Genomic DNA, 288,358 nt, shown 5'->3' with positions numbered 1-288,358 from the left:
TAGAGATTAAACGAATGCGTGCTGGCTGTACTCAAGACAGCTGAAAGCAAAGCACCTTGAGCAATGCTCAGAAGAGCTATATATGGTGACAAATGCATTTTAGTGCAAGAATGCAGTAATGTGCACTAAAATGTGTCACAATAACCTCTGACGCGTAGGCTGGGCTGAACTTGGGCATATAAGGAGGGAAACTTGAATGCCAGAAAATGGATGCCAAAGTTGAAGACAGCACAAAACACCAATTTCACACGAGACAAAGTAGGAGGTACAAATGAATTAACTTGGTGGGGCCAGTGCCTACCAACTAAGTTAAATTGAAGACGCTGCACCCCAAAGAAAAAGGTAACTGCAAAAACTCAAACAGTAGTTAAAACCACAGAGAGGAGACAGTCAGAAGATCCACTGCTGGTCAGAAATACCTCCAAGGGCTTCTCCAGGGCCTAAGAAAGGATTGGACAAAGGATTTCAAACAAGAGCTATTGGGAATCCACCAGGTCCTCATGGACGCCTTATCTTTGCAGAGAGCAGACATTGACTAGCTGAGCAACAGAGTACGAAAAGTATGAAAACAGCTAGGTATGAAAACAGCTACTGTGGAATAACTAGAGGCTGCCATGACAAATGAAATGCAGGCAGCTGACTATAACATCTGTGAACTGAATAACAAGTTGAGGACCTCTAAAACTGCATTAGAAGTGAATACATAACAGGATACAGAAGAGGAAGCTGTGTGTGATAATATGAGAATATGTTAAACTCTTGTTAGCACAGATCCCCAAGGGCAGAAGGTGGCCATCAAGCACATGAGTGGGTTCTAAGATGTCAGGCAGACATACCCAACCCTGGGATAGTCCTGCAAAGATGACTTCCATCCCCAAAGAGAGCAGTTGTTAAAAGAGGTCCGATGTAAAGTAACCATAACGTTCAACAGAGGCAAAACCCCACCGCTCCAGGACCTATTGCATACTGGAAGTTCAAAGAGCCCTAGCAATGCTTGGCATGGGAACGCAAGAAGACTCACTCTCCCTTCTGAAAAGAAACAACACCACTTGCAACATCAAGACCGCCCCCTGGTTCACCACTGAACTCCAAGCCTCCAAGCGTGAATGCCACAAAACCGAGAAAGCTTGTCGCCAAGAACCCTCCATGATCAACTTTTCCTCCCTCAAAACCACTATATGCAAACATCACCAACTCATCCGAACCACCAAAAGGGCTTACTACAAAGAACGCATTGATAGTAACTCACATAACAGCAAGGAACTCTTTACCATCATCAAAGAGCTCACCAAACCCAAATCCTGCAACACCGACCCCACTTACACACACAACCTTTGCAACTCCCTCTCCAACCACTTTCACCTCAAAATTCTAGACATACACAACAGCTTCACACCACCTGCACCCACCATCACCACCAGTGACACGACCAACAACACCACAAACCCCCACTCCAACCAACTGCACACCTGGGCCCCTAGCAACAATGAAGAAACCGAAATAAACATGAACTCCATCTACTCAGGCTCCCCCACAGAGCCCTGCCCCCACCACATCTTCAACAAGGCCAGCCCAATCATTCAACTGCAGGCTAATTTTACACAAGTTACTTCAGAAACAGAGGTGGACAGGTGGGAGGATTCACACCTCCTAACACGGGAAACCAGCTAAAAACTTTTATTAGCTGCAGTTAAATCCGGCTCTCCTAATGATCCCTGCCCTCTGCGTATTTGTAAGCTGGTTTACAATCTCATTTCCACTGCCTTGGAACCAGTTTATGCCGACATTCTACAGTAAGGATGTTTTCCAGAGACATGGAAAGAATCTATTGTTATTCCTCTAACTAAGAAACCAGGCAAGGATGTTTCAGATTTGTCTAACTTACGCCCGATATCCCTTTTACCTACCTTAGCCAAGATTTTAGAAAAACACCTTAATTTGGAACTGGCGGATTTGCTACGAGCTAATGGCAGGCTGGATCTCAACATGGATTCTGCCGTGATTATAGCACAGAAACGGCGCTAATATCTTCAGCGGATATAATCCGTAGTAGAGTAGACAAGCTGGAAGGCACCATCCTGGTTCTGTTAGACTTGTCCGCTGCCTTTGATACTATATCTCCCCATCTTCTTATTCAGCGCCTGTAATAGGCAGGAGTAAGAGACAAGGCACTTGATATTCTCAGGTCTTTTTTGACCAATAGATCCATTACTGTGTCCTGTGGAGACCACAGAGCAACTAATTTCCAACTGCCCTGTGGAGTTCCTCAGGGTTCGTCTCGTAGCCCGACTCTTTTTAATCTATATGTTGCACCACTGGCTAGCCTGGTACGCTCTTTTGGATTCCATATTGTGTCATACGCTGACGACACACAGCTGATTATCCCAGTCTCCCGTAATTGGGAGGAAATGAGGGATAGATTCCAACAATGCATGAATGCTATCAACAGCTGGATGTCCAGTAATTGGCTTAAATTAAACGGCAACAAGACTAAGATCATCTTTTTTGGTCTTGATAGCAAACTTTGGAATGCCAGATGGTGGCCAGAATCATGCAGAGGGTGCCCAGTTCCGTGTACCTCAGCCAGAAATCTGGGGATGGTATTTGACAGTTCCCTATCCTTCGAGCAACAAGTCAACAAGATGATTAAAGTCTGTTATTGGGCCCTGAAAACTCTCAGGAATTTTTTTGTCTTTCTGAAGATAATTTGAAGGTACCTGTAATTCTGGCATTAGTTATAACCAGACTGGACTACTGCAACGCCTTATTGTTAAATATTAGTAAAGCCGCCCTCCATAAACTTCAACTCATTCAAAATGCGGCGGCTTGCTTGATCCTGAATTTACCCCGCTCTTCTTCAGCTAGTAGCAGCCTTAGACAGCTTCACTGGTTACCTGTTGATAAAAGGATCAAGTTCAAATCCCTTTGTTTAACATATAAGGTTCTCCATGCTGGGGGATGTGAATATTGAGTTCTGCCCTACAGCACTATCAACCACCAAGGACCCTCAGAACTACATCTAGATTTTTGATGCGGTACCCCGTTGCCATAAGGCCAGGTGGGGGACAGAGTTTTCACGGTGGAGGTAGTGAGACTTTGGAACTCCTTGCCTTTAATGATTAGCCAGGCGGAGACATACATGGCCTTTAGAAAGACATTAAAAACGTGGCTCTTTTCACATTAGGTCAGGATTCCTTAGCTCTTCTATTTAGGGATAGTCCTGGTCGCTCTGTATCTCACTTGGTTCAGCGCTTCAATGCTTTTTTGCCGGAATGCGCTTTACAAATGCTCCTACAATACAATACAATCATCACTCCCCAGCTCCACGCTGTAATCAACAGCTCCTTCTACGCCGCCACCTGGAAGCACGCCGAAGTAACTGCACTCCTCAAAAAACCCAAAGCAGACCCATATGACCTCACCAACTACTGCCCCATTTCTCTTCTCCCCTTCCCTGCCAAGGTCACTCAGAAGCTAGTGAATGCCCGCCAGTCACACTTCCTAGAGGAAAACTATGCACTCAACGCATCCCAGTCTCGATTCCACAAGAACCACAGCACTGAGATTGCCCTCATCGCCTGCACTGATGACATCAGAACCAGGGTGGACAAGGACGCGACCGTCGCACTCATCCTCCTGGACCTCTCCGCAGCCTTTGACACTGTTTGCCACCAAACCCTCCGAACAGGCCTTTTCGACGCACGAATCCGACACAAGGCCCTGGACTGGCTCGCCTCCTTCCTCGCCGAAAGAACCCAGAAACTTTGCCTCTCTCCCTTGCAGTCCCCAGCAACCAAGATCATCTGCGGGGTCCCCCAAGGGTCCTCCCTCAGCCCTACCATCTTCAACATTTACATGGCCCCGCCCGTCAACATCCTCTGCCCTCATGGAATCACCATCATATCTTACGCAGACGACACCCAGCTCGTCATTTCCCTCACCAGAAACCCCACCACCGCCAAGACAAACCTCCACGCCGGACTCCTCGACACCAGCAAATGGAAATCATCATCTTTGGCCCCAGCAAGACAGTATGGGACGACTCCTGGTGGCCCACCGCCCTAGGACCACCACCAACACCCTTCACCCATGCACGCAATCTCGGCATCATCTTAGACTCATCTCTCTCCATGGCCCAGCAAATCAACTCTATAACTTCCTCCTGCTTCAAAACCCTCTGCATGCTGCGAAAGACCTTCAAATGGATCCCCATAGAAACCAGGAAGACCGTCACCCATGCACTCATCAGCAGCAGGCTAGACTACGGAAACGCCCTCTACGCTGGTACCACAGTCAAGCTTCAGCAGAAACTCCAGCGGATCCAGAACGCAGCAGCACATCTCATCCTGAACCTCCCACACCACGAACACATCTCCGCCCACCTCAGATCCCTTCACTGGCTACCCATCAGCAAAAGGATCACTTTCAAAATCCTCATCCACGCCAACAAATCCCTCCACAACACGGGACCAGCCTACCTCAACGAAAGAGTGAACTTCCACACACCCACTCGTCTCCTCCGCTCTGCCGACCTCGCCCTCGCCACAGTCCCCTGCATCCTACGCACCACCTCCGGAGGCAGATCCTTCTCCTACCTTGCCTCCAAGACCTGGAACTGCCTCCCCACCAACCTACGCAAGACCCAGGACCTCCTTACCTTCAGAAAACACCTCAAGACATGGCTTTTTGAACAGTAAAACGGAATCCCCCCCCCACAGCGCCTTGAGACCCTACCGGGTGAGTATCGCGCTTAATAAATGTTTTGACTGATTGATTGATTGAGAAGAAGCTACAGAGGCTTGGGTCCCCAGGCAGAGATTAGAAAATGCACATGTTGGGCTAACAAAAACAAAGGCAAAGCTCAAACAAGAGATGGAAAACAAAACTAACTCCAAAAGAAAGCGCAGAGTAACAAAGAAAGATAATGAAAAATACACCTAGCAAAATGGCCATACCTGATTCCCCAGGGACAACCCAGGAATTCAGAACAGCTACAAATTGGACAAGAAATTGAACTGCTTCCTACTGTTGGTTACAGGTTTAGCTTATTGGAAAGATACCTTGCCCCCAAGAAGTAAGTTGGCCACAGGGGTCTGTTAAATTGATCTTAAGTTTGAGCTCCGGTTCAAGATGTTTTACGTTTAGGTTACTGATGGAGTGGATGTGGCAACTTCTAACTCTGATATCAGATATGTGGGAAAGAGGAGGGCTTTTGACACCAGTTCAGGAAATATTTTTTAACTCCAATTGCAAGGGGGAAATTTCAAACACAGTACATTCAAGCTGTTATCATTTAGTATAAAGGGACTAAGGGCAAGATGTACAAAACATTTTAATGTTTCGAAACTGCTTTCAACTGGAAAAATGCTTTTTCAAATTTACAAAATGCGATTCGGTAACTTGTTACCAAATTGAAATTTGTATTTGCGAATCGGTATTTGGTAGGGGGGTGTTTTGGGCAAGCCTTCCAAATACTAAATTGGTATGGTATGTATTACAGTTTTGAGACTGAATTCTGGTCACAAAAAAGTAATATATGACCACAAGTTTAAAACTGGTGGTTACTCATTTGCAAAGGGGAAATGGTCCCCATGGAACCCCTTCTCTTTAAGAATGATGAAAAAGTATTGTTAAGAGCAGGGAGTGGTCCAACAGACTACTGCCTTCTCTTAAAAAATTAAACTTCAAAGTTTAATTTTTTCCTTTAAGGAAAACGGGTTGCATTTTAAAAATTGCTTTATTAAAAAGCAATCACAGACATGATTGTCTGCTGACCCCAGCAGGCCGCCATCCGTGTGATGGCTGTGATTCCTAATGGGTTGCAAATTGTGACCTACCTCATTACTATTAATGAGGTAGGTCAATTTACAACCCACGAGGAATCGCTATTTCAGAGTTGTAATCTTTCTTACATCAAGAATTGAGATGAGATTGAGATTTCCTAATTGATATTTAGTGGGAATCGCAATTATTAAATCACAATTCTACCTCTTTTAACATCTGCCCCTATGTCCTATTGGAATCCCAGAAGGTTGAGAATGTAGTATTATGGAAGACAAACATGAAAAATGGAGAATGGAGACACATGGTGGAAATGACAATCATGAAAACCTTGCCCGACAGACTGGGATGATACTTTTTCACTAAAGTCAGGGTGTGTACAGAAATACTGACTACTATTTATTTATTTAGTAATTTTATATAGGGTGAACTTGGCCTATGAGCATGTGAGTGCTCTACAAGAGAACTGAATGTTACACATTTATTCTTTTTAGGCAAAGTAAGTTAAGTGGTTTATCTAGAATCATAGAATGTTGAGCAGCGCCCAGGGACACTGCCAATAGGTTTCCTTGAATGAGTGTGAGTTGTTGGTTGGTATTTAGTGAATCTTGAGTGCACATGGGGGATCTGTATCAACCGGAGTGAGAATTGCTGGTCATGTTTCACTCATTGTGTATTTGTGAAAGCTACAGTAGGAGAAGTGTAAGCCCTTACAACTTTGGAGTGTTTGAATTCCTACCCGTAGAATGCAGACAGGTTGTTGGTTTTTGCTCACAATATTTTTGCATTAGGTATCAGTGAGCGATTGTGTGAGAGCCAGTTACAAAATTATATAAGCTGTTGAATTAAGTGAGTGTGATGTTATATTGTGTTGCGCTGGTATAGGTCGGTTAGTGTGAAGCTGCGCTGGTATTGGTGGACAGTGCCACGTCGCTATTGGTTGAGAACCGTGAGAGCAAAGGATTGTGGGACTGAAATTACTTCCTGATTTGATAGCAAGTTTGGAATTCTTTGAATCTGACCAAATTTGATTTTTTTCGAAGCATTACAAAGTGAGTTAACCTCTTAGCTGCTGGGCCGTTCCCCCCCCCCCCCCCCCCCCCCCCCCCCCCCCCAGTGCTGAGCCCTTTTTTGGCTATTTGGGGTAGTTCGTGCTTAGGTCTTCATAACTTTTTGTCCACATAAGCTATCCACGCCAAATTTGCGTCCTTTTTTTCCAACATCCTAGGGATTCTAATGGTACCCAGAGTTTGTGGTTTCCCCTGGAGGAGACCAAGAAATTTGCCAAAATACAGTGAAAAATTCATTTTTTTCAAAAAAATAGGAAAAAAGGGCTGCCGAAGAAGGCTTGTGTTTTTTTTCCTGAAAGTGGCATCAATAAAGGGTTTCTGGTGCTAAAATCACCATCTTCCCACCTTTCAGGAACGGGCAGACTTGAATCAGAAAACCACATTTTTCAACACAAATTTGGCATTTTACTGGGACATACCCCATTTTTACTATTTTTGGTGCTTTCAGCCTCCTTCCAGTTAGTGACAGGAATGGGTGTGAAACCAATGCTGGATCCCGGAAAGCTAAACATTTCTAAAAAGTAGACATAATTCTGAATTCAGCAAGGGGTCATTTGTGTAGATCCTACAAGGTTTTCCTACAGAAAATAACAGCTGAAATAAAAAAATATTGAAATTGAGCTGAAAACAACAGCAATTTTTCTTTATGTTTTACTCTGTATCTTTTTCCTGCGATGTCAGATTTTTGAAAGCAATATACCGTTACGTCTGCTGGACTCTTCTGGTTGCGGGGATATATAGGGCTTGTAGGTTCATCAAGAACCCTAGGTACCCAGAGCCAATAAATGAGCTGCACCCTGCAGTTGGTTTTCATTCTATACTGGGTATACAGCAATTAATTTGCTGAAATATGAAGAGTGAAAAATAGGTATCAAGAAAACCTTTGCATTTCCGAAATGGTCTCAAGATAAGGTTTTGAGGAGCAGTGGTATTTGCACATCTCTGAATTTCGGGGTGCCCATACTAGCATGTGAATTGCAGGGCATTTCTCAAATAGACTTCTTTTTTACACACTCTCTTATATTTGGAAGGAAAAAATGTAGAGAAAGATAAGGGGCAATAACACTTGTTTTACTATTCTATGTTCCCCCAAGTCTCCCGATAAAAATTATACCTCACTTGTGTGGGTAGGCCTAGCGCCCGCGACAGGAAATGCCCCAAAACACAACGTGGACACATCCCATTTTTTAACAGAAAACAGAGCTGTTTTCTGCAAAGTGCCTACCTGTAGATTATGGCCTCTAGCTCAGCCGGCACCTAGGGAAACCTACCAAACCTGTGCATTTTCGAAAACTAGAGACCTAGGGGAATCCAAGATGGGGTGACTTGTGTGGCTCTGACTAGGTTCTGTTACCCAGAATCCTTTGCAAACCTCAAAATGTGGCTAAAAAAACATGTTTTCCTCACATTTCGGTGACAGAAAGTTCTGGAATCTGGGAGGAGCCACAAATTTCCTTCCACCCAGCGTTCCCCCAAGTCTCCCGATAAAAATGGTACCTCACTTGTGTGGGTAGGCCTAGCGCCCGCGACAGGAAATGCCCCAGAACACAACGTGGACACATCCCATTTTTTGACAGAAAACAGAGCTGTTTTTTGCAAAGTGCCTACCTGTAGATTTTGGCCTCTATCTCAGCCGGCACCTAGGGAAACCTACCAACCCTGTGCATTTTTGAAAACTAGAGACCAAGGGGAATCCAAGATGGGGTGACTTGTGGGGCTCTGACCAGGTTCTGTTACCCAGAACCCTTTGCAAACCTCAAAATGTGGCTAAAAAAAACACGTTTTCCTCACATTTCGGTGACAGAAAGTTCTGGAATCTGAGAGGAGCCACAAATTTCCTTCCACCCAGCGTTCCACTAAGTCTCCCGATAAAAATGATACCTCACCTGTGTGGGTAGGCCTAGCGCCCGCGACAGGAAATGCCCCAAAACACAACGTGGACACATCCCATTTTTTGACAGAAAACAGAGCTGTTTTTTGCAAAGTGCCTACCAGTAGATTTTGGCTTCTAGCTCAGCCGGCACCTAGGGAAACCTACCAAACCTGTGCATTTTTTAAAACTAGAGACCTAGGGGAATCCAAGATGGGCTGACTTGTGGGGCTCTGACCAGGTTCTGTTACCCAGATTCCTTTGCAAACCTCAAAATGTGGCTAAAAAAACACGTTTTCCTCACATTTCGGTGACAGAAAGTTCTGGAATCTGGGAGGAGCCACAGATTTCCTTCCACCCAGTATTCCCTCAAGTCTCCCGATAAAAATGGTACCTCACTTGTGTGGGTAGGCCCCACCCGCCCGCGACAGGAAATGCCCCAAAACACAATGTGGACACATCACATTTTTTGACTGAAAACAGAGCTGTTTTTTTGCAAAGTGCCTACCTGTAGATTTTGGCCTCTAGCTCAGCCGGCACCTTGGGAAACCTACCAAATCTGTGCATTTTTGAAAACTAGAGACCAAGGGGAATCCAAGATGGGGTGACTTGTGGGGCTCTGACCAGGTTCTGTTACCCAGAATCCTTTGCAAACCTCAAAATGTGGCTAAAAAAACACGTTTTCCTCACATTTCGGTGACAGAAAGTTCTGGAATCTAAGAGGAGCCACAGATTTCCTTCCACCCAGCATTCCCCCGAGTCTCCCGATAAAAATGGTACCTCACTTGTGTGGGTAGGCCTGGTGCCCGCAACAGGAATAGATCACTCAACGGTCAATGTTGGTCCTTACATGAGGCAGCTGTTGACCCTGGGGTGATCCATTCCTGACGCAGGTACTAGGTGTAGGCACTCAAGTGGGGGAGTGTTTTTATCAGGACAGGTGAGGAATCACTGGGTGGTAGGAATTTTGCATATTCCTGTAGTTTGTGTGACAGAAATGCGAGAAAAATAGAGTTTTTATTCAACATTTCAGCTTTGCAGGGTATTCTGGGTAAGAAAACTTTGGGGAATCCACACAAGTCACACCTCAATGTCTAGTTTCCCGAAATGTTTGGGTTTAGTGTGTTTCTCTATATGACCGCCGAACCCAGGCCCAATAACACAGGTGCCTGCCTTACAAAACCAGTTTGTTTTGCGATAGATAATTTTGATGTCTCCACAATACGATTTGGGCGGTGGAATTTGGGGCTGAACTAAATTGGGGAGCTCCCAAGAGAGCACTCTCTCTCTCTGCTTGCTGCCGCATTCACCTGCTCTCTGGGTTGGGCTAACCCACTATTACCCAGTTGCACAGACTGCTTGCGAAGGGACAGCAGGACTGTCCTCATCACCTCCCTCATAATTTACTGGAAGAGGAGTTATCAAATGGAACTCCTCCGACTGAAAAATCACTCCCAGAGTCTGCGCCATTGTCCTATCCCTCAGATGCTGTCTCAGTATCTGATGTCTCAGTCTCTGATCCTATGTCAGAGCTGTCCTCTATAACCCGAGTGACGGCAGCAGTCATTCATCAAGATGCCATCTCTGCTATTGGTAAACTGTTGCTCTAAAACACTAGCCTACGTAGACAGTCACAAAATCGATGGTGTGTGTGAGATACGTGCAATAGTAGAGGCCACCTTACCTGCGCTTCTTCCCTCAATCAGCACGTTCTTTCAAGACACTCAAAAAACACCTTGTCACATAACATTCGTCACAGTCTTTAGCACCTCCTGCGCCCAGTCCTACAATCATTATTGGTGCTCCCACTCCCTCCTCCTCGGATTCCCTCATTACCACCCAGCAAAAGTGCACTTCATCTCTCCATAGCCGCCCTCCACCCCACACATACATTTCATTTGTATTATAGCGCAGGTAATGGCTGACTTTACTAATGTACTCAGCTATTTACATAAAATACAGATTTGCTCTTTGCAGTAGGCATATAAACCTTCTGCGCTTCTTTATGGCACTAAAACTGCCACTAGACAAGTCTGACCCTTTTGTAGCAGAAACATAATCACAATACTTACTTGACTTTTTTATTGCTGCCTAAAAGCTACAGTTGAAAAGCGTCAGTTGAAGTATGTGCATTGCTTTGAAGACGCAAGCTGCAACTGCAAGACAACTGGTGGCAAATATATATATATATATGTATATATATATATATATCACTTTTATATGTGGGTCTGGTTTTCCTGGGGGCCGATCGCAGCCCCCAGGGAAACCACACACGTATTGACAAAAGTGATATATATATATATATAAATAAATAGATCTATCTCTCTCTATATATATATATCTACATAGATATATCTATAGATAGATATATATATCTATATATATCTATAGATCTATCTATAGATATATCCATGTAGATAGATAAATCTACTTATCTAGATCTAGGGATGAATTCATGCAATATTTTAACATTCTTAATGACAATGAAGTGGGTCTTAAATTTACTTGTGACACAAGTCAAACATCGATTAATTTCTTGGACATCACAGTTTAGATTGATAATGGCAAAATTGAAACAACAGTATTTCGAAAAGAAACTGCATGTAACAGCATATTACATGGTAAGAGCTTTCACCCCAAATCTTTAATAAATAGCATTCCTTTGGGTGAATTTATAAGAATGAAAAGGAATTGTTCCAATGAAAAAGATTCCTTATCGAAATGCTATGAAACTTATGAAAGATTCAAAACTCGGGGATATAATGAGAACATTCTTAAGAAAAACTTAAATGTGATTCAGTCCAAAAATCGAGAGGACCTTTTGTTTCATAACAAACAAAAGAACTCAAAAGAAACAGTTCGAATGGTAATGCAATATACCAAGGAGAGTTCTTCCATAAGAAATATCTTATTTAAACATTGGAAGATCATTAGTAGGGATCCAGACTTAGGACTCCTAGTTGGCTCTAAGCCACTCATTTCATACAAGAAAGCACCGAGCATAAAGGATATGATAGTAAAAAGTTATTTTGTTCTTGAAAAGGACCACAATTGGTTAGAGGAGAGACAAAAGGGATTCTTTAAATGTAATCAATGTAAGTCCTGCAAAATAGGGCAATCCTTGAAAAAGGTCATCTTCTCCAATGGACAGGAATTGATTATTAAGCATAAGATCACTTGTGAGACGAAATTTGTAGTATATGTTATTGAATGCCATTGTGGTCTCAAATACATTGGCAGCACAATTTGTGCACTAAAGAAAAGAATTTTAGAACATATTAGAGCAATAACTCACAAAGACTATACATACGCAACAGCTAGACATTTACACACACATACGCAAAATGATTGGAGAACTTTGAGATATTATGGCATTGATCATATCCCGGAACATGAAAGAGGAGGTGACAGAGTTAAAAAATTAAGACGACTTGAGTCCAGACGCATAATACAAATGAAAACTAGGGCCCCTTTTGGGATTAATAATGATGAGGAACTTCATGTTCATTTGTAGGTTGAGGACCTAGAGTTATACACAATATTTTCTATATTTTCACTTTTCCTTCGATAATACAATTTGGAGTCAATCATTAAGAATTTATAGATTTGATTTTATCATGTTATATATATTTTACAGAGTGAATTTGACACACCTACAATTGATGTATCATAATTTATCATGTTTTGTTTCTCCTGGAGATATAGCTATATAAGATCATCAATGCTTAAGGGTAGATTGAATTTTTTTGAGTTTGAAGTGGTAACACTATAAGTAGAAGTGCAAACATATATTAGAGAAATTAAGATATGAAATGAATATGAGAAAATCGCTACCTGTATTAATGATTTTGTTTGATTGATTTAGATGATTGATGTATCTAATCATTAACACTTTTTGCTTTGACATAGAAAAACTACGATAACCAGAATGCAATGTAATTAATAATGAGAGTGGTACTATAAATAGGATCCGCCATAGTAACAACATGTGAACTCGAAGAAGACCATACGGTCGAAACGCGTTGTTCTTTTTGTTTTCAGTCCTTAAAAGAGAAATAAAAATGAGAAATGTTCTTTTCCCCTCGATGAAGTGCACTGCTAATTCTTGATATACAATATATATATATATACATATATATTTTCAACCTCAATGCAGTCTTCGAAGCGAAGCACTCTGGCTGCTGGTGCTGGTGTAAGGGTCAAGACCACGACCCTTAATATAGAATCACACATGAGAAAAACACCGCACTCCCGGGGAATTCTTTAGCAAGTTGATTTAATGACAGGCAGAATTTCTTAAGCAGCATAAATCAAGCTCCATGACGTGTTTCGACATCTCGTCTTTATCAAATGGTTTACAGTCTTTTTCCATGCTGGTTTAAAACGCCTGTCTTTCTAGTGCATAGAGGCATTGTGGGATTTATACCTTCATATCCCACACCTGTGAACTTCATTATTCTGTGAGCAGTTGAAAAGATAAGGCAGGTAGCACGAATAATGTTGGTGCAGTGACAAGTAAGTAGTTTTAAGTGATGAGGCATTCATGGAAACATTTCACAGTGATATTTCTGATGATGAGGTTGCATGTTAGGGCATCCCTAGAGGTAGATCAATGTGATTCCTATGTAAACGCAATTGGTATGGGCCATGATGTGTCATTCGTGATTGACACTGGAGCTACATGTTCCACTGTCAGAACTGCTGAAGAACCAAATTTGCCCCTTTCAGAAAAAAGAGTCCAGGAGTATGTTCCTGTTAAAATAGGTTAATTTTAAGATAAGCACCAATTTGTGGTCTGTGATTCAAGTCCCGTAAGTTTGCTGGAACATGATTTATTGTGTAAGCTGAATTGTTCCATTCATTGCACACCTAAAGGAAAAGCTATTCAGACAAATGAGGAGTATGTGCCCTGTGAGATCGTAAAGCAGTACCCGAGTGTCACATTGTACCCTGTGATGACAAGTAACAATTTGCTTGAAAGATTTGAAGGATACTGTGACACCAGAAGTTTGGGATTTTTCAGGAAAAGAAATATGACTCATTAAAGGTGTTGATTCCAATAAAATAATAGTGAAACCAAATGCAGTGTATCCAAAAATTATCCCGTATAATAAGTTCCCAGAGACAATTGCTGGAATTACCCCTTTGATTGATTGTTTGAGCTGAGTATTTTAAAAAAAATCATGGGAAGTCCCTATAACTCTCCTATTTTAGGACTGCAGGAGCCCAATGGGAAATACTCCATAGTTCAAGATTTGAGGACGGTGAATGAGACTGTCGTTCCATGTTGGCCTGTGGTACCAAATCCTGCAGGGATTTTATTCCAAATTCCCAGTGAAGCTGAGTGGTTTACAGTCATTGCTCTTTGCCAAGCATTTTTCTCTGTACCGTTGCATGAGGAAGGCCAGTATTTATTTGAATTTAAATTCAGCAGTCGTGTTTTGGCATGGTGCTGAACTTCTCAGGGGTATACGGAGTCACTGTCCATGTTCAATCAGATCCTGAAAAATAATTTGGAGGCCCTTAAAATGCTCTATCATTCGGTCCTAGTGCAATAAATTGATGATCTGTTGGTTGCGTCAAATACCAGTGAAGCATGCAGAAGAGATACCATTGCCCTTTTGAATCATGTAGGAAAGAATGGCTATAAAGTTTCCCCTGCAAAATTACAGTGTTGCAAGAAAGAAGTCCTGTATTTAAGTCACCACATTGAGAAGGGTATGAGGAAAGTGTCACAAGAAAATATCTCAGCAATCATGAAAATGAATCCTCCAGTAACACAGAAAGAAGCCTGGATGTTTTTGGAAATGGTTGGCTACTGTTGTCAGTGGATTCCAAACTTTTCCTTTTTGGCCAAGTCTTTACAGAGGCTAACACACAAGGATGTGACTGATCCAGTGCCATTGGATGCAAATTGCATCTGTGCCTTCACAGAGCTGAGAAAATGCCTATGCCTAACCCCAGCTATGGGAATGCCTGATTATAACAAATTATTGTCTTTGTTGTGTTGTGAGAGAGATGGATGTGCACTCTCAGTTTTGACAGAGTTGCATGGAAATGAAAACAAGCCTGTGACTTATTTTCCCACCATAGTTGATCCTGTAGCTGCCGCGTTGCCTGGTTGTTTAAAGGCTGTGGCAGCACATAGCATCGGCACAGAGCAGTGCAAAAGCATTGTGATGAGACATTCACTGAAAGTTTTTATTCCCCACTCACTGGATATTTTGTTACCCCAAACAAAAGACTCAATATCTCACAAGAGCTAGTTTAAACCATTATGAGCAAGTGATATTTGCCTCTTCGACTGTGTATATCAAAAGATGTACAGTTTTAAACCCCGCAACTTTGATGCCTATTCCTGTTGAAAATGCAGGTGACTGTGAAGATGAGGTTGATCATGACTGTCTCGATGTGACTGAATTGTGCACCAAAATAAGACCTGATATTCAAGATGTTCCTTGAGACGAAAATGACTATACCATGTTCGTTGATGGCCTCTGTTTGAGGGATAAAGATGGTACCTGAGAGCAGGTTATGCAGTTTGCACAGTCTCAGGTGTGATAGAAGCCTCCTGGCTTCGAAGAGCCTCTTCAGCCTAAGTAGCTGAATTGTTTCCCCTTACCAGCGTATGCTGTGTTTCTGAACAGTGATAATTTTCACTGGTCCCCATTATGGGTTTGGTGTTGTTTACGATTTCGGAAAGCTATGGTCCCAGAGAGGCTTTATGACATCTTCTGGATTCCCAAGCCAAAACGGTGACTACATTTATTATTTGTTGAATGAATTACAGGTACCAGCAAAACCGTTGTGAAATGCCTAGCTCATGGAAATAAACTGATAATGTTACCCTGGGTAATACCTATGCAGATGAAGTTGCCAGGTACTGTGCTCTTAGTTGTTCCTCCTTCAGTGCAGAGTAGAATGGCGAAACAAAGGATGAGACAAGCCAACATTTGTTGACACATGGGAGGAAGTGAAAAGACTGCAGGAAGAAGCGATAGAGGAAGAACAGCAAAGCTAGATTAGAGCAGGATGTGTCAAAAGGAATGAAGGTGACATTTGGGTTTCAAAAGATGAGAGAGTAGTGTTGCCAAATAGCTTACTGTCCCTGATGGCAAGACATTACCATGGACAGATGACTCCACTGACCTTTTGGTCTGTGTCTGTTTGCTCCCTAGTGCTCTGCTCTACCTGCTGCTGCTGCTGCGTCAGATGTCTCCAGCAGCCTGCCCGTTTTGAGATCGAGGCCCACCTCCACCCACAGGCACCCACCTACGCCTCATCCCTGGTGGCCTAGTGGCCATCTGCTTCTGCCTGTCTCTGCCTTTCCTGCTTTTTTCTCCCTTTTCACACATTTTTTTGTCAGTCAGTCAGAGAACTTTATTCGGCAGTTGCCATAAAAGTACATACAAAGACACATATCACATTTTCTGTCCGTTTCTTGCACTATTCAGTGCTTTCACTGTGTGCCGTTCCCCACGCTCCCTCCCTGCTGCTGCTTTCCTTGCAGCCCTGCCCCTCTCCCTGCAAAGTGCTTTCCCGCCCTCCCAGCTGACCAGGCACTCCCACCTTCCTCCCCTTCTTAATGGTGGCCGCATCATAGTGAGAGGCCACTCCTCTGACCTGGTTGCGTCTGTTCGTTCCCTCCTGCTCAGCTCCACCTGCTGCTGCGTCCAGTCTCTCCATGAGCCTGCCAGCTTTGAGATTGAGGCCCGCCTCCACCTGCAGGCACCCACCTGCGCCTCATCCCTGGTAGCCTAGTGGCCATCTGCTTCTATCTGTCTCTGTCTTTCCTGCATCTTCCTCTCTTTTCACTCTTTTTTTCTGTTTGTCTGTTTTTTTGCACTCCAGCTCTTTCACTGTGTGCCGTTCCCCGTGCTCCCTCCCTGCCGCTGCTTCCTCTGTGGCCCTGCCCCTCTCCCTGCAAAGCGCTTTCCTGCTCTCCCAGCTGACCAGCCCTTCTACATACCTCCCCTTTTAACGGTGGCAGCAGCACAGCCGTGTGCCACAGGCGCACCAAAGGCAAGCCCGTCTGCACCCTTCTGCGCAATGGAGCGTGTTCAGTGCCACGGACCCTGGTTCCCGCACCACCCGTCGGTACAACGCCATCGCACTGTGTGCCCTCACCCATGGAAGATCCTCAGCCTGCCAACTGACCGACCCGAAGAACACTCATGGACCATTCTCCTGCTGCTTCTGCTCCCTCACCTTCCTCCTCCCACCACAAAACTCCACACCAAGCCCAGAAGAACACCTCAAGTGCATATTCCTCAACACCTACTCCCTCGTTAAACATGCAGTAAATGTTTGGGACCTCGACTCGATCACCCCTGATGTCACCTTCCTCCCAGAGACCTGAATTACCCCCACCTCAGCCCTGGACATCGCCTTCACCATTCCTGATGGCTAAAAAATTGTCCGCAAAGACAGAGTCAGTTGGCCAGGAGGAGGCATCGTCATAGCATACAGGAACACCCTGTGCCTATCGACCACCATCAAGACACAGAACCAGCCAACCACCCTTGAACACCTACACTTCCAGATTCAAACTGACCCAAACACCTCCCTCCAGGGCACGCTCATCTACAGACCCGCAAGGCCCTGACTCGAGTTCAGAGAAGCCATCACTGACCTCGTCAAACTCCACATACTCTCCTCCACCCACTACATCCTACTCAGCAATCTCAACTTCCACCTTGATAACCACAATGATCCAAACACCACAACCTTCTTTGACAACCTCGCAACTCTTGGTCTGAATCAAATAGTCAACCTCCCCACCCACTCACCAGGTCACACCCTCAACCCCGTCTTCTCTGCAGGGAACAACATCACCATCTCTCACACCTTTGAACACTACTGGAAAAACCACTGGTGTATCCACTTCACTTTCACAAAACCCACTGCACGCTACCACACCCCCGGCCCCCTAGCAGAAGCTGGGGAAAAGTCACTGAAGCGCAACTCACCGATGCACTCAGCCACTCCACCCCACTGGACGCCGCAAAACACGAACAACTCAGCACATAACCTGCACTGCTGGACCACAGAATGTGCCAACAGCATAGTCCCCTTAAGAAAACCCGCCAGAAACTAGCACTGTAAGAAACCAAGTTGGTCATGACAGAACTCCAAGAATCAGAACGCACCTTCAGACGACTGGAACGTAAATGGAGAAACAACAACACAACTGAAGACCACACAGCCTACAAAAATGCATTCCCCACACACCACTAACTCATCAGAGCCTCCAAGAAAGCTGCTATTCAAGAACACATCAGCACCAACACACACAACAGCTATTCACCATAGTGAAGGACTCCACAAACCCCAGAACAGACACTTCAGCCATCCCCCCGAGACCTCTGCGACAACCTCGTCACCTTTTTTCACTGGAAAATCCAGGACATATATTAAGGATTCAAGAACCAAAGCCTGCCCCCACCAGTACCACCACGGATCCCACACTGCACCAGACCCTGAACCATTGGGCCCCTAACTCCATAGAAGACACACAGAAATTCATGAACTCCATCCACTCCGGGGTACCCTCAGTCCCGAGCCCACATCAAATTTTCAACCTGGCCACTGCCACCATCGCTCCAGAAATCTGCTGGGTTATCAACATCTCTATCATGACTCCTGGTGGCCAACCGCCCTAGGAAACGCCCCCACCAACCATGCACACAACCTGGGCATCATCTTGGACTCCACGCTCTCCATAACTCGTCAAGTCACCGGCGTCTCATTGTCATGCTTCCACACTTTGCGCCTCCTTTGGAAGATATTCAAATGGAACCCCACTGACACAAGAAGAACAGTCACCCATGCTCATGTGAGCAGAAAACTGGACTAAGGCAACACACTCTATGTTGACATCACAAAGAAGCTTCAAACAAGACTACAGAGAATCCAGAATGCAGTAGCCAGACTCATTCTAGACATCCCCTGACACAGCCACATCTCCTCCCACCTCAGAGACCTGCACTGGCTCCCAATCAACAAACGCATCACCTACAAGCTATTGACACACACCTACAAGGCACTGCACAACATCGGACCATCCTACCGCAACCATCGCCTGTCCTTCTACACCCCCACCAGGTAGCTCTGATCCTCCCAACTCACCCTCGCCACAATCCGCAGAATCAGGAAGAGCACAGCAGGAGGGATATCCTTCTCCTACCACTCAGCCCGGACATGGAACACGCTCCCACTCAACCTCAGACAGGCCGCCTCGCTGAAACAGTTCAGGAAGGACCTCAAGACCTGGCTCTTCTAATAAACAGCATGCCCGCAACAGCACCTTGAGACCTCATGGGCCTCTAGGTGCTGTTGATTGATTGATTGATTGATTGACAGGCATTCATAGGTAGAGACGTAATGCTTAAAACATTCAGGTAAATATGGTTAAATCTTAGGTTTAGGGCTACTGCTGAAGCCACATGTCATCAATGTGTCACCTGTCTACAAATGAATGTAGGCAAGGATACAGTTGTTAAACTGAGTCACATGGGTATGTCAGGAGGCCTGTTAAACAGAATGCAGTTGGATTTTATTGAGTTACCAGTGTGCAATGGACTGAGATATGTTTGAGTTATTGTCTATATTTTCTTGAACTGGGTTGAGGCTTCCCTCACAAGGAGAAAGGATAGTCTCGTAGTAGCCATACTGTTACTTAGAGTGCTGATGCCTATGTTTGTATTGCCCACTTCTCTAGAACTAGACAGAGGAACTCATTGCACAAGTGAAGTACTTAAAACCCTGTGTGCGGTGTTAAAAGTTGAGCAAAGATTGCACTGCTGTTATCCCCCAGAAGCTTCTGATCTGGTAGAATAAATAAATGGAACACTGAAGTCTCAATTAGCGAAAGTATGTGCATCTACAACACTGAAATGCTCAGATGCATTCCCTCTTGTTTTGATGAGTATGCACAGCACAGCACACCTGACAGGAAAACAGGATTGTCACCACATGAAATTATCATGGGGCACTATGAGATTACCAACAGTGCCTGCAAATGTACTTGTGAACATTACAAATGACTTAGTGCTCGAGTATTGCAAAGGACTAGCTGGTGTGGTGCATTCTTTGTCTCATCAGGTTGAAGAGGCAACTGTGCAGCTGCAGCAGGAACTGTGTCATGACCTATGTCATAGTGACTGAGTTATGCTAAAAAAGCATGTAAGGAAGACATGCTTGGAGCTGCGTTAGAAAGGTCCTTACCAAGTGGTTCTTGTAACGACAACAGCAGTGAAGTGCACTGGTCTCCCAAATTAGGTACATGCAAGCCACACTCACAAAGTTCCAGGTTCCCTTGATGAAACTGCATCTGTTCCTGAAGAGTTGGTTACAGTGAGTGCAAGGGATCAGATTAGCCAAGCTGTTTGGGCTAGACAAGTGGTTGCAGCACAGATTGTGTCTGATAGGATTCTAAGTGAGTCAACAAAGTGACAACAGTGAATGGTACAGAAGGGTCGAGGCTGAGAATTAGGTAAACTGAAGAAAAGAAAGAGTGCCAAGCAGAAAAAACGCAGCACTTGAAAGGACATATTGGCCCGTATTTATACTTTTTTTGCGCCGCATTTGCGTCGTTTTTTGACGCAAAAACAGCGCAAACTTGCAAAATGCCATTGTATTTTGTAGGTTTGCGCCGTTTTGCGCCAAAAAGCGGCACAAATGCGGCGCTAAAAAAAGTATAAATACAGGCCATTATTCTGCAGATGACTGGGAACAGGAGTTTCTTACCTTTTGTGCTAACAATTTGAATCTAGCTTAATATTCTTGAGATTGAAATTGCTTTTGAAATAAACTTCCAAATCACATTGCCATTCAATGAATAGAGACATTTGGAAGTGTTTATCAGTGATTGAGAACTGTCCCTTTGTTAGAGACATTTAAACTTTTAGTAGAATTTTTTTAACATTTGCAAGTACAGAAAATCTTGATGAACATTCTAGAAGATCAAGAAATGTTGTGAATCATTGCACTTTTGAAAGAGACTACTGTTTTATTTGCTTTGCTCACAAATAAAAAGCACTGAAAAAGACAGTCATAATCAAAAGGCTGCTTTGTTTTTGTACCTTTTGATTTTGAATTCAACCTTTTTTGGCCTGGAATTTGAGAACTCATGGAATCAAATCAGAATAGACGTAGCAAATGTAAACCCACATGTAAAGGTCTAGCAGTAATGACAGTTCTCATGATTATCTTATTGCTTATAGGTTTGAGTTTGCCCACGGAAAAGGATTCAGATCAGATTGCAACCACACTTGTTTCAAATTTAGTAAATTCTCTTGCAGATCAAAATTAATTTCACACAGATGTGAAGTATTTACACACTGATAGTTCAAAAGGAGATATATCAGCAAATATGTAGTATAGGTTATTGAATGAGTATGTTCAGACAATGGAAGTTTGATACTGTTACAAGTGTACACAGCTGCCTTCATTGGTTAATGAAGGATTGACATGTCACAGTTTACCCCTAACACATGGAATTTTCTATAGTTTGTTATTAACACTGTTTTATCAGCAGGAGTATTATCAATATTTCTATTCAAATTATGATTTAGTGTTTTGAATTGTCCCTGTCATGAAACATTTAAGCAGCTTTGCAAAGGTGAAGTACATTGATTATGTGGGAGGTCTCTTTGAACCTACATTGACTTTTAGAACAGTATATGCACACAAGAATAATTTAACTTGCTTTGGTTTGTCAGCTATCAGAATGTGGTTTGGAAACCTAGGAAATTAAATTGTGGGAACCATTTTGAGGCCCCTAGTTGCAGTTGTTTTTTACAAAGTATTCAAGAAGCTGAATGAGTGAAGTGTCAAGAATAGGCAAAGGAAGGAGGAGAGACTTAGGGAATCATATATTATGGCACCATCAAGCAGTTAGAGGACTTCAGAAGACCTTACCTGAATAAGCCTCTGAAATGTTGAACTGTTTCATTGAAAATGAGAGTTGGAGTATATTGTGATGGCTTCATTCTCCATCAAAGGGGGGGACTGAAGTAGCAGAAACTTTACTGCTGTCCCTCGTGTCACACAAGTCATCTATATGTGACAGTTTATGCATTATAAATTGATATTATGATGAAATATAGACTCTAGACTAATAGTATGTATTGAAACGATATTGAATTTCTAATGATTTATGATTTAAATATGTGTGCAAAGATGGAGAAATGCATTTCCACGTTATACTTACTGAAATGTATTACCAGAGTTATTTCATTTAAAGTTATTGAAATCTAAATGCTAATCAAGAATTATTAAAGAAAAATGTACAGTTTGTGTATTAACATGTGTCTTATTTGATGTATTATTGTTCTGTAATAATTCACTTAGATTAACTGAGGCCGACTAGGCATTGTATTCCGTGACTGTATAGAAAATGCTGTCATTTCATAACATAAACCTTATTCAGACTTCGCTCCCATGAGAAGACTAGCTTTGGTAATAGCCCCCTATTGGTATTGAAAATCTTTATTTCGGCTAAAAGCCATGAAAGCATCTGAAAAAAATAAATACATGCAAACATTAATCTTAAAAGGCTTGGGTGGAAATGAAATGCCACACAGTTAATGACCCAACCAAACCCTAAAACAATAAATGTGGTATAAACGTATACATTGAGACTAAAACCAATTAAGAACAATCAATGATGTCACACAATTGAAAGCCTATCTACCTAGAGCCTATTAATTAATCAACGATCGACCAGGTGTCTTTGCAGACTAATAAGTCAATCAAGTGGGGATTCTCTAGATCTTACAGCCCATGCACATTGGAGATACCTCACAACTTCGAATACTACCTTATCACTTGTATCACTTGTCAATATGCGGAGAGATGCCCTGTAATTTCTTATCCTGAGCAATCTACTTAGGGGAATAATCCACTTCCTTCTAGGAATCGTGTATCTGGGGCAAAAAAATAAATAAAAATGTGCCAGGGTCTCAGGTTGCGTTGGGCAGAAGTAGCAAAGACCCGAGGTGCAATCAGCCTTATTCCACATTGAGGTAAACGATTTTAACGGCAAGGTCCCTAGTCTAAATTTGATGAAAAGACTTTTAATATAAGGCGGTTTTACGTTATCCATATAAATTTCAAACTTTGAGGAGCATTTATGATCTAGAAACTGTGCTATCCTACTACCTTGCCCCTGATTGGACCATATCTGCATCAAAACCATCTCCAAATAACATTGCTTTATGCGTGGCGTCACTTCCTTGGTTAAATAGCTAGGAACTCTCCACACCTCCTCCATTTTGATATGATAACACATATCTCTAACGTATTTGAACCAAGGAATTGACAATACACCATCGAGAGCTAGTAACTCTGCTACAACTGCTTGGTAGGGAGCCAAATGATCAGAAGACTAAAGGCGCACCCAATATATAAGTGTTCTCAAAGCAATTTAATTGTGAATCTTATTGAGCGCTAGGTCAAATCTGAGGGGGATAAGAGGTGTACTCATCGGCAGGTGCAACAAGAAATGTATAAACCGATTTTCGACCAATGTCAAGTTCCTGGAGTTACAATGGCCCCAGAGCTCGGCACCATAAGTTGCAGCCGTCACTGCCGCAGCCTTATATACAGTGATAGCTGGCGAAATTTGCCCTCCCAGAGAGTTTTTGATTTTCCTTCCTATCACTGCTGACCTCTGCCGGACGACAGAGGCACTCTTTTCAATTTGTGCCGACCATTGTTGATCATCCGAAAGTCTGATCCCCAGATAATCAAATTGGCTGACTCGTTCTATAAATTGGCCACCAATAGTCATTTTCCCCCTTAAGGTATTATGCGGGTTAAAAGCCATGAACTTGGTCTTGTCTGCATTGATTTCGAGGCCCCTCTTCTCGCAGAACCTAGCAAAAGTATCTAATTCATTTAGGAGGCCCAATGGAGTTCTTGACATCAGTAGGGTGTCGTCTGCAAACATAACGATAGGAACCGGGGCTCCTGCTAGCTTAGGCGCATCATGGTTACATTGCATCAGCTGGTCTACTGCGCCATTGATGTAGAGGCTAAACTGGGTAGGGGCCAATACACACCACTGTCTGACCCCTTTTGCAATGGGGATAGCGGCTGTCAAGTCACCACCCTGTGACCACCGAACCTGAGCATAGGTTCCCTCATTAAGGTGTTTTATCAGTGTCAGCACTTCACTATTGAGATTATAAAATGGCAAGACATTCCATAACAAATCCCGAGGGACCAAATCAAATGCAGTCTTTAGATCAATAAAAGCAACATACAAGTAGTCCTTATTTAAGTTTAGGTATTTCCAGCAAAGGAGTTTAAATCTGAGTACCTGATCTATTGTGCTAACCCCTTTCCTGAATCCTGCCTGAAAGTCTGAAAGGACCTGAAAATCCTCAATCCAAGTATGCAGTCTAGCCAGAACCCGCTTACAAAATACCTTCTGGCTCACATCAATTAGGCTTATTAGTCTATAGTTGGCTGGTAGTTCCCTAGCCCCCTTTTTATAAATGGGGACTATTATTGCTCCTCTCCATGTGGGGGGGGGAGCTTGCCACCCCTCAAGGTAGCATTGCTAAGGGTATTTAAGTACAGGGACCAAGTTCCAGGTCGAGATAGATACAAATCGCCTGGAACACCATCGAGGCCTGGAGCCTTCACTTTACGCAGTGATTGGAGGGCCAAGGTAGTTTCTTCCAAAGAGAAATAGCCCAAAACCAAAACTTGGCAAATTTGCATTTCTAGAAAATGAAATTTGGGAAGTACAAAGCCATACAGATGTTGATTGGAATACGCTGGTGCGTCTGTTTGAATCTACGCTATAAAGATTCTCAAAATGTGACACCCAACTTGCTGGCTGGATTACTGAATCATTCTCGTCTTTCTGAGGATCTTTCTTTTCTACCACCAGTTTCCAAAACAATTTTGTGTCCCCCTCTTGAAGAGCGCCAACCAGGGCATTCCATTTCTTAATTTCCCAGTCATTTTTTGCAATTTTTAACGCTTTTTTTGTATGAAGTCCTTGCTACTATTAGCCCCCTATTGTTTTACACATAGAGAGTTGTAGAAAGATGACCTTGGATGAGGAACATCCTTGACTGTATACTAGCAATTTAAACATTTGTTTCCAATTGTGTGGAGCTACATGGATGGATGATGTTCCCATGACAGACCTGCGAAGACACACTAATGTTGTTGCTTGGAGTCATGTGATTTATTTCTATTGAATGATGACCCTTCAACTTAAAGTGAACTGTCGCCCTCAGCGAATCAGATTGCTGTATGAACTTTGATATGTCGTTGATCAGTTGGACTTTGGTCAGATTCCCCTGTGTTGGAGATCCCACCGATTCCCTAAAAGATGAGTCTCTTTTCGTGTGTTCTGAATGCTGAGCCCCCTTGAAGAGGTAGCTTCCTCTCTGCCATTGCCCTTCGAAATGATTTTTGAGACGTAGAGATTTTCTTCCTAACCCCTGCAGAAGACTTTTGATCGATCTTCTGACATGCTGATGATTTCCCTTTTAACTATCTTTTGCCCACCGTAGTAGCTTGTTGCCCGAGATTAAAGTTTTCCAAATTCTCTTTGCCCTTTTTTGTTCTTTTTGTTTTTTGCGCACCTTTGTTCACCCCCAACATGCATTTCCATGATTGGACAATTATAGGCTTTCCCTGTGCCCAGCTAAATTGAACTCTGCTTATTTGAAATTGACTTGATACTTATCAAAGCTGAGCAGCACTTGTTTTCTGTGTCTCAGATAATCTTGTTGATGTTTTGCATTATTCTTCTTGAATGTTTAGTTTTATTAATGTTAATTTGCCTGAACTTATCTCGTCACCTTGGGTAATCAATGGTGATTCTGTATCTTTATAATTTTGTTTTGTGAGTTGCCTACATGACTTTGAGTTTAAGTTTGTAATAAACCCCTTAACATTATTCTTGACTGGAGTTTTCCTTGTGTGGCCAAATTGGTCATACTGTGTAACTTAATTGGCATGTATTATAATTGTATTGTATGGTTCTAGTATATGCTATGCAGGGTCCAAAGATATGTCAACCTTGATGAGCGTTGATTTCTGCGAAGGATGAAAATGCTCCAGCACTCCCTATGAGTGGTCCCTGGGTCTTGAAGTGGAGAACACTGCAAATCTCCCCTCTGGTACCTTGCGGGACCTTGGCTAGTTTAGCCGCCTACTTGACGCAGTCATTGTAAAGGGCAAAGAAGGCTTGTACTGTGGAAATCCCACACTAAATGAATTTGCTAAATTCTTCGCCCTGGTGTGCCGGTTGTCCCTTTGAGTCAGACAAGCCCGCTGGCAGGTGCCACCTTGACCATCCTCCCAACCATACTCACTCCTCCCTGGAGACCAAGATTTGCAAAATCAGCAGCTATCTCTGCCTTGTTTGCCAGAACCTCTCCAACATCGCAATGAGAGTCACTGAGATAGAGGGGAGGGTTTTGGAAGCACAAAATACTATGAAAACACTCCAAAAACAAGTTTCATTCCTCCTCAAAACTACTGGAGAGCTGGAGAATTGAGTGGAAGATGCTGAGGGACTCTCTGGCATAACAATCAATATTTGCATTGTGGGGGTACTGGAGGTTATGAAGGTTATTGATGACCACATGCCTCATGGTCTGGGTACTGAAAGAAAGCTTATTCCAGTGCTTTGTTGTGCAGAGGGCACACCACTGTCTGGCCTGTCTAGGGCTACACCGGGGGCTCCACCCTAAACCTTTATTCTGCGACTCAGAAATTATAGGGACCAGGACTCCATTCTACAGATGTCTAGCGAGAAAGGTGCCCCCCTCCTTTGGAGCTGGTCCCATCATGGTCTTCCTGGATTACACTCTCACAGTTCAACAGCAACACCCCCTTCTGCAGGAAAGGCCTTTTTATACTGTGGTCTGAGAGGGGATCTTGCTGTTGCGACATTATTTGGAGATTTCTAATTTCCATGCTGGGGCTTCTACTCCTGCCACCCCCAACACTGGATACCCTTGTACACATGGGGGCATATTCTCATACTAAACTGTCAGGACTAGACATTTAGGGTGACAGCCTCACCTCTACAATCCCACCCCTTGGCTATACCGACCCAACTCCATCATGTCACTGGAAACAGACAGACAATAATAATGTTTTTCTTTTCTCTAAAAACTGTTAACTTCCTTCCACTACAGTTTTTGATGTTCAGGTGGCACATACTTCTGGGTAGAAGTGTGGGGTTGGTGGCATTGTGGAGAGGGAGGGTGGTGGTGGTGTTTGTTGAAGTTGTTTGTTTCAGTGATGCATGGCAAATGCGATTCATCACTACCATTTAACTAATACAACCCAATGGGTAGGGATGGCACAGCACTATCTCTTACTATATACAAAGCTATGCATTGGAATGTGAACAGACCAATAAGATAAAAAGAGGAAGGGTACTCCAGTTTGCCAGACACCACACCCCCCCACCTTCTTCTCCTTCAGGAGACTCACCTACAGGGTACCAACTGTAAACTCTTGGGTCGATATGGCTTTGAGAGTGTCTACCACACAGGCTCCATATCCGACTCTAGGGGAGTAGGGATCCTGCTGCATAGGTTACTTCCAGTGGTGGTTGACAGCACCTCTGAGTATCCTTGGGCAGATATGTCATGGTAATGGGACAATTACATGTCCAGTGATGGGCTTTTGTGAGTGCTTACGCCACTCCAGCCCTCTTGGAGGCCACATTACAGCTCCTGATGGACGTTCTTCTAAACCTGACCCCCGGAAACTACTGATCAGTGGTAACTTTAATTCAATTATAGATAGGTTTCTGGATTTGTGGCATCCCTACACTTCTACAGTGCGGAAATCCCCTAGCCTACGAGACTAGGTAGAATCGCTGAGCCTCTGTGATGTCTGGTAGGTCAGATACAGCTACAAACAGTAGTGAATTGTCCACTACCAGCAATTCACCTCTTTTACCAAATAAGACTATATAATCCTGTTATAGCCCATTTCTTGTGGAATATGCTGCGTGTTGGGAGACTGTTGGTTCATGTCATACCTCGTTGTAGATAGAATAGTCACCATGTCATTAACTGTGACCTAATACCATAAGGGTCATGTGATTGCTCCTTTGTGCTATGTCAATGCAATGTTTGAACACACTGATAATTGTTCTTGATTCCTGTATATAAGCCAATAATAAAGACTAAAAAAAGACCATATAATCATATTCTCCCTCCATAGATATCAATGCCATCGCGAGAATGGCTGCCCTTTCTGGTGGTGACCGCTCTTCTATCTTGCAGACTTTTATTGGCTTGGGCGAGGAAACTGGAGACGGCTTACCAACAGTGATTTTGTGACCTCTCTCTGATTTTGAGGCTACTCCTGGATCAGCCAGGGCTCTGTTTCCCCCTCAGTTACAATCTGGGAGGCTTTCAAAGCAGTACCAAGGGATAAAGTCAGAGCCCTTTTTAAGAAACATAGACACAAGTGGATGCTTTACATCACAGCACTTGAGATTAAGATTCGTACTCTTGAGCACCTTGTGGTTGGCCCCATCCCCAGTTTATGCTCATCAACTTTAACCCTCCACAACTCAACTCAGGAATTTGTCAATGGACAAAGCATGACACATATAGTTGGCCACCCAGAGCAAAATAAACAAATCAGGGGATAAACTTGGAAAGCTACTATACTGGTTGACCATGCAAGAGCAGCAACCTAGGATAATCTCTTACACAAAAGGCGATAATAGGGTGAGGCACACTGATCCTAAAGGGATAGCAGACAACTTTGAGGCCCATTACTGGGATGCCCTCCAACCTCCCTCTGCCTTGTGTGAGGACAGACACAGTTCAGAGATCTCAAACTCTATATCTCTATCTGCTCCTCATTAGAAATTACACTTAAAAGATGTTTAAGGGCAATCCCCATGTTAACCTATGGGAGAGATTGGCCTTGCAATAGTGAAAAACGAACCTGGCAGTATTTCACTATGAGGACATAAAAAACACAACAGTATATGTCCTACCTTTTAAAAACACTGCGCCCTGCCCATGAGGCTACTTAGGGCCTACTGTAGGGGTGACTTACATGTAGTAAAAAGGAAGGTTTGAGCAAGTCAAGTAGGTACACTTGTCAGGTTGGACTGGCAGTGCAAAACTGCACACACAGACACTGCAGTGGCAGGTCCGAGGCATGTCTACAGGGCTACCCATGTGGGTGGGCACAATCAGTGCTGCAGGTCTACTAGCAGCATTTGATTTCTAGGCCCAGGGCACCTCCGATGCACTTTACAATAGACTAACTGGTAAATCAAATATGCCATTCACGGATAAACCAATCACCAATGCAATTTAGACAGAGAGCATATGCACTTTAGCACTGGTTAGCAGTGGTAAAGTGCCCAGAGTCCTAAAGCTAACACAAACTGGTCAGAAAAAAATAGGAGGAAGGAGGTAAAGAAATTCGGGATGACCCTGCAAAAAGGGCCAGGCCCAACTCAACCCCCCATCAGCCTAAAGCCAGGGGAGACCAAGCAAAACCTTGACCGACTTCCCTGATTGGGGCAATAAAACATGGACCCTGGCCCGCAACAGAAGGGTCATGTTCCAGTTCTACGCCTTCCTGAACCAAGTGGAATCCCTCTTTCCATACTCTCAGTCCATACTCTCAGGACCCACAAAGCTAACCCATGGAGGACCCCTCTCCTCACCTGCGGATACCTTCTGTGCAGCACCTAACCTTATTTTGCTCACAGATGTTTCCTAGTGGGCAGACAGAACCGCCATGGCCAAAACAGTGATGTGGCCCACTCCACTCCCGGAGTGTGACTCCTGTCCACCCCGGGGCAACTCTGTTCACCAGGACAGCAAGCCACAATGGCTTCTGACAGTTGTCAGGGAAGAAAGACGGGCCCTTGGCCTTTAAGGGCTCTCTAACCACAGTGACTTTAGAGAGCGGGGGGCAGTAACCCTAGGAGCCTAGCACCCTTTGTCCACTCTCCCTTTCACCAGGTCAAGGATGGCAGCCTGAAACTGGTCCTTCCCTCTGGGGCTCTATACCCGCACCTCAGAGTCCAGGCTTAGGGCACTTGTGGAAGCAGTCCTGCACAATCCCCCCTCCAGTGCAGGAATATTAACTTGCAACTGGTCTTCCAACCTAGGGTCTGTACCCTCAGGTTGGACCGGGGTCACGGGCAAGGCTTTCATAACCTTACCCCTCCCTCAGGCGTTCTGCACCCCTCCACCAAGAGTGCCCCCTCAGGATCCAGAATTGTCAGGGTGCTTGAGGAAGCAGTCCTGCACAACTCTCCCACCAGTGCAGGAATTGCACCCTGATACTGGTCCCCTAGCTCAGGGTCTGTACCCTGAGGCTGGACCGGGGTCAGAGGTGAGTCTATCCATCCCCTGCGCCACTTCCAGAGTTCTGCACCACCCACCATGGAGAGTACCCCTAGAAGTCACACCGGGAGGTTGATAGGGCAAACCTCCCCCTCCGTCAGCCCAGAGCTTACCCTCAAACCTGACCAACTACCCTAGGGTCTGTACCCATAGACTGGACCACTGCCTGGTAACCCAGGACTTCCTGGAGAGCATTCCTACCCCCCCAAGGGAAACACTTCTTCGAGTGTGGCACAAGAGTCTGTCTGGTGCTGGTCTCCTGACCCCTGTCCATCTGGCAGGGCATTAGCCCCCAAAGACCAGAAGTGGTTTCACCAGGGTCTTTCCTGGGGAGCTCTGACCTCAGAGCTGACCCCTGACCCTTCAGGTTCTCCACTGCCTCCCCCTCTCACTCCTCTGTCTGGTCTCTTGTACCCCCCACTCTGGAGTGGTACTGCCAGACACCAGGACTGGTGGGATGCTGGTGACAGCCACCCCCCCCAAATCCTCCCGACACTAAGGGGTCCTCTTTAGCAGATGGCCTCCCAGTCCAAGCTAGGCTTTTTCCTGGTGTTCACTAATGGAAAACCCCAGGCTCTGGGACTGGGTCTCAGGCAACCTGGGCCTCTGCTCATCCCCACTCCCTCTCTCTTGAGACAGGACATGGAGCCCCTCGCCCTCCTCACTACACAGGGACCTACCCCCACCTCCAATGGTTGGGAGAAAACCTGAGTCACTCCCCTCAGGAACACCCCCAAATGCCTCTTCAGATGTCCTGGTACTCACCCAGAGGTCTTCCTCTAGTGCAGGTTCCCTGGGGTCAGAGAATTCACACTCCACCTGGTGTTGGCATAGCTCTGGAAAACAAGGACTAAACATATGTTATCCAGCCATCACATCACACAGCTCCTCACATGTGTTAACCAAACTACCCTTCAGCACACCATCCAGTGCCTTGAAAAAGTACCCCACATCACCCTCCTGAGACTGGTGAAACAGTATCTGACTGGCCCTGACACTCAACCCACACTTTTCTGGGGTGTCTTCATACTTTACTACCAGGACTTCTACCAGGGAGGAACCCGTCTCCCTGTCACTCTCACCTACAGTCAGTAGAGCGTCACTCCCACCACTAGGTATTTGACTTCCCAGGCCAGTTCCCCAATCCACATCAGGAACCCTGTGCACCACTGGAGCTACCTCATAAACCTGAACTTCCTGGTATATGTCACCCCCCTCCTTTGAGGTGTACTCCAAGTCCCTGTGCATGTGCACTTCTCTCACAGTACTGGATGTAACACTTTTGCTGCCACCATCTGTGCTGGACCCAGCCCTTCTGGCTCTCAGGTCAGGCTTCATCAGACCAAGCTCCTGTGCTAAAAGAGCTTTCTTCTCTGCATGGACCCGTCTCATTTCTTCCAAAGCTTTTTCTCTCTCCTGCTTTAACCTGAGCTTTAGCTGCTCCAACTTGAGCTTCCTAGCTCTTTGCCTATTCTCCAACACCTCTGGAGACAGACCTGGAGAGGAAATACTGCTGCCAACTCTGGAGGGAGCTCCTCTTCCATTCAGGCTAGCCCCCGCCCCACAGGCAATGCTGGTTCCTCCATACATCCCAGGTGCAGACGTTGTTCCTCCTCCTCCACAACATCATTCCCCTCCTATGTGCCCACTAGCTTTTCTGGCCGTGAACCACGCCCTCAGCGCATTTTGCAGTTCCTCCTTCCTAGAGAGGCCTTTAAAAGAACACTTGAGTTCTCAGCAGAACTTTTTAAGCTGAGGCACCGTATAGGTTTCCAACCTCTCCTGCTCAAACACCAAATCTATAGCTACTGCTGATGGCTCACCAGACTGAGATATGATTGTGGTCCAAACTCAAGTGTTGCAAGAAACAACAAAAAGAGAAAAACAGTATACTGGTACATAATGGTCTGCACTGAGACAGTAGTGTAGACCAATGATTGTATGTCAAGTACAAATACAAGTCCTATCCTCACAGCTGATCACCAAATGTTAGAAATTGGGTCTCTGGTTGGCAGTCAGTTTACACTCTGCCCAAGTAGAGACCCTCACTCTAGTCAGGGTAAAGGGGATGCACACCTAGGATACCCCCAGCTCACTCCCTTGGTGGCTTGGCACAAGCAGTCAGGCTTATCGCAGAGGCAATGTGTAAAGTATTGGTACAAACACACACAGTAACACAGTGAAAACACCATGAAATAACTCCACACCAGTTTAGAAAAATACTCACTATTTATCTAAATCAAACAAGACCAAAACAATAAAAATCCAACATATACAAGCAAAGGATATGACTTTTTAAAGTAAAAAGAGTTCTAATCCATAGAAATCAATGGATCCTTTGCTTTAGCACAAAGTACCTGGTATGAGTCAAAAATAAAGCACACGGTTGAGGGTGCACCGGAAAAGCACGTGGTGCGACAGTACTTTACTCGCAAGTGAGGCCATGTGTCGATTCTTTCTCCGCTAGGCAAGCGATGTGTTGATTCTTTCCTCGCAGGGAGAGATGTGTTGATTTCTGGACAAGCAGCCTCAGGTCGGTGTGGTGATGCTGCAGGTTTTGACACCCAGGTTTGATGTGTGAAAAATCCGGATGCACAGCAGCGATGAATCCGTGCTGACCTGGTGATGCATCAGTTTTACCTGCAATGCCTAGATCTTTCAGCTGCGGTGCAGGCGCTGCATCAATTTTTCTGCCACTCAGCTCCGGTGTGTGAATTTTCACCTTGGGTTCACCAGCTTCTCCTTTCAAGGCCCCAGGGACGGGAAGCGGCACCACTCGGCAGGGTAAGGGCCTCAGCAATAGAGCCCAGCTGCTGGCAGATGAAGTCTTTTATGCCCTTGAGACTTCAGAACATGGGGCAAGCTCAGCCCAAGCCCTTGGAGAAACTTTCTAAGCTGGTTTTCAGAAAGCAAAGTCCTGTTTGTTGCCTCTTCAGGCAGACACAGCAGCAGCTGGCCAGCACAGCAAAGCAACAGGGAGAGTGGAAGGTTTTCCTCAAGCATCCAGCTCTCATCATTGGCAGAGGTTCCTCTTGATTCAGAAGTAATCTAAAGGTCTGTGGTTATGGGTCCACTAATTATACTCATTTCTGCCTTTGAAGTAGGCAAACTTCAAAGAACAGTCTCTGTTGTTCACAAGATCCTGCCGTGCCCAGGCCTGATTCCAGACACACAAAGGAGGGGGGGAGGATTTGAGACTGCGATGTGTGAGGACAGGCACAGCCCTTTCAGGTGTCTCAGCTCCTCCCTCCCCACTCTAGCCCTGGAGACTCATCAGGATATGCAGGACACTCCTCAGCTCCCTATGTGTCACTGTCTAGAGGGGAATTCGCAAACAGTCCTACTGTCAGTCTGGCTCAGACGTGGATTCAGCAGCCAAGCAGAGGCACAGAATGGTTAAGCAAGAAAATTCTCAATTTCTAAAAGTGGCATTTTCAAACAATCTAAAAACCAACATTAACAAAAAATACATTTTTCAATTGTGAGTGCAGAGACCCCAAACTCCACATCTCCACCTGCTCCCAATGGGAAACTACACTTAAAAGATATTTAAAGGCAATCCCCATGTTAACCTATGAAAGAGATAGGCCTTGCTATAGTGAAAACTGAATCTGGCAGTATTTCACTATCAGGACATGTAAAACACACCAGTACATGTCCTACCTTTTAAATACACTGCACCCTGCCCGTGGGGCTACCTAGGGCCTACCTTAGGGGTGACTTACATGAGGTAAAAGGGGTACACTTGCCAAGTCGAACTGGCAGTGCACAACTGCACACACAGACACTGCAGTAGCAGGTCTGAGGCATGTTTACAGGGCTACTCATGTGGTTGGCAAAGTCAGTGCTGCAGGCCCACTAGTAATATTTGATTTACAGGCCCAGGGCACCTCACATGCGCTTTTCTAGGGGCTAACTGGTAAATCAAATATGCCAATGAAGGATAAACCAATCACCAATACAATTTAGACAGAGAGCATATGAAGTTGCTCTCTGTCTAAATTGTATTGGCTAGCTGTGGTAAACTGCCCAGAATCCTAAAGCCAACAAAAACTAGTCAGAACAAATAGGAGAAAGGAGACAAAAAGATTGGAGATGACCATGCAAAAAGGGCCAGGTCCAACACCAGAGATAGATGATTGTTCCAAATTATTATTTTTCTTCTTTTTCTTTTTGCTTTTGCCCGCATAGGTTAACACGTTCCCACACACACTTGTCCTAATTTGTGATAAAAGTAGAGAGAACTTTGTCCATAAAAATTGATGCATTGACCTGTGAATTTGAAATTGACTGATGTCACCATTTAGTAATTTGAAATATGTTTCTGTTGAACAAATTATATAATTGCTTGTGTGTATAATTATTTTGGAATGTTTAATGGTATTGCTATTGATTAGATAAAACTTGTTTCGCATATTTAGCCAGGCTATGGTTTAAATTTATTAATATAATCTAGTCTTACACTCTATTCACGTGACTTTGGCTTTGTGGTTATAATAAAGCCTTGAAACTTTTAATTGATTGGAGTTTTGTTTTCGTGGCCAAGTTGGTTATGGTGTTTAAATTTGTTGTTGTATCAGTTGAGATTGGAATGATTGTATTTGGTTAACCACACTTTTCACTGGGTCCAAAGATCCCATCAACCTCGGTGGAAGCCTTTTGGAATCCTGACCCGGAGGAGAAAATGTGCTTGCATTCCACAGAAATAAAGTTCAACAGGGCAGCAAATAAAGAGAGCAAAGTTTGAAATGGAAGATAGTGTAGATATTACAATGATATGAAGCGTTTGGAAGAATCTAGGTGAAAGTTGTTCAAAACAACTAGGTTTTAGAGAGTCTCATTCCAGCATGAAAGGGGGATTTGTGATGACTCTAAAAGACATCAGAGGGAGGGTCGAAAGAGCATATCTTGGCTGTGCCTCTACGTCTCTGGAACAAGAACGTGAAGGGTGGTCATTTTCTGGTGGTCACAATTTGGTGGTCATATTTTGTATAACATTTAATATGATTTTATATAATTTCTGCATTACAAAGCACATGAGTGGAGTGCATTGTTGGATATACCATTTAATCAATGTTTTATGAATATCTATTTCAGACTAATGTTTTAAAAGTATTATTTTGCATAATCCTTTAGTATGTTCTTACATGTAATGTTTAGAATTCATTTAATCTGGAAGTATATTCGTGTTTTATGAACTTGGTTGGAGTGAAGGCCTACACATATAATTTTCTTTTTATATTTAACTTTCATTCTGGAGTTGTTTTTTGTAAATGTTTCATTTGAGATGCAGGTGTTAGGAGCAGAGACGGAGTTGACAAGAAGCTTATTGTGCATGAAAGATAAGAAAGTTTGAGACAAGCTATGCAAGGGTGAAGAGAGGATTGTTCTGGAAGATTGGCAGTCACCACTCTTTTTAGATTGCTGAGACCGAAGAGTATCAAGACTGGATGTACTAGGGGTTTGAAAAATGTATTTTCCATTTAAATATAATTGGGGTTTCAATCGAGAAGCTTTGACTGTGATGTCATCGTCTTGGGAAACTGATTTGATTTAAGGAAGGTTTAGTTAGTGAGAGATACAGATTATTTTCCTACCCTCTGAGCTGAACGGACCCTTCTTAGGTACAGACCTCATATTTTCTATGTGGCGTCTTGCCACCGCACCTCTCTTAACATAACCGAATATTCTACTTGTTTGCCCTGACAGCCTTACGGTGGTCATCCCCCAACTTTTTGCTTGTCTTTCTCCACTTTTCTGACACTGTTTTTGCTGGTCTTAGGACTCTGCACACTTTAGCACTGCTAACCAGTGCTAAAGTGCATATGCTCTCTCCCTTAAACATGGTAACATTGGTTCATCCGCAATTGGCATATTTGATTTACTTATAAGTCCCTAGTAAAGTGCACTACATGTGCCCAGGGCCTGTAAATCAAATGCTACTAGTGCGCCTGCAGCACTGATTGTGCCAATCACATAAGTAGCTCCATGTCTCAGGCCTGCCATTGCAAGACCTGCATGTGCAGTTTCACTCCCACTTCGACTTGGCATTTAAAAGTACTTGCCAACCCTTAAACTCCCATTTTTCTATATATAAGTCACCCCTAAGATAGGCCCTAGGTAAACCACAGGACAGGGTGCTATGTGGGTAAACGGCAGGACATTTACATATGTGTTTTATATGTCCTTGTAGTGAAAAACACCTAAATTCGTTTTCCATTACTGTGTGGCCTGCTCCTTTCATAGACTAGCACTAGGACTGCCCTCATACACTTTGTGAGTGGTAGATTCTGATCTGAAAGGGGTAAACAGGTTATATTTAGTATGGCCAGAATGGTAATAGAAAATCCTGCTTATTGATGAGGTTGGATTTAAAATTACTATTTTAGAAATGCCACTTTTAGAAAGTGAGCATTTCTCTGCACTTAAAACCATCTGTGCCTTACAGCCTGTATCCAATCAACGTCTAGTCTGTGTTGGTTGACTACTCCCTGGTGCATTTCACCCAGACAACTACAAACACAAGGCACTCAGTCACATCTGCATTCATCTGCATATTGAAGGGGTCTTCCTGGGCTAGAAGGGTGGAGGGCCTCACACTTACATTTCAAAGGCCAGTGGCCAGCCCTCACACGATGGACTGATAAACCCCCCACTGTGACCCTGGCAGACAGGTCTGGGCTGAAAGGGGAACTTGTGCACTTCAAAACCACTCTTTGAAGTCTCCCCCACTTTAAAGGCATTTTGGGGTATATAAACCACCAACTCAGACAATTCTGGACCTACATCCGCACCCTGTCAGAGGAGCTTCCTGGCTGCCCAAAGGACTCATCTGGACTGCTTTTCTGAGAAGGACTGCTGCCCTGCTGGTACTCTGCTGCCCTGCTGGCCTCTGACTTTGCTGGAAGGACTGTGCCTTCCCCAAAAGTGCTCTCCAATCACTTTGACTGAGCTTGCATTCTGTTTCTGAAGTCTCTGTGCCAACAGACTTCATCTCTACATGAAACTCCTTGTGCGTCGAAAATCGATGCACCACCTGCAGAAGTCGACGCAAAGCCTGCATTGCGACTAAAAAGTCAACGAACAGCCTACCGGAATAATGCAGCCCCAACTTTCCGACTGGAAATTCGACGCAGCGCATACCTTGCGATAGAAAATTTGACGCGTCGCCTACCGGATTGACACAGCGACTGTGCCTTCTTCCAGTGCGTCAAGGATTTTCAACGCATCGTCCCTGGGTGTTAAAATATCCCTGCATCGCAGTTAGGAACCAAGACTGCATGCTGAAAAATGAAGCAAACCCCTTGCAGCATGGAAAGAAATGACACATCGTATACTGCGCGTCGGCAAATTCAACGCAACACCTTATTTTTCTGCACATCTCCCTCCTCTGCGGTCTCCGTGCTTCGTTATTTTTTACACATACCAGGTACTGTGTGTAACAAAGAGACAACTGTTTATGTCTAAGGATTAAAACTCTTTTAAACCTTTTAAAAGTGATATTTCAAATTGTGATTATTGGATCTTTGTCTTTTTTACCTTATTTTATTCAGATTAATATTATCTATTTTTCTAAACATGTGTGGTGTATTTTTGTGGTGTTTTCACTGTGTTACTCTATGATTTATTGCACAAATACTCTACACATTGCCTTCTAAGTTAAGCCTGACTGCTCAGTGCCAAGCTACCAGAGGATAGGTACAGGATAATTTGGATTGGATTGTGACTTACCCTGACTAGGATTGTGGTCCCTACTTGGACAAGGGTATATACCTCTGCCAACTAGAGTCCCCATTTCTAACACTACTGAATTTCTGTTTTCAGACCTTTCTCAAATACTCTTTAGAATTAGAATAGTTAGGTTTTAGTTTGAATTATTAGGCAGGAGAACTTGGTTATGGTGTTTAAGAACCACATGCTTTTTCTGATTTTCTGCATTGTGGCAATCAAGGTTTTAGTCTTGTATATGCTAACTAGATTTAACATTGTATGATGCTATAAATCTCCTTTGGTGATTTTATATATTTGCGCTATGGTTTTGATACTCATTTATGTAACATTTACTTTGAGTCTGTAATAAAGCTCTTTTAACCCTATGAATTGACTCTGAATGTTATTATGTGACATTTGGGTTGATCAAATAATGTGATAACTGTTACTCTACACCCCTTGGAACTGAGAAGCAAAGATTCATTGGATCCCAGAATTAGAGAAAGGGCCTCAGGCTCTTTCAGGTCCAAGGTTTACTACAAGATAGAAACATCAGAAAATAAAAACAGAGAGGCTGTTCAACCCATGACTACTACAGAGAGCCACCTTGTTCACAAACGCATTCAACCCCATCACCATTTTTACTTGAGTATTTCCACCTTAAATTATTTATTGATGGATTCAAACATAAAAAAAACAAAACAAAAATACTGAGGGCCTGATATAAGAAACGTGGTGCTGCATTCAATGCAGCGTCACTTTTTTGTGCTCCTTAGAGCACCCCTACCACTACCATGAGTGTGCAGTATTTAATATACGGTGCACCATGGCACAGAGTAGGAGCAATAGCGTTTCAATTTTTGACTCTATTGATGTGCTGGGTAGGATTAGCACCAAAATGTTGACACTATTCCTGCATAGTAAATAGGTGCCCACTGAAAGCAATGGTGTGCCCCCTTTTATTGCCTGCTCTATGCAGGGATTAAAAGTAGCCGCAAAAAATGACGCAGTGGAATCTCATAGATTTCACTGTGCCATTTTTGCGGTGCCCCTAACAGGGGACCGTCTCCCTTGCATACATTATATCTGGCACAAGCATAATGTGGCGCAAGGGGTTACAAAGTAGCGCAAAGCATGCATTGCGCAACTTTGTAAATGTTGCGTGGCGATTTTGGCCTCGTTGGGCCACATTAGCGTAAAACAATTACTCTAATGAGGCGTAAGGAGCCGCTAGGCCCTCTTAAATCTGGGCCTTAATTTTCTTCCTTTAACACATTTGTACTTAATCAATCTTCTGCAAATTCAAGCATACTGACTTTGTCAAAACACCTTGTAGTATCTTTTTATGAAATACTGTATGCCTTCTGAGACTGCTCTGTGGTGCTGGAAAATGTGTTGCAGCACTGCAAACATAAAATAAAACTATTTCTAGCACTCAGGCCTACAAAGCTGTTTGATGTTCATTCCGACGACTCTCTGAGCCTTTCTGAGCAGTACTATTTATTATCTTTCACAGCTGGATATTCTGTGCTCGTCTGTTTCTCTACATGGGCTTCCTCCTGCTCCCCAAGGAACTTACTGACATTTAAAATCATTACTAAGGGGATCTTGATCAAATTAATTCAGTCTCACTGTCCTCATATCGTCCCATTCCTGCTTTGGGTCTTAAATCAGAAAGTGGAAATTTCCTGGATTTGTTGCAAGCCTGTGTGCCGAAAGTAAGCCCATATCGGTATTGTACTGTGTTGTGGTGCATTGTATTGTATGATATTATATTGTAGCATTTTCATAGCTTCTTCTTACTTCTTGTAGGTGCCTCAGTGTGCTTTCCATTGAAACACAGTAATTATTACCTCTGTAGGGAGTGGATGGGAGAACAGTGTTGGCAGTCAAATCCATTAACTTTGAGTTTTGGTGTCGTGTGATGCCTGTAAAGTGGGTTCCAAACTTGGTGCAGAAGATGTTCACGTGGCTTATGCTTGTGTTTATATGAGTAGAGTGCGGTCCGGCCTCTTCCTTACAACATTGTAATTCTCACTCCAAGGACGTGGCACGGCCAGAGGAGGTAAATAAAGGGGCTGGTGGTCACTCTGGCCATTTTGCCGAAAATATACATGTGAGAGTACTGTGTGGTCTGTTATATAGATATAGCAAGGCCTTGTGTCCAAGTCTACATCGGCAATGAAGCCGGTGTGAGCCGATGTATGCCGACTGATTCCTGAATGCCACAATGTACGGTGACGCATTTGCCCCACATGCTCACCTCAGTGGCTGCCTTGACAATCTCTGCCCGTTGTGCATGTTGCTCTCACGCGCAGGGTGCATCACGTTGCAAGCCTACCTGCTGGTGAGTCCTACCATTCTGCCTGCGCACCACCTGTCTACGGCAACACGCCTGCTGCCCCGAAGGTTCAGGTTCTGTGAGTTGCAGCCGCTCCATGCGCTGAGGTCTGCTCCCGCAGCGCCACCTGCTGGTTTGCCGACAACAGTACAAGGCCCCAAAGTGCATTGCAGCAGCAGCCCATGCCTCACGCGCTTGAGAGACCGGTGTACACATCAAGTGTTTTCAGCAACACAAAAGGATGATGGACTGAGTGCTGGAACTTTTCAAACACTCACCTCCAGTCACAGATCTGGGTTAAATCCATAGTTCTTTTGCTCACCTTTTGTATTGCTAAAGCTGCCCTAAATGGCCAGGGTATGCTCAGACATGGGTCCCTTGCTGCTGCGCCACTGGATTCAAGCTAGCCTGGCGGATGTGGGATGATACCCCCAAATCGGTCCCATTAAGCTTGGTCCCGGTCCTGACCTGGCAGTTCGGGCTTAACTGTTTCTGTAGGGAGCAGGCTTAAGACTGATTTGCATATGGCTGTGTCCAAACTAGTGTGACTTGGCAAGCAAAATGACAATGGATCAAACCCAGATCTGTCACTGGGGGTGAGTGTTTGAAAAATTTCAACACTCTGTCCAACATTTTATTTTGAGATGTTGCTATGTGCGCCATAAGTGGCTAGGGTATGCCCAAACATGGGTCCCTTGCAAGCTTGAACCACATTCAAGCTAGCCTGATTGATGAGGGGTGAAGCCCTAAAATCGGTCACATGATGCTTGTTTAGGTTCCAGAGAGGGTCTGGCTTGGAGGTTCAGGCTGGACTGTTCCCATGGGAAGCAAGGTCAAGACTGATTTGCATATGGCTGGGTCCAAACTGGGGTGACGTGCCGAGCAAAATAACGATGGATGAAACCCAGATCTGTGACTGGGGATGAGTGTTTGAAAAGTTTCAACACTCCATCCATAATTTTTTAGGTTGAGCATAGCAGTCCGCAAGCGCTGCTTTTCCGACATGTTGGTATCTATGTGGGCTTTTAAATACACCCACCGCACGCCCATCACTATCACCCGTTCATTGGTAAATGCTTTACGTTTGTCCCGCCTTGGGGATGTTTTGTTACCACCTTGCAGACTAACCCTGTTACGTGGATTATTGCACATTTACTGATACGTTTGACTGCAAGTGAACTTCTTTTTCCTTTTGTGTCTTTCCTTCGTGCTCATACTCATTGCGGCTGAAGTGCTTTGAATCGGCTCGCTTATGTCAACTGTTTTACTTTTCATTTTCAATTTATGTGGCAAGAAAGGTCTAGTTAGGAATTTACAACACTAATAGCTCTAATTCGAGCAAATGCAAGACCCATTGCATTGCAAATCCTTGTTTTGGTATGTTGCTATGTGTGCCCTATGTGGTTAGGGAATGCCCAGATGTGGGTTCCTTGCTCGCTGCACCATTGGGTTCAAACTAGCCTGGCTGATGAGTGGTGATACCTTGAAACCGGTCTCAGGATGCTTGTTTCCGGTCCAGGGAGGACCTGGCTTGGCAGTTCGGGCTGGACTTGTCCCATGGGTAGAAGGGTCAAGACGGATTTACATGTGGCTGGGTCCATACTGGGGTGACGTGGTGAGCAAAATAATAATGGATTAAACCCAGATCTGTAACCGAGGGTGAGTGTTTGAAAAGTTTCAACACTCAGTCCATCATTTTGTTTTGTGATGTTGCACACATCAGGTGCCCTGCAAAAATTGTATATTACTGTGCCATTGCATTAGGTGGAATGACTGCCCTGGTTTATCCCAGGAGGTAGAGAGTGAATGAGAATTTGAGCTAAAGAAAGCAAAAAAATAAGAAAAGCAACATTTGAGGAATGAGAAGGAAAATTTATTTGTGGAAGCGAGATATTAAAAAAACAACAAAAAAACAGAGAATACAATAGGACATTAATAAAAGAGTATTGAAAAAAACATAGTCATACTGAACATCCACAACAGAGGGATACAAATATCAAAGACAGCATAAATGACCCCAGCAAGGACCAGCCCAACTTGCACCAGCGGTGCAAGCCTCAGTCACACCATTACCACCCTTCAGCGCACTTTCAGACCTGCCCACAGCCCCACTAAGATGGCGTTCCTGGATAGGGCACCTGTCATATTATTTTCACGTCACTCTGGAAACTGATGACACAATCAAAAGATCACTGATGATGCACGTTGGGTGATGCAGAACTCTATGACTTATTTGAAACACTGTCGAACACAGGGGGTAATGACAATTTTAACATCAGAGAGTCCCTTTCCACCTTCGGCCAAAGGAAGAACAAGAGCTAAGGAACCTGGAGGAGGTGGGAGTGATTGAGAAGGTGACAGTGCCCACCCCATGGGTATCGTCATTGGTCATAGCACAGCAACCAAAACAGCCAGAAGCAATCTGGCTGTGTGAGGACTTGAGACTCCGGAACCAGGCCATAAAGAGGGAACAACACATCACTTCGACCATGGACGATAGTGTGGGGATCTTAACGGTGCCAAATGGCTCTCCAAGTTAGATCTAAATGCCAGGTATCATCAACTAGAACTTGACCCAGCCAGGCGTTACATCACAACATTCTCCACACAAGTGGGCCTGAGGCTAAATTTGGGCATCTCGTCTGCAGCAGCGGTGTTTCAAAACACCATAAGAGAAACTCTTCTGGACCACTAGGGTTACTAAACATAAGTGATGATATCCTGATTTTTTCTGAAAGCCTTGAGGAACATCGCATGAGGCTGAGAGCCGTTTTTCATTGATTAGCAGACTGCGCCTAACTCTACACAAGAAGAAGTTCTCATTCTACCAGGACTTCGTTGAGTTTCTTGGATACATAGTTTTCCGTGATGGCCTGCAAGTAGACCCCAAGAAGGCCGACACCATCAGGATCATGCCACAGAACCCGACTGAGATCTGGAGATTCCTGGGGATGGCAATATATTGTGGGAGGTTTATCGCTAATTTGGCCACCATATCACGGCTGCTCAGAGCATTAACAAAGACCAGTATGCCATGAAAATGGGGATGTGAAGCTGAAACAGCCTTTCGAAACATCAAGGAAGCCCTTCTGGGAGATGCCACCATGGTGTGTTTCAGTCCACAGCAGAAAACAGAAGTAGTGGTTGACACCAGCCTTGTGGGATTTAAAACTGCATTTCTAAAAGGGAGAACAGACAAAGTCTGGCCATGTTCTCTCCACCACCGAGACCCAGTACACTCAGATTGAGAGGGAGGTGTCTGCTTTTAGGTGGGCATTCCACCACTTCTATCTGTATCTGCGTGGACAGCTGTTTTGGGTGGTCACTGACCACAAGCCATGGTGTACGCTGGATGGATATGGTTGGCACCCCCAAGAATTGAAAGATGGGCTATGCAGCTGCAACCATACACCTTTGAAGTCGTTTATCCGTTGGGAGTTGATAATCCGGCTGATTATCTTTCTAGACACCCCCCTATCAAGATGTTCATCCGGTTGCTGAAGAAGATGACGGAGCAGAAGACTTTGTACAGTTGACTGTGCATTAGTCATGCCCAAAGGCATTGACTGTACCTGAGAGAATGGAGGCTTCAGAAGAAGAGGAGAGCATCACCCAGGCCAAACAAGTTCTAGGCCTGAGGCAGTGGCAAAGATTCCTCGACCAGTCCAAGATGCTCACGCACAATGAAAGTATAGTGAGACAACAATTGTGAAGGGTGCATAGTGAGCTAAGTGAAAGCAGAGACGGCCTGCTGCTGAGAGGACACCTCATTGGAACACACCAAGCTCTGTGGAAATCACGGACACCAAGGTGTAACGAAAACAAAAGCCAGGCTGAGTGGTAAAGGATGGTTTTTGGGTATGGCTACCAAGGTGGAAGAGAGCATACAGAGTTGACACACGTGTGCTATCACTTGGTGCGACCTCCATCCGGCTCCTGTGCTCACTGAAGAACCCAACTGAAAGCCCTGTCAAAGCTGAGTATGGACTTTGGCAGTTTTCCTGATGGCAGGATTACTGTTGTCTTCATGGACTCTCACACTAAGTTCCGGTTCAAGGAGGTGGTGCAGTCGACAGCCTTCTCAAGAGTAAAACTGGGTATGCCAAAGACATTGGCTCTGATGGGTTTACCAGAGGAAATAAAATCCCAAAATGGCCCACCATTCCAGGGCCAAGAATTTTAAGAGTACCTGAAGTCATCAGCCATCTGACACCGGAAGATAACCCCCTAATAGCCCCAAGCCAGGGGGGAAGTTGAGAGGTTTATGAAGACTCTTAATCGGGTGCTGCGGTTTGGCGTTGACGAAGGAGAAGATGCAAAATGTTGTCTGCACAGGTTTTTGAGAGCATACTGATAGACTTTGCACTGCGCCACCGGCTGTGCCCTAGCAAACCTGATGTTCCAGGGAGCTACCCAGGATAGTATTCTGGCGGGACGTGCAAGTCACTCACAAGAAACGAAGAAACACAAACAACAAGGCTAGCCAAGCACAAGGAACTAAAGACCCCTCCATCTGAGTGGGGAACAACGTCATCATGAGCGAAAGGCACCCTGGATGGAAGTACTGGACCCCATATGAGCCAGAAATCTGGAAAGTGGTGAAAGTCCAAGCTTATAAAAGAGCCACGAATATACGCGACATGGTGGTTCGCACGAGACCCAGTCTAAAACCACCAGGGAAACAGAAAACACTATGGCACCCACCACCCCCCTCACGTCACTATCCTTGTGGTAATTGTAGTATATTCCGGTTTACGCAGAAAGCCACCACAGTTAATCTAGATCTGAAAACCCCGTGGGTTCTTAAGTCCCTCACTAACTGCAATAGCCAAAATGTGGTCTACTTGATCAAGTGCCCTTGCCAGCTAAAATACATCGGAATGACGACGAGGAGAGTCGGCACTAGAATCTGCGAGCACAGGAGCACTATTCATTGCAAACACGACGCAACTAAGCTCACAAGTCATTTCATTCAGAGCAACCATTCGCCAGATGATATATTCTGGAAAATTCTTGAACAATTACTACCGACAACCACCAATATGACACAGAAACTATTTTTTTATGAACAATGTTGGGTGTGGAGATTACACTCGGACACAAATGGGTTAAATGATGAGATCCCCTAGTTCTCACTCAACAAATTACCCGGTTCACTATGAACTTGGTATATAGCATTACCTTGGCTTGAAACTATGCTGGAAAATAGTAGTGCCATGCCTGGACACCATCCAGTGTTGCACTACTTTCACCCACACTTCTTCTTTTCTCTGTCTCTCTTCTATTATTTTTTGCCCTTTACTTAGTGCCTTGCTGCTCTTCCCTGTCCCCCTTCTTTTATTCCCCCTCCTTTCCCCCTCCCCCTCTTCTCTTCTTCCTTTGTCCCCTGTCCAACAACCCCCCGCTGTTCCCCACTTTCCCTCCCCTTTCCATTCTTTTTTCTTTCCCTCCCTTCCCGCCCCCATTCCTTTCACCTATCTTTCCCTTTGTTTCCCCTCTCCCCACTTCACCCCTCTCGACTCTTCCCCCCCTCTCTCCCTGTCACCCCTTTCGACTCTTCTCCCTCTCTCCCCTTCATTTCTCCCTATTTCTCGCAACCGGCGAGATGGCTCCTTGCGGCCGCTGGCACTGCTGGGAACTACAGTTCCCAGCAGCATGCTAGAGGCACGACGCCACATGACCCTGCATCATGTGACATCTTTCACATGATGCAGAGCACCCGCGAGGAACCGCCGACGAGGTTCACAGCCCGGACGAGCGGCGGTAATTGCACGCGTCCGCGCGCCGGTCCTAAACCTCATGACAATCACCTGGGCCAACGGCGGTGCTTGTAATCTTCGGCGCATCAGGCTCTACGTCACTCGACCAGTCTCACCTGGGTAACCATAAGTGACTGCGCGTTTTTACGCACCGGGCCAATTAACTAAATTTCCTTTAAGTACTGCCCCCTTCCTGGACTCTCTCACACAAGCGGTCCAGCGAGGGGACAGAATAGGCACACAGCGAGCGCCCCCTTTGGAGTTGTGAGTCGTCGTCTCTGATACAGAGAAGATCTTGCCCTTTTTTAATTTGTTATACCTTTCTTTCTGGGCTCTTCAGGCTGGCTAATATCCTCCTTGGCAGCCTGTATAGGGTTTAAAAATCTACCTCTTGAGGGGACGCAGGTCCCGGGTTCCTCGATAAAACCAATATCTATGTCTTGGCCGGCAAGGTTACCACCGAATCGGGTTCATTTTTCCATTATTTAATTCTTCTTGTGTACTTTAATTCTGCCCCCCCCCTAATGTTTTATCTTCCATTCTGAGTGTTTTTTTTTTCTCCATCCGTCTAGTGTGTGACAATAAGGGGTCACTCCCCCTCCTGGAGTCCTGGGGATAGTTGCCTTCAGGTGTAGGGTAAGATTATTGAGTCCTCAATATCCTATAAATGTGTGCAGTGCATGTTTTCTGCCTTTTATGTCACGTGTGATTTTGCCGTGCTGTGTAGTGGTGTGTTTCACAACTTCATGTACGCTTTATTTTCTTTAGGCCTCCGCTAGGTAATTCCTTGTTCAAGGTAGGCCCTTTTTCCTTCTCTTCACCTTTCCTCACATATTCTCCCAGTGCACTTATAGTCCCTCATCTTCTATGAGGCACAGGGATCCGAGGACCAGATGAATGCCCTGAGACCTTCCTTGGCTCAACTGAATGGGCAGAAACATGTTGGCCATTGACTTTTAAATAGGTGACCCTGTGAGTCCTTGCTCTCACAGAGGTGTCCCATTTTTGCTTTTAACCACACCAACAGTCACCACTATTAAAAGTGTACCTCTACACAGGTAACTGCTTAGGTGTTTTTAAATATTCCCTAGATTAGCTGGATCCCTCACCTTCCCAGAACAGTGATAATTTACGCACTCCCTCCTGTTCTTTCAACAGTGAGGTTGAGTCCGCCCAGGTGGCATTGTCCTACCTGGGTGGGGCTAGGTGGTCAGATGATGAAGCATGACACTATATAGTGTGTAAGACCACCTAGTCCGTAAAGGAAACTTTCCCCATCTCGACTCTACACAGTTCTCACTAGCACCAACTTACCTAATGAGGTCCAAGAGCCACTAGGAATTCCCTTTTGTTAGAGCTCTGCAATGATCTTGTGAACCCCGTACTTTTTTGTGTGATTTTGGATCTGTGATTAGGGAGATTGGTACGGTGTTATTCCTCCCGGGTATTATAGTATTATACCCTCTACTCTCCCTCACTCTCCGGTTGTGTTTTGAAAGTCCAAGGCACCATGTCACTGTGAGGAGGGGCAGCCACCTGGTGGTGCAAAATGTATTGTGGTTCAAATAGAGCTACGCTTCAAATGGGGTGTCCAGATAACTACCCCTTGCCCATGTCACCGAAAGAAGGGACTCTTTCTGAGAATATATAATGGAAATGAGTACACTGTTCCAGGGTGAATTGTCACAGGGGACGGAAAAACAGACTGAAATAAAGAATTAGTAGGAGTGCCCTCAAGCATCACATTAGGATGCTAGGCATCATCATCAGGCTCACTCCTCGTCAGACTGGCACTGCAATATCTGACGGGCCAACATCCATAAGATGGAGGCACTTCAACCAAAAGGATGTTTAATAGGTCAAGTTGAGTCTGCAGAACATGCTGGCAGAGGAAAGAAAGGAGAGTGAGAGGTATAAAATTGGCTCTGAACACCTCATACCTAGTTTTAATACTTTCAATAAGGGTAAGGTCAAGATTAAAAACACAAATGGGAGTATTCAGGGAAATAATGCTACCAATACTCCATCAAATTAGAGAGGAGAAAAAATTGTTTTACTCCTAACACTTGGTCAAAAGGCCACAACTTGTTCAGAATGTGGCTGTGAGGCTTTTGCTGACTATCCTATCTTGTGCGTCTATCAGACCTCACGTACCAATCAATCAATCAAACAAATTTCTTAAGCACACATCTCACCCGGTAGGGTCTCAGGGCGCGGGGGAGTGTTACTGCTTGAAAAGCCATTTTTAGGTGCTTTCTGAAGGTTAGGAGGTCCTGGGTCTTGCGTAGGTTGGTGGGGAGGGATTTCCAGGTCTTGGCGGTGAGGTGTGAGAAGGATCTGCTACCGGAGGTGGTGCTTTGGATGTGGGGGACTGTAGCGAGGGCGAGGTCAGTGGAGCGGAGCTGTCGAGTTGGTTTGTGGAAGTTGATTCGTTCGTTGAGGTAGGCTGGTCCGGTATCGTGGAGGGCTTTGTGAGCGTGGACAAGGATTTTGAAGATGATCCTTTTGTTGATAGGCAGCCAGTGTAGGGATCTGAGGTGGGTGGAGATGTGTTCCTGGCAGGGGAGGTTGAGGATGAGACGTGCAGCTGCGTTCTGGATTCGCAGGAGTTTTCTCTGAAGCTTGGCTGTGGTCCCTGCGTAAAGGGCGTTGCCGTAGTCCAGTCTGCTGCTTATGAGGGAGTGAGTGACAGTTCTTCTTGCTACTAAAGGAATCCATTTGAAAGTCTTGCGTAGCATGCGAAGGGTGTTGAAGCAGGAGGATGATATGGCATTGATTTGCTGAGTCATGGAGAGCGATGAGTCCAGAATGATGCCAAGATTGCGTGCGTGGGTGTTGGGTGTTGGGGGGTGAATGTACATTCACTACAGGGGGTTCAAGTTTAGAAACCAGATATCTTTAAGGAACTTTGTATTTCTCATTGAGTGCTCTAAAACGAGGGTCCTCTGCATATTCAAAGACATTAATTTCCTTGTTATCTTCCCACTCGTTTTCTATGATCTACATATTGCTGCTGTCCCTAAAAATTACTTGAGCAGACAGTGAGACTGGCCTTTCTCCTATCTCACAGTCTGGAAGCATGAGAGTCTGTGCACCTTGAGCCTAGAACCTTCTTCCTTTCACAATCCAGAAAATTCAGGATCTCTGCTTGTTCAGGAAAAAATAAAGACTTTGCTGTTCCAAGGATGAACCTTTTCAGATCCTGTTAACAGTGCCAGGGCACCTTTAAGGATTGAGCACTTTAGAAATCATAATTTGTTCATTTATACTGGTTTGTAGTTTAAAATGTTTCCTTCAAACGTGTTTTAGTGAACTGCATGACTATTGCACAATGATGCTTTCACATGTGCACACTTTCTGGCCATGTTAAAAATTGGGTTACTGATTGACTGGGGTGTAAACCTTAGTTACACAGCAACCACAATCCTAGTCAGGGTATGTGTCAGGCAACCCTAAATTAACCTGTGCTCACACTCTGGTAGCTTGGCACAGAGCAGTTAGGCTTAACTTAAAGGCAATGTGTAAAGTATTTGCTAAACACTTAAACAGTAAAACTGTGAAAACATCACACAAACTGACCCACAGTAATTAGAAAACGAAATCAGGACTTAATAAATAAAATAAACCAAAAATGACAAAAATCTGATAAGTAGAACTAGAGTTATGAATTTTTAAAGATTAAACTGTAAAATAGCACTTAGAAGCAATGAGTGCCAATCAAGGATATTTGGTCGCACTGGGCCAGGACAAAGTCAAAAGTTCTGGCTGTCCACCATGGACCACGGGCCAGCTACAGGGACCTAGTTAGTCCTGTTGAACAAAAGTACCTTCATCCTGGTTGTGGAGCGATGAGTCGGTTCTGAACCAAGCAGAAAAGGTGATGAGTCGAAATTGTCTATGCAACAGTGGCAACGCATTGGTTCCAAATGCGGCGGAGTCAAGGTGCAAGTTCCTGCTGCATTGACATTGAGGATCCAGGTGCCAGGGCTTATGATGCAAAGACTACGGTCGAGGAAGATTTGTGCAGCTGAGGCGATGCGTCAGTTTCTGGATGCAGAGTTTCAGCATTGGTGTCGAGTTTGCCATTGACAGGAATGTGAGGACTTTGCTCCGGGATAAGTGCAGCATTGGCAGTTCCAAAACAATTCACTGGTTCTCTTCCATGCAACAATGCCAATGAGTGAATTCTGCTCCTGCAGCAGATGATGCATGTTGTTTGAATGCAGATTTACCTCAAATAAATGAAAGACAGGTGGCATCTCGCAAAGCAGAAACAGTCTGATTAATTCAACACAATGGCCGGAAAAACGCAGTATAGAGCTTTGAGCACCTTTTTATACATTTTCTATAGGTGCAAGGTAGGTAGGTAATATGTCCAGATGTCAAGCAAGGGGGCTGCATGATCACTGCCTGTTGTGTTTGTGGTGTTTTCTGATACAGCAGGAAACCCCCATTTGTAGGAAACAACATAAGAACAGCACAGAAATGTTAATTGCAGCAATGACATGCACACTCTGACCACCGACCGCAGGAGCCAGGAAAACCAATCAAACAACCAGTCTTGCTCAGGGGCCCCTCCCTCCTTCTTCATGTCGGCTTGCAGACGATGCAGTGCTAGGTTGGCAAAAGTCAGTGCTCCATTGTCCGGGTATTTACCAGGTATAAGTGTGCAACAGGATGCACCAATTTTGGTGCATATCCGACCCTCCAAAGTGGTCATCAAGTCCAACACATACTGATGTTGCATCACCATGAAGAGGATGGCTCTTAGTTCTTCCTTGATAGTGTTTAAGTCAAGCTCAGTACTGTTGATCATATTCAGCATTTCCCATCTGGTTATCTGCAACCAGTGAGCGTTTGCTTTTGTCTGTAGTGTGAAGAAATGCATGGACCCTCCTGCATTAACTTGAGTGTCAGTCAATAGTCTGAATTCTTCTGGAATGTCCTTGTACTGAGCCCAACCAAAATAATCAGCAGTTCTTTTGTTTCGAGCCTGATGCAACAAAGTTGTTTTCTTCTGTAGTGGATGTTGAAACAACTCAGCCAGGTCTTCTCCAGCGATGACCAGGGTCGGCATGTGCACAGTCATGAGGGAGCAGAGGCTCTGCCATCAAGGGATGAGCTGACCGTAAGCAAATTCCCCTGCACTGCCAGTAGTAACCATCAGCACAGAGGTGCCCCAGTGCATGCTTTGTACGTGCAGTATTGCTCCAGAATTTTCATTTGTGCCGATAAGGATCGTCCTTTGCCTCTTAAACACAATTAATACAGTGTACGTTTCCGTACAATTAGGAGTTGCCCCTTCCCTTCCAACCACGTGTACCTATATATGTCAGTATCCCAGATTTCATGGCATGGGGTATCTATGCTAGCATTTAACCCTCCCCGAGGAGATCAATTTCAACTTGTATCATTGAGGTAGATGGCCCTCCACAGGAACTTCATGCTGGGGTCCAATTGTTATTAAAGAATGCTCCCCCAGACATACTAAGGGGCACCCTAGGACCACAAATGGAGGCGTGAGTGGACGTGTTTGTGCACTGGTGCTGTAGTTTTTCTACTTCCAAGAACCTCTTTCCTGGAAAGTCTCGGGCCAAACAGTGTCCTCTCCTACAGTGCTCCGCCTGCACATCCTGTTTAGCTCAGTTTGAATGTCGCTGTGCTCGATGTAAAGACACAGTGAGCATGATTGGTCTCACATTGAATGATGTTTACTACTACACTGTGGGGTTTTACCCTACTGGGTTGTATCTTGGTCCTGATTCTACAAAGGTACATGTGGATGAGACATTTTGCTTTCTCGGTGGCTACCTCCTGGGATAGATAAAGCCTATCTGCACCTACGGCATGTGGTATCAGTGAACAGACATAGGCCCTCATTCTGACCCTGGCGGTCTTTGACCGCCAGGGCGGAGGACGGCGGGAGCACCGCCGACAAGCCGGCGGTGCTTCAATGGGGATTCCGACCGCGGCGGTAAAGCCGCGGTCGGACCGGCACCACTGGCGGGGTCCCGCCAGTGTACCGCGGCCCCATTGAATCCTCCGCAGCGGCGCAGCTTGCTGCACCGCCGCGGGGATTCTGACCCCCCCTACCGCCATCCAGATCCCGGCGGTCGGACCGCCGAGATCCGGATGGCGGTAGGGGGGGTCGCGGGGCCCCTGGGGGCCCCTGCAGTGCCCATGCCACTGGCATGGGCATTGCAGGGGCCCCCATAAGAGGGCCCCTACATGTATTTCACTGTCTGCTGCGCAGACAGTGAAATACGCGACGGGTGCAACTGCACCCGTCGCACAGCTTCCACTCCGCCGGCTCGATTCCGAGCCGGCTTCATCGTGGAAGCCTCTTTCCCGCTGGGCTGGCTGGCGGTCTGAAGGAGACCGCCCGCCAGCCCAGCGGGAAAGTCAGAATTACCGCCGCGGTCTTTCGACCGCGGAACGGTAACCTGACGGCGGGACTTTGGCGGGCGGCCTCCGCCGCCCGCCAAGGTCAGAATGAGGGCCATAGTCCAGTCTGCCCAATGTCTGGGCATCCACAGTACATGCTGATACAATGTGTTGTGTAAGAGTGCATGTGGAATACTGACATTGGGTTCAGTGTATTTGTAAGTGATGTGGGAAAGGTCCCTATGCAACTGTTGTAACAATGTTGAGGTAAGCTCTGTTACTAGGCAGATTTCTGGCTATGAATGGATGCAGCCATGCACACAACAAACAAAGGGTATACATGGGTATAATAATATATAACTTTTGGAATTTTGCAAGTCTTGGGATAGCTATGTAATGTTGGGGATAAACCAGTCACTCTGGAACTCAGCTATCATGTTATCTTTGGCTGTGTGTGCCGGCAAGTGTAATTGTGGTAAGGCCACGTTGACTAAGCTCTGTGGCATGACGGGTTTCCCTGAGGGCCTGGATCGGTATATAAGGTCGAGTGCAGTTTGTGTACAACCCCTGGCTAGCCAACTCCCCCTTTTCTGCAAAAAGTGCAGTTTCTTGCAATTCCCTCAAGTATAATTTTGTGTGATGGTCTTGTTTCTGTAGATTAAAGTGAGGGGGGTATGTGTGTGTGTTTGACCATTCCATAAGCTGCCTTTTTTGCAAGCTCATCGGCTAATGCATTCCCTTGGGATATGAAGTCCTTGCCCCGTGTGAGCGGCACATTTTACCATGGCCACGCATTCAGGTTGAGTTAGCACATCTATTAGTAATTCTAAGAGATCCCTGTGTGTGACCTAGGTGCCATCTGATTTTAGAAACCCTTGCCTTCTTCATTGGCCTATGCTCGAGTGTACCGTGGTGGTGACATAAGCAGAGTCGGAGTAGATGGTTACTGATTTCCCTACGCTTTGGGTGAGGGCTTCAAATACACCTGTGCTGACAAGTGGGGGAGGAGATTCAGCTGTGCGATGACGTGCAACACCTCTAAGGCTGTATGGCTAAAGGTCTTCGCTACTGCTGCTCCCACGTGCCTTACACCCATCTCTTGGTCTATTGTGGAAGATCTATCAGTAAATAATGCCTCACTATATAAGATAGGATCCTTCTCTGCTTGACTGATCCCTTCGGGGGTGTAGATGGCCTCCTTTCTATCCTTGACCTCGTGTGCTAGAAAGGCGGCTAGGTTCACCAGATGGCACTGCACTATTTTTAAAGATGGCCTAGAAAGCATCAGTTTATATCCTGACACTTGCTATGTAGTGAGCATGCTCTTGCTCTTCTGTATGAATGCAAACACTGAATGCTATGTGTACAGTGTTAGTGGTGCCCCATCACAATGGCTGTGATTCTGTCAATGGCAAGGTTGCTTGTGCATCTCAGGCACCCATGGTAGTTCCTCATGGCTTGTCTTCACTTCCTTCAAGGTCCTGAGTAAGGGGGTGATGAGCGTGCTTTAGTCAAAGACCCACTATCAGTCATCATTGCATAATCCCAAAAACGTTTGCATGCACTTTTTAGGTTGAGCATAGCAGCGCACAAGCTCTGCTTTTCTGACGTGTTGGCATCTATGTGTGCTTTTAACCACACCCACCTCATGCCCATCACTTTTACTCGTTTGTGGGCTTGCCTTTCAAACATCCTTTGATGACATTGATAAATGCTTTACGCTTGTCCCTACTTGTGGCGGTTTGGTTACCGCCTAAGGGGTGACCCTGTTACATGGATAACTACGTTTGCCGATATTTTTGACTGCAAGTGAACTTCTTTTTCCTTTCGTGTCTCTCCTTCGCGCTCATGGTGGCCGTGGCCCTTTGAATTGACTTGCTTATGTCAACTGTTTTACTTTTGATTTTCAATTTATGTGGGAAGAAAAGTCCAGTTAGGAATTTACAACACCAATAGCTCTAACTAGAGCAAACGTGAGACCCATTGCATTGCAAATACTTGTTTTTCTTATCTATCCAATCTGTTTCCTCCCCCTCTTTTTACTATCTTTCAGTGCACATTTCACTCTTCCATATCCTCAGTGCACTTTATTTGCATGTCCTCTAAACCCCCTTCACTCACATATTTCACCTACGCCTTCGCTTCTGTCTGCCCCACACTGCTTTTCCACTACTCCTTTTCTTTCACCCTAGACTGGGCTCTGTCATTCAGTCCTTTCTTAGCTTGTTTCCCCTCCTCCTCTCTTATTCTCTGCTCTCCCACCCCCTCCTTTTTTTGCCACCGCTCACTACTCTCTCTCCACTGTACTGCTAGTAATGCCCGATGCAGGCTGTCCCCGCCCACGTACCCTTACCTCTCACCTCAATGGCTGCGATTCATGCTCCCAGTCACCACCTCCCCCGTTGCTGCAGGTGATGCCCCTACCCCCTTACCCTCGCCCATTGCTGTAGGTAGTGTCCCAGAGTGGCCAGTTGTGCCCCCTCCTCTGGTGCTACAGGTAATATCCCCCACCTCTTTCCTCCACTTGTCCCTCCCCAATGCTGTCTGTGCTCTAATGCTAATCTCCGAGCAAGCACATTGTGTTCTTCTCTCCTCACACGTCCTGGGGGCAGAGCCCAGTGTTCAGGAGCAGCATGTCCTCCATGCATCCCCTACACCCTCCCCCGCCCCATTACTGCTTCCCGTCTTGCCGCACAAGACATTGTGTGGACATGACATCCATTGCCACATTAAATATATAGGATGCATGAAATGTTAGTCTCCCCTGCGATCAATATCTTAGTGCCCAGGATATGTAAATCTGTGCCATCGAAGGCTCGCTGTTTCTTACCCAGTACGAGGCACAGCCTTTCTTTGAGTTTACTCCGTCAAACGTGGTCCACTGGGAGTGCGAATGCTGCGCCTCACCTTGGTTTTCTCTTTTGCTTACTATTCTTCTTCTTTCCAACCTTGACTCCAGCCCTGGACTCCTTTTCTCCATTCCTGTTGTTTGTCCTTCGCTCACACTCTGCAAACCCCCACGTCCGTCCTTTACACCCACTCTGCCTTCTTACCTCACAATGTGCTGTCAGGCTGCCTCACCTATCACTGACCTCACAACCTGCTGCCAGTGCCATTCACGTCCTAGCCTGCCAATCACCTCAAAACCTGCCACCAGACCTCCTCAACTGCTACTTACCTCATAACCTGCTGTCAGACCTCCTCACCTGCCAGTCACCTCACAACCTGCCACTAGACTTCCTCACCTGCCACTCACCTCACAACCTGCCATCAGACCCTCTCAACTGCCACTCACCTCACAACCTGTTGCTAGACCTCCTCACCTGCCACTCACCTCACAACCTGCTGTCAGACCTCCTCACCTGCTACTCGCCACACAACTTGCTGCCAGACCTCACCTGCCACTCACTTCACAACCTGCTGCCAGACCTCACCTGCCACTCACCTCACAACCTGCTGCCAGTACCACTCACCTTACAGCCTGCTGCCAGACCTCCTCACCTGCCACTCACCTCACAACCTGCCGCCAGACCTCCTCACCTGCCACTCACCTCACAACCTGCCGCCAGACCTCCTTAACTGCTACTTACCTCACAACCTGCCGTCAGACCTCTTCAACTGCCACTCACCTCACAACCTGCCGCGAGACCTCCTCACCTGCCACTCACCTCACAATTTGCCACCAGGCCTCCTCACCTGCCACGCATCTCACAACCTGCTGCCAGACCTCACCTGCCACTCACCTCACAACCTGCTGCCAGTGTCACTCACCTCACAACCTGCTGCCAGACCTCCTCACCTGCCACTCACCTGACAACCTCCCACCAGACCTCCTCACCTGCCACTCACTTTTTTCAACCCTACTACTCAGATTCCTCTGCCTCCTTTATGTTGCCCAATGAAATGTTATCTCCTACACGGCCTTGGCCCTTCCTCCCCCCTACATTCTATGCCACCCTTGCCTACATCAATTGGTGCCCCTACTGAATTTTCTTATCCTTGTCTCTCATTATGTGCCTTCCATTCCTCCTCTTCTTTAATTTCCTATATCTCTACTCTCCGCTCCTTTTTGGGTAGGCACCGCTGATGGATGCTGCATGATCTCCAATTTTACCAACCATGACAGCGTGACTTTGACATATAGTAGAATATGTTGATCATGGAGGTTGTCATTCTGCTGGTCCAGACTCTGTGTTGTTTTACCCCATTGCACAAAAGGTGCAAGGCTTTCTCCTTTGTGGGGATAGTGACCTTCGTAGGGTGCAGAAGACCTAGGATTTAAACCTCTACCCTGCAATGCCATTTCTGATCTATTTTCAGTGCCTTTGTTTTCCCTCCTCCATTATCCCTACATTGCTGCCCTGTTTGATCTTGGTTCAAAGCCCCATACAGCTGATGCCCTAAATGATCATAGTTGCCTTGTACTCACATGTCAAGGTATGTGACTTCAACACACTTTAAGCTTTAGTCAAAATTGTGTTATGTTCTGCAACATGTTGCTTCACTCTTCCTAATAGCATGGTCTTCAAATTCCCTGGGTTCAAATAAATTTTAGATTGAAAAACCTGACTGAATAAAGTTATGAATTACTGCATGAGCCGTTTGATGATATCTATGTCCAAACTTGAATCCGAAGTTCTTATCACCCCCGTGACAGTGTTATGTAGGTAGAGATGGGTGAAAAAAGATTAAGAAACAATTTTACCTGTTTTGCAATTTCCTGGAGGGTGGAACAGACTATAAAAATGGCCCACTTTAGCTCTGTAATCATGGGTTAATGACTGAATCGTCTCTGCCTTACAACCAGCATAATAGATATTAAAAAGTGCCCAGTCACCCAAGGAGACCCAATGTACTTTGGGTCTCACCCTGCAACAGAACTATTGAACCATTTTCAACCTGGACTTTAGGTTGTTAAAAAGTTGCTTCCAAGATGCACCTCACATTTTCTAGTCAGCATATGTTAGCTAGTCCTTATTGCATGCACCCAGTCCTCCTATGATACTTATATCTGGCTTTTGTCTGATATCCAGCAGCACTCTTCCACTCAACAAGATAATTACACCCTATGTGTTGAGATACATGCCCAAGAGGTCATCTTCAGGTGGCACATGCTGGACAGAACCCTTCCATCTTGTGTGCAACATGGTACCAAAGCCAGAAAGTGATGAAAGGGCTGTCTAACACCACTGGTGGACACCACACCAACATGCACCCTAGAAGTACTCAAGTAAAACAGCATAAATGTACCTGAAGGCCATTCGCACAACACTGCAGCACAATTACCTACATTTATTGTGATATCTATGTAGAAAGCACTGCAACCATGTAACAAACAGACCACCCAATCAAAGAAAAAAGTGAAGTCCTTGGACCTTCACATAAAGCACTATAAAGATCTCACAAGACAGAGCTGCTTTCACTTTTCATACTAATGTACACAAACCACTTTTACATTAAAGACTGAACAAGTCCTCTGCTAACCTCTCCAAACTGTAAACCAATAACCAGATATTGTCAATCCAAGAGGAACTTACAATGTTAACAGCTCTAACTCCAACAAACACGAGACCCACTGCATTGCATATGCTTGTTTATTCTTGGGGGTGTCATAGCCCTGATAGAGTCAATGCATTCCAGCGTGATTGACCGGCCGGTCAATGAGACTAGTTTGCCCAGAAAGCTAACTTCTGGTCACACATACTGTACCTTCCCTTTTTCCACTTTGTACCATCTTGTGCAAATCCTCGGAGGGGCAGCACACCAGGATGTCGTCAGCATACTGTATAAGGGTACTACTGGATTGGAAGTTAGCAAGGTCTTTTCTCATTATTTGGTTAAAAATACTGGGGGACTAACAGTACCTCTGGGGCAATCTCCGATATAGCTCGGAAGGTGAACGCGTTCAGATACTGGCTGTCGGGCTACAGTAAAATGCTAAAGAAACACATTTTGTTTGTCTATCATGGAGAAATAGCAGAAGTGCGGGTATGCTAGTTAGTATGACAGATGGGTCTGGTACTACGGGGAAGTCTAGGACCACGATGATGTTGAGTTAGCGCAGATCCTGTACCAGGCACCAGGTTCCTCCCTTACTCTTTCTGACCGGGAAGATTGGCGTATTGCAAGGAGAGACCCCCACGTGGAGAACCACTTGATCAATTAGCGCTTGGATCGTGGGTACTATACCTTCATCCGCCTCCTTAGAGAGCGGGCACTGGTGTACCCTGGGTAGGATAGCCCCCTTCATAGTATTATCCTTAGGGGTTCAGCGGTGTTGATGAGCCCTACATCGTAGGGTCCCTTGGCCCACAGCTGTGGCGGTACTGTGGCCAAATCGTGTTCTTCCCATGTTGTTAATACCGCCATGGGTGACGGGCCTCATTCCATGATTCCACCCTAATCTAGATGAGGTTGGTGAAAATGATTTCTGTGGCTCTCGGGCACTAACCGAACAACTGATCATCAGTTATCTCCTGTATGCTGAGACCGGGTGAGTCGAAGATGACACAAGCCCACATTCCATCTTCTTGGTCAGTTGTTTGCAGGATACTATATCTGGGTCATATTTCGACAGCCTCCAGGAACAGCAGTGCTTCCTCTTGGAATCCTGCATCATGGTGATCTTCCCAGTGGAACACAGATTTATGGGGCAATTGCAGCTCCTGGTCTGCCAGTTCTGGTACATTAGAGATGAGATTGACAGGCTATGCAATGTGGGTGAATCAAGGACATGAGCCTTGCATGGGCGACCCCAGGGATCAAGCATGACATTGTCCTATCTTCTGGAAAATTAATGGTCATATTTAGTGTGTCCATTAAATCTCTATCAAGAAGATTAGTCGGGATGAGGGGTGATATAGTAATATCCTCTTAACGTGACTGCCTCCGACGTCCAGTTCTAGGGACTTCATGAAGGGAGCCTTCATGACCGCGCCTGAGAACCCTTGTGACAGGGGCAAAATCCCTTTTTTAGGCAGGACTGTGTTGCTAGTGAATCAATCAGGAAGCTGTATGGTATGACATTTGTCAAATATCATTCCGGTGGGCTCCTCATTGGATCGTCTGGTCACTGATAGTACAGTTAATGTGAGGTTGGGTGTGTCAGTCTCACCCGTCAGCTGCAGGGCTGTCTCGTATCGGCCCAGCTGTCTATCTGGTTGTTAGAAATGGGGTTTTTGGTTGGCAGTCAGGTTACCCTCTGTCCAAGCAAGAACCCTCACTCTAGTCAGGGTAAGTCGCACACAATCCAAGATTATCCTGTGCCCACCCTTTGGTAGCTTGGCACGAGCAGTCAGGCTTAACTTAGAAGGCAATGTGTAAAGTATGTGTGCAATAAATCATACAATAACACACTATAGCACCACAAAGATACACCACACAGTGTTTAGAAAAATATATAATATTTATCAGGATAATTGTAGGTCAAAACGAATAAAGATGCAATGTGAAATTTTAGGGATATCACTGGAAAGTGATATCAAGTGTCTTAAGTCTTTAAAAATCAATCAAAGTCTCTTTCAAGCACAAGGTACCTGGTTTGGAGTGAAAAATCTCCGCAAAGGGGCCGCAGAAGAAGAGATACGTGGAAAAATGATGTGTGCGTCGATTTCTCCCCAGCACACATGGACTTGCGTCGTTATTTTTCACGCTGGGAAGTCGTGCGTCGTTTTCCGGCGCGCGGACAGTCTCTTTCTAGGGGTCGCAGGGATTACCAGATGCCCCGGGTCTGTGCGTGGATTCTCCTGCTTGTTTTCCGTCTGCGTGTCGTTCCGCAGGGCTGTGCGTCGAAGTTTTGCTCTCACTGCAGGCGTTGCGTCGATTCTCCCTCTGGAAGGTCGGGCGGCGTTGTCCTTGCAAGGCCGTGTGTCGAAGTTCCGGCCGCCCTGAAGGTGTCACGTCGGTCAGTGTCGGTGTGCGGCGTTTTTCTCGCCGCGGAACAAGCTGTGCGTCTAAATTTTCGCCGCACGAAGAGTCCAAATGAAAAAGAGAAGTCTTTTTGGTCCTGAGACTTCAGGGAACAGGAGGCAAGCTCTATCCAAGCCCCTGGAGAGCACTTTCACATCCAGACAAGAGTTCAGCAAGGCAGCAGGGCAACAGCAAGGCAGCAGTCCTTTGTAGAAAGCAGTCAGGTGAGTCCTTTAGGCAGCCAAGGCAGTTCTTCTTGGCAGGATGCAGGTTCTGGTCTGGGTTTCTTCTCCAGCAAGTGTCTAAAAAGTGGAGGGAGGCAGGCAAAAAGTTAGGGGTGACCACCCTAAGGCTGTCAGGTCTAACATGTGTCCCCCCCAGCTGAAAGAGGGGAGAGCTACCCGACCTCCTGGGAGCTCTCATCGCTAAAGCGGAAGTATCTGGAGAGACCATCAGCATTGGCGTGGTCAACCCATGGGCGATGCTCCACCGTAAAGTCCATCCCCTGTAGGGAAATGGACCACCTCAAGAGTTTAGGATTTTTACCCCTCATCTGCATGAGCCATCTGAGGGGCCTGTGGTCTGTCTGAACCCGGAAGTGAGTCCCAAACAGGTTTGGCCTCAGCTTCTTCAGTGCCTAGACCACAGCAAAAGCTTCTCTCTCAATAGCACTCCACCTCTGTTCCCGTGGTAATAGCCTTCTGCTAATAAAGACTACTGGTTGGTCTAGGCCCTCCTCATTTAGCTGTGCTAGGACCACCCCTATGCCATGCTCTGAAGTGTCTGTCTGCACAATAAATTCCTGGGAGTAGTCAGGGGCCTTGAGCAAGGGGGCCGTGCACATGGCTTCCTTTAGAGAGTCAAAGGCTTTCTGACAAGCCTCTGTCCAATTCACCAATCTAGGTTGTATCTTGGAAGTGAGTTCTGTAAAGGGTGACACAATGGTACCATAGCCCTTGACAAATCTGCGGTAGTATCCGGTGAGGCCTAAAAAGGCTCTCACCTCAGTCTGTGTTCTAGGTGGTTGCCAGACCTTGATAGTTTCAATCTTGGCCTGGAGTGGCTGCACCTTGCCATCACCCACTAGGTGTCCCAAGTACACCACGGAACCCTGCCCAATCTGGCACTTACTAGCCTTGATGGTCAGGCCTGCCTGTTGCAGGGCCTGAAGCACCTCCTTGAGGTGGAGCAGGTGTTCCTCCCAGCTGGAACTGTAGACAGCTATGTCATCCAGGTAGGCTGCACAGAAGGCATCCTTGCCAGCTAGGACCCCGTTAACCAACCGTTAGAAGGTAGCAGGGGCATTTTTCAATCCAAATGGCATCACTCTGAACTGGTAATGGCCATCAGGGGTTGAAAATGCAGATCTCTCTTTGGCACCCTCAGTCAGGGCGATCTGCCAGTACCCTGAAGTAAGATCAAACGTACTCAGGAACTTGGCAGCGCCCAGTCTGTCAACGAGCTCATCAGCTCGGGGGATGGGGTGAGCATCAGTCCGTGTGACTGAGTTGAGACCCCAGTAGTCCACACAGAACCGGAGTTCTGGCTTCGCACCTGGGGCAGTAGCTTTAGGGACCAACACCACTGGGCTGGCCCAGGGACTACTGGATTTCTCGATAACCTTTAAAGCTAACGTCTTGGAGACCTCCTCCTTGATGCTGGCCTTCACCTTATCCGATAACCTGTAAATCGTGTTCTTCACAGGGAGGCTGTCACCTGTGTCAATGTCATGAACACAGAGGTGGGTCAGTCCAGTAGTAAGGGAGAACAGGGGGGAGAACTGCTCCAACAGCTCATAGCAGTCTCCCTTCTGGTTTAGAGTCAGGGAGTCAGAGAGAATGACCCCTTTCACTGACCCATCACCTTCTTGGGCAGAGAGGAGGTCGGGGAGAGGTTCACTCTCCTCTTCCATTCCTTCATCTGTGACCAGAAGCATGTTGACCTCAGACCTCTCAAAATGATCCTTTAGTCGGTTGACATGGAGCACCCTTAGGGGGTTCCAAGGGGTTTGGAGGTTCACTAGGTAAGTGGCCTCCCCTTTCAGCTCCTTTACTTCAAATGGGCCAGACAAGCGGTCCTGTAGAGCTCTAGGCTCTACTGGCTCCATTACCCACACTTTGGCCCTCATTCTGACCTTGGCGGGCGGCGGAGGCCGCCCGCCAAAGTCCCGCCGTCAGGTTACCGTTCCGCGGTCGAAAGACCGCGGCGGTAATTCTGACTTTCCCGCTGGGCTGGCGGGCGGTCTCCTTCAGACCGCCAGCCAGCCCAGCGGGAAAGAGGCTTCCACGATGAAGCCGGCTCGGAATCGAGCCGGCGGAGTGGAAGCTGTGCGACGGGTGCAGTTGCACCCGTCGCGTATTTCACTGTCTGCGCAGCAGACAGTGAAATACATTTAGGGGCCCTCTTACGGGGGCCCCTGCAATGCCCATGCCAGTGGCATGGGCACTGCAGGGGCCCCCAGGGGCCCCGCGACCCCCCCTACCGCCATCCGGATCTCGGCGGTCCGACCGCCGGGATCTGGATGGCGGTAGGGGGGGTCAGAATCCCCGCGGCGGTGCAGCAAGCTGCGCCGCCGCGGAGGATTCAATGGGGCTGCGGTACACTGGCGGGACCCCGCCAGTGGTGCCGGTCCGACCGCGGCTTTACCGCCGCGGTCGGAATCCCCATTGAAGCACCGCCGGCTTGTCGGCGGTGCTCCCGCGGTCCTCCGCCCTGGCGGTCAAAGACCGCCAGGGTCAGAATGAGGGCCTTTGTCTCCAGGTTGAAACTCTACCAGGGTGGCCTTCTGGTCATACCAGCATTTCATTACCTCTTTACTGGCCTCAAGGTTACTTTGGGCCTCTTTCCAGAAGCGGGTCATCTGGTTGCGGAGGGTCAACATGTAGCTGACCACATCCTGAGGGGGTGCCTTTGGAGCTCTCTCCAACCCCTCCTTGACAATGCTTAAGGGTCACCTGACAGGGTACCCATAGAGAAGCTCAAAGGGACTGAACCCCACCCCCCTCTGGGGGACCTCTCTGTAAGCAAAGAGAAGGCATGGTAAGAGGACGTCCCACTTACGCCTCATGGCCTCAGGGAGGCCACCAATCATGCCTTTCAAGGTCTTGTTGAATCTCTCCACAAGACCATTAGATTGGGGGTGATAGGGTGTGGTGAACTTGTAGGTTACACCACACGCATCCCACAGAGACTTCATGTATGCAGACATGAAGTTAGTGCCTCTGTCAGACACTATCTCCTTTGGGAATCCCACACGGATAAATATCCCCATCAGAGTTCTGGTCACCACCGGTGCAGTTACGGTCCTCAGAGGGATTGCCTCTGGGTAACGGGTGGCATGGTCCACCAAAACCAGGATGAACCTGTTGCCTAGGGCAGTTTTGGGGTCCAATGGACCAACAATGTCGATGCCCACCCTTTCAAAGGGGGTGCCAACGACAGGAAGTGGAATCAGGGGGGTTTTAACCCTTTTCCCTGCTTTACCACTGGCCTGGCAGGTAGGACAAGATCTACAGAACTTATCTGAGTTTGTCCTCATTCTGGGCCAATAAAAGTGGGTGACAAGCCTGTCAAAGGTCTTGCCTTGCCCCAAATGTCCTGCCAGGGGAATGTCGTGAGCCAGACCCAGTAGGAAGGTTCAGTAACACTGGGGGACCACCAGCGCACGCGCTGACCCAATGGCCGGAACCTTAGGCTCACTGTAGAGGAGATCATTCTCCCAATATAGGTGGTGATCGCCAGAGGCTTCACCTGCTGCCTGGTCTGAGGCTTGCTTCCTCAGACCCTCTAGAGTGGGACATTCTTTCTGCGTCTTGCAGAATTCCTCCCTGGTGGGTCCACCCTCAACTTGCCAGCCAGCAAGATCAGGTTGGTCACCTAGGGTGGCAATGTCTTCCCCAGTTGGCTCAGGAGCCTCCTCCTCAGGAGCCCTGTCAACCACTGCGGGAACTTCTGGGACCGGTTTCCCGCGACCCATGCCCCTCCTCTTGGCAGTTCTCTGGGCCATTGTTCCAGGCTCCAGACGCCCTTGACTTCCCTCTCGGTCAGCCATGGACCGTGTGGTCATGCAGACCCACTCAGGTAACCCTAACATCTCCAGGTGAGATCTGAGCTCTACTTCTTTCCAAGCAGTATGCTCAAGATCATTGCCTAACAGACAATCTACAGGCATGGCAGGACTCACAGCTACTTTCAGAGTACCAGAGACCCCCCCACTCAAAGGGAACCAGAGCCACCGGTAGGTGACTCTCACGATTGTCAGCGAATATGACCTGGTGGAATGTATTAGGGACTATCTGCTCTGTTGACACCAGCTGACTCTTGATAGTAGTCATACTGGCTCCTGTGTCATGCAGAGCCTCCACCTTCTGCCCATCAATGGTGACCCACTGCCTGTACTTGGAAGTATTTTGGGGCATGTGGGCTTTGGGCACCATTTCTCCTCCCAGGGACACTAGGGAAAACTCTACCTGTTCCCCAAAGCTATCTGGGTCCATCTCCCCCCGAGCGCTACACTTGTCAATCCAGGTGTCTGTCCAGTAGTGGATGGTGCCCTCTTGGAGCGCTGGGGGTCGCCTTTATAGTGTCCATATTGGTAGCACTTTAAACATTTGGGGTTAGATCTCCCTGATTTGTCATAAGTCCCTGGCTTCTTCCCAAATCTGGAAAAGGAATGGTTGCCACCCCCTCCCTGGGAATTCTTTTGGGGGCCTTTAGAGAGTTACTTATCTGTAAGTTTATCTCCCCCCTCTTTCTTCTGTTGGGAACCCTGACCACCTTTGTGGGTGTCCCCCCCAGGTACCTTCTTGGACACTCTGGTGCTAACCCAGAGGTCCGCCTCCTCAGCAAGCTGCCTGGGATCAGTTAGCTTACTATCCACTAAGTGCTGGCGCAACTCTGTAAAAGTACTATTGAGCATATGCTCTCTCAGAATCAAGTCATATAACCCTTTATAATTATCTACTTTGTTGCCCCGCACCCATCCATTCAGTGCCTTACTGGAAAAGTCAAAGAAATATACCCATGTTTGTGTGGTTTGTTTGTTGCTGTCCCTGAACCTCTGACGGTATCCCTCAGGGGTCAGCCCAAACTTGGCAAGTAAAGTGGCTTTCTGAAGTGGGTATGTGTTTTGATCAGGTTGATCCAATGTGAGAAGTGTGTCCCTCCCCAATGGCGGCACATAACCCCACATAGCTACCCCCCATTGCCCTTCAGGAACCTCATGAGCCCTTAGTGCAACTTCATAAGCAGCTAACCATTTATCTATGTCATCTCCCACCACAAAACTGGGCACCACATTTTTGGGTATACGAACCTTCTTTTCTCCAGCAGGTCCTGTCAGTATGCTGCCACCATTATTGCTAGATTCAGACTGTCTTGCCTTGATCTCCAGCTCCTTGAGACTCAGTTCATGAGCCAACAATAGTTTCTTTTCAGCCAAGGCTCTTTCCACTTCCACCTGTTTGGCCGCTCTTTCAGCTTCAGCTTGTTTGGCTGCTCATTCAGCTTCAGCTTGTTTGGCTTCTCTCTCAGCCTCAGCTTGTTTGGCTTCTCTCTCTGCCCTCCTGTTTTCCTGTTGAGCCTCAATTTTCAGTTTTGCCATTTGCAATTGGAACTCCCTTTCCTCTCTCCTTTCCTCTGCGGTCAGGCTTTGCACAGAGACACTGCTCCCTGGTCTGGAAGGGGGCACAATTGCAGTGGTAACATCATCCACAGATAGCAACAAATCCTCTAAGGGGCCATTTTCTGGCTCCTCTTCCTCATCATCCTCTTCTAAATGGGCTTCTGCCCAGGCCCTCAGCGCCACTTGAAAGTCCTCCTTTTTGGAGGCCCCTTGGGTGGGTACCCTCATTGCCCTGCAGAACCCTCTTAGCTGTTTGACCGTATATGCATCCAACAGGACTAGGTCAAAGTCTCCTATTTGAGACCCAGTTGGAGACATGTTGAGTGAGGGTTTAGTTTTTGAAAATTGTCAGGAAAAACGAATCTGCAAAAAGAGATAAAAAATCAAGTTGACCTTCAACTGTGAGTAGGTAGTGAAATACTTAGCTACTGTATGTCACTGCACAAATACAAGTCCTATCCTCACCGCTGATCACCAATGTTAGAAATGGGGTTTTTGGTTGGCAGTCAGGTTACCCTCTGTCCAAGCAAGAACCCTCACTCTAGTCAGGGTAAGTCGCACACAATCCAAGATTATCCTGTGCCCACCGTCTGGTAGCTTGGCACGAGCAGTCAGGCTTAACTTAGAAAGCAATGTCTAAAGTATTTGTGCAATAAATCATACAATAACACACTATAGCACCACAAAGATACACCACACAGTGTTTAGAAAAATATATCATATTTATCAGGATAATTGTAGGTCAAAATGAATAAAGATGCAATGTGAAATTGTAGGGATATCACTGGAAGTCATTTGTTGTTTTGCGGCGCGCGGACAGTCTCTTTCTATGGGTCGCAGGGATTACCAGATGTACCGGGTCTGTGCGTGGATTCTCCTGCTTGTTTTCCGGCTGCGCGTCGTTCCGCGGGGCTGTGCGTCGAAGTTTCGCTCTCATGGCAGGCGTCGCATCGATTCTCCCTCTGGAAGTCGGGCGGCGTTGTCCTTGCGAGGACGTGAGTCGAAGTTCCGGCCGCCCCAAAGACATTGCGTCGGTCAGCGTCGCTGTTTTTCTCGCCGCGGAACAAGCTGTGCGTCGAAATTTTCGGCGCACGAAGAGTCCAAATGAAAAAGAGAAGTCTTTTTGGTCCTGAGACTTCAGGGAACAGGAGGCAAGCTCTATCCAAGCGCCTGGAGAGCACTTTCACATCCAGACAAGAGTTCAGCAAGGCAGCAGGGCAACAGCAAGGCAGCAGTCCTTTGTAGAAAGCAGTCAGGTGAGTCCTTTAGGCAGCCAGGCAGTTCTTCTTGGCAGGATGCAGGTTCTGGTCCGGGTTTCTTCTCCAGCAAGTGTTTAAAAAGTGGAGGGAGGCAGGCAAAAAGTTAGAGGTGACCACCCTAAGGCTGTCAGGTCTAACACCGGTCATGTGAGTGGAGAGGGGAATATGACTCGGTCCCGGCCCTGAAGGTAGTCTATAGGACTTTCTCAACTCTGTCTCTATATGGTAAATCCTCCCCGAACCTCTGCGGCGACACCCGCATTGGTGGTGCCGCCTTCTGTGCCCTCGTGGCTACGGCTGTTCTGACCAGGGTCATCGGCCCCCTAGCTAGGAATTCTGCACCAGCATCCCAGTCCTGTCCTGGTTTCTTCCTACTTATTATCACTTCCCTTCTTCCCTCGACTTGTCTTCTCTCCCACCTGACGAGGCATTGCAGCATGTGGGGGAAATCTCTATTGGGATTTGATCTCTCATTTCTCATACAATTCTCTGCCATCGTTACGTCTTCTGACCCAAAGGATCCACCCCCGGGTCAGGACCATCTGAACCAGTTCCCCTCTGTAATTCAGTCTGCTAGTAGGTTGCAGAATGGGTGGGCAACGTGTTAGACCTGACAGCCTTAGGGTGGTCACCCCTAACTTTTTGCCTGCCCCCCTCCACTTTTTGGACACTGTTTTTGCTGGTTTTTAGACTCTGCGCACTTTACCACTGGTAACCAGTGCTAAAGTGCATATGCTCTCTCCCTTTAAACATGGTAACCTTGGATCATACCCAATTGGATTATTTAATTTACTTATAAGTCCCTAGTAGAGGGCACTATATGTGCCCAGGGCTTGTAGATTAAATGCTACTAGTGGGCCTGCAGCACTGATTGTGCCACCCACTTAAGTAGCCCCTTAACCTTGTCTCAGGCCTGCCACTGCAAGGCCTGTGTGTGCAGTTTCACTGCCTATTCGACTTGGCATTTAAAAGTACTTGCCAAGCCTAAAACTCCCCTTTTTCTACATATAAATCACCCCTAAGGTGTGCCCTAGGTAACCCCTAGGGCAGGGTGCTGTGTGGGTAAAAGGCAGGACATGTACCTGTGTAGTTTACATGTCCTGGTAGTGTAAAACTCCTAAATTGGTTTGTACACTACTGTGAGGCCTGCTCCCTTCATAGGCTAACATTGGGGCTGCCCTCACACATTGTTGGAGTGGTAGCTGCTGATCTGAAAGGAGTAGGAAGGTCATATTTAGTATGGCCAGAATGGTGATACAAAATGCTGCTGACTGGTGAAGTTGGATTTAATATTACTATTTTAGAAATGCCACTTTTAGAAAGTGAGCATTTATTTGCACTTAAATCTTTCTGTGCCTTACAATCCACGTCTGGCTGGGTTTAGTTGACAGCTCCTTGTGCATTCACTCAGACACACCCCAGACACAGGATACTCAGCCTCACTTGCATTCATCTGCATTTTGAATGGGTCTTCTTGGGCTGGGAGGGTGGAGGGCATGCTCTCACACAAAGGACTGCCACACCCCCTACTGGGACCCTGGCAGACAGGATTGAACTGAAAGGGGACCTGGTGCACTTCTAAGCCACTCTTTGAAGTCTCCCCCATTTCAAAGGCACATTTGGGTATAAAAAGCAGGGCCTCTGCCCTACCACCTCAGACACTTCCTGGAGAAGAAACTTGTAACCAGAACCTGCATCCTGCCAAGAAGAACTGCCTGGCTGCCCAAAGGACTCACCTGACTGCTTTCTGGGAAGGACTGCTGCCTTGCTGTTGCCCTGCTGCCTTGCTGCTCTCTGGCTGTGGTGAAGAAGTGCTCTCCAAGGGCTTGGATAGAGCTTGCCTCCTGTTCCCTGAAGTCTCAGGACCAAAAAGACTGCTCTCTTGCAACTGGACTCTTTGTGCGGTGAAAATTCGACGCACAGCGTGCTAAAAACAATGCACAGCCTGTCCCACGGTGCGAAATTCACCGCACGCCGAACCGGAACAACGCAGCTCGACTTCGCAAGGAAAAGATTGACGCAGCGCCTGCGGTGCTACCGGAACTTCGACGCACGGCCCACCAGATCGACGCACAGCCAACCTGGGACGACGCAGCCTGACTTCCAGAGGGGAAATTGATGCGGCGCCTGCCGTGCGGGAGAAATTTTCCCGCACCCCCACTGGAACGACGCAGAGCTTGTCACAAGCCCAGGATTCCACGCACAGACCCCGGGGCCTCTGAAAACCCCGCAACCCGAAGAGGATCCACGACTGAGTGCCGGAGATCGACCCACAGCCGTCCCTGCGTGAAAACTAAACGACGTATCGACCGTGTGTGGCCCGAGAAATCGACGCACACCCCTTTGTTTACCCGCTTCTCCTCCTCTGCGGCCCCTTTGCGGAGATTTTTCACGCGAACCAGGTACATTGTGCTTGAAAGAGACTTTGTTTGCTTTTAAAAGACTTAAGACACTTTGGTGGTCATTCCGACCCTGGCGGTTTCAAACCGCCAGGGCCGGGGACCACGGAAGCACCACCAACAGGCTGGCGGTGCTTCCAGGGCCATTCTGACCACCACGGTCAGAAAAGGGGAACCGGCGGTTTCCCGCCGGTTTTCCCCTGGCCCAGGGAATCCTCCATGGCGGCGCTGCTTGCAGCGCCGCCATGGGGATTCCGACCCCCTTCCCACCAGCCTGTTCCTGCCGGTTTTTACCGCCAGGAACAGGATGGCGGGAACGGGTGTCGTGGGGCCTCTGGGGGCCCCACAAAGATTTTCACTGTCTGCATAGCAGACAGTGAAAATCGCGACGGGTGCCACTGCACCCGTTGCACCCCTGCAACTCCACCGGCTCCATTCGGAGCCGGCTTCATTGTTGCAGGGGCTTTCCCGCTGGACCGGCGGGCGCTCTTTTGGAGGGCGCCCGCCGGCCCAGCGGGAAAGTTGGAATGGCCGCCGCGGTCTTTTGACCGCGGGGCGGTCATTCGGCGGCCAGATATTGGCGGGCGCCGACCGCCACCCGCCAATATCAGAATGAGGGCCTTTATATCACTTTTCAGTGCCAAGCTACCAGAGGGTGGGCACAGGATAATTTGGATTGTGTGTTACTTACCCTGACTAGAGTGAGGGTCCTTGCTTGGACAGGGGGTAACCTGACTGCCAACCAAAGACCCCATTTCTAACACAATGCTTTTCCCATCATCTCCAGCTTTCCTCTCCCTCAGGGTCAGCCGATAATTACCAGGTGCTTGAGTCTGGCCGAGACTGACCTTGCCATTAGATCTCAAATGGCTTGGAGTGTATTCCCCCTGCACTGCTGGTGTTTGAACTGTAGAGTGTAGCAGATAGGGGGTAGAATTGGTCTTGGGGGAACCCCAGCCCTGAATTGCTGTCCGTCCAGTCCTGAATCGCTGCCCGGTGGAGGCCACCTGGGCCCCATAACCAGTGGATTGGCATAACCTAGGTAAGGAACGGCTGAGATGGCAGGCATCAGAGAGAGCACCTCAGTACCTACGTATGGGAGGGAGGTGCGGAAACCTTGCTTGTGGGTTCTGGGTGGTTGAAGGTAGGGCCACCTCAAAGATGGCTCATAGCTCTAACACTGCTTCTGTTTTAGCCTTTACCTGCCCTACAAATGTTATCCTCATGTGTGCCCTTATGTTTTCTAATGTTTTGGTATCGAAGGTTGCCTCCTCTGGCCAGGGAAATGCATGTGCCTTAGTATGTGTGTGCCATTCACTGCACTATTTATCTAGCTTTTTAGCCTGCATGGGGAATCTAGTTTGCATGTGGCCTAACGGTGACTCCATGATGAGTTGGAAACCTTTTTAGGGGACAGGTACGGTTCTAACGTCTTTGAGTTTTAGATGGTCCTAAATCCCATTCTAATTGTGGAAATATGTACATGGGATTATGCTAGCAATAACTATTAGCTATGAGCCCAACTTTATACAGAGATGCACCAAATAGACTTTCACAATACATAAAACAATGCATATTAAGAATCCCAACCTGTATGAAAGTGCAATGTATTAACTATTCCAAACCGTGTTAGCAGCCGATTAGCAGGCATGGAATAAATTTGTGAGTGAAAGATAGTGACTTCCTTGTATGCACATAAAAACACTTAATGAGACATAGCATTTTACATGAAATATAGTTGCAACAGTTTATCAGCACCAAAAAATCCATCAATTGAAAACCATAATAGAAGTGAAGAGAGGAAACTACAATGTAAATGAAGAAAAAAGAGAAGACAAAATTACAGATTAAAAAAAGATGACTTTGTCCAAAAGAAAAAAAAACCTTAGCCCAGTCCTAGCACATGCTGCCCGATGCTGAGAGGAGTCTCTCCGCGGTACCCGGGAACGAGTGAGCCCGACAGACTGTCAATATCGGCTCAGGAACAGAGATAGCAACAATTTACGAGGAGAAGAAGGAACAACTCGACTACTACAGGCCCTCCTTGGCAAAGCACAAGCTACACCCAATCTCAAAGGTCCAAATTTTCCCTAATGTCCGAATTGCACCCTGTTTGACACCCAGCGGCTTAGTGTACCATCTGTGTCACGCCCAGCGGTCCAAGCAAATAACACCTCTCACTTCTGTCAGTCACCACCATTGTTTAAGAAACCAGTAGTGCTGGGAAAACCATTTAGACTAAAAAATAAGATTGAGGTGTTGGCTATATATCACACCCAGAGACTATGGGGGTAATTCTGACTTTGGCGGGCGGCGGAGGCCGCCCGCCAAAGTACCGCCGTCAGAATACCGCTGGGCGGTCAAAAGACCGCTGCAGTAATTCTGATTTTCCCGCTGGGCTGGCGGGCGACCGCCAGAAGGCCGCCCGCCAGCCCAGCTGGAAACCTCCTTCCATGAGGATGCCGGCTCCGAATGGAGCCGGCGGAGTGGAAGGGGTGCGACGGGTGCAGTTGCACCCGTCGCGATTTTCAGTGTCTGCTTGGCCAGTGGCATGGGCACTGCAGGGGCCCCCAGGGGCCCGCGACACCTGTTACCGCCATCCAAGTTCTGGCGGTCAGAACCGCCAGAGCCAGGCTGGCGGTACGGGGGTCGGAATCCACATGGCGGCGCTGCCTGCAGCGCCGCCATGGGGGATTCCCCAGGGCAGCGGGAAACCGGCGGGACACCGCCGGTTTTCCGTTTCTGACCGCGGCGGTACCGCCGCGGTCAGAATGTCCATGGATGCACCGCCAGCCTGTTGGCGGTGCATCCGCGGTCGTTGGCCTGGCGGTAGTCTACCGCCAGGGTCAGAATGACCCCCTATGTGTACCATCTGTGTCATGTCCAGCCGTTCAGGCTTTGACACCTCGCCCCTATGTCATACTCAGGGATCAAGCATACCATCTGCATCTTGCCCAGCAGTCCAAGCAGAACCCTATATCGCACCCAGGGTCATCCGTACCATCTGTGTCTCATCCAGCGGTCCAAGAGGAGCCCTAGTTTGGCATACGCCAAATGCTGGGACTAAGGATCAGATGTAGTCTCTTACCCACTGACGCCCACTTCAGGATGGACGTCCACCCCGCAGATTCATCAGAACTTTCAATCAATTGCAGCGTCTGCTCACCTCTCTTTGTTGCCCAGATGTTAATCTGTACGTGTGGGGTCCCCTTCCTTCGGCTGCAGTCTAGGCTCCGAGAACCAATCTCTCCTATCTGGCTTGCCAAAATGTTGTTCAAAAGTGGATTTACCTTAAATAACTGAAAGACGGGAGGCGTCTGGCAAAGCAGGAACAGTCTGATGAATTAAACGCATCAGCCTGGAGAGTGCAGTACAGAGCCGGGGTCTGATGACTGTCTCTCAAAGTTACAGAGTTTTGAGCATCTTTTGCACATTGTCTTGAGGCGCAATAAAATGATTGAATACATTCTTTGAAAAAGGAATCTGTTCCTAGTCACAAGGCCATAAATTCGACCATCTGATAAAGTGTGCAGGTGAGTCTCACCCTTGTGTGAACATAGTGTGGACCAGTATGTAATATGTCCAGATATCCGGCATGGGGAGTGTGTGATCACTGCCTGTGGTGTTTGTGCTGTGTTCTGATTGGCTGTGTGTTCCTAACCTCATGTGGTATTTAACTTTGTGATGTTTTGGGAACATGTACCCCTCCGGTCAAATGTCTTTTATTGGGGACCAATTTTCTAGGAGCTTTGTGGAGTTGCTGCCTATCTGGGGAATCGATCTGGGTCTTTCCTGCTTTGCATATTTGTCTATGGGCTATGTGTCACCCCACCTGTGAACTGTCAATCAGTTGCTTCAGGCCAGGATCGCAGGACCTGCTTGACCACGTACTTCTGGATCAAGGTTGACAGGGAGGTCATGTCGGATGGAATCAACAACAGCAAAGCAAGTTTGTTGTTATGCTGGCACATATCAAGGAGTACATTTACATTGTTTTTATGTATATCAACATGCGTTAGTTCTGCTGGAGCAAACACCTAAGGCACACTTTCAAGGATCCAGGAATGGGGTGGCACCACTTGGCAGAGCAGATTCGCAGATGGCAGTACAGGTGCAGCAGCAGGATGGTAGGAAGTCTTTTATGTCCTTGAGACTTTGGATCAGGAGGCCAACCAGCTAGCCCTTGGACTCACTCTGGGTTCAAATGATGAAGGTCCAGTCCTTCTTACCCAGGCAGGGGAACAGCAGGCAGCAGAGCAGCTCAGCTAGACTGGTGTCCAGCAAAGCAGCAGTCCAGCAGAGTGGCAGTTCTTCAGCAGCACAACAGTCCATCTTCTTGGCATATTATCACAGGTCAAGAAGTTCACTGAGCTGCTGGTGCCAGAGGTCCAGTGCTTATACCTAGTTAGGGGATCTCTCAGACTTGTGAGAGAGGGGTGGCATCAAGCTCCCAGGAAAACCCCTTAGGATGTAAGTCAGCTACATGCTGCACTCCGCAACCAGAAGTAGCACTTCTGGTAAAAGGTGAAAGATAACCTTGAGCCCAGTCAATAGGTAATGAAATACTGTTACGGCCAGAGTTCCACTGTGGTAGAATTCAGCCTGACCAGAAGTTGTAGGTCATGAAGCCTGTAGAGCCCAGAATTCTCAAGGATCGCTGAACACACCCATTTGAGGGGCAGGAGCGGAAGGAGGATACCACCTACCTGGTGGAACTCAAGACCTCTAGTAACCCCTTAAGAGTGTTCCACATAAACTGCCTCAAACCACACTTTGAGAGGCAGGAGGTCACCATGCTGTTGGTGACAGAACACAGAGTGGAAGAGGAGAGTGAACCTCCCCCTGACCTCCTATTTTCCAAAGAGCATGATGGGTCAGTAGAGGGTGTTAACCCCTTTCCTACTTGGACCCCAAAAGAGCAGAGTGACTATCAGTTGTTAAGGCAGTTTTCTTCTCCATTCTTTCTCACTCCTGGGCTTACAAATTTGAGTACCCACGACATAGATAATAGAGATAGTGTGCCTTGAAGGACAACATTTACAGGGGCTGCGGCTGAAGCACTCAAGATGGTGGTTGCAAGCTAATTTGGCTCCGTTCCCTCTGCCCTGAGCCCTTCTTCATCCTACCTGTATAGGCTGCTGTTGAGCCCCCTCCTGGGCCCACAAGGTTTGGGTTGATTGAGGTGGCGAGGCAGCGAGGCATTGCTGGGAAAGATACTGGCGATTGGCGAGGGGCAGCCTGCAGATTGTAGGCGGGAAAGGTAGTGCATTAGATCCAGAGCAAGCGCTCCCACAGCCTTCACAGAAGCGCTCTGCCGGTGCAACGGACTGCCCAGCTATGGCATTGACTGGCTACTGGATCCTAACCGATACTGCAGTTGAGGAGTGAAAAGGAGGCAAGGACTGCCTCCAGAGCTTTGTAGGACAGCAAGGTGGAGGAGCAGCCAAGTGTGCAGCAGAAAGGGCCCAAATGGGATCTCAGAAGAGGTCGATGGGACTGCTGATGCCTTATCCACCCGGGGTATAAGAAACTGGCGACTCTTGCCTCATCACCTGGCCCCTTGCTGAGAGTGGCCTTGCCCCTGAAGGAGAGTCCTGCCTGTCGGGGGGACTCCCTCCCAGTACTTTCCGCTGACATCCTTCCACTGTGCCTGCACTTGTCTTTCCCACCTCCCCATCTTGATGGTGACACCAGCCTGCAGGACCTGGGGAGGGGGACTGGTCAGACTGCATGTGCTGCCTCGAGGGGAACACATCCGACCATGCCATTGTGAATCATGGCTAAAGACAAGCCACTGGCCTTCAAACAAGGCAGCCTGGAGAAATGTACTCAGGCTGCTAAGGATTCTACTGGGGACCCTCAAAAAGGTAGAGGGCTGGATCTTGCTGGCCTGGCAGGACCACAAGCCTCACGGGCATTGTGCAATCATGCAACATCTTGGAGGCCAAAAGTGGGGCCCTACTTAGCCAGGATCAGCCCAAGGCTGTAGACACGATAGCGGCAACCGAAGTCCATGTTTCTGATTTGGAAGACACTGTCACGGACATGCATAAGATGATCACAAGACTGATTTCCACAACTAAACAATCAGCCGCCTGAGTGGAAGACACTGAGTGGAAAGCGAGGTGGCACAATCTCCATTTTGTGTGATTCCTTGAGGGGCACTCCCCAAAGAGTTTCTAGATCAATGGCTGTGTTCTCTTCTCGTGGTGGACTCTCTGTTACCTTTCTTTATAATTGAGAGGGTGCACCGAGCTCCGAGCCAATGGCTTCCGCCAGCCCCCTCACCCTATGATATCCCAAATACTGAACTATGTGGACCGGGACAAAATCCTGCACCACACCTGCAGGAGTGGCATTTTTATTTTCAATCTCAGAAAATCCTAATCTTCCCTGACTATACCAAGCTTACCCAGGACCACCTATGGCTATTCTTGGTGGCCAAGAAATGACTGAGGGATTTGGGAATACAATATATACTGGTCTATCCTGTCAAGCTCAAGGTGATATATCAAGAAAAAGCCTTCTTTTTCGACACTCCAGAGGAGGTGTTACAGTGTTCAGATGAAAAGGTTACTCACCGCCTACACACCCCACCGCAGAGGGGCATGACCTCCTTGTGCCAAGGGGTGAGATGGTCCCCTCCAGGGCAACTCACAGCTTACAGCCAGGGTCAGCACCACTCTCAATCCTCCTGAAGGGACAGACAGACACAGCCCACAGGCCTCTCAAGGGACGACGCTCTGCAGGGCCCGGCAGGAGCATATGGAGATAACAAAGGGGCCTCCGTCCTGGCCCCATGATGAGCTGTCTGATAGTCCTCTGAAGTTCACTGAAGTGATGACTGACACAAGTGGCTCCTCACCCGGAGCTGCTCCTGAACCGGGGGACCTGACATCTATCCTCCACCACAACAGGGCATTGTGACTCTTTGACTGATCGGCAAATAGGCACGTGAACAGTGACTGAGTGGTGCGCCTCTTCTTACTTCTGGTGACCCACAGCTCTATATGCTGGGGGGATTACATTGGGGCATGCTGCCTCCAGTGCCCTGTTGGCACAGCTGGCTATATTGTTCCTTAACAGATACTTGAGAGTTTTGTAGGCTATGGAGGGTTGGGGTTTAACTGCTGGTTTCTGTCCTTGTTGTTTTTATGGAAATGTACTGGGTGCTTGGCGCGGCTGCAGTCTCCTCCTCTACACGACCATCCCCCTTGGATAGCCTGAGTACTGATACAGCCTCAGTCTCCTAGGCCTGCCTGATATCCTAGTATATTACTAGTCTGCAAGATAAGGTCAAAAGAACTGCTGTCCTTTCGGGGGCAGTGGTTCCATGATAACTTCCTCTTCCTTCAAAAGACCCACCTCTCGGGAATCAAAACTCTGTGCCTGGCCCAATGTGGTTACACAGGTATCTCACTTAGGGTTCATGGGGGGCTGTAGAGGGCTGTTGATACTGCTAAAGGGGCACCTTCGATACACCATTACCAAAACATGGTCCGATCCATGAGGCAGATATGTGGTGCTCACAAGACACCTCCACAGTAAGCTGCTGTTGCTTGTCTATGCCCCACTCCCTCTGTCCTAATCCTTCCTAGAGGTGGTCACAAGACTACTAGGCAAACCCCAGCTTTGGTCCACTGTTGCTGGGGGGGGTGACTGGATCAGGGTGGTGGACATGGTGATTGACCGGCTCTGGGGACCTAAGGGTAGGGCCGCCACCCACTTAGTGCTACAACCATTTCTTGAGGCCTTGGGCCTCGCTGACCCCTGGAGGCTGTTTCATCCAGGCAAAAAAGGATACACCTTCCACTCTGAGATGCACAAAACCTCTTCCCATCTGGACTATTTCTTTGTCTCCAAGACACCCACACACAACATCATTGCCACACAAATCTTACCTAGGTACCTTTTCAACCACTCCCCTGTCTCACTTACACTGCGTGTTGATCTGCCGCATAGGCTCTCATTATCCTAATGAGACTACTGGATTTTGAACGGCAAGATCGTTCACAGTGTGGGGACTAAGTCTGACCCACGGTGGATGACACTTGTCACTCTAAATCCGGGTTTTGCTCCGGCTAACTAGCAGTGCCTCATCTCTCCCGAATGGTAGAGACAATTGGGCAGCCGAGCGCATGACATCTTAGTACTTCTCAGGGAAGTCGTGGTCACTCAGGTCACAACCGGTTCTCTCATACACAGTACGGTCTCATATATAAATGACAAAGGCAGTTTAAGTTTTAAAGATTGGTTTAATAAAACAACTGCATTTTAGATAGCAAAGCATGAGCTGCAGTAACCAGAACTATACATCACCGTAAAATGAAAATAGTAACGATGAGAGTGAAGCACAAGAATAAGGCTATCATAGTGCTGCTAGATTATTTTCTCTCTAAGTTATATTACAAGCACAGCATGTGAAGCTCTAAGTCTGCCTTTGAGGTTCCCCCGGGAGGACATCAACCCTCATACCTGAGCAAATCTGCATCAGCATCTGCAACGGGGCATTCAGCATCTAGTTGTCCGTCCCTGGCTGGAATCTCCCTCTTGACCTATACTAGGACTAGGAAGTGTTTTTATAACTAACACGCAGATGTTCTAAGAAATGTCCCTACGTAAGGATGTGTATTTTCTACGAATACTGGAGACTAAACTTCTACCACGTTTACCGGCAATGTACCAGACTGTAGCCTTGACTGAAGCACAGGGCGATCAAGAATGCATTATTTGAGAACACAGTGCTGAACTAAGCTAAACAGTGTGATAGAAGAAATTAAAACAAGACCGTAAAACTGGTTATGGTAAAATAACAGTGCGAAGCTGAATAAAATATATCTAGGGCAAAGTGCACAGCGGCCTAGTATGTTAAACTAACGTGCATGAAGCTATATTAAAAATGGCTACACTACACCCTCCCCTTGTCGGTAGAAAGTGGTTTAAGCCTAAGCTAAAATGCCCTAAGCTAAGATATATTTAAAACCCTACTTAATTTTAACAAGTCAAGCATTTGCATTGCATTGCATTTGCATTTGGCAATTTTAAAAATGAGCATGCGGCCAAAAGCCGAATTCAATTGAAAATGTCAATTTAGAACAGTTCCAAATCAAGCATCAGTCATGGAAAGCAGGAGATTCTGCACCTCGGCAGATGACAAAACCAGTAAATCCACGCAATAAACTACCAAGGAGCAGGTGTGTTCCATAGCCCCAGTGTCAACCAAGGCGGCATCCCGTGCAGTGTCTATGAACGAGTGAATGGTAACTTCCTCCAGGAAGGGTAGCTCGTAATCAGCTTCTCTGAGCAAACGCAGCGCGCATGTCTGGTAATGAACCCTCAACGAGAACATTAACAGATCAGTATCAATCACTGAGGGGCGTTGCTGTGAGAGACAAACTTCCAGTGCATGTTCAAAAGAGCACCAATGGCACCGAAACACGGGCTGCACACAATCCAAAACCAGTCTGAATGACAGAGACCGGTCACACCCCAAATGTTCCAGGAGTGTTGCTCCAAAGTGCTGCATCATACGTTCACGACACAGCTGTGCTGATGGGAGCGCCTTCATTTGTCCTTGTTGCGGCGGGACAGCCATTGCGGAAAAACAACAGCAACAGCAAAATGCCGGCTAATAAAGCCAAAGTTATTGGAAATCCCCCCAAAATGCTTCCGAAAATTGAATGAATAGCCGAAGGTATTAAACCGAATTTAGAGGAAAAGGTGTGAACAAAACCAATAACAACAGCTTTGAAAAAATGTGCTAATCCAGCCGTGCTGGACGCATTAAATATACGTCCCATGAGTTCACCAAAGTGTCTCGGAAAGTTCATATTTAACAGGGACTGTATTTCTGCCGATGACCTTGCAACCTGAAGTATGTAGGTCTCGCGTGCAGATGTAAGGGCCACATGCTTCAGAAACAATAAAGCCTTCAGTCTACTTAACTTGTCAAAATTCACCTTGGAAGTAGAAATGTGAGGCCAAATATCTGCTACCTCCCTAAATTTAGTGGGGGGAAACAACACGTTCCCGCAGCATGTAACGACCTTAGAGACCAAAACAACGTAAACTATTCCGGCCCACATGCCACAACAGTCTTCACTATTGAGGAGGACGTAGCTGCTGTTTGAAAGCACCTGGAACGTGCGTTTAATCAAGGGGACTGGAACTCCCTTCAGATAGCAAGCCAAGTTCGCAACAGAGGCATTACACGCACCTTGCAAGGACAGCTGCTTACAAATCATCGAATGGCTGACTGAAGTCTCGCATTCACTGCCGCTAAGTAAGACCTCTTTCATGCCATTGGGAGAAGGGAAGCTCCCACACCTCATGATTGTAACTATCTCCCAACTTTTCATATCTACCTACCGGAACATGTTTCAAACAAAAAGTGAATTGTAATGTTGAAATAGGCAGCTTAATAACCCCATGTATCAACCACTCTGCTGAAGGAATCTCGGCCACGGTAAAAGGCAATCTTTCTATCTTTTCAATGTTAAGCATGACATAAGTCGCCTCCTTTTTAGCCATTAGTTGTTGTTGTCGCGTCAAATTAAAGGAAAAAAAATATTTCCGTGGCACTGATGTCTGGAGTGTCCAACCTAACTGCATAATGGACCTGGTCTGACTCTGTCCATGATATAAAGAAGACATATCAGATTCTATTGGGGGTCATTCAGACCTTGGCGGACGGCGGAGGCCGTCCGCCAAGGTACCGCCGACAAATGACCGCACCGCGGTCAAAAGACCGCGGCGGCCATTCAAACATTTCCGCTGGGCCGGCGGGCGCTCTCCAAAAGAGCGCCCGCCGGCCCAGCGGAAATGCCCCTGCAACGAGGACGCCGGCTCAGAATTGAGCCGGCGTAGTTGCAGGGGTGCGACGGGTGCAGTTGCACCCGTCGCGTATTTCAGTGTCTGCAAAGCAGACACTGAAATACTTTGTGGGGCCCTCTTATGGGGGCCCCTGCAGTGCCCATGCCATTGGCCCCGCGGCACCCCCTACCGCCATCCTGTTCATGGCGGGTTTCCCGCCATGAACAGGATGGCGGTAGGGGGTGTCTGAATCCCCATGGCAGCGGAGCGCGCTCCGCCGCCATGGAGGATTCAATGGGGCAGCGGTAAACCGGCGGGAGACCGCCGGTTTACCCTTTCTGACCGCGGCTGAACCGCCGCGGTCAGAATGCCCTTGGGAGCACCGCCAGCCTGTTGGCGGTGCTCCCGTGGTCGGTGACCCTGGCGGTCACCGGCCGCCAGGGCCAGAATGACCCCCATAATGTCTATAGCAGAAGAAACAATGTTGTTAATTGTATATATCCGGTTGGACAAGTTGTGAATCCCATTATCCACAACAGCTAATGCCTTTTTCAGATTTTCCTGATCTATCTGCCTTAACCGGGCTGCAGCCTCTTGTTGGGAAAGTTTACATATTTCATTGTATACCTCATACAAGAAACGCTTCCTACGTGGTATCTTTGGGCTTGACAAAAAATCTTGTAAGTCAGTGTTGTTAGACATGAGACTGAGATGTGTCTTAACCGCATCTAGTGAGGATGATTTAAGCCACTGTTGGCACAATTTTCCTACACTATGGGGGTCTTTACAACATCGGCGGTAAAAGCCGCTTACCGCCGTGCAGAAGACTGCCAATACACCGCCGCGGCCGCGGAATTCCGCCACAGCTATTATGACACACATCACGGAATACGACGAAATTGAGACACCCACACAAGTCCGCCACACCAAAGGTCAGTGATAAACTGGCGAAAACAAATCCTCCACCGTCACGCCAACAGAACACGCCCATGCTATTACGACCCACGAATCCACGCGGCGGTCTTTCAACCGCGGTATTCCATTGGCGGTACACACCGCCGCGCTCAAAATACACACACATCTCCAAAACACCGCCACATTGGACAATTCAAAATACACACACCTGATACACATACAAACACCACTCCTACACACCCAACACAATATAAAACACACACCCACATCACCCACAAACCCCTACGACCAGAAAATAGAGACGAAGGTGACAGAGAGAGCACAGCAATAGACAACCCCACCACACAGAGGCACACAACACCATCACCCACACAATATCCACGCACAAAACACCCCACACCACTACACATCACCACACTCATCACCACATACACCACCCCACACATCACCTACACCACCCAATGGTACGCCAAAGACACCCCAGGTTTTCGGAAGAGGAGCTCAGGGTCATGGTGGAGGAAATCGTACGAGTTGAGCCACAGCTATTTGGATCACAGGTGCAGCACACCTCTATAGCTAGGAAGATGGAGCTATGGCGAAGAATCGTGGACAGGGTCAACGCAGTGGGACAGCACCCAAGAAATCGGGAGGACATCAGGAAGAGGTGGAACGACATACGGAGGAAGGTGCGTTCCGTGGTCTCCAGGCACAACATCGCGGTTCAGAGGACTGGCGGCGGACCCCCACTTCCTCCCCCACAACTAACAACATGGGAGGAGCAGGTCTTGACCATCATGCATCCTGAGGGCCTCGGAGGAGTCGGTGGAGGGAATGGACACTGGTAAGTCAAATCCTAACTATCATATCCCCCACCCTACCTGCATGCTATCACACCCCCCCACCCTCACCCCCTCCCCTATCACTCCAACTCCTCACTAATGTACTAATAACACAAACCACACATCTCAACACCAAGCCCTGCATGACACAACAAAGCATGGACACCCATCACTTAAGCACGCCCACTGCACATACCCATAACAACCCCTAACCATCATCACACAAGCCCCCACACAGGAATGCTAGCACTGGGGTACACGCTCACCCACCCATTGCACACCATGACACACACACATGCAATAATCATGCTTTTATACCCCTGCAGGACCACTACCTAACGTCACCAGACAGGAGGGTCCAGACATCTCTACCCCACCCACAGAAGAGGCCCACAGTGATGATAGCAGCTCTGGCCAACTGGATTCAGATGACCAGCCGGACCATCGTGGGCCTCGGGACAGTCGGTTCCCCTCGCACAGGCACAGCCCAACACTGACCTTCCACCCTCTGGAAACACCAGTACAGCACCCACCCAGCGGGCCCATACCTACGTCCCCAGGACACGTCAATCAGCTGTGTGTCCACCACTCCAGGGAACCCAGGATAACCCACCACCCCAACAACAACAGGGACCTGGGGGCAGTGGCAGTGGGCACACGGTCCAGGGGACGGAGACACAGGAACACAGGGGAACTGGGAGGGCTGCTGTGCGACAGGGGGACAGACCAAGGGAACCCACTCTCCGCGAGGCCCTCTCCTCCATCATGGGAGCATACCACCACTCCCAGGAGACGATGGCTACGGTCCTGGCCAAGTTTCAGGAGACCCAGCGCATGCAGGAGGAACAGTATTTGGGGTTCAGGGAGGAACTCAGAACCATCAGTTCCGCCATGGGCACCATCGTAGGGTTGCTGAAGGACATACAGAACACCATGAGGCACACCGTGGCACTACAAGGGGCCCCTGACACTAGCATGGACGATGAACTGCAGACCACCTCCGCCAGCGCTAGTGGACAGGACGCCCCGCCACAGGACCACCACACCAGCACCCCACCCCCTGCAGACGGAGAACCACCTGGCAAGCGGTCCCTGAGATCCAGGAACAGGACAGAGCACGATGGCAAGACCCCCGCCAAAAAATGAGACCACCCTGATTGTCATCCCACTGTCCCACTTTGTAACCCTGTCCATATTGGAACTGCCCCAGCTCCACATCCTATGTCCATATAGGCAGTGCACCTGTGAGACTAATAGACTGGACTCTGCCATGGACATTCCTCCACCATCACCCATCTGCCATGGACATTCCTCCACCATCACCCATCACCATTTTACCACCACCTCCAATAATTAGCACTTCAATAAACAACCTTGAAGCACAAAACAATCTGGAGTAAGTCTGTGATTTTGAAAAAGTGTATTAGCTATGACAATGACAAAATCCGTTCTCAATAGTAATGTCAACATACCTATGTCACACATCACAAGTCCATGAAGGATGCAAGCAGATGACACACGTTGGTAACCACACCTGTGAAACCGTAATGGAAATATACAACTCAGTTACCAAATACTGCTTGAAATTGACAGACAGGATAGAGGTAGAGGTCTGAAAGTAAATGTATTAGTAAAGAAAGTGTTCTCACCTGTGTGTCACTGGAAATATTGCTGTATGACTGAGTCCCTGTTGTCAATGTCTTCTTCCTCTGCTTCCTCCTCATCACTGTCCACAGGCTCCACAGCTGCCACAACTCCGTCATCTGGACCATCCTCTTGCAGAAAAGGCACCTGGCGTCGCAAAGCAAGATTGTGAAGCATAGAGCAGGCGATGATGATCTGGCACACCTTCCTTGGTGAGTAGAATAGGGAACCACCTGTCATATGGAGGCACCTGAGCCTGGCCTTCAGGAGGCCAAAGGTGCGTTCGATCACCCTCCTAGTCCGCCCATGGGCACCATTGTAGCGTTCCTCTGCCCTGGTCCTGGGATTCCTCACTGGGGTCAATAGCCATGACAGGTTGGGGTAACCAGAGTCCCCTAATAGCCACACCTGATGCCTCTGGAGTTGACCCATCACATAAGGGATGCTGCTATTCCGCAGGATGTAGGCGTCATGCACTGAGCCAGGGAACATAGCATTTACCTGCGAGATGTACTGGTCTGCCAAACATACCATCTGTACATTCATCGAATGATAACTCTTCCGGTTCCTGTACACCTGTTCACTCCTGTGGGGGGGAACCAGAGCTACATGGGTCCCATCAATGGCACCTATGATGTTAGGGATATGTCCCAGGGCATAGAAGTCACCTTTAACTGTAGCCAAATCCTCCACCTGAGGGAAAACGATGTAGCTCCTCATGTGTTTCAGCAGGGCAGACAACACTCTAGACAACACGTTGGAAAACATAGGCTGGGACATCCCTGATGCCATGGCCACTGTTGTTTGAAATGACCCACTTGCTAGGAAATGGAGCACTGATAGCACCTGCACTTGGGGGATTCCTGTGGGATGGCGGATTGGTGACATAAGGTCTGGCTCCAACTGGGCACACAGTTCCTGGATTGTGGCACGTTCAATCCTGTAGGTGATGATTAAATGTCTCCTCCATTGTCAACAGGTCCACCAGCGGTCGGTACACCGGAGGATTCCGCCATCTCCTCACATGTCCCAGCTGACGGTGCCTAGGAAGGACAACAGCGACCACAGAGTCAGGCAATTCAGAGGTATGTACCCACATCTACACAGAACACGAAACAAACTCCAAAAAGTTGTCTGTATGTGTGTTGAGTCCAGGCCTAGGTATTGTGTGACGCAGTTGAAAATGAAGCCATGTGGGCTCCTGAAATGGCGGTTGCCTGACCTCTAAAGTGGGACAATGGGATGTGAGGTAACTGCGCTGGCGTTGTACAGCGTCGCGGTAGGCGGTCGTGGACCGCTGCGCAATGCTGCATTGGTTAACATTGGACCCTATGGGTCCCAGGAGCCAATGACGCAGTGCGCCGGCGGTGATGATACGCACCGCCGCGTACGTCACCGCCGCGGACGTCACCGCCATTTTCTATCTGTTCAATCACTCGATACCTGATCTACGACAGGAGAGGACCTACACTGCAAGTGCTGCTGTGACCTCGGTCTGGAAGAGACAATGGCTCGTGCGTCTGGGGAAAGGGCCCCTGCCTTCACTGCACAGGAGTTGGAGAAGCTCGTGGACGGGTCCTCCCCCAGTACACGCTACTCTACGGTCCTCCAGACCAACAGGTGAGTACATAGGGGGCAAGTTGTATGGGCTATGCCTGCGTGGAGAGGGCTGGATGTAAGAAGGAAGGGGGCTGAGTTCTGCGAGCATGAAGGAGTATGAATGCATGTGCCACATGGCAAGGGCAGGGATGTGGGCCACTCACTTCGACGGTGCAGTTGTTAATGACTTCTCTTCTTCCCCTGTACATGTCATGTAGGTCAGCGCCCACCAGAAGAAGGATATTTGGCGTGCCATCGCCAAGGACGTCCGGACCCTGGGGGTCCACCAGAGACGGAGCACCCAATGCCGTAAAAGATGGGAGGACATTCGCCGCTGACGCAAGAAGACGGCGGAGGCTCAGCTGGGGGTGGCCTCCCAACGTGGGAGGGGTGCCCGTCGCACCATGACCCCCCTGATGTTCCGGATCCTGGCGGTGGCCTACCCTGAGTTTGATGGGCACATGAGGGCATCACAGCAGACACAAGGGGGTGAGTACACTCTCATTCTGCTGACTTTGCGCGCAATGGAGGGGTGTGGGTGGGGGAGGAGGGCTGTGGGTTTCCCTAGGTCAGGGCGAGTTCCGTAGGCTAGGCCCCTCCGTAATGCAGGCCATGTGCCTCTCCACCCCACCTCTGTAGAGTGCCAAGTACAGGTATACATGCCCCTATGTCATCTATGTGTGCAGATGTCCACCATAGCCATGTAGGCCATATCCCAGGAACTGCATCTGTAGAGCCCAAGAGCGCAGCCTAGTGCAGGAGGCTGCTGTGTCTGTATTGTCCGCCAACGGTAGCGGTAAGCCATGCACTCAACCTGTCTTTCTTCTGTTTCCCAACCCCTTTTTGTGCTCTCCCCGTTCTTTTGTGCATCAGCATCATCAGGTGGAGGTACAGTGGCACCGGAGCACCAGGGGGCTGCATCCCACATGACCATGGAGGGCCACACCACGAACTCCGAATACACCAGTGGGACGGAGGGCGAGGGGAGCTTCACGGCGGTCACCGGATCAGCAACCAGAGACACGGACTCGTCCTCCGATGGGAGCTCCCTTGTGGTGGCGGCACCATTTGTGCCCCCCACTTCTACAGGTACAGCCGCCACCCCCCTCTACCAGCACCGCCCTCCCAGCAGCCCCTCAGCCTTTGCCCCGTGCCCGCTCACCCAGGAGGGTGGGCATCACCTTCGCCCCAGGCACCTCAGCCCCTGCCCCTGTCACCCCTGCTGCCCTCAGTGAGGAGGCCATTGACCTCCTCAGGTCACTCACTGTTGGGCAGTCTACCATTGTGAAAGCCATCCAGGGTGTAGAAAGGGAGTTGCAACACACTAATGCATTCCTGGAGGGCATTCATTCTGGTCAGGCTGCCCATCATCGAACCCTGCAATCTCTGGCCTCAGCACTGATGGCAGCCATTGTCCCTGTGTCTAGCCTCCCCCCTCCAACTTCCTCCACCCAGACCCAATCCCCTGTACCTCAGCCTATCCCAAGCACACCTACAGACCAGCCTGCACACACCTCAACACACAAGGGCAGCTCAGGCAAACATAGGCACCACACATCCCACAGGCACTCACACAAGCATCACCCACATACAGACACAGCAACATCCACTGCCTCCACTGTGTCCCCCTCCTCGTCGTCTCCCTCCTCCCTCCCAGTGTCGTGTACACTCTCACCTGCATGCACTACCACTACAGCCACTAGGACTTGCACCAGAACACCCAGCACCACACCACGCTCACCTGCACTCACCACCCCCACTACCATTTACACGTCCCCTGTGTCCTCTCCCAGTGTGTCTGTGACGCCCCCTCCCAAAGTACACAAACGCGGGCACGCACACACCCAACATCCATCCACCTCACGACAGCCTCCAGAACATGCACCTGCACCCAAATCATCAAAACTTACACCTCCTACAACCACCTCTTCTTCCTCCACTCCCAGCCCCCCTCCAGCTACCCGTCCCATTGTTCGTCTGAAACTTTTCCTGAGCAACGTTGACCTCTTTCCCACCACCCCCCACCCTCCAATTCATTGGTCCCGTAGTAGCACCTCAGCCAAAAAATGTCCGGTACCAGTGGTGCCTGTTAGAGGTATGTGGAATGCACCGGGCAGCAGGGCAGCCAGTGTGACACGGAGCCAAAGCACAGCCAGTCCCCCCCCTTGTGAAGCACCAGAAGTTGGACAGTGCCCGACGGGAGAGGGTGAAGACTCCTGCAGGCAAAGCCGCTCACAAGGGTCCCGGGGGGAGTGTTGAGTCAGCTGTGACTCCTCCCAAGGTGGGGAAGGGGCAGAAGAAAGCGCCAAAGTATGGGAAGAGCAGCACGGCGGAGAAGGCCGCCATCATCCCCGCTGCCCAGGATGCCACCGCCAGCCCCATCGTCACTGGTCAGGAGACCACCGCCAGAGTCAGTGCCCAGGAGGGCAGCACAATCGTCACTGGTCAGGAGACCACCGCCAGAGTCAGTGCCCAGGAGGGCAGCACAATAGTCTCTGGTCAGGAGACCACCGCCAGAGTCAGTGCCCAGGAGGGCCCCGGCAGCCACAGCCCCGCTGAGCAATGAGGGACCGCCATGGCACACACCGCTGCCCAGGTCTGAGACAGCAAAGTCAAGCACTGCTGAACAGGGCAAAGATCGCCATGGCAAGCACCGCTGAACAGGTCAGAGACAGCAAAGTCAAGCACCGCTGAACAGGGCAAAGACCGCCATGGCAAGCACCGCTGAACAGGTCAGAGACCGCAAAGTCAAGCACCGCTGAACAGGGCAAGCACCGCTGAACAGGGCAAGCACCGCCAACACAAGCATTGCTAGCCCATGTGCGGCAGGGGCAGTGACGGAACTGGGACTGTTACGGGGAGAGAGATGCACTCTGGGCACCAGTCCCCCTCCAGAACCAGTGGAGAACAGCATCCACTACCTGAGTCCTTAACAGGATGAAGCACTCTGGGCACCAGTCCCCCTCCAGAACCAGTGGAGACCTGCATCCACTCCGTCTGTCCTGCACAGGATGAAGCACTCTGGGCACCAGTCCCCCTCCAGAACCAGTGGAGACCTGCATCCACTCCGTCTGTCCTGCACAGGATGAAGCACTCTGGGCACCAGTCCCCCTCCAGAACCAGTGGAGACTGTTAGCCACTTGAGAGACTGTGGCTTTGCACTCCCCAGGATGGTACAGTGGGCAACCCACCCACTGTAGACACTTGAGAGACTGTGGCTTTGCACTCCCCAGGATGGTACAGTGGGCAAACCACCCACTGTAGAGACTTGAGAGACTGTGGCTTTGCACTCCCCAGGATACATCAATGGGCATGGAGCCCCGTCGTGGATCTGGCGTGGTGCTGTCATCCGGCTATGGTGCCCCCCCTTCCCTTCCCCCTGAGGTGCCTGTTGTATTTCTATCTGATGCCCCTGCAGTGTTCTCTCCGTTTCTGGACAGGTATCTTGTGTGGGCCTCGCCCATGCATTTTGAGCCCAGTGGTCCACGGACATTGAATGGTGCATACCTGCACTACTAATCGTTATGTATATTTTTGGAATGTGTATATATTTCTGTATATATTAGCTTACTGTATTTTGATACATTACAATGGTTGCACTCATTTCCTTTTGTCTTTGCATTCTTCCGGGGGGGTTGGGGGTTGTTACTGTGATGTTTGGAAATGCATTGGTGTGTGTGTTGTAGTGTGCGAGGGTCGGGGTGGGGTGGGGGTGTTGCGTGTGTGTGTCCCTGACTTTTGCCTCCCCCCCCCATGTCGTAGGTGCAGTACTCACCGTTGTCTTCGGCGCCGGCGCTGCTGATGTTCGTAGAGGAGCAGGAACACTATTGCAGGGAGTATTTGGAGTACCAGCTCCATGGTACCCTCCTTACTCGTGGAGTGTGTTAAGGTGAGTGTTTTCCCATTGAAATGGCTGTTTCCGCCGTGTTTTTATCCACGGTGAATCCGCCCCGGAAAAGGTGGCGGATTGGCCAGTTGTAATACTGTGGGCGGTACTTTGTCTTCCGCCTGTCTGTTGGCGGTGACCGCCGCGTTGTTTGTCTGTACCGCCGTGGCGGTCGGAGTGGTAAAGTGGCTGTCTATGTTGGCGGTTTCCGCCACGGTCATAATTCCCTTTTTTTTCCGCCGGCCTGTTTGCGGTATTACTGCCGCTTTAACACCGTCTGCCAGGGTTGTAATGACCCCCTATATGTTGTAATTATTTCAGCATGTTCTGGTGATATATGGCGAGGGTCTGACCTACTCGTTCGGAAACCTCCCGAGGAGGTGACAAAACGTTGATGACACCCGTTGGTATCTATTGGCCGCAATAACCACCCGCCTGGATGTGTCAGTGAAGCATTAACCCCTTTAATGTGGGCGTCGGCCACTGGCCGACGCCCACACTACCTCCCTGGTGCGGGTCACGACCAGTGGCCGACACCAGGGAGGGGGTTAATAAATCCTCGGGTGCGTAGCACCCGATGATAAATTTATTTATTTTTAATACCGGGGAGACACGGAAGCTTTTCCGTGTCTCCCCCCACCCGCCCTTTTTGTGACGTCAGCGCACCACGAGGCGCGCTGACGTCACCTTGTTGATTAACGGCTGCTTCCTGCTCCGATGGGGAAAACTGCCCCAAACGGCCTTCCCCACGTTCGGGAAGGCCTCGTAAGAAAGGGGAGACTCTCCCCTTTCTTACGAGGCCTTCCTGAAAGTGTTTCCTGTCCCCGGACAGCAGCACAGCTGCGATCGGGGGCCAGGAAACACCACTAGACACCAGGGATTTCACTTGGGGGGGTCGGCCCCCTCAGAAAACGGAACACCCCCCCCCCCGGGGGCATATTTAAAAAAAAAAAGGTAGGTGTTCCCTGGGGGGGGGCGCGATCGCTCTCGATCACGCCCCCCCCGGGGCTAAATTGTATATATAAAAAAAAAAATAATGAAATGGACATGGGGTCGCCCGTGGGGGCAATATTTTTTTTTTTTTTTGTAGGGTTTCCCTGGGGGCCATTTAAAAAAAAATATAGATCTATATCTATATATAGATCTATATATATAGATATATCTATCTTCATAGATATATCTGCGATCGGCCCCCAGGAAAACCAGACCCACATATAAAAGTGATCTATAATTTTATATATATATATATATATATATATATATATATATATATATATATATATATTTGCCACCAGTTGTCTTGCAGTTGCAGCTTGCGCCTTCAATGCAATGCACATACTTCAACTGACGCATTTCAACTGTAGCTTTTAGGCAGCAATAAAAAAGTCAAGTAAGTATTGTGATTATGTTTCTGCTACAAAAGGATCAGACTTTTGTCTAGTGGCAGTTTTAGTGCCATAAAGAAGCGCAGAAGGTTTATATGCCTACTGCAAAGAGCAAATCTGTATTTTATGTAAATAGCTGAGTACATTAGTGAAGTCAGCCATTACCTGTGCTGTAATACAAATGAAATGTATGTGCGGGGTGCGGGGCAGCTATGGAGAGATGAAGGGCACTTTTGCTGGGTGGTAATGAGGGAATCCGAGGAGGAGGGAGTGGGAGCACCAATAATGATTGTTGGACTGGGCGCAGGAGGTGCTAAAGACTGTGACGAATGGTATGTGACAAGGTGTTTTTTGAGTGTCTTGAAAGAACGTGCTGATTGAGGGAAGAAGCGCAGGTAAGGTGGCCTCTACTGTTGCACGTATCTCACACACACCGTCGATTTTGTGACTGTCTACGTAGGCTAGTGTTTTAGAGCAACACTTTAGCCAATAGCAGAGATGGCATCTTGATGGATGACTGCTGCCGTCACTCTGGTTATAGAGGACAGCTCTGACATAGGATCAGAGACTGAGACATCAAATACTGAGACAGCATCTCGGGGTAATAGTGGGTTAGCCCAACCCAGAGAGCAGGTGAATGCGGCGGCAAGCAGAGAGAGAGAGTGCTCTCTTGGGAGCTCCCCAATTTAGTTCAGCCCCAAATTCCACCGCCCAAATCGTATTATGGAGACATCAAAATTATCTATCACAAAACAAACTGGTTTTGTAAGGCAGACACCTGTGTTTTTGGTCCTGGGTTCGGCGGCCATATAGAGAAACATACTAAACCCAAACATTTCTGGAAACTAGACATTTGGGGGAGTCCACAGAGGTGTGACTTGTGTGGATTCCCCAAAGTTTGCTTACCCAGAATACCCTGCAAAGCTGAAATGTTGAATAAAAACTCAATTTTTCTCGCATTTCTGTCACACAAACTACAGGAATATGCTGGGATCCACAAAATTCCTACCACCCAGTGATTCCTCACCTGTCCTGATAAAAACACTACCCCACTTGAGTGCCTATACCTAGTGCCTGCATCAGGAATGGATCACCCCAGGGTCAACAGCTGCCTCATGTAAGGACCAACATTGACTGTTGTGTGATCTATTCCTGTCGCGGGCACCAGGCCTACCCACACAAGTGAGGTACCATTTTTATCGGGAGTCTTGGGGGAACGCTGCGTGGAAGGAAATTTGTGGCTCCTCTCAGATTCCAGAACTTTCTGTCACCGAAATGTGAGGAAAAAGTGTTATTTTTAGCCAAATTTTGAGGTTTGCAAAGGATTCTGGGTAACAGAACCTGGTCAGAGCCCCACAAGTCACCCCATCTTGGATTCCCCTAGGGGTCTAGTTTTCAAAAATGCCAAGGTTTGCTATGTTTCTCTAGGTGCCGGCTGAGCTAGAGGCCAAAATCCACAGCTAGGCACTTTGCAAAAAACAGGTCTGTTTTCTTTGGGAAAATGTGATGTGTCCACGTTGTGTTTTGGGGCATAACCTGTCGCGGGCGCTAGGCCTACCCACACAAGTGAGGTACCATTGTTATCGGGAGACTTGGGGGAACGCTGGGTGGAAGGAAATTTGTGGCTCCTCTCAGATTCCACAACTTTCTGTCACCGAAATGTGAGGAAAAAGTGTTTTTTTTGCCACATTTTGAGGTTTGCAAAGGATTCTGGGTAACAGAACCTGGTCAGAGCCCCACAAGTCACCCCATCTCGGATTCCCCTAGGTGTCTAGTTTTCAGAAATGCCAAGGTTTGCTAGGTTTCCCTAGGTGCCGGCTGAGCTAGAGGCCAAAATCCACAGCTAGGCACTTTGCAAAAAACAGGTCTGTTTTCTTTGTGAAAATGTGATGTGTCCACGTTGTGTTTTGGGGCATAACCTGTCGCGGGCGCTAGGCCTACCCACACAAGTGAGGTACGCTGGGTGGAAGGAAATTTGTGGCTCTTTTCAGATTCCAGAACTTTCTGTCACCGAAATGTGAGGAAAAAGTGTTTTTTGGCCAGATTTTGAGGTTTGCAAAGGATTCTGGGTAACAGAACCTGGTGAGAGCCCCACAAGTCATCCCATCCTGGATTTCCCTTGGTGTCTAGTTTTCAAAAATACACAGGTTTGGTAGGCTTCCCTAGGTGCCGGCTGAGCTAGAGGCCAAAATCTACAGCTAGGCACTTTGCAAAAAACAAGTCAGATTTCAATGTAGAAATGTGATGTGTCCATGTTGCGTTTCCTGTCGCGAGCATTAGGCCTACCCACGCAATTGAGGTACCATTTTTATCGGGATACTTGGCGGAACACAGAATAGCAAAACAAGTGTTATTGCACCTTGTCTTTCTCTACATTTTTTCCTTAGAAATGCAAGACAGTGTGTAAAAAAGATGTCTATTTGAAAAATGGCCTGTAATTCACATGCTAGTATGGGCACCCCGGAATTCAGAGATGTGCAAATAACCACTGCTTCTCAACACCTTATCTTATGCCCATTTTGGAAATACAAAGGTTTTCTTGATACCTATTTTTCACTCTTTATATTTCAGCAAATGAATTGCTGTATACCCGGTATAGAATGAAAACCCATTGCAAGGTGCACCTCATTTATTGGCTCTGGGTACCTAGGGATCTTGATGAACCTACAAGCCCTATATATCCTCGCAACCAGAGGAGTCCAGCAGATGTAACAGTATATTGCTTTAAAAAATCTGACATTGCAGGAAAAAGTTACAGAGTAAAACGTGGAGAAAAATGGCTATTTTTTTCAGCTCACTTTCAATATTTTTTTATTTCAGCTGTTATTTTCTGTAGGAAAACCTTGTAGGATGTACACAAATGCCCCCTTGCTGAATTTACAATTTTGTCTACTTTTCAGAAATGTTTAGCTTTCCGGGATCCAGCACTGGTTTCACACCCATTCCTGTCACTAACTGGAAGGAGGCTGAAAGCACCAAAAATAGTAAAAATGGGGTATGTCCCAGTAAAATGCCAAAATTGTGTTGAAAAATGTGGTTTTCTGATTCAAGTCTGCCCGTTCCTTAAAGGTGGGAAGATGGTGATTTTAGCACCAGAAATCCTTTGTTGATGCCATTTTCAGGGAAAAAACCACAAGCCTTCTTCGGCAGACCTTTTTTCAAATTTTTTGGAAAAAAACGAAATTGTCACTGTATTTTTGCTAATTTCTTGGTCTCCTCCAGGAGAAACCACAAACTCTGGGTACCATTAGAATCCCTAGGATGTTGGAAAAAAAGGACGCAATTTGGCGTGGATAGCTTATGTGGACAAAAAGTTATGAAGGCCTAAGCGCAAACTACCCCAAATAGCCAAAAAAGGGCTCAGCACTGGGGGGGGGGGGGGGGGGAGAAAGGCCCAGCAGCTAAGAGGTTAAACGTACCATTCTGGACCCACTCATGACGCTCACTAAATGTTGCATTCGTGTACTTTTGCCAGTTATTAAATTTTGCAGGGGCAGGTATACTGGGCATGTTTAATTCTCTAATTGTTGCTAAGCCCAAACAACTTGTCTGTTGTACTGTTTCATTTAAAAAGATCATTTGAACGGGGATGAGACATGCTCTAAACAATGTTTCTCTACCCTTGGTCTGCCAATTTTTTGTTCCCCAAACACTTTTCAAATCCACATTCTTTGGCCAATATTCATAACCTTCAATTGATAACCGGGAAACAAAGGAGTCCAAATATATAAATTTCGTGTTGGTCAATAGGATATGTTTATCCCTAGTCGGAGTCACCATAAAATAATATGACTCAGCATTTTTTTGATGATGCCCAGCAAAATACGCAAACTTCTCAAAATAAGTTTTTGAACTCCCTTGCGGGGGAGTTGGGCAATGTTCCCATTGTGTATAATCAAATATCGTTTTTGGACTGCTCGCTTTATGTATGAAGTGGTGCCCATAATAATTATAGCAAAACATGTCACCATAATTTTCTTTAAACTGGTAAACATCTTCATTTTCATAGACAGTATAATATTGCAATTCTGTCATCATAGAATCCAATGTTTTCACATCCCAATCATCAGATACAATGCCTGGTATAACTATATCGTTCATTGATAACTGTAACACATACGGTTTTTGAATGATTTCAGTGGGATCATATATATCAAACATTGCTTTGTCCCACACAATTCCATCAGGAATTGGCACTGCAGAAATGTTCACAAAAGACAAGTCTCTTCGAATCTTATGTGAAGAAAAGTGTGGTTTCAAAACCTCCTCCACCTGTTCAACCGCTGATCTCTCGGGAAGAAAATGACCATGTATTAACAAAAAAAAAGTAACGACAAAACCAATCCAAAGCAGGAAGGCTAGGACAGTCAGGGAAAGCCATACATAGTTCCATGGAAAAATTAAGTATGTTTCTTTAAGCCAATGTATCAGCTTACGTGTACCTGACAGGTCAGTAGTCGAAGAGGCAAACGAGTCCGATAGACCGTTGTTGTAGTCGGCAAAGTAACCAGAGGCAGTTCATGCAAAAGGCGTTGCCGTAGTCAATGGAGGAGTTGGTGTTCCCTGTGGTGGTACACAGTAGACAGCACCATCCGTCTGGCTTGTAGTCATAGTGACTTGATCAAATGTTTCTAAGTTGTTTGTTGTTAGTGGAACTAATGCAAGATCGTCATCATCCACCCTCCCCAAGCTCGGAGAGGCATCAATGTTGCTATAAACAACTTGAAGCGGAACTTCTTCTCCAGTAGTGAGAGGGATTCGGGAACTACTGGACGTTCTTCTTGGTCGGCTCTCTAGAATCGGCCACATGTTGTAGCTTGACATTGTCAATAGAAACAAAGTGATTTTCTTTCACACCTGACAACGGTGGTAGAATAACAGTTCTGGTACCGTGTATCCCCAACACAGGGACTGGTGCTTGAAAAGAAGGGCCAAATTATTTTTTCACTGAAACCTTTTCACGCACAAGATCCCCAACTCTGGGAATCCAGCCGTAGGTGTTACTGGCACATCCTTAATTCCTGTGGAGCCAGCACATTTAGAAGAGTTATCTTCATGGAACTGCTGTAATTCCTGTAAAACAGTGACATGATCATTTATGTCAAAAGGTGTTTCCGCTGCCTCCACACCAGGACCATCAAGATCTTGAACAAACATTTGTGTTCCGAACAGGCACTCATATGAAGTACGACCCCCCCAGGGACCTTCTAGGCAGGTTATTTAGTGCTCTATGAACTCCATACAAGTGGGTTAGCCAAATACGACCCGTACCTAAGACTCTGGCTGTTAAGGATTGCTTTAAATCGCAGTTTAATTGCTCCACGACAGAATTTCCCTCGGGATGAAATGGAGACGAGTACTGGAGCTGGACCCCCAACGAAGCCATGGTGTCCCTGAATGCCCTTGAGGCAAAAGCAGGGCCCTGGTCCGAATGGAATGCCGCAACTGCATATGTACCGACAAAGACTCGCAAATCTTTAATAACAGTCCGAGCGTCAGCCGAGCATTGTGGCCACACCCACACAAATCTGGAGCAAGAATCAACAGAGACTAATATATATTTGTATGCACTATCAGGTGTTAATGGACCGCAATGATCCAAGTACACACATTGTAATGGTCTATTTGATATTAAGAGGGGTGTCTGCGGCGGGCGCTTAGCCGTGGAAACTTTAATTTGTTGACAGATGTCACAACAAAGGACATACTGCTTAGTTTCTATATAGAGACCATGCCACTAATAACGGGCCTGCAATAGTGAAATTGTAGCCGCCAAGCCAGCATGTGCAGATGCCACCCCTTCATGCGCTGCTTTAATCAATTGTGGTCTTACATCTTTATTGGGGATGTCGCGTACGCCTACGCCTGGAATTTTAACTTCAGCGTTCAGCATACTTCCCATCAAGTATTGATATTTATTAGGAAATCCTTTAGGATAAGGCGTACCATCAACCATAGCTTTTATGGCAGCCATAATGTCTGTGTCTGGTTTGGAACTCGAACAAGTCACTGCAGCTACAGTGGCAACTGGCACTGCCGACTTTGCGGCTTCATCAGCCAAAGTATTTCCAGCAACGTGTATTCCAACTCGCTGATGTCCAAGTGTATGCACAACATGGACTTTGGGTAGCGTCTCTTTCAAGTCTGCTACCTTCCCCCACAGTAGTCTGTGTTTATGGTGTTGCCTTTTGAAACTCTGAACCCATGCAAGCGCCAGTAATGTAGGTATTCAATTAAAAGACTGGACGCAATAATATGAATCACAAACAATCAGTGTGAACTGTGTCGGATCTGTATGTTCTATGGCCATTAGTAGAGCTTTAAGCTCAGCCAATTGTGCTGTACAATCCCCTAAGGTCTGTGTATAGGTATGTTGGGGACAGAATTTCTCCCCCTCCATATAGCCGCTCACGACCGCACATGCAGCAGAATATTGATGTTTAGTTCCAATTGCTGGTTGCGTAGAGCCATTGGTGTACATGACTACATGATATTGATCAATAGGCAAGGTGTCAGCGGGAACTGGATATTCTAATTCATATTGTAGAAATTCTTGCGTTTGTAACTTTGGGTCGAAAATGTAATCTACGTCAGTGGCTGTTAAAGACGTAGCCCATTGTATCCATTGTGGATGAAGTGCTTTTGCGTTCAGGAAGCTAGCTTTTGTAACAGCCTCTAGGGCCGGAAAAGGGGAAACAACAATAATGCGTTTTCCTTGGGCAAGTGGTCTTTCTTTAATAACAGCCATCTGCACAGCAGTGAGAATTTTCTCTGTGGGTGCAAAGCGTTGTTCTGCAGCGGAATACTGGTGTGATTTGTATGCAATCAGGACTATCTCACCTTCATTAAATGTGACATAAGTAAAACCGATGGCCCCAGCTATTACCCTGATGACCAAATGTGTCTTATTGTCCCGTGTGTGTAAATGTTTTGCTGCTAGCATATCTGCCTGTAACTCGCGAAGAGTATGTGTATGTTCAATTGTCCAGAATTCACTTGAAAAATCAGCACGTATTAATTCATATAGAGGTTTTATGCGTGTAGCATAATCAGGAATGTATGTTCTGCCAAAATTTAGAAAGCCCAACAATGATTGTAATTTTTTAATCGTATTTGGTGGTTGCAATTGTGCACATTTTTCTAAAAATTGTGGCGCTAGGCTCTTCCCTTCATTCAACAGCTCATATCCCAGGAACAGGACGATGGGAAGGCAATTTTTGACTTTTTGAAGTTAAATTTGTAGCCGAGTTCGGCAAACCCTACAACAATGCGGCTACCCATCTTAAATTTTGTAGTAACTCGTCAACTGTGAGATATATATCGTCCACATATGACAAAGCTTCAGAGTCTATCTCGTGTAAAATAGCAGTCACACGAGCTGCAAACAGTCCTGGGCTGTTCTTATACCTCTGAGGCAAACAACAGATTTTTTTCTGGGAGCCTAGTGTGCTAAAGCTTGTTAAGTCTCTGCTTTCAGGCGCTATATTCTGGCAGAAAAACCCATTTGAGATATCCAAAGTCGTTTTATATTTTTTCCGCACAATTTTGCTCATTAGTGCAGTGCTATGTGAGTTTTGTATAGCATATGTACGTGTATGTACGTTTAAATGTCTGTAGTCTAAGACTATTCTGTATGAATGGTCCGGCTTAGCTACAGGGAATAAGGGGTTATTCATCGGTGAGACACAGGGTTCAATCACCCCCTGGTATTCTAATTGCATAAGTATCTCTCTCACCGGTGCCCTTGCTTCATGTTTTATTGGATACTGCGGTTGTGGCTGAGGTTCACTTTTAATGGGAATGACATGGTATGGAGAATCCCTATCCCACCCTACGTGATTTCTATATAATGCACGCGCTTGTGCTAGAGCCCATTCTATAGAATAGGACTCAGCGAGTTCCTCAGAAACAAGGGGCGAGCAGGAAGGTTTAATAACCTCTTCTCCATATGGGCAGGTGCGGACAAAATCAGGCGGCCAATCTTGTTCGGCCAACAGAATGTCATATATCTTTACTACAAGGTCCCAAAAGATTGCGTGTATGGTGCGTTCAATGTCTCCCTCCAACTGCAGAGTTACTCTATACACCCTATCGGGTTCGGAGACACGCACGTCCGCTGTTTCTACTTGTATAAAGTAATCAGTTGCTTTCACCGCCAGATGCTCTAGAAGAATCCGGCAAACTATTGTGACCTCTGCCGCGCTGTCTAGCAGTGCTAGAGCCCAGTTCTTGTTCTTCAAGAGAACCCTCTTCCTGAGTGGCATGTCTGACTGAGACAGCTGACACTTTTTTCTTTTTAAATTGTTGTTTTTGTTGTACTGGTTTCTCTTCCTTCTTAACAGAAACCTCCGAAGAGCGTTGTGATTCCTGTCTCGGTTTCACGTACTCTGTTCTCTGCTCTGATCGCCCACCTCTCTCATTTCTCTTTTCCAATGAGTCCTGAAAGGAACGAGATTGGCGTTTATCAGTATATTGATATCTATCAGGCGTTTTTATATTCTCTCTATTCCTGAGATTATATCTATTCTGTGGGGTCTCCACTCGTGGAGATTCTCCCCTTTCTTTTTTAGGTGTTTGTTGTTTTTTCTCCCAGCGTTTCTTATTACCCTCAGGTTGTTGTTTAATATTGTCTTTATTAATTTTACCCTGAAATTGGGGTTTTTGTGGTCTAGCCCCAAGGCTATCTCGACCGATTATTTTAGGCTCTCGCTCCTGATCTTGTTGTGGAATGTCACGGAGCCGCATGCGCACTGCCAGTGTAACTACTTCCCCTTTAAGGTTACTTAGGATAATTGAAGAAACTGTGGCAAAGTTGCCCATCAGTTGCATTCCCAAATCTAGGGCCGGGGCAGCCCCGTATTCATCTTGAATTTGTTTAAGCACTTTAAGTAGGTTGGCTAACGGAGTCTCCTCTCGTTTGGCTGGGACTTTACCCATAATAGAGTGTACAGTCAACGGATTTATACCTGGTGTTACTACATGTTGTTGCGCTGGAGCAGCACGTGCTGGGTTTGTATTTAGTGTCTGCATCACAAATTGTACTAATCGTCTGTATATTGCTGTTAACTCAATATATAAGCGTCGAACCTCAGCTACCACCATATTCACAACCGCAGGATGAGGTGTATATGTGCCCAATAAAGGCCAGGTAGGACCATCATTACTTAGTGGACCTAACCTTACTGGTAATATTGTATGGGGTAGGGCGCATCAAGCCAATTATTATGTTCTTGATAAGATAGAGGTATTTCTAAGTATGCGTACGCCCTGTATTGTCCAGGCGAGTTCGCTACTGTATATGTATGAAATGTATTTGTGTTCCCATCCACTGCCGGAAATGTGACCCAAGAGTAAAAAAATTCTGTTCTATAGGCTGCATGGGTGTCCACCACAAACGTGACTGGACCACCCTGGGCCGTAAGGCCATGTGCTAGCAAATGTGCTGTGAGCGGTTGTCTCATGTTAAGAGCTATTTGTACAACCTGGGGATTCACCATTATAAAAGCACTAAGAGTTCAGAAAAGGCACAACAAGATGTTTTTTTTTCCTTTTAAGGTTCAAGCTTGAACAACCACCAGCTGAAAAATAGGATTACCTATACGGCGGTGGTGGAAATCCTCAGTACCACGGACGTTCCGTATATGGAACTGAGTGGTCATTATATAAAAATGAGACCGAGATATGCCGGTGGACCCGAAAATTATAGCCTGACCAAACGTTGGCGGCGCCTTGTCACGTAGACTCTCATTATCCTAATGAGACTACTGGATTTTGAGCAGCAAGATAGTTCACAGTGTGGGGGACTAAGTCTGACCAACGGTGGATGACATTTGTCACTCTAAATCCGGGTTTTGCTCAGGCTAACTAGCAGTGCCTCATCTCTCCCGAATGGTAGAGACAATTGGGCAGCCGAGCGCATGACATCTTTGTACTTCTCAGGGAAGTCGTGGTCACTCAGGTCACAACCGGTTCTCTCATACACAGTACGGTCTCATATATAAATGACTAAGGCAGTTTAAGTTTTAAAGATTGGTTTAATAAAACGACTGCATTTTAGATAGCAAAGCCTGAGCTGCAATAACCAGAACTATACAACACAGTAAAATGAAAATAGTAACGATGACAGTGAAGCACAAGAATAAGGCTATCATAGTGCAGCTAGATTATTTTCTCCCTAACTTACATTTCGAGCACAGCATGTGAAGCTCTAAGCCTGCCTTTCAGGTTCCCCCGGGAGGACATCAACCCTCATACCTGAGCAAAGGCCTGTAATCTGCATCAGCATCTGCAACGGGGCATTTAGCATCTAGTTGTCGGTCCCTGGCTGGAATCTCCCTCTTGACCTATACTAGGACTAGGAAGTGTTTTTATAACTAACACACAGATGTTCTAAGAAATGTCCCTACGTAAGGATGTGTATTTTCTACGAATACTGGAGACTAAACTTCTACCACGTTTATCGGCAATGTACCAGACTGTAGCCTTGACTGAAGCACAGGGCGATCAAGAATGCATTATTTGAGAACACAGTGCTGAGCTAAGCTAAACAGTGTTATAGAAGAAATTAAAACAAGACCGTAAAACTGGTTACTGTAAAATAACAGTGCGAAGCTGAATAAAATAAATCTAGGGCAAAGTGCACAGCGGCCTAGTATGTTAAACTAACATGCATGAAGCTATATTAAAAATGGCTACACTACAGATCAACACAGGGGGCCCAAGCTGGCGATCGTCAGCATGGTCTCTTTGGGATGTCAAGCTTACCTCGCACATCAGAGACACCTTAGACCACTATGTCCTGGAGAATCGAGATATACTGTGCTCCTCCGGCATCCTACAGGTAGCAATGTGGGTGACCCTTAGTGGGGAGATAACCAGACAGGCAAGGAACGAAGGATGCAACAAGAAACGGGAGAGCTAGAGAAGCAGATATGCCTGCTCGAGGGGCAGTTTGCCAGAGACCCTCACCAAACCCAGCGTGGAGACATTGACCTGACACAGGAGGGGTCCTGATGGACGAGGCCAAGACGGTATAGCTTGCTGCACAGTCGCGCCTGCATCACTGGGGTAACAAGGCTTGCACGCTCCGCTATCATGTTTGCTCTGCTGTCACGTACCATGGCACAGTCCTATACATTCACAATGCGTCTGAGCACTAAGTCATTGGAGACATGGCAACCACTCAGCAGTTTGAGCACCACTATGAGGGACTGTATGCCTGCAGTGACATTCTACCAGAGTCTTTGATCTCCCAATTCATTGCCAACTTGCCTCTCCGGACACTCTCTACAGCTGAGAGACATTCCCTGGAGGAGGAGCTGACTGTTAGGAAACTTGTGGCAGCATTGGCTTGCCCTCAATCGGGTAAGATGCCGGGTCCAATGGGATCCCCCAGTGAATTCTTCAAATCCTTCATGTATAACTTACACGCAGCTGTTGGAAATGGCCCTTTCTGCAGGGTTATCCCCAAACTGTTTGCCTTTCTCCTCCTATTTTTCTGACTCTCTTTTTGTTGGCTTGTGTGCTCTCGCCAAAAAGTTGGTATGACTGGCTTACACCTGTTTGGCTTATTTAATTTACCTGTAAGTCTCTTGTAAAGTGGTATACCATATACGCAAGGCCCGTAAATTAAATGCTACTAGTCCCAGGCTTGCCATTGCAGCCTGAAGGCCGATTTCCAATGCCTTGTTGACTTTGAATTTAAAACCCCTTCCAAAGCCTTAAACTACCCTTTTATTATATACATCACCCCTAAGGTAGGACCTAGGTAGCCCACAGGGCAGGGTGCTGTGTAGTTAAATGGCAGGACATGCACTTTTACGTTTTACATGTCCTAGTAGTGAAAAAAAAAAAGAAAATGTTTTTCACTACTGTGAGGCCTACCCCTTCCCCTAGGATAACATTGGGGATTCCTTATTATATTGAATAGTCTGTAATTCCTAAACCAGAGGTGGTAGATATTTCATGTTTGGTGTCTATAAACTTGTAATGATAAAACCTCTTTAATAATAAAGTTGGATTTATCATTATAATTTTGAAAATGCCACTTTTAGAAATTGGCATTTTCCTGCCCTTAGCCCTCTGTGCCTGTAGTCTGCCTTAGGCCAAAGGACTGGGTATAACTGACAGTTAGGACTTTGTGACTTCCTCTCAGACAGTCTCACAACAGTAGGTTTAGCAGAGCCTGAATGGGCCCTTAACTGACTTGATGGGGGGTGGAGGTAAGTACAGCCCCACTTGCACCTGAATAGGCTGGGTTGTACACCCCACAATAGGCTTAACGACCCTGTATTGTCAGTGCAGCCAGCTAGAAGCCAGGGAATGGGAGGCAGGAAACCCCTGGAACCTCAAATAATTTTTCTGGAAATTTCTTCCAACTTCTAGGAGCAGGACACCAGGGTATAAAAATATGTCTCTCAGACCCACTCTTCAGTTCACTCCTGGACCTGCAGAAGGACTCTCAGAGGACTGCCTGCTGCTGTAACCTGCTGTACATTCTGCCAGACTGCTGCTGTACCTAGAAGGACTGACTGCTGCCTGAAACCTGCCTTGAACCTTCAGAGGCCAGTCCTGCTGTGGAGCCCGGCATCTTCATCTGCACACAGAACTTCAGAAGTGACTCCAAGGGCCAGTTTAGCTGTCCTCCTGTTCAGCGCCACAGAGACATTGTGTTGTGTTCCCTGTGTTGCTGTTTGTGTACTGCATAAATACCTAACCCATTGCCTCTAGGTTTAACCTGACTGCTTTTTGTGCCAAGCTACCCAGGATTAAGCACAGGTCAATTTAGTGATTTTATTTGGTTTACCGTGCAAGGGATTGTGGCTGCTGCTTGTCCCGGTCTCACAGCCTAGTAAACCAACAACTCAATTTCTCACAGGGTTTGACCGGAACCCGGGCCTGTCGGACAGTGTTGCCCTTTATGCGAACAATGCAGCTATCTTTCAGCAGATCCTGCAGCTATTCGGGAAGGCATCCGGCCTAGTGCTCAACCTGACCAAATCCACTATTTACCTGGTCACAGCTCAACCACCAGATCTGCATTGGGTAGCAGATACACCAGTGGCTGCTCAGGATTTATGTACTCAGGGGTATTTGTTACGCCTGATGCGACACTGGCCTGTACGATGAACATTCAGCCGTTGTTGGAAAAGCTGCAAGCAAACATTAAGACCTGGCTACTCTCCCGTTGTTCCTCCTGGGGCGGCCAACCATTTTTGTAGACTGGAGGTGGAAGTCCTGCACCACAGGAGGACCTGGATGAGCTGAAGGAGATGGTTGCAGTGGTGATACCGGAGGAGCTGGTCACTGCAAATGCAGGGCAGGAAATCACAGACTATCAAGAGCTATCAAAAATGCAGGGTAAGTTGCAGGGGGGGACTATCTGGAATCTCACAAATGGCAGAACGCAGAGGCATACAGGACACACTCAAAGCATCCTAAAGGGTTGCATCGGGAAACATAGGCCCTGAATCAAAACGCCCCCCAAGCCACACTTGTACTGACGCTCCGGTTGCGCAATGCACTCTGACATATACACAACGTGGACATAAGCCACTCACTATGGCAATATTCCACCATGTAAATATGCAGCACATTGTCTGCAAGTGACGTCCAATTAGTGTGGCTGTGGCTCTGCCACAACAACACTCATTACATATTGTCATAGCTCCTAATCCAACACAATTTGTACATCAGAGACGGGGACTGAAGTCAATACCAACCCAGGGGTGGTGTCAGGATGGTGTAACAGGGCAAAATGCTTCCCTTCCTCCTTGTGTCATTGCCATTGTCATGTGTGCTGCACCCTGCAGCACACATTGAAATGCCACCTTGCAAAAATAACTGGTACATGTGCAGGAAGGGACACCTCTCTGCATATAAACAATCTATACCCTCAACGCAGGCACCCCTTCATCATGCTGCAACAATGCCTGCGTTGGTGCAGGGAGAACAAATTTGCACAGGTGCAGGGAGAATTGCAGAGGTATACCATATTCCAGTAAACATGGCACATCTCTGTGTTTCTAAACTGGTGCAGCGTTGTGCAACATATATTGCTGCTGCACTGAGCTGTGCCACTTGAGCAAAAATCAGTCCTAAAGTGTGCAACCTGAGGAACGCAAACTGCCCAGGGTGAACAAACAACAACTCTCACACAACTCCATGCGCCATTTGGTAATGGCCACAAAATTCAACACATCCAAGACATGGGGTACGTCTGTGTACATCATGTGTGCAGCTTTACAAGTAACTGCAATCTCGCCATCTGACAAGATAGAGGGGGTCATTCTGACCCTGGCGGTCACCGACCACGGGAGCACCGCCAACAGGCTGGCGGTGCTCCCTCGAGCATTCTGACCGCGGTGGTTCAGCCGCGGTCAGAAACGGAAAGTCGGCGGTCTCCCGCCGACTTTCCGCTGCTCGGGTGAATCCTCCATGGCTGCGGAGCGCGCTCCGCAGCCATGGGGATTCTGACACCCCCTACCGCCATCCTGTTCCTGGCGGTAGGGGGTGCCGCGGGGCCCCCGTAAGAGGGCCCCACTGTGTATTTCAGTGTCTGCAAAGCAGACACTGAAATACGCGACGGGTGCAACTGCACCCGTCGCACCTTCCCACTACGCCGGCTCCATTCAGAGCCGGCGTCCTCGTGGGAAGGTACATTTGCCCTGGGCTGGCGGGCGGCCTTTTGGCGGCCGCCCGCCAGCCCAGGGCAAATCTCAAAATACCCTCAGCGGTCTTGTGACCGCGGAGCGGTATTTTGACGGGGGAACATTGGCGGGCGGCCTCCGCCGCCCGCCAATGTTAGAATGACCCCCAGAGTGTGTTGTGTGAATGGTTGGTTGAGTGCTTAGTGGTACAATCAACATGCTGAAGAACTGCCACTAGTGGCATCAATGTTGCACTACCGGCACAATGTAACTAGCCTGTAATGCAACTGTATCATCATTCAAATAGTAGCCCATTTGGAACCAAGCTGCACATTCCCCTTGTGCCACATCAAGAAAGTCACAAAATGCATTTATTGATCCACAGTCAACATCCCTACACCAACACATGGCTGTTGCCGATATACTGTGTGCAAGGAGATGTACCAAATTTAGAGAGGGCCAATATAATGGGGCACACAATCCATAATGGTTGCACTGTCCCTTCCAATTAGCACTTGTGGGGCCTGCTACAGGCAGATGAGAATGTAACAAAAGCATTGTATGCAATGGACCCACCTGTGCTATGATGCACTAGTCTCATCATTCATGGTGCCAATGCATCATAGCACCAAAAGAGTGACAGCACACATTACACTACTGTGGCAATGTCCACCATGGTGAACAGGAAAGCTAATTACATGCCACCATGGTGTCAGTGGCAGGGACAAGGACCCTGCAAGGAAGTAGGTGATGTGGGATCAAAGCACAAAGGGCCAGATGTAATAGTAAATGATGGTGTGCCACACTTCCACAAATTTTTCAGTGTTGTGCACCGTCATTTTCAAAACTCAGTGATGCCCAGTATTTACTAGAATACTGGGAACTCCTGTGTTACTTCCTGCGCCAGCGCTAAATTAGCTGATGTAGGCCAACGCAGCAAACCTTGCACCGTAGAATGTCTGATTGAGGGGGAGATTGTTTATGTGCAGGAAGAAACACTTTTCTGCACAAAAACACTCTTAAAAAACCATTATCTCTGTCTATGTGTGTTGAAAAATGCAGCACACATAGAAAAGTTAAACTTGAATAGAAAAGATGGCATTTAACTTTGTTGCACCATGCCAACGCCAACCCTTGGGTGGCGTTATATTTTGGCAATTACTGTGGTTTACGATAACTCGTAAATCTGAGGCACTGTCAAAATGCAATGGGTATTGCTGTGGCACACACAAAGCAAGACCCATTGCATGCCCCTACCACGCAATGTGCTGCTTGTGAAGGTGGTGTTAAGGCACATTAAGTGGCTTAGCACCACTTTGTAAATTGTGCAGAGGGCATTACACCATCAGAGTGTCATGAAAAGTGACGCTCTGGTGGTACTAGGGGCTCCTAAATATGCCTCAAAATACCTTGTGAGCTTGCCCCATGTGTGATGCAGAATGCTACACATAATATACAACTACAACCTTGGGTCTGTAACATGTCACTGAGCATCCAGTAGCAAGTAAATGATGTGCCATGTCAACAGCCACCATAATCCGAGATTGACATTTCACTATCTCATTGCAGAGGATGATGTCTTACCTCCTGCCGAACTGCCTGTCCTGGATTTCACAGATGACCAGTATGTAACAATGGTAATTTACCCAGATGGGAGCAACAGTACAACTAATATGTGTGGTATAGAAGGGAGGGAGCGTAGGAAGGCGCCCAACATGGCGGACGCATGACTTGACGGCTCTGGACCCGGGTTGAACCATCTACCCATGATCTGTCCCCTACGACGTTACTAACCCGCACAGTTCATGGTGCGGGACTGGAGAGGGGCTGGGGGGCTGCGCGGTTGTGGAGCAAGGTGGCAGCACTTGTACAGAGGTGGAGAATGACAGAGGCAGCCGGTGGTGAGGCCTACCTCCCGCCCGACATCTCCTGTTCCCACCCACCGAAAGGCCCGATGCTGCTGAGCCTAAAGTGAAGATGTGCTCGTTGTGGGCCGGGCGAGAGCTGAAATGCGCTGGGGCCGCACTGTGCCTGGGCTTCTTCTGGCTGTGAGAAGACGGAGGCGGCCTGTGCGGGGCCTCCTCCCCCCAACATCCCCTGCTCCTGGCCTGGTGGGGCCGCCCTGCCGCATAGAAGGTGAGCTCACCGGGTGCGGGCCGGTGCGGCTGGGCCGGTGAAGACGGGACAGTGCCAGGGGCGGCACCCGATGGCTGCGTTGACCGGGGTGCACCTAGCTGTGTGCCAGCGCGAGCGGGATGGCACAGGAGACGCGACCCCTCCTTCCCTATGCCTGGAAATCTGTGGCCTATTGGTACTCTTGGAGAGCAGTGGCGCCTTCCCCTGTGCCAGCAGGCAACTGAGGAGGCTGGGTACCAGCTGAAGCCTGGCAGGACTGGTGGATGCTGGATGGGGTCCGCCTGGGCCTAATGGGTGGAGTGGCCCGCTGGCAGCGGGGCAGACCCCGTGAGGCCTGCATCTGATGCAATGGCAGCGGAAGGACCCGGGTGAAACACTAAATGAGCGTGCTGGGAGCAAGGCGCTGAAGCTTCTGAGAAGGCCCTTGACAGACTAATCATACATCAAGGTGCCTGTTAAAAATGGGGTCTTTGGTTGGCAGTCAGGTTCCCCCTGTCCAAGCAAGGACCCTCACTCTAGTCAGGGTAAGTCACACACAATTCAAATTATCCTGTGCCCACCCTCTAGTAGCTTGGCACTGAGCAGTCAGGCTTAACTTAGAAGGCAATGTGTAAAGTATTTGTGCAATAAATCATGCAATAACACAGCATAGCATCACAAAACTACATCACACAGTGTTTAGGAATATATATAATATTTATCTGATAAGATGCAGGTCAAAACGATTAAAATGCCATAAGTATATGTTGAGATATCACTGTACAAGTGATCTCCCCAAAGAACCGCAGAGGATGAGATGCGTGGAAAACAAGGGGGTGTGCGCCGATTTCTCGGGCTGCACACAGCGATGCGTTGTTTAGTTTTCACGCAGGGATGGCTTTGCGTCGATTTCCGGCGCTCGGTCGTGGATCCTCTTCAGGTTGTGGGGTTTTCAGACAACCCAGGGACGATGCGTGGATTTCTGGCGCTGACAGGACAAAGTCACAGAGGCTGCGTCGATCCTGTGGGCGTTGTATGGAAATTTCTACTGCACGGCAGGCTCTGCTTCGATTCCTCTCTGTAAGTCGGGCTTCGTCATTCCGGCTCAGCTGTGCGTCGATCCAGCGGGCCGTGCGTTGAATTTCCAGTAGCTACGCTGGGGCTGTGTTGATCTTCTCGTTGCAAAGTCAGGCTGCGTCGTTCCGGTTTGGTATGCAGTAAATTTCTCACCGCGATGCAGGCTCTGCGGCGTTTCTGGAAGGCTGTACGTAGATTTTCACCACATAAGGAGTCCTTCTTGTAAAGATGAAGTCTTTTTGGTCCTGAGACTTCAGGGAACAGAAGGCAAGCTCTATCCAAGCCCATGGAGAGTACTTCTCTCCACAGCCAGAGAGCAGCAAGGCAGCAGTCCTTCACAGAAAGCAGTCAGGTGAGTCCTTTGGGCAGCCAGGCAGGTCTTCTTGGCAGGATGCAGGTTCTCTTCTCCAAGAAGTGACTGAGTTGCTAGGGGCAGTGGCCCTGTTTAAATACCCAAATGTGCCTTTAAAGGGGAGGAGACTTCAAAGAGTGGCTTAAAAGTGCACAAGGTCCCCTTTCAGTTCAATCCTGTCTGCCAGGGTCCCAGTAGGGTATGTGGCAGTCCTTTGTGTGAGGGCAGCCTACTTTCCTTTGACATGCAAGTGTCAGGCCCTCCATCCTCCCAGCCCAGGAAGACCCATTCAAAATGCAGATGTACGCAAGTGAAGCTGAGTAGCCTGTGTTTGGGGTGTGTCTGAGTGAATACACAAGGGAGCTGTCAACTGAACCCAGCCAGACATGGATTGTAAGGCACAGAAGGATTTAAGTGCAGAGAACTGCTCACTTTCTAAAAGTGGTATTTCTAAAATAGTAACATTAAATCCAACTTCACCAGTCAGCAGGATTTTGCATCACCATTCTGGCCATCCTAAATATGACCTTCCTACTCCTTTCAGATCAGCAGCTACCACTCAAACAGTATATGAGGGTAGCCCCAATGTTAGCCTATGAAGGGAGCAGGCCTCACAGCAGTGTAAAAATGAATTTAGGAGTTTTACACTACCAGGACATGTAAACTACCCAGGTACATGCCCTGCCTTTTGCCTACAAGGCACCCTGCCCTATGGGTTACCTAGGGCATACCTTAGGGGTGACTTATATGTAGAAAAAGGGGGGTTTTAGGCTTGGCAAGTACTTTTAAATGCCAAGACGAATTGGCAGTGAAACTGCACACACAGCCCCTTGCAATGGCAGGCCTGAGGCAAGTTTAAGGAGCTACTTAAGTGGGTGGCACAATCAGTGCTGGAGGCCAACTAGTACCATTTAATCTACAGGCACTTTACTAGGGACTTATAAGTAAATTAAATAATACAATTGGGAACGATCCAATGCCATCATGTTTAAAGGGAAAGAGCATATGCATTTTAGCACTGATTAGCAACCAGCAAAAACAGTATCTAAAAAGTGGAGTGAGGCAGGCAAAAGGTTATGGGTGACCAGCCTAAGGCTGTCAAGTCTACCAGTGCCTAAGCTGCTACATGAAGAGACCTGGTGGCTAAGAGCAGAGACGGTGACTGGAGCGTACATGATGTACTGCCCTGGAGGCTGGCACAGGTTTCGTCCCACGGAGCGGAGGAACGACTGGCGGCTGGCGTTGGTAGCCAGCAGCTGCGAGACTAACCCGATTCAGAGAGCCAGGCCCTATGTGATCAGTCCATCTGAGAACTGAGGGAATTGTGGGGCCGCTAAGGCCCATTTTATGTTACTGTAGACGAAGCTGGGGTGACGGATTCCACGCATGCCTGCTGGGAGTGATCACTTAGAACAGCGGTTGTGACCATCAGACCTTAGGTTGACAATCCCTCGATAACATGGGGCGAAATAAAACTAAGGTCCCTAGGATGGAGGAATATGTGCAGCACCACTCCCCGCCCTCAGAGGACTCGCCTTCCACCACACAGCAGGACTGTGTTCCCCCTACGAGAGCAGAGACATCAGCGGACAAGCTAGATCTTATTTTACATGACTCCGGAGAAATCATGGAACAGAAGCTTGGCACTACCACTACAGACCTTAACCTGCTGAGAGACAACCAGCAAAAACTGTCCGACAGGGTCAAATCAAAGGAACACACATTGGCCACCTTGGCTCTGGGGCAGGTGGAACATGGCTCTATGTTACAACAACTGCACAAACAAGTGTAACAACTCCAGGACAGAGCTGTGGATGCCAAAGGTAGAGCGCGCAAGAATAATATCCAAATAGTGGGTATGCCGGAAGGTGTCGAAGTAGATCAGCCTGCGCAATACATTGAGAGCTGGCTGCAATCGACAGTGTCTACTGAGGGCCTGTCCGCTCTCTTCATGGTTGAAAGGGCACACTGTGTGCCTTCCAAGAGACTCATCCTTGGGGCCCCGCTGAGGCCCCTAGTAGCTAAAATTCTGAATTACAGAGACATGTTGCTTCGAGCCGCACGGGAACGTGTTCCGCTTACGGTTGAGGACACCAGAGAATCTCTCAACATGGACTATAAGTTGTTGGTACAGTGGTGCCGGGCCTCCTTCCAGGAGGTCAAGAAACACTTTAGAGCACATGGCCTTGTATACGCATTAATCTTTCCTGCAAAACTGAAAGTGATACATAACAAACGCCCCCACTTCTTTGACTCTCCTGCGTCAGCCAGGGAATGGCTGGATCAGAATTTTCAAGGGCCACAGAGTGGGCAGCAGCTGGAGTTTGCATCAAAGAGCTCTGGTCGAAGGAACCGGCGTGCCCGCCATAAACAAGACACTGTACATGACGGAGGGAGGGGGTCCATCCCCGAGACAGGCATGTAAGAGCCAACTGGAAGCCGTCCAACTCACAACTAATTGCGAGATCCCAACAGATCTAGCAAGGAATCGTCCGTAGCTGGAGACTCCGACACCGAGACTGAAGGCAGTGTGATATTGTTCCCATCTATCACACCGCAGACCGCATACAATATGTGATGAAAGAAAACTGTCTGCGCAGTTCCTCGACCACACTACACAGATACTGTTGAAACCGCCGGAGAGCCCCTCCAGATCACTGAGCAGCAAATTGGGCTGCTGCTTTGATACCTCTATGATGACACCATGATTATCTCCTATTCTTAAATCGTCATATCCGCATATGTATGTAATAACCTTATATTGTGTGTTAGCTTTCAGGATGGATGAATAAGTGACCAGTTACTGATATGTCCTGGGTCCGGACCAGGTTGAGATGGTATGCCTGAAGTACAAAAGTATGGTTTGGCGCTGGAGCCATCGCACCCCACTAGCCTAAGCCTTACTATTTCTATGTTTTTACAGTTGGTTATGTTAGCTAAATTGGTCGAGCATATTCCGCTGGACCGCGCACTGGGCAGGGTGGTTACTTGTTCTTCATATGCTTCCATCATCATTGATACACATGGGGAACGCAGTAGGTCCATGGGGCTGGCAGTTATACCTTCTACATACAGAACAATGACTTTGGTTGCTAAACCATACAATATAATCACTTGGAATATTAGAGGCCTGGGGACACTTCATAAACGTCACAGGGTGTTAGCACAATTGCACAGACATCACGCTCATCTTGCCTTCCTGCAAGAAACCCACCTCACTACACCAGAAGCCCTAAAATTACAGCGCAAGTGGCAGGGTCAATTGTTCCACACCTCCTTTTCAGAGTATACTAGAGGAGCAGCCATTTGGATAAGGGCGGGAATTCAGTTTTCTACCCAAAATACTAAAGTTGACTCACGAGGTAGATATGTTCACTCAAGGGACTTCTGGATGGGGAACAGATAGTACTGGGCTGTTTTTATGTTCCACAGCAGGAACAAGACGCTGTTTATACACGCTTGTGTAACATGCTAGCAGAATGGGCTCATCTCAATGCTGTACTAGATGTGCACCTCGACCACTCGCACCCGCACCTTCCTAGTGCCACACCAGTTCGACAGGTCAGAATACTGCGACAATGGGTTGAGGGGTGGCACTTAGTAGCTGTCCGGTGGCACCGTAATGCGAATGCGAGGGAATACTCCTTTTACTCCTACCCACTGTAGGAGGCTGGACTGGCTTGTAGTGAGTACCAAGGGGTACTTGCACCTTGCACCAGGCCCAGTTATCTCTTATTAGTGTATAGGGTGTCTAGCAGCTTAGGCTGATAGATAATGGTAGCTTAGCAGAGCAGCTTAGGCTGAACTAGGAGACGTGTGAAGCTACTACAGTACCACTTAGTGTCATATGCACAATATCATAAGAAAACACAATACACAGTTATACTAAAAATAAAGGTACTTTATTTTTATGACAATATGCAAAAGTATCTTAGAGTGTACCCTCAGTGAGAGGACAGGAAATATACACAAGATATATATACACAATAGCAAAAATATGCAGTATAGTCTTAGAAAACAGTGCAAACAATGTATAGTTACAATAGGATGCAATGGGGAAACATAGGGATAGGGGCAACACAAACCATATACTCCAAAAGTGGAATGCGAACCACGAATGGACCCCAAACCTATGTGACCTTGTAGAGGGTCGCTGGGACTATTAGAAAATAGTGAGAGTTAGAAAAATAACCCTCCCCAAGACCCTGAAAAGTGAGTGCAAAGTGCACTAAAGTTCCCCTAAGGACAAAGAAGTCGTGTTAGAGGAATAATGCAGGAAAGACACAAACCAGCAATGCAACAACTGTGGATTTCCAATCTAGGGTACCTGTGGAACAAGGGGACCAAGTCCAAAAGTCACAAGCAAGTCGGAGATGGGCAGATGCCCAGGAAATGCCAGCTGCGGGTGCAAAGAAGCTTCTACTGGACAGAAGAAGCTGAGGTTTCTGCAGGAACGTAAAGGGCTAGAGACTTCCCCTTTGGTGGACGGATCCCACTCGCCTTGGAGAGTTGTGCAGAAGTATTTTCCCGCCGAAAGGACGCCAACAAGCCTTGCTAGTTGCAAATCGTGCATTTGGCGTTTTTGGACGCTGCTGGAGCCCAGGAGAGACCAGGAGGTTGCAAATTGGACCTGAAGAGAGAGGGGACGTCGAGCAAGACAAAGAGCCCTCACTGAAGCAGGTAGCACCCGGAGAAGTGCCAGAAACAGGCACTACAAGGATGCGTGAAATGGTGCTCGCCGAAGTTGCACAAAGGAGTCCCACGTCGCCGGAGACCAACTTAGAAAGTCGTGCAATGCAGGTTAGAGTGCCGTGGACCCAGGCTTGGCTGTGCACAAAGGATTTCCGCCGGAAGTGCACAGGGGCCGGAGTAGCTGCAAAGTCGCGGTTCCCAGCAATGCAGCCCAGCGAGGTGAGGCAAGGACTTACCTCCACCAAACTTGGACTGAAGAGTCACTGGACTGTGGGGGTCACTTGGACAGAGTCGCTGGATTCGAGGGACCTCGCTCGTCGTGCTGAGAGGAGACCCAAGGGACCGGTAATGCAGCTTTTTGGTGCCTGCGGTTGCAGGGGGAAGATTCCGTCGACCAAGGGGAGATTTCTTCTGAGCTTCTGGTGCAGAGAGGAGGCAGACTACCCCCACAGCATGCACAAGCAGGAAAACAGTCGAGAAGGCGGCAGGATCAGCGTTACAGAGTTGCAGTAGTCGTCTTTGCTACTATGTTGCAGGTTTGCAGGCTTCCAGCGCGGTCAGCAGTCGATTCCTTATCAGAAGGTGAAGAGAGAGATGCAGAGGAACTCGGATGAGCTCTTGCATTCGTTATCTAAAGTTTCCCCAGAGACAGAGACCCTAAATAGCCAGAAAAGAGGATTTGGCTACCTAGGAGAGAGGATAGGCTACTAACACCTGAAGGAGCCTATCAGCAGGAGTCTCTGATGTCACCTGGTGGCACTGGCCACTCAGAGCAGTCCAGTGTTCCAGCAGCACCTCTGTTTCCAAGATGGCAGAGGTCTGGAGCACACTGGAGGAGCTCTGGACACCTCCCAGGGGAGGTGCAGGTCAGGGGAGTGGTCACTCCCCTTTCCTTTGTCCAGTTTCGCGCCAGAGCAGGGGCTAAGGGGTCCCTGAACCGGTGTAGACTGGCTTATGCAGAATTGGGCACCTCTGTGCCCAACAAAGCATTTCCAGAGGCTGGGGGAGGCTACTCCTCCCCTGCCTTCACACCATTTTCCAAAGGGAGAGGGTGTCACACCCTCTCTCAGAGGAAGTTCTTTGTTCTGCCATCCTGGGCCAGGCCTGGCTGGACCCCAGGAGGGCAGCTGCCTGTCTGAGGGGTTGGCAGCAGCAGCTGCAGTGAAACCCCAGGAAGGGAAGTTTGGCAGTACCAGGGTCTGTGTTACAGACCACTGGGATCATGGGATTGTGCCAACTATGCCAGGATGGCATAGAGGGGGCAATTCCATGATCATAGACATGTTACATGGCCATATTCGGAGTTACCATTGTGAAGCTACATATAGGTAGTGACCTATATGTAGTGCACGCGTGTAATGGTGTCCCCGCACTCACAAAGTTCAGGGAATTGGCTCTGAACAATGTGGGGGCACCTTGGCTAGTGCCAGGGTGCCCTCACACTAAGTAACTTTGCACCTAACCTTTACCAGGTAAAGGTTAGACATATAGGTGACTTATAAGTTACTTAAGTGCAGTGTAAAATGGCTGTGAAATAACGTGGACGTTATTTCACTCAGGCTGCAGTGGCAGGCCTGTGTAAGAATTGTCAGAGTTCCCTATGGGTGGCAAAAGAAATGCTGCAGCCCATAGGGATCTCCTGGAACCCCAATACCCTGGGTACCTCAGTACCATATACTAGGGAATTATAAGGGTGTTCCAGTAAGCCAATGTAAATTGGTAAAAATGGTCACTAGCCTGTCAGTGACAATTTGGAAAGAAATGAGAGAGCATAACCACTGAGGTTCTGATTAGCAGAGCCTCAGTGAGACAGTTAGTCACTACACAGGTAACACATTCAGGCACACTTATGAGCACTGGGGCCCTGGGTTACCAGGGTCCCAGTGACACATACAACTAAAACAACATATATACAGTGAAAAATGGGGGTAACATGCCAGGCAAGATGGTACTTTCCTACACAACCCCCCCCCAAACGAAGGACAATAAGACTAGCCATGACCTGATGAGTCTTCATTGTCTAAGTGGAAATATCTGGAGAGTCCATCTGCATTGGAGTGGCTACTCCCAGGTCTATGTTCCACTGTATAGTCCATTCCCTGTAGGGATATGGACCACCTCAACAATTTAGGATTTTCACCTTTCATTTGTTTTAGCCAAAGTAGAGGTTTGTGGTCTGTCTGAACAATGAAGTGAGTGCCAAACAGGTATGGCCTCAACTTCTTCAGAGCCCAGACCACAGCAAAGGCCTCCCTCTCAATGGCAGACCAACGCTTTTCTCTAGGGGTCAACCTCCTACTAATAAAAGCAACAGGTTGATCCTGGCCCTCAGAATTAAGTTGTGATAGGACTGCCCCTACTCCTAATTCAGATGCATCAGTTTGGACATATAATTTTTTAGAGTAACAAGGGCTTTTCAGGACAGGTGCAGAGCACATGGCCTGCTTCAGCTCCTCAAAAGCTTTCTGACAGTTTGCTGTCCATAATACCTTTTTAGGCATTTTCTTGGATGTGAGGTCATTAAGAGGGGCTGCAATGGAGCCATAGTTCTTAATGAACCTCCTGTAATACCCAGTGAGGCCTAGGAAGGCTCTCACCTGAGTCTGAGTGGTAGGGGGAACCCAATCAATAATAGTTTGGATTTTCCCCTGAAGTGGTGCAATCTGTTCCCCACCAACAAGGTGTCCCAGATAAACCACCTTACCCTGCCCTATCTGGCACTTTGAAGCCTTGATAGTGAGGCCTGCGTTTTGCAGGGCCTCCAAAACTTTCCATAGGTGGACCAGGTGATCATCCCAGCTGGAGCTAAAGACAGCTATATCGTCCAAATATGCTGCACTGAAAGCTTCCAGCCCTTGCAGGACTGTGTTCACCAACCTCTGAAAAGTGGCAGGTGCATTTTTCAAACCAAAAGGCATTACAGTAAACTGGTAATGTCCTCCAATGGTAGAAAATGCAGTCTTAGGTTTAGCATCTTCTGACAATTTGATCTGCCAATACCCTGCAGTCAAATCAAAAGTGCTTAGATACTTGGCAGATGCCAGTGTATCTATAAGCTCATCTGCCCTGGGTATAGGGTGAGCATCAGTTTTGGTTACCAAGTTGAGACCTCTATAGTCTACACAAAACCGCATTTCCTTCTTTCCATCTTTAGAATTGGGTTTTGGTACCAGTACCACAGGAGAAGCCCATGGACTGTCAGAGTGCTCAACCACTCCTAGTTCCAACATTTTCTGAACTTCTTGCTTTATGCAGTCCCTGACATGGTCAGGCTGCCTATAGATCTTACTTTTGACAGGTAAACTATCTCCAGTATCTATAGTGTGCTCACACCAAGAAGTGGTGCCTGGCACAGTAGAGAAGTGTTCTGAAAATTGTCCTAGGAGATTTAGGCAATTGTCTTTCTGCTCAGCAGTAAGACAATCAGCCAAAACTACACCTTCCACAAGAGCATCTTGATCTGTGGAAGAGAAGAGATCAGGTAGAGGATCACTGTCTTCTTCCTGTCCCTCATCTGTTGCCATGAGCAGGGTGAGATCAGCCCTGTCATAGTAGGGTTTCAGGCGGTTGACATGGAGCACCCTAAGGGGACTCCTGGCAGTGCCTAAGTCAACTAAATAGGTGACTTCTCCCTTCTTTTCAACAATTGTGTGGGGACCACTCCATTTATCTTGGAGTGCTCTTGGGGCCACAGGCTCCAAGACCCACACTTTCTGCCCTGGTTGGTACTGAACCAAAACAGCCTTCTGATCATGCCATTGCTTCTGGAGCTCTTGGCTGGCCTGAAGGTTTTTACTGGCCTTTTTCATGTACTCAGCCATCCTTGATCTGTCTGAGGCCAAGTACATAATCCACAATATCCTGCTTAGGAGCTTTTAAAGGTTGTTCCCAACCCTCCTTTACAAGTGTGAGTGGACCCCTAACAGGGTGTCCAAAAAGAAGTTCAAAGGGGCTGAAGCCCACTCCTTTCTGGGGTACCTCCCTGTAGGCAAAAAGGAGGCATGGTAGAAGGATATCCCATCTCCTGCGGAGTTTTTCAGGGAGACCCATAATCATGCCTTTGAGAGTTTTATTAAATCTCTCCACCAGTCCATTTGTTTGTGGATGATAGGGTGTTGTGAACTTGTACGTTACACCACACTCCTTCCACATGGCCTTTAAGTATGCAGACATGAAATTGCTTCCTCTGTCTGATACTACTTCCTTTGGGAAGCCCACCCTGGAAAATATTCCCAGGAGGGCCTTTGCCACTGCAGGAGCTGTAGTGGTCCTTAAAGGAATAGCTTCAGGATATCTTGTGGCATGGTCCACTACCACCAAGATAAACCTATTGCCTGAAGCAGTAGGAGGGTCAAGGGGGCCAACTATGTCAACCCCTACCCTTTCAAAGGGAACCCCAACCACAGGCAGTGGGATAAGGGGTGCCTTTGGGGTGCCACCTGTTTTGCCACTGGCTTGACAGGTTTCACAGGACTTACAAAATTCCTTTGTGTCCTCAGACATCCTAGGCCAATGAAACAGGGGAACAAGCCTGTCCCAAGTTTTCATTTGTCCTAGGTGCCCAGCTAAGGGAATGTCATGTGCCAGTGTTAGGAGGAACTTTCTGTACTCCTGAGGAATCACTAATCTCCTGGCAGCTCCAGGTTTAGGATCCCTATGCTCAGTGTACAAGAGGTTGTCCTCCCAGTAAACTCTGTGAGAGTCACTGACATCCCCATTAGCCTGTTTGACAGCTTGCTGTCTGAGACCCTCTAATGTGGGACAGGTTTGCTGTGCCACACTCAGCTCCTCTCTGGCAGGCCCCCCTTCACCCAAAAGCTCAGCAGTGTCTGCTTCCAGCTCCTCTGGTGTAGGTTCTGCACAGGGAGGGAATTCTTCTTCCTCAGAAGTAGAATCCACTGTAGAGGGAGGGATAGTAGGAAGTGGTTTGCTTCTACTACCCCTAGCTTTAGGGAGCACTTGGTCCATTGTTCCAGGATCCAAGCTTCCCTGTCCTTTTTGCTTTTTGGCCTGAGCCCTTGTCAAAGCAAAAATATGCCCTGGGATGCCCAGCATTGCTGCATGGGCCTCCAACTCCACATCTGACCAAGCTGATGTCTCCAAATCATTCCCTAATAGACAGTCTACAGGTAAATCTGAAGCTACCACAACTTTCTTTGGACCAGTTACCCCCCCCCAGTTGAGATTTACAACAGCCATGGGGTGGCTTTGTGTTATGTTGTGAGCATCGGTTACTTGGTACTGGTGTCCAAGTATGTGTTGTTCTGGGTGCACCAGTTTCTCAATCACCATTGTGACACTGGCACCTGTGTCCCTGTAGGCCTGGACCTCAACACCATTTATTAGGGTTAATTGCTTGTACTTCTCCAAGTTATGGGGGCAAGCAACCAAAGTGGCTAAATCAATAGCCCCTTCAGAGACTAAAGTAACCTCTGTGGTCTCCCTAATCAGACCAACCCCAACTAAGTTACCAAAAGTGAGCCCAGCTACTCCCTTGGATTGGCTATTAGTAGGTTTGCTCCCACCACCACTGCTATTAGTAGGGACACTAGGTGTAGCAGTAGGGGTTGTAGTGGTAGGAGCAGTGGTGCCTTTCTTTGGACAACTGGGATCTGTTGTCCAATGGCCTTTTATTTTACATAAATAGCACCATGGTTTCTTTTCCTTGTTCTGATTAAAGGAGGATTTGGACCCACCACCCCCACCAGAGTGTTTTTGTGGGCCTGATGAAGACTCATTTTTAGATTTGTCCCCACCCTTGTCTGAAGACTTACCATCCTTCTTTTTGTTGCCATCTTTGTCACCCCCTGTATGAACTTTTCTGTTCACTCTTGTTCTGACCCATTTGTCTGCCTTCTTTCCCAATTCTTGGGGAGAGGTCAGATCAGAGTCCACCAAGTACTGGTGCAACAAATCAGACACACAATTATTAAGAATATGCTCTCTCAGGATTAAGTTATACAGGCTGTCATAATCAGTAACTTTATTGCCATGTAACCACCCCTCCAAGGCCTTCACTGAATGGTCAATGAAATCAACCCAGTCTTGTGAAGACTCCTTTTTGGTCTCTCTGAACTTTATCCTGTACTGTTCAGTGGTTAAGCCATAACCATCCAGGAGTGCATTCTTAAGAACTTGGAAATTATTAGCATCATTTTCTTTCACAGTAAGGAGCCTATCCCTACCTTTTCCACTAAATGATAGCCATAGGATAGCAGCCCACTGCCTTTGAGGGACATCCTGTACAACACAGGCCCTCTCAAGTGCAGCAAACCACTTGTTAATGTCATCCCCCTCCTTATAAGGGGGAACTATCTTGTGCAGATTCCTGGAATCATGCTCTTTTGCAGGATGACTATGGGGAATACTGCTGCTGCCACCATGGGTATCTAAACCCAACTTCTGTCTTTCCTTCTCTAATTCAAAAGACTGTCTATCCAAATCCAGCTGTTGCTTTTTAAGCTTCAGTCTGGTTTGTTCCACCCTCAACTTATTGAGTTCCCTCTCTAACATTCTGTCATCAGGGTTGGTGGGAGGGACATTTCTAGAAACAGAGCTATGATGGGAATGAACAGAAGGAGACCTGTCCCTTACAGAAGCCACCCTAACAGCTTGGTTTACAGAAACATTACTACCAGTATGGTGAGAATAAATGCTTTTGCTATGATGTGAGACAACACTATTTATATGGTGTGGCTCATCATCATTACCATCTATGCTAGATTGTCTAGTAATGGGCAGGCTAGGAAGTTTATTTCCTGAATCTTTTCCTGGGGGAGTCCCTGAATCAGATTGGGAACTATTAGGTACTTTTTCAACAGATGAGGCACCTATGGCTTTTCCTGTTCTCTAAGCATGTTAAGTAACAGTTCCAAGGAAGGATTCTTCCCTACACTCAAAACCTCTCTCTATACAGAGACTCCTTGCTCTTTTCCAGCTAAGGTTGTCATATGCAAGTTTGGACAGATCAACATTTTGGCCTGTGCCAGACATTTTTTAGAGAGAGTTAAAGTGATAGAAAAAGAGAAAAAAGTTTTCAGAACTTTTTGGAAAGACAGAAAAAAACTTTTTAAACTTTTAAGAACTTTTTGAAAGTTTTAGAAGTACTTTTCAGCACTTAGAAAAGAGTGAAAAAAGGAAATGCAAAACTTTTTGGCTATGTGTATATACACTGACCTTGTTTTGTATATTTTTCTCTTATGAAAAGTACAATGACAAGAGTGGTAAGTAGTCTCAAGCACTTATCCCACCACTGCACAACCAATGTAGGAGGCTGGACTGGCTTGTAGTGAGTACCAAGGGGTACTTGCACCTTGCACCAGGCCCAGTTATCCCTTATTAGTGTATAGGGTGTCTAGCAGCTTAGGCTGATAGATAATGGTAGCTTAGCAGAGCAGCTTAGGCTGAACTAGGAGACGTGTGAAGCTACTACAGTACCACTTAGTGTCATATGCACAATATCATAAGAAAACACAATACACAGTTATACTAAAAATAAAGGTACTTTATTTTTATGACAATATGCCAAAGTATCTTAGAGTGTACCCTCAGTGAGAGGACAGGAAATATACACAAGATATATATACACAATAGCAAAAATATGCAGTATAGTCTTAGAAAACAGTGCAAACAATGTATAGTTACAATAGGATGCAATGGGGAAACATAGGGATAGGGGCAACACAAACCATATACTCCAAAAGTGGAATGCGAACCACGAATGGACCCCAAACCTATGTGACCTTGTAGAGGGTCGCTGGGACTATTAGAAAATAGTGAGAGTTAGAAAAATAACCCTCCCCAAGACCCTGAAAAGTGAGTGCAAAGTGCACTAAAGTTCCCCTAAGGACAAATAAGTCGTGTTAGAGGAATAATGCAGGAAAGACACAAACCAGCAATGCAACAACTGTGGATTTCCAATCTAGGGTACCTGTGGAACAAGGGGACCAAGTCCAAAAGTCACAAGCAAGTCGGAGATGGGCAGATGCCCAGGAAATGCCAGCTGCGGGTGCAAAGAAGCTTCTACTGGACAGAAGAAGCTGAGGTTTCTGCAGAAACGTAAAGGGCTAGAGACTTCCCCTTTGGTGGACGGATCCCACTCGCCTTGAAGAGTCGTGCAGAAGTGTTTTCCCGCCGAAAGGACGCCAACAAGCCTTGCTAGTTGCAAATCGTGCGTTTGGCATTTTTGGATGCTGCTGGGGCCCAGGAGGGACCAGGAGGTCGCAAATTGGACCTGAAGAGAGAGGGGACGTCGAGCAAGACAAAGAGCCCTCATTGAAGCAGGTAGCACCCAGAGAAGTGCCAGAAACAGGCACTACGAGGATGCGTGAAACGGTGCTCGCCGAAGTTGCACAAAGGAGTCCCACGTCGCCGGAGACCAACTTAGAAAGTCGTGCAATGCAGGTTAGAGTGCCGTGGAACCAGGCTTGGCTGTGCACAAAGGATTTCCGCCGGAAGTGCACAGGGGCCGGAGTAGCTGCAAAGTTGCGGTTCCCAGCAATGCAGCCCAGCGAGGTGAGGCAAGGACTTACCTCCACCAAACTTGGACTGAAGAGTCACTGGACTGTGGGGGTCACTTGGACAGAGTCGCTGGATTCGAGGGACCTCGCTCGTTGTGCTGAGAGGAGACCCAAGGGACCGGTAATGCAGCTTTTTGGTGCCTGCGGTTGCAGGGGGAAGATTCCGTCGACCCACGGGAGATTTCTTCTGAGCTTCTGGTGCAGAGAGGAGGCAGACTACCCCCACAGCATGCACAAGCAGGAAAACAGTCGAGAAGGCGGCAGGATCAGCGTTACAGAGTTGCAGTAGTCGTCTTTGCTACTATGTTGCAGGTTTGCAGGCTTCCAGCGCGGTCAGCAGTTGATTCCTTATCAGAAGGTGAAGAGAGAGATGCAGAGGAACTCGGATGAGCTCTTGCATTCGTTATCTAAAGTTTCCCCAGAGACAGAGACCCTAAATAGCCAGAAAAGAGGGTTTGGCTACCTAGGAGAGAGGATAGGCTACTAACACCTGAAGGAGCCTATCAGAAGGAGTCTCTGACGTCACCTGGTGGCACTGGCCACTCAGAGCAGTCCAGTGTGCCAGCAGCACCTCTGTTTCCAAGATGGCAGAGGTCTGGAGCACACTGGAGGAGCTCTGGACACCTCCCAGGGGAGGTGCAGGTCAGGGGAGTGGTCACTCCCCTTTCCTTTGTCCAGTTTCGCGCCAGAGCAGGGGCTAAGGGGTCCCTGAACCGGTGTAGACTGGCTTATGCAGAATTGGGCACCTCTGTGCCCAACAAAGCATTTCCAGAGGCTGGGGGAGGCTACTCCTCCCCTGCCTTCACACCATTTTCCAAAGGGAGAGGGTGTCACACCCTCTCTCAGAGGAAGTTCTTTGTTCTGCCATCCTGGGCCAGGCCTGGCTGGACCCCAGGAGGGCAGCTGCCTGTCTGAGGGGTTGGCAGCAGCAGCTGCAGTGAAACCCCAGGAAGGGCAGTTTGGCAGTACCAGGGTCTGTGTTACAGACCACTGGGATCATGGGATTGTGCCAACTATGCCAGGATGGCATAGAGGGGGCAATTCCATGATCATAGACATGTTACATGGCCATATTCGGAGTTACCATTGTGAAGCTACATATAGGTAGTGACCTATATGTAGTGCACGCGTGTAATGGTGTCCCCGCACTCACAAAGTTCAGGGAATTGACTCTGAACAATGTGGGGGCACCTTGGCTAGTGCCAGGGTGCCCTCACACTAAGTAACTTTGCACCTAACCTTTACCAGGTAAAGGTTAGACATATAGGTGACTTATAAGTTACTTAAGTGCAGTGTAAAATTGCTGTGAAATAACGTGGACGTTATTTCACTCAGGCTGCAGTGGCAGGCCTGTGTAAGAATTGTCAGAGCTCCCTATGGGTGGCAAAAGAAATGCTGCAGCCCATAGGGATCTCCTGGAACCCCAATACCCTGGGTACCTCAGTACCATATACTAGGGAATTATAAGGGTGTTCCAGTAAGCCAATGTAAATTGGTAAAAATGGTCACTAGCCTGTCAGTGACAATTTGGAAAGAAATGAGAGAGCATAACCACTGAGGTTCTGATTAGCAGAGCCTCAGTGAGACAGTTAGTCACTACACAGGTAACACATTCAGGCACACTTATGAGCACTGGGGCCCTGGGTTACCAGGGTCCCAGTGACACATACAACTAAAACAACATATATACAGTGAAAAATGGGGGTAACATGCCAGGCAAGATGGTACTTTCCTACACCCACGTGCTCCATTCCCGTTTAGACCGATTCTTATGTAGTACTAGCTTGCAACCCCACATAACCCATGCTACATACTTAGGCAAGACACTGTCTGATCACTGATTAAAACGGAGGTCCTTCGCGGAGCAGTAGTGACCTCGCTTCTCAAACCGGATAGACCTCCCACACAGATGTCATCCTATAGGCCTCTGTCTATATTAAATACTGAATATAAACTCCTCAGTAAAGTTTTGGCCCATAGACTGCTCCCATTACTCCCGCGGCTGCTCCACACACACCAGTGTGTCTTTGTCCCACGCCGGGGTACATCCATGAATATCCACCGGCTATTTCAGTTAATGGATGAGTTGAAGCACAAGTACCCATATGCCGGTTGCATCTCCTTACATATGCGGCAGGCATTTGATACTCTCAGCTGGCAGTATCTGTGGGAATCTCTGGAAGCCTTTGGAATTCCTCCTGAATTTATATGGTGGGTGAGGCTCCTGCACACGGCCCGACTGCCAGGGCCAAGACAGGAGTGCATATATCCGCTTCTTACCCCATATACCCCAGAACTAGACAGGGCTGTCCTCTGTCCCCACTCTTGCTTAAACTGGCATTGGAGCCCCTGGCACAGCACCTTTGCCGCAATGCAGTGGATGGGGGAATTGCGCTCAACTCCACTACACATGCTTGCTCCTTATTCGCGAATGATATGACACTCTATTACAGAGATCTGCAGCAGGGCACGGAGAAGGCAGCGCAGATTTTTTCTCGATTTGCGCTCCTCTCTGGGCTCCGAATTAATCCTGACAAGTCATATGCATATTCATTCCAGGACACCTGGTCAGAACCTACGATTCCATTTGGGCCCATGACCATTGTAACAGCCTCAGTCTCCTTCCGCTATCTTGGTATTCATTTGTACCGGAATCAAGCGAATCTGTTAGATGGGACTCTAAACCGGGCAATTACATCCCTCTGATCCCAGGTCAACTTTTGAATTACACTACCCCTTTCAGTGGCCGGAAGGGTGACCCTGGTGAAGGTGGTAATGCTACCATGGATCTTATACCATTTTGTGAACCTGCCGCCTATATTACCACCTTGAGTATTTCAGACATCAAATTATTTGTTGATAGACCTCATATGGGGGAATGGTCGCCGCCAAGTCGGACTGACAAAACTACAGTTACCCCCAGACTTGGGCACTCCAGTTTTTAAGGCCTACTGTATTGCGGGCCAATTGCAATGGCTTGCCTACTGGCTAGCTGGCCATAATTTAGACGAGATAAATTGTACGGAAGGGATCTGGAGTAGGGGTTTTATTCACCAGCTGCTTTGTCCTGGGTCGCCTAAATTGCCCCTTGGAGCTACTTTGCAACTACGCACAGCATTGGCCTATTGAAAACTAACTACACTGCACACAACTTCAGTGACCCCCTATGCACCTAACATACCACAATGCTGGCTCCCTATACCATCTGAAACTATCAAAGTGGCTATGCTCAGGGTTTGGAAACAGCGGGGTCCACTCACTTAAGGGGACTTGTTCGAAGATGGCATGCTACTCCCACATTAAGATTTTGTACAACTGCATAGTTTATCGGAGACTCTCTTTTTGACACATGCTAAAATAATATTATATGTTCATACTTATTGGGCACCACAGGGTACTGAACCGGTAACACATGAAACCCTCCAGGCTCTTCACACAATGGGACACGGTAGGCATCTTGTAAGAGGGATATATTGCAGGATCCGGGAACAGCTCCACATACCATAGGACATGTTGAAGGTTGCTTGGGTAACTGATATAGGCAGAGACATTACTGTCAAAGAATGGTCTTTCCTATTACAATATGCAAAGAAAGTGTTTTGCAACACTCGGTTTAAGCTGATTCAGTTTTACCTCTTTCACCGGGCACACCTCACTCCACATAGACTCAATAGGATCTACCACACTACAACGGCACACAGCTGATGTCGACCTTCTCTATATGCTTTGGACATGTCCGTCCCTCACACAGTACTGGACTGCAATAGGAGCCACTCTGACAGAGATCACGGATGAACCAGTAGAATTCTCACCTGCTTATTTCCTCCTGTGACTGTACCCTAGGAAATGTGCCTCTAAGGTACTTATGCACTTCTTGGACTTGGCTCTGCTTTTGGCAAAGCGTCAGCTGATGAAGCCTTGGAAGTCCCCCCATGTCCCATCTCTCCCATCGTGGAAGGAGGAGGTGTTATGCTGGAGCCAGGCTGAAGGTGCGGCCCTCAGAAGAGAAGAGAAGAGTATAGAGGACGGAGAAGGAAACCAATATCTCTGGAGTGGGACTCCCTGGTGGAAGCGCTTAGGGCACAGACTGAGCCAGAGTGATGACTGTGATATGGCAAACAGCGTACCTTGTGAGAAGCTGGAGGTGAGTCTGAGTTACACACCTGTGGCTTCCACACATTTTGACCTACAGGGTTCATATATGTCTCTTCCTCACTGATGTATGGCTGGATTGACATGTTTTTAAGGTGAATATATAGGTTGGCATCCCATGCAGGGAATGTTACTCCAGAGGAGCTCAATATCAGATGCAACCCATGTGTCTTAACTCACGTGACTAATAGACGGAAGCTTGGTAGAGAGCGGGCTGGATGGGATGAGGGATTGTTGTTCAACATCATTGTTACATACTACAAGATTGCTAGCTCACACCTGTAGACCTATTATATGGAATAAATATACAACTGCAATATGTATGCGTCGCTGGAGGGTGTCGGACCCACAGAGGCCCTCTGGACCCCAGATTCTTTTTCCCAATGTGGCTTGCTTTGTTTGTGGCTGCTGCAAAGGTCCCCCATTTTGGAATGCACACCATGCCCCTGTGGCCTTTTCCTTCTGAAACCTCCTCTCCATCCTTTGGTACCCGGCATTCACCACCAATATGTGCCTGTACTTGTCTGCCCGCTTGTGGAAAGCATGTTGTTCTTCTGGGGTCATATTAGCAGCTGAAAAATGGGGAGAATAAAGCATTCAATACAGCATTGGGTGGAGGTAGAACAGACATGCAATTTACACAGCAACCGCAGATGACACATGCAGTCCTCCACACATTCCACAACAATGACTGACTCCAAATTTATAACTATTTCCTACCAGCCACCTACGGTATCATGAACTTGTCACTGGGATAACGGCTATCCATTGTTGACCATCAGGGCCCAGAGTGGACTACTGTGTCCTTGCTCAACTTTTGTGTGAACAAACTAGTAAGGATCAAGTGGCTCAACAAGTCTAGATTCCCGGTGCCATTGTCAATATGCAGCACTTTGTATGTAATCCACCACTTTGACACTCCTGGTGCTACATCAAGCCTTGCCCAGGTATCATGGATGCAAGGTGGGGGTCATCTGAGAGGGGGTCTGGAAACATCCAACTGGCTATTCTAAGGTTTGGTAAAGCTTCATTCATGTGTCCTGGTTTAAGACCTGGTCTGAGCATACATTACAAGGGGACACACCATTGCTCATGATGTGATGTGCCCACATTTATAAATAAGGCAAAGTTCCCATATAGTTTGGGAAAGCCTGAACAGCACATCAAATGTGTCAACAGATTTCATAACTATTGCCCTCCCCCTGTGCTATGTTTTGCAAAATGTCTAATGCGTCACAAACATGATGACTGTATGATGCCCTTAGGGCCACAGTAAGAGTGGTACTGCACTGGGTGCTGCTACAGTATTCATATCTATTGAACAATATGTGCACATGCATGCCAGACATCACCTAAGTCCCAGGTACACACTCAGCATTCACATTATATGCACATGTGATGTGACCAAGATCACTCACAAATATCAGGATGGCTAGACCATGTTGGTAAATCTGCTCAAATCTAGCTTGCTACAATCCATAGACATTTCACACAACCATCTGAAGCTGTGTTGTTTACTAATTGTGTACTCTACTGACGGTTGCCCAGCACAATTCGGCTCCTTGCACGACTGCGGCCTCAATTTAAATCTGAAGAGTTTTGAGGAACCAGTGGTGCAAGTGTCTCCTACATAAGTCCCATAAAGACCGCTATACATTTCCTTCATCTGTACCATTTCATAAGTAACTGTAAGCTAAGTGTTGCACACAGTGCTGTCAAAAGTGCTGTGACAAAGTTGTTGGCAACAGGCATGCTAATCACATAAACACCAGCTCTGACACCTATCATGATTGACATCAATGCATATGTGGGCATGCCTTCCATTTCCTAACACCCACAATTCCATAGCAGCACATGTTGTCACTTTTGCAACCATCAAGCCATTCTCAATGATCAACATTGCATCAGACATGTGAACATCCTAACTCAGATGATTTCATAGCAGTGGCCATGCAAAACGTTTAATCATTGCATTGCGTACATCAGACTTTCTCACACAAAACCCTGGATTGCCACATGTGATGTAAAAGGTGACACTTACACGCAGATCTCGGGTCTTCAAATCTGGATACCTCTCTACTGGTGCTGTGTGGAGGCCCACCTGCAATATATGAAAGAAAATCATAGCTATGTGATATTTGGACATTTCTGTGCATGGACGACAGTTTAAAAATCAACTTGTTAAGCTGGGTGAACAAGTCAACCTAGTGGTAGATCAGAACAACTGTCAAACATCTATAATCTGTCAGTCAGACATAGGGTCAGATAATGGAGGCCCTGGCACCTACAAAGCATCACTCTCCTGGACACTCCTGTGGTGCATTTAACTGCACCATACGTACATGGAATTGTCATGCGGGTGTTTTGTTGCTTTATGCCTCCTTGACCTTATGGGGCTGCATGACACTGTATTCTGCATCTGGGGGGCATGCGATGGTTTTTGCAATGGCCATCCCATTGTGACACCCATAGCTTTTGACCCTGTCCCTGATGTTGAAGACATCTAAGTCATTGTCACCGGAAAAGACGGACAACTGTCCAGGGGTTATGTGAGTATTCCAAAGTGTTGTGGAATGCATTGATTCAGCCTTGTTTCATGTTACTATGCCATGGCAGTTTACTTATGTTCATTTAGTTGTTCTTACCTGCACGTTAACTGAATGAAATTGCGGATGTCTTGATAATACTGTGTGGCCAGCCATTGTTGCCATGGTATTCCATTTATTCTTCAGGAAGGGATACCAACATGTGCATAGACAATCGCCTCAACACAGACACACTTGCCCATAGCCCAAGGATGCCTGTGTTGGTGCAGATTTCTGAGTAATGTGCTAGTGCTGGTGTAGATGCAGGCCTGCCCCATACTGTCTGTATGACACAGCAGGCCTGTGGTACAAATTCTGCACATGTGCGTGGGGTAATAGACACATTTTGGGGTGTATGTGATACACAATGTACAGGAAGAGGAAAGTGCTGGTAGTCTGGACCCAGTGCATAGATAAGCTCCCTTAAATGGTGTTGGCCAATGACACAAAGGAGAAGATTTAAGGAAAGTGGTGCTGCACCAAGTGCATCACTCTGTCCTTGTGGCCCTTAGTGCACCCCTTTCCCCCGCTATGTGCGTGCTTCATGAAACAAACAGCACACCATGGTGCAGGTGGGTAGCAATTGCCTCAATTTATATGGATGCAAATGATGTACTCAGCAGGAGTAGCAACAAAAAGATTAGCACAACTTTTGCTGAGTACATGGGGGCCCATCATGTACAATGATATGCCACCTTTTAACACCTGCTCTCAGCAGCCGTTCAAAGTGCAGGAAATATGGCAATAGGAAATGTATCATATTTCCCAGAGCCATGTAATTTAGACCCCCATACAGGGGTCTGCGCCCCCTCCCACACATGATGTCTGGCGCAGGTCTCATGTTGTACTGATCTAAACTGAATGGCGCTTTGCATGCATCGCACCACTTTGTTATTATGGTGCAGGGAAGATGGCACTTATGTCCTGGCTCTGCTTCATAAGTGTAAATCACAATGGCAGCCCTAAGGTGGCGCTGGGGCTCTTAATACAGCCCCAATACAACCTGTCCAGATCCTTTGAGAAAACATACTGCACTCAACCCTATCTCCACCTGTCACGCACATGCAAATAATGGTGTTGCTATGCAAATGGGATACTTACCAACGGCTCCACCAATCTGAATCCCAGGTGATCCAGTAGGTCTTGCTCCCTTGAGATCAGGTCAGCCCAACAGTGTTTAAGCTGCTGGTCATTGCGTCTGGATTCAAAAGTTCTTGTTAGATGGTGGAGCACCTTGGCCCACCGCAGCTTCCTGGCCTCTGTGAGGTTGCCCTGGATAATGCGGCCACCCAAAACCAGCATCATTGGTAGGTAATGCTGCACAAGCCATATAAAGCCCCCAGTTCATCAGCCGTCATCTGCAACATCCTTCCTTTCCCAGACATAATGCAGTTTTTGTATACTGCAAATGTAATAGCACAAGAGAAAATGTAATATAAAACTACCCCGCCTACCACAAATACCCAACAAGCTATACTACCCCTAGACAAACACCCCACAATACAGTGACAGATACAGTACAAAAACACTACAAAAGACTGATGAAAAGACAAATACAACACAACAGCAACAGGACACAGCACAAATCCAAACACTCCAATCCACCAACAACACCAGCTCCACACACCCTCACACAGTCACAGACAATAAGACTGTGAAAGTGAAAGGAAACTCACTGTACCATGTATACAGGCAGGATGTCCTGTTTCATCACTTTCTGAGCCTGTGCGTCACGTTTTCAGATGTGCATTTTTTTTACGCATGACGCTCATGCGTCAATATTCCCCATTGTGCCTGACAAGGCCTGTGGACTTGTGATTGATGATCAGGGGCCAGGCGTAATTTTTCTGCATGGGAAAGTATGAAGTTTTGGTGTTTGCGTCTAAATTTCTGACAGTCATGCGTGGTATTCTTTCCCATACAGCCTGACAAGCCCTGTGGCCCTGCGATTGACACGCAAGGGCCAGGCGTAATTTTTCTGGGCTTGCGGAATATGGAATTTAGCAGTTTGTGTCAAAATATTTTGATGCATGAGGGGAATATGTGGAAATTATTTAGAAAGGCTTACGGTGCATCCAGATTCACATACAATGTCACAGGGCTATGAAATTATGTTGTTAGTATGGTATGGCTACATATGTGTGCATGTCCGTTCATACCTTGATGGTGGCAATGGTATGCTTTACCTATATGTTTGAATTTGTGTGTGATGCATGCGATGACTGATGCTGTCTGCATATGTGCCTGTATAGCTAGACTGTGTCCACATACATGTTAGCACATGTACTATGAGTGAACATATGTGTTCTAACACATATTTCTGGGTGTACCACATTGTAATGTATGATATATAAACGTACTTATACCAACAACACAATAGATATGATGGGTTATGTCCACTACATGATAAAGCATGTGACAGCCATGACAAATTGTACTCAGAGGATGCAGTGGACCATGCCTAGGTTGGAATCACTTCATGTTTGTTATGACTGTCACATACAATGGCATACCACTTTGTAGCAGTGTTTCAGTCTGGCAAAGATGGCAGCCTACTCATCATCACTACTGTGGGAGTTGTTATGCCCACACAGACCCATGGTTGCATGTTTAGGTGCAGGTTTACGGAGCTCCACACTACTCAGTCCACTGTGCATATGCATCAAGCCCGACAATGTCAATAGTCTAGGTAGCCTGAGCAGTGGTGTTAGGGTGTTTTGGGCAGGGATCTGGCCTCTTCACGATTGCTCTACAGCAGAGCAATGTACTGTCCCCTGCAGACAGACACATGCACAATTGTGATAAAAAGGACTGGGATATAATTTTATCCTCTGGGGTACTTGATGTCAGCCTTCCCCTATCATGTACTGAGGACTGAATACTTGCACATGTAGGACATGTCTCATCATTTGGCATGGACTGACAGACATGATTTTATGTCCTTTGTAATTTCCATGGGCAGCTTGGTTAGGGGTTGTATTTCTATTGTGACTTCTAATTTGGGAACGTGGCAGGGGACAGATGGTGTTGGCTTGGTCTGACCAGGCGTTACATTTTGACACAAATCGACCTTTGCATCATTTTTTGGGTCCACTTCTTTTCTGTGTGGCATTTTTGCATCGGGGTAAATATGGCGCTGGAAGGCTAGCGTCTTTTTTTGGAAAGGAACGCCTACCTTGCATATCATTGTTGCAATATTGCGCAAGGTAGGTTGGCGCTCCCAAAAAATGATGCTAACACAGTTATTTTGGCGTTAGACAGGTCTAGCGTCAAAATATTAATAAATATGGCAGTAGATTTATGCTGCTTTTTGACGCAAAGGCGGCGCAAACTTTTCATAAATCTGGGCTAAAGTTACTTACTCAAGGGACAAACTGCCAGAAGTGCCCCTCAGTCCCTCCCAAAGGGAGAAAAATGGGAGTATGCCTATTAATTTAAAGGGCCATAAATTTCCGAAAGTCACTTTATTCAATGTCTGACATCAGCTTGCGCTGAACACAGCATGCAAAAATTGTGTCGACGTATATTAGTTACATATCAACAGAAGGTTTGTCTCGTGAACCTGAATTGTGAATGTGCCTACATTTAGGAAGCTGACTTATTTGTTAGAATTAGTTAGTAATAGTATGGTATAATGACACAGGAGAGACAGCAATCAACTCCAAAGCTGACAGATTTACTGGAATAAGTAATTTTTTCCCTTTAGTTGCTATCCCAATAAGAATGGGAATTAGGGATATACAACCCATAAAACTGAAAGGATGAAATCATATTTTCTTTTAGTGACCATCATTAAACTAGAAGTTTACTAAGCAAAGCCATTAAATGAATATTGACTTTAAACAACCACTCAGGGAAGTATAGCAGTAGCATGGATGTGTTTTTCAAGTGAAGTACGAACTTGAAATTATGTTGAAATGAAACCTTATACCAATATATAAAAATGATATGTGTTAAAACTAAAGATAAGAACTATGCACAATAATGATTGATACATGATGATGGTAGAAATATGTATAATGCTATGAAAATATTAAAGATGATTATCTACACAGAAATCATGGTCGACATCATGCCCATTGTTTCACTTTCTTTTCGCTTTAATTTCTTTCTTACTTTTTTCTTCTCTTTTTTGTCTAGCCTCATATCTCTTCTTTCTTGTTATCTCTTTTTCTGCTGTCTTTTTTCTTTTTCCTTTCTTGTGTTCTCCATAACTCAACTTCTGCATTCCTTTTCTTTTTCTTATCCACTCCCTCTCTTTTTTCGGGCATCCTTTTCTTTGACAACTTTATATATAACTTTGTCTTCTCTTCTTTTTTTCTTTCAATAAAAAATAATTAAAAATGAGAATCTTAATGACTTAAGGGGTGATGTAGAAGTTGGCAGATAGGTTACTCAGTCACAAACGTGATGATATCCTGTCCGCCGTATTACGATTTCCATAGGGAATAATGGAATAGTAATACGTCAACAGGATATCCATCACGTTTGTGACGGAGTAACCTTCTCCGCCAAACTCTAAATCAGGCCCTTAGTTAAAATACATGAAACTGAACATTATGAGATGGGCAAAATTCATTGACAAATATTGATTATTTATTATAGAATACTGAACTACAGAAGGGATTGATGTATGATAACATCAATAGTGTTTTAATATTCTTAGCTTTTCTATACTACTCTGTAGTTTTTATATCTGTATATATATAACACATATTTTGTTCTTACATTAGTCACATCTTTGAAAAAGAGGATCTCCTCAAAACACATGTTGGCTAGGGTTGGTAAATTAATCAGAATTCCTAATAAAGAAGTCTGTATGAAAAACATTGGGCCATAGTAGATTTGCGAATATGTTCTTAATCAGTAGACAGGTTGATCACATAAAAAATATCTCTTTGATGATAACAACAAGTTAAAGTACCTCCCATTGGACAAAAATGTGGATTATTAGCATACCTGCGAGGACTGGCATAGAAGAACAGGCACCAGGCTGTGTATCTTTATAACCTAATCTTGTTGGTATAGTTTCTGTGGAGCCTGTAATGTCTTGGCTCTGCCACTCCTGGTCATAACTTTTTAAAAAGATGTTGAGCAAAATGGTCCATGCATAAGAATAGGGTCCTTGTTTTCGAAGGGTCCCTTATGTCAGCTCCCCGCTGCCTTGCTCGCTTTCTTCCTGGTGTTGCAGCCGTACTAGCCCCATATCACTGCTTCTGTTGTCCATCACTCTCTCTGCCTTCTGTCATACATCAGTGTCTCTGCCTTCTGTTGTCCATCACTGTCTCTGTATTTTGTTGTCCATAATCTGATGTAGCCTTCAGTTTACCTCTTTGTGTTCTGCTGTGATTTCTATTTGTATTCCTCTGTGCTGCTGTTGTCCATTATCTATTGTACCCTTCAATTCAACTTTTTTTCACTGCTGTTTTCTGCCCCCGCTGCCCGCTCATTTATTTCCAGCCATTCCTGCTGTTTTTTCCTCCCACTTCTTGCCACCCATGCCTAGCACCCTTCTCCCCAGGACCTACTCAAGGGAGGCAACCCTAGACCTGCCGTGACCCACAGATACACGGCAGCAGACCTTAGAGCCCTGAAACCTGGACACATCACTGCCGGATATCTCCACGCATCACCAGAAGATCATTCTCCTGTCACCAGTGCCATTTCACCTGCAATACAGAAGCTACCAACAATGCAAGAGACACCACAAACACAACTGCATCCACCATGCTGACAGATACTGCCAGGACACAACTCCTGTGCATTCTACTCAAAGCACGATCGCTCGGTAAACATGCGACAGAGATCTGGGACATGATCTCATCCCTCACCAACATCATCCTACTCACAGAGACCTGGCTGAACCCCACCTCCATGCCGGAAATCACCACTGCCACACCTGAAGGCTACAAGATAACACACCAGGACCAAATCAACAAACACAGAGGTAGAATCACCATTATCCACAAAGACCCCATAGTCTGCACAACCTCCTCAGACGACTCAACCCTGATAATGGAGTATCTCAATTTCCAACTTCACAGAGATGGAAAAAGCACCATCAGAAGCACCCTTGCATACAGACCACTGGGACCATGCCGCAGTTTCTGCAATGCCATCCCTGACCTCATTGTTGCGATCACCATTGACTCCGAGCACTACATTTTCCTTAGGGAGATTAACTTCCACCTCAACAAACAAGGCGACACCAAAACAACTGACCTCCTTGAAAGCATGCGCAACATTGGCCTCAAACAACTTGTCACTGGCCCCACCCACACCGCAGGACCCCCGGTCTATCCCATTTTTACATCCACCAATAAAGTCAAGTACAATCACATCTCGCAGCTAACCTGGACTGACCACTACAGCATCCATTTCACCGTAGCAGGGTCCACCAGTACTGGCAGCACGCCCCCCAGTTTGATGCACAGAAACTGGAACAACATATCAGAAAACCAGTGGAACAAAGATCTAAACTCCCACCTTCCAGACACAACATCAGACCCACAACAGGCTGTGAAGAACGTCTCCTAGTGGATCACAGAATGCACTGACACATTTGCCCCCATCAAGCCAGCCAAACCCAAAGTACCTGACAGAAGAGCCAACTGGTTTACTGCAGAGCTGAAATCCCCCAAACGCAAGAGCTGACAACTAGAAAGGAAGTGCTGTACTAGCAAAAAATCTGAATACCACACAACCTTCAAGACAGCATTCAACCGATACCACAGCCTCCTGAAAGAAACAAAGAAGAACACTCTAGTAGACAGCATAGAAGGCAGCACAACCCACAGCAAGGAGCTCTTCACCGCCATGAAAGAATTCTCCAAACCCACAACCACCGCGGACGTCATCACCCCCTCCAAAGAACTGTGTGACACCCTGGCCGACTTCTTCCACAACAAGATCTGAGCCATCTATGAGAACTTAAAACCCTAACTCCCACCACCAACAGCATCAGTCTACTCACACCGACAAACACAAATGCCGAACACCTGATCACCCATTACGATCCTCTCACCACTCAAGCCACAATCTCCATATGAACTCTCGGGAGCACCCACGGACCCATGTTCCCACCACATCTTCAACCTCGGGAGCAAGACAATGGGCAACAAGCTCAAGGAAGTGCTGAACACCTCCATCACCCAGGGCTCCCTCCCTGAGGACTGGAAAACCACTGAAGTGAAGGCCCTCCTCAAGACACCATCTGCTGACTCAACAGAACCAAAGAACTACTGGCCCATCTCCTTGCTTCTCTTTTGGGTGAAGGTCCCTGCAAAGGCAACCAGCAATCCTCCAACCACCTGGAACACTAGAACCTCCTGGGCCCCTCTCAATCTGCATACCCCAGCACCGAGACAGTATTGATCGCAGACACCAGTGACATCAGGGCCCTCCTTGACCGCAGAGAAACAGCAGCCCTCATCGCACTGGACCTCTCAGCCGCCTTCAACATCATCTCCAACCACATCTTGATCAACAAACCAAATTAGAATCCAGGGAGAATCCCTCAAATGGATCACCTCATACCTCACTGGAAAAACCCAGTGAATTTGTCTCACACCATTCACCTCAGAACCCAAGAAGATCATCTGCGGCCTCCCACAAGGATTGCCCTCAGCCCCATCTTCTTCAACACGTACATGACCCCCCTGGTCAACACCGTCAGATCGCACGGACTCAACATCATCTCCTTTGCCAACAACACCCAGCTCATCCTCTCACTGTCAGAAGACCCCTCTACCACCAGAGCCAACTTTCACAGATGTATGATGCACATCACCAACTGGATGAGGGACAACTGTCTCAAGCTCATCACGGACAAGCTAGAAGTCCTCATCTAGGGAACAACAACTTGCAGCTTGGTGGCCTGCTTAACTCAGCCGTTCTCCAGCCTTGACAGACCATACCCACAACCTCGGCATCATCTTGGAAAGCAAGTTATCTATATAGAAACAAGTAAATGCAGTCTGATCTGCCTGCTTCCACACCCTACGCATGCTCCATAAAATCTTAAGGTGGCCATAACTGCCAGCATCTGCACCTTCTAGTTGGGGTGGCACTTCGTCCCCCAGCTTGCATCGGTCCCATGGGTGTGGCTAAGAACTGGACGTACAGCTTTTAAGGGCATTGGGCTTCCCGCAGTGTGGGACGCGCTCGGGCCAAAGCCGGGCCAAGACTGGGCCCATCATCGCCTGGAAGCAGCTGGGCTGGGCCAACATTTCTTGTCCTGTTTGCCATTTTACGGTTGCCTGTGACTATCTCTTGGCCGTTTAAGGGCCCGTTCTTTTTTGTTTGTTTAGGAATTTGCCCTCGTTGTGATGGGGAAAAGGAAAATCAGCCCAATGACCCCATGGTTTCTGTGGGGCCCCAGTCACATTCGTGAGTCACAATGGACAATTTGTTGGTATAGGCAGTGAGCGTCATAGATAAAGAGATTCAGCTAGTTGAAAGGCACCTTTCCCTTACTTCTGGGGATACCGTCATTTCTCCTTTATTTGTATCTCCACATGACCCCTTGCCTGATGTCCACTTGGATGCAATCCTTGTGCCCGAGATCACCCATGTTGCAGCCAATGGGGATGGTATTTCTGAAAGCCGTGGTCAACCATAGGTGGCATTACACTTGACTTTGCCTGACACTGGCCCCTCGGCAAAGCAGAAAGAAAAACAGGTAAAGACAAACAGGGCCCCTCTAGGTCTTTGCAGAGTAGTAATAAATCTTGCCCTAATTGTAGCTCTCCCCCTGTGGATCATACTGAATGGTATACTTTAAGTGCCTGTCTTAATAGCCTGTTGGATAGTAAACTGTGGCCAGTGCTCAATCGTCTCTCTGCCATTAAGGCTTCCCTGTGTAGTTTAACAAAAATAAAATGTTCCCAGATGAGGGGTGTCTTTAACTATGTCTACCGGGAAATGTATGAGGCAGGTTTTGCCCCTTTAGAAAGCCAGTCTTGCCAACCTTCTGTTAGGAACTTTAGCACCCAGCGTAATGTTGCTGAGCTGAGGCCAGTCTCACCTTCTAGACCAGCAACCAAACTTACTAGTGGAGGGGCTAATTGTTTTGCTCACTCTTCATACCCCATAATGACTGTTGGTGGAAGATGTATGCCCCCTGATGTTTATCTATACTTAATCTTCCAACTGTCGTTAGTTCCTCCTCAACTGTTGCACAACCTCATGCCTACTCTTTACCCGTAATTAATCTTATGCACGCCTCCAGCCCATTGGTTGTTATTTTAGCAAATGTTCTAAGGTTGCCTGATGGTATTGAAGAGTCAGCTTTGGGGTTAAAACTTAAGGTCACTCATTGGCTCAATACCGATTTAAATTGCCCCTTCAATGTCTATGATAAAGTTTTGCTTGTTCACAGAGTGGGGGGAGTTGGTCCACTACCTAGCCAGTACTCCGGTGTCTATGTAGTTGTAAACGTTAGGAAGGCCAGCGTTGTTGGGGCTATCTTAGCTCAAACTAAGGAAGGGTCTGTTAGGACAGGTTCTCTAAAGGTTTTACTACTGGGGGTTTTCTATAGATATCAGGCCCCTTCTATGCCATTCTCATGCAGGGGTCGATCCTCTCTCCCCTGTCCCATCCCTGGGTGCCTCACAGCCTTAATAGATTCACGACACTTGCAGGGCTGGAGGCCATAGATTAACTTAGAGAACAGGAAGGAGCTTGCCCTATTGGTGTGGTAAATGACAGTCTAACATCTGTAGCTACTCCCTCTGTTAATCCATCACTCCCAGTTTCGCTGTTGGATGCACAGAGGAGTTCTGGGTTGCTGTGTTTCCTAATTCATACTCCCCCTGGGCCCCTGTATTCAACTGCTACCTTAGATTCATTAAATGAGTGTATTCATGGGGCTGTGTTGGTTAAGCATACTGGTAGTATGACCATTCCCACCCCAGTGGGGTGGGCTGAGCTTAACGAATGCTAAACTGGAATAATGCAGGCTTAGCTTCTAAAATCCAGATTGAGGACTGGTGTACTTTGGTTGCTAAATACAACATCATCTTCCTACAAGAAACATGGGCCTGGATTAACATGTTTTTGATGGGTATGTTTACTATAGACTTTCTGCAATCCCCTCTCCTGCTGGCTGTGCTAATGGAGGTCTGACCACATGGTTTTACATAGATATTGTGTGCAAAATTGTCCCAATTCCATTAGAGGGTGGAATCATGCAGGCTTTTGAGTTAAATTAGGGAGAGCCAAACTTAAGATCATTATGATTAATTATTATAATAACGAGTTCACAGGGAAAGGTAATCAGAACTTCCTGGAGTTGTCCTCGCTGATTGGTAAAATGGTTGGTAAAACTATTTAATCTTGTGGTTCACCCAATTTATTTTTAGCAGGAGATTTCAATTCTCAGATTGAGAATCTGCCCCCTATCTCCCCTGACCTTTTGTATACTCATCCATGATGGATTGTCAGGAGTCTAGGGTGGATCAGAGGGGACAGATATTAATTTCCCTCTTGTCAACATATGGTCTTGAGAGTGCTATCTTCTTGCCAACCATTTCACCTATACCCACCTTCATGGGAAGGGGGCAGTTCCATAACTGATTATGTATTCATTTCCTGAAGCTTGCTCCCTATCACAAGGGAAGGGAGAGTCTTACCCATGGTATATAGTGATCACAACCCACTTACTCTTTTTGATACAATTCCTGTTAAAAGTTGTGGATTTATAAAAGAGGTTTTATCAAGGATGCAGGGCGCAGCCTGGTCTGGCACTCAGCTAATGTGAAGGCAGGTAGTGAAGAAGCTTATGCCTCTGGTTAGTTGCTGTCTCACAGAAAGCCCCGACCATGATGTTGTGCTTAGTAGTTTTCTAGAATTGAGTGTGTATTTTAAGGATGTACTTTCAAGACCAATTGAGAGTAATGTTACACTTCAGAATTCCTGTTTTGATAAAACCTGTAGAATTGCCAATGCTGACCTATGTAAAGCACTAAAGCAACTACAGCGCGAGAAAGAGGCCATTAGAGCTTCCAGGAAATTTTAGACCATGGCTGTAAAGCAGTGGAAGAAGGAGTTGCATGATGAGAAGTGTCAGGCACTGGTAATGGATTGCCATTCTAAAGATCCAATGGTCATCTGGAAGTCTGTGCATAGTGATTTTGAACATGGGGCGCCTCTAGATAAAGTTACCTAGTGACATTAGCCCTGATAGCTGGATTGACCATTTCAGCCTAATTTACAAGTCACGCAGTCCTTCTACTGAGTATGGTCTTGATGACTGTCCATTGTTACTGGACATTTGTTTTTCAGTGGAGGAGGTTTCCAAAGCAATAGATGTCAGCCATTCCCATAAGGCTCCTGGTCCCAACTGGATCCCAGTAGACCTTTTTAAGGAGATCCCTGAGTTATGGGCCCCCACATTGACTGATCTTATTAACTTTGCATGTAAGGCCAGGGTTCCTCTCTCTTAGCGCAAAATCCATAATCATTCCAGTCTTTAAGAATGGCAGCTTACAAGATTCTAAGTGTTATTGGACCATCTCGCTCCTTAAGTCTACTACTAAGGTTGTTGGGAGACTTATTCTGGATTGACTGCTATCATATGTGTCAGAGAAGAATATACTCTATCCACTCCAATATGGCTTCCGGAAAGGTGTTGGTACAATTGATCAATGTCTCAATCTCCATCTTCTTGTGTCAAACTATAAGTTTGACAAGGGTGTCTTGTTACAAGTGGAATTCAGGGACTGATTGAGTGTCTTTGACTGTGTAGTCAGATCTAAATTGTGGGATATTTTAATCTCCTTGGGTCTCGATGCAAACCTAATTGCTCTCTTGAGACACCTTTATTGGGACTTGATAGCAACTGTGAGATTTCGGGATAATGGAGAGTGCCCCTCATCTTACCCAGTAAAATGATGCGTGCTGCAGGGATGTATTTTAGCCCTAATTTTATTTCCGCTGTACATATATGAACTTGATTCTGTTCTAACAAATGCTGGGGCTGAAGTACACTCTGTGAATGGAAAATCCCTGTCTATTCTCCAGCAAGAGAGAATTCCGAACGCAGGCGGTTGCAGCAGGTCACGCCCACCTGCATTGAGAAAGCTGCTGCTTGTGTCGAGGAAGCTGCTGCTTCTGCTGCCATTTGCGGTACTTACGAGCAACATCTTGGCAAAAGTTTTAAAGTCAACATTAACCAAAAATATAGGTCTATGGTTACTACACAATCATGAGTCTTGGTGTTCTTTAGGGATGAAGCAAATTATTGCCTCTTGAAAAGTGCCAGTTACGTCATGGAAAGTAGCAAAGTATTTAAAAACCTTAAGGGGCCAAGGAAACAAAAGATTAGAGAAATGAGGTTAGAATTCAGAGGTAAACCTATCAGGACCCGGTGACTTACCCAATTTCAATTTAGAGAATTCATTTGCAATCTCTTTTAGAGTTATATCCTTTTCTAAAACAGAAACATCAACATTGTCTGTGTTAGGATGTGGAGTGGACATTAAATATTCAGTAATTTGAGAAGCGGAAGGAACTTGTTCAGGGGTATAAAGGGTTTTATGTAAAGTAACACATTAATTTAAGATATTGCTATCTTTAGAAACTACTTAATTGGTCAAAGTTAAAAAAGAGTCAATTCTCTTATGTTCCCTCTCAATTCTTAGATAGTTTGCTAAGAGTTTACCTGAATTATTCTGTCCGCCATAATAGCAAGCTTTTTGGTGAAGTAAGGAAAACGAGGCGCAATCAGTAGACAGTTTATTAAACTTAAAGTATGCTTTCTGAGATTATCAAGCGAGGTCTGGGGATGGGAGTAGTAGTATTTTTCAAATGCTTGAATCTCTTAAAGTAAGGAGGCAACTGGGATATTTATTTTTAGCCTTGACATATTCTAGAATAAATAGCAGCCCATAGGATCGGGAGAGCTATATCCGGGTGGTATTAAAAGTAAAACAATTCATAATTAGATGTTTTCATTTCTCTGTGAATCTAGAATTTAATAGAAAGGAATTATTAAATCTCCTGCACCATGGATGAGGCTGAAATGGAATAAGGTCGAAGTCTATGATGACCTGTGCATTGAAATGTGCAGCCAACGATTTACTTGCACAGATATAATCAATCATCGATTGAGTAAAATGCGTTGGAGAGCAAAATGTATATTTTCGTGATGTGGGGTTAGTAGAGTGCCACATGTCAATAAGGGGTTTCTGGGAGATAGGAGAGCAAAAAGATGTATGCATTCTATTAAGGACAAATCATACTTAAGAATTGTTATCCAAAACAGGATCATGCACCTGGCTGGCATCCCCACCCAAAATAAAGAATTATCCAGTAAAATTAAAACATTTAATGTTTCTTGCAATAGTACAATATCAGAATGGAGATTAACAAGATGTTGGCAAACTCTTTGTCTTTTAATTGGTTTACCTAAACCTTTCACATTCCACAAGATTACTCTGAATTATAAAAAATCTTTTTGGAAACATACGTAACAATTCCTTACAATAATGAATAAGATGTGATAGCTTAGGAAATAAACATTGCAGGGAGAAGAAAAACAAAAATAAAAAAGTAGTAATGTAAATCAGGGGAGGGATATAAAAAGTAACAGAAAAAAGAGGGGTGAGGCAGATAGGAGAAAAGGAAAGAGAAACAAAAAACATGAAAAATAGACAGTACAAGTCAAACGCATGACAACTGTAAGACATACTTAAATATAGCTATCCTCGATGTCACAGGGCTTAGGGTACGGATAGACAAAGACAAACAGCAGGGGAACCACAAACAGTGGAGACATCAGACACATATGTTGAAGCTCATTGGAAAGCTGCAAATTTAAATGCGAGGTCTGTTAGTTTAGAAAGCAGCCACCGAGTATAATACTCAGTAACATTAGAATGTAATGTGCATGAAAGACAACATTTATGATGCAGTTAATGCCATTGTTTCCACTCCATATGGGTGAAGAAAGTGATTACTTTTTGCAGGATCGTCATATGTGACAGTTTTATTTGTATATGTCACTTTGAAGCCGCAGGGTGGAAAGAGACCAAGACCTGCATTGATAACCCTCAGGTGAGGATTCAGATGTACACATTGCTTGTCTTTCTGCCCTCACTGTTGACACATCTTGAGAGAAGAATAGTTTATGAGTAGACTATAAAATGTGTTTCTTTATTTTGACAGCATTGAGGACTTTGAGTAAATCAGTGTGTTCCAAAACAGAAGAATGACACCTCTAGGCGCAGATACAGTTCTTGGACCCAATCTATGTGCACATTGATTATTCAAACTTGGACTTGTAGGGAGGTCCAGGACATTTGGAAGAAATTACTGTAAGAATTTAAGACAGTCAGCTGCTATCACATTTTTCGGGTAGACCATAAATAATAAGATTATTTCTATGATATTTATTTTCCAAATATTGCGTGTGCTATTTTAACTCACTTATTTCCAGTTGTATTTTATCTATTGTGGTGTTTTTAACCTGCATATCTCTGACTCTTTCTTCTAATTTGGACACTCGTTTGTCCATAAACGACCATTTAGCTTCAAGATTATGCAGAGATTTAGTAGTGTCTTCTATAATGGTTTTGACATCCTAATTTCTTCCAGAATTAGTTCCATTGAAATAGGAGCAGATGATTTAACTGGAGAAGGTGGATCTTTTTCGGTCTTTTATGAGAAAACAATGGATGATGTTTCACCGATATTTCAGATTTGGGAATGACTACATTATGCGTGGCATCTTTGAGAACTGCAGCGTCTGCCATTTAGGGTGATAGATAGCATGTGAAGAAGAGAGTTGTGAAGAGATACAATATATTTTGTATGCGCAGGTTTCTACCAGCGTCATTTCCCCATACGCTAGTGTGTGATATGGCTAGAAATTGTTTAAGAAGCTTGTTTTGAAGAGTATAAAATAAATGGCACAACAGAGTGGTTGCAGAGACAATAAAGTGTTATGATATTAGTAGTTATACACACAGTTTCCCAGATATATGCCTTTGTTAAAAAAAAAAAAGAGAAGTAGTAGTGAAATATAAGTACCTCAATGCCATGATGAAATGTTACTTCTGCTAAAGGAGAGACAAAGTGGTCGCCATATGAGCTTCAGATGATTAGATGGTGCTCAATCAATTAAGCTCCTCCAAAAAGGGGTTGAGCAGCAGTAAGGTATGAAGAAAAACATGTTTAATGAAGAAACATGCGTGTTATCTGTGCTGCAAAAGCAGATTTCTCAAAAATCAGCGCACTTATTTCCAAGATGGCGGCTGAGAGTACTAACTGGATATGCAAGGTTTGAAAATCAGTTGACAATGGAGAAATATGAGAAGTATATGTTTCGACAGTCCTTCATGACAAATAATTCCAGCCTCCTAGCTGCGTTATGCCTGACATATGGACCGCTGTACGTACTTTTGCACTCAAGCCATGCCCCAACTTTCTCTACTTTTGAAATGGCTTCTGCACAGAAAGAACAGGAGAGGGGACATTCGGAAGAGGAGGAAGGAGAAGTAGAAGAAAAAGTTGAGTTTGTTGATTGTTAGGGTTCCAAACTGCTATTGGAATCTATTGTTTTGAAGTTTCCCACTATCCCGAGTGAATAAAAAATAATATCCGCTGTTTCCTTACATGTCACATTCTGTATGTCAAGATTGACATAAATTTGTTACTGCAGTGTATCTCACAGAACATGGAAACTAAACATCCCATTTAAAGAATTATCGTACTGTCTTTTTTTAACATGTTTATTTATGATTTTTAAGTTACAACAGATGAACAACTGAAATAGGCACATTAAGCAGATAAAAGATTACTGACATCATGGGCACAACGTCCAGTGCAGGAGGATGCACAAAACGGGGCCTCCCCTTACCTTCCCCTTTCCACTCGTCTCAGCTTTACCGTGTGCTTGCGAGCCATGGCTACCTGTGTGACCTGTATGTCCCAGTTCCCCCTAGTCTGTGTTATCCCCTCTAGCATCTCAGCCTACACCTGCCATTCTTCCTCCACTTTGTCACATGTCCTCATTTATCCCATGTGTTGTTTCTCTAAAAGTGCCTATTCTTCCATATCCCTCAGCCATTGACTCATTATGAGGCCAACCAGAAATAACAATTTTATAGTCACCCTACACTTCGCAACTACCAATGTCAGATGCGTCACTTTATATTGCATACGTCTTTTTTGGGACATGCAAAAACGTTCAATAGACAGTGTCTCATGTTCTGCTCAAGTGTCATACGAGTGGCTTTCCAGAGTTTATACACCACCACTACCTAATATGCATATAAGTGTAAGGGCAAAGATATAACATATGTATAAAGTCTGCCTCACGTGTGCCACATCAAGGGCATCTGTCTGACCTGTCCGGGTATATTCTCTTCAGTCTCGCTGGCAAGAGGTACGCTCTGTGTGTGATATAGAAATATGCCAGCTTGAAGCGAGCATTGCTAGAGATTCCCCTGACCACTGCACACACTCCCTCCCATTCCTTGTGAGAACTGTGGTACTATTGACAAAAATTACACGTTAAGTGGTCAAATCATGCTGGCTTTTTTCTTGTGATCATGATCAATTGAAACATTTTTATAAGCATCTTTAATGGCCATCGGATGTTTCTCCTTATGGCGGTGGTATTAAATGCAGATTCAGACATTTATTACTATTAATATAGTGCAACTGTCGAATCCCAGGTTTTTGCCTCTATATTCTGGACCTAAATCTTCATCATTTCGCCCCCCACAATCACTGGTTTGCACCAAATTTGGCACTCACTAAGCAAAGTCAACTAAATGCCAGCATGCCAAATTTTATGCAGCTGTGTGCAGGAGATAAAAAGATAAGAGGATGTCAAAAAAAGATGTGTTTTCCCATTTTAGTTCCCATAGAAAAAGTGCTCGCACCAAATGCCAACATCACTGATCGAACCATCCAGAACACGGCTGCAAGACTCATACTTGACCTCCAACACCGCACCTTCATCACACCGCACCTCGAAAGCTTCACTGGTTCCCCATTCACAAGCGCAGCAAATTCAGACTTCTCACACATACTGTATACATACAAAGCCCTACACAAAACAGGACCAAAATACCTGAACAGTTGCATACACTTCACCAATCCACCAGACGCCTATGCTCTGCCTCACGGTTACTCGCACACATTCCCATCATCTGCAAAAGCTAAACTAGAGGTCGCTCATTCTCCTACATCGACCACCCCACTCAACACATCAGAGCCTCCTCACTTCTTGAATTCCGCAAGAAGAAGGAAGATCTATCTCTTCGTATAAGCACCTGCAGGACCACAAACCTAAACACCTGCCCAAGCCCCTGGATACCCTCATGGGTAATTAGTGCGCTATACACTTCAATATAACATAACATAACAGATTGTACATGGCAAGAAATATTAAATATATTTAGACAGAGTGCTTTATTTGTTTTGATCTAAATACAGTCAGTAGTTTTTGGGAGATTAGCATTTGAAAAAGTTGCCAGGTGGGCTTTGAACAGTTGACACTTGTATTTGTCAGTTAAAACGCCTTTTGTTGATTTAATTATATGCTTTGCACTGTGTACTGAATGTGCATGAAACTGGCAGGCACTCAATATTTTGAAACTCCTCTTGGTATTATTACATTTGTGCAGATCCTTCAGAAGGGGAAGCAGTTAAAAAGGGGGGGCAAACAAGGGCTAATATTCTAAAACGTTTGGCACTGTATGACGAACCCACGTACAAGTTGGCAGAAGTTTTAAGGGATTGGCTTTCTGTTGGTATGTCAAGTGTTTGTGCCAATCCATCAAGTAGGGGTAAAGTTATATGAGAGGGTCAATAATGTTTTCATTTGCTTATAACTTTGCCACTATTTATTGATCTGCATCACATGTGTCAAGCAGTTAGCTTGTTACACCTAGAGCAGGTATTTCAGGTTTTGTAAAGATCCAATGGGGGAGGCCAAAGTTAAAGGGAGGTCACAAATATTTCTGATTTACAAATAATTTTGGCACTATTTGATGGATCTACACGTAATTTGGCAAAGAGGTGCCCAATTAAGACGTCTTTTGGTATTGCTACTTTCATGGCGATTCATCAATGGGAGTGAAGTTTATTAAAAGCCGGAGGGGCAAAAGGTGTTCATTTGATTATAACATTGACACTGTATAACATATCTGCACAGATCATGGTAGATACTTGGAATGACTGGTTTGCTATTGGAATGTCAGGGTTTGTTTCAATCTAACAGGAGGCAAAATTTAAAGGAGAGAGCAATAAAATGTGTCATTTTCTTATAACTTTAGTTCTATTTGATAGATCTGCATTAAACGTGAAAGGCTGTAAGCAAATTATAGCTAGCTCATGTAGGTCAGGGTTTGTACCAATCCAATAAAGTGCGGAATAAAGGGAGAAGGGTCAGAATATTTGAGATTTCCTTACAAATTTGGTACATTTGACGTATATGTATGAAAGTTAGCAGAGACAACATTTTTAGCGTACTCTTGATTTTTTTCAGTTTCATGCAGGTCCATCAGGGTGTTGTAGATTTCAAAGTGGGGGAAGTCAAAGAAACGTTCTTTTCCTAATAAATGTTGGCATCATATGATGAATCTGCACTAAATTTAGCAGCTGTAAAGCAGGTTTAGCTTTCTGTTGCTGATGTCAAGTTTCGAGCAGCAACCAGGCTGCGTAAATATAAATGGAAGCAATAAAAGTTAATTAATTAATAATTCAAGTACTGTCTGATTAATCTGCATCAAATTTGGTAGCTAACAAATTAAGCCCAGTAGAAGGCAAGGCAGGCCCTGCGACCAACCCCAGCTGCAAATGGTCAAAGCTGACTTGAGTGCAGAGCCTGGCCAAAGGCAATGTATTGCACAGAATAGTTACATGGCAGCAGAAAGGGTACATGGCAGGTGAATGCAGTACGTCATAAACAATCTATGAAATTCAGTGAAAAAAAACACAAAGGTCAGTTATGGTCTGGCTAACACCAAATTGAAAAAGCCCTGAAATTCACCAATTATAGTGTGCACAACAGAATGCACACCATAACAAACGCCCTCTGCCATGCCATGCTCAATACACTTCTTAGCCTGTGCATTGAAAAAAAGACTTGCTGCAAAAAACAAAACATGAGATAGATAGATAGATAGGTAGATAGATAGATAGATAGATAGATAGATAGATAGATAGATAGATAGATAGATAGATAGATAGATAGATAGATAGATAGATAGATCCCAAATAGTACCAGGCTCCTCTTCCTGGGGCAAAACATACATCTCCTTCCCCTCACAAAGGTTCCATACAGAGTGAAGCTTTGTGAGGTGAAGGATCTGTGTGTGTGGTGTCCCAGCTAGGAGGTAGACGCTGTTTCGATTTTTCCTCAGGGCAAGAAAAATTCCAAAAAGTGTCTAGCTCCTTGCTAGAGCAAAGAATTGTTTTCTGTGACCCAGAAACTGTTTGACAGACATTGTTTGTATATTTTCTTAGGTTAAGAAAAAATCCAAGTACCAACTTAGCCAAAAGAATCAATCCTTACAGATACGGTCATAACTGAGGTCGGCAGGCATAATCGTGTGCCTATTATCAGAAAACATAGACCTTTCAGGGACAAAGCTCCAACCAGGCAAGAGAAAGTACTTGCTCACCGACCGCCCTTCCCCAAAAGAAGATCCCTACTTAACATCACAGAAACACTATGAGTCAGCCCCCCAGCACACGCAGACAGTTGCCAGTACCCAAAGTATAAAAAGTGATGCATTTCTGAATAACGTCCACTAGGTCAAGGAACCCAAAGACGATAGACAATTTACAGCATAAAAGCAGGGAAACGTAATCAATAGCAAGCATATGGTCCTCATCTCAGAATACCAATTTAGGGGCAGGAATGACATTTTATTTTTTGATAAACAATTTTATTGATTTTATTAAAGGTACAAGTCGCATTGAATTCGATCAACAAGCCACATTCACAGTTCATAATTGGGCCCACAAGTGACCATGCAGTATGCTCATCAACAGATCTTACAGTAACACTCTGATTTCTCCACGTCAAGCTACTCATAGCATGTCTATCCCCATGGTTCCATTCTATTTACCCCATATTTTGCTATGCTTGGATGTGCAACCCCTAGCCTCGTTTACCGTCTTTTCCTGCTGGGTGCATCAATCTACGCCAGGCCTCTATTAGGCCAACTAGGGAGGCTTTGAGAGTGTCCATTGGGCCGAAAAGGCTCGATCAGCCCGGGTACCCCACCCCCCACTCCGTCAAGGACAACCAGCAGTATTATCAATGGAATAATTTCTATGTCAAATCCCAGAATGGTGGAGGCTTCGGGGAATAACGTGGTGTACCAGAACAGGACCATGTCATATGAAAACAAATGGCACGGGTCTGTGAACAGGGAGGACAGAGTGAGTCAGCCCAAAGTCCTGCTTTAAACATCCTATCTGGGGTGAGGTAGCGCAGTGTAAGTAGTAGATCTGAACGAGTCTGAGTCGTGATAATATGGTCAGAACTCTAGAGGCCATCAGGGTATCTCGCCAGTCCTCATCATTCAACGGTCCCAACCAGCCCTCCCAATGAGATATAAGGCCCGTCAGAGGTTCCGGAGTGCTAAATGCTCAGGGTGCTGTAGATGTGGGACACCCTACCATTGCCCAGTGTACTCATTGTGACCTTGGCCTCCACAAGGCTGAATTCGGGGAGCACCGTTTCTGGCGGAATATGACTCACAAGGCATGTCACACTTGTAGGTATTTATGGAATTGACTATTGGAAAGGCAATATGTCTGTTGGAGCTCTTGAAATGACATATGCAAGCCAATCCAGGCAGCTCCCAGAAGTGTTATACAAATGGCATCCCATCTGCCAAACCTCCATGTCAGCGGGCCATCCAGGCGCCGTAATGGTGCAACACCCTGCTGGGCCCTGCCTAGGAAGATCACAAGGGTGGGCAGGCCTACTAGCCCCAAGCCAGTCCAGAGCCTGCACCACAGACCAAGGGGGGCTGTGTAGACCAGCCCGAGCCGCTTCCATAGATGGGGCCAGGGCGCTCACTCAGAGCCAGCGGCGCTGTGAGCCTCCAAAGAACAGTTTGCTTCTCTGTGGCGCACAGGCCAGTCGCATCCGCAGGGCCAGCAGAGCACTACCACCACAAGGGGTGGGAGGTAAACAGCATGGCCAGCATCCAGGCCTTGCCCCCACCCCTTCACCTCAAACCACACGGCGCCGGGGCAGCAACCCATGCAGTGGTCCCTCCAGGCCAGGCTCCCAGACAGGGTCATGCACTCACCCCAAGTCTGGCGGGGACTCCTCAGATCTCCACCCCTCAAACTGGCTCCGCAATCATCCACTCAAGTCAACGCCTAAGCGAGGGTATGCTCTGTCATGTTGGATCACCACGAGTGGGGGAAGATGCTTCAATCAGTGTGCCAGAGGGCGCTGAATCTCACAAACTAGTCACAGGGCTACCCCTAGGCACCGAGGCATTCTCCCTCGATAGTATTGCGAGACACTGCAGGCAATGGTGGGGGATTACGCAGAGGTCCGAATCCCTCTCCGAGTGGACAGCCATCTTGACTCCCCAAACCATGCTCTCAGCATCACATTTTAAATTGTGGTAACATCAAAAACTATTTCATGCCATACCAACTCTATGGACTGTGACCTCCAAAGACATCAAGTCGGTTGAATTTAAAGACCCTATGGGAAGTAACATGCAAGAAGCCACCCGCGTTACATGTGCCTCATGTGCAACAGCAAGGAAAATTTCTCCAGGAAAGTGATTGCTTCTGCAACTGGAGAATCAAGATGAGCTCACATGTACCAGCAGCATACCCACTACTAATTCAATACCAAGAAAAGCACACACCTCCACGCATCCTGGAAGGTAAGAAACAGGTTTACTTTATTATTAGGAGGCCTACCGGTAAATCAATCATGGCTTTACCTTCTCTCAGAAACAATCCTCAACTTTCAACAGATTCACGCAAAGGAACACAATTAGAACTAGGCTTGCTTACAGCTACTTTGCATGGCAGTAGGCAATCTCGACCTGTGTACACCCGAAGCAGTAGGACAGACCCATCACCGGGCAAAATTGTGCCGGGAATATAAATGGGTTCCACTGCAAAGGCTACAACAGGGAGTAGTTTCATTATCTAAGGACCCACCAAATCATATTGCTGCAAGAAATTTAGCTGCCTCAGCCCTTCCATCTAGAAGAATTTGTAGGCTGCTATAGCCTAGCTTATACAACCAAGAAGTTCAGCCTCTGAAAAGGGGGCTTAGTAATCTTCAGGCTTCTTCTTTCAGGCTACAGGGCCAACTGGTTGAATCAGGTGACAAAAACATCTTATGGTCAAGTTGGGGACGTGGCATTCAAAATATAATAGATCTCTTTTATTAATCAACCTCTACATTCACCCAGAGTTTCAAGGACAACCTTGTCACAAAACATATCAAATATGTTGGCAAATACTTTACATGATCAATCATGTCTGGACATCCTGATGACAAGGGATTTTAATATGATCAACCCACGGCCCATCCCTCATCAAACTGAAGGTACTGAACATAAAAGGAAAATAGATACAAAGGCAGTCTCCATTGTAAAAGACATAGAATCTCGCTGTTTGAGAGTACTAAATGGTAGATATGAAGCGGACACTCCACTTGCCTAGGCCTACTTCTCAGCTGAGGCTCGTTCCATAATTGACTTCACAGTAACCACGCTCCCCTTACTTCACGTAATAACATTATTCTGTATAAAAAAGAATGGGAGGTGATCATGCTCTACAAATAATAGGGCTCAATGTTAAACATCTCCTTCATCAGCAGGCACGTACCCCGTCGGGGGTTAGGGAAACAGTAAATTACAAGAAGATCAGGTGGTCAGAAGCTTCTATGGGGTTCATTGGGCAAGACGCATCAGATCTGATTGAACTTTGTTTTAATAACAAACATTTAACTCCGATTTCCAAATAGAGAGGTTTACCAAAAATATAATAAATAAGAATACCCATAAAAAATGCATAACGAAGTACCAAAATACAAAGGATGGCCAAGGCCAAAAAAGTGTCAAATGTCAGCCTTCTGTCAAAAGGTAAAGATGGAGCTTAATAGAATCCAAAGAATAGCACAGAAGTAGCCCCAGTGACCAAGCAATCCAAGCCAAAGTGAGGTGCATAATAAAATATTATAATAAATGGTATGAGAGGAAAACCTTGCAGAAAGACTGTCTTTTGGGCTAAATACCTGTACCTCAGCAGGAAGAAGAACTCAAGAGATTTCTGGAGGTTGGTGAACAGCCTTAACTGGCCATAAAACTTTGTAAATATTTCAAACTTAACACAAAATAGGTGGGTAGAGTTAATTTATAATCACTTCAATCAGTTATGGGATGGACTACTACTAATCGAAAATTCAGCAATAACTGCAAGCACAAAAATAACGTTACCAATGGACGAGCATGGCCTTGGGCTTTTGGAAGACCAGGTCTGCAGACCAATCCAGAAGTGTAGATATGATGGAGCCCCTGGCCCGAACTGGATACCTCATGCTCTGTATACAACCAACCCAACTTTCTGGGCAAAAAGACTTTCCCTTGTCTTCAACAGTGCACTACAGTTAGAAAGGATCACTGAATCTTGGAAAGGCTCAAATGTTAACCCAATATTTAAGGGAAGGGGGTCGAGCACAGCCAGAAAACTATAGTCTCATCACCCTCTTGGATACCGAAACAAAACACTTCACAGGCCTTTTACTAACAGACTGAACCTGCTGGGCAGAAGGGAAGAACATAATCTTTCCAAATCAAACCTCGTTCACACAATGCAGGGGTATGTCAATTAACATTTTGGGACTTTCAGTTATAATTGAAACTAATTAAACAACCATGCCACCTCTGCTTTGAGGGCTTCAAGGCCACATTTGACTGTGTCCAGCAGATTCTGCTCTGACAGAAATTGCCAAGCTGGTGCATTCCGCTGCACCTCCTAAAAGCAATTCAGATGCTATATAAAGGCACTAGGACAAGAGTAAGAATTGGGGATGGATCCTTTCTATCTAGGAAAATGTACACCGCTCAGGGTCTAAAACAAGGCTGTGTATTAGCACCATGTTACTTTAACCTGTTCCTGGCAGACTTGGCCATATCCCTTAATGGGGTAAATGCCCATGTGCCCATGCTAGGGGATTTCTATGTCTCCAATCTTCAATATGCAGACGATGTGAACCTTCTTAGCCAAACAAAAGTTGGTCTATGCTAACGCGTTTTTTCTCATCCTTCGCAGGATTCAAAAAACGATTTCCAGAGGTCGATGAGATCTTTGGACGCAGTGTGGAGTGTGGTTAACCATAACAATCAATTCAAACTCAACAATAAATTGAAACACCATGACCCATGTGACCAGGGAAGAAAACTCCAAAAGTTTAAAAATGTTATTTTATAACAACAAAACCAAAGTCATGTAGATAGTGTGCAAAATCAAATTAAAAGGTTTATAAAAGCTGTAAATTGACCAAATCTACAAAGCAAGTTTAATCTACTCAACATCAACAGCATTAGACATTCAAAAAGAATAATGTATATTAATAAAGACACAATTTGCGACACAGAAACATTCTTTAAATCAGACTGTGAACACATTAGTCGGATCGAATTACAAAAATTCGGAAATCAGGATTTGGACATGTTATTCTTATTTCTAGCCAAAATAGGACAAGCATGTGTGGGAACCGGCTAACACATGTGGGCAAAAGTCAAACAGGAAAACAAAAATAATTTGGAAAATAATCTATCTCAAGCTAAATTAAACTAACTAGAAAAATAAAAGAAACAGGAAGGTGTCAGTATGCTAACTTCTACTAAAGAAACGCAGGCCAGGGGAACATAACATCTGCATTGGAATATACCTATCCTAGGGTCAGCATCCAATTCAGTTTCATCAGCAAAGCATGTAGATCATCAGCAAAGTCAGTTAGAAGCACCATCAGGGGAAGGTGCAGAACACAGGCTGCACAGGGAAATTAGGAAACATCAAAGAGGCAAGTAAAAAGAGCAAGATTCTAAAGGGGACAGACTAAAACTTACTCCAAACAGTTTCATTGGTCAGTTTGATGAGTCCACGCAAAAGGGGCAATGTCCAATTAAACGTTTAGCTCAAATCGAGTTAGCAGCACAACAGAAAATTCTCAGGTTTGGTACGAAGTCAGCTCTTCTTTCCGTGTGAATCCAAAAGACTATAACAATTTTGTACATCACTTGTTGAAATTGCTTTTTCTCACTGAGTAAGACGATTTAAACAGTTCTCATGAGAAAGAACCAGTTCAACGGTATCCACTGCTTTAGCTTTTATTCTCAAGCTCTGAATGCTCTAGAATCAAGAGAAAAGGACCTTTAAACAGGGGTCCCTAATCTAAAATGGAGAGTGATCAAGGGCACTACAATAAGAGTAAAACACACAACACTCTCACATCCGACTCTCAAATATGAATGAATCCAATATCAATACATATTCTAAACAGAAAAATAATTTTATTAATATACACTAAGAATTCTAGAAAAAATAACAACTACACATATACCCCCCACATACCAAAACCTGAAACTCAATCATCTGAATTAGAATAGAGAACAATAACAAATTCAACTGCAACACAGAGAGACAGACATACAGTATAAGACAGAGGGCCAAAAACGGAAATAAAAATTAGAAAGACCGGACAAACAAATTAATGATAGCAATATAAGCAAACAACTACAGACAATAATCTTTATATGCCATGCTCATAATAATAGATATGTAGATATAATATGGCTCCTAATCTGAATACAATCCAATTTAAATAAACAACAGTTTTTCATATAATGAGTTTCCAATACATAGAAAAGTTAATGGTCAAAAAATATATTTACACAGAATAAAGAGTAATCAGAAAGAATATACAAAAATAACGAAAAATAAATATTGTCCAGTATCAACTGTGTATAATTGTCATAATCTCAAAATTCATGAACATAATCCTCAATTTTCATCCAAGCCACACGTTCAAAATTCATCAAGATAATCCTTAATATCAAGGCCTAAAGCTCATTACGGCCAGAATCTTGGAATTCATCAAGGTCATCCTTTATTATCCTCAAAGCCGACGCGCGTTTCGGTGGACAAACAAAATCTGAAGTTTGGAAATTCAAGCGCCACCTTCATCAGGGCATAGTGGAAGGATGATGTAAACTGATACGCCGTGTCGCAGTAATATATCTATACATATAGGAACAAATACCTCAATTAATAATATTGCAATTATAAAGGGGATTGTCATGTCCGTTCCTGTGACAAACAAACACCACTCCACAAAGTGACAAAGAAAATAAACAACACAACCATCAAACCACGTGAATGTTACGAAAAAAATCAAAGAAAAAAACAAAATTAATGTGCGAAACCCAAGTGCGCACCCAAGCAAGTCTAAAACACGATGCAAAAAATATATATCAATAATAGATAATAGCCTATATATTACTCATGCAGATCCTACCTCACAATGCCAACCACTGGCAACAAACTCATAAAACCAATTACAGGGGTAGGAGGGACTATTTGACTCTACAACGACCAAACAACAGGAATAAAAATACTGTATGAACCTCAAACACTATTTCAACACCAACGAAGTTTCCCTGTCCTCAACAGTGGCAAAACCTACTTTCTCCATAAGACCAGTGATTAACTAAACTTACCTTCAGAAGTAATCACTGCATAGATTGCCAGCTAGTCCTGTGACTTGGTAGAACAAGTTTGTCAAGCCTTCGGCGACCCCAATGGACGCCGCTTTTATAATCTAAACTGGATGTCTCACAGCAGCATGTGTTCAGAAAAACATAGAAAAGGGACTAAGCGTGCCGATAAATCTACATGAAATCCAGAAAAAGACAGCGGCCATCTTTAAATGTAGATGTATTGCTCATATGTCAAAACAAGAAATGCTGTCAAATGCGCTCATTGGCGTAAAAAAATGTAGATGTTAGTGAGAGCAGCAGAAAATAATAATCTGCAAATAGATATAATCTTAACCCACTCTAATCTTTATTCAGAAACAGGGGGTAGACATGCTAGCTCTAATACACAGAGCTAACTAATGGCGGCCATGTTGGAGTGGAAACGAACACAGATATATAAACAACTTCACTCCAAAGGGTACCAGTGAAAATAACTGTAAACAGATATACGCAAGGCATATATATAGATCTTAAATAAAGTTACTGGCACAAACTAAATGGCATTTCGCCAAGGGATCTCGTCGTTAAGTCCTTTTTCAAAAGTCCATAAGAAAAAAATCCAATATACTTCTCACTTTTTCCTAATGGATTCAACATAGGAATCCCCTCTTAACAGGATTTTCTCAAGTATCGTCCATCTTATCTCGTCCTCACTGTGGTTGCATAAAATCCAATGGGCAACTAACGGGGCATTCAATGTGCGCGTTCTTATTGCAGATTTGTGTTCAGATCATCTGGTCCTGAACTCTCTCGAAGTCTCCCCCATGTAACCTAAATTACACGGGCATAAAATCAAATATACCACATTTTTGGATCTGCAGTTTGTCATGGTCGTCAACACAACCGTTCTCTCATTATGTATGAACTTATTAGTAATCATAGCCCCATCACATGCATGGCAGCTACCACATTTAAAGTTCCCTTTAACCAGGTCCAATCCTATGGCGGATCTTTGTATCAGATTCTGAGTAAACCCAACAGATGCCTGGACCAACATATTACGTAAATTCTTATTCCTTTTAAAAGCAAAGAGTGTTTTTTTCTAATAACATGGCATCATCACCCGTGTTCAAGATGTGCCCCTCAGAATTGATGATTTGTCTCAACCTATTGTTCAAATTGGAATGGTGGACTACAAAAACCAACTTCTCGCTTTTAACTTTACTTTTACCTTGCAATAATGCCTCACAATTGTAATATTTTGCTCTTTTTAATGAATCCTTAATCACTCTATGGGAATATCCTCTTTCTTTCAATTTCTCCGCTAGAACATCTGCATGCTTCAAAAAATCGTTAATCTCTGTACAGTTTCTTCTCAAGCCTAAGAACTGTGAGAAAGGAATCGCTTGTCTTTGACTTCTGGGATGAAAACTATCATAATGTAAAAGTGTATTCCTCACTGTAGGCTTAGTGAATAGAGATACTATCAACTGTCTGTTCATATGTTTAATGTATACATCTAAAAATTCAACCTGATCCCACCTGTGCTGCATGGTGAATTTAAGATTGTAATCACACAGATTAAGCCACATGAAAAACTTGTGTAGTTTTTCTTTTTCACCTTTCCAAATAAAGAAAATATCATCAATGTATCTACACCAATTGCACACATTTTCAAAGAAAGGAGCAAGCTCGTTATATATATGCTTTTCCTCAAACTTGCCTACATATAAATAACACTCAGAGCACAATCGGCCCCCATGCTAACTCCCTTAATCGGCTGGTATACAGTCCCATTAAAGTCAAAGAAGTTGTTGTATAACACAATATTTAAACAATCTATAATAAATTCATGTAAAGGTTCCGTACCCAAGGTAGCAAGATACGACTTGACACAATCAAGGGCTTGCTGTTGGGGTATATTCATATACAAAGCTTCCAAATCCATTGTGACTAATATGTCTTGTTCCAGATTGAAATCCAAACCTTCTAGTTTTGAAATCAAATGACCTGTATCACGTACATAGGACGGAAATTCTGTAACTAACGGTTTCAAAAAGCTGTCTACATACTGAGATAGAGCTTCAAGTGCAGACCCGATAGTAGAAACAATAGGACGAAAGGGTGGGTCAATTGGATTTTTATGTACTTTTGGAAGTCCATAAATAATGGGCAACCTCGTATATTCAGGTGTAAGAAAATCAAATTCCTACTGACAAATCAAACCACGTAGCAAGGCAGTACTGTTATTGCCTTTAATTAATCTTTTAAATGTGCATTTCAGGATTTCCTGGTATTAGTTTGTAAAACCCCGTGCACTTAAGAATGTTAGTCATCTTAGCTATGTATTCATTGGTATCAAGAACAGCAATCCCCCCACCTTTATCACACGGTTTTATAGTGATCTTATTATTGCATTTAAGGTGGCGTAAGGCAGAATTTTCTTCCTTGTTTAGATTGAATTCAGGCTTAGGAATGTGTTTAAGCAGGTTTTCAAACTTACGCAAAACAACTTTTTTTAAAGATGGCTACCTCTGGGCCTAGGGAATCTAAACTCGGAATGAAGGTAGACGGGGGTCTCAAACCAGACCTATTGGGCTCTGGTGTAGAAAGAGAATTAGCAAAGTATTTTTTATTCGAATTCGTCTAAAAGAATCAAGGTCATTGAGAAATAAGGTTGTGGTAGTGAGTAGCAAGTTTCAGAAACAAAATCAATGGTATCTACAAAACCACCAGCTGGATCTGGCCAAAAATCTACAGATATCTTGGCATCCTGTATGACGATAAAGGTAGCTTCACCCAGCACATGGTAGAGTTACTAAGGAAGGCCAGTACATTAACCCATGCATTTCAAACATTAAAAGAGATCCCTGGATGGCCCAAGTTTTACACCACTTCTGAAGGTAATGCTGCAAAACTGGTCCCACGTCTATGCCTTGACTTTGAACTCAATCATTACAAAAACCTATAAACTCCTCTTTCATCATGTCCCTAATTCATCCTCGGCACAGACTGGATTAGAGTTTGGCCTACTAAACCAACAGCTCTCCAGAAAGGTGGCGTATATTAAAACCTGGAAGAGAATGAAAACCATGCTGGATAATCCTTTGAACAAAACCTTCTGGCACAAAATCAAAAATCAAAAAAGTTTAACAGGTCTCTATCTAAACACGAACATTAATGACTTGGGGATTCGAACGCTATGGGACTCAACACTCTCACACGGGCCTTTGAAAAAACAAATAAATGTGATTTAACGGATATACAACCCTCAAATCTTTGAAGCCAAATGGTCCATGTGATTAAAGGAGGTCATTCATTAGGTACCATTTTGGCCTTCTGCCAGGTCATGTTCATGCTGTACCCTTGCCTCGGAACAAAGAACCATGCATATGTAGACTGTGTCTTGCAGCAGAGACTATTGACCATCTACTTTGTACCTGTCAAGGCCGCAAGAGGCAAAGGAAGTGCTTGCTGAGAGCACTATTTAACCAATGAGGCATCCATTCCCACACGCAGGCTGTCATAGCATGTTTCAAGCTGATGGACACAATCCTGAATTGACGCTTTTCAAAATTTTTAAGTCAAGTTGCACAAATACTAAAGGATGGTGAACCTAGATAAGTGACTCATAAAATCCCACGTGCATACATATCCCTCCTGGTTTAATGGTTTTATGTAACCCATTGAAGCAGCAATATATGTAATATTATTTTAATGTATCCTACTTACCTAAGGTCATTTTGCACAAAAGTGCCCGGTCGCTCACAGCCCCTTCACCATCCTTTTAATGAAGGAATCTGGAAGATCAAATTACGTATGGCCAAGAATGTTGTCCAGAGCTCTGCCATTTTAATAAACCGTAATTTTGATAGATTTGCACAATTGCTTCCTAAACGAGCACCTGTAGCACTTTATTCGTATCTCAAGACTTCCTTTAATGGGAACAAATGTGAAACCATAAAGCTATGACAAAGTGTTTTATTTTATATTTTAAATAATTGTTGATTTTGCTGTCAGTGTGACGATTTAATTAACTATGGAGGTCATTACAACATTGGCGGTAAAAGCCGCTTACCGCCGTGCAGAGGACCGCCAACACACCGTCGCGGCCGCAGAATACCACCTCTGCCATTATGACTCACAGCTCAGAATCCGCCAAAATGTAGACACCCACACAAGTCTGCCACACCAAAGGTCAGTGATAAACTGGAGATAACAAAACCGACACTGTCACACCAACAGGAATACGCCCACACTATCACGACCCACGAATCCACGCTGCGGTCTTTCAACCGCGTTATTCCATGGGCGGTACACACCGCCCCGCTCAAAATACACATTCACTTACAAAACACAACCACATTGGACAATTCGAAATACACACACCTGATACACATACACACACCACTCCCACTCACTCAATACAATATAAAACACACACCCACATCACCCACAAACCTTTACGACAACAATTGCAACAGAAGGCCATAGAGAGACACCACCAGAAAGAACAATAGCATCCACAGGCACTCAACACCATCACTCACACAACATCCACGCACCTCACATAACACAACTCTAAATATCACCCCACACATCACAACACACACCACCCCACACTTCATACACATCGCCCCATGGCACCGCAAAGACCCCCAAGGTTTTCTGAGGAGGAGCTCAGGGTCATGGTGGAGGAAATCATCCGGGTAGAGCCACAGCTATTCGGATCACAGGTGCAGCACACCACCATAGCTAGGAAGATGGAGCTATGGCGAAGAATCATGGACAGGGTCAACGCAGTGGGACAGCACCCAAGAACTAGGGATGACATCAGGAAGAGGTGGAACGACCTACGGGGGAAGGTGTGTTCCGTGGTCTCAAGACACAAGATTGCGGTTCAGAGGACTGGCGGCGGATCCCCACCTCCTCCCCCAGAACTCACTACATGGGAGGAGCAGGTCTTGGCTATACTGCATCCTGAGGGCCTCGCAGGAGTAGCTGGAGGAATGGACTCTGGTAAGTCAAACTACTTCATCTCTCACTCACCTGCATGCTATCACATACCCCCACCCTCGCCCTCACCCCCTTCATTCCAACACCTCACATATGTCCCAATATCACAAACCACACATCCCAAACTCAAGCCCTGCATGTAACACCAAAGCATGGACACCCATCACCAAAGCATGTCCACTGCACGTACCCATACACTCCTAAACCATTATCACACAAGGTCCCACACAAGAATGCATGCACCGGGCTACAGGGTCACCCACCCATTGCACACCATGGCACACACAGATGCAATAATCATGCTTTTACACCCCTGCAGGACCCCCTACCCAACATCACCGGACAGGAGGGTCCAGACATGTCCACTCCACCCACAGAAGAGGCCCACAGTGATGACAGCAGCTCTGTCCAACTGGATCTAGATGACCAGCTCGGCCCATCTGGGACCTCGGGACAGTCGGTTCCCCTCACACTGGCACAAGCCACTACAGAGCCTCCCCCCTCTGGAAACACCAGCACAGCACCCACCCAGCGGGCCCATACCTCTGTCCCCAGGACACGTCAAGCAGCAGTGTGTCCACCACTACAGGGAACCCAGGCTAACCCACCACCCCAACAACACCAGATACCTGGGGGCAGTGGTAGTGGGCACACGGTTCAGGGGACAGAGGCCCAGGTAAACAGGGGAACTGGGAGGGCTGCTGTGCGACAGGGGGAGGACAGGCCCAGGGAACCCACTCTCCACGAGGCCCTCTCCAACATCATGGGAGCCTACCACCATTCCCAGGAGACGATGGCAACGGTACTGGCCAAGTTTCAGGAGACACAGCGGCTGCAGGAGGAACAGTATTTTTACTCAAGTCCATCAATTCCACCCTGGGCACCATTGTAGGGGTGCTGAAGGAACTCGTCAACACCAGGAGGGACACTGTGGCATAACAAGGGGCCCCTGACACTAGCCTGTACGATGAACTGCCCACCACCTCCACCGGCGCTAGTGGACAGGAGGCACCGCCACAGGACCACGACACCAGCACCCCACCACCTGCAGATGGAGAACCACCCAGCAAGGGGTCCCTGAGATCCAGGACAAAGACAGAGAACAATGCCAAGACCCCCGCCAAGAAATGAAACCACCCTGATTGTCATCCTTCTGTCCCACTTTGTCACCCTGTCCATCCATCAACTGCCCCATCTCCACTTCCTATGCCCCTTTGGACAATGCACCTGTGAGACTAATAGACTGCACTCTGCCATGGACATTCCTCCACCATCACCCCTGACCATTTTACAACACCCTCTACTATTTTGCACTTAAATAAACACCCTTAAATCACAAAACTATCTGGAGTCAGTTGAAAATTTGTATTAGCAATAACTGTGGCAAAATGCTATATCCAATGTAATGTCAACATACCTGTGTCACACAGCTCTAGTCCATGCGGAAACAAAGCAGAGGTCACACAGTGGGACCCACATATGTGAAATCGAAAGGGAAAGTGACAACTCAGTGTCCGTACACTGGGTGAAAATGACAGACAGATGAGAGGTAGAAGAATTAAATCAGATGTAGCAGGCAGTGTTGTCTTCTTACTTGTGTCTCACTGGAAGTATTGCTGGATCACCGTGTTCCTGTTGTCTATGTCCTATTCTTCTGCTTCCTCGTCTTCACTGTCCACAGGCTCCACAGCTGCCACAACACCTCCATCTTGACCATCCTCCTGCAGAAAAGGCACCTGTTGTCGCAAAGCCAAGTTGTGAAGCATACAGCAGGCCACGGTGATCTGGCACACCTTCTTTGGTGAGTAGAATAGGGAACCACCTGTCATATGGAGGCACCGGAACCTGGCCTTCAGGAGGGGAAGGTCCTCTCTATAATCCTCCTAGTCCGCCCATGGGCCTCATTGTAGCGTTTCTCTGCCCTTGTCCTGGGATTCCTCACTGGAGTCAGTAGCCATGACAGGTTGGGAGAACCAGAGTCACCTGCAAATGTCGAGGGACAACTGTTAGACATACTCTAAGACCCAGACACCTAGTCACACTGTATTGGGTCCATGTCCTCACCTAATAGCCACACACAGTGCCTCTGGAGTTGCCCCATCACATAAGGGATGCTGCTATTCCGCAGAATGTAAGCGTCATGCACTGAGCCAGGAAATTTGGCATTCACATGGGAGATGTACTGGTCTGCCAAACACACCATCTGCACATTCATAGAATGGTAACTCTACCGGTTTCGGTACACCTTTTCACTCCTGCGAGGGGGTACCAAGGCCACATGTGTCCCATCAATGGCACCTATGATGTTGGGGATATGTCCCAGGGCATAGAAGTCACCTTTCACTGTAGGCAAATCCTCCACCTGAGGGAAAACGATGTAGCTGCGCATCTGTTTCAGCAGGGCGGACAACACTCTGGACAACACGTTGGAGAACATAGGCTGGGACATCCCTGATGCTATGGCCACTGTCGTCTGAAAAGACCCACTTGCCAGGAAATGGAGTACTGACAGCACCTGCACTAGAGGGGGGATACCTGTGGGATGGCGGATAGCTAACATCAGGTCTGGCTCCAACTGGGCACACAGTTCCAGGATTGTGGTACGATCAAGTCTGTAGGTGATAATTACATGTCGCTCCTCCATTGTCGACAGGTCCACCAGTGGTCTGTACACCGGAGGATGCCGCCATCTCCTCACCTGCCCCAGCGAACGTGCTCTATGGAGGAGAACAGCGAGCAGAGAGTCAACCAACACTGAGGTACGTAAACACAACTTAATCGGAAAATGTTTTAAAATCGACATATGGCTGTATTAGTGTTGAAGCATGGCCTAGATATGTGTGACGCAGTGAAAAATAATGCCATGTGGCCCCCTGAAATGGCGGCTGCCTGACCTGTAATGTGGGACAAGGGGAAATGAGGTAACTGCGCTGGCGTTGTACACTGTCGCGGTAGGCGGTCGAAGACCGCGGCTCAATCCTGCATAGGTTAACATTGTACCCTATGGGTCCCAGGAGCCAATGACGATGTACGCCGGCGGTGACGGTACGCACCGCCGAGGACATGACCGCCATTTTCTGTCTGTTCAATCACTTGATACCTGATCTTCGACAGAAGAGGACCTACACTGCAAGTGCTGCTGTGACCTCAGTCTGGAAGAGAAATCTACCATTGTAAATGCCATCCAGGGTGTAGAGAGGCATTTGCAACAAACAAATGCATACCTGGAGGGCATTCATTCTGGGCAGGCAGCCCAACAGAGAGCTTTTCAGACTCTGGCCTCAGCACTGATGGCAGCCATTGTCCCTGTCTCTAGCCTCCCCCCTCCAACTTCCTCCACCCAGACCCAAACCCCTGTACCTCAGCCTATCCCAAGCACACCATCAGACCAGCATGCACACACGTCAACACACAAGGGAAGCTCAGGCAAACATAAGCACCACACATCCCACAGTCACTCACGCAAGCATCATACACATGCAGACATACCAACAGTCACTGCCTCCACTGTGTCCCCCTCCTCCTCGTCTCCCTCCTCCCTCCCAGTCTCGTCTCCACTCACACCTGCATGCACTACATCGTCAGCCACTACCTCCATCACCAGAACACCCACCACCACACCCCGCTCACGTGCAGTCCCCACCCCCCACTACCCACTACCATTCACACATCCCCTGTGTCCTCTCCCAGTGTGTCTGTGAGCCCACCTCCCAAGGTACACAAACGCAGCCACACACCCACCCAACAGCCATCCACCTCACGACAGCCTCCAGCCCATGCACCTTCACCCAAAGTCACCAAACGTACTCCTCCTACAACCACTACCTCTTCCTCCACTCCCAAACCCCCTCCATCTACCCGTCCCATTGTGTCCCAAAAACTTTTCCTGTCCAACCTTGACCTCTTCCCCTAACCTCCACCACCCCTTCAGTCTCCTAGGGCCCGCCTCTCCAGGTCCCAACCCAGCACCTCAGCCACAACATCAGCGGGAACAGTGGTGCCAGTAGTAACTGGCTTCTGGAGTGCGCCAGGGAGCAGGGCAGCCAGTGTGCCAATGAGCCAGAGCACACACAGTCCCCCACCTCAAAAGCACAAAAAGTTGGCCAGTGCCCGGCGGGAGAGAGGAAAAGAATCTTCCACCAAAGCCTCTCCCAGGGGTACAGTTGGGAGTGTGGAGACAGCTGCGCCACCATCCAGGGTGGGTAAGGGGCGCAGTAAAAGAGGCAAGTCTGGGAAAACCTGCACGGCGGACAAGATCACCACAAGCACCGCTGCAAAGGACACCGCCGCCATAAGTACCGCTGCCAAGGACACCGCCGCCACAAGCACCGCTGAACAGGACACCGCTGAACAGGACACCGCCGCCACCAGCACCGCTGAACAGGACACCACTGCAACAAGCACCTCAGGCCAGTGAGCGCCAAAGATTCCAACGCTACTGAGGCCGCCACGAGCAGGATGAAGCACTCTGGGCACAAAGCCCCCTCCAGAACCAGTGGAGAAAGGCATCCACTACCTCAGTCCTTGCAGGATGAAGCACTCTGGGCACAAAGCCCCCTCCAGAACCAGTGGGGATTCACATCCACTACCTCAGTCCTTGGAAAGATGAAGCACTCTGGGAACAAAGCCCCCTCCAGAACAAGTGGAGATTCACATGCACTACCGCAGTCCTTGGCAGGATGAAGCACTCTGGGCACAAAGCCCCCTCCAGAACCAGTGGAGACTGTTATCCACTTGAGAGACTGTGGCTGTGCACTCCCCAGGATAAAGCAGTGGGCAAACCACCCACTGAAGAGACTTGAGAGACTGTGGCTTTGCACTCCCCAGGATAAAGCAGTGGGCAAACCACCCACTGGAGAGACTTGAGAGACTGTGGCTTTGCACTCCCCAGGATAAAGCAGTGGGCAAACCCCCCACTGGAGAGACTTGAGAGACTGTGGCTTTGCACTCCCCAGGATAAAGCAGTGGGCAAACCACACACTGGAGAGACTTGAGAGACTGTGGCTTTGAACTCCCCAGGATGCAGCAGTGGGCAAACCACCCACTTGAGAGACTTGAGAGACTGTGGCTTTGCACTCCCCAGGATGCAGCAGTGGGCAAACCACCCACTAGAGAGACTGTGGCTTTGCACTCCCCAGGATGCAGCAGTGGGCAAACCACCCACTTGAGAGACTTGAGAGACTGTGGCTTTGCACTCCCCAGGATACATCAATGGGCATGGAGCCACCTCGTGGATCTGGCGTCGTGCACTCATCCGGCTGAGGTGCCCCCCCTTCCCTTCCCTCTGAGGTGCCTGTTGTATTTCTATCTGATGCCCCAGCAGTGTTCTCTCCGTTTTGATCGGGTATTGAATGTGGGCCTCGCCCATGCATTTTGGGCCCAGTGGTCCACGAACTATGATGGTGGAATACCTTGGACTTGTATTCTTGGTGTATATATTTTTTTCTAGTGTAAATATATGTATATAAATGTATATATATTTGATTACTGTTTTTGAATAGATTACAAACGTTCGACTCATTTCCTTTTGTCCTTGCATTCTTCCAGGGGGAGTTGGGGGTTGTTAATGTAATGTATCTACATGTACTTGTGTGTGTGTTGTAGTGGGTGAGGGTGGGAGTGTTGCGTGTTGCGTGTGTGTGTTACTCTTTTTTCCCTCCCCCCTCCCCTGTGTTGTAGGTGCAGTACTCACTGTGGTCTTCGCCGCCGTCTTTGTTGTTCCTGGTAGAGAAGCAGGAAGATAAAGGCTGGCAGCATCTGGAGTTCCGGTTCCATGGCGTCCTGGTTCCTCGTGGGGTGTGTAGAGGTGAGCGTTTTCCCTTCCAAGTCCTGTTTCCGCTGTGTTTTTGTTCGCGGTGAATCCGCCCCAGAAAAGGTGGTGGATTGGACTGTTGTAATACAGTGGGTGGAACCTTGTCTTCCGCCTGTCTGTTGGCGGTTACCGCCGCAGTGTTTGTTTCTACCGCCGTGGCGGTCGGAGTGTTAAAGTGGCTGTTTATGTTGGCAGTTTCTGCCACGGTCGTGATTCCATTTTTCTTACCGCCGGCCTGTTGGCGGTTTTACCGTCGCTTTAACACCGACCGCCAGGGTTGTAATGACCACCTATGCACTTTACAAATAAGATTGAATTTGAACTTGAACTTGTGCCAAATAAAGTATCCAGGCACTGTTTGTATTTTATTTCAGAATAAAATAAATGCAAACAACATCTGGCTTCTTGATGGGTCACAGACCCACACACTTTTCCTCTGAGAATGCTTCTTGTGGCTTGACATGCATTCTTAGATGAAGGACCTTTGTGAAATGAATGAGGAAGTGGAGACTGGCAGGGGAGGGAGTAGGAAAACCCCAGTGCTTCCCCTTTCAATTCCCATATCCTGGTTGATTTTACTGGAAATATCCCTTCCACATGGCCTCTCCCCATTGGGAGAACAAAAAGCATTTTTGAAAAATGGGCACTGGCCAGGGAGGAAAAATACAAATCACGTATATGTATGACAAAAGGATGTAGTGGCGACACCTTTTAATTTTGTATATATCATCGGGGCAAGAAAGGGGTTAACACCTTTAATGCCTCGGTCAATGTTCTGCAAGGACTGGACACCATCAGGTCATGGATGGCCACTACAGGCTAAGAATTGCTCTAATTATGCCAAACCCTCTCTAGCCATGTCACCACAGAGAAAGAAGTTTCACTATGGCTGATACCCCAGGTCCTTCAAAGGAGAAGGAGGCAGTCATGCTTACTAACTAACTGATATCCCAGTCATGCTTTACTTCTGCCACACGATGCATGCTATGGTAACTGAAGGAGTAACATACAAAGTCTCAATTGTATTAATAGCACAATTGATTTTGAAAAGATAAATGAATTAAAAAGAGAGAGGTGGAAGCACCAATGGTTAATTACTGCGGTTGCATTTGGTAAACAAACAGAAAAGGCAGCATAAACATTACTTTGCTACTGTGCATTAAATATATGGTGGACCATAGTGCTTGTGCAGAAAACCATGAACGGCGCACGTGAAGCACATGAAGAAAGTGCAAAAACAGACAATGATTTCAGCTGATATTAAACATGAGACAGTGAGAGGAAGCTTTTATAAAATCATGTTATAAGTCAGAGGCCATGAATCTGTTGATTTATGTCGACAGCATTTCATCTTTTATTGTTTCAGGTATTCATCAGGACAAAAGTGCTCAAAAAATTATAGATTGCTGTCTAAGGAGTAGGGAGAAAGAAGAAAAGAAAGATTTATGTTTATAAATGGGCCCAAACAAAAATTGGTACCAAAATGAATGGTCAACACCTGAAGGTTGTCCAATGATCTAGGGAAAGGACAAAGGAAAGGACTGTGATTAGCCACGGTATAGCAAAGGGAGATTCACAAGCTTCAGCACTCCATGGGAAGAGGTCCACTTATGTATGTATATTGTTGGGGACCACATACCAGAACCCGGAGAGCGCAAAAGGCACAGCAAACAAATTAGAAACGTGGATTAAGTCAGAGAAGAGTAAATCCTATAGCCAAAATGATTGGCGAGGTGTGCCAGTCTGTCACACTATGGGGCAACGAGATTCTGAAACAAACAAGCATTTGTAATGCAATAGGTCTCGCATTTTTTTGAGTTAGAGCTATTGGCATTGTAAATTTATAACTGGCCTTTTTTGCCATATAAATTGGTTAACCCTGCGTCACAATTTTGTCTTTTCCTGCCATATAATTCCAGTGGCCCTGCATATAACTAAAGCACCTCTATTTTTATTTTTATTCTTTTCTTCTATCTGCCGCAAAAAATAAAAATGTTTCCATTTAGCATTCTAATTTAAATATGCCATGCAATGCTAATCCGAATGGAATACCACTTTCACCACCCCTGCATCAGAGTTGCTGTGTGGTATATGCAATTTTCCAATGAAAAACACTAGACACCCACATTTTAAAAACAATAGGTTTAGCAACGTTTGCTTGTGTAAGGTGGAGCATGGAATTAATGTATTTGCTACTTATGAGAATCTAAATATATGTTTAGTTTATGTTAGCGATTGTTTCTAAAATTAACCTTTAGTATTTTATAATAGTATAAATAATAAAAACAAGCACAGCCTCTAGCCGCATTGGGCATTATACATTTTCTCAAACAGCTAAAACCTTTGTACGCAGTAGAAAAGCTGTATATACTGCCGCCTGCCACTAGATGGGTGCAGCAAGGAAGCCTATATAAAGTGGAAGCAAGCAGGGTTGTCAAGGTCCCTGCTTAAAAACATCAAAAGTGCCTTAATTGTAATCTTTAGCTCTTTAAGGGTTAGGCCTGACAACCTTTCCAAGGCTTGCTGAAGGAAAAAGGTGCAGTGATAGAGCAGCTTCTGTCCCTGGGCCTCAGAGGGCTGCTATGGTGTTTGAGTTTAGAGGAAATGTATAGTTTCTTCAGAACTATCCTGCTTTCAACTGAACTCATCGGCACTCCGATTCAGTTTTTTGAACCGGAAGCCTTCATTGCGAATCTCAGCTTTTAGACTGGCTTTAAATAAATAATGTATGTGTTTTAAATAGTTTTGTAATTTAGCGATATTTGTACATCTACCACTAACTGTGCATTTTCCAGGATGCTTCCAGAGTAAAGACTGCTTTTCTCGCATTTCGTGAGCCATATTATAAAAGGCTACCTTGGGCAGACAAATGATTAAAATGCGCTTACACCTCCCTCTTCATCGAACCAAGAAGCCTGCACAACAAAAGAGTGTGAAGGGAACCGGCAAAAGGAACAATAAAGATAGCTATCTTTATTGTGACCAGATGTAAATGTGATTCACACACAGACATTAACTAACTTGTCCGACAACACAGCAGACAAAGGGGGTTATTACAACTTTGGAGGAGGTGTTAATCCGTCCCAAAAGTGACGGTAAAGTGACGGATATACCACCAGCCGTATTACGAGTTCCATAGGATATAATGGACTCGTAATACGGCTGGTGATATATCCGTCACTTTACCGTCACTTTTGGGACGGATTAACACCTCCTCCAAAGTTGTAATAACCCCCAAAATCTTCCACCCGAGACCGGAGACTAGTTCCCAAGGTTGCCAAATGTTTGATACAACTACGAAGCAACAGCTGGTGGTATTGTCGTTTTTTTCTCTAAACCAAAAAGACAAAAACAGGAAATAAATGTATTACTTATTTAACTACCAGTAAGCAAAACACTGGCTATTTGATAAATTAATTTTTAACATTATTCTCAGTGGCGAGAATAAATTAATTTTAGTATGTAAGTGCAGTACCTTTAGAACGAAACGGATGATCTAACATACACAACAATAAACAGTATGACACACAGTAAGCAAAGCAAAAATTCAAAAGACACACATTTGAAAACACTGTAACAAAATAAACATAACGGCATGTACGAAGCCACTGAAAATAAACACACCCACATAAACCAAATATAATGGCATGTACAAAGCCACTGAAACATAACAGCACGTACAAAGCCACTGAACACAAACACACACACATAAACCAATTCAGAACAGGATCGTACATCTACAAACACAGTTCCATGTGTACAAAATTGTTCAGCTGTACCAAAAAAGTCCCTTAACAGCATGTAATAAAGAAAAGGTGGTAGACTTCAGGTCCTGAGACAATACTCCAGGGGAGTGAACAACTTGAAAAAAAGGAGGATCAGTGAGCCCAATTAAACACTGGCAAGGCAGGATTTCTACAAGACAACGGAATAGACAAATCCAAAGGGAAAGGAGGAGTTTTACCCCCCAAAGTATATACAACAGATCACCACAGCGCAAGCGCTGTAGGCTCGACCTAAAAAGGGAGGAATATGAGTTAGTATGTAAATTTAAACAAAATGCCTTGAGCAGTTGTCTGGAATCAAAGGTATGAGGACTCACCAGACCAACTCTCTTGTGTCAGGTGGTCACAGGGAGCAGAGAGATCCAGTGAGGCTTTTGCGAGTCAAGGATGGCTGTTATACAACACAAGCATTTACAATGCAATGGGCCTCGCGTTTGCCCGAGTTAGAGCTATTAGCGTTGTAAACTCCTAACCAGACATTTCTTGCCACATAAAGTGAAAATGAAAAGATAAACAGTTTCACATAAGCGAGTCAGCACCCACAAAGCAAACACACAAAAGGAAACAGAAGTTAGCTCGCAGTGAAACGCATTGACAAAAGTGCATTTATCCATGTTACCTGCAAAAGTATAATTACCAATGTGTCTGGCAAAAGTGCAATTATCTATGTAACAGGATCGATGTCATGCAAAGCGCGCAACGACTGCCCAGCGAGATCGCATTACCTACGAAACAAAGAGAAAAGGTAGTCTAAGAACCATACGGAAAACATGGAGTCTCGTATGTTTTCAGTAGTTGGCCGGTGCACTCGAGGAGGGCTAAACACTGGAAAAGACATGACGTATGCATGCCTTTCACTAATCAAATCAGGCGAACTTTAAAAGGCAAGCCCATCAACCAACCAAAGTGATGGGCGTGGTTACAAGCCTGTAGAGATGTAACAACAGGGACAAAGCTCTTTGCATGCTTGACCCTAAAAAAGGAGGAGGGAATCAAATTACTGCCAGACGACATTATTTGGCAGGTGACTGATCAACCTGCTCTCCTATTACCAGGCAGGGAGCTCTCACAGCTGTTACAGGTCTGCCAATGGCACTGGAACACATAGGGGGTCATTCTAACTCTGTCAGGCGGCGGAGGCCGCCCGCCAGAGTTCCCCCGACAGAACACCGCTCCGCGGTCTGAAGACCGCTGCGGTGATTCTGTGTTTCCCGCTGGACTGGCGGGCGACCGCCAGAAGGCCGCCCGCCAGCCCAGCGGGAAACCCCTTCCCACGAGGAAGCCGGCTCCGAATGGAGCCGGCGTAGTGGGAAGGTGCGACGGGTGCAGTTGCACCCGTCGCAAATTTCAGTGTCTGCTAAGCAGACACTGAAATTCTTTGTGGGGCCCTCTTACGGGGGCCCCTGCAGTGCCCATGCCATTGGCATGGGCACTGCAGGGGCCCCCAGGGGCCCCACGACACCCCATACCGCCATCCTGTTCCTGGCGGGCAAACCGCCAGGAACAGGATGGCGGTATGGGGTGTCGGAACGCTGCGCCGCCATGGAGGATTCCTGAGGGCAGCGGAAAACCGGCGGGAGACCGCCGGTTTTCCCTTTCTGACCGCGGCCAAACCGCCGCGGTCAGAATGCCCTTGAGAGCACCGCCAGCCTGTTGGCGGTGCTCTCGTGGTCGTTGACCCTGGCGGTCATTCAGAATGACCCCCATAGTGTGATTCCGTCAGGAATGGGCTAAACACTCTTGAAGAATTAAATAACATGGTTGTTGCCTAACTCTTTGCAAATTCGCATTATTGGTCTTTCGTACTCTTACCAATCTTTATGTACAATTATATATTGATTATTTAATTGTATTATATTTATCATTTCTTACAACTTATGAATACATTTGTGTATTGTTGTATTTTATGGTCGATCCATGTGGACATCATAATGTATATATATGTAGTGTCACTCTATTGCCTTCAAAGCATGTTGCAGTTTTATATACATATGGGAGACTGTACGCCCTTCTTACATGGATAGTCATGTATGTGCCTCTTTTTCTATTCTTTGGACCTTCATCTTTTCCAGCACACTCCTTAATAGTGGTGCCCCTGCTTGTTTATCTGACTAGTACCCCCCGGGCACTTCCCAGCCCCGTAAACACCTCCAATTGATAGCACTGTAGTTTCGCAATGGAAACTGACATCCTCCTTTTAAGGGTCAAGCGTGCAAAGTGCTCTGTCCCTGGTGTAATCTCTCTATGGGCTTTTAACCATGACAATGTCACACCCATCTGTTTGGTTGGTTCATGGGCTTGCCTTTTAAAATTCTCTTGATTTAATTAGCGAAAGGTATGCACAAGTCATGCCTTTTCCGGTGTTTAGCCCTCCTCAAGAGCACCGGCCAACTACTAAAAACATACAAGGACTACTTTTTCTTTTTATTTCGTATGCAGCGCAATCTCGCTGGGCAGTAATCGAGTGCTTTGCATGACATCGGCCCTGTTACATGGATAATTGCACTTTTGCCGGTTACATGGATAATTGCACTTTTGCCGATACGTTTCACTGTGAGCGAATTTCTGTTTCCTTTTGTGTGTCTGCTTCGCACCTATTGCGGCCATCGGCTTGCTTATGTGAAACTGTTTTCCTTTTCAGTTTATGTGGCAAGAAAAGTCTGGACAGGAGTTTAAAACGCTAATAGCTCTAGCTCGAGCAAACGCACGACCCATTGCATTGCAAATACTTGTTGCATATACTAGCAGGTGCGGAATGACTATGCTCTGTGCTGCAGCACTGACATAGGCACCGCCTAGAGGAAGCTTTGCTCCCCCGGTAAGCGTCCTTGTACACCTGCCCTACTGTCTTGACACTTAGGGGGTCATTCTGACTCCCGCCGGCCGCGGTAACCGCAGGGCCGGCGGGAGCCGCCAGAATACCGCTGCGCGGTCAGAAGACCGCCGCGGTTATTCTGGGTTTCCCGCTGGGCTGGCGGGCGACCGCCAGAAGGCCGCCCGCCAGCCCAGCGGGAAACACCCTTCCATGAGGATGCCGGCTCCGAATCGAGCCGGCGGAGTGGAAGGGGTGCGACGGGTGCAGTTGCACCCGTCGCGATTTTCAGTGTCTGCATGGCAGACACTGAAAATCTTTGTGGGGCCCTGTTACGGGGGCCCCTGCAGTGCCCATGCCATTGGCATGGGCACTGCAGGGGCACCCACGGGCCCCACAATACCCGATACCACCATCCTGTTCCTGGCGGCCAAAACCGCCAGGAACAGGATGGCGGTATGGGGGTCGGAATCCCCATGGCGGCGCAGCAAGCTGCACCGCCATGGAGGATTCCCCAGGGCAGCGGGAAACCGGCGGCACACCGCCGGTTTTCCGTTTCTGACCGCGGCTGTACCGCCGCGGTCAGAATGCCCATGGGAGCACCGCCAGCCTGTTGGCGGTGCTCCCGCGGTCCCCAACCCTGGCGGTCTCGGACCGCCAGGGTTGGAATCACCCCCTTAATTGCTTTATGGATTCAACACTATTTTGCCCATCTGAAAATGAGTTGATCCCCGCCTTCTTTTTTGTTGCAGAGCGGCCATCCTTTACCCACAATAACAGTACTTGGTCTCTCTGCTCCCTGCAACCCCCTGGCACAGACAGCTGGTCTGGTGAGCATGCATACCTTTGATTCCAGACAACCGCTCAAGGCATTTTAATTACATTTGCATCCCCCTCAAGGTTCCCAGTACCTGGTCCCAAAAGATAGCAAGGGTGGGGCATTGCCAGAAGGTGTGCAGCAAGTCCCCCTAGCAGTGGCTACACAGCAAACAATTGCTTGAAGGGCTCAGTCCCATCCCGAACAACCAGGCCTGGCTGAAGTATAAGTTGAATCAAACTAAATTGAAACACGATCCCCACTTCTCTGGGAGTGGCAACTGCCTCTATCCAGTCCTTGTCCTCCAGAGGGCCCAAGTCCTTCTCACACACCACCTTCATATTGTCTGACATATTCCGGTGGAGAATGCGCTATTTATCTGAAAGTTTGTGTTCCTTGATGTTAGTTACAAGAAGTTTAGCCTCCAGTGGGGAGTATCTGAGGATGTCTCCCACTAACTGTAGATAGGGTTGGAGAGAGTGACAGAGTTGTAGATAGAGAAAAATATGGGAACAGTGGAGGTCATATTCTGATTGTAGGTCTTTATCAGGACTTTATCAACCCGTTTTGTAGGAAGTCCCAGAGCACTGAAATACCGATGGTGTCCCAGGAGGTGAAACCACGAAGGGCCCCAACCTGTGGAAACTGGTTCTCCGCCATAGCGGGGGTCTCTAAAATGCCTTTGTCCAACCATCCTATATACTTGAGTGCGTCTGTCCACGTCGTCAACACGACTTGTGTAGTGAAGGGTAGTTGATTGGGGCGTACGCCCCTTATAGTAAATGTGGGAGGTTAAAGTGTCCAATGATCCAACCCTATGTCGTGTATGCCGGATCATCAATCCGTTCAACCACCAGTTGTTCAGGATGTGGCGGTGGGCTGCTCTTTAATATAGGAGTATGTCTGGGGTATCGATCCCACCATTATATGTGGGTCAACAGCATTTCCCCATTGATATCTGTGGAGCCCCTCTTCCCACAGCTGTGTCCTCTGCAAAGCATTAACTCTGGCAAAGAAAGAGCGACCAATCTGGTGGGGATAATTCTAAAGCGGGTATAGAAGCTGCGACATGGGCCCCATTTTAAAGATGGATGAGCGCCCCAGAAGCAACAGTGGTATGGTGGACCAGTATTTTGTGTCCTTTGCCAACCAATTAATTAGGGATTGGAGGATGAACTCGTATGTGCAGGCTTTGTCCGATGTAATAAACTATCCTAGATACCTAAAGGCCCTAGGGAGTACCTTCAACTTTGGTGTCCAGGGCATAGACTGTGGGCAGGGAGTTATGGAATAAATACTGGATTTAGCCTCATTCATGCAGAGGCCTGAATATGTCCCAAAAAACTGTAGTATTTAAGGGCTCGGGACCTGATTCACATCATCCGCATACAGGGATATTCTGTCACTCACCTCTGCAGACCATTGGAATTCATAGTATACACCATCCACTCCCACAAGTGGCTCAATGGCTAGCACGAACAATAAAGGGTGAGAGGGCAACCCTGGCGAGTACTTCTCTAAATATGAAGCCAGCCGGAGACTGACCCCCCTCCCACCCGTGTCCTCTCATTTAGATTGGTGTGGAGCAGGCATACGTAACTAAAGGGCAAAAAGATAATTCCTCCACCTCCAGAAATTCAGGCATGGCATTGGTACATCTGCCACGAAGTGACTCAGGTCTTGCGGGGTGTATTGTGGATCTGTGCTGTATAGTGCGCTATAGTAAGCTGCAAACAAAACTGATATATCTACACTGCTGGTGACACAAGCTCCCTCAGTAGTCTCCAGGAATGTGACTGGGGCCCCCAACTTCCAGGGAGTGTAGAGCCAGTGTAGAGATTTGCTTGCTTTGTCACCCCATTGATATACCTGGCTACGGTTGGCCATCCAGGCCTCTCGAGCCTCATGGGTGAGCTCTTGTTTAAGATTAGTTTGGGCATGAAGGGTATCTTGGAGGAGTTCCTATTTCATTGTGTCCAGGTTTTGCCTCTCTAGGGTGAGCACCTTTGTTTCAAGGTCTTCCACTCTCTGAAAAGTGAAAGCACGCTGGCTTTTCCAGAAGCTGATGATTTTGCCAGGTAGAATTGCTTTCTGGCCCGCCCACATGATACTCAGAGAGTCAACTGATACATGATTCTCTTTGGAGAACCTCTGGCACATTTGCGGATATGCCTCTTTATATATTTCCCACTGCAGGCACCACCCGCTTAACCTCCATCCCTCTGCGGCCCTAAGAGACCCTCACTCCATCTCCATTATCAAGGGGGAATGGTCCAAAAGTCCCCTTGCCAATATGCAAATGTTCTGGACTCGATGGCCCTTATGGTGGGGCATCAAGAGGTAATACAAATGTGAGAAGGAACAATGCGCTCCAGAGTAAAAGGTGTAACCTCTCTTTTGGGTGGTGAGCACTCCCCACTTTTATCACTGACAAATTGTGCAAAAAGCTGGACAACAGCCCTCCAGGGGCAGAGGGTGTACTGGAGGGTTCTAGGCTGGGGTCGCAGACACCATTGAAATCCGTCCCCCATGAGCCATGGAGCCTCAGGCAGTTCCCTAATGAGAGCGCCCAGCCTATTCAAGAAATCAGCAGTCGATGGGGGGGTATATACAAATGATGGAGATCAGGGATTTCCTCAGTGTACTGAATATTGCAACACAATGGCCCAAACTGTCCTGCCAAATCTTTATCACTGTCAAACGGACATGCTTGTGCACCAAAATGGCCACCCCGTGTTCCATGGTAGAATCCTGAGTGGTATACCTTATCAAAGCCTCTGTGGGTCAGGAATGTGCAGTGGTTGCCTATGTGGTATGTCTCTTGGAGCAAGAGGGTGTCCGCACCGTATCAGTGTGCCGCTTGGAGACCCACTCCAGGCTTGATCTTATTGAGTAGTCCATTTATATCCCAGGAGGGATTGACAGCCCCTGCAGTGATCTCAGTTCATGTCCCTCAATCATGCAGTCCAGTCTGATCAACATGATAGTGTGCAGTTGATGATTGAAATGGGAACAGTTCAATAAGCAGGCATAACTTTGTGAGGTATGAAACCAGATGTGGAACTAACCCTTAAACCATTCTCCCCCCTTCCCCCGTGTAATGCCCACCTCATTCTTTGCAAACTAGAAGTACCTGTTGTGTGCCTCTTGGGTCAAAACCAACTGGGCTATTTATGATGTAACTGCCCCCCTTGTAAGCAACCCCCATCCCAACTCTCAAACAACCTAACCCCTCAACTTGGTGAAGAAGAACTTCCTAAGAAGCTGAAGTGATAGGACAGAGTGGGTGTGGTGGTGGTGGCAGCGGAAAGTGCCTAGTGTGCTCGCTATGTGCCATACTAGTACATAAGTTGGTGCTTTTTGTATCGGTGCCCCTGGTGTCGCTAAGTGAGGTTCAGAGGACTTGGTGTAGCAAGGAATCCCTCAGGCCCTTGTGATCGAGCCCTGTGCTCCCTGCGCCACAGGTGTTTCTTGATAGCTGTGCACCATTCACCCAGAAGACCCCCCCCAGCATCCCCTCCCCCGCTCTCCCTCTCTTCCTGTACCAGACTCCCCCTTCATTGTGAGGAACCCCCGACCATGGAGCTTGGGACATTCCTCTAGCCAGTCCCATGTGGCTTTGGGGGTGTCAACATTTTGGCCCTCATTACAACCCTGGCAGTCGTTGTTAAAGCGGCGGTAATACCGCCAACAGGCCGGCGGTAAAAAAAATGGGATCATGACCACAGCCGAAACCGCCAACACAGACAGCCACTTTAACACTCTGACCGCCACGGTGGTAGCAACAGACACCGCAGCGGTAACTGCAAACAGACAGGCGGAGGACAATGTACCGCCCACCACATCACAACCCGCCAATCCGCCAGCTTTTCCGGGGCGGTACCAACACCATCAAAAGCACGGAGTAAACAAGAATTGGAAGGGAAACCACTCACCTCTCGACACTCAACGAAGAACCAGGACGCCATGGAGCCCGAGCTGCAGGTCCTGCCGATGCTGGTCTACCTCCTCATACACGAGGAATATTAAAGGCGTCAGCGACAACCACGGTGAGTTCTGCACCTAGCACACAGAGGACGGGGTAGGAAAAAGAGAGTGACACACACACGCAACACCCCCACCCCCACTCTCACCCAAAACACCATACACACAAACACATGCAACAACAGTACATTTACACCCCATCACCCCCTGGAAGAACGCAAGGACAAAAGGAATTTAGTGAAATAAGTGATATTTTTGAAATATGCAGATATATGTAACAAATATAAAAACAGTATATACAAATATTTATGATATGTACAGGCTGTACACTGTCCTTTGCAAATGTCCGTGGCCCACTGGGCCAAAAATCATGGGCCAACCCCACACTTGACTCCTGCCTCAATACGGAGGGAACACTGGAGGGGCAACAGGTCGAAAACACACTGGCACCTCAGGGGGATGGGGAAGGGGGGGCACCTCAGCCGGAAGATGGAATAATGCCACTGCTCCTTGAGGGGGCTCCATGCCCACTGCTAGGTCCTGGGGAGTGCAAAGCCACAGTCTCTCAAGTCTCTCAAGTGGGTGGTTTGCCCACTGCTTGCTCCTGGATAGTGCAAGGCCAGTCTCTCAGGTGGGTTGTTTGCCCACTGCTTGCTCCTGGGGAGTGCAAGGCTACAGACTCTCAAGTGGGTGGCTTCTTCACTGGTTCTGGAGAGGGCTTTGTGCCCAGTGTGCTTCATCCTGCCAAGGATAGGGTGAGTGGATGCAGTTCTCCACTGGTTCTGGATGGGGCTTTGTGCCCAGTGTGCTTCATCCTCCCAAGGATAGGGTGAGTGGATGCAGTTCTCCACTGGTTCTGAAGGGGGCTTTGTGCCCAGTGATGCAGCACTTGGGGTGTGGCAGTTCACATTCCCTCACCTGAGTGTGTGAGGCACAAGATTTTCAGGGAACAGGTAGCATGATAGTCCATGGAGGCAGGGCCAGACTCTATCCTGCGGCCACTAAGGGGGTCACCGCCAGAAGACTGTACCGAGGTCAAAAGACCGCGGCGTTCATTCTGACTTTCCCGCTGGGCTGGCGGGCGACCGCCAAAAGGCCGCCCGCCCGCCCAGCGGGAAAGCCCCAGCAACGAGGAAGCCGGCTCCGAATGGAGCCGGCGGAGTTGCTGGTGTGCGATGGGTGCAGTTGCACCCGTCGCGATTTTCAGTGTCTGCCAAGCAGACACTGAAAATCTCAATGGGACCCTGTTAGGGGGCCCCTGCAGTGCCCATGCCAGTGGCATGGGCACTGCAGGGGCCTCCAGGGGCCCCATGACACCCGTTCCCGCCATCCTGTTTCTGGCGGTGAAAACCGCCAGAAACAGGATGGCGGGAAGGGGGTCGGAATACCCATGGCGGCGCTGCTTGCAGCGCCGCCGTGGAGGATTCCCTGGGGCAGCAGGAAACCCTTTTCTGACCGCGGCTTTACCGCCGCGGTCAGAATGGCACCAGAAGCACCGCCAGCCTGTTGGCGGTGCTTCCGCGGTCGTTGGCCGTCAGAATGACCCCCTAAGTCTGCAAACAGGTGGTAGTGCCGGTGCTGGTGGGTGTGCTTCCAGTGGTGGTGTTTGGAGGCTCCAGGCTGTCTCCTGCAGCGTCGGACGGACACACACTGGGGCTGCTGCTGCTGGTAATGGTCCTACTGTCAGCGGTGCAGGTGGCTGTGCTTGCGGCCGTGCTGCGGCCGTGCTTGCTTCGGGGATGCTGGTGGTGCTGTCCATGGTGCAGGTGCTGGTGCTGCCAGTGGTGGAGGGAGGCACCAGCCCGTCTCCTGCAGCCTTGGATGGCTGCCCACCGGGGATGCTGCTGATGACAGTAGTGGTGGCAGCAGCGGGGCAGGTGGCAGTGCTCGCCGCGGTACAGGTGGCAGGGCTGTCGGGTCTGATGGTGGGCACCAGGCCCTCACCTGGAACCTCCGAGGCCTGAAGTGCCTTGCCTTCACTTTTCTGCTCCTTCCTCACCTTGGCAGATGCTGCTGGGACCTTGGCTCTGGCAGCTGGAGTTTTGGAGGAGGCATTGCTGGGTAGGTCCTGCCCCTTGATCTTGCTGCATGCTGGCCCCTTCTTCACCTTGGCATGTGACGGAATCGTTTGGTCCCTTGCAGGGATCCCCTTTGATCCTCTGGGAGTTGGGGATACCATAGCGGACGCCAACTTGGTGGCTGAGGTGCAGGCCTGCGATCTGGACACTCTGGCCCGAGGTGAAGGACGGGGGGAGGGGTAGGGAACAGGTCAATGTCTGCCATGAAAGGTTTTTTAGACACACTGGGATGGGAAGATGGAGAGGGTTTGGGAGTGGAGGAAGAGGGAGTGGTTGTAAGAGGTGTCTGTCAGCTGAGTTTGGGTGAAGGTGCATGGGCTGGATGCTGTTGTGAAGTGGATGGCTGTTGGGTGGGTGGGTGCTTGCATTTGTGTTCTTTGGGAGGAGGGGTCACAGACACACTGGGAGAGGACACAAGGGACGTGTGCATGGTTGTGGGGGTGGTGACTGCTTGTGAGGGGTCTGTTGTGATGGGTGTGCTGGTGATGAAGGTAGTGGATGAAGATGTAGTGCATTCAGGTGTGAGTGGAGACGATACTGGGAAGGAGGTGGATGACGAGGAGGAGGGGGACACAGTGGAGGCAGTGGATGTTGGTGTGTTTGCCTGTGAGACGAAGTGTGGTGCTTATGTTTGCCTGAGCCACTTTTGTGTGGTGATTTGGGTGAATGCTGGTCTGCAGGTGTGCTTGGAATAGGCTGTGGTTGAGGGGATTGGGTCTAGGTAGAGAAAGTTGGAGGGGGAAGGCTAGACACAGGAACAATGGCTGCCATCAGTGCTGAGGTCAGAGCCTGAAATGCTCTATGTTGGGCCGCCGCGTCAAAGTGAATGCCCTCCAGGAATGCATTTGTTTGTTGCAAATGTCCTGCTACACCCTGGATGGCATTCAGTATGGTTGACTGCCCAACAGAGATGGATCTCAGGAGGTCAATAGCCTCCTCACTTAGGGCAGCAGGGCTGACTGGGGCAGGGCCTGAGGTGCCTGGGGCGAAGGAGATGCCCACCCTCCTGGGTGAGCGGTTACGGGAAACACGCTGAGGGGCTGCTGGGAGGGCGGTGCTGGTAGGGGGAGTGACTGCTTTGCCTGTTGTTGGGGTGGGCACAGAGGTGTTCGCCACCACCAGGGAGCTTCCATCGGAGGAGTCGCTGTCTGTGGTCTCCCCTCCTGTCCCCGTCGTGGTGCTCCCCTCGCCCTACGTCCCACTGGTGCCTTAACGCTCGGTGAATTCGGCCTTCAGGCCCATGTGGGATGCAGCTCCCTCCATGGCCTGTGCCTCTGCTCCTCTGCCAGATGATGCTGATGCACACAAGGACAGGGTGACAAAACAAAAAGGGGGGGAGAGACAGATGATACACTTGGTCAATGCCAGCAACACCACTACCGTTGGAGGACACAACACACATGGAGCAGCCCTATGCACTAGGCCTTGCCCAACCATTTCCTAAGACAGTCACCAGCCCATGGGGTACAATGCCTAACGCCAGCATCTGCACACCAGAAACCCACAGGACCCTGCCCAGTATTAGATGGCCACTTACACTACTGTGGAAGGAGTGCGCCAGAGCTTGCCCAACAAGAGACATACCCTGCCATGATCGCCCTGGCCTAGGTGCACCCACAGCCCCCACCCAGGTACCTCCTCACACGTGCAAAGTCAGCTTTCTGAATGTGTACTCACCCCCTTGTGTCTGCTGTGATGCCCTCAAGCGCCCATCCAACTCTGGATAGGCCACCGCCAAGATGCAGAACATCAGACGGGCACCCCTTCCACATTGGGAGGCTAGCCCCAGCTGGGCCTCTGCCGTCTTCTTTGACCAGCGGCGCAGGTCCTCCCATCTCTTGCAGCAGTGGGTGCTCTGCCTGTGAAAGACCCCCAGGGTCCACACCTCCTTAGCGATGGCACGCCAAATACCGTTTTTCTGGTGGGCGCTGACCAGCAGAAAAGGGAATTATTCAGCAGTCTGGACCATCAGTCTCATTGGCCACCAGTTCCCACCCACCCCCTGACGCACATAAAATAACCACCTTACATGCTGCACTCTGGCCAGGATGCCTCAGCCCCCCCCCAACATGTGGCTTACATCCACAGCACTCCATACATTCATGGCCCACACATCAAGCTCACAGTGTACTGACCTGTTTGTCTGGAGGACCGTATAGTAAAGTGTACTTGAGTAGGACCCCATCCACCAGTTTCTCCAACTCCCCTGCAGTGAAGGCAGGGTTCCTTTTCCCAGACACATGAGCCAGTGTCGCTTCCAGACAAAGGTCACAGCAGCACTTGCAGTGTAGGTCCTCTCCTGTTGAAGGTCAGGTAGCAAGTGAGTGAATAGATAGAAAATGGCGGTCACGTATGCGGCTGTGCCTACAGTCACCGCCGGCGTACATCGCCATTGGCTCTTGGAACCCATAGGGCCCAATGATAACCAATGCGAAGTTGCGCAGCGGACATCGACCGCCTACAGCGAAGGCGCACAACGCCAGTGCAATTACGTCATTTCCACTTGTCCCTCCTCACAGGTCAGGCAGCCTCCATTTCAGGGGGGGCACAGGACCTGGCACCTAACTGCGTCACATCATACATTGGCATGGCAACTGATTTTAGGATTCACAATTTTTTTCTTTAAAGTTAAAAAAACAGCATTAGTGTAATAGATGTGGGAATGTGACCGTCTGCTGACCATTCTCTTCTATAGGCTCCAACCGCCGAGGCTGCATATGAGATGGCAGCATCCTCCAGTGTACAGACCCCTGGTGGACCTTTAAACAATGGAGGACAGACACATTATCATTAACTACAGACTTGATCGTGCCACAATCCAGGAACTGTGTGCCCAATTGGAGCCAGACCTGATGTCAGCCATCCGGCAGCCCAATGGTATCCCCCCTCTAGTTCAAGTCCTGCCAGTGCTCCATTTCCAAGTGGTTCCTTCCAAACAACAGTGGCCATGGCATCAGGGATGTCTCAGCCAATGTTCTCTAACGTGTTGACCAGAGTGTTGTCAGCCCTGCTGAAACACATGTGCAGCTACATCGTGTTCCCCCAGGTTGAGGATTTGGCCACAGTGAGACATATCCCCAACATCATAAGTGCCATTGATGGTACACATGTGGCATTTGTCCCCCCCCCCCGGAGAAATGAACAAGTTTTCAGGAATAGAAAATGCTATCACTCTCTGAATGTTCAGATGGTGTGTTTGGCGGACCAGTATATCTCCCATGTGAATGCCAAATACCCTGGCTCTGTCCATGATGCCTTTATCTTGAGGAATAGAGGCATCCCATATGTGATGGGCCAACTCCAGAGGCACCGGGTGTGGCTAATAGGTGAGCCCAAGGTCCCCACACAGTATGAGTAGGTGTCTGGGTATGGGGTTGTCCCTAAGGGTTAGTGTGTGTCTAACAGTTATCCCTTGATATTTGCAGGTGACTCTGGTTACCCCAACCTCTCATGGCTACTGACCCCAGTGAGGAATGCAAGGACAAGGGCATAGGAACATTACAATGAGTCACATGGGCGTACAAGGAGGATTATCGAATGGACCTTCAGCCTCCTGAAGGCCAGATTCTGGTGCCTCCATCTGACAGGTGGATCCCTGTACTACTCACCCAAGACGGTGTGCCAGATCATCGTTGCCTGTTGCATGTTGCACAACCTGGCCTTGAAACGCCAGGTGCCTTTTCTGCAGGGGGATGAGCCTGGAGATGGTCTTGTGGCAGCGCAGCGGTCGAGCCTGTGGACAGTGAGGAAGAGGAGGCAGAGGAAGAAGATGTTGACAACAGGAGCAACATTATTCTGCAATACTTCCAGTGACACACAGGTAAGACATTGTACGTTCATATGACATTACATTTAACTGTTGGACATTGCATAAGAAAGCCTCTTACCCTATGTTTCTGGCCAATGACTTTACCCTTTGCCATGTCTATTTTCAGATACCTGAGCCCCACTCTGGTTCCTGATATGTGTACTGCTGCCCACTACAGGTCATACCAATGTATATATAACTGGACATATGGATTGAAATGCTTACAGCTTATTAACCTAATACATATTTCAATCAATTGACAGACTCCGTACTTGTTTTTGATCCAAGGGTGTTTATTTCAGTGCTCATAAGTAGAGGGGGATGTGCAATGGGCAGGGGTGATGGTGGAGGAATGTCGAGTTAGAGTCCAGTCTCCTGGTATCACAGGCGCATTGTCCAATGGGGCATAGGAAGGGGAGTAATAGCAGTTCAAGGTGGCCAGGGGGACAGAGTGTGACAGAAGGGTGACAATCAGGAGAGTCTTATTTCCTGGCGGGGTCTTGGCAATGTTCTCTGTCTTTTGCCTGGATCACAGGGACCATTTGAGGGGTGGTTCTCCTTCTGCAGGGGGTGGGGTGCTGGTGGCCTGTTGGTCCTGTGGCGGTGCCTCCTGTCCACTAGCGCCGGCGGAGGGCTGTTCATCTGTGTGGCTAGTGTCAGGGGCCCGTTGTTGTGCCAGTGCCTCCCTCATGGTGTTGGCCATGTCACCCAGCACCCCTGCAATGGTGACTAGGATGGTGTAGATGTTTGTTAGGTCATCCCTGATGCCCAGGTACTGTCCCTCCTTCAGCCGCTGGGTCTCCTGCAGCTTGGCCAGTATCTGGTCCATGGTCTCCTGGGAATGGTGGTATGCTTCCAGGATGTTGGAGAGAGCCTTGTGGAGAGTGGGTTCCCTGGGCCTGTCCTCCCACTGTCACACAGCAGTCCTCCCAGCTTCCCTGTTGTCCTGTGCCTCTGTCCCCTGAACCGTGTGCCCATTACCACTGACCCCAGGTCCCTGATCGTCCTGGGTTTGTGGGGTTGCCTGGGGTCCCTGTAGTGGTGGACACACTGCTGATTGACGTGTCCTGGAGAAAGTGGCATGGGCCCGCTGGGTGGGTGCTGTGCTGGTGTTTCCTGAAGGGGGAGGCTCTGTGGTGGTTTGTGACTGTGGCAGGGAAACCAACTGTCCAGAGGTCCCTGATGGGCCAGGTTGGTCATCCTGATGCAGGCGTGCAGAGCTGCTGTCATCACTGTGGGCCTCTTCAGGGGGTGGACTGGTTGTAGCTGGCACCTCCTCTCCGGTGACATTGAGTAGGGATCCTGGGGGGATGCAAATGCAGTGGTAATGTATCTGCGTGTGCCATATTGTGCATGGGTGTGTTTCCCTGTATGATTGTGATTTCCCTGTCAGCTTGGCCTTGTGTTCGTGGTGGTTTTGTGGGCTGGGTGAATCTCTGCAATGGGCATGCTGTGGTGATGGGTGTCCATGCAGGTCTGTGATGGGTGTCCATGCTTTGGTGTTGCATGCAGGGCTTGGTATTGGGATGGGTGGGTTGTGATGGTGGGGCACATGTGAGGTGGTGGGGTGATGGGGTGGGTGTAGGGGTAGGAGTTTGTGATGGCATGCAGGTAGGGTGGGGGATATAGTAGTAAAGATTTGACTTACCAAAGTCCAGTCCTCCTGCTACTCCTGCAAGGCCTTCAGGGTGCATGATTGCCAAGACTTGCTCCTCCCATGTTGTTAGTTGTGGTGGAGGAGGTGGGGGTCCACCGCCAGTCCTCTGTACCGCTACCTGGTGTCTTGCAACCACGGAACGCACCATCCCCCGTAGGTCGTTTCACCTCTTCCTGATGTAATCCCTTGTTCTTGGGTGCTGCCCACGGCATTGACCCTGTCCACGACTCTCTGCCATAGCTCCATCTTCCTTGCAATGGACGTCTGCTGCACCTGTGATCCGAATAGCTGTGGCTCTACCCGGATGATTTCCTCCACCATGACCCTTAGCTCCTCCTCTGAAAACCTGGGGTGTCTTTGGGGTGCCATGGATGTGGTGTGAGTGGTAGGTGTGAGGATGTGTGGGGTGATGTATCGGGTGATGTGGTGTGGCGTGAGGTGAGTGGATGGTGTATGGGTGATGGTGTTCTGTGCCTCTGATTGAGTGGGGGGACCTGCCTTATGTTTCTCTCTGCTTCCTGTATTCTTTTTTTCGCTGTAAGGGGTTGTGGGTAATGTTGGTATGCGTTTTATAGTGTTGTGGGTGTGTGGGTGTGGTGTGTGTATGTGTGTAAGGTGTGTGTAGTTTGAATTGTCCAATGTGGTGTAGTTTTGTAAATGTGTGTGTATTTTGAGCACAGCGGTGTTTACAGCCAATGGATGTACAGCCTCGGGTCTTCCTTGTTGCAGCCTCACCATGGCAGCACTAAGGGTCAGCGCTGCAAGCACTCGTTAAAAATGAACTAGGCAATTAGCCTCTGGGAGCCAGCAGCTGTGGTTGGATTTTAGCGCCGTACAGTGGAGCTTGTTTACTGTGCCTCCGCCATGTTCAGTAGCTTGGCCACACCCCCACTGCCTTGTCTCTGTGTTCATCTTTTGCAATACAACTGCAGTAATTAACCACTGTTGCTTACAGCTCTCTCTTTTTAATTCATTTATCTTTTCAAAATCAATCGTGTCTTAGAGAGAAACACCAAATTACTCAGACGCTCACATAAATAAAATCACTAGGGGTCCCTCCTGTTTTTTTAGGCCTCTAAAACTCCCACAGCTAATACTTCCCCGGCACTACTTGACATATTGGAGAAACTCAACAAGAAACAGACATGCACCTGTCTCCATTCTTGCATGCTTACAGACTACTTAAAAGCAGGGGTAATTCAGTTGGGGGTTACAAATACAAAACACCCCAGCACTTTTTACAGAAGACCCTATGTTTCGGTCTGGCTTTAGTCACCTTGCTACCAGGTGCTTCTGTGACACTGTTACAGGCGCTAAGAATGTACTTGACAAAATCAAAAATACAATATGTACATTTAACACCGAGCAAAATGTAAAAAATTAACAAAATTCAGAATGTCTTTCAAAACTATAGCAAGGAAATTAGTTACCTAAGTGACAAGTTTTACAATACCACCTATCAGACCCCTAGAGCATGCACCGGGCAGATTAAAAAATCAGAAATCAGTGACCTTTTCAGTATCCTCAATCACCTCTGAGGAAGAGAGTGACCCCGGGGAAGGTATCAGTTCCATCCCAGACTATAATGCACCACCACCCCTTCAACTTACCCATTTTTGAGGGAGGGGCCACAGCTGGGGAATTATGAATACCCGGGAAAGCGGCAACCCCACCAGAAGTTCTACCAATGGAGACCTCCACAATAAGTCTTCCCAATAGGGATGTAAATTCCCACACTGGAATAATCCCTGTTTTCAATTTGTCAAATAATACAATTTCATCTCAAGAAATAAACCTTTTGGATAGGGGTCTGTTTTCTGTTCCCACAGAATGTAGTAATTTTTTTAACTTACATGAGGATCTACATAAATTGCTTAGACACATCAGATTAAGGCATTTTTTCACACAAATAAATCCCCAGACTAAATACCACCTGGTCACCTTTCCATCCCTCCCCCACAATTTCTTCCTCCATCCTCTACTATGCCACCAGAGATTCCAACTTTTGAAAAATTGGTTCTTCAAGAAGTAACGGAAAACAAACAAAAATTTGAATATGTTCCATACAACTTACCACTGATAGAAAAACAAGCCTTGGATCCCTGAAAATTAACTGTGATTTGGTCATTAAACCTGCGGACAAGGGCGGTGGCGTTATCACTATGGACTAAAAAAGGTACAGTACAGAGATACTGAGACAACTCACTAACACAGACCATTACTGGCCATTACTTTAAAATCCTTTACCTGAGATCCAGCCACCCATCAATTAATCAATCAATCAAAAACTTTTATAGAGCGCGCTACTCACCCGTGAGGGTCTCAAGGCACTTGGGGGGGGGGATCACTGTTCGAACAGCCATGTCTTGAGGTTTTTTCTGAAAAGCAGGAGGTCTTGGGTCTTGCGGAGGTTGTTTGGGAGGGAGTTCCAGGCCTTGGGGGCGAGGTAGGAGAAGGATCTGCCTCCTGTGGTGGTGCGTTGGATGTGGGGGACTGTGGCGAGTGCAAGGTCGGTGGATCAGAGGTGGCGGGTGGGAGTGTGGAAGTTTACTCTCTCGTTGAGGTAGGTTGGGCCGGTGTTGTGGAGGGATTTGTGCACGTGGATGAGGATATTGAAGGTGATCCTCTTGCCTATTGGGAGCCAGTGAAGGGATTTGAGGTGTGGTGAGATGTGTTCATGGCGAGGAAGGTCCAGGATGAGGCGTGCGGCTGTGGTCTGGATTCTCTGGAGTTTGCGTTTGAGTTTGAGTGTGGTGCCGGCGTAGAGGGCATTACCGTCGTCTGGCCTGGTGCTGATGAGTGCGTGGGTGACGGTCTTTCTGGTCTCTGTGGGAATCCATTTGAAGGTTTCTTTCAGCATGCGGAGTGTGTTGAAACAGGAGGAGGTGACGTCGTTGATTTGCTGGGTCATGGAGAGGGAGGGGTCCAGGATGATGCTAAGGTTGCATGCGTGGTTTGCGGGGGTAGGTGCGGGGCCTAGGGCGGTGGGCCACCAGGAGTCGTCCCATTTGGTTTTGTTGGGGCCGAAAATTATTATTTCGGTTTTGTTGGAGTTGAGCTTGAGGTGGTTTGCTGTCATCCAAGTGGCGGTGTGAAGGAGTGCAGCGTGGAGGTTGGTTTTGGCAGTAGTAGGGTTGCGGGTGAGGGAGATGATGAGTTGGGTGTCATCTGCGTAGGAGAGGATGGTGATTCCGTGTGGTCGGAGGATGTTGGCGAGTGGGGTCATGTAAATGTTGAAGAGTGTGGGGCTGAGGGAGGACCCTTGGGGGACTCCGCAGATGATTTTGGTGACAGTGGAGTGGAAGGGTGGGAGGCGGACTCTTTGGGTTCTATCGGTGAGGAAGGAGGTGAGCCAGTCTAGGGCTTTGTGTTGAATCCCTGTGTTGTGGAGGCATGTGCGGAGTGTATGGTGGCAGACAGTGTCAAAGGCCGCGGAGAGGTCCAGGAGGATGAGTGCGACGGTCTCGCCCTTGTCGACTCTGGTTCTGATATCATCAGAACATGCGATGAGGTCAGTTTCCGTGCTGTGGTTCTTGCGGAACCCAGATTGGGAGGGGTTGAGTGTGTTGTTTTCCTCAAGGAAGTGGGATAGGCAGGCGTTCAGTAGTTTCTCAGTGACCTTGGCGGGGAAAGGGAGGAGAGAGATGGGGTGGTAGTTGGAGAGGTCGTCCGGGTCAGCTTTGGGCTTTTTTAGGAGTGCAGTGATTTCTACGTGCTTCCAGAGGTCTGGGAAGGTGGCGGTGTCGAATGAGGTGTTGATTATGTCACGGAGCTTTGGGGCGATGGTTGGGCTGGCTTTGTTGTAAATGCGATGGGGGCAGGGGTCGGAGGGGGATCCAGAGTGGATGGAATTCATTGTTTTTTCAATTTCTTCGTCGGTGGTTGGGGCCCAGGTGATAAGTAGGCTGGGGGGTGTGAGGGGTGTCTGTGTTGGACGGGTGGAGGGTGTGTGTGGTCGGTGTTTGTGGTATGAAACTGTTGTGAATGTCCAGGATTTTGGGGTGGAAGTGGTTTGAGAGGGAGTCGCACAGGGGTTGTGTGTGCGTGGGGTCTATGTTACTGGTTTTGGGTTTGGAGAGCTCTTTGATGATGGTAAAGAGTTCTTTGCTGTTTTGGGAGTTGTTGTCTATGCGTTCCTTGTAGTGTGCTCTTTTGGTGGTGCGTATGAGTTGGTGGTGATTGCAAATGGAGGTTTTGAGGGTGGAGAAGTTGGTGGTTGAGGGTTCTTGTCGCCAGGCTTTCTCCGCTTTGCGGCATTTGCGCTTGGAGTCTTGGAGTTCGGTGGTGAACCATGGGGCATTCTTGATGTTGCGGGTGGTGATGTTTTTTCTGAGGGGGTGAGTGAGTCTGTGCATGTAGTGATCCATTGTGTGAGGTTGTGGGCTGCAGTGTTGGGGTCGCTGGTGTGGGGGGGGGGGTTCTGTGCCAGTTTGGAGTTCAGCCGTTCTGTGGGGATCTTGTCCCACATGTGGTAGGGCGCGGTGTGTTGGTGGTGGTGTGTGGGGGTTTGGCGAAGAAGTGGACACAGTGGTGGTCGGTCCAGTGGAGTTTGGTGGTGTGGGTGTAGGTTATGGGTTGGCTCAAAGTGAAAATTGCGTCAAGTGTGTGTCCTACTGAGTGGGTGGGTGCTGTGACCAGTTGTTTGAGTCCGAGGTTGGTGAGGTTGTCTAGGAGGGAAGAGGAGTTGTGGTCTTGAAGGTTCTCCAAGTGAAAGTTGAAATCGCCGAGGAGGATGTAGTCTGTGGAGGTGAGGGCGTGCGGGCTAATAGTGTCAGCAATGGGTTTACAGAAGGGGGGGGTGGCCCTGGGGGTCAGTATATGAGTGTACCTCTGAGGGTGGTGTTGTTGTTTATGTGGAATAGGAAGTGCATGTGTTCTGCGCTGTTGAGGGTGTTGTGTGTGTTGGTGGTGACCTTAATGGTGTCTTTGTGCAGGATGTCGATGCCACCTCCTGGTTTGTTTAGGCGGTCTTTGCGTTGTAGTTTGTACCCCTCAGGGGTGGCTGTGGCTATGTCGGGCTCAGATGAGTGGTTCATCCAGGTTTCCGTGAGGAAGATGATGTCAGGTGAATGTGATGTGATGAGGTCCCAGAGTTCTATTGCATGTTTGTATACGGAGCAGGTGTTTAGGAGCAAGCAGTTGAGATTGTTGTGGGGGGTGTTGTTGTTGTGTTGTGCGATGGTGTTGATGTGGGTGCTTGTGGTGTTGCTGTGGGTTGTGGTGGTGTTGTCGTGGGGTGTGTTCAGGTTATGTTTTTTTTTGTGGTGGGGCCAGTTGGTGGGTGCGGGGGCTGTGTGGGAGTTTGTTGCGTTGAGGTTGTTGTATTTGGTGCTGGGGTGCTGGGGTTGGTGTGGGGCGTGTGGGTGTTGGAGGTGTGAGAGGTGGAGCAGGAGAATCGGCAGGCATAGCAGGTGAAGGGACCCTGTGTGTGGGGGGGGCTCTTTTGGGTGCAGGCGGGGCATGGTCCTGGGTTGAGGGAGTGGAGAGTGTATGAGGAGTAGTTTTGTCTGGGGGGGTCTTGGCTGGGGGGACCACGGGGACTGGCGCGGGGCGCGGTCCAGGCGCGGATGGGCGCAGACAGGCTTGCCTCTGGCGCGCCAGCAGTGCGGCCGTACAGCGCCCGCCTATAAGCAGGTGGGGTGGGAGGGTGGAGCAGCTGAGAGGAGGGAGGGGGCCACTGGGTGTGCACGGAGGGCCGGGCCGCAGGGAAGGCAGCGGCAGGGGAGACAGAGACTGGCCAGAGCCGGTGGAGTGAAAACGGGCAGGAGAGAGAGAGCGAAGCGAGAGCTCAGAATGGGGGGACAGGGGACAGAAAAGCGCAGTGCAGAGGATCACAGGAGGATTAGAAGAAGGCAGAAGAAAACGGCATAAACAGAATACAAACGTACATAAACAGCATATACGGAATACAAAAATACAAAAACACAAACGGATCACTTACACAGAAACCAGAGAAGCCCACCACTAGGCACCAGGGATGAGGCGCAGGCAGGTGCCTGCGGGTGTAGGAGGGCCTCGAACTGCTGTTCAGACGGCAGTCGGAAGGATCAGGGGCACGGGGGAAGTCTGGTGGAGCCAAGAGGACTCCTGGGCAGAACCATCAAGAGGGCTATTAGTAGAGCCTCAGAACAAGGCATCATAACATAAAAGGAGTATCTCTGATATATGTGCTGCCCAAAATACATAAGGACACAAATAATCCCCCAGGACGCACTGTTGTCTCCAGGTGTGGTTCAGTCCTTAAACCCTTGGGCAAATAAATTGATGCAATACTAAAGGAGTTTGCCCCCTCACAGATCCGTACATCAAAGACAGTATGGATCGAATTTGTCAAATTGAAGACCAAGCCTTTAACCCTGATTCTGACCTAGTGGTAGAGTTGGATATAGAATCATTATATACCAACATCCCCCAACTGGACGATATAGAGGTAATATGAGATCTGTTGAATTCTTGACCCAGTACCGAATGGATTCCTACAGATTTAATAATCAAACTCTTACAAATTACACTTATGCATAACTACTTCCTGTACAAAAACACCTTCTATCTACAAAAGAAGGGTGTTTCTATGGGAGCATGCTTCAACCTTAATTTTGCCATCCTCTACATCTGCAATCTAGAGATAACTAAGATCCTTACAAGGAAAAACCCATTTGGCAACTAGATCATTTTCTGAAGGCACTGAATAGACAGCATTCTCCTTATTTGGCATGGCAAAATAGACCCTTTACACCTTTTTGTTAACTGACCCAGTACTTTACAAGAGCAACTTAAATTTACCTCTGATACCAAAAAATAGCAATCTACCTTTCTAGACCTCACTCTACAAATATATGATGACAAAATATGGACATCGCTTTATAGAAAGCCCACCAAAAGAAACACACTTTTGCTCTATACGAACAATCATCCAAGAGGCCTATGGGATGGTTTACTGTATGGAGAATTCCTGCGTATACAGACGATTTGCAAGTGGAATAAGGATTACTTTCCGGAGGCAGCCAGCCTAGTAGACAAACTGATCTAGAGAGGTTACCCTTGTCGTTTAGTCTCCTGTGCCCTCAAACGTGCCTGGTATGGCCCCAGGAAGGCCTTACTTGCCCCAAAAAGCCAGAACACAGAACAAGCGTATACCATTCATGTCTACCTTTTGCCCTTCAAGCAACAAAGTGAGCAAGGTGATAAAAAGGAATTGGGAAATTCGCTCCCTGACTATCTTCAAGGAACCCCCTTTGTTCTCTCATAAGAGAGGCAAACATCTATGGGACCGCTTGGTCCATGTAACATGGACACCTAAGACAAGCCCCAACCAATCTATTACAACATCATGGGGTCTACCACTGGTTGTAGGACACTTTAAGTGCCAAAACTGTACTTTATGTCCATTAACATCCAATACAAAAGACTTCAGAGTGGGTACCCAAATCTATCCGTGGAAACAATTCAGCAATTTCCATAATTCTAATGTCACTTATGCAATCCGCTGCCCATGCGACCTACTATATATCAGAGAAACAATACAAATGAGTAAAACATGTATCATCCAAAATAAGAGCCTCATTAGGTGCAAGGTTGAAAATGTCCTGTTGGTATCTCATTTTACCTGTTTGACCCATACAGAGAATGACTTTACTTGGCAGCCGATCAACTAACCAGCTCTCTCGTTACCAGGCGGGGATCTCTCACAGCTGTTACAGCGCTGCGAATGGTGCTAGATCACATTGTGTGATTATGTCAGGAACAAGCTAAACACTCTTGAAGAATGAAATAACATGGTAATTCCCTAACTCTTCCACATTGGCTTGACTGGTCTTTCATAATGTTACCAATATTTATGTACAGTTATCTATAGATTATTGTCAGGTGCATGTCAGTGTATTATATTTATCCTTTCTTACTTACAACTTATGAATTCATTTGTGTATTGTTGTATTCTGTGGTCATTCAATGTGGACGTCAGACTGTACATATATGTAGTGTCAATTTATTGCCTTTACTGTATGTTGCAGTTCTATATACATATTGGGAGACCATCTGCCCTTCTTATAAGGATAGTCAGGAATGTGTCTCTTTTTCTATTATTTGGGCCTTTATCTTTTCCAACATACTCCATAACAGTTGTGAGCATGCTGGTTTCTCTGATGAGTAGACTTGGGGCACTTATCAGCCCTGTAGCTGCTTCCAATAGATATTGCGCTAGTTTCCCAATGGAAATTGACATACCACTTTTTGCATATTCTACCGGACGTGGAATGGTTATGCTCCACGCTACTGCACTGACAAAGGAGCCCACCTGGAGGTACTTTTCTCTTCCAGTGAGCATCCTTGTATGCCTGCCCACTGTCTTGACATTCCTTTTTTGCCATCTGGAAGTAATTTGATTCCCCTCTTCTTTTTAGGTTGAGCGCACAAGTGCTCTGACGTGTTGTAATCTATCTGTGGGCTTTTAACCACACCCACCGCACACCCATCACTATCTCTTGTTCAAGTGCTTGCCTTTCAAAAATCCTTTGTTATCATTGGTAAATGCTTTACTTTTGGCCCTCCTTGGGGCAGTTTTGTTATCGAATTAGCCATCAACCCTGTTACATGGATAATTGCACGTTTGCTGATACGAATGACTGTGCACAAACTTCTTTTCTCTTTTGTGTCTCTTCTTTGCACGCATGCTCATGGTGGCCATGGCACTTTGAATAGGCCTGTTTATGTTAACTGTTTTACTTTTCATTTTCAATTTATGTGGCAAGAAAAGTCCAATTAGGAATTTACAATGCTAATAGCTCTAACTCGAGCAAACATGCGCCCCATTGCATTGCAAATGCTTGTTTGTTGCACAGCGGCCATCCTTGACCTGCGATTATCTTACTGGACGTCTCTGTTCCCTGACCATCTGGCACAGCTGGTCAGGTGAGTACTCACACCTTTGATTCCAGAAAACTGCTTAAGGCATTTTGATTACATTTTCATCCCAACTCGTGTGCCACTTTTTTTTGTATCAGAATCTGGTTGCCCTGTAATCTGACAGGTTGGCACACCCCGATAATCATTTTGCTCATAGGATTTACTCCTCTCTGACTTACTCCACGTTTCTACTTTGTTTTGTGGAGTCGGATCCACTTTTCGGGTTCTGGCATGACAATATGTATACATAAGTGGAACACTTCCTATCAAGTGTTGAAACTTGTAAATCTCCTTTTGCTATTCCCTGGCTAATCACAGCCCTTTCATTTTGTCCTTTGTGTAGATCCTTGGACAACCTTCAGGTATTCACCATAGGACATTGTTCGTTACAGTACTGATTTTTGTTTGGGCCCATTTTTTTTAAACGTTTTTAATCTTTCTCTTCTTCTTTCTCTCTACTCCTAAGACAGCAGTCTTTTTTTGTGCTCATTTGTCCTGCTGATGACCTGAAATAATAAAAGTTGAAATGCAGTCGACATAAATCAGCCGATACAGAGACTCTGACTTATGCTAGAGCAGGTGTTTCAATAAAAATATTAATGAATATTCATGTATTCTGAGTAACGGTTTTGCGTAGCAAATGTAATAATATAGAGAAAAATAATGCATGAAAATGTGTCCACGTGGCCGCCAATGTTCAAGAAGTGTACCTAATAATGGCTTATTAATATGAAATGTTGAGCTTATGTTTTATTAATGTAGTAGTACATCATATTAAGGGTTATGCATTATGGTTTAGCTTTATTAATTATAGACCTTAACTTAGCGGAGGTCTTGGCCTAGTTGCACGGCCTCATGTCAAGCTTAGGTGTTAATAAAATGTCTGCTTAGAGAACTGAAATTGTAATTTTCCACTGTACTGTCCAAATATGCTCATAGCTAAAAGTCTTTCTCATGAGAACTGCTTGCTAGAAGACGCTGTTCTTGCTAAATGTAACAATGTAAGTGTAATCTGTGTAAGACTGACTTTCTCAGGAGGAGAACAATGGAGACACTGACTGGCGTATAAGCTGCAACAATATTGTTACCTGACGAGCCGGACAATGAGAAGCCAATCAGCGACAAATTAATCGAGTACTAGTAGAAATTATAGATTTGAAGTTTTTCGTTTTATTGGACTAAGTATGAACATGCGATCCCTTGACCAATAGGGACTTGGGAAGTAGTTTTAGGAAATCTAACGTGGCCAGACTGCACTTATGGAAGACAGTGCATTTGCCCATTTTCTTCTTGCCGAAAGGCCATTACTTTACTGAGCGTCTAGAGACATGCTTTACTTTAATGCTTAAACACTTTGCGTTTTCGGAACTTTGATGCTGAATCTTGATGTCTTGCTGACCAAACTGATGTACTGATGATGAAGACTATCTTAGCTTGCTGATCCAATTGAGGAGAGGCATACTGTTACACATGTGTTTTGTTATGCCTATTTGCTTTTTCTTTCTAGGCACCACCCGCACTATTTTGATAGAACCATAGTTAGATGTTTTCTAAATTTGTGTTGACTAAAATTGTTCTGCATGAAGCCCAACAGGTTAATGCTAATCTGGTATTAGATAAGGATCCTCACTAATGAAAGTCTGTTATAGGGGGTACAATTCAATGTCTTTCCTTTGAATAAATGTATGTAATATCGTTCCCACTTGTTCTTGGTATTAATTTGCACCATAACCTTGGAATGTGTAATTGTTCAAGCTTTGATTAGATTACGTTTCTTTGGGCAGGTTGTGATGTTTCTGTATGTTTATCATTTGATTTTGAAATTATTTTACGTGACTTTAGCATTGTTAATATAGGGAAATAAATGTTCTAACTTTTACTAAAGGGTGTGGTTATTCATGAATGAAAGGTCATGGTGTGTGATAATTACTGACTCCTATTGATTACTAATGATATTGATCATCATTGATTGTTAATGTTATTGATTGATTACTGATTATTGATCTGCATATACTGAATCTATGGTGGGAACATCTTAAATGCGAGTCAAAAGGTTCATCGACCTATTTGCGCCCCCTTGTAAGTTTACTTATTAAGGTCCACGCTAACACAACATGATTTTGTAGAAGCTTCCTATTGCTACCTCATGTTTAATATCTGCCGAAACTATTGTTCGTTCTTTGTATATTTTGCTCATTCTTCACATGCGCCCTTCACGGTTTTCTTCACGAGCACTATGCGTCCACCATATATTTATTGCACTTTAGCAAAGTAATGTTGATGCTGCGTTTTCTCTTTCTTCATCTTTTGAAATACAACCGCAGTAATTAACCATTGATGCCTTCAGCTCTCTCATTTTAATTAATTTATTTTTCCAAAATCAATTGTGTTATCATAACTTGTTGAGACATTATTGTATTTCCCTGCAAATGACCGATGTCTCAACTGAGTTTATGGGTTTCTCCTGTTGTGTTATATTATGGTAACTGAAGGCAGTAGCCTGAGCTGGCAAAGGATGCGGGTGCACGGCCGAGGTAGCAATTGAGTTTGGTCATTTAGGGCGGAATAGACCATGCGTATCCATGGATTCAGACTAGCAAAGCCTATCAGAGGAGAACGTCCTGATTAAGACTCGGGTATTGAATATCGATTAGAGGGCTTTTTGCGGCCTGTGTAATGTGCAGATTTTCCTATATATGAGACGCAATGAAAGCCAACTCACAGGTAGTTAACAATGTTAATGATAATAATGCCATCCAGGATACAGAACATAAATTGCTCGAGACCAGTGTATCCCTCGTGCCTCCCCAGGTCTCCCTCGACTCTAGTAGCCTTGTTTGTAATGTAAGATCTCTACCAAAACATACAACAGAACTCTTTCTTTCCTGCCTCCAAAGGTCTGTTTTTTTAACAGAAACCTGGATGAGCCCTACTACCATACTTTCAGGCACACTAGCACTGCCATGTATCTACCGCATGCTTAGACTTGATTCGGGAGGCCAGATTGGGTGGCGATATTTTCATAGTTTTTCATGACCCTGTTAGAGTATTATTCACTGACACTTTAATTGATTGGGCCGAACAAGGCATTTTCAGAACTGTGTTCCCTTCTGGAGATTGCTGGAAAGGAGCACTTGTATATTGCCCTCCGGGTCCAAAGAAAGAGTTCAGTCATCATCTAACTGAATATACTGCCACACGTTCTGTCTGCAAAAAACTTCTTTTGCTTGGTGATTTTAATTACCATAGTTAAAGCTTCTCTAGCCTTGAGGTTGGACAATTAAGTGAGGATCTGGGTTTGTTGGGACTGCACCAACAAATTAGGGGTGTCACCCACTCCACAGGTCACACCCTTGATCAAATTTTCACAAATTCTAAGCCTTTGTTTTGTGAACCCCCGTTTACCTCTTACTCTGACTTATCGTTCCTTGATCCGGTTCCAGATCCTGAAAACGAATGTGATAGTTACATTTTAAACAGGTGGACCTAGAGACTTTAGACAATGGTGGTTGGTGAACCCCTGACTCCTTTTCTAAAGCCTTTGACTATTCCATGTCCTCTCAGGAATTAAATAATGATTCAGCCTTAGCGCAATTTAAAAATGACTCCATACTCGGCACTGGAAAGCATTGCACCTTTAAAAAATGCCTCTAAAACATTGCTTAGACCTCAGACCCCTTGGTATTCTAAGGAGTTGAGACATGAGAAGTCCTCCTGTAGAAGGTTGGAAAGAACGTGGCGCAAGACAAATAAACAAAGCAATAAAGATGCATACAAATTGGCATTGTCCTCATACTACCAGAATATGAAATTGACACGTAAACCACATATTGTCACCCAAAGCGAACAGGCTTGCAATTCTTCTAAAGAATTGTCCAAAGTTCTCAATGACTTTGTTAATCCCCTAGCCTTCTCCCAGATTATTCCAGGCCCGCAAGATCTATGCAATTCCCTAGTGGAATACTTTGAGTACAAAATAAATCATATTTATTTGAAATTTACTATTACTGCTGATCAGTCCGTTGAGGCGCTAACCTATAAATCTCCTCCTTCTAACTGTGCTTGCAGTTTAGAAAAGTTTGTGCCTTTTCCTCTTGAGCTGATCCAAAAGACTTTGGAAAAAGCCAAATCCGGCTCTCCATTGGATCTATGTCCTCCATGGATGACAGTTTTACTGTCCCACCAGATTGCTCCCACTGTCTGGGCATTGTTTAATCTATCTGTGGACACATGGAAGATTCCCCAAGCACAAGTTGTATCCATACAAAAGAGGGCCAACATTGATCCTAGTAATCTAGCAAATTATTGTCCTATCTCACTGCTTCTTCTCCTGGGCAAGTCAATGGAAGGTCTAATTAATACTCAAATTTCAGCCTATCTCAAGGCAAATAAGATCCTAGACCCATTGCAATCTGGGCTCAGATCCTCTTATAGAACTTTTGATACCGTGTCCCACACTAGGCTAATTCAAAGGTTGAATGAGATTGGCATTTTTGATACAGCTCTCCAGTGATTCCGTGATTTCTTAGAAAATAGAATTCAGACTATCTCACTGGGCACCTTTAAGTCTCACACCATGCTGATAGATAAGTGGGGACTGCTAGGCTCTTGTTTAAGCTCCACATTGTTTAACATCTATGTGGCACCCCTAGCTACCATCGCTAGAGCCCTGTATGTGAGAAAGTAGCCTCTTTCTAGCATGGTTTCACCCATTTCTGGCCTGTTTGTGAGTGTTTGTCAGTGTGTTTTTACTGTCTCTCTGGGATCCTGCTAGCTAGGACCCCAGTGCTCCTAGTTTGTGGCCTACGTGTGTGTTGTCAGCATGCCTAACTGTGTCACTGAAGTTCTGCTAACCAGAACTCCAGTGCTTAGCTCTCTCTACTTAACAAATTTGTCACTATACTTTAGTGACTCCATATTCCAATTCTGAGTGGCACCCTGGACACCCCCTTATAAGTCCCTAGTATATGGTACCTAGGTACCCAGGGCATTGGGGTTCCAGGACATCCTTATGGGCTGCATGCATTCCTTTTACCACCAATAAAGAGCTCATACAAGCATGTCATCAGGACTGCCACTGCAGTCTGAGTGAAATAGTGCACACACTATTTCACAGCCAGTTTCATTGTACTAAAGTAACTTAAAAGTCACCTCTATGTTTAACCTTTGTTTACTGAAGGCTAGGTGCAAAGTTACTGTGTGTGAGGGCACCCTTGCACTAGCAAAGGTGCCCTCACGTTGTCCAGGGCCAATTCCCCGGACTTCGTGAGTGCAGGGATACCATTACAAGCGTGCACTCCATATATGTAAATACATATATGTAGCTTCACAATGGTAACTTCGAATACGACCATGTGAGGTGTCTAAGATTATGGAATTGTCCCCCCAGTCCAAATCTGGTACTGGGGAGCCAATCCCATGCACCCTGGGGGCTCCACCATGGACACTCAGTACTGCCAAACCAGCTCTCTGAGGTTTCCACTGCATCCACAGCTGATGCTACCACACAGACAGGTTTCTGCAGTCCTGGGGAATGAGCAGCTCAATCCCAGGAAGGCAGAACAATGCATTTCCTTTGGCAGGAGGGTGTTAACACTCTCTCGTTTTGGAAATAGGTGCTACAGGTTTGGGAGGGGAAGCCTCTCAGAGCCTCTGGAAATGCTTTGAAGGGCACAGATGGGCCCCTCCTTGCATAAGCCAGTCTACACCGGTTTAGGGACCCCCCAGGTCCTGCTCTGGCATGAAACTGGACAAAGAAAACGGGAGGGACCACTCCCCTGTCCATCACACCCCAGGGGTGGTGCCCAGAGCTCCCCAGAGTGTCCCTGGTGTTAGGCATCTAGGATAGCATCTGAGTGGCCAATGCCAGCAGGTGACGTCAAAGACCCCTCCTGATAGATGCATACCTGGGTAGGTAGCCAATCCCCCTCTCAGGGCTATTTAGGGTCTCTCCTCTGGGTGTTTCCTTAGATTCAGTTTGCAAGATTCCTCCAGGACTCCTCTGCATCCTCTGCTTCAGCTTCTGACCGTCTGATCAACCGCAGACTGCTCCAGGAACCGCTGTAACTGCAACAAAGTATCTAGGAGGACTCCTGTGATCTGCAACTTCAGCTCCAGCCAGCTTTTGCGACAGTTTCCAAGGTGTGCACGCTCTGAGGACTGCCTGTCTTCACCCTGCACCGGAAGAACCGAAGGAATCTCCAGTGGAGTGACAGAGTCACTTCCCTGCTTCTGCAGGCACCCTTCTGCGATGACGACCGGTACTCTGGGACTCCTCTCCTGACGACAAGCGTGCTCCCTGGAACACAGATGGTGGACCGAAGTGACCCAGACTGTCCAAAGGTCAAGCTGTCTAAGTTTGGTGGAGGTAAGAGCTTGCCTTCCCGTGCTAAAATAGTACCCCTTTGCACTGTGTCTCCTGCAGCTCCTTGGGCTTCTGTGCACTTCTTCCAAGAATCCTTTATGCACAGCGTAGCCCAGGTCCCCAGCACTCCATCCTGCAATGTACAGTTCCCTGAGTTGTTCTCCGGCGGCGTGGGACCTTCCTGTGTACTACTGCGACGACTGCACTTTGCATCTTCTTTTTCCCCGTGTTCTGGGACTCCTGTGGGTGCTGCCTGGTCTTCTCAGGGCTCTCTAAAGTGCTGAGAGCCCCCTCTGTCTCCTCAGTCTGAGTTGAGACCCCCAGGTCCCTCCTGGGTACAGGCAGCTCTTTTTTTACGCAAACTGCGTACTTGCTTGAACCAAGGCTTGTTGGCGGATCTCAGTGACACTAAAAGCCTGCATCCAGCATCTCGACATGGGACATCACCTGCACCAAGCAGGAACCCACAGCTATCTTCTTTGGTGCTCTTCTGTACTTTTCTTCTTACCGGAGAATCCACTTTTTCACCATCTTCTAGGTTGGCAGGGGCTCCTGTCCTTCCTGGACTCCTCTTCGACTTCTGGACTTTGTCTCCTGGCTCCACAGGTCTACAGGTCCTGGAATCCATCGTTTGTTGTTTGCAGTCTTGCTTGTTTATTGCAAAATCTCTTATCATGACTTGTAGTGTGTCCTGAGGAAACTTGCTGTACTTTACTGCTGCTTCCGTGGGCTCTGGAGTAGGGTACTTTACTTACCTCTGGTGTTTTCCTACACTCCCAGCGCCCCTCTACACACTACACTTGCCTAGGGGGGAATTCGTTATTCGCATTCCACTATTTTAGTATATGGTTTGTGTTGCCCCTAGGCTCATTGCAATCTATTGCATTTTCTACTGTTTGCACTATTCTATGGCTGTTTACTTACCTGATTTTGGTTACTAGTGTATATATTGTGTATAATACTTACCTCTAGAAGGAGTATTGCCTCTAAGATATTTTTGGCCTTATGTCACTAAAATAAAGTACCTTTATTTTTGGTAACACTGAGTATTGTCTTTCATTGTGTATACGTACTGTGTAACTATAGTGGTATTGCAGGAGCTTTGCATGTCTCCTAGTTCAGCCTATGCTGCTCTGCTACAACTCCTTCTAGACAGCCTAAGCTGCTAGAACACTGTCTACATTTCACTAATAAGGGATAACCGGGCCTGGCATACGGTGTAAGTACCTTAGGTACCCACTACAAACCAGGCCAGCCTCCTTCACTTTGGATTTGAACCTATGCCATATGCTGATGATACTCAACTTATTATCTATTTTGATGAAGACTTGGTTGTAGTAAAAAGCCAGTTTTCCAATGACATGAAAGCGGTTGCTAATTGGTTGGTAACAAACTGTTTGCAATTAAATGCTGATAAAACAGAGATCATGCTGCTTGGTAAGGCCCAACAACTTTCGGCTTCACAGTGGTTGCCTATACCAGAGGTAACTGCTTCAACATGATGCGTCTGCTGAAGAAAGCTTTTTCTTATTTTCCACTCTTGGTAGGAAAATCGTTGTTCAGGCTCTGATTATTAGCAAATTAGACTACGGCAGTGCTCTATTTCCATCAGCAAATGAGACTTGCATGTTCAAAATACAAGTGGTCCAAAATACAGAGGCACAACTTGTGTGCAATCTCCCTTCTGGCTCCGCATCTGAACCTTTGCTGAGAGCCTTACATTGGCTGCCAATTAAGAAAAGCACAATCTTTAAAATTTGCTATCTTACACATAAATCACTAATGGCCAATGGTCCCAGTTGTCTACTTCAGAATTTCAAATACCATTGTCCAGTTAGGAATTTGCGTTCCAAGGATAAAGCCTTGCTTACCGTCCCTTGTGTTAGACTGACAAGGAGTGGTGGCAGGTCTTTTACTTACTTGGCCCCATTCTATTAGAATAACTTCCCTTATTATATCCACATCTGTTCGGCTTATGTTAAATTCAGGAAACTTCTTAAAACAGTTCTATTCTAATCTCCGCATTTTGTCTTTCCTGTGTTTATCATCAGCGCCCAGATACCTCTTTGGGGTTAATTAGTGCGCTATAGTAAGTTATATTAACATAACTTAACACAAGAGGGAACTTTTAAAACTGTTAACCTTTCAATTGCCAGTGAAATTTTGCCAAGGTACTGTTGGTGTCGCATGTGCACAGGCATCCATCTACACAGTTGACTGTGGAATTTTGAATGCGTGTAATGTCATTACAAGATTTTTGTAAGGCATTTGACAATAGTATTTGTATAGACATTGTAACCTAGCTTACAACAAATAATCTACGCATAAGCTGTATTTTCAATAGAAATGGGTGCAGTCTAATATCTCACTGAGGCCCGACATTTTATTTGGGATCATGTTTTTTTCATAAAACAAACCTGTTAATTTAATATCTTTGACAGCTTGAATGGCATAATCATCTATAATTATTTGTACTCAATCTGAGGTGTTCTGTACTGTACAGTAAGTCTTGAACTCCAAGAGGGACTTCTGCCTTAGTGGTTTGGTGCCAGAACATCCCTGTCAGAATATCATTTGACATACAAATTGAGTCCCTAGTAACTAATTGCTCCATTGTAGTTAAGAAAAGAAAATCTACACAAACTCATTTTGTAAATGATATTTGGGATTAACTACTTATTCTAGACAATATTTCTGACAAGGATATTCTGACATACACTTGTTAGAAATTGGGTTATTGGTTGAAGTGGGAAACCCCACTCAGACAACAACCGCAATCTGTATCAGATTAAACCACAAAATCACTAAATTATTCCATGCTTGACCCTCTGGGAGCTTGGCACAAAAGCAGTCAGGCTTAATTTAGAGGCGCTGTGTTAAATATTTATGCAGCACCCAAACAGTAATCAAGTGGAAACACAAGTCAAGAAAATCCTAAACCAATTGTTCAAAATAGAGTAAAATATAATAAATAAAATGAGATCAATACGACAAAAATCTAATAAATAGAACCAGAGATATGCAGTTTTAAAGGTTTAAGTGAAAATAGCACCAAGAAGCAGAAAGCGCAAACTATAGGTATCTGGGCATGCAAAATCTGGACAGAGTCACAAGTTCAGGCCCACCGTGATGGACTGCAGGCCGGATACAGGGACCAGGTTACCTTCTCAAAGTCTTGTGTGCAGAGTTAAAAGATTAAGGGTTTCACAGTAAATTCTCAACTCTTGCCAGCCATGGGTCCAGGCCCTGGAGGCACTTCTTGGGGATCAGAAACTCATTCCAGCAGGGGCCAGCAGGGGCCAGCAGGGCTCAGGTAGGTCCAGCTGCAGGTTCAGGAAGGGCCAATTGCAGCAGGTTAGCTGAGGAGTCACAGGGAGGGCTCTGGAGCTGGTTGAGTCCATGTAGCTCAGAACAAGAGACCAGCCAACTGAACCTTGGAATCACTCTGGAAGTCCTGGCTTCAAGGTGATGGTCCTCTGTCCTTTAAGCAGCAATGCAGACCTCTGAAGAAGAAGGCTGGGCTCAAGCAGCATGGCAGTCCTTTAAAGAACTCGACAGGCCTCAAGCAGCAAGGGCAGTTCTCTGAAAAACAAGGCAGGCCTCAAGCAGCAGGGCAGTCCTCAAAACAGGCTTCAAGAAGTAAGGCAGGCCAATGAAGTGCAGGAAAGGCCTAATGGGTATCCTCTGCAGGTTCAGGAGTGAACAGAAGAGTGGGTCTCCGGGTTTTATTTTTATTCCTGGTGTTAGCTTGTGGAAGTGGAAGAAACTTCTGGAGATCCCCTCCCCACACACAGATGGTTCTAGAATTTCCTTCCTCCCTGTCCTGTCCCTGTCCAGGATGTCTGGGGTGACAAAAATCTAGTGTGATGTCCTTTGTCAGTGTGCTGAGGCAGCCCCTTTGAAATGTAAGTGGGGCTGTGCACACCTTCCCTCTCTCTTCATGTCAGGGTAGCCAATCTTGCCAACACCTAGTCCCCTACAGTGTTACTATCTGGGAGTAATATAAAAGGCCAACTGTCATGGTAATCACAGTCACATGACCCAGGACACAGGCTGCAGGAACTAATTGGCTACAAGAAAATGCAAACTTTCTGAAAGTGGAATTTTCTGAATTACGATTTAATATCCGACTTTAACATTTAAGACGTTTTTAAATTACAATTCATTAGAGAACAAACACAATATTTCTACCTGTTCCCAAACAAAGATTATCACTTATTGATTGTAATATGGTAACCCAGTGTTACACTATGGGAGAGGTAAGCCTAACAGCAGTGAAAAACTAATATAGGGTTTTTTCACTACCAGGACATGTAAAATATTTACAGTACAATGCACCCTGCTCTATGGGCTGTTTAAAGACTAACTTAGGGGTGACATTTGTATTGAAGGGAGTTTTAGGCCTGGCAAAAAGTTTATTTTGCTATGTCGAATTAGCATGTTTATAACAGCACATAGGCTTCAAAGGCAGGCCTTAGACATGTCTTAAAAGGCTACATAAGTGGGTGGCACAATAAGTGCTGCAGGCCCACTAACAACATTAAATTTAGAGGCTTGTGGTACATGTTGTACCACTTTACTAGGGACAGCAAAAAGGCAGACTCAGACTGCCAGGGAAGCTATTCCCCAGCAGCCCAATGTGAAAATGAATAACAGAATCCCTTAGGTGCAAGCATCAGAGAGTCCTTTTGAAACCTCCCCAGCGTTGTTCAATGGCCAACAGATGCACTAAAAAGGTTAGGTGAGTGGCACAATAAACACTGCAAGCCAACTAGTAGCATTGCGTTTACATGCCCTAGGTACATGTACTACAACTTTACTAGGGACTTATAAGTAAATTAAATCTACCAATTGAGTATAAGCCCATTTTACCATGTTTAGTGGAGTGGGTACAAGCACTTTAGCACTGGTTAGCAGTGGTAAAGTACACACAGTCCTAAAGCCAACAAAAACGAACTTGAGTGGATGGCATCATGTCAATTGTCATGGACAATGGAGGACAATCAAAGGCTTGGGCAAATGTAATGTAGGGCAATACCAACATCTGGGGAGGAGGCTGGACCTATACATGTGTCTCTGTCAGCCATCTCTGGCATGTCACCACCAACGTATGCTGGACATAAAAAAACAATCCACAGCCATATTCTGCCCCCCCCACAGATGCAGTGGCAAAACAAAACATTGAGTGGACCAGAGTGACGGAAATCAGACACCATTGAACCCTGCTCTACAAAGATGCCCGTCAGGAAGTTTATTAGTATGATGTAGCTGCCCATGCACTGCATTGGACCTCACATACAGTCAGTGAACATGCCCCTGGAGATGGCAATACACTGTCATGATGTACATATCATGTATTCATAATTGGGAGAAGTGCATGACAATACAAGTACATATGACAGATGTGCAGGATGAATACAAATGCAGTAAACCATAGCAATGCCATTTGTTTCTCTCACATTTCAGCTGACCAAAGTTATGACTTCCAGCCAACGAGTAATGTCACCCTTTGGCAATCCAGAACCCGACGCAGAGAGGGCCTATAACTAAACACATTTTCAGACCAGGACCATTGAGGAGAGGACCTTTGTCTTGCTAAAAGCCCGCTTTCGCTGTCTGGATGTATCAGGTGGGCGACTGTTGTATTCCCCACCCATGGTCTGCAAGATGATCCTGGCATGTGCTATTTTTACCAATAGTTGTGTCAAAACATATGCCCCCTGGGATGAGGAGCAGGAGCCACCCCTGGAAGAGGAGGAAGATGATATGCCAAATCATCTGGCCACTCAGAACACTGCTGCCGGTGCACAGGAACGTGCCCACATTGTTCAGCATTTCTTCAACTTACTACATGTAGAGTAAGGCATGATTGCCAAACATGTGAATAAATGTTCATATACAACATATGTCTTTGAGTGTTTGGCACAGTCCCATTTTCTAAAAACACGATGAACTCTAAAAAATGTGGTGTGTAATGTTAGCCTTGCCTGCCAAACAAACACGTGTAAATGAAAACAGTAATTTCTGCCATTCAACTGTTGTTCCAAATGGAAACCCGATAGGTATCATTACGTGATGCATCAGGGCAACACTGTATGCCAAGGTGTGTAAATGGCAGACAGGAACTACAACAGTTGCTCAGTGTGATATATGTGTCAAATCAATGGGTGAAAGATTCATAACACTGCGGACAACTCACAACATCAACATATTTTGCTCGCAAATTTATGGCAAATAGTAAGTGTGTCACAGAGGACAGTGCATCTGTATGTGCAGCACAGTGTCTCAAAAATCAGTGTTCATCTTGCATGTATGCTAATCAGTGTCATAGCATGTCCCATATTGTTGGCAATGGGTCTGAGTACACTAGGACATAGAATGATTTCTATAGGTATGTTGAAACTTTAACTGAAAATAAATTAACCCAAGCCATCCCTACTCACTGCACAGCTGACAAAGTATAGAGTCTGTAGCTGACTACTCCTCATGAACACACCCACTTGGAAGTCCAGCAAAGTCTAAATCATGACCTAAACAGGACCTGCTACATTGTGTGGGGGCCCCCAGAGTACCCCAGTATCACTCATGGAGTCAGGATAGAATTTGGGACTATTTACCCTACTCCCCAACAATAGCCATTTAACCAATACTAATGTGCTGCATATTGGCAAACACATGTGCAGGCCACAATCTCCCATGACCCAATGACAATGAGGAGCAGGAATAGCTGGATGATGAGTATGTGGAAGATGAGGAGCAAGCCCAATATGTAACAATAGCATCAAACTAGTCATGTGTTTCGGACATGCGAGAGTGACTCACTCAATGTCAGAAGAGCATGACAACAAGAAAGACTGTACCTATGCAACATTACACATAGCATCACAAGGGTGTGGCCAGATTACTTGTCCAGTCATAGTTTGTGAAAGTCATCCAGTTTCCTTATACTACAATTTCTCAGTCACTGAAAATGGTGTGAACTGATCTTGGCTGTACCCTGGGTCTGCTAACCAGGCCTAGGGCCACCACTCTAAAAAACAGGCATAAGCTAAATTGGAACAAGCAAAATTGCCAACAACAGAGTCTTGAAAGTCCCTAGTAGATAATAGGGCAAGGTTGATTCGCACTACCTATAAACGCCTAGTAGATAATAGGGCAAGGTTGAATCTCACTACCTATAAGTCCCTAGTAGAAAATAGCGCAAGGTAGAATCGCACTACCTATACGTCCCTAGTAGATGATTGTGCAAGGTTGAATCACACTACCTATAAGTCCCTAGTAGATAATAGGGAAAGGTTGAATCCCACTACCCATAAGTCCCTAGTAGATTAAAGGGCAAGTTGGAATTGCATTACCTATACATCCCTAGTAGATGATTGTGCAAGGATGAATCACACTACGTAGAAGTAACTAGTAGATAATAGGGCAGGGAAGTTTTGACTGTCTGAGGTGCAGAAACCAAATCCTGTGGCAAAATGCCTGTGTGTCCCCTGATGGGAGGCCCCTGGATGGGGAGAACATGAGCAAATTCCACCATTCACATATCCATACGTGTGCGCTAAAGTTCAGATTTACAAGCCTCTTGCGCCTCCAGAGTGTCACTCTTTTGCAATGCTCCATTGGCTCTGTGCCCTGCTCAAAATTTACGAGGCGGCGTCAAGCCACGAAAAGTGGCTTAATGCCATCTTGGAAATATGTTGCATGGCACAGTGCCACAGGAGCGTCACCAAATCTGAAGCTCCTGTGGCACTAGCGGCTTGTAAATTGTACCCTAAGTATCACAACACTTGCCTGCACTATACACTGTAACCCCCCCCACCTGCCCTTACGTGACAGCCTGCTGTCTGCACTTTGGGATGCAGCACATATTGTTTGACGGGCGCTGTCCTACATGCAGGTGTACGGGCCACATTCCATGGCTAGTCCATTGCTTCCCTCAGGGTAAACTAAGCAATGGACTTGGCTGCCAACACATAGTTGGCTCGTGAGTCAACCCTTTGAAGATGTTGTGTCCATGAATCATAGGAAATGTGGCCTATGCATTGTCTGATCCTTGTAAGGCATGTACTCTTACACATGCACACTTACAATACATACATTGGACACATGGAAAGAGAGGAGTATGTGGAACACAGATATTTACAGGCAACACAACAATCCACAACTGTAAAGATGATTTCCACATAACACCATACATCTTTACACATATTACAGTCATCGTGTCAAAAAACTTGACTCATTGTTCAAATGTGTGTTTTTTTAACCCATTGTGTCTGTCAAAAATGACGCATCCCATGCAACGCATTGGAACGGCCTCATGGTTCATCATCATGGAACATCAACAATCCACACATTGGGCACTGCATCAAAAAAACACATTGGCAAAAAACGTGCCACATCACCACAGGAAGTGAGGTAATGGATCTACCATGCTGCAAACAAGGAACTGCAAAGTTACTTTCACTTTCTCTTACTGCCACAGTCTTTTTGACTGTGTTGGAGAGAGGTTGTGTGCTGTTAGAGGTGTGTTGAGAAGTGCTGGTCTTTTGTGCTGTCTTCTGTCTCTGTAGCGACCCTAATGTTTGTTTTGTCCTGTCTATTTGTGTATAGTATTTTTTTGTGATTGTATAGTCGGGTGTTTGTCTTTGGGGTAGTTTCACCTGTTGGGGTACTTTGGGGTTCTTTTTTCTTTGTTAAGGGTACAGTGGGTTTTGTTTGGGAGATGTCGGGGAAGGAAAGGGCCTTGGGAGGATTCATCTGGCTCATCACACACTACCTCCCTAATATGGTGACCATGGGGGAAGAGTCATCCAGGGATACCGGACAGAGGCACGGAAGCTGCGGTGGGGGAAGGTCCTGTTCCACATGACCTGTGTCTTTGAGGTTGAGCACACAGCCCACCAATTAAAACACAGCTGGGCAGACATCATCGACAGGGAATGGTACCTTCTGAACCACCTGGAAATTGAGGTAGGTGGAATTGTGGGTGAGTACGCAGTCTACATGTCTGTTGGCCATAGGGCCTCCTTGACCAAGTTATGACGAAGGGCAGGGCTGTGAGTAGTGTGCCTGCTCCAATTAGCATCCATGACAATGGCAGCAATGCACCATTAAGGAGACAAATGCATATTCCTGTCCTGTCCCCTGTGTTTAGCCACTTAGGGCCAGATGTAGCAAAAATTTGCGAGTCGCAAATGGTCCGAATCGCAATTTGTGACCCCGCTCACTGCACCTCTTGGTTTCGTGTAGCTATCAGGGGGTCATTGCTGTGGCAGGTTGGGTATCCCAAAGTGCACTCTCACGTTTCTTCAGATGTTTCCTAGATGCCATACTCACACACATGTCCAGATACATATACCTACCCAGGAATGAGGCAGAAATTAACAGCACCAAGTTGGAATTCTACAGAATTGCCAACTTCCCTCATGTAATAGGGTGTGTAGACGGGACACATATACAAATATGCCCTCCTGCAAATCTGGAATATCTGTTCTGCAATCGGAAGTGTACCCACTCACTGAACATCCAGGTGGTATGTGACGCCCATTATGTCATCACTGACATGGTAGCCAAATTCCCAGGGAGTACACATGACTCATACATTTTCAGGCACAGTGGGATAAACCAACGCCTAGAACGTGGGGAGTTTGGAGACGGATATCTATTAGGTATTGCGGAAGACACCCTGAAGCCATACACACAGGTCACTGTAGAAACCATCCATGCCCTGCTAACATTGCTTATTTTTGCCAAACAGGTGAGAGTGCATATACGCTACGATCATGGATATTTACCCCGTACATTTTAATAAGTGAACCTAATAACTAAAGAACAGAACTGTCGGTAAGGGGCTGCACATGTCCACCCTTAGTGAGGACACATTAACTGCATGTGCCTCATGAGTCCTGCAGTGTTGGTGCCTAACACCTCCTCCTGGTTCGCCCAGCATGGCTCGAGCCAGGTGGGTCAGCAGACCCATGACGTGCACTGCCCCTCCGCAGTACACGTGTGTCTGTAGCAGATGCACTGCTGATAGTGGATCCCTCCTCACTGTCCTGAGGGGTCTCAGCCGTGCCCCTTGCCACCTGCCTGGCCTCCAACATGTCCACAGCGTTGCTAATGCGGCCCAGTCCCCCGCGCCACATCACCTGCAAAGTGGCCCAGTTCCACCTGCAGGCTCACGGTCCGTCGTGACAGGCCTGTGGTGTTCAATGCAAGACCGACAATCGACGCTGCCATGCGGTCAAATCTCTGCACTAGTTGGCGCTCACGACGCCTTGTACTTTGTCTCTCTGCCACCAGTTCCATCACCAGTTGGCGTATTGATTGTGTTAGGTCACTGACATTGTCATTCAGTCTTGTGAACTGTGTGTTCACTTCTGCCAGGCCATGAGTGAAATTGTGTTCCATCCTCTGCATTGCCCCTGAAATAATCCTCAATTGCCTTGTTTGCAGGCGCTGACCAGATAGGAGGGATGCCTCAACTGCAGACATGGATGCCTCCCCTGTTTCCTCCTGGGACACTGCCTGGACCTGGAGTCTGCGTCTGTGACGCGGTGGTGCTTCTGGCTCTTGCTGTCTCACAGTGTGGCTGGGACCAGGTGTTGTTTCTCTTTCCTCCATGTCCACTTCTTCATCTGGAGGGACTGTGGTGGTGTTGTACTGGGCCCTGTATTGGCTGCTGCAGCCTCCTGCCCTGCCTGTGGCCTGCTGTCTTCACCCTGGATGGTGTGACTGGTGGGGGTGTCTTGTGGGAGACCTGTGGGACATAGGGAACACACTGTCAGTCTCTAACATCTGTTGTATTCCTCATAATAAACAATTGCCTATATGCTGCCTACTGTACTACATTGCCCATAATCCACCATTCTGGTGGTTGCTAGTCTGGAATGGAGCTAGTCTGTTTGTGCATGCTGCTGTGTACTGGGTGAGTGTGGATATGGCATTTATAGGTGTACATGCATGTTTAATGGTACTCACTTTTGGATGTCCCTTGCGCTGACGTGTCCAGTTCTCCCATTCCTGACACAGCCTCAGGCTCCAGGGTCTGCTCCACCAATTCCTCCATGGCTGTGGGTGGTGGGATGGTGAATGGGCCTCCTCCTGTGCCCCTCATCTCCCTGAGGCGCTCTGCCACCCTCTCCTTTGTCCTGGAGCGCAGGCCATATCACCGTTTTTTAATTTCTTCAATGCTTCTGTGGCTCACCCCAATGGCATTGATCCTCTCCTGGATTCCCTGCCAGATCCTCCTTTTATCAGTGTCTGGGACACTCAGGGCTCCCTTTCCAAAAAGCTGGTCATGGTGCTGGCAGCATTCCTCTGTCAGCACCTCAAGTTCCTTCTCTGAGAATTTTAATTTCCTCTTCCTTCCTGCACTGCCTGTGTCTTCCATGGTAGCAGCTGTTCCTCCAGGTAGTTGCTCAGCAGTTTGAAAAGGGTGTGGTCCTCCCTCCTCCCAGGTGTATTTGATGTCTTCCTGGCTCTGATGTCATCAGCAAGAGCCGGGAAGTGTTTTTCCAACTGTTTTGCTGCACCTGCATGCAATTTGCGGCCCAGTCGCAATTTGCGACACCCGACTCGCAATCTGCAGTGCAACATCATTTGCGAGACGCAAATTGATGTCGCTTTTTTTTGTTGGATCCCATTTTGCGAGTCGGAAATTGCGAGTCGCAATGACTCGCAATTTCCGACTCGCACATTTTTTCCTTCCTACATCTGGCCCTAAATTCTGATGTGTACCAATGCCAACACATCTGTGTCATGGTGCAAGGGTACATGGTTACCAGGGACAAGTGCCCATGTACACTAAGGTCCTGACTACTGTTTAATGTTGCATAGTCATGTACATGTGATGATAAACGTGACACAGGAGTAAAGGGAGTCATGGCTGAGTGTGTCCTGTGAGGCATGTATGTGCAGAGTGCCATTACAATTACCTATGCATGAATAATGTTGCTGTAGGAAGTAATCTTCAAAATGTGAACTATGTAGCTGAGACATGTATGTGTGGTTCCAGCACATGTGTGCATGTCAGCCTGGCCTACCTATGTATGTCATTGAGACACGTGTAATGGCCTATTTGAGTATACACTAACCTAAGTCTTCTGTGTCAATTGTCAAATCATGTGTAATGTGCAATAGTTGTCCATAGTGTTCATTGTTCAACATTCACAGTGTTATGTCTCATGTTATTTCTTGCAGGTGGACCCCAGCCTTATACCATTGAAGAGCTGGCAAGCTTTGCAGACCACAATGCTACCAGTGAGTGTCAATCTTGATGTGTAATGTCTAGTGCAAGAATTGTGTGTGATGTTGTATGTTGTGTGCAGTGCCATATGCCAAGTGCATGTATGCTACTACAGACATCATATGCTATACATGGCTATGGACTGTATAGTTGATGTTGTGTGTAGGATGTGCATCCCAAGTAATCAATGCACTGATGGCAACATGTGCTGCAAGGGCCTTGTAAATATTGGACATGGTGTATGAGTCCTGACAGTATGGATATGTGCCAGACGTACAGGACCCTTCAAATGTATGCAGATTGGCAAGATGTAATTTTCCAAACATGTTAGCACACGTAGCACACAGTAACTCAGGTCATGGTGGGATTAATGACCATGTGACTAGGGGCCAGATGTAGCAACAAACCAAATTGCGAGTTGCAATTTGCAAGTCCATCCGACTCGCAAATTGCAACTTACAATTTGGTATGCAGTACGGTGTCTCAGACACCGACTGCGACTCGCTATGGGGTCGCAATGACCCACCTCATGAATATTCATGAGGTGGGTCGCAAATTGCGGCCCCATAGCGAGTATAGGCACTCGCAAACATGGAGGCCTGCTGTCGTTTTTTTTTTTTTTAAGTGTAGCCCGTTTTCCTTACAGGAAAACGAGCTGCACTTAAAAAAAAAACGAAACCTTTAGTTTCGGTATTTTTTCAGGCCAGGGAGTGGTCCCTTGGACCACTCCCCGCCCTGAAAAAATATTTTTGGGTCCAGTCACAAACTGGAAGGGGTCCCATGGGGACCCCTTCCAATTTGCGAGTGGGATACCATCCACTTGAAGTGGATGGTAACTGCGATGCCATTTGTGACCGCGTACGCGGTCGCAAATAGTATTGCATCCCACTGCGAGTCGCAAATAGGAAGGGAATACCCCTTCCTATTTGCGAGTCGGAAATGCATTTTGCGAGTCGGTTCCGACTCGCAAAATGCATTTCTGCATAGGAAACTGCGTTTTGCGACTCGCAAACGGCAAATTTTGCCGTTTGCGAGTCGCAAACAGTTTTCTACATCTGGCCCCTAGGTCCCTAAGATTAGCAGGACATTTGTGAACATACCACACTTGAAAATGTCGTAGATTTGCCCACCCATGTGATGTAATGCCACATACTCTGTGTCGTATGTCACAACATTGCCAACTCATGTCATCCTCACAGATGTTGGCGTGTGTGTTTGGCCTGTGGGATGTCAGTACAACATTGCCATACATAATGCCATCACTCAAAATATCATCAGTTAATGGTGGTCAGGATAGTATCCGTGATGTAATGCAAACAGCTTCACACAATGTACAGCATTAGCCAGTTCCGTTCCAAGATCCCTGCGCAGAAAAGGTGTAGGGCATGCATGGACCCACAAATGAGATGGCGGTGCTGAGTGTTGTTGTGCAACATGTTGACCAGGTTTTTGGACACATATACAGGCAATGGGCAGCATAGTGGGGAACATCAAGTAAATCTGAGACTATGCATAAAGTCATGGCACAGCTCAACAGAGCGGATATGGGAATAGTGTCATGCTTCTCTGTGTGACATGGGTGAATGATCCACCCTCCATTTTCACATATGATACCTGTCACACCCATTTTCTTTGTAGCAGTGTCTCTAGACATCTGTCTTTTCCATATCAGCCACAAACTGTTGGGAGACTACATTTAACTTGCAGTCCTTGCTCAGATGAGTTTGGTACATGCCAACAAATCAAAGGGCAATGGCGCATGCAGGAGGGACACTAAAGAGCAATCCAACATGATGAGTGTGACCTACCATGGTTACCTAACTGATGTGTATGATGTGCATAGTCAGTGGTGACCTGGTCCTTTGAAGATGTTCCAAGATGGTTCAATGGTATTGTGCGACATAAGCTCGCCTTGATATCTTGGACATGAGCAATATGGAGATGATGGTTGGTGCGCAGATGTGTATGAACCTTGCCCTTCAAGATGTCATTATGATATGTGCTGGCCAACGTGTGATGACTGCAGATGGTGTTTCCTTTGCATGCCTGTTGTTTGTTTGCCTAAACCTAAAATACATTTGGCTGACATTTCCCTTTCATGTTGAAGCTGCCAACATGACCCCATCCCAGAAGCGGGAGTTTGATAAGGGGGCGGAATGCTACCACCACTTCCGTCTGGTGCAGAAGGGCTTTCAGAGGATGGAGCGGCTCTACGAGAGGGAGCGAATATCGGACTCATGGAAGGCATTTCCTCAAGGGGGACCACCCAAGGGACCATCCGCCTCCAGCACCCACGCAGCAGTCTCAGGCCACAGACAGGGCAGGGTCTACAGGGGCTGGACCATCACCTTCAGCTGCACCTACTAGTGCCCCAACTACTTCCCAGGCTGTTCCTCCCTTTGTTGAGCCACCCTATGTTCAGGAATTCTGTACAAAGCTTGCAGACCAAAAATATCAGATTTCCAGACTGGAACATAAAACTGAGCAAATTATGCAAATGCTGAGGGTGATCAAGGCTGCAGTGACAAGGCACTGAAGAGGACAATGGTACGGATGGACACTACTTCCCTTCCCATTGTATATAGTTTTCAACATAGTTGGAGTATTTAGATAGTTAGGGTTAGATTAGTTAGTCTAGTGTAGATTATTGTAAGTAAATAGTGGTTCTTCTTAGGCGGGTGCTTTTTGGGTTTCTCTTTTTCTTTGGTGTTTCTAGGGGTGTGGGTGATGTTTTGGCTACATGTGTTCTGAATATATATATATATAATTAGAAAAAAAAAGTTAAAAAAAAATATATATATATATATATATATATATATATATATATATATATATATATATATATATATATATATATATATATATATATATATATATATATATATATATATATATAAATGTATTTGTTCAGGCTTTATGTTTAGATAGTTCATGATTAGCTGTAGTTCCTGTTGTCCTTGTCTACAAATGTGTTTTAAAGGGTGCTGATGTTTGTCATATGGCGTTAAATGTATAGGATAAGCTAAGTTAGTTGTAGGTATATGTTAGGAAAAGATAGTGTAGCTTAGGTTGGTATAGGTAGGTTAGTTTCGGGAATTTTAGGTTCATAGTAATAGTTTAATTAAATCTTGTTATTACCTACTGTATGGTCTCCATCATGATTCAATGTGTAGGTGGTAGCATGTCTGAACAGGTCATGGCAGCCATATGCCTTTTTTTTTTGCAAGCAATACTTTGAGATATGAGTGACTATGGCCCTCATTCTGACCTTGGCGGGCGGCGGAGGCCGCCCGCCAAAGTCCCGCCGTCAGATTACCGTTCCGCGGTCGAAAGACCCAGGCGGTCATTCTGACTTTCCCGCTGGGCTGGCGGGCGGTCGCCTTCAGACCGCCAGCCAGCCCAGCGGGGAAAGAGGCTTCCATGATGAAGCCGGCTCGGAATCGAGCCGGCGGAGTGGAAGCTGTGCGACGGGTGCAGTTGCACCCGTCGCGTATTTCACTGTCTGCGCAGCAGACAGTGAAATACATGTAGGGGCCCTCTTACGGGGGCCCCTGCAATGCCCATGCCAGTGGCATGGGCACTGCAGGGGCCCCCAGGGGCCCCGCGACCCCCCCTACCGCCATCCGGATCCCGGCGGTCCGACCGCCGGGATCTGGATGGCGGTAGGGGGGGTCGGAATCCCCGCGGCGGTGCAGCAAGCTGCGCCGCCGTGGAGGATTCAATGGGGCGGCGGTACACTGGCGGGAGCCCGCCAGTGGTGCCGGTCCGACCGCGGCTTTACCGCCGCGGTCGGAATCCCCATTGGAGCACCGCCGGCCTGTCAAAGACCGCCAGGGTCAGAATGACCACCTATGTGTTTCCCCTACGGTCAAGTACCTGTCAGGTTGGCAATTGTCTCACATCAGCTATCTCCAGACATCGTTCAATGTATGTGAGAATCTGGATGTGGTGAATACACATCCCAAAACATGTACTCATACACCGTTGTTCTGTGTTGGTAAATTATGGGACATGCATTGTTGAAATGTAATTGCACTCACCCTAAATCAAGGATTGGTTCCTGACACACTTATACTGCCCCTCACAGTCTTGGACATGCATCATTTGTCACATGAATGTTGACCTGTTGCTACCATCATCCTTGCTTAGCTCAGCCTCTTGTGTTGTGATTTTAATGGCTGTCACAATTTGTGCATGCTACCTGTAGCATAACATGCTTAGGAGCCTCAGGAACTGCTTGCTAGCCAACATAGATATCAGTCACCTCACTTATGTTTCAGTCAGTGTGTTTGGCTTTGTGTCTATCACAAATTCCCACATACCCCTTTAATAAGTAGTCGGTGTATTAGCTACACAAGTTGCAACATGCTCATGTTGTTTATGCTTCTGACACACATACTATACCATGGTTGTGCAAAGTAAATTTATTTACAACTGTGATTTTGCATGCAGTAATTATGTACATTACATTTGATGACAATCCCAACAGATGTACTTAGCCATTGGATGTCCAGACAGAGTCCATGAGGGTGAACATGTCTTAGGACATGTGTAGGACAGGAGTGCCTCAGTGAGGAGGAGGAGCACATTGCCATTAGGGAAGAATGGGCAGAATGGCATTCCACATATGTGATACATCAAGAGTGGGAGAGTCCAATTGAGGACAGTGCAAGATGTTATGACACTGGCATGATTTTAAGCACTGAGCAAAGGAGAAAGGGGTCATGTGCCACAGAGAAAAGCTACAGGGCAGTTTTTCTTGTTAAAGATGTTCCTTCCACATCTTAATCCTCTGATATATGTGGTGCCTCCAGTGACAGGTGCTGCAGTAAAGGGAGGCACTCACACATCAGGGGCTGAAGATGTGGATGCTGTGTCCCAAACAGCTGTCATCTGTAGGAACACGTGAGGCAGCACAGCAGCAAGGAGGGCCTGTAGGGTCTGCAACACTGCAGCAGCGTCACAATGGTGGGCACCCAAGTTGGCATTGAGAGTATCGTGCTTCAGCTCCATGGACTCCAAGACCTATTGCATTGCCCCCAGCCTGTTGGCAATCTCGCGGTGCCACTTTAGAAGGGAATTTGTTTGTGCCTCTTTGTCATGACACCAGAGATTTTGGCCAGGGACTGCTAGAGCCCACAAAATAGAGAGTAGGTGCCTCGGCTGGATGCTGAGTTGTCCTTATTTGGACCGCCTCTACGGTACCAGCCACAGTCTCCACCATCCCTACTTGCACAGTATATGCCAGCCCCCGCTGGACTTCTGCTGAGTTTGTTGGAATGTGACTGTTTGGGCCTGGTAGTCCAAGGCTGTGGTTGAGGTGGGAGGTCATATCTGTTGCCTGTTGGGTGGATCATTTAGAGACCCCGCAACACTGCTTGGCCTCCCTACGACCCAAGATGGTGTCTGTATGGCTCCCAGGATTTCCTGGAGGGTCTCGTCTTTGATGGTTTGTAGCTGGACATCCACATCATCGGAGACGTCCAGGACCAGGAGGTATGTTGTCATCCTCTGCATTGAAATGGAGGTAAGTCGATGTTGAGCTCTGCTAGATGTTGACATCAGTGATCATCTTTACAATCAAGGTTTCCAAGTGAGTGTTGCAGGTGCCTCATTTCCAAGGCCCTGGCACCACACTGCACAACTGGACTCTCAGTGGCTTTGATGATCCAGTGGCACAGTGTGCAGGCCACCACTTTACCAGACCTCACCACGCCAACTTTTGTTATTTGTGATGACCCTGTAAATGTGTACCCATTTAACACCTTACACTACATAACAGTTGTGTCCCATGGATGTTGGTGTGGGTGTTCCCCACAACACCCATGGATTCCCTAAGGAATGTTACACATTCATAGATTTATATATCTGAACATGCATCAGATTCCTAAACCACATCAGGGGTGGTATTGAAGTGGCCCTTCAATGTGAAGAAGTGAGGCACCAGCAGCGCAAGGACTTGAAGGTGAGCCCCTCCATTTCTTTGCTGTTTAATCATAAGCATGCCAGCATCCTACACTCTAGTCTGCAGACAGTACATTTTGGAACAGGGGCGGGGCACCCCCCCCCCCTTTTGACGTTGCAGGGCTTCTTTCCAAGCCCCTTGCACTGCCGGTGCCTCCCTTTTCAAATGTGAAGAAGTTAGGCACCAGCAGTGCAAGGGACTTGTAGGTGAGATCCTACATCTGTTTGCTGTTTAATCATAAGCATGTCAGCATCCTACACTCTAGCCTGCAAACAACACATTTTGGTGCAAGGGCATGGCTGCCTTCCCCTTTTGACTTTACATGGCTTCTTTCCAAGCCCCTTGTGCCCCTGGTGCCTCCCTTTTTAAACGTGAAGAAGTGAAGCATGGCAAAGGACTTGTAGGTGAGCCCCTACATCTGTTTGCATGCCAGCATACTACACTCTAGCCTGCAGATAGTACATTTTGGCGCAGGGACATGGCTGCCTCCCCCTTTTGATATAACCCATTTCCCACATTGTCCCCCAGTGCAACCTACCCTGTGGTTGTTGTGGTTCATCATATGCTGCACTGTTGTGTCCTTGGACTATTGTGACCGACTCCTCAGGGATGACATCTGCCACCATCTCCAGGTCATCCAGCTCCTCCTGGGGTGCCAGACTTCCACCTCTGGTCTGCATTGCTGCCATGTGATTGCTGGCCAGTTTCTCCTTTGTTCGGCACTTGCAATCGTGCCAGCACTTCTTACAGCCGACGACTGTTCTCTTGACCTCTGCCACACTGTTGACTTTGTCCACTATGGACTGCCATAATGCCTCCTTCTTCCCTAATGGCAATTCGGAAGTGAAAAATAGCTGTTGTTGATGCTGCATCACCACCCTGCTCAAAATGCTGTTCTCTTCCTCACTGAACCTGCCCTTCCTCTTCTCCTTCTCCTGGGTCTCTGCCTCGACATCCTGGCTGGTACTTGGGTTGTCCTGGGTGCTATTTGGTCCTGGCTTCTCCATTTGTGGGTCTCCTGTATTTTTTGTTTGTTTGTGGAACGGCATCTCACAGCAGTTTTTTGAGGCTTTTGGTGCTAACGTGATGCTAGGCTGATGACCATCAAAATACGTGCCGCTAATCAGGCAAACGTCACTTTTGCAGCATTGGCGTCATTTTGCTTTACGACTCCGTGCAAAGGTTAGCGTCATTTTTTTATGCTAACCAAATCCTCAGCCATGGTGCACCATTCTGTTAATATGGTGCACACATGGCGTAAGGATCTGACCTTAGCCCACGTTAAACATTTTGAGGCACAACTGCGCTAGCTTGTAGTTAGAAGAACTCAACAGTGTAACTATGAATGTGAGCGTACCCAAATGTACCACAAGGTCATACTGAGGTCAGACGTGTAGGGAAGAGTTTAGGGGAAATAGTTAGTCTTCATGAATACCATGATCACCAATCACTCAATAAGGAGACTTCTTGTGTCACACCTTGAGTACTTGAGAATCGATGTGCTATCAGTTTGTAAACAATTATCAGCCTAATATTTAGTACATTTCCAAATCACAAAAATAAATCATGTACAGTGTTGCGGCTGTGCACTTTGGGGCCACTAATAGACACCATACAATCAGAAAATATGCCTAGGTTCTACAAAGAAATGCAAAATGATTATAATCCCTGGCACTAGTACTTCTGCAGTGACTAACATTGACCAAATGATGTATCCACCCAGCGCCATGGCAGAACGTGGGGGACGAGGCAGAGCCAGTGCAGGCGGTGCTGCAAACCACACAACCAGCGGGCACCGGCACCACCTAGGGGTGCAGCCTTGCACCATTTTTAGCGAGAAGAAGGTAGCCGCACTTGGTTTTATTGTGAAACACAACCTCCCCTCCATGCTGTCCGTGGGCCGGAGAGTGAGTACGGCCTGTGGGAGCGTCCGCTGCTGTGGGATAGGGTGTGCCATTGTGTACGCCAATGTACTGGGGTTTGGCGCACCCTGCTGCAGCTGATGCACCGCTAAGCCAATATCCTAGACTGGAAGAGGGACCTGCTGGGCATCCAGGTTGCGGGGCTTGGTGAGTACTAGTAATTAATTATTATTCATTTTGTTGTGTCCTATGCTATAATGCAATTAAAAAAAAAAAATAGCATGCTGCTCACACTCGGAAGTAAATTAAGTTCACGTAATGTTGAATTGCAAATATTATGCAATCCAATTTGAGCGAGCCAGGTGCTCGGTGCTACTTAGTTCTGCTCTTTGCTGTAGACGCTTACTTAGGCTGATTATTTAAGAAGTTATGCTGACTCCTCTGTCCTCCTATCAATAAGATAGGGGTATTGTGGTAATAGTAGTAAGTAATATTTATCAGTGAGTTAGCGTTCTCTGCGACTTTTTTTATGTAGCTCATACAACTCCATGCAATCTTCCAGTGGTGTACGCATGCATCTATGCATTGAAAAGAGAAGCTGACTGGATTGGCCCATGAAAAGGGGTTGCAAATTTGATTTGCGGAGCACAGATCATTTGTTGCAGTGCATTATTATTTCCAAATGTAGTTTAGGAAATTTGAAATAGGGCTTAGGTAAAGTTTCAGAAATTAGGAATAGGTCAACTTGATCATATAGGTATTAGACAATCTGATTTAGAAAACTACAGTGTCAATGTGTTACTGCCTTTGCCTGTCAAAATATTTTCTAGGAGATTAACTGTACTACCAATCTATTTTTGTTATTGTCTTTATTTCTTACATCAGCACCCAAGGGCATGAAGAGGGCATTAGAGGGTTGGGCCGAGGAGGGTGCCACTACTAGTGCCACAGCAGGTTGAATTTCCACCACCATCACCAGCACTGCGGCCGCAGCAGACAACTCTGCTGGCCCCAGTATTTTATTTTTTAATATTAATTTCTCTACATTTTACCTTTCCCCATTAGATAAATTTTTCTTACTTTCTCTTAAACTGTGCCTTTTTTTCAAATAATCTCAGTTCTATTCAATGTTTATTCTTGTTATCCTGCCCTGCTTTATCCTTTTTTCTATATTTCTTGTTTCTATAACTGACTTCCTCCTGTTTCTGTACTAACCTGTAGCTTAAGCTTTCTTCTGCTTGGTTATGCTGTTGTCCCTCTCCCCTAACTTTATTAGATCCTGTGGACTGGTACTGTAAGACTAATTGTATTGTATTGTATTGTATTGTGGTATTCGTAAAGCGCATTCTGGCCGTGACATTGAAGCGCTGAGAAAAACAGAAAGTCGAAGGGGTCCAGATCCGGGAGAGAAAAAGAAAGTTGCTATGACAGCAGATGGGTATACTAACTAATGCGAAAACAACCAGGTTTTGAGTTACTTTTGAAAACGGAGATACATCTCCTCCAACCTGATCGATGGCGGAAGTGTATTCCAGAGTCTTGCTGCCACTGCTGAGAAGGCTTTATCCCCCCATAAAGCCCTACGGCAGCGGGCACCAAGATCAGCTGGAGAGTAGCTGATCTGAGCTGGCGACAAGGCTGGTAGGGCTGTAAGACCGAGCTCAGGTAAGAGCAGCCTGTCCGATGGTAAGCCTTATGCGTAAGGCAAAGTGTCTTGAACTTAATCCGTTTCCTTACTGGTAGCCAGTGGAGCAGTCTCAGGCTCTCACTGGCCGATGAGGAGCGGGGAAGATCCAAGACAAGGCGGGCTGCAGCATTCTGGATAAGCTGTAGTCTGTTAAGGGCAGCCTTGCTAATATTTAGCATAAGAGCGTTACAGTAATCCAATTTAGAAATAACTAAAGCTGTGGTTTTAAGTTCATCCTGAAGAAATGGAAAGATTTTCTTAAGCATTTTCAAAGACCAGTAGCAACATTTGATCGTGTGATTAACTTGTTGCACAAACGATAACGTCTTGTCAAATATAATGCCAAGGTTCCTGGCCGACGGGCTCGGAACTGGGCACTCATTGTAAGATGTTGACCACCAGCTTGGGCTCCATAAATTAATGTCCATCCCAAAGAAAAGAATTTCCGTCTTTTCTCCATTCATTTTCTCCAGTCATAGAATCTGTCTACCACCTCCTCCCAATTATTGTTGACAGGAATGATTAACTGAGTACCGTCAGCGTAAGACACCACATGGAAGCCAAATGAACGAACCAATCTGGCCAGAGGTGCAACATACGGCTAAGCAATGACCCTTGTGGGACACCACAAGGGAGTTGAAACGGAGTAGCTTTGAAGTCGCCGCAGCTCACCATAATAGATCTATCCATAAGAAACGATTTCAGAATGTCAAGGGCCTTACCTCGTACTCCAGCCTGATGGAGCCGCCGTTTGATCAGTAGTTGAGGGGATATGGTGTCAAACGCCGCAGAAAGATCCAAAAGAACAAGAATGGCTCCTTCCCCTCTGATCCACTCTCTTCCGAATAATATCTGCAGAAGATACCAGGGCGGATTCTGTAGTATGAGCTTGACTAAACCAATGTTGAGAGGGGTGTAATACGCCACTGGCCTGAAGGAAACCATCCAGTTCGGTATTAAGGTGTTTCTCTAGTATCTTGGCAATGATGGGTAAAAGAGAGATGGGACGTAGATTAGTCAAATCATTAGGTTCGCCGTTAGGCTTCTTTATAAGGGGGAAACACAGTGGATTCCTTCCAAGCGGGAGGGAAGCTCTCTTCCTTTAATATGTCCGAGTAGACCAGTTCCAGAGCAGCAGAAACCAAGTCAGGCACTAATTTTAATATCCTTGGGGGGCAAGGGTCAGTAGATGACCCTGACTTTACCCCTACCAGCAATTCTGAGATTCTGTTGGCTGATAGAGGAGAGAAGACAGTCAGATTAGCACTGAGATCAGAGGGCAGAGTGCCTTCTGGGTCTCCTCCATCCCCTTCTGAAGGGAACAGGGCAAAATTTGAATGCAGCTGAACAATTTTATTCTCAAAGAAGTCCGCGACTCTTTGGCAGAAGGTGGAAGACTTCTCAAGCCAAGAAGAGACCGGTGGGTGGGTCATAGTGGGAACCACTTTAAAGAGTTCCTTGGCTCCATTCTGAGCTTTCTTAATACGACAAGAAAATTATTCAGTTTTAGCTTTTTTTATTGCTGATTTATAGTCCTCAAGAAAGGCCCTGAGTTTGACTCTCTCCGCTACTCTCTTATGGGCCTTCCATCTGCGTTCCTGGCGGCGATAGAATATCTGTAGGTTCTTGAGTTCCTCTGAGTACCATGGAGAGGAGGGGGACCGCCCTGGCCTGGAACTTAACTTCACCAAGGGAGCACGCATATCGATGGCAGCCCTAAGCCCAGAATCAAAGATCTCCAATTGAGAGAGGCCCCGCTTTCTATCTTGGTCCCACCCAGCCGTAAGGGCACTGGCCAGGCTGTGCTCCTTCACTTTATGCCATTTCCTGCCTAACCTAGGCGCTGTGGGCAATTTGATACCAACCACGGGGCAGGCTGCCTTAAAGGTCAGCAAATGGTGATCTGTCCAGTACAAGGCCGTGTCATCTAGGCTGGCCAAGCTATCATGCCGGATGGAAATACCATCCAGCGTATGACCTGCGCGATGAGACGCAGCTGTGTCAGTGAGAGACCAGTCCAGGCTTGACATCAAATCAAGAAATTCGCTTGTAGAAGGGTCCTGTTTATCCTCTCAGTAAAAATTAAAAAGAGTATGGAGTAATGGTGTTGTACCTTAAAATAGGCCCCTTCACAGACAGCTGGTTTGACACTAATATCTTCAAGTGTGCAGTTAAAAATGCTCCTGACTATTGCTGCGAGCCCCCCTCCCCTTTTACCCGTCCAGTCAAGTCTGCAAAATGAAAAGCCAGGGGGTAAGGCCACCAGAAAATCAGGATTAGAATCTTCTTTAGCCCACGTTTCAGTGATAAAAAGCAATCTAAGTTGGTAGATTCAATCAGCTCCCTGATTTCTAATGTGTGACGGCCTAGTGATCGGGCATTGATTAAGCCACATAAAATAAACTGCCTGGTCACACCACCTTGATTTCTACCTGTTGGATCAATCGGTTGCTTTAATAGTGGGCTGTCTTTATGAGGTGTAACTACCTGGTCCCAGGCACATGTCTCACAACGCCATCCCTCCATAAGATTAGGATCTGCATGGGCACATAGCCTGAGAGTCTGCCTGGTTGCGATCTCAAGAAGCTCCAGTCTAGAGTATTTAAAACGCGCAGTGAGAGAGTTCTTTAAGACAGAGTGTCTGGCCCCCAGCCCGTTCGGGCGCGGAAGGGCGCAGACAGACTTGCTTTTGGCGCGCCAGCGGCGTGGCCGCATCCCCCTCCGTTTAAATGCGGCAGGGAAAACCGGCTGCCTTAGTCCGACGGACAACTAGACCGCCGCAGCCTACTACCCCTAAAATGGCCGCCACTCCGAGAGAGCAGGGGAGGGCTCTAACAGGCCCAACACCTGTCACGGAGTGAACTGGCAGCCGTAGGACTCCTGGGCCTCATGGTAAAAATTGAAATGCTTTAAAAATTATGTCAGAAGGTAAAACAGTTAAAAAAGTAGCCTTAAAAATATTAGCAAACAATCAGGAAAAGGTACATAAAAAGTGTGTAAAAACTCAGAGGGGATAATAAAAGCGGCAGGGGCTAGGCAAATCACCACAATCCCCGGAGCCTCCCCCAGCATTAAAGGACTAAGGATTCCCAAAGCTCCACAAATGAGGATCTGGGGTCCCATCCAACTTACTGAATGTCCGCTGCACAGCCGCATCCCCCTCCTTTTAAATGCGGCAGGCAAAACCGGCCGCGTCAGTCCAACGGACCACTAGACTGCCCCAGACCACTACCCCTAAAATGGCCACCACTCTGAGAGAGCAGGAGAGGGCTCTAAAAGGCCGAGCACGGAGCGAACTGGCAGCCGCGGGACAGAAGGGCCTCACAGTAAAAATTTAAATGCTTCAAAAATTATGTCAGAAGGTAAAACAGTTAAAAAAGCAGCCTTAAAATATTAGCAAACAATCAGGAAAAGGTACATAAAAAGCGTGTAAAAACTCAGAGGGGATAATAAAAGTGGCAGGCGCTAGGCAAATCACCACAATCTCCGGAGACTCCAGCAGCAGTATCTAAGATAGTAGATTAGGTAGTCTACTGGGAAGATTGCATAGTTTGCAATCCCAAGCAAGCTCTTCTACACTTGTTTGTCGAGAAGGTTTTCGATGTCTTGCTCATGACCAAATGACAAGAGAGTGGCCAGGGTTATGGTGACCCCCCCCGTCAGTGCTGTGTTGTATTATCCCAGCAGTTTCAACAACAGTGCAGCATGACAGTAAAGTAGTATGAGGATGGGCCCATTGTATTTGCCAAAACTGCCAACCAAAACCTAACCATATGTCCTTCGTTCACCAATTTATCCTACCCATTAATTGCGCTTCAAATGACTCACAGTCCTCATCCTATCTCTGCCCCTCCATTACAGTTGGCTTGACTACTTACTTTTCTGAAATTTTAGGTGGGATAGGAGATACTGCAAACTCAACTGTAAGCATGTGTTGCAGTTGTATTTTGCTAAAAAAAAAAAGGGAGGGTGGTGTATCTGGCATCTAAAATGTGTAGTGTTATTTCTAGCTGCACAGACCAGTGCTAGGGCCAACACCAGTGAGACAGATAATGCAGCACCTGAAGGGGGAGTCTCTGCAGCAGCAGGGATGGGTGATGGTAAGTCTTGGTTATTGACAAGTGGTAGTATACCCAGTGTATTTGTTAAATCAGAAAGATCATACTCATCCTTCATCCTCCATGATATCCCTGCCCATTGCACTTTGTGAGTTGGGACCTATGGGCCATGACCCCACCCAACTGCAGCATGGTTCAGTCAGGCACTGCAGTGTTGCCTGTGCAATGAGCGTCTGCTTCTGTTGATGTAGCATTTGCAAACCTTTCAATGAATTGTAAACTGAAACAAAAACAAGGTGTCTTTCTCTTCCCTCCCAGTGCCCACTCATCACCTCCCCTAGTAGCACACTCCTTGATTCGTTCCTAAGTTGTCTCCACATTGCCGTAATATGAATTGTAATATGGCGGATGGGATATCTGACACGTTTATGACAGAGTAGCCCCTCTGCCAAACTCTAGTCTAAATCAGCCCCTAAGTCAAGATTCCTTTTGCATCCCTTTCTGCCAAGCAAATAGATTTGATTTAAATAAGTTGTGTTTGAGGCTGAGGACAGGAAGTAAAGTGGGATTAAGTGCCTGTGATTTCATGTTTTGCGGATGGGATACTCTGTGACGAACATTCCCAATAAAATCTATATACCCCATTCTTTTCCCTGTATTACAGTGCATCATTTTTCCCACCGTCTACTTACATCAGACAGGATGTCTATTATCCACATGTTATATATGATGTGTGTGACAAATAATCATCATCTACCTCTTTGGAGTCAGGGTAGAATTAAAAGGCATTTGGAGAAGAGCAGGGCCACTGGAATCAAAGATAAGATTTTGTTCATTGCAGCTGCCCCAGCTGCAGACTGCAGAGAGTAACAAATTTATACCCGATGCGCACGCTTCCCGTCATTTAGCACAACAAGAATAGAATACTTGTACTCCATAGCAGACAATGCATTACTCATTAAACAGAGTTCTTTCTATTTTTTCCACACAAAGGCCCTCATTACAACCCTGGCGGAAGGTGCAAATAGGGCGGTAACACCGCAAACAGGCCGGCGGTTATTACCGCCCCATTATGACATTGGCGGTTTGGCATATGCCAAACCGCCAATGTCCTGCACCGACCGCCACAGCGGTAACAACCGCCAGGCTGGAGATTTGTCTCCAGCCCGGCGGCCGTCACTAGTCCGCCGGGCGTATCAGGACCCCGCATACCGCCATGGATTTAGTGGGGTTTTCAGCCGCCACAAAATCCATGGCGGTATGTACCATCAGTGCCAGGGAATTCATTCCCTGGCACTGATTGGGGTCTCCCCGTCCCCCCTCCCCCTCCCCTGAAACTTCCCTCAACACCCATGACCCCACTACCACCCCCCAAAGGTAGTAGGACCCCCTCCCCACCCCCATCGAAACCACCACACATACCACCCACACTCCCCTGCACGGATGCTCACACCACTCACACACACACGCACATACATGCACACATACATACAAGTTACATTTCCACCACACACATTACACCCCTGCATGCATACACACACTCACACAACCCCTCTGCACACTCACAGGCACACCCCCATGCACGCACACAACACCCCTCCACCCCCTCCCCTTACGGACGATCACCTTACCTGTTCCGGTGATCCTCCAGGAGGTAACGGGATCCATGGTGGCCGCTCCACCACCAGCACCCCGTCACCAGAACACTGCCACGGCGAAATTTGGGTCATATTACAGTGGGTGGTGTTCTGATGATGTAGCGGTGACGGCGGAGCAGCCTCCACTTCACCGCCGACCGTCAGTATGGCTGCGGCGGCTCTCTGTTCTAAAAAGGGCAGAGGGTTGCCAGCAGTCATAATTTGTCTGGCGGAAGACCGCCAACACTGGCGGTCTTCTGCCCGGCGGTATCTCATCGGTCTCTAGAGGAGTCCGCCGAAGTTGAAATGAGGGCCAAAGTGTCTGTATGGTTTAATGTTTTAGGAAATCCTTTATCCTAACAAAATCACTCTGTTTTTTATTCATATGCTGCCTCCTTTCAGCCAGTCAATGTTTTTACATGAGGCATGTGTTAAAATCATGTCCCTCCCTGTGACTGACTTTCCTAATCATCACATCAAAAATTCCAATGGCCCTAGGGGACCAACTGCAATGTAATTAAACTGTGCGATTATGTAATTAATTTTTTTTTTGTACAGAACATTATTTACTATTTGTCTTTTATTTTCTATATTGATATAGCTACTCTTGCTGGTCTACCTCCACCACCGACCTGGCAGGAGATTGTGACCCGGCTCTGGGGGCAGAGGCCATTAGGGTACAGAACCAGTGGCTGGTGGATGAGGAGGGCCTGGCACATTCCCCTGCTGCTGGACCAGGGCCCAGTTACACCAGCCAAGCACCTGCATCTCAAGGCAACACCAGTGCCGCCAGCAGCTTGGAGTTGCCCGTCCCCGTGCCGCCCCCCCTTTCAGACTTGCTCCACCATTGCTTTGTGTTGCACAAGCTGGCGCACTTGGGCCTTCGGATGGCACGGCTCAAGGCCCGTATTCAACATGTGGAGACCCTCATAGAAAATGCCCTGTATTAGCCCTTTTTTAATTATTTTTTGTTTGGTGGGAGGGAGTTGGTGTGGGTGGAGAGAATGGGAATTTGAAAGGACATTTTTCTTTATTATGGACAATTTGAATTTGGACATATTTATTTTGGCCAACGGTTGGGGATGGGGACAGATGTGGGAGAGGGGTAGGCCTGTACCTGGAGAGGATGGGTTTTACATCTTATAATTTATATTTTATATGTTAGTAAAGGGGAAAGTGTTATAATGCACTTTATGCCTGAAGTTTCAATTATGTTGTATTTTAACTTTGCACTGATGCCTTTTCCTACAGCTTATTCAATCTATTTCTCTAAGTGTATGCACTTAGAATGAGGGTATGCTGCCATACCCTATATTGCTTACAGAAACATAGATAAACAAACACTCATCTCATCTGCAGTAGAAGTTAGTTACATACTAAGTAAAGTAGTTCACTTCACCCCATAGTTCTCTTACCTGAATAGATTAAGTGACGTATGATGGCTGCTCCCTCTGTCAATCTTCCAAGTTCCAACACCTTACTGGAGGGTTTCCCAAGTTGCCTTCTTTATCGTAGTGGTAGTGTTCTAACAGGGAAGGCATCACAGCGAGGTCCCACTCCCACATAGGTGATCTCCAACTGTATGATTAATCAAAAGGATCACAGGCAACTAAATTGAAAGAAAAAACAAGAGTTAGTGGGTTATACCTATACATTTATATTATAACTTTAGAAAGACTGAGGACAGACTAATACCACCATGACACATTCGAATACCGCATAACAAAAACTAGCAATAGTAAATTATTCTAAATAATGGTGAGCATGGAATTTAAAAACCAAAGTTATGAAATCCTCAAGTCAAGAAAAATGTACTCAAAGTCTATACTCTGTAGTCGACAAGGCTAAGCATTTTATTTACGTAAAGCAAAGGCCTGAATGATGATGTTGATATTGAGGAATGATGTTCTTTCTTACTTATATGTGGTTGGGTAAGTGGGGCTGGTGTGGACTATTGATCAGGTAACAGAAGATCCTGCAGTGAGCTGGTGTCACATTTAATCACATCTGCCCCACCAAGTGTGTGATCTATTTGGAGTAAAGTAAGTCACACCTCAATAAATCACACAGCCCCGGGGAAGAGGGTTGAGGGTTTGATGAATGGATGGGAAAGGGGATTTGGAGAAAGATGTGGCAAAGACAAAAAAAAAACAACAACAGTATTCATCAGGGTGATGAGCAGCACAACATCATCAACCTGCTGTTGAAGGAAATGAAGGAATGAGTATGACACAGTTCAGTTAAAGGCATTACAAACAGCCCTTCTGCCCCAGAAACCCAAGTTATACATATCTAAATGTTTTGTCATCTAGATTTGAAAAAATCGAATTATGGAGGAGTGCATTGAACCCACCCAGTTCTAAAAAATATGATTGCTAAAAGAAAAATGATACTGCTTTGCCAAATTGGGTGTTGCATCCACATTCTTCTCAGAATATCCATCACTCCTGAGTGCCTGTCTGAACCTGTCCGGTAGGTATACAAGGATTGTTGAGCTCAGCTTTTGCCTTTCGTTCATGCAGGAGAGGGGAAGACCTGAGGACTGTAATACAGAACTGTATTGTAGAGGCAAGGAGAAGTACAGAAGGAAGGTAATCTTCACGAGGAGTGCACCAAGAAGACTCAAAGGCAGAGCAAAAAACAAGAGTTTCACTTTTGCCACCAGTGCAACACACACACACACTCATCAGCATTTCCTAAATCAGCACACCTCTCTCCATTCTACATAGCTGAGTACTAGGCCTCAGAGCCATGGTTTCCATTTGAAGTCAGTACCTCTCTTCTTCTAGCTGTTGAGGTAGTCCCGCCCTGAGCCCTTCCATCTTCCTCCTGACTTCAGGTAACTCCGTCCCAGTCCAGACCCGAGCAAGATAGACGTGTAGTGCACTGCTTTTGAAGAACAAGTAAACAGAATTGCCATATTTTCTATAGATTTATGTGTGTAACTAAAGTGACTGGTCTGGTCTCTGAAAACCCTGAAAATAGGAGTGGACCATACAGGTAAATGTTTGCTGAGTAAGTTTGCAAAGGTAAATCACCTTCAGGAAAAATGATCACCCTTCAGGCACCAAACATTGATCAAAATCAAGTTCACTATTAATTGAGAACCCTGCCCCCCCCCCCATCTGCCCCCACATAAATCATCAATCATCACTCACCATCACTCACTCTAAATAGTTACAGTAACCTCTTACAATCCAGGCACAGGTAGATCAGACACACAATCGCATCTGTGATGCAGGCAACCCTTTGGAATTTTGTATTGGCACTCTTGTAAATAAATGATCTTCTGGGGCAGTCCTGCTAAGTGATGCAAATGAGTATAGGCATGCAAGGCAAGCAGGCATTTTCTCCAATGTCATGAAGGTATTATGCAGGCTTCTTCACTGCAAACTGGTCCAACTCCAATCCGGCCATATATGTGAAGCATAAATCCGACCCAAACATGGTGTTCTACTAGCTACTTTTATTTTGCACAGAAAGAAGGTCAACAAGAAATAAGCAATTAAAAAGTTCTATGGTGGCACTGGCATACTCAGTCTGGGAAGTAGAGTTTGTCCTAAAACTCAGGTGGTTTACCTAGAAGTTGGTCAGCTAACACACTTGAGGATGACCAATGATCCTCCAGTGATGTTTAAGGAATGGTGTAATAAGTTGGTATGAAATGCTGGTTCATTTTGATGATAGTCAACCTCTCCATGTTTTGAGACAAGAGGCTGGCCCTTCTCACTGTAACAACTGTGCCAGGTGCCCTGAACACACCCTCAGCAGATACACTGGCTACAGGACAAGCCAGATACTTTATTGCCAGCTTGCTGAGCTCGGGCCATTGGCGGATCTTCCCATTCCAATACATCAATGGGTTTTAATCCACATAAAGCTCTATTGGGTCATCCAGATACTCCTGGAACATCCTCTGAATGGTCATTGTCACTGCCACTTGCTCCCTCTTTTGCCTTTGCCTCTGCACTGGACCTGCCACTTGAAGCCAAGCCAGTGCAAAGGATAGGTCAGAATTTTCAGTTGATGTTGTTGTCGATGTTCTTGTTGCTGGTGTTATCTGCTGTGACACAAGAGTTTCCTTTCTGGAAGTTGAAGGCGGCACCCCAGAACTGCGGAGTGGGACTGTAAGTCCTGCCATTCTTCTTCCAGGTCTCCTGCTTGCTCAACTATCCATCTCTTGTATTTCAAAACATTCCCTTCAGAAAAAGGAATAAAAGTGCCAGATTCCACAAGGACTGTCACGATCTGCACTATGCTTCTCACCTTTGACTGAAGGATTTGAAAGAGCACCCGGTCTTCTGCTGGTTCTGGATAGACCTAGATAGGGGCGACCCTTTCTAGGAGCCATGGTGCTGCTTGACAGAAAACGCCTAAGAAGACCGTACCCTCCAGAAGGAGTAGCAGAGGAAAAAAAACAAAAATATGGGAAAAAACTCAAAAACAAAGAACTCCTGAAAAAAAAGAAAAAATAGGACTGAAAAAGAGAAAAAATCAGTCAGCGCAACAGGAACTGGAGAACACGACGAACAGGAGCGAAGATCACCACCAAGAGGAAGTGTTTGCAATGCAAAGCAGATCAGGACTGAATTACTTATATACTGGAAGACAGGAAGTGACAACACAGGAAAGAGAACAGCATCTTAGATTGGGAAAAGCCCATATAAAATAATGGGAAAAAAAGCAGTATAAGAGAAAAAGGCATGCTGGGAAAAAGGAATAAAAGAAGTCAACATGGAGCCCTGCAAGAAGACAGCATGGAAACCAGGAAGAAAGGAAAAAAGACAAGTGGACAGAAAACAGGAAACGAAGCAAAAGAAAAGAAAAAGAGTCCACCACCGGCAGGCAAAAGAAATATCACAAAAATATGTAAGGACGACGCGACCGGGAGCATAAAGGGTGGGACAGTTTTCAAAAGTGTGTAACCAAAAGAAAGGTTTAAATAGAAAGAAAAGTGTAAATAGTATACGTGATAATATTCAGAAGGAGGAACATAGTCCTTCCGATGAGGATGGGGATGTTGACGATTTTATAGAAGTATTTATGCTTAATGACATCTCCACTTGTGAACAAATACAGGAAAACAGGATTTCTAAGTTAGAACAAGATCAATATAAACACTCCGAAGTGTGTGGTCAGCATAAATGGTGTGCCGGTGAATGTGTGGGAAGATTCGTGTTCTCCTTATGCACTCATCAATAAAATGAAGTGGCTTAAATTAGGACAATGTGATTTCTCCAGTTCTGATAGAGAATTGGTGGAGTATGGAGGTAACAAAATTCCAATTGTGGGTTGTTTCCATTGGAAAGTGGTATTTGGTGTATGTGGTGGAGAATGGTCATCGTTTGTTGGGATGGAAGGAACAAAAGGCGTTAAAAATATTGTTGAATCCCAATGATGAGGAACAAGTTCTGACCGTATTGCAGCAGGAGGCAGAAAGATGGAAGATTGAGGCCCTCATTACAACCATGGTGGTCGGTGTTAAAGCAGCGGTAATACCGCCAACAGCCTGGCGGAAAAAAAAATTTAATCACGACCATGGTGGAAACTGCCAACATAGACAGCCACTTTAACACTCCTACCGCCACAGCGGTAGAAACAAACACCGCGGCGGTAACCGCCAACAGACAGGCGGAAGACGATTTACCGCCCACACTATTACAAGAGGCCTATCTGACACCTTTTCTGGGGCGGTACCAACGATATCAAAAGCACGGCGGAAACAGGAATTGGAACGGAAACCACTCGCCTCTCGACACCCAGCGAGGAACCAGGACGCCATGGAGCCCGAACTACAGGTCCTGCCCATTCTGGTCTTCCTCCTCTTGTATCAGGGGCAGGAAAGACACCGTCAACGACCACGGTGAGTACTGCACCTAAAACACAGGGGAGTGTGGGAGGGAATAGATAGTGGCACACACACGCAGCACGCAATACCCCCACCCTCACCCACAACACCATACACACAAATGCATACAGCAACATTACATATACACCCCCTCACCCCCTGGAAGAACGCAAGGAAAAAAGGAAATGGTTGTAGCGAGTATAATCAATAAAAATCAGATAGGGCAATTTAAAAAATCAGTATATTCAAATATGTACACCAACTACACAAGACCGGATATTAATCAAACATCGTCCGAGGATCAGTGTCCCAAAATGCATGGGCGAAGCCCACGCAAGATACCTGACTCGAAACGGAGAGAACACTGCAGGGGCATCAGATCGAAATGAAACAGGTACCTCAGGGGGAGGGGGACGGGGGCACCCCAGCCGTATGAACGCACAACGCCACTGCTCCACGAGGGGGCTCCATGCCCACTGCTGTATCCTGGGGAGTGCAAAGCCACAGTCTCACAAGTCTTTCCAGTGGGTGATTTGCCCACTGCTCTATCCTGGGGAGTGAAAAGCCACAGTCTCACAAGTCTTTCCAGTGAGTTGTATGCCCACTGCTCTACCCTGAAAGTGCAAAGCCACAGTCTCACAAGTCTTTCCAGTAGGTGGTTTGCCCACTGCTCTATCCTGGAGAGTGCAAAGCCACAGTCTCACAAGTCTTTCCAGTGGGTGGGTTGCCCACTGCTCTATCCTGGGGAGTGCAAGGCCACAGTCTCCCAAGTGGATGTATCTCTCCACTGGTTCTGGAGGGGGCATTGTGCCCAGAGTGCTTCATCCTGCCAAGGAATGAGGAAGTGGATGTATCTCTCCACTGGTTCTGGAGGGGGCTTTGGGCCCAGAGTGCTTCATTCTGCCATGGACTGAGGAAGTGGATGTATTTCTCCACTGGTTCTGGAGGGGGCTTTGTGCCCAGAGTGTTTCAACCTGCCAAGGACTGAGGAAGTACATCTATCTCTCCACTGGTTCTGGAGGGGGCATTGTGCCCAGAGTGCTTCATCCTGCCAAGGACTGAGGGTTGGCAGGACCCATTCCCTCACCTGGGTGTGTGTGCCACGAGATTGCCTGGGAACAGGTAGCATGATACGCCATGGAGGCAGAGACACACTCCACCCTGGTGCAACTTTGCCTGCCACCTGCTGGTACAAACAGTGCTGGGAGTCATGCCTCATGGACGCTGGGCAGGGTCCAGGATGTCTCCTGCAGCCTTGAATGGCTGCCCACTGTGGATGATTTCCATGTTAGCTGTGGTGGCACTGTCTGAGCACGTCGCAGGGCTGGCGGCGGTGGTTGCAGCGGTGTCTGTGGCGGAGGTGCTGGCACTGGTGCATGTGTCTGCACCTGTTGAGGGACACAGCAGGACGTCTCCTGCAGCCTCGGACGGCTGCCCACTGGGGATGATGCTGGGGACTGTTGGTGAAACAGCAGACGTGGAGGTGGCGGTGCTTGTGGCAGTGCAGGTGGGTGTGCAGGTGGGTGTGCAGGTGGCTGTACAGGTGGTGGTGTCCACCGCTGTACAGGTTGATGTACTGGTTGACAGAAGGGGTGACTCTGGTCCCTCACCCGGAGCGACTGTGCCCTGTCCTGACCTGCTCTTCGGCTTGTGTCCCTTCCCCACCTTTGATGTTGCTGCTGGTGTTTTCCCACTGTCCCATTTTGGTTTGGAGAAGCCCTTGCTTGCTGGTAGGTGTGACTTCTCCCTCTGGCATGTGGGCACCTTCTTCACCTTGGCAGTTGGCGGAATGGCCTGCTCCTTGGCCTCACTAGGTGGCACACTTGCAGCCCTGATGGGTGGCGCCCGCGATGAGACCGGAGTTGCTGTGACCACTGTGCTTGGGGATTTGGTGGCTGAGGTGCTGGGCTGGGACCTGAACAGCTTGGCCCTAGGGGAAGGACAGAGAGGGGAGGTGTAGGGAAGAGGTCAATGTTAGCCAGGAAAAGTTTCTTAGACACACTGGGACGGGAAGATGGAGGGGGTTTGGGAGCGGAGTAAGAGGTAGTGGTTGTAGGAGGTGTAGGTTTGCTGAATTTGGGTGAAGGTGCATGGGCTGAGCCTGTTGTGAGGTGGATGGCTGTTGGGTGGGTGTGTGCCTGCATTTGTGTACTTTGAAGGAGGGCTCACAGACACACTGGGAGAGGACACAGAGGATGTGTGAATGGTAGTGGGCGTGATGAGTGCACGTGAGCGGTGTGTGGCGCTGGGCGTGGGGGTGATGGAGGTAGTGGCTGAGGATGTAGTGCATGCAGGTGTGAGTGGAGACGAGACAGGGAGGGAGGGGGAGGACGTGGAGGAGGGGGACACAGTGGAGGCAGTGGATGTTACTGTGTCTGCATGGGGATGGTGCTTGTGTGAGTGCCGGTGGGATGTGTGGTGCTTATGTTTGCCATGTCCACTCTTGTGTGTTGATGAGTGTGCATGCTGGTCTGATGGTGTGCTTGGGATAGGCTGAGGTACAGGGGATTGGGTCTGGGTGGAGGAAGTTGGAGGGGGGAGACTGGACACAGGGACAATGGCTGCCATCAGTGCTGAGGCCAGAGCCTGAAATGCTCTCTGTTGGGCCGCCTGCCCAGAATGAATACCCTCCAGGTATGTATTTGTTTGCTGCAAATGCCTCTCAACACCCTGGATGGCATTCAAAATGGTAGATTGCCCAACAGTGAGGGATCTCAGGAGGTCAATAGCCTCCTCACTGAGGGCAGCAGGGCTGACTGGGGCAGGGCCTGAGGTGCCTGGGGCGAAGAAGATGCCCAGCCTCCTAGGTGAGCAGGCATGGGAAACACGCTGAGGGGCTGCTGGGAGGGCGGTGCTGGTAGGGGGGGTGGCGGCTGTACCTGTTGATGCGGTGGGCACAGAAGGGAGCTCTCATCAGAGGAGGAGTCGCTGTCACTGGTGTATGCTCCTGTCCCCGTCATGGAGCTCCCCTCGCCCTCCGTCCCACTGGTGTCTTCAGACTCCGTTACTTCACCCTCCAGGCCATGTGGGATGCAGCTCCCTCCTGCTCTGGTGCCACTGCTCCTCCGCCAGATGATTCTAATGCATGCAAGAACAGGGTGATAAAACAAAAGGGGGGGAAGACAGAAGAGACACATGGTCAGTGCATGCAACACCACTGCCGTTGGCGGACAGAACACACATGGAGCAGCCCTATCCACTAAGCCATGCACTAACAGTGCAGGGGAAAAGCACATGCCCAAGGGGGACTCTGTCTAGACCCATTTCATGCACAGCTGGAACCCGTGGGGGCCTGACTAGGTGTAGAGATCAAATACCCCCTTTGGGGTTGGAGTGGGAATGAAGCTGCAAAACAATGGATCTACCTTTGCTCGTCTGCCCTTGCCTAGGGGAACCCACAGGACACCACCCCCACCCAGACACCACGTCAAACGCGCAGAGTCAGCTGAATGAGAGTGTACTCACCCCCTTATGGCTGCTGTGATGCCCTCAAGTGCCCATCCAACTCCAGATAAGCCACCGCCAGGATCCGGTACATCAGGGGGGTCATGGTGCGATGGGCACCCCTTCCACGTTGGGAGGCCATCCCCAGCTGGGCCTCTGCCGTCTTCTTGCTCCAGCGGCGCAAGTCCTCCCATCTTTTCCTGCAGTGGGTGCTCCGTCTATATTAGACCCCCAGGGTCTTCACTCCCTTGGCGATGGCACGCCAAACACCCTTCTTCTGGTGGGCGCTGACCTAGAGGAAAAGTGAAGTAATAATGGATGTTACTATCCCGTACAGTTCTTCTCACGCATTGCCTAAAAACCTCCCACCCTTGCCCAGACATACATACACACACACTATCCTCACACGCTGGCCTGTCCCCCCCCCTCTTCCATCCATGACACTCCATACAATCATGTGCCATCCACCATGCTCACAGTGTACTCACCTGTTTGTCTGGAGGACCGTACAGTTGCTTGTACTGGGGGAGGACCCCATCCACTAGTTTCTCCAACTCCTCTGAAGTGAAGGCAGGGGCCCTTTCCCCAGACACTGTGGCCATTGTCGCTTCCAGACACAGGTCACAGCAGCACTGCAGTGTAGGTTCTCTCCTGTTGAAGGTCAGGTATCAAGTGAGTGAACAGTTAGTAAATGGCGGCCACGTCCGCGGCGGTGCGTACCGTCAGTGCTGGCGTACATCGTCATTGGCTCCTGGAACCCATAGGGCCCAATGTTAACCAATGCTGAATTGCTCCGCGGTCTTCAACCGAATACAGCGACGATGTACAACGCCAGCACAGTTAACTCATTTCCCCTTGTCCCACCTTACAGGTCAGGCAGCCGCCATTTCAGGGGGCCACATGGCAGGCCAAATAACTGCGTCACACCTATTTAGGCCAGGAATACGGACAGACAAAGGCACATAGAGAAATTGTAACGTTTTTGCAAAACAGCATTGTGATACATAAGTGTTGTAGGACCCTCTGCTCACCGTTCTCCTCCATAGGGCACGTCCGCTGGGGCAGGTGATGAGATGGCGGCATCCTCCGGTGTACAGACCCCTGGTGGACCTGTCGATAATGGAAGAGAGACACATAATTAACACTTACAGACTTGATTGTGCAACAATCCAGGAACTGTGTGCCCAGTTGGAGCCAGACCTGATTTCAGCTATCCACCATCCCACAGGAATAACCCCTCTAGTGCAGGTCGATTTCCTGGCCAGTGGGTATTTTCAAACAACAGTGGCCATGGCATCAGTGATGTCCCAGCCAATCTTCTCTAACGTGTTGTCCAGAGTGTTGTCTGCCCTGCTGAAACACATGCACCGCTACATCGTTTTCCCTCAAGTGGAGGATTTGCCCATAGTGAAAGGTGACTTCTATGCCCTGGGACATATCCCCAACATCATTGGTGCCATTGATGGTACACATGTGGCATTTGTCCCCCCCGCAGGAATGAACAGGTGTGCAGAAACCGGAAAAGCTACCATTCCATGAATGTGCAGATGATGTGTTTGGCAGACCAGTACATCTCCCATTTGAATGCCAAGTATCCTGGCTCAGTGCATGACGCTTACATTTTGAGGAATAGCAGCATCCCTTATGTGATGGGGCAACTCCAGAGGCACCCGGTGTGGCTAATAGGTGAGCCTAAAGTCCCCACACAGTTTCATTTGCTGCCTGGGTATGGGAGATTCCCTAATGTTCGGAGTATGTCTAACAGTTGTCCCTCAATATTTGCAGATGACTCTGGTTACCCCAACCTGTCATGGCTACTGACCCCAGTGAGGAATCCCAGGACAAGGGCAGAGGAACGCTACAATGAGGCACATGGGCAAACTAGGAGGATAATCAAGCGCACCTTCGGCCTCCTGAAGGCTAGATTCCGGTGCCTCCATCTGACAGGTGGATCCTTATACTACTCACCGAAGAAGGTGTGCCAGATCATCGTGGCCTGCTGTATGTTGCACAACCTGGCTTTGCGACGCCAGGTGCCTTTTCTGCAGGAGGATGGGCATGATGCTGGTCTTGTGGCAGCTGTGGAGCCTGTGGACAGTGAAGAAGAGGAGGCAGAAGAAGAAGATGCAGACAACCGAAACATCATCATGCAATATTTCCAGTGAGACACAGGTAAGAAGATGGAACTGCTTCCCACATATCATACTATTGTAGGACCTAGCATAAGTCTGCCTTTTTACCTCTGTGTATGGGCCCTGACTTGTCACTTTGGCTTTCCATTTCACAGATCTGGGTCCCCATTTGTGCCCTTTGCTATGTTTACTCCTGGCCTACAGCTGTGTAACATTGGAATGTGAACAAGTACACTGGCATTGCTATATTCCAGGGATTTTGCAATTACACATTTGTGAAAGCACAGACTGACTCCAGATTGTTTTGTGATTCAAGGGTGTTTATTTCTGTGCAAATAAGTGGAGGGGTGTGTGAAATGGGCTGGGGTCATGGTGGAGGAATGTCCATGGCAGAGTCCAGTCTCTTGGTCTCACAGGTGCATTGTCCAATGGGGCATAGGAAGTGGAGCTATGGCAGTTTAAGGTGGACAGGGTGACAAAGTGGGACAGAAGGGTGACCTTTAGGAGGGTCTTATTTCCTGGAGGGGGATCTTTGCAATGTTCTCTGTCTTGTTCCTGGATCTCAGGGACCATTTGCGTCCTTCTGCAGGGGGTGGGGTGCTGGTGGCCTGTTGGTCCTATGGCGTGCCTCCTGTCCACTAGCGCCGGCGGAGTTGGAGGGCTGTTCATTGTCCAGGCTAGTGTCAGGGGCCCGTATGTGTGCCACTGTGTCCCTCATGGTGTTGACAAGGTCTGCCAGCACCCCTGCAATGGTGACCAGGGTGGTGTTAATGGACTTTAAGTCCTCCCTTGTCCCCAGGTAGTGTTCCTCCTGCAGCCGCTTGGTCTCCTGAAACTTGGCCAGTACTGTGCCCAGGGTCTCCTGGGAATGGTGGTAAGCTCCCATGATGTTGGAGAGTGCCTCGTGGAGTGTCGGTTCCCTGGGCCTGTCCTCCCCCTGTCGCACAGCAGTCCTCCCAGCTTCCCTGTTATCCTGTGCCTCTGTCCCCTGAACCGTGTGCCCACTACCACTGACCCCAGGTCCCTGATTGTCTTGGGTTGGTGGGTTTTCCTGGGTTCCCTGTAGTGGTGGACACACTGCTGATTGACGTGTCCTGTGGACAGAGGTATGGGCCCGCTGGGTGGGTGCTGTGGCGGGGTTTCCTGAGTGGGGAGGTTCAGTGGTGGTTTGGGACTGTGTCAGGGAAACCGACTGTCCCGAGGTCCCTGATCGGCCGGGCTGGTCATCTTGATCCAGGCGTCAATCACTGTGGGCCTCTTCTGTGGGGGGACTGGATATGTCTGGCACCTCCTGTCCAGTGACGTTGGGTAGAGGTCCTGTTGGGGTGTAAATGCATAGTTTTAGTATCTGTGTGTGCCATCTTGTGCATTGGGTGAGGTACCCTCTACTCCTGTGCTTGCATCATTGTGTTAGCCCTTTTGTAATAGATGGTTTGGGGTCTGTGCGGGTTTCTGTACTAGACATGCTTTGGTGACGGTGGTCCATGCATAGGTGTTGCATCCAGGGCCTTGGTATTGAAATGTGTGCGTTGTGATAGTGGGACATATGGAGATAATGGTGTGATGGGGGTGAGGGTAAGGGTGGGGGTATGTGATGGCATGCAGGTGGGGTGGGGGGGATAAAGTAGTTAAGATATGACTTACCAGAGTCCAGTCCTCCCGCTACTCCTGCGAGGCCTTCAGGATACATTATTGCCAAGACTTGCTCCTCCCATGTTTTTAGTTGTGGGGGAGGAGGTGGGGGTCCACCGCAAGTCCTCTGTACAGCAATCTGGTGTCTTGATACCATGGAACGTACCTTCCCTCGTAGGTCGTTCCACCTCTTCCTGATATCATCCCGTGTTCTTGGATGATGTCCCACTGCGTTGACCCTGTCAATGATTCTCCGCCATAGCTCCATCTTCCTTGCAATGGATGTCTGCTGCACCTGTGATCTGAATAGCTGTGGCTCTACCCCGATGACTTCCTCCACCATGACCCTGAGCTCCTCCTCTGAAAACCTGGGGTGTCTTTGAGGGGCCATGATGTGGTGTGGGTGATGTGTGAGGTGCTGTCTGTTGTGATATGTGGGGGGATGTGTTGGTGTGTGTTGTTTGAGGTGCGTGGATGTTGTATAAGTGATGGTGTTGTGTGTCTGTGGATGCTGGTGTTGTGTTAGCTAATCTCTCTCTCTGGCCTTCTTTGAAATTTTAAGTTGTAAGGGTTTGTGGGTAATGTGGGTGTGTGTTTTATAATGGTGTGGGTGTGTGGGTGTGGTGTGTGTATGTGTATCAGGTGTGTGTGTTTCGAATTGTCCACTGTGGTTGAGTTTTGTAAATGTATGTGTATTTTGAGCACGGCGTTGTGTACTGCCAATGGATTACCGCGATTGAAAGGCCGCCACGTTGATTCGTGGGTCGTGATTGTGTGGGCGTATTCTTGTTGACATGATGGTGTGGGTTTTGGTATCTCCATTTTATCACTGACCTTTGGTGTGGCGGACTTGTGTGGGTGTCTGTATTGTGGCGGATTCCGAGATGTGGGTCGTAATACCTTTAGCGGTATTCCGCCGACACAACAGTATGTTGGCGGTCTTCAGCACGGCGGAAAGCGGGATTTACCACCAGGGTTGTAATGAGGGCCTGAGTTTCCTACTCTATTCAGCAATAAACTGGGTTGTTTGAAAAAATGTACTCATAAAATTGTGCTGAAGGAAGGTGCGGTGCCAAGAGTGCATAAGTTGGGGAGTGTACCAGTGTGTTGAAAGATGCCTTAAAGGGTGAGCTGGCAAGATTACTGGAGTTAGGAGTAATATAGAAGATTGAGTCTTCAGAGTGGTTGAGTCCAGTGGTTTTAGCTCGTAAACCGAATGGCAAGATCAGGATGTGTGTGGACTTGAGAGACCTTAATGACAACATATGGGTAGATAGGCATCCTATTCCCAACATAAATGAGTTGCTGGCTGGAGTTCAGGGTGGGAAGATATATTTGACCTTAGATTTGTCAAATGCATTCCATCAAATTTTGTTGCATCCAGAATCCAAACATCTGACATCTTTCATCACGCCTGAAGGAGCAATTAGATTTATACACATTCTGTTCGGTCTGGCATCTGCTTTGGCAGTCTTCCAGAGAGTTATGCAAAATTTGTTAGGTGAGATGACGCTTTTGAGATGCTTTCAGGATGATGTGTTGGTGTGGGGGGAAAATGTGGATGAGCATGACCGTGATTTGAGAAGGGTGTGCCAAGTCTTGGAAGGAGCGGGACTGACGGTTGAAGTAAACAAGTGCAAGTTTGCATGTCAAAGTGTGGAATATTTAGATCACACAATATCTGGGGATGGTAGAAAACCTAAAGCCAGTTTAATGGAGGCCATTGAAAAAGCATCTAGGGCCAGATGTAGGAAAGGTTTAGCGACTTGCAAACGGCGAAAAACGCCGTTTGCGAGTCGCTAAACTCCATCTGGTATGTAGAAATGCATTTTGCGAGTCGGAACCGACTCGCAAAATGCATTTCCGAGTGGCAAATAGGAAGGGGTGTTCCCCTCCTATTTGCGAGTCGCAGTGGTATCGCGGTCGCAAATGTACTCGCAGTTACCATCCACTTGAAGTGGATGGTAACCCACTCACAAATGGGAAGGGGTCCCCATGGGACCCCTTCCCCTTTGTGACTGGACCTAATAATAATTTTTCAGAGCAGGCAGTGGTCCAATGGACCACTACCTGCCCTGAAAAGTACCGAAACAAAAGGTTTTGGTTTATTTTTCAAAGTGCAGCTCGTTTTCCTTTAAGGAAAACGGGTTGCACTTTGAAAAAAAAAAAATGCTTTATTTAAAAGCAGTCACGGACATGGAGGTCTGCTGTTCCCAGCAGGCCTCCATCCCCGTGAGTGCCCTGAGTCGCTATGGGGTCGCAAATTGCAACCCACCTCATTAATATTAATGAGGTGGGTCTTTGCGACCCCATAGCGACTCGCAGAAGGTGTCTGAGACACCTTTCTGCATCCCAAATTGCGACTTGCAATTTGCGAGTCGCAGGGACTCGCAAATTGCAAGTCGCAGTTTGGGAGTTTCCTACATCTGGCCCCTAGTCCAGTAAATAAGGATCAGTTGAGGTCATTCCTAGGTTTGGTGGAGTATTATGCCAAATTTGTTGAGAATTTTGCGGATGAAGCACAACCTTTACGCATACTGATGAAGAAAAATCAGCAGTATGTTTGGTCGAGTGAATGTCAACAAGCATTTCTCAAACTCAAAAGGTGCATTGTTGACGTGGTCGAATTGAAACTGTTTGCAACGCAAAATCATACTATAATTTCGACTGATGCAAGTATGTATTGGTTGGGAGCAGTGCTGATGCAAATTCACAGGGAAAGGAGCATGTGATAGCGTTTGCTTCGCGAACTTTAAAGGGAGCTGAAGCGACTTATTCAGCAATTGAGAAAGAAGTACTGGCTTGTTGGTAGGGAATTCAGTATTTCAGGAATTATGCATGGGGAAGGTGATTTGAGTTACGAACAGACCATAAACCATGAGTGGATATGTTTACTACGAAGGGTGCCAGCCATGCATCATCAAGGATTGCGAAGTGGTTATAGAGACTGCAGGAGTATACGTTTACTGTGAAGTATGTACCTGGAGTAGCAAATGTGAACGCTGATTCTCTGTCAAGATTACCAGTTGAGAGAAAGTTTGATGAAGATGAAGAATGGGTAGTGGCAGATTTACAGTATAAGAATACAAAGGCTATAAGTGAGGAAGTATGGAAAACAGCGCTGAAGGAGGATGCTGAAATGCATATTTTTAAAAAGGAATTTGTGCAAGCAATGATCAGATTTAGGAGAGGAGGCCAGAATGGTAGCAAATTATAAGAATGTGTGGTCTGAATTATCAGAGCAGAACAATATAATGAGGAGAGGAGACAAATTGATTGTGCCGTACAAGCTGAGACAAGATGTGTTAGAAATTTTGCATGATGGACATGGGGCCATGTCTTGTATGAAGAGGAAAGCGAGAGAGGACTTTTTATGGCCAGGTATTGATAAGGATGTTGAAAGGTCTGTGAGAAATTGTTTGTGTTGTTCATGAAGAGGCAAAACTCATATTAATGAGAGAACACCTGTTCTTCGTATCCCTTTCCCAAGCACACTGTGGCAGAAGGTGGGAAACGATGTGTGTGGTCCATTTGAATTGGTTTGAAGTGGGAAGAGTTTTGCAATTGTTATGGAAGACTATCATTCTAAATGGCCAGAAGTTAGTGTAGTGAAGGATGTTAAGACAGGTATGATCATAGTGTTCTGTGAGGAAGCATGGAGAAGGGAAGGTTATCCGGAGGAGGTGGTGACGGATAATGGTCCCCAGTTCACCTCATGCTAATTTGAAGAGTATTTAGTAGAGTGCAGTGTCAAGCACATTAGGAATGCAGTTGCATATCCCAGAGAGAATGCTTTGGTAAAAAGGTTTAATAGGGTTTTAGGTGAAAATATACAATTGCCAATCCAAAATGGTTTGGAATGGAAGAGGGAGATAAAGAATTTATTGTGGAATTATCAGACTACTCCACATTCCATGAAGTTGGAGACACCGTTCATGTTGCTGAAAGGCAGGAAACCGTGTACCCAAGCTGTACCTGGTTGGATGGATCGGGCAGGTAAATAAGGGTGGATTCAAGAGTTTGTTACGTTGTGTGGAAAGGATGCAAGGGAAGTATGATGGTAGGATGAGAGGTAAGGTGAAGGAGTGCAAAGTGGTGGTTGGAGACTGGGTGTGGACCAGATTAGGGCAAGGTACCAAAAAAGGTTTGTCCAAGTGGTCGGAACCTAAACGTGTGGTCGAGGTAAGGAGATTCAGGGGGTCATTTTAACCCTGGCGGTCGGACACCGCCAGGGCTAAAGTGGCGCCCGTACCGCCAACAGGCTGGTGGTACGGGGACCCATATTTTGACCGTGGTAGTGCCGCGGCCGCACCGTTGGGGCCGGCGGTTTCACGCCGTTTTAGCCCTGGTGGTGATAATCCGCCAGGGCAGCGCTGCAAGCAGCGCTGCCCTGGGGATTATGACTCCCCTACCGCCAGCCTGTTTCTGGCGGTTTGCACCGCCAGGAAGAGGCTGGTGGTAATGGGAGTCCTGGGGCCCCCTAACAGGGCCCCGTGCAGCTTTTCACTGTCTGCATAGCAGACAGTGAAAAGCGCGACGGGTGCTACTGCACCAGTCGCACAGCCGCAACACCGCTGGGAGCCGGCTCCTATGTTGCGGCCGCATCCCTGCTGGGCCGGCGGGCGTAAACTAGGTTTGCGCCCGCTGGCCCAGCGGGGATGTCGTAATGGGGACCGCGGGGGTGCGGCCGCATTGGCGGCCGCACGGCGGTTACAGCTTGGCGGGCGGCGGTAGCCGCCCGCCAAGCTTGTAATGACCCCCTCAGTGTGGATTTGGAGGATGGTAGTAGGTGGAATATGGCAAGTGTGGTCAAATGTAGAGGACAGGAAATGCGATGGTGGATGGAAAACCGGTATGGAAGGTCAGAAGCAAGGGAGGAGGAGGTTCTGGAGAGGACGAATATGGAAAAGAGGGTGGTCAAGAGGCCAGAGTATCTAAGAGATTATTACACGGAATGATGGTGGCAGTAAATATTAAATATATGCAGTTCGTTGTGATAATGTTTTATTTAGTGGATAATAATGTGTACATGTATATATTTTAAAAAAATGTTGAGTTAAGCTTTGTTTTTGACTCAGTAGTATTTGACACATATTTTGTTTTGTTTAAAATTATTGTAGGTAGGGAGATATGTTGTATTCAGAGAGTTATACCTGGTAGTTGCTTGGCAACTAGGAATGGAATTTAGAATGAGAATAAATAGATTGTAAGGTGGACTGAGTTGCTGCTGTGATCTGCAAGGGTTGGATGCACATATCTTATCCAGAATAAAAGAAGATAGAAGAGTGAAACAAGGAACCCTGTTTTTTTTAGAATAATCATTAGAAAACCTATGGCAGGCAAGGTGGTCCAGAGGTATATGGAATAATCATTAAAAAAATTAATAATGCTGATGTGTCTGCAGTGCACTGCAGCCAGGGTGCCCAGGAGGAAATGGAATTATTCCTAAAGAAAATGAATGCTGTAGTGCGGTTGTGCACCTATGATGGATGGATTGATGAATCAAGGCAAAATGCTAAAAAATTGAATAAATACATTTAAAAAATAAAATAAAAAATCTAAAATAAAAAAAAGTAAAAATTTAAATAAACAATTACATTAAAAAAATTATCAATAATTGCAGATGTTTGTATGGAAGGACAAGAAGAAATACACCTATTATGAAGCAAAGAAGTGCAGGATAAAAATGCAAAAGAAAGCATGTAATAGTATAAGAACTGTTAATCAAAATCATATTCTTAATATACATATACTGCAATGATCGTCAAGCATATTATTAAACTGATATCACATCCATCAATGCAAGCTAATGGCAAAGGCACACTAGATGGATGCACGAAATGGCTGTCAGCCACATGGTCAAACAACAACAGCGAGCAAGGAGGCATGGGGAACAAAAAACACATTCAAGGCTATGGCAAAAGTGTACTGGCTGGATGCACGAAATGGCAGCCAGCCACATGGTAAACAACAACAGCAAGCAAGGAGGCAGGGGAACAAAGAACACATGCAAGCCTATTGCAAAGGCACACTGGGTGTTTGCACATAATAGCAACCAGCCACATGGTCATACAACAACAGCGAGCAAAGAGGCATGGGAAACAAAGAACACATTCAGGACTATGAACACAGACTACACAAAATGGCCCCTGGCCACATGGCATGGAGAGCAAAGACAAATGGTGGCCAATGACAAACACACACAGGTCAGAAAAAGGAGGCATGGTGGTAACACTGAAGAAAATACTACCATTAATTCAGCGATTAAAAACACAAACTTAACTGAGCTATAAAATTTTTACAACAACACACATCCTCCTATGGCATCAAATATTATCCCATATATACACATTTTTTTAGAAAAAAAATAAAATGCAAATAATAGCCAACATTTGCAATTTCATCCAATGCCATCCTTGTCCTAAATGACGCTTTTAAAACATATACTATAGAAACATTTCTTTCATGCACTGATGGCTACTAGTACTGGGCTTGCCGGCTAGATGGCCGTTGGAAGTCTAGGCCACATAGTAAAATAAATTAATATTGCAAATGTAACAAACATGGAGAAAGGGTACTGAACAGTGCAAAATTTCTCCTTTACACCTTTACAAAAGATGAAAACTGAAATGCAAAAAAATAACTAGGTCCCTACTTAAACTATAGGCCACCCACCCTAATAAAATTTTAAAATAAAATAAAAGTACAAAGAAATACTGGTGCATGCTCTATCAAACAAACAACACCCTTAGACAATAGTTTTTGAACTTACTTGTGTGATATCACAAAAATAAATTCCTTTAATCCAAAGGTATGTATCCAGCAGACAAAGAGAGACAAAGAGAGTGATCCTTCCACCTCAAACTCCAAGTGAAAAGTGACCAGGAGATGGACAAAGCACTGCGAGGAGCCTGCTGGATAGTAACAGAAATTTGGAGTCTCCGGGGCACTTACTTCCGGTTGGAAATAAAGGCTTCTCGCACTAAAAAACAACTTGAATAGTCTATTGGGGAAAACATTGATTTGAACACCTCTTTTTGAGTAGATTTAGCTGCTTCTGAAGTAGAAAATCTACACAAGGTGCATTCGGACTCACGAGCAGCACTGTATTGGCGCCGTCATGGCCGGAAGCCACATGATTGGGGCTGAATTTCACACATGCTCACTAATGGCCCGAAAATATCGTGGCTTTGCGGCGGATGGCAGAATTTGAGAACTCCGTGCTACTGCGCGAAGTGCCCGAATTCCAAAAACTCCGCCAGCAAAGCAGAGTTGTCTGATGGTGCCTACTCCTGACCACTGGCTCAAGCCGAGCTCCTGAGAGAGAGCAGTGACACCAGCACCTTGTGGTGGCCACAGCCAGTACTGCACCAGGAGCTCCTCTAAGGCTTCCAGGCAAGCTTGCCTCAACGGTAGATCGACAGAACAGCATCCAGTGCCATAGTTGGTCCTGAAGTAGGGTACAGAAGCGCAGGTTTGCCCACATACCACTCAGGTGTCGAAGGACACTTCACATGCAGGACCTGGTTGATGACCAGAATCTTCAGGGCACAGCGGCAGCAGCAGCTCCACCACTGCAACATGGGCCCAGCCATCACACTTCTGTGGCAACACTGCCTCCCTTCAGCTCCATGGTAGACCCAGTAGCGCCAGACCCATGATGGCAAATGTGGGTAGGCCACCTGAACAACTATTTCCGTGCCGTGAGGGAAATCAATTGCACCCTTGGACACACCTGAGCGTAGACTTTGGCTGCTTCCCGGATGGAAGGTCCTCCATTGTGGTCATTGGTGAACACTCCAAGTATCTGCTGGTGGAGATGGTACCATCCCAAGCATTCAAGTCAGTGAAACTAGTAATAGACAAGATATTTGCCCTCATTGGACTACCCAAGGAAATCAGGATTGATACCGATCCCCTTTTTCAAGAAAAGGAATTTAGGTGGTACCTGGGTGACCTAGGTGAATAGCACAGGAAAATAATGCCACTAAGGCCCCAGGCAAATAGGGAGGATAAAAGGTTTATGAGGACTTTGAAAGAGATGCTGAGAATCAGAGTTGACCAAAAGGAGGATCTGGAAGAGTGCCTGCACAAGTTTCTTATGGCATATTGTCAAAACCTCACTGCACCACCAAGTATGCTACAGTGGGCCTCCTACTGAAATGCCTAGTGGCCAATGGAAACCAGCCATACTGGACGTGGTAGCAGCCCAAGAAAGATGCTGACCACTGGTGAGCTGTTGGACATCAAAGGACAATGGTCACAACTAGCCACAGAGAGGAGACAGTAACCACAAATGTAGCCTGGTTCAAGGCTGTGAAAGGGACTGAAGGGATGCATTTGTTTGCGCCTACAAGGTTGTCACTCGAGAGTGATGGCAATGATGAATTAGATGATACCCTACCCGCTCTGGAAACCCCAGAGCGGGATGATGAGACTCAAGGTCAGTGGGGACCAAGTACATCTCCATGTCCAAGGGAAGGTGACCCATCCAGGGTAAATCGTGCAGAGGTGCCCATACACTCCCAAAGGCTTGGCTTAAGGACCACACAGCTTTACAACTTGCAACCAAACCCGGAGTTCAGCTGGGTCCTCAGAGACTTTCTGTCAATGCCTACTAGGCCCTGTGAATCCATACAGGTGGGGTCCAAGACATCCACCCTAGAAGGGCCCAAGTTTGCAAACTGACCAGTTGAGATGTGTTAGGCTGCCACCTGGCACCTACGCTGTGAAAGGCGACAGAGTATGCAGCCTGGAGGCGGGACTCAGCCAACAGTATTCATAAACAGGTTGTGGACCTCTCCTGGCCACCCCCAGTGTACACCTTGAGCTTGCTGCCTGGTCTGCATGTTGGAGGCACCCAGTGCCTCTACAGACACTAACTTGTTATTACTCAGCTCCAGGCTTAGCAGTCCCTGAAATGCCAGCATCGCCATGACCAGAGCCAGATTGGGGAAGCCATAGCAGCCCCAGCAAAAGTGCTCAAACTAGTGCCACTCCTTTTGTGTCCTTCCACAATCTCTCTCCATCCAGGCATTCTCTCTCTCTAATCACTTTCACTCTACCTTACCCCCCCTTCCTCTCTCCCCACTTGTAGCCACCCTGTGCCTGCTGCAATTAACCTCTGGGAGCTGGAGAAAGTGACAGAGGCACCAAGAACAGCCCTAGGCTTTCGAAACCAGCCTGTCTGGTCCTGCTCATATTAATGAGCTAGGTAAACCTTATAAAATATATTTATTAAGTAGTCATCCATAGCCCTCACCGGCTTTATGTAAGAGACGTGATTACTGCAACCCCAATCTAGGCATAGAAAAAAATACAATGCCAGTAGACAAACCCCATTGGATTGTGAGGGAAATTCCCTCAGCTAAGATGGTGTGCGCTTCATTACTTTCACAAGATGGTCATCATAGATGAGGGGATTCCGCTCACAATCCACTAAGGGTCTCTTACCAGACCTCACCAAGGGTCAGTGGACTAGTTTCTTTCATAAATGCCCTTTCTACGCAAACTTGCATAACTGAGAGTCAGTTTCAATAGACAAAACTAATGAAGACTTTGGGCCTTATTTAGAGTTAATAAGCAGGTTAGTCTGTCAAACATGGGGGATATCCCATTCATTATAAGTGGCATAGGCTATAATGCGCTTGGAAAACCGCTGTGTGATATCTACCATATTTGTGACTAAGGGGGTCATTTTGACCTCAGCGGTCTTTTTCCAAGACCTCCGAGGGACCGCCGTGCGGAAGACGCCGCTCGGCCTATTATGACCGTTGGCAGCTCTCCGTCCTTTTACGGACGGAGAGCCGCCAACAGCCATACTGGCGGGTGGCGGGGAAGTGGAGGTTGCTCCACCTCCACCGCCACGCCAACAGAACCCCGCCCAGCGAATCACGTCCTGTGATTCGACATCGCAGTGTTCTGTTGGCGGTATGGTGTCGGCGGAGCAGGCCCCATGGCTCCCGTCCCCTCCCGGAGGATCGTCGGACCAGGTAAGTCAATCTTCCGTGAGGGGAGGGGGGTGGAGGGTGTTGTGTGTTGCGTGGGTGCTTGGGGGTGTGTGTATGTAGAGGGGGTGTGTGAGTGCGTGTATGCTTGCAGGGGTGTTGTGTGTTTGGGAATGAGTGCGTGTCTGTCTGTAGGTATGTCTGTATGGATGTGTGCGTGTATGTTTGAATGTGGATGTGCGTGTCTGACTGTGTGTGTGGATGTTTGCATGTATGTCGGTGTGTGTGCGTGTATGAGTGTTGGTGGTGCCTGCGTGCGTGTCGTGTGTGTATGTGTGATGTTATGTTGGGGGTCGGGTGGGGAGGGGGTCCTGCCACCTTTGGGGGGTGGCAGGGGTGGTGGGGGGTGTAGGGGAGGGAGTCGGGTGGGGGTGGAGGGTGGGGAAGACCCCTACCAGTGCCAGGGAAGGAATTCCCTGGCACTGATAGTGCTTACCGCCATGGATGCGGTTTCAAACCCCATGAAATCCATGGTGGTTAGCCGGGTCCAAATACCGCCGCCGGTATAGTGACGGCCGCCGGGCTGCAGACCCTGGTTTCCAGCCCGGCGGTCGTCTCCGCCCTGGCGGGCGTAACGGAGAACCGGCGGATGACCATGGCCATGGTCATAATACAAAAAAAAAGACCGCCAGCCTGTTGGCGGTCTTACCGCCGCTTCTCCGCCATCCGCCAGGGTCATAATGACCCCCTAAGTATCCTGTCTGCCAAACTCTAAATATAGCCCTTTAACAGACACTTTCACCACTGAGTGGTTTTCAAGCGGCGTGCCAAAATGTGACAGAGTTAAAAAAAGCAATGACTGAAGAGGGCTGGTGAAAGGCTGCTTTCTATATATTTTTGAGATAATTTTTTAATGTGTTATGTTTATTGTTTTGTGTTTACAACAGCTCTAGAGCCCCTGGCTATAGCTATCCAGGCCTAAAAGTTACTAACACTGTTAACTTTATAAAAAGGATTAGCAAAACCAATAGTTTAATTGCCAATAGGTCTTGCCTTGTTGACTTATTGTTGTGCAGCACCTGTCAAAAAAATAGTGCAATGACACAACCACTGTGGGCAGCCATGTCATTTTGCTGGTGCACATGTGCATTCTGAAGTACCAAGCATGCCAGTGAAATGATGCTGGTGCCATTTTCTTTTTTTATATTTATTGATCCACATTATTTCTTTTAGTTTAAAAGTGCTTTTTGCAATGAGAAGCAGCACAGCAGCAAATTCCCCTCCCCCCCCAAAAAGAATGAAAAAATATGTAATGGATCACCAGGGTGGGAGAATAATAGAGGGCAGCTGAGGAGATTCAAAGACCGGTAAGAGGTGTGAGGGAGCAATGGGGGTGTGGAAAGTGTCCTATGGACTGTGTAGCGGCTCAGCAGCAACTGACAGCTGCTGGGTTTTCCAAAAATAAAATGAATACATAAAAATGAAAGCATTTAGTTTTACCACAAAGGGTAAAGAACCAACAAAAGGAACGATTAAGGGCGGTTAGAGGGGAAAGCAAGGGGGTGGGTATTTGAGGGTGGAAGCAGCACATGAGAGAGAGCAAGAGAATACAACCACTCTCTTGCAGGACTTAATGAGCAGTGGAAGAATACAAATCAACCAATCAAAAGCATGGTAAAGAGGCTATAGGTAGGGTCATATAGAGAAGAGGAAGGCAGCCACCAAAAAAGAAGCAAGCAAATGAAAGTGACAAAGCCAAACAGTGGTAACAAATTAGCAGACCTTTGCCCAATCCATGTTTTTGGTACTGTCCACAAGAGGCCTTCTCCTACCAGCAAAGCTTTCTGTAGGCGACACCTGAAAAGACTTGGTCATACAGCCAAGGTTAACGTACTTCATACATTTTTTTTAAAAGACATGAAAACTTTAGGTTTCCTTCTACTATTGTTTCTGCAAGTTGTGTAAGATGAGATGGTATTGTACTGGCTATGGTTTGAAAATATAAATTAAGTATAAATATGTGTGGATATTGCTGAGGTGAATGACTTAAGCACTGGTAGAAAATCATACATATGTTTACAAATTGTGGCGAGCAGCAAACTCGCACACATCGACTTATGTGGATAGTCAGAGTTAATGATTTCTGCTGGAATACATAATACCTTCACTTACTCAGGGTCAATGGAGATTGTTTTATATAGTACTTACTGTGGACATCAAACAATTTTCATGGAAGTTGCATTTTAGGAAGATAGTGGGACAGATGCACGTGGAGATAAATATATTCGGATAAATTACACAAAGGCCTCAATTATGAGTTAGGCGTAGTTAAGTGTTAAGATACCAGAAGGCTGGAATGAATGATCTCGAACAGTATCACCACGTCAAACTATGTCTATTACAAGTTAATCCCCCACGGAATACAGAATGGAATACAGAGTAACTGCAGACTGTGTTTTTTCCATGTGGAATTCTGTATGGAATTCCCAATTCTGTGGGGATTAGTATTCACATTTGCCACCTGCTCTAACTGATGAATCTGGAGTAGATAGAAGGATGACTGAAGGAAGGGGGAATGTGGTTTGGCAGAGCATTGTGTAATGTTGTCCACCTTCACATCGGCGGAAGGGTGATCTGATGACACCTCCACTAACGTTCCCCAAATAGTTTCACCTACGTGCTGTGCAAGGTGACAAATAGAAGGCATCAGGTGTGGCTGCCCTGCAGTCATGCGCCAGACACACTTCTCAGAGCCTCCCTGTATGTATTCCTGTGGCGCGCGTGCCATGTGCTGGTAGGCCCGCATTATCCAGGATCACTGCAAGCCAGGGTGCCCAGCACCACATTGGCGATGTGGCCGGAGCTCAACCTGAGCCATTGCGCACCCAGAGATTCAGTGCCTTCTGCAACACAGTGGCTGGCCAGTGCTCCTCCACGGCAGCGGTGCTCATGCTACACAATTCATTGAAACATGCAGAACCCAGACTCGCCCGGACCTTGCACAACCGGGCTCTTCCACTTGCGTAGAGGCCCCTGATCTGTGACCCAGCCCTCAGCTCTATTTGCCCGCATCCAAGGCCACGATGCACAGCAGGCCAGGGGACAAGACTAGTCATGAAGACATGGTGCACGTCTTTGTTGTGGAACTCACAAGTACCAACACCAACCGCACCCACAGAGCCAACTCCAGGTGGACTCTAGCTGGGCCAATATATAGTCATCATGACTATCGACACTAGAGCCTTGAAAGACCTCATATCAGACGACACCTATCACACACTGCCAAACTTCCCCCAACACTTGTGAAGACCAGAGTCAGGGTTTTTGCATATGGGCAAACACAGCCACTGCCCATGCTTGGGAGTTTCAAGTTTTCAGTATCCCATTGAAATGCAAGCATGGACACCCCAGCTCTGTGGCAGATGGAGGTCACAGCAAGATAGTGAGCGGCCACCCCACTTAAACAATAAACCTAATTTCATTTGCTTTTAGTGAGCAAATCGAGGAGCTGTCTCATGCTGGCGGAGTTTGAAAATGTATTTAAAGGAATTGGCTGTCTGAAGGACAAAATTGTGCGGCTGCACATTGACCAGTCTATACAGGCAGGTGCACTAAGTCTCGGGCACATTGAGTTCCACCTAAAGTAGAGGAGGAGTTGGACAAATTAGAAGACACTGGGATCATCGAGAAGGTCACCAGCCCCACGTCATGGGTATCCCCAATAGTAGTGCCCAAAAAACAAAAGCAGCCTAGAGAAGTCCACATCTGCATAGACATGAAGCTCCCAAACGTAATGATCAATGGAGAACGCCATTTGCCTCCCACTGTTGATGACAACATAGCGGAGCTCAACGATTTTCCAAAGTTGATCTGCATTCAGGGTATCACCAGCTACCCCTACCCCTACGCCCCAACTCGAGGTACATATCCACGTTCTCCACCCACGTGGACCTCCAATGATATCTTGGAATATCATGTGCTGCTGAGGTATTCCAAAATACAATCCGGTAGCTGGTTACAGGGTAGCCGGGCATGATCAATGTCAGTGAGGACATCCTAATATTAGCCAAGTCGATGAGAATACAATACGAGTGCCTCCGAGGGGTGCTCCAGAGAGTCTGTGACTCAGAACTCACGCTCCACAGAGAGAAGTGTTAAATCTTGAAGAAGCAGATCAGCTTTTTTGGCTACACTTTCCTAGCAGATGGAGTGGCTCCAGATCTGGAGAAGGTGAGAGATGTCCAGGAGGCCCATGCCCCGACTAGCATGTCTGAAGTATGAAGCTTCTTGGGAATGTTGAACTATTGCAGGCGGTTCATACCCGACCTCACAGACCTCACAGAGCCCCTCCAGGAGCTCATGAATGCCACAACCCCATGGGCATGGGGTGTGGCGCAGGAGAAGCATTCCAACTAAGAGAGCCCACTGTCATATTTCGACCCATTGAAGCCAACCACCATTCCAGTCGACGCAAGCCCAAAGGGGCTAGGAGCCACCCTCATTCAACAACATCGTCAGGGGGACTGGACACCTGTGGCGTATGCCAGTTAGCCACTCACTGACATGGAACAGAAGTATTCGCAAATTGAAAGACACAGCTGTATACTGGGCCTTCAGGCATTTTCATCAATACGTGTATGGATATCCATTCGTAGTCACACAAAAGGATGATAGAGTGCTGAAACTTTGAACACTCACTCTAAGTCACAGATCTGGGTTTAATCCATTGTTCCTTTGCTCACCGTGCCACCCCAGTTTGGACCCAGCCATGTGCAAATCAGTCTTGACCCTGTTCCCCATGGGAACAGTCCAGCCCAAACTGCAAGGCCGCCAGACGAGGTCCTCCCTTGATCGGAAACTCCAAAGCTCAGCATTCAAACCCCTACCCAGCATAGAAAAGTGGATGATCCAGTTCCAGAAGTATGACTGCCAGGTGGAAGATCAATCAGGTGACAGCAATCCAGAAAACTACCTATCCGACACCCCGGTGCCACCACCCAAAACGAAGCAGAAGATGCAGAAGAAACAGAAGAATATGTTTGATACGTCATGAAGCGGTCAAGGCTACTTCATTTATCCGTTATTGCCATCTGCTCTGTGACAGAAGCAGACAAGTGCCTACAGCTGGCCATTGTGGTGATCCAGAATGGGAGGTGAAACTCACCGAACACCGATCCAGCAGGACGCCGGAGGTGATGAAGTCTCTAGGCTCACTGTTCAATGTACCTCATGAACTCATGTTGCAAGTGGATGTTTGCTATGAGGACCCCAGTCTGGTGATCCCCAATAGACTGATAGAGCAAGCCGTACAGCTCACCCACCATGGCCAGCAAGGCAAGGTGAAAACGAAGAACCAGCTCAAGAGAAAGGTCTGGTTCCCACAGATGGTCATGTCAGTGGTGCCAAGTCTCACGCCCTCTGGAAACAACAGTCTGGATGACCGCACTTTTGTTGTACGTGCTCTAGGCAAGACTGCTGGTTTTGGGATGACCGCACTTTTGTTTGTAGGTGACTAGGCCAATCCTACAAGTCGCAACTGCCGGTCCAACCCTCCCGACTCACTAGCTGTACCTCGCCAATACCCCAAACAGTAAAAGGTGATTTGTGGCAGCTTTTACGCATGGACTTAAGAGTGCAACATCTCAGGGGAGTCTTAGTTAAATGGAGATTACCCTTTTCTCACATGAGCCACAAGTCTCAATCACATACAGGCAATTAAGTTTTCAATGGGTTTTATTAACAAGACTGCAATCTACTGTAAAATGCATGGGCTGCAATGATTAAGATAATGAACAATGCAAGAAACAGAATTGTAAAAATGAGTCTCATTAATAACAAGACCCCCATAATCTTTCAATAATGTGTAATGTGAAATAGATGTGAAATAGGCCCTAATACCCTAGCATGATGAACCTAATCTCTCACCTAAAGAGAGCTAGGTGTGTTAAACATAATCTGCCAGTACCATGTCCATGAGAAGAGCCCCCCAACCCTTGTTACCTTGGAATGACGTCTCCAGATCAAACTCTGTGGGGACACAAAGGCTGGGTCTGCAACAAGGCAATGTTTAGCTTAGATAACATCAATGGAATCTGGTAGGAATCCTTCTGATAATCTTGTCTGTGTGATATTAATTTATACGGATCTTGTAGGACCCCTGATGCAGGTATGTTTCCAAACAAAAGATAAGAGGACATGCTTGGGGCGGAATTATATAAATAATTCCCTGAAAAGGTACATTAAGTTCCTATCACACGAAAGTGGGAAAGTACATAATGTGAATACCTACGTATCTCATTTATCTTTGACGCTGATAGTGACACCTTTACAGAGTGGCACCGATAACGTGAAACTAAAACATCTTCTTAAATATAAACATAGCAGCCATCTTGGAAGAAATAATTAAATAAATTAGCTAAAACAGAGCAAGCTAAGTAGGTTAAAAGTCACTAGGTGATGGGGGCACAGGAATGCAAGCCAGAAGGCTAAGCTAAACTCCTGATTCCCATTAAAACCAAATAGGATCCACTACACCCTCTCCGCTGCCGGAACAAGTATGATGCCATAATGATTATGCCAGAGAAAGTGAATGAACCTAAGCTAAAATGCTGTGGACTAAAACAAGCTAAAATCGAATTAAGACATAACTAAAATCTAATTAAAAATGTGTTAAAATAGCTAAAACATACAAAGAGTCACAATGTCGACCATGACAAGCACAGCAGACCAAAGTTAAAGGCAGTGTTTGGCAAAACTTTGAAACTTTAGAATGGGCAAATGGGCAAAATTATTTAACAGTAGGCATGATCTTGAAGAATGTCTTCGAAGCCATCGAAAGGAAAGGCATTCAGGAAAGAATACACATCGTCAGATTTTAGATCGATGACAGGATTGGCAGACGGATCTACGGAGCAGTAGTGAACAGCAGCCTCAGGCGCAGAATCACCCGCGAGGGCAGCACCATCCAAAGTGCCTAAAGGAGCCAAACAGTCCTGCAAGGGTGGCTCGTAAGTGGCCTCGCAAATCAGCCTCAGTCTCATAGGGCACGACTGTGAATGAACCCTCATCGGGAACATCAGCAGTTCTTTGTCAACAGGAGGCACTGGCGGAACAGCAAGGCACACCGAAGGTAGATGTTTGAACAGGTACCAGGTGCAATGAAAGACTGGTTGCACACACCATAGGACTGGTCGGAATGATAGTGACCAGTCATGTTCCAATTCTTCCAGCAACAGAGCACCAAAGAACTGCACCATGGAATCATGGCATAGCTAGGCTGGTAGTAGTAGCTCCATCACTCTGCTTAGCTGGGAAGGCACAACCACTGTAAATCAGGAACAACAGCAGTAGTATCCCGCTGATAAATTACAAAGTCACAGGGAAGCTGCCAAACACACATGAAAAGTGTGAATGGATAGGTGAAGGAATGACTCCGAAGACAGTCTGGAAGATGGACACAAATCCAGACCTGACAGCCTTAAAGAAATGCACAATCCCTGTAGTGCTCAAAGCATTGAATATTCTGGATACCAGCTCTCCAGACTGCTTGGGGAAGTTGGCATTTAATAGGGATTGTATCCCGGCTGACGATCTTTCATTCTCGAGAGCATATGTCTCTCTCCGATGTTAACGCAAATTGTTTCTGGAACAGTAGCGCCTTTTATTCCGCTGAGCTTGTCATAATTTACATTAGTAGTATCAATATGAGGCCACATTTCTGCTACTCTTATCTCTTGTGTGGGAGGGAATAACACATGCCCGTAACATGTTACAATCTTAGAGACTGAAATTGTGTAGACAATTCCTGGTCTGATACAGCAACAGCTTTGTTCATTTAGGACCACATAATTTTCATTCGAAAGTACATGAAATGCTGGACGAATCAAAGGGAGGGGAGTACCCTCCAGAAAACAGGCCAAGCTCCCCACAAGTTCCCCACATTGCAAAGGCCATGAAGGGACACCTGTTTGCAAATCGTTGAATTACTAACAGTAGTCTCACATTCACTTCCGCTGAGAAAGACCTCTGTTTCACCGTCCAGACATTTATATTCAAAGGGCAACCCACACTCTTCTTTAATATAGCTATCACCTAGCTCCTCGTATCTGCCCGCGGCAAGATGTTTCAAGCATTTAGAAAAATGAAAAGTGGAAATGGGCAGATTTATAATGCCATGTACGAGCCATAATGGACTTTCTGCAACCGTGAAAGGCAACTTTTCTAACTAAATTAAAAGCAGCAAACAGGTCACTACTGTTGATATATTTCCAAGAAACGCAGCCATTTTTAAAAATCTGTAGTGTCCGACCTAACTGCATTATGGAACGCAGCTGACTTAGTCCATGATGTAAAAAGAACATGTCGTTCTGAAGGATGTCTATCGCAGATAACACTATGGCCTTCATTATGACATTGGCGGTAAATCCCGCTTACTGCTGCAATGACGGCTGCCAACATACCATCGCGGAAGCGAACATCCGTTCGCCATATTATGACACACACACTAAATGGACAGAATACTGCCACAAACACAAATCTGCCAGATCAAAGGTAATTGGTAAAGTGTCGGTACGAACACCCACACTGTCACGCCAACAAAACAACGACTTCCACATTATTTCCCATGAATCACCATGGCGAACATTCAACGGCGTTAAACCATTGGCTGTACACACCGCCGCGGTCACCCAAAAAAAATACAATACAACATTGGCCAATACCAAAAACACACACCTGACACTAATACACACACACCCACCCACAGCACTATAAAACACACACCCATATTACCCACAACCCATTACGAACGCAAAAAATAGCCAAGAGAAAGACACACTAATCACAGACACAACTATACACACCACTAACACCCAGCCATCCATCACGCACCGCACACCCCACCACATCATTCAACACCCACTGCACAACACACACCACACAGGACCCAAGTCCCCACAAAGGCACCCCCGTTTCACAGATGAGGAGTTGCGGGTCCTGGTGGAGAAATAGGGTAGAGACACCGCTGTTTGGGGCACAGGTACAGCAAATATCCATAGCAAGGAAAATTGAGCTAGGGCGGAGAATTGTGGACCGGGTGAACGCAGTGGGACAGCATCCAAGAACAAGGGACGACATCAGGAAGAGGTGGAATGACCTATGGGGGAAGGTATGTTCCATGGCAGCAAGTCACCAGCTCGCCATCCAGAGAACTAGCGCTGGACCCCCACCTCCTCCCCCACAGATGACAGCATGGGAGGAGCAAGTCTTGGCAATCCTGCATCCTGAGAGACTCAGTGAGTAGCCACATGACTGGACACAGGTGAGTCAAAATGTATGACCTATCACCCCCATACCTGCTTGCCAACTCACCCCCTCACCCTGACTCCCAACACTCCACTACATCCCACACAGTGCACCTAAAAATAGAAAATATAACTAACCCAAATGCCAAGCACTGCTTGCCATACCCACTGCATGTACAATCCTCCCAGCCCTGCATGTACACCTACCACCCATGCATGCACAGCATGGAGAACTAACAATCCCACAATCCATCACCATACACAAACAAAGGTAGCAGGGCAACAGCAACGATATAGGGGAAGCTGGAGATGTAGAATATGCCACAGATATGATGCATAATACATCACTTACATCCCCGCGGGTGCCCCAGCCAATCCCAGTGGCGAGGAGGTGCCACGGCTATCCAGTCCTCCAATAGAAGATGCCTCCAGTGATGACAGTAACTCTGGACATTTGGATCTGGATGAACGTCCTGGCCCATCAGGGACCACTGGTCAGTCGGCCACCCCAGCCCACTCCCAGTCCACCACAGAGCCTCCCCCCTCAGTATCCAACACCACAGCACCCACCCAACATCCCCACACCTCTGACCCCAGGGCACGTCAATCAGCAGTGTGCCCACCTGTACAGGGACCCAAGTCCACACCTCACAGCCAAGACAATCAGGGTCCTGGGGTCAGTGTCAGTGAGCACACCTTTCAGGAGACACAGGCACGGGGGATAGGGACACTGAGAGGACAGCTGTGTGCCAGGGGGAGGACAGGCTCAGGGAACTGACTGTCCTGGAGGCTCTCACTAATGTCCTAGGCGCTTACCAACAACCCCAGCTCAAGATGGGCCAGATTCTTGACATCTTGCAGGAGAACCAGCGGCTGCAGGAGGTACACCATCAGGAGATCAGGAAAGATTTGCAGGCCCTCAACACCACCATGTGTTCTATAGCAGGGGTGCTGGCTGAAATGGCCAATATAATGAGGGAATGGACAGCAAACCAGCGGGCCCCTTCCACTAGCCAGTCAACTGAAAAGCCCACCACATCTGCTGCAGCTAGTGGACAGGAAGCCCTGCCACAGGACCCACAGGCCACCAGCACCCCTCCCTCTGCAAAAGGTGAACCATCCCGCAAACGTTCTCTGCGACCAAGACCGATGCCAGAGACAGTTGCCAAGACCAAGACCACCAACAGGGAATCAGCTCCTCCTGAATGTCCCCCTTGTGTGCCACTCTGTCACCTTGTCCACTTTGAAATGCCTTTGCTCCCCTTCCTATGGCCACTTGGACACTGGACTTGTGCTACAAACAGACTGGACCAATACCCTGGACTTACCTCTACCATCACCCCATTCCACTGCACTATTCCATCTATAAATTTCACTACAATAAACACCCTTGAACACAACTTGAGTGATAGTACTTTATGTGATGAAAATGTGAAATTATGGTAACAGTTACATCTTGTGCAAATGACCTGAACTCTGTGATAGCATACAAATAATGAGCTGTAGTTGTCTGTAATCATCACATCAGTACGCAGTAGTTATAACACCAACATCTGCAAAATGAGAAGGCATGGGTGACAGTCAGTAGAGAAGCAAAGGAAGTGAATGCCATCCTGCCACAGCTACACTGTCTCACCTGTGTGTCATTGGAAGTACTGACGTATAACTGATGTTCTGTTGTCCAAATCCTCATTCTCTTCCTTCTCATCCTCACTGTCCTCAGAGTCCACTGATTCCACAGGAGCTTTTCCAATCTCCTCCTCCTGCAGATAAGGCACATGTCGTCTGAGGGCCAGGTTGTGCAACATGCAGCAGGAACTATCTGGCAAATCTTCTCAGGGGAGTAGCAGAGGGATCCACCTGTCAGATCGAGGCATCGGAACCTATCCTTCAGGAGGCCAAAGGTACGTTCTATGATCCGCCTGGTTCGCCCATGTGCATCATTATACCGATTCTCAGCACCTGTCCTGGCATTCCTCACAGGGGTCAGGAGCCACAATAGGTTTGGGTAGCCAGAGTCACCTGCAAGTATTGAGGGACAAACATTAGCCTTACACAGTTGTATGGGGGATGACTCCTGAAGGCATACACTGACATACATTGGGTGGGGACTCTGGCTCACCTATTAGCCACACCCTGTGCCCCTGTACTTGTGCCATCACATTTGGGATGCTGCTATTCCTCAGGACGAAGGCGCCATGCACTGAACCAGGATACTTGGCAGTGACGTGGGAGATGTACTGGTCCGCCAGGCACACCATTTGCACATTGAGTGAGTGGAAACTCTTCCTATTCCTGAACACCTCTTCATTGTGCCTGGTGGAGGACAAACGCAATGTGTTTTCCATCAATCGCCCCAATAATATTTGGTATATGTCCCATTGCATAGAATCCACCCTTCATAGTGGCCATATCTTCAATTTGGAGGAAAGCGATGTAGCTGCACATGTGTTTGACCAAGGCAGACAAAACCCTTGCCAGCATGATTGAGAACATTGGCTGTGACATTCCTGCTGCAAAGCCCACTGTCACTTGGAAAGAACCAGTTGCCAAGAAATGAAGCACTGATAGAACTTGCACAAGAGGGGGGATTGCAGTGGAATGACGGATAGCTGATATCAGATCAGGCTCCAATTGTGCACACAGCTCTATGATTGTGACCCTGTCCCATCTATAGGTGAGTATAGTGTGCCTGTTCTCCATTGTAGCCAGGTCCACAAGGGGTCTGCACATGGGGTCTTGTCTCCTCCTCCTACTCCTCCACAGTGGTAGGTATCTAAGGGACACATGAGTGAGTAGAGTGTCACAAATAGAACAATGGAACCACCACCTCAGTGTACATAGAGCATATATGTAATTGGACAATGTGAATGGCAATGTATGTGCAATTTACATCAATGACGCAGTTTCTAATTTCTGAATGTTCTCCACCACCATAAAATGGCGACCGCCAGTCTTGTAAGTATGGACAGGTAGAAGTGAGGTAACTCCACCCGCATTGGGCGTCAGGTCTTGCACCGCTGTGCTATTCCTCATTGGCTAATATGGGGCTCTATGGAGAAGAGTGTCCAATGGGGATCACCGGCGGCAGTGATGGTGTGCACCGCCGAGGACGTAACAGTCATTTTCTGTTCAAAACCTCACTTGATTCCTGACTTTACCTAGGACAACACCTCCACTGCGTGTGCTGCTGTGACCTGTGTCTGGATCCTGCCATGGCCCGTGTGACCGTGGAAAGGCCCCCTGCCTTCACTTCGGAGGAGTTAGAGAGCCTGGCGGATGGGGTCCTACCCCTGTATGTTCAGCTGTATGGGCCTCCAGACCAACAGGTGATGACACCATGGGCACGATGCATGTGACAAGGTGCATGGAGATGTGTGTGCTAGCAGTGTTTCATTTGGGTGGGGGATATGTCTGGTGGTAGTGTACATGCAGGGCTCCGGTTGAAGTGCGTGCCAATGGAGATGGTAATGGTATTTGTGGACCATATGTGTGACAGGCTGGATTGTATGGTTAATGGTGTCCTCCTGTTTGTATTACGTCTGCAGGTCAGCGCCAATCAGAAGGATTTGTGGCATGTCATTGCCAAGGAAATGCGGACCCCGGGGGTCTATAGCAGGTGGAGCACCCACTTGTAGGAAAAGGTGGGAGAACATGAGACGCTGGGCCTGGAAGACCGTGGAGGCCCAGGTGGGGATGGCCTCCCAATGAGGGCGGGAAGCCTGACAGAACCTGAACCCCCTGATGGCTTGCTTACTGGCAGTGGCCTACCCAGAGCTGGATGGGCGCTTGAGGGCAGCACAGCAGCCACAAGGGGGTGAGTACAGTGAGTGTGACAACAATTATAGTTGGGTCGCATGGGATCCTGGTGGTGGGGTTCAGTTAGTGGACGCCCCTTAATGCCAGCTCAGCCATTGCTGCATGATCCAGCTCAAGGTACATGGGTGATAGCAAAATCTGATAACCTAGCTAGGTTGCATTCCATGTCAGACAGGGCTTAGTGGGACCCAGGAGAGATGCAGTTAGTGGTGGTTGGCTCTTATCTGTAATTGACCCAGTGCTCTCTCTCTACCCCCTATTTTCTTCTGTCATCCTGTCCATGTGTGCATTAGCATCATCTGGTGGAGGAGCAGGGGCACCGGCGACTGAGGGAGCTGCATCCCACAGGACCCAGGAGGCAGAGTCCACCGACACCAAGGGGACCAGTTGGACGGAGGGCAAGGGGAGCACCACGGAGGAGACAGGAGGTGACAATACTGACTCTGATTCCTCCTCTGATGGAAGCTCCCTGGTGGTGGTGGACACCTCTGGAACCACCCCAGCTACTGGTACAGCCGCCACTCCCATACCAGCACCGCCCTCCTAGTTGCCCCCCACCGAGTTGCCCATGCCCACTCACCCAGGATGGTGGGCATCTCCTTTGCCTCAGGCACTTCAGGCCCTGCCCCAGTGAGCCCTGCTGCCCTCAATGAGGAGGCTATTGACCTTCTGAAATCCATCTCTGTAGGGCAGTCAACCACTGTGAATGCCATCCAGGGACTGACATCTCAGATGCAGCAATGCAGTGCCTACCTGGAGGGCATCCACAGTGGGTTGGCGGCCCTACAGAGATCGATCAGGCTCTGGCCTCCTCTCTGATGGCAGCCAGTGTCCCTGTTCCTACCGTACCCCCTCCAACTACCACTTCCCAGTCCCAGTCTCCTCAACCCCAAACCATCCCAGGCACAGATACAGACAAGCATGCACACAACATCCACCCACGCGTCCCCTTTGTCCTCTCCCACCCTGTCTGCCCCCTCCTAAGAGACACAAATGCACGCACTCAGACACCCAACAGCTATCCACCTCACACAGGCATACTGCCTGCACCTGCACCCAAGTCCAGCAGACGTGCACCTCCGACAACCACTCTCTCAACCTCCACTCCCATCCCTGCTCCCACATCCCGCCCCAACGTCCCTAAGAAGCTTTTCCTGGGGGACGTGGCCAAGATGGCCGCTGAGTAGGAGCGTCCCGCTGGAGCTCTACGGCTGGATAGTGTGGTGTCCAGGTTTTATCGCCTGAACAAGCTGATGGAGGGTGTTATGCGGTAGCCTGGGTCCCCTGGATGGCCCAGGGACCGGCTAGTGCCGCCTGAGGTGAAGACAGACCTCACGGAGTCCGGGGCCGCGGACCGACACAAGCCACGGCTGGAGCAGCCTGAAAATGGTGGCAGCGTGGTGAGCATGGATCTCGAGCAATAAGGCGGTGGCGGGGATGGCGCTCCCTGGGTCGCTCCTCTGCTGCTGCGCCGTTGAAAGAGATCATCGGGGCACACTTGGATGCTCCCCCGCTTGCCGAAGCGGCGGAGCGAGGGGGGAGGCCCGGCTGAAGGCGCTGCTGCAGCGTAGGGGGACTGGGCCCGTGCTGGGCCGCCCTGCGTGGAGACGTTGCTGAAGAGGCCCACATGGGGCAAAGGAGTGAGGCACTTGCTGGCCCGATTTGTCAGATGCCTTGAAGCCAGTGCGGTGTGCGGCTGACGGAAGGTGGACCCCAACAGAAGCGGCGCACCTGGCAAGCCATACCCAGCTGAGGAGCCCTGACCAGAGGCTGCCGCAGCTGGGTGGAGCTGAGAAGCATGAGATCCCCTCATCACGGGGAGACAAGGCTCCCTCGGGAGAGGGGCCCTGCAAGGGACGGACGAAGGACCAGCTGGTCCGAACCCCGCGGTGCTGGGCCATACACCAGAGAGAAGGCGGCGCATACTAGTCTGTCGGCCCGGTGAGTGTACCAGCCGCGGTCAGAAGGCGTGGCCGCCACTGGCAACCAAAGAGCACAGACATTTAGGAATGGCATCCCAAAAGCACAGCAAAAAAGAGGGGTCCCTTAAAGATCTTTTCGCTAAAACCCCTGCCAAAAGAACGGCACAGTCAGGACCACTAGAAACGGGGTGGGGAGATGCGATGGGGCCTGTGTCGTCGGAGACTGATGGAGCTCCCCTGACAAGAGCATTCATGGAACAACTCTTTGAGTCCTTACGCGACGACCTCGCAACTCTGCAGTGGGAAATAGCAGCCGACATCAAAGACCTTAAAAGGAAGGTGATTGACCTGGGCCAGTGCTGGGACACGGTGGAACAGGCCCACGACGCAAGAGAGGAGGAATTGGACTGTCACAGGAGAGAACTTCTCACTTTACAAGACAAGAAGCAAGAATTGCATTACCAAATTGAGGACCTAGAGAACTGATCACGCTGCCCTAACATTCAGATAAAAGGGGTTGCGGCACAGGCAATAGCGGGATCCCTGGAAGACTTTGGGTGCGCCTCTTTCGTCACGTGGTGCTGGCCCTGAAAGAGCAGAATATTGTGCTTGATAGAACACACAGGACTGGCAGGCCCGCCCGAGCACCGGGACAGGCTCAAGACATACTAACTTGTTTACACTATTCTAAACAGAGAGAGGTTATTATGGTGGCAGTTTGTGACACTACAACCATTGAATTTGAAGGCCATCGGATCAGTCTATACCAGGATCTCTCTATGATAACATTACAGCACCGTAGATTGCTCAGGCCAGTGACAGACCTCCTCAGGGAGGAAGGCATCAAGTATCAATGGTGTCATCCCTTCAGACTGCTCTTCACATGGCATAATGAACTCCGTGGCATCCGAACCCTAGAAGAAGCTCAGGGACTGGAGGGGATGTCACAGAATCTCGAGGAGCGGGCCCAGAAGGCAGCCCCACCAGCGCAGCGGCGGGGCTCAGATAAGGGTCAACCAAAAACAGCCAGCTGTCGACGCACAACCTACAAACCCTTAAAGGTCGAGAGACAAAAATATAAGGCAGCGCTAATTAGAAGTCTCAGCAGCCAGGTTAGTGTGTCAGAAATGGACCAGGACCACTGAACTGAATCATACCCCTGCGTGCCGCCATGCGTTCACCTGGGATGGGGACCCCCAAAAGGCCTCAGTGAGCGCCCATCAAAGGACACAGCCACTGTTATGAAAAGACTGAGGTGGTCATTCCGACCTCGGCGGTCTTTTTTCCAGACCGCCGAGGCCGGGGGAGACAGAATACCGCCATTGCCGGCGGTATTCATGCCTCCCTATTCTGACATTTCCGCTGGGCCAGCGGATGGTAACAGCGTTACCGTCCGCTGGCCCAGTGGAAATGGCACATCAACATTGCCGCCGGCTCGTAATAGAGCCGGCGGCAATGTTGATGTGCAGCGGGTGCAATAGCACCCGTCGCGCATTTCACTGCCCAAAATTCGGGCAGTGAAATGCGCGACGGGGCTACGCCTGGGGGCCCCTGCACTGCCCATGCCAAGTGCATGGGCAGTGCAGGGGCCCCCAGGGGCCCCGTGCGTCCCCCTACCGCCAGCCTTTCCATGGCGGTGTCTACCGCCACGGACAGGCTGGCGGTCGGGGACTCATAATCCCCAGGGCAGCGGTGCTTGCACCGCTGCCTTGGGGATTATGACCGCCAGGCGGAAACCTGGCGGTTAAGTGGAGGGGCCGGCGGTATGGCCGTGGCTTTTGCGCCACGGTCATAATAGCTGGTGGGACACCGGCAGCCTGTTGGCGGTGTTCCCGCCAGCAAACCGCCAGCCGCCAGGGTCGGAATGACCCCCTGAGTTATCTGGTCGGCGGAGCTCCACCTTAACAGAGCGATGGTTGAACTTCCGACAGACCGATGTGTAGGCGCAGTCCCCAGGCGATGTTGAAAACTGTTCCCAGGTGGGGAACATTGTTGCAAGTTTACCCCAAGTTAAATGTTCACTTTACCCTATTTCCCCACACCACTCTTGAGGGGATGTATGTCTCTTACCCTATCATTACTGAATATGCAGGAGGGAACCATTACACACGCTTCACCCACTGGGACGACATACAACACAGCGACATCTGTCAGTTGTCAGATGATAACCATATTTGGGCGGTCATTATGAACATGGCGGTAAAGATCGCTGACCGCCATGGCGGCGGTGAACAGAATCTCACCAGCGGCGGCGTATGGAAACCCGCCATATAATGAACACAAAAACCCAACCCCGCCAAACATTCCCACACCACCACTCCTCGCCAGGACCCTGTCGGTAAGAATCACAGCCCACCCCACCCCGCCACAGCCAAGCACACCCACATCCCACCCTCCAAATAAAGATGCACAAATCACCTCAGCGGACAGTGGAGGCCGGACAACCATTGGCGGCTGCGACCGCTACGGGCGGCAAATGGGCCCAACAGCAACCACTGCACACATTGGCTAGGCTTAGCACCCACACACCTGACACACATCCAGAACACCATAAAACACCCCTAGACACATCCCACAATCCCTTGGAAGTAAACCAGGACCAGAAGACGGAGAGCACCAGAGCCAGACAGAGAACGCCAGCAGACAGGACACGCATAGCGACCCACACAGGAGCACCCAAACACCGTCCCCAGTCCCGACGCCATCCACCACCCTCACCTTGTCTCCCCCAAAAATCCACGCTTCACCGAAAGGGAGTTAAGGACCATGGTGGACGAGATCCTAAAAGTGGAGCCACAAATATTCGTCTCCAAGGTGCAGCACACACCCATCGCCCAGAAAATGGAGCTGTGGCGGACCATCGTCAACAGGGTGAATGCAGTGAGACACCATCCACGCACCAGGGACTACATCCGCAAGAGATGGAAAGACCTGCAGGGGAAGGTCCGGGCCATGGCATCCTGGCACCACATCGCAGTGCAGAAGACAGGGGGAGGGCCACCACCAACACAACCCGACTACACCGTCTGGGAGGAGAATGTACTCGCCATCCTGCACCCAGAGGGACTCACTGGTGGAATGGTCTCGGGTAAGTCGTCTACATTTACCCCATATTCACCATACCTGTAATGCATGCACCACCCCACCCCACCCACACCCATCTAGACCCACACCCCTCCCAGCCATTACCCACCACATCCACCACCCTGCATCACCCACAACTCACTACCAGGCCCACATCACTGCCGCTGTGCACAACCACCCACCCCTGTACGTTCCCACAATGGAATAATAGCTCCCACCACAATGTAACACCACCACTGCCACTAGATGCTATGTCCACCTTACAAAGGCACCCCTGAAGGCCACTGAAAGGCACACCAGCACTAAATTATACAGTACTGCCCACCTCAGACCCTCCTGCATATGGAACAAACACTTCTATGTCCCCCGACAGGCACCACCACCCATGCAACCCTAATGGAGGGGACAAGGAGTGCCACAGCATTCCAGGGAGACAGGCACATCACAGGACACTGGTGAAGGATCCCTGGACACTGATGAGCAGGCAGGCCCCTCACACAGCCCTGGATGCTCACCATACAGCAGCCCCACCCAGGAAAACACTGTCACCCCTAACACCCAGACAAGACCAGCAGGCCAGTGGAGGTGTGCCCACACCAGTGGACCCAGGGCACTAACAGGTGGACCACAGCAACAGAGGCCACAGTCTCCCACACCCAACATGTAGGAAGACGAGGGCCCAGTACTAGTGGCACATCCAGACCTGTGCAGGGGACACAGGCACAGGGGGCCAGGGCAAGGTCAAGTGCCCCAGAGGGTCAGGGGGTAGGGCACCGGATAGATGCAGCAACCCAGGACAACATTGCAGAGGTATTGGGGCCATACCAACATACCCAAGACGGGTTGGCACAGATTGTAACCACCCTGGAGCAAATCCAGAGGATGCAGCTGGAACACCACCAACAGGCCATGGAGCAGTGGAAAGAACACAATGCCACAATGGCCACCATTGCTGGAGCACTGCTGCAGTTGGTCAACAAACCCTCAGACACCCACACCGGACAAGAGGCCCCCACAAAAGCCCTGGACAAACAGCAACAGTTGTCCCAAGCAGCTGAAACAGCACAGGAAAAACCTCCCAGGAATCACAAGCGCCGACCATGTCACCCCAAGTAGCTTCACAACAGGCGCCCAAACGTAGTCTCAGGCCAAGATATGGCACTGGAAACCCAGCTAAGAACAAGCCTCCTACCAACAATTGACACTGCTGCTACTGCCAAGCAACCAACCCACCCATTCACAAACTGCACTTAGCTGAGGGCTAAATGATGTACAGAACTACAAATAGGACCCACCTATGAAATCAAACAGGCCTGCCACCAAGTCGGTTGTGAGGAAAGCCAACCATAACGACTTCCATCACTGTACATAGCACATTTCACTGTATTCCACCAATAAACAACATATCTCACCTGTAACACTGTCCCCTGTCTTCAATGTTGAACAACGTGGAGTAATGATGCAACAGGCAGGGATAAACTTTATTGTCAAATTGTGCATGCTGCTGGTACAGTGTGTTTCTAAAAAGTCAAGAAGGGAATGCTTATGTTGTCTGTCTGTACCATGCTGAAGAGGTCCATGACTCGCATATTATGACCAAATTCCTCTAGTTGACTTGGCACACTTTCAGTATCAGCCACTAACCACATATACAGGCTGAGGTCCCAGACAGTCATTGGAAGTAGAGTTGTATCAGTTGGTTTCTGGAATTTACATCTTCCCCTTCCTCATCCTCACATCACTCTCCTCACCACTCTGAGGTGACAGATCAGGACCTATAGCACCCTCCACCTCTAAAAGGGGGATTGAATGTCTCACTGCCACGTTGTGCAGCATGCAGCAAGCCACCACTATCCTATACATCTTATCAGGCCCATAGGCCAGGGAACCCCCAGAGATATGTAGGCACTGGAATCTAGCCTTCAGGAGACCTATAGTACGCTCTATCACCCTCCTAGTACGTCCATGGGCCTCATTGTATTTCCTCCCTGCATCCGTCCTGGGATTCCTCACTGGTGTCAGGAGCCAACGCAAGTTTGGATAGCCAGAAACACCTAGAGAAATGGTCAATACAGAGTCATCATTGGAATGTCCTTAGTCTGACAGGCTGGTTTTCTGAAATATGTGTCAGTTAGTGACAGGCACACTTACCTATGATCCACCCTCTGTCCTCTTGGAGTTGTTCCATCTTTTGTGGCACACTACTGTTCCTCAAAACAAATGAATCATGGACTGAACGAGAAAACATGGTATTCACATGGGATATGTACTGGTCTGCTGTACATACCAATTGGATGTTCATGGAGTGAAAGTTCTTCCTGTTTCTGTACACCTGTTCACTCACTCTTTGGGGGATGATGGGTATGTGGGTTCCATCTATGGCACCAATAACATGGGGAATGTTTGCAAAGGCATAGAAGTCTGACTTGATGATAGGGAGCTCAGCACTTTGGGGGAATCGCACATGGGATTGCAGATGTTGTACAAATGGATTTAGAAATCTTGTAAGTACCTGGCTGAACATTGGCTGTGAGAAACCAGCACCCATGCCCACTGTCACTTGAAATGAGCCTGGGCCAGGAAATGGAGTGCAGAGAGCACCTGCACCTCAGTTGGAATGGCATGCTGATTACAATTTCCGGGAGTCAGTGCAGGATCCATTAATGCACATAGGTCCTGAATAGTTGCACGTGTGAGTCTGTAAGTGATAATGATCTGACGCTCCACCATGGTCCCCATATCCACAAGTGGTCTGTACACAGAAGGTGCCCTTCCTCGCCACAAGGGTCTGTACCTGTGAGGGGTAAGAACAAGGAGTCATGTGCACACATACACAGGCATATTTGCTAAACACATTCACTGCATTCTTCATAGTAGTGTCTGTACAATAACTGCAACCTGACAGTTGTACATTGTCATCAGTAAGAAGGAACGGAGTAAATCATGTGTGATAATATACTCTACGGATAGAGACATATGTGATTCATATGGCTAGTAGGCTTAGCATTGGGACTAAATTGAATTTCTAGATGCGTAGGTGATGGCAAAATGTCTGCCCACTGTAGTTCTGCCCCTTCGTTGTGGAAGTGACCTAAGACAGCTAGCGGTTGACGTCACAGCGTTCGCCGGTGTTTACCGCTGTTTGCACCCTCATTGGATAACATGGATGCCAATGGGGAATCTTGGCGTATCATGATCGCCGCCGGCGGTGACGGTGCATTCCGCCGCGGAACGTACGTGCGTTCGTCATCGTGTGGTCACTTGACTCCCTGATCTTGTGCGGAATAGTACTCCACTCCGTGTACTGCTGTGGCCTGCCTCTGGCTATGGATGTTCCACGTGGTGCAGGGGAAAGGGCCCCGACCTTCACCCAGGAAGAACTGGAGAAACTAGTGGAAGGGGTCCTGCCCCTGTACGGCAGACTCTACGCCCCGGCCAGAGGTACAGGTGAGTCCGGGTTTGGGGGGCACTGTGTGTGTAATGGATAGAGTGGATTGCCCAGATGTGCGTTCCTGTGAGCCAGGATGGGGCTTGGTGCATGGAATGCTGTGTGCCACTGTCCTGCATGTCTGGGAGTACTGTCTGCCCTATGTCTAACAATCAGCGAACTATTGCCATCGTGCAGGTGCCTGACCTCTGTGTTTCTTCTCTGTGTCTTCAGGTGGCGTACCCAGACCTGGATGGGCGCTTGAAGGCTACACAGCAGTCACAAGGGGGTGAGAACTCACAGCCCATACTTCAGCCTGGAAGGATGAGTGTGTGTGCGATAGGGCTCATGGGGCTTAGAGCAGAGTTTTGACTGGTGTCCAGCTACTAACTGCTCCCAAAGGGTGTACGGGTGTCCCTGTCAGGTTTCACCTACCTCAGCTTCAATGCAATGACAGGATATGGGCGTAGGTCAGTATACTGCTCAGCAGTCAGGGCCATGGTCATGGGCCTCGTGCACCGTGTTGCCTGTTGGGTATGTCTGCTGGGTAGGTGTATGTCTGGCCATTGTGTATCAGCATTCACCTACTTACAAGTGTCTCTCCTGTTTTGTCTCCCCATCCCTGTTCTCTTTTGTGTGTCTGGTACAACATCAACATTAGGCGAGGGAGCGGAGGCACCGGCTAGTGGAGAGACAGCGACCCACGGATCCTCGGAGGCTGAGACAACGGACGCCCAGGGGACCAGTGGGTGGGAGGGCGAAGGGACTTCCACGGGGAGGCTACTACCACCGGTGGTAGTGACTCTGAAACCTCCTCAGATGGGGGTCCTCCGGCAGTGACGTACACTAGAGGACAGATCACGACCATGACAACTTCCGCCACCACCCATACCATCAGTGCCCTCCCTTCTGCTCCCCACCAAGTTGGCCGTGCCCGCCCACCCAGAACGGTGGGTGTCTCCTTCGCCCCAGGCACCTCTTCCCCTGCCCCCGTCAGCCCTGCTGCCCTCACAGAGGAGGCTATTGACCTCCTGAGAACCATCTCTGTAGGGCAGACAACCATCATCAATGCCATCCAGGGGCTAGCATCAGAAGTGCAGCAGACTAATGCCTATCTGGATGGCATGCACAGTGCCATGTCTGCCCTACAGGGATCTTTTCAGGCTCTGGCCTCCTCTTGGATGACAGCCAGTTTCCCTAGCCATTCTATCCCCCCTCCAACCTCCTCTACCCCTTCCAGCACCCCACTCCCTTCACCCGTCCAAGGCACACATTCAGACACACAGTCATGCACTTCAACACACAAAAAACACACTTCCAAACACAAGCACCACACCTCCCACCACAAGCATTCACACAGCCAACATACACCTGCACACACAACAACGTCCACTTCCCCCAGTGTGGCCGCCTCTTCCGCCTCCCTGTCTGTCCCCTCTACATGCACACCCTCATGCACTGCACCGTCACTCACTGTTACTGCTCCTCTTCCTGCACTCACCACAATAGCAGACAGCCATACATGCACCCCATACACTACACCTGCACTCACCACCTCCACTGTAGTTGACACATGCAGCACACTCACCCGACTTGCAGATACCCACCCAACATACATCCACACTAGCTGTCTGTCTTCTCCCACTGTGTCCACCCCCCCCACCTCCCAAAACACTCAAACGCAGCAAGACACCCACCCATCAGACATCCACCACACCACAGCATACTGAGCACCCACTACACGCACACCTACACCCCATACATCAACTCCCTCTGCCTCCACTCCCACACCCTCATCCACGCCCACCCCAATTGCTCCAAGAAACTTTTCCTCTCCCGTGTAGACCTGTTCGAACCCACTGGCCCACCCTGTCTTGTCCCGAAACGTGCCCACCTCCTTGCTCTTTCCACTCCTTCCACATCGCAGCCCACCCCGGTCCAGCCTTCCCATTGCCGTGCCCCTTCTCCACTTAAGAAGAAGGCCCACTCTGAGCCTAAGGCATCCAGCTCCGCCCGTGCCAAACAGCCCCCACCCCTTTCTAAGGAGAAGCCCTCCCCCTCCAACCTCCTCACGCAAGTCAAAGTCCCACCCCTGTCGTAAATCCCCACCCCCACCCCCATTCCGTGAGGTGCCTGGATCCCCCTATGGTGTCCTGTTGAGTGGAGTACCCAGCCCTTTTGGGAGTCGGGTGTGGCCAGTTGTGGCCAAGGAAGATGGACTTTTTATGGACTGTCCATTGGCCCTTTTTTCATCATTTCGCTCAGTGAGCTTCATAATAAAGGTTCGGTGTGGCCTGTGTTTGGGCTGCACGCAGTTCCACCCTGGTGTTTGTTTAAATAATTTATGGCTGTGGTGCTATTGTATGTCCTATGGCCAAGTTGCAGTGGCCTTCGGTCGGGTACGTCCCTCTTGGTGTGGGGTGTCTGACTATTGCTGCTGGGTAGGGTTGGGGGGGCTTTGCGGAGTGGGTGGAGTGGGTGGGTATGTAAGTTTGCCTTTTCCTCCCTTGTTTTGTAGGTTGCGGGACTTAACGTCGTCGTCTTCGTCGGCAGTCTCGGTTGTGTAGACATATGGCAAGGAGCAAGGCTGGCATGATCTGCAGCTCTCTGTCCATGGCTGCCGCTGCACGTTTTGTTGAGCTCCGTTGAGTGTTTCCTTCTATTTGTTTCATTTCCGCCTGGGTTTGTGTGGCGGTGGTTCCTGCCCCGGTACTGGCGGCGGAATGGTGGTTCATAATTTGATGGTCGGGTTGGGCCTTTCTGACGGCCTGTAGGCGGCCTCCTCCGTCGTCAGCGGGAATCCTTTCCTGGCGGTGGGTGGTACACGGGATGCGTGTGTTTCGTTTGGTTCATTATTTGGCGGTCCGGACCGCTCCTCTGTTGGTGGTTTCTGCCGCCATCGCCGGCGGTGCGGAACAGACCGCCATGTTCATAATGAGGGCCTTAGTCTTAACATGAGAGGCCTCAATGCCCCGGTGAAGAAACAGGCTCTCCTGTTACAGCTTAGAAACTTTCAATGTCACATATGCTTACTGCAAGAAACACACTTACTTCGACAGGACTGGAAAAAGATGAGTTGCGCTGGTTTGACTGACAGTTTCACTCATTGGGTCCTGGACGACGGGTGGGAGTGGCGATCCTGCTGGCCATGAACATCCCGGGGAGGGTGTCCTGTGTGCAGGCTAAGATCACTGGCCGGCTCCTTTCACTGCAAATTGACATGCAAGGGCACCACCTTGATAGTTTCAATCTTGGCCTGGAGGGGCTGCACCTTGCCACCACCTACTAGGTGTCCCAAGCATACCATGGAACCCTGCCCAATCTGGCACTTACTGGCCTTGATGGTCAGGCCTGCCTGTTGCAGATCCTGAAGCACCTCCTTGAGGTGGAGCAGGTGTGCCTTCCAGCTGGAACTATAGACGGCAATGTCGTCTAGGTAGGCTGCGTAGAAGGCATCCTTGCCAGTTAGGACCCCGCTAACCAACCGTTGAAGGTAGCTGGGGCTTTTTTCAACCCAAAAGGCATCACTCTGAACTGGTAATGACCCTCAGGAGTTGAAAAAGCAGATCTCTCTTGAGCCCCTTTAATCAAGGCGATCTGCCAACACCCTGATGTGAGGTCAAAGGTACTAAGGAACTTGGCAGGACCTAGCCTGTCTACAAGCTCACCAGCTCGGGGATGGGTTGAGCGTCTATCTTTGTAACAGAGTTAAGACCCCAGTAGTCCATGCAGAACTGGAGTTCTGTCTTGGCACCAGGAGCAGCAGCCTTGGGAACCAACACCACTGGGCTGGACCAGGGACTACTGGACTTCTCTATCACCTCAAGAGAAAGCATCTTGGCAACTTCATCCTTGATGCTAGACCTCACTTTGTCTGACACCCTGTAAATGTTGTTCTTCACAGGGGGACTGTCTCCAGTGTCAACATGGTGGACACACAAGTGTGTGAGCCCAGGAGTGAGGGAGAACAGGGAAGAGAACTGCTCCAACAACTCATAGCAGTCTCCTCTTTGATATAAAGTCAGGGAGTCAGAAAGATTAACACCCTCCACTGACCGATCACCTTCCTTGGCAGAGAGAAGGTCGGGGAGAGGTTCACTCTCCTCTTCCATGCCCTCATCTGTCACAAGAAGCATACTGATGACAGACCTCTAAAAATGAGGCTTCAGTCTGTTGTGATGGAGAACCCCTAGGGGTTTCTAGGGGTCTTGAGGGCCACTAGGTAAGTGGCCTCCCCCTTTTGCTCTTTGACTTCGAATGGGCCAGTCCAGTGGTCCTGGAGAGCTCTAGGCTCTACTGGCTCCATCACCCATACTTTTTCACCAGGTGAGAATTCTACCAGAGTGGCCATCTGGTCATACCACTCCTTCATCACCTTTTGACTGGCCTCAAGGTTGCTGTTGGCCTGTTTCCAGAAACGCTGTGTCTGGTTGCAGAGGACCAGCATGTAACTGCCACATCATGGGGAGGTTTCTTGGAAGCTGTCTCCCACCCCTACTTGACTATGCTTAGTGGTCCCCTGACAGGGTTCCCATAGAGAAGTTCAAAGGGGCTGAACCCCACCCCTTTCTGGGGCACTTCCCTATAAGCAAAGACAAGGCATGGCAAGAGGACGTCCAACTTACGCCTCATAGACTCAGGCAGGCCAGTGGTCATGCCCTTCAGGGTCTTGTGGGTTTGAGGATAGCAAGGGGTGGTAAACCAGGAGGTTACCCCACACTCATCCCACATGGACTTCATGTATGCTGACATGAAGTTTGTGCCTCTGCCAGACACAACCTCCTTTAGGAACCCCACACGGGTAAATATCCCCATCAGAGCTCTGGTCACCACTGGTGCAGTCACTGTCCTTAGAGGGATTGCCTTTGGCTAGCAGGTGGCATGGTCCACCAAAACCAGGATAAACCTGTTGCCTAGGGCGGTTTGGGGGTCCAAGGGACCAATGACGTTGATGCCTACCCTTTCAAAGGGGTACCAATGACAAGGAGTGGGATAAGGGGAGCCTTGAGCATTTTCCCTGTCTTCCCACTTGCCTGGCAGGTTGGGCAGGACCTGCAGAGGGCATCTGAGGCTACCTGCATACGAGGTCAATGAAAGTGGGTGACAAGCCTGGCAAGGGTCTTGTCTTGCCCCAAATGTCCTGCCAGGGGGACGTTGTGAGACAGGCCCAGTAGGGAGGCTTGGTAACACTGAGGGACCACCAGCACGCATGCTGCACCAGCAGCCGGTACCTTAGGCTTACTGTAGAGGAGATCATTCTCCCAATATATGTGGTGATCGCCAGAGGCTTCACCTGCTGCTTGAGCTGAGGCTCGTTTCCTCAGACCCTCAAGTGTGGGGCTTTCCTTCTGCACTTTGAAGAATTCCTACCTGGTTGGCCCACCCTCCACTTGCCAGCCAGCAAGCTCAGGCAGGTTACCCATGGCGGCAATATCCTCCCCAGTTGGCTCAGGGGCCTCCTCTTCTGGGACCCCATCAACCACGGCAGGAATATCTTGGCCAGGTTTCCCAGGCCCTTGCCCTTCCTCTGTGCAGCTGTCTGGGCCATTGTTCCAGGCTCCAGACGCCCTTGACTCCCTTCCCAGGCAGCTATGGACCGTGTGGTCATACAGACCCATTCAGGCAAACCTAACATCTCCAGGTGGGATCTGAGCTCTACCTCCTTCCAGGCAGTGTGCTCAAGATCATTGCCTAACAGACAATGTACAGGCATGGCTGGACTCACAGCTACTTTTAGAGTACCAGAGACCACCCCCACTCAAAGGGAACCAGAGCTACCGATAGGTGGCTCTCGCGATTGTCATCGACTATGACCTGGCGGAATGTTAGGGATGACTTGCTCTGCTGACACCAGCTGACCCCTGACAGTAGTCATACTGGCTCCTGTGCCACGCATAGCCTCCACCCTTTGCCCATCAATGGTGACCCAAATGGAAGTATTGGCAGGCATGTGGGCTTTTGGCACCATTACCTTATCTCCCAGGGACACTAGTGATACCTCTATCTGTTCTCCCAAGCTAACTGGTACCATCTCCCCCGAGCGCTACACTAGCCAACCCAGGTGTCTGCCCTCCAGTGGTGGGTTGTGTCCTCTTGGGACACTGGGAGTCGCCCTTAGAGTGTCCAAACTCGAAGCACTCTACGCATTTGGGGATAAACTTCCCTTTCTTCTTGTCAATGAATCCTGGCCTCTTCTCAGACTCAGGCTGGGACTGGGTACCCCCCCCGGCAATTGTTTTGGGGGCCTTTTGAGAACTCCTTATTTTTAAGTTTTTCTCTCCCCTTTTTTTTCTGGTGGGAACCAGGCGTCGCGTTCCTTGTTACAGGCAGTCGCGGTCAGACGGAGCCTCTGGATTCTCTTTGCATGCGTCGCTGTGGGGGTCCAGGGGGGTAGTCTCGGGTTACTAACGAGGTCGCAGTCACCTGGGAGTCCTCCCTGTAGTGTTGGTTCTCTGGAGCTCATGCCGGGGGCGTCAGGTGCAGAGTGTGAAGTCATGCTTCCGGCGGGAAGAGTGAGGTCTTTGAAAGCTTGTTAGAAAGTTGCAAAAATGTTGCTGTAGATGATCAGTGCCGCTGTTCTCGGGAGTTTCTTGGTCCTTCGGATTTCAAGGCAGTCCTCTGAGGCTTAAGGGGTCATTGGTCCCTGTCAGATGCATCGCTGTGCAGTTTTCTTTGAGGCGGGAGACAGGCCGGTAGGGCTGGGGCCTAAGCAGTTGTCGTCTCCATCGTCTCTCTAGGGCTTTCAGGTCAGCAGTCCTCCTTCTTGTTTCAGGTTGCAGGAATCTGATTCCCTGGGTTCTGGGGTGCCCCTAAATACTGAATTTAGGGGTGTGTTTAGGTCAGGAGGGCAGTAGCCAATGGCTACTGTCCTGGAGGGTGGCTACATCCTCTTTGTGCCTCCTCCCTGAGGGGAGGGGGGCACATCCCTAAACCTATTGGGGGAATCCTCCAAAGTAAAGATGGAGGATTTCTAAAGACAGGGGTCACCTCAGTTCAGGACACCTCAGGGACTGTCCTGACTGGTGGGTGACTCCTCCTTGTTTTTCTCATTATCTCCTCCAGCCTTGCTGCCAAAAGTGGAGGCAGTGGCCAGATGGGCGGGCATCTCCACTAGCTGGGATGGCCTGGGGTGCTGTAACAAAAGGCATGAGTCTTTGAGGCTCACCGCCAGGTGTTACAGTTCCTGCAGGGGGAGGTGGAAGCACCTCCACCCAGTACAGGCTTTGTTCCTGGCCACAGAGTGACAAAGGCACTCTCCCCATGTGGCCACCAACTTGTCTGATTGTGGCAGGCTGGCAGAAACTGATCAGCCTAGCACCAGGAGTCAGACTGGTATTCAGGGGGCATCTCTAAGATGCCCTCTGGGTGTATTTTACAATAAATTCCACACTGGCATCAGTGTGCATTTCTTGTGCTGAGAAGTTTGATACCAAACTTCCCAGATTTCAGTGTAGCCATTATGGAACTGTGGAGTTCATTTTTGACAAACTCCCAGACCATATATTCTTTATGGCTACCCTGCAGTTACAATGTCTAAGGTTGTGCTTAGACACTGTAGGGGCATAGTGCTCATGCACATATGCCCTCACCTGTGGTATAGTGCACCCTGCCTTAGGGCTGTAAGGCCTGCTAGAGGAGTGACTTACATATGCCACAGGCAGTGTAAGGTTGGCATGGCACTCTGAGGGGAGTGCCATGTTGACTTAGACATTTTCTCCCCACCAGCACACACAAGCTGTGAGGCAGTGTGCATGTGCTGAGTGAGGGGTCCCCAGGGTGGCATAATACATGCTGCAGCCCTTAGAGACCTTCCCTGGCATCAGGGCCCTTGGTACAGGGGTACCATTTACAAGGGACTTATCTGGGTGCCAGGGCTGTGCCAATTGTGGGAACAAAGGTACAGTTTAGGGAAAGAACACTGGTACTGGGGCCTGGTTAGCAGGGTCCCAGCACACTTTCAATCTTAACTGGCATCAGCAAAAGGCAAATATGTCAGGGGGTAACCGTGCCTAGGAGGCATTTCCTTACACCAGCGCTCGGTCGTGGATCCTCTTCGGGTTGCGGGGTTTTGAGACGCCCCGGGGACGATGCGTGGATTTCCTGCACTGGCAGGATGAAGTCACAGGAGCTGCGTCGATTCAGTGGGCGTTGCGTTGAATTTTCTACCGTATAGCAGGTGCTGCCCCGATTCCTCTCTGGAAGTCAGGCTGCGTTGTTCCAGTTCGGCTAGGTGTTGTTCCGTGGGTCGTGCGTCAAATTTCCGGTCACTACGTTGGCTCTGTGTTGATCTTCTCATTGCGAAGTCAGGCTGCGTCGTTCTGGATAGGCGTGCAGTGAAATGTTCACCGCGGTGCAGGCTGTGCATCGTTTCTGGCAGGCTGTGTGTTGAATTTCGCCGCACAAGTAGCCCTTCTTGTAGAGATGAAGTCTTTTTGGTCCTGAGACTTCAGGGAACAGGAGGCAAGCTCTATCCAAGCCCTTGGAGAGCACTTCTTCACCATAGCCAGAGAGCAGCAAGGCAGCAGGGCAACAGCAAGGCAACAGTCCTTCACAGAAATCAGTCAGGTGATTCCTTTGGGCAGCCAGGCAGTTCTTGGCAGGATGCAGATTCTGGTTCCAGTTTTCTTCTCCAGGAAGTGTCTAAAGTCTGTGGGTTTGGGTGCTCTTCTTATACACATTTTGGCCTTTGAAGTAGGCTTACTCCAAAGGAAAGTCTCACTTGATTGTGAAATCCTGCCTTGCCCAGGCAAGGCCTCAGACACACACCAGAGGGTTGGAGTCTGCATTGTGTGAGAGCAGGCCCAGCCCTTTCAGGTGCGAGTGACCACTCCTCCCCTCCCTCCTATCACAGTTGGCTCATTGGAATATGCAGGCTACACCCCAGCCCTTTTTGTGTCACTGTCCGGAGAGAGGTGCAAGCAGCCCAACTGTCAAACTAACCCAGACAGGGAATCCACAAACAGGCAGTGACAAAAATGGTTCAAGCAAGAAAATGCCCACTTTCTAAAAGTGGCATTTTCAAACACACAATTTAAAACCAACTTTACTAAAAGATGTATTTTTAAATTGTGAGTTCAGAGGTCCCAAACTCCACATGTCTATCTGCTCCCAAAGGGAAGCTACGCTTTAAGGATGTTTAAAGGCAGCCCCCAGGTTAACCTATGAGAGAGATAGGCCTTGCAACAGTGAAAACCAAATTTGGCAGTATTTCACTGTCAGAACATATAAAACACATTAGTATATGCCATACCTTAACCATACACTGCACCCTGCCCATGGGGCCACCTAGGGCCTACCTTAGTGGTGTCTTAAATGTAGGAAAAGGGAAGGGTTAGGCCTGACAAGTGGGTACACTTGCCAAGTCGAATTTACAGTTTAAAACTGCACACACAGACACTGCAGTGGCAGGTCTGAGACATGATTACAGGGTTACTTATGTGGGTGGCACAACCAGTGCTGCAGGCCCACTAGTAGCATTTGATTTACAGGCCCTGGGCACCTCTAGTGCACTTTACTGGGGACTTACTAGCAAATAAAATATGCCAATCATGGATAAACCAATCAATAGCACAATTTACACAGAGAACATATGCACTTTAGCACTGGTTAGCAGTGGTAAAGTGCTCAGAGTTCAAAAGACAACAAAAACAGGTCAGAAAAAATAGAAGGAAGGAGGCAAAAAGTTTGGGGATAACCCTGCAAAAAGGGCCAGGTCCAACATGACCCACCACCAGCCTAAAGCCAGGGGAGAACAATCACTATCCTGATGTACTTCCCTGATTGATGAGATAGAACAAGGACCCAGGCCCACAACAGCAGGGGCATGTTCCGGTTCTCTGCCTTCCTGACTATAGTTGGATCCCTCTGTCCGTACTCTCGGGGCCCACTAAGCCAACCCATGGGGAAACTTTCTCCTCTCCTGCCGATACCATCTGTGCAGCACCTAACCTTACTTTGCTCACAGATGTATCCCAGGGGGCGGATAGAACCACCAGGGCCAACACAGTGGTGTTGCCCACTCCACCCCAGGCTGTGACTCTTCCCCCCACCAGGTGTAACTCTGTCCACCAGGACAGCAAGCCACAGTGGCCACTGACAGCTGTCAGGGATGAGAGCCATGCCCCAGGCCTCTCAAAGCTCTCTAACCGCTGTGACTGTGGAGAGTTGGGGGCGGTAGCCCCAGGTGCTGGGCACCTTTTGACCACTCTCCATTTCACCAGATCAGGGATGACAGCCTGACCCTGGTCCTCCCCTCTGGGGCTCTGTACCCTCCCTCCTGGAGCGGCACCCCCAGAGTCCAAAATTGTCAGGGTGCTTATAGAAGCAGTCCTGCACAATTCTTCCACCAGTGCAGGGGTGTTAACCTGCAACTGGTCTTCCACCAACCTAGGGTCTGTAATTTTAGGTTGGACTAGGGCCAGGGGTGACGCTTCCCTCTCACTGAGCTCCCTTCTGGGGTCTGGCGCCCTCCCTTCTGGGGTCCGGCACCCCCTAACTAGGAGTGCCCCCCCTAGAAGACAACATGGTAGGGGTACTGTTAGCAGTAGCCCCTTCCTCCAGGTCAGAGGGGACACCCTGAACCTGGCCTTCCAATTCAGGGTCAGTACCTTCAGACCGGACCACTGCCTGGCAAACCAGGACTTTCTGGGGGGCACACCTACCCCCCACCAGGTCAGAGTTTAACCCCTCAACCTGGTCATCCAACCCAGAGTCACCACCCTGAGGTTGACCTATTGCCTGGCATGCCAGGACTTCCTGGGGGACACACTCTCCCCCCCAAGGGACACACCACCCCCAAGAGCCAGACAAGAGTCTGGCTGTCGCAGGTCTCCTGACCTCTGCCCATCTGGCAGAGTTTGGATTCCCCCCAAACCAGAAATGGTCTCACCTAGGTCATTCCTGGGGGGGCTCTGCTCTCAGAGCTGACCCCTGACCCTCCAGGTCCTCCACTGGGGTCCACAGCCCCCTCTCATCCCTCTGTCTGGACTTCTGCACCCCCTCACTAGGAGTGGTACTGCCAGACACCAGAACTGGTGGGATGCTGGCTACATCTACCCACCCAAGTTCTTCTGACACTGTGGGGTCTCCCTCAACAGGTGGCTCTACGGTACAGGCTAGGCTCCCCTCCTGGCGTTCCCTCATGGAACCCTCCAGGACCTGGGACCAGATCTCGGGCACACTGGGCCTCAGCCCATCCCCATTCCCTCTCCTCTGAGACTGGACATGGGGTCCCTCACCCATCCCACAACACTGGGACCTACCTGGGACACTGCAATCCTTTTCCACCTCACCTGGTTGGGAAACACCTAGACCACTCCCTTCAGGAGTACCCCCAAATGCCTCTTCAGACTCTCTGGTACTCACCCAGAAGTCTGCCTCCATTGTAAGCTCCCTGGGGTCAGAGAACTCACACTCCACCTGGTGTTGGCGTAGCTCTGGAAAATAAGGACTAGACATATGCTCTCCAGCAATTACATCACTCAGCCCCTCACATGTATTAACCAAAGTACCCTTCATCCAAGCATCCAATGACTCAGCCTTGAAAAAGCACCTCACATCACCCTCCTGAGACTGGTGAGACAGTACCTGACTGTCCCTGACACTCAACCCACACTCTTCTGTGATGTCTCCACACTCCATAACCAGGACTTCTACCTGGGGTGAACCCTTCTCCCTGTCACTCTCACCTAGAGCGAGTAAAGTGTCCCTCCCCTCAGTAGGAATATGACTCCCTGTGCCAGTTCCCCAACCCTCCTCAGGGACCCTGTGCATTACAGGAACTACCTCATACTCCTGAACCTCCTGGTGTGTGTCAACTCCCTTCTTCAAGTAGGTGACCACATCTCTGGGCATGTGCACTTTTTCAGCAGTACTGGATTCAAGATTTTTGCTGCCACCATCTGAACTGGACTCATCCCTTATGGCTTCCAGTTTCAGCTCTTCACAGCTCAGCCCCTGAGCTGCAATCCTTTCTTTTTCGTGGGCTAAGGCTCTCTCTGCCTCAGCCCTCTTAAGCTCATCATCTAGCTCTTCCATCCACCTCCTGAGCTATGACCCATTCATCTCCCACTGGTTCTCTTTCCTCATCCGAGTAGTCCTCCTCCTCAGACTCAACTTGTAGTGTTGCCATCCAGTGTTTCATCTCATACTGAAACAGGGCTGACTCAAGATCCTCCATTCTGGATTTTCTCTTTACAGTCAGTCCCCTTTCCCTGCAGAATCTTTTGAGCTCCCTCTCTATATAGATAAATAGTTCCAAAAGTTGACTTCCATAGTACCAAGGCCTCACAGGTGCAACCCAAAACCAGAGTCTAAAAATATCAACAATATATCCAGGGGGACATCAGAGAGCCAAAAGCAAAAAGATGAAAAATCAAGTTGACCTTCAACTGTGGGTAGGTAGTGAATACTTAGCTACTGTATGTCACTGCATAAATACAAGTCCTATTCTCACCGCTGATCACCAATGTTAGAATTGGGTCTTTGGTTGACAGTCAGGTTACCCCCTGTCCAAGCAAGGACCCTCATTCTAGGCAGGGTAAGTCACACACAATCTAAATTATCCTGTGCCCACCCTCTGGTAGCTTGGCACTGAGCAGTCAGGCTTAACTTAGAAGGCAATGAGTAAAGTATTTGTGCAATAAATCATACAATAACACAATATAGCACCAAACAAATACACCACGCAGTGTTTAGAAAAATATATAATATTTATCTGGATAAATGCAGGTCAAAAAGATCAAAGATGCAATAAGTAAATGTTGAGATATCACTGAAAAGTGATATAAAGGGGGTCATTACAACCCTGGCGGACGGTGTTAAAGCGGCGGTAAGACCGCAAACAGGCCGGAGGTAAAAAAAAGGGAATTATGACCGTGGCGCAAACCGCCAACATAGACAGCCACTTTAACACTCCGACCGCCACGGCGGTACAGACAAGCAGCGCGGCGGTCACCGCCAACAGACAGGCGGAAGACAAAGTACCGCCCACAGTATTACAACAGGCCAATCCGCCACCTTTTCCGGGGCGGATTCACTGTGGATAAAAACACAGCGGAAACAGCCATTTCAATGTGAAAACGCTCACCTTAACACACTCCACGAGGAAGGAGGGCACCATGGAGCCGGAACTCCAAATAGTCCCTGCGATTGTCTTCCTGCTCCTCTACGAACATCAGCAACGCCGGCGCCGAAGACAACGGTGAGTACTGCACCAACGACATAGGGGAGGGGGGAGGCAAAAGTCACGGACACACACACGCAACACCCCCACCCTCGCACACTACAACACACACACCAATGCATTTCCAAACATCACAGTAACAACCCCCAACCCCCCCGGAAGAATGCAAAGACAAAATGAAATGAGTACATCCATTGTAATGTATAAAAATACAGTAAGCTAATATATACAGATATATATACACATTCCAAAAATATACACCACGATTAGTAGTGCAGGTATTCACCATTCAATGTCCGTGGACCACTGGGCCCAAAATGCATGGGCGAGGCCCACACACGATACCTGTCCAGAAACGGAGAAAACACTGCTGGGCATCAGATAGAAATACAAAAGGCACCTCAGATCGAAGGGAAGGGGGGGCACCTCAGCCGGATGACAGCACCACGCCAGATCCAAGACGGGGCTCCATGCCCATTGATGTATCTTGGGGAGTGCAAAGCCACAGTCTCACAAGTCTCTACAGTGGGTGGTTTGCCCACTGTACCATCCTGGGGAGTGCAAAGCCACAGTCTCACAAGTCTCTACAGTGGGTGGTTTGCCCACTGTACCATCCTGGGGAGTGCAAAGCCACAGACTCTCAAGTGGATAACAGTCTCCACTGGTTCTGGAGTGGGACTGGTGCCCAGAGTGCATCAGTCTCCCCGTGACGGTCCCAGTCCCGTCACTGCCCCTGCCGCACATGGGCTACCGGTGATTGAGTTGACGGTGCTTGCCCTGTTCAGCGGTGCTTGCCATTGCGGTCTTTGCCCTGTTCACCGGTACTTGACTTTGCAGTTTCTGACCTGTTCAGCGGTGCTTGCCATGACGGTCTTTGCCCTGTTCAGCGGTGCTTGCCATGGAGGTCTTTGCACTGTTCAGCGGTGCTTGACTTTGCAGTTTCTGACCTGTTCAGCAGTGCTTGCCATGGCGGTCTTTGCCCTGTTCAGCGGTCCTTGCCCTGTTCAGCGGTGCTTGACTTTGCAGTTCCTGACCTGTTCAGCGGTGCTTGCCATGGCGGTCTTTGCCCTGTTCAGCGGTGCTTGACTTTGCTGTCTCTGACCTGTGCAGCGGTGTGTGCCATGGCGGTCCCTCATTGCCCAGCGGGGCTGTGGCTGCCGGAGCCTCCTGGGCACTGACTCCGGCGGTGGTCTCCTGACCAGTGACGATTGTGCTGCCCTCCTGGGAACTGACTCTGGCGGTGGTCTCCTGACCAGTGATGATGGGGCTGGCGGTGGCGTCCTGGGCAGCGGGGATGATGGCTGCCTTCTCCTCTGTGCTGCTCTGCCCAGATTTTGGCGCTTTCCTCTGCCCTTCCCCACCTTGGGAGGAGTCATAGCTGACTCAACACTCCCCCCGAGACCCTTGTGAGCGGCTTTGCCGGCAGGAGTCTTCACCCTCTCCCGTCGGGCACTGTCCAACTTCTGGTGCTTCACGGGGGGGACTGGCTGTGCTTTGGCTCCATGTCACACTGGCTGCCCTGGTGCCCGGTGCTCTCCACATACCTCTAACAGGCACCACTGGTACCTGACATTTTTTGGCTGAGGTGCTACTACGGGACCAATGAATTGGAGGGGGGGGTAAAGAGGTCAACGTTGCTCAGGAAAAGTTTCTGACGAACACTGGGACGGGTAGCTGGAGGGGGTCTGGGAGTGGAGGAAGAGGAGGTGGTTGTAGGAGGTGTAACTTTTGATGATTTGGGTGCAGGTGCATGCTCTGGAGGCTGTCGTGAGGTGGATGGATGTTGGGTGTGTGTGTGCCCGCGTTTGTGTACTTTGGGAGGGGGCGTCACAGACACACTGGGAGAGGACACAGGGAACGTGTAAATGGTAGTGGGGGTGGTGAGTGCAGATGAGCGGGGTGTGGTGGTGGGTGTTCTGGTGCGAGTCCTAGTGGCTGTAGTGGTAGTGCATGCAGGTGAGAGTGTAGACGAGACTGGGAGGGAGGAGGGAGACGACGAGAAGGGGGACACAGTGGAGGCAGTGGATGTTGGTGTGTCTGTATGTGTGTGATGCTTGTGTGAGTGCCTGTGGGATGTGTGGTGCCTATGTTTGCCCGAGCTGCCCTTGTGTGTTGAGGTGTGTGCAGGCTTGTTTGATGGTGTGCTTGGGATAGGCTGAGGTACAGGGGATTGGGTCTGGGTGGAGGAAGTTGGAGGGGGGAGGCTAGACACAGGGACAATGGCTGCCATCAGTGCTGAGGCCAGAGATTGCAGGGTTCGATGATGGGCAGCCTGACCAGAATGAATGCCCTCCAGGAATGCATTAGTGTATTGCAACTCCCTTTCCACACCCTGGATGGCATTCACAATGGTAGACTGCCCAACAGTGAGTGACCTGAGGAGGTCAATGGCCTCCTCACTGAGGGCAGCAGGGGTGAAAGGGGCAGGGGCTGAGGTGCCTGGGGCGAAGGTGATGCCCACCCTCCTGGGTGAGCGGGCACGGGGCGAAGGCTGAGGGGCTGCTGGGAGGGCGGTGCTGGTAGTGGGGGTGGCGGCTGTACCTGTAGAAGTGGGGGGCACAGATGGTGCCGCCACCACAATGGAGCTCCCATCGGAGGACGAGTCTGTGTCGCTGGTTGCTGATCCGGTGACCGCCGTGAAGCTCCCCTCGCCCTCCGTCCCACTGGTGTATTCTGAGTCCGTGGTGTGGCCCTCCATGGCCATGTG

This window comes from Pleurodeles waltl, chromosome 10, assembly GCF_031143425.1.
Source record: "Pleurodeles waltl isolate 20211129_DDA chromosome 10, aPleWal1.hap1.20221129, whole genome shotgun sequence".
Lineage (NCBI taxonomy): Eukaryota > Metazoa > Chordata > Amphibia > Caudata > Salamandridae > Pleurodeles > Pleurodeles waltl.
The sequence above is the reverse complement of the archived record's forward strand: the minus strand, read 5'-3'. Positions refer to the sequence as shown.